The sequence below is a fragment of the Heterocephalus glaber genome, unplaced genomic scaffold, assembly GCF_053883595.1.
Source record: "Heterocephalus glaber isolate CG9 unplaced genomic scaffold, H.glaber_assembly_v1.0 deba00001442, whole genome shotgun sequence".
NCBI classification, from domain to species: Eukaryota; Metazoa; Chordata; class Mammalia; order Rodentia; family Bathyergidae; genus Heterocephalus; species Heterocephalus glaber.
In genome coordinates this window covers 55,188,878-55,477,235 of record NW_028258296.1, presented here as the reverse complement: position 1 = coordinate 55,477,235, position 288,358 = coordinate 55,188,878, and the positions used below count along the sequence as shown (strand labels likewise).

Below are 288,358 nucleotides of genomic sequence, written 5' to 3'. Positions count from 1 at the left end.
ATTAAGATGTTTACATCTTAGTAATTAGTAGTGTGATCCACATAAAGTAACTATGAGTGCTACTTTACCTCTGTATACACTAAAATAAATTAAATATATATCAAGGATAATAAGAACCTAGTAGTTCTAGTATAAAATGTCATCATTAGGTTAGTTAAACTAAGATGCTATGTTTGTTTTTGATTTAAAATTTTCCTAGTGCAACTTTGTAACTGTTATCTGCTTACATTCTACATTAATTTGACTTCTGAGACAGTCATGATTGATAAAAGAAATAGAAGTTCTCTGGCCATATTTTATATTTCAAAGGGTTCAATACCCAGGTAAGATTATGATAGTTAAACCTACTGCTACCACTTCAATACTGGTGTAACTTATCTCCTGAGTGATCAACAACTAAGGCTTAGAGCCCAAAGCTAAAAAAGTAACTGGGCTAAGAGGACAGCCAATATTTTTGCCCTGGCCCTATAAAGTCATCCAGGACCCAGAATGTGAAGGGACCCTTCTAAAGGATCCTACAACTCTGGTGACTCACCTGACCTCCCGAGCAGGGAGATTGTTTAACCCCCAAAGATAGGAGTAAACCAGTGTACACTGTGCTTAAAAGAGGGTCACTACAGAGGGGAGTGTCCCTATGCTTCCAAGGGAAGCCAGATAATCAAGCAAGATCATGACCTGTCTTGACAGATGACACAACTGGTAGAAGAAAAATAAAACTAAAAGAGCTAAGAGGCAGCATGGCTCCAAAAATAATGCCCAAGAAGCCTAACTTGGCATTGGCCAGAGGTATGTATGAGATGAATATGCAGGGGTAAGGGGCTTTTGGAGCCTCACTGCAAAAACCTCTTGGAATGCATGGTTAGAGATTAAAAGATACCCTATGGGGCCAGAAGTCCAAGTAGGACCTAATACATTGCTTAAGGAATGAATGCTCGATCTTTATTCTTATCACTTAGATTGGTCCTAAGGTCAGCCATAGAACAGACCACCTTGACCTTCCTCTGTTCCTTACATAAATTCCTACACAGGTGTCCTTCCTTTTGTTCTTTATCCTTGCTTCCTGGTTCTATCAATAAAAAGGCACAGAAGCTTCAGTTTTGGGCTTTTATGAGACTTTCTCATGCTGAGGGGCCTCAGTTAAGGATATTGGCTATGAGTAATCTTTCATCCTGTGCACCACGCCATGCTATGGTTGTGAACTGCAACATATTCATATATATATATATATATATGTATATAATATATATATGTATATAACATATATATATATGTTGTGTCAGAGAGAGAGAATTAATTTTGATTAACACAGGTCTCACTTACTTTAACTTTGTCTTAATCACCCAATAGGAAACTATAACCAAAATTATGTATAGATAAATAGTAATACTAACTTAAAAGCTAGGCTAAATATAAAAAGGGGCTGCAAATAGTGCCCTAGCCCCTGCTAGCAGTCTCCAGCTACACCTATAACTTATAGTCATAACACGTTTTGATTACCAGCCTAAAATCAAAGTCAGTCACTGTTTTTCTTAACCCTGATACCACTCTCCCATGAAGGAAATAATGTTTTCCTTGACAGGGCCTAGCAATATGCCAAAAACATTAACAAAGATGGATGCTGGTTTGTGGACAATTGCCCACTTCTAGTGCATCTGGGCAACCATGGTGAGTATCTCCCCTACAAGGAAGATAATTGTATAAAGCTTCAACATTTTATAAAATAGCTACAAAGTACGGCAACAATTTTAAGGTTTGTTACCAGGTGTAATGTCTTTCAGTGGGCAAAAAATGAGAGTCTTCATCAAAAGGACTATGAGAAAAAAATTTCTCTAGCCACAATTAATACTCAGATATGAAGATACAGAGATCCTGATCTACCCTGGACTCATAAAACTCCTATGATAAAAGATAACCATCAATTCATAGATAAATACTTTCATGTTTGGGATAAACATTTCTGACTGGCATCTACTATGAGACAACTCAGCCAACTAGCACTCTTTTGTTGATAAATAGAGCAATGCTATCCCAAATATGGGATAGATACCTACCCAAGGCTGTAATCGCACGGTTGTGTTAAGAGATACTAACTTATTTGCTACCGATTAGAAGACCAGTGCTAGAATAACATGGCCAGCCCCAAATGGTACTCAGTGGTTCTATGGCACAAACCTATGGTCTTAATTGTCTCCAGGGTAGATAAGAAGATGCACAGTAGGGTACCCATGGGTCCAGTGGTGGTGGGTTAAAACCATAGACAAACCAGTTAACCTCCCAGTCTTGCAGCACTGATAGACTAGGTCAGTTTTTCACTAGTTTGATCACCTGACCTCTGTCTTTATTTCCCATGTAACACTTGAAGATGTAATGGGGTATATTAAATCTCTTATTAATTATACTCAAAAAGTTCTAATAAGAGTGCAGAGGGTATTTCATTACTAAATTTAAAAAATAATTTAAAAAGCCATTCTACAAAACCAAATGGCCCTAGATAGTCTAACAGCAGTACAAGGTTAAACTGTGCTGTTATCAAAACAGCTTGTACATTCCTGACAACTCTGCAGCTATGTCTTCTGCATTACAATATCTATGTTCATAAACTGGTGGAGTGTCAGACTCTGCCATAAGCTTCAATGAATGGCTAGTATCCTGGTTCTCTAAAACACCCTAATTTTTAAAAAGTTCTCATTTTTTTGGCTAAGATACTACACATTAAAAATTTTTTATATCGCATAACCCATTTTTGTTGTGAGCTGTAATGTTTCACATGCCCTTATCCTCTTTTTCAGACTGTCAAAAGACAGAACCTGATATTCCTGTAACTCTTTTAGATCAGTCAGGACAAGACTTTGGTCCTTGGTTAGGCAAGAGCCACACCTCTCCTAAGTCTAAAGCAGATACGTAAAGTCAGACCATCAGGCCTTCTGTACCCCCTTAAGAATAAGGAACCAGAGTAAGTCTCAGGGAGGAAAATAGGTAAGATGAAAAAGAAAAACTAGGTAATGAGGAGACAAGGAAACCAAGATTTTAAAATTGCATGTAACAGCAGTTTCAAGACACAAAATTTATGCAAGCCCTTTTCTCTTCCAGAAAACTCACTAAAATAAAAAATAAATAAAATCTAAAAGTTTTAAAGACAAATAAGCCTGTAAATCCGGGCTCTGGACCTGTCCTTTTCACCTGTAAATTATGCTTCTTCCACTGCCAAGCAAGTAGCAATACCCGTGGGAGTTGGCAAACCTGCAAACTTATCAAAAACTCTTCCTTTGGTTCACAACTTCATTCCTCAATGTTGTGAGACCATGAACTCAGCACACTTGACATCTAACAGGTTGGGAGTTGTAGTTTTCCTACATCAATACTAATTCAACCATCTTAAAGACACCCTGTTAAATATATCCAACTGTGGTTCATAATGCATCTCATTTCTCTGGGCACCTGGACTCTGCTCTTGAGTAAGTCCTGTATCTCTAATAAAACCTTCTCTTGCCTCTCACTGATCTGTCTTAAAACTTTTTTTTTTAATGGTGGGAGTTGTTGAACCTACAAACTTATTCTACAAAAAAGGGTAGTTAAATTCCTTATGTTAAACCTCGGAGACCCTCAGACACAGCCCAATGACATTTCCAAGATTTAAAGAAGTCAAGAACTAAAGTCTTTAGTTTTTAATATGTTAAGCTCCAGGGACTTTCAGCTAAGTGCTCTAGCAGACCTAGGAGCATCTCTTACCAATTGACTGGCCCATTAACCTTAATGGAAATCCCCATGTATCCTAGGTTCTTTGAGATTTGATTTCTGCTCCTGACCTTAGGCAAATTTTTTGCCCTCTTTGGGCCCCAGTGTCCTCATCTGGTCCAGCTGATCTTTAAATTTTCTTCAAGCTCTTATGTGCTTCCTTGCTAGCTGATGGAAATGAGATATCCTTCTAAGAAAAGATGGTTCTGTGATGCTAACTTTGGTCTGTCACTGAGGAAATTCCTGTTCAGACACTGATTTCTAGAGCAACTGTCTGAGAAGCATTTGGCATTCCAGAAGACTTTAATGGGGAGTCTGGAAACAGAGGGGTTTTTTTTTATCCGTGTCTGGAAAGAAATTCAGCAAGAACCATCTCAGAGTGCAGATATGTCTGCAGGTATTGTATCTAAATGAAACCTTCATCCAGATTATCAGATAAAGCAGATCAGCCTCTCAGTAATGAACAGGAATCTCTTCACATTCAGGCATTCTCCCACTTCCATGACTCACTTCTCATTCCAGAAAGTCATGCACAGGAATTAATTTATGGGTCCTGTCCAGAGGTCTTTAAGTAAACAGCGCTAACAATCCTTTCAGCTACCCAGACAAACTTGATTTCAGGCCCCAGGGAGGAAGCCAATGACTTGTAGTTACTTCACTATTGTTTTCCGAAAACAATTTGACTTCCTTTTCAGATAGCCTTGGAATTCTTTCTTTACAAATTGAGGCACTGGAGCTGAGCTGGCCAGCTCAGGAGCACAATGCTCTCATGGCAAGAAAGAATGCCTTTATTAAGAAGTTACAGAGAAACCTTAAAAGTTGGTGGGCAAGTAGCACTCAGGGGTTCGCAAGACGCTGTGTGTGAATGAAAAGAACTTATCTGCTTCTGCCAATCTTGTTACTGAGAAGTCCAGTTCTGGTGCACTGAGGAATCATGACCCTTACTTCCTTGGTCTTCAGTTCTTTGTGCCCTTGATGAAAATTCAGTCAAGACACATAGGCCATGCAAAAGTATAGGTAGAATTTATTTTAAAGTAGATATAAAGAGAGTTATGCATTCAATCAAGAAGGTTAAAAAATAAAAAACAAGATATATCATGTAAAGGCACAAATTCCCAATGATGAATGTCATCATATTGTATACTTAAAAGTACCAATAAACTTAATTAAAATAATCCAATAAAAAAATAAAAGAAGGTAGGCAGTGCCACGAAGGCATCTGCATTGAGCACAAATTTGTATATGCTTTTAAATTTAGAACTTTAAAAATTTTTATTAGTACCGTAAAACCTTGGATTGAGAGTAACTTGTTTTGCGAGTACCCCACAAGACGAGCAAACATTTTTTTTTGGGGGGTACCGGGGATTGAACTCAGGTCCTTGCGCTTGTGCAGCAGGCGGCAAAAACACTGCGCTACTGGCCCTGAGCAAACATTTCTAATAAATTTTAACTTGCTAATAGAGCAATGTCTTATAATACTACTAGTATGTGACACAGAATGTCACGTGATCACAACAAGGCCAATGGTAGTTCTCTCTCTCTTTCTGGGATTATAGGTGATTATCTTCCAACAGCAAGAGGTTGTGAAGGAATTCTTGTCTTCAGAAGAGGAGAAGAAAAGTGGGGAGAAGCCTCACTTCAAATAAGAGTAGGGAGATGTGTCAAGTGTGGGAAACAGTATAAAATTTTGTACAAAATCACGACCTGAATAAGGCTGTAGCACTGCGAGCAATGAATCTGTTTAACGATTCATTCCAGCATCACATTTCTATGAAATCCTCAAAAGGAGGCAAAAGCAAGTGTCATTGGTTAGGTTCCTTGTTAAAGTCGCACAAAAAGAAAGATTCCATTGAGCCAATATATAGCATTGATGCCATTAGCGATAGTGAAAGTCATCCTACACAATAACACTACTCTCTCTTGTCTCCTTCACATGAGCCACAAAGGTTTTAAGGTAAGTGCTGGTTAATGTGTTGATTTTTCTTTATATTTTGTATTTTCCTTTTTATTTTGTATTACATTAGAGTATTTTAAAAATTAATTTTATTGGTACATTTTAGGTATACAATATAATGACATTCATCATTGGAAATTTGCACCTTTACATAATCTCTCTTGGTTCTTATTTTTTCTCCATTCCCCTGCCCTCCCTTCAATCCCTCCATCCCTCTCTATTTACAAAGACTTTGGTGCCATTTTTCATTTTCTCATATTAATTCCATTCCCTTCTTTCCTATCCCCTTCCCCACCCACTTCTCCTTCCCCTTTGCCCTTTTTCTTCCTATTTCACATTATCTATTATACCTTTTAGTCCTTATTTACACTTTCAGTTTCTCACACTAGAGAAACTATTCAGTGTCTCCTATTTATTTCACTTAAGAGTATGACCTCAATGTGCATCCATTTAGCTATGTCTCTAATTTCTCATTTTTTATGGCTGAGTAGTACTCCATTTTATAAAAAAAACACATTTTCTTTATCCAGTATCTAGTTGATGAGTAATTGGGCTACTTCCAAGTTTTAGCTATTACAAACTGTGCTGCTGTGAACATGGGTGCACATATATCACTGTGGTATGATTCTTTTAATTCTTTGGGGAAGATCCCCAGCAGTGGAATAGCAGGGTCAAATGGGACTTCCAGTCCTAGTTCTTTGAGGTATCTCCATACTGATTTCCACAGTGCTTGCACCAGTCTACACTCCCACTGGCAGTGGTGCAGGGTTCCTCTTTCCCCACACCCCCACCAGCATTTGTTATTGGTTGATTTCATGATAGCAGCCATTCTTTCTGGGGTGAGGTGGAATTTCAACATTGTTTTCATTTGCATCTCTCAAGTGACCAGTGATGTTGAACATTTTTTCACATGCTTATTTGCTATTTCTACTTCTTTGTGTGAGAAATATCTGTTTATTTCAGATGCCCATTTTTGGATTGGGTCTTTAAATTTAGGAGGTCTGATCTTTTTAAGTTCTTCATAGATTTGAGATAGTAGACCTTTGTCTGAGGAACAGCAGGTGAAATTTTTTCCCACATTGTAGGTTGTCTCTTAGCTCTGTTGGTGGTTTCTCTTGCTGTGCAGAAGCTTTTTAATAAGAAGAGATCCCACTTTTGATTGTTTGTGCTACTTCATGGGCAACTGAGGTTTTGTTTATAAAATCTTTTCCTACACCAATGCCTTCAAGAGTTCTACCTAACTTCTGTTCCAGCTGGTTCAGGATTTCTGTTTTAATATTTAGATCTTTCATCCATTTTGATTTTAGTTTAGTGCATGGTGACAGACATAGATCTAGTTTTAATCTTTGGCAAGTTGAAACCCAATTTTTCCAGCACCATTTATTAAAGGGGCTATCTTTCCTCCAGTGAGGGTGTTTGGCTCATTTGTCAAAGATGAGATTGCTGAGTGTGTCTGGCGTTGTTTCTGTATCTTCTAATCTGTTCCACTGGTCCTCAGGTCTATTTCTTTGCCAGTACCATGCTGTTTTTACCACAGTAGCTTTGTAGTATAGTTTCAAGTTGGGGGTTGTGATACCCTTGCCATGTCTCTGTTGCCTAGAATTGCTTTTGCTTTCCTAGGTCTCTTCTTGTTCCAAAGGAATTTTTGGATTATTTTCTCAAAATCTGTGATGTATGCTGCTGGAATTTCAATTGGGATTGCTTTGAATCTATATAGCAGTTTGGGAAGTATGGCCATTTTCACTATGTTGACTCTTTGTACCCAGGAGCAAGGAATGTCCTTCCATTTTCTGATATCATCTTCAATCTCTCTTTGCAGAGTGCTATAGTTTTCAGAGAAGAGGTCTTTGATTTCTTTCATTAGGTTGATTCCTTGGTATTTCAGTTTTTTGGATGCTATTGTGAAAGGAATTGTTTGCCCCATTTCTCTCTCAGTGAGTCCTTTGTTCATGTAGAGGAAAGCTATTGATTTTTGTGTGTTGACCTTGTATCCAGCTACTTTACTGAATTTGGATATTAAGTCGAGAAGACTTTTGGTGGAGTTCTTGGGATCTTCTCTATAGAGTATCATGTCATCTGCAAATAATGACAATTTGACTTCTTCATTTCCTATCTTAGTCCTTTTATTTCTTTTGTCTAATTACTGTAGCTAATGTTTCCAAAAGTATATTGAACAGGAGTAGTGATAGTAGACATCCTTGTTCCTGATTTTAGTGTGAAGGATTTCAGTTTTTGACCATTTAGTGTGATATTGGCTGTTGATTTTTCATAGATGGCTTTTATCAGATTGAGGTAGAGACCATCTATTCCAATTTTTTGTAGGGTTTTTATCATAAATACGTGTTGGATTTTGTGAAATGCTTTTTCTGCATCTATGGAAATAATCATATGGTTTTTGTCCTTGGCTGTATTGCTATAGTGTATTACATTGATTGACTTGCGTATGTTGAACCATCCCTGCATCCCTGGGATGAATCCCAACTTGGTCAGGTAAAATGATCTACTTGATGATCTTCTGCATTCTATTTGCCAGTATCTTATGAAGGATTTTTGCATCTATGTTCATTAGTGAGATTGGCCTATAGTTCTGCTTTTTGGTTGCGTCTTTCCCTGCTTTGGGGATCAAGGTGATGCTTGCTTCCAGGAATGAATTTGGGAGTACTGCTTCCCTTTCAATTTCATTGAAGAGTTTAAACAGTAGTAGCATAGTTCCTCTCTAAATGTCTTGTAGAATTCAGCAGTGAAGCCATCAGGACCCAGGCTTTTCTTAGTGGTAAGTTTTTAATTACATTTTCAATTTCAGTGATTGATATGGGGTTGTTTAGAATTTGGAGGTCTTCTTTGTTCAACTTTGGTAATTCACATGTATCTAGGAATCTGTCCATTTCTTCTGTGTTGTCCATCTTCTTGGTGTATACGTTCTTGAAGTAGGTATTGATGATGCTCTGGATTTCTACTGGGTCTGTTGTAATTTCATCCTTTTCATTCCTAATTGCATGGATTTGGGCCTTTTCTTTCCTTTTTCTGATAAGGTTGGCTAAGAGTTTGTCAATTTTATTTTTTCGAAGAACCAACTCATGGCTTCATTAATTTTTTGTATTGTTCTCTTAGTCTCCATTGCATTGATTTCTCCTCTGATCTTTATAATTTCCTCCCTTGTATGAGCTTTGGGTTTGTCCTGCTCTTCTTTTTCTAGAAGCTTGAGGTTTAGCATCAGGTTGTGTAATTGAGCTCGCTCTATTTTCTTCATGTGAGTATTCACTGCTATGAATTTCTCTCATACGACTGCTTTCATTTTGTCCCATAGATTCTGATTATGTTGTATTGTCATTGTCTTTTAATTGTAGGAGCTGTCTGATTTCTTTAATTTCCTATGTGACCCATTGGTTATTCAGAAGTGTGTTGTTCAGTGTCCATGTGTTTATGAAACTCTTGTGGTTTCTTTTGCTATTGATCTCCAATTTCATCGCACTATGGTCTGATAATATACAGGGGATAACTTCAATTCCTTTGCACTTACTTAAACATGTTCTATGAGTGAGTATGTGGTCTATTTTGGAGAATGACTCATGTGCAGCTGAAAAGAATGTGTATTCTGATTTTGTGGGGTGGAACAATCTGAAAACATCTGTTAAGTTCATTTGTTCAAGAGTTTGATTGAGTTCTAGTATTTCATTATTTTCTCTCTAGTTTCTCTATCTATTTGTGATAGTGGAGTGTTCAGGTCCCCCACTACTATTGTATTAGTGCTTATTTTGTTTTCCATGTCTGTTGGTATTTGTTTTATATAGTTGGGCACACTAGTGTTTGGTGCATACATATTTATCATTGTCATCTCTTCCTCTTGGATTGTTCTCTTTACAAGGATGTAGTGATCTTCTTTGTCTCTCTTAATCAGTATTGGTTTGAAATCCACTTGATCTGGAAAGAGGATAGCTACTCCTTCCTTTTTGAGGGTTCCTGTCGCATGGAGTATTGTTTTCCACCCTTTAACTTTCAGGCTGTGAATTTATTTTTGAATTAAATGTGTTTCTTGTATGTAGCATATTGTTGGATCTTTCTTCTTGATCCATTCTGCCAGTCTATTTCTTTTGACTGGTAAATTTAGACCATTAACATTGATGGTTATAACTGGTGCGTTTTGACTTACCCTTCTCATGACCTTTTCTTTTTGTTGAACTCTCTCCCTTTGTGTTTAATTTCTTGTTGTGACTGACAGATTCATTCTGCTGGGCTTCCTGGAGCTGTGGTCCTCATTGTCTTTTCCTAGGACATTGTCTAAAATTTTTTGGAGTGCTGGTTTGGTATTCATGAAGTTCCTAAGGTGCTCTTTGTCATGAAAGTATCTTATTTCTCCATCAATTTTGAAAGATAGTTTTGCAGGGTACATCAATCTGGGTTGGAGATTGTTTTCCTTTAGGTCTTGAAACACATCACTCCAAGCTCTTCTTGCCTTGAGGGTTTGCATTGAGAAGTCTGCTGTGATTCTGATGGGCTTTCCTTTGTATGTGATTTGTGTCTTTTCTCTAACTGCTTGTAGAACTTTGTTCTTCTGTTGGGTTTCTGGAATCTCAACAATTATATGCCTATGTGTAGATTTTTTTGATCAAGGCTAGTTGGAGCCCTGTTTGCCTCACTTATCTGTATGTCAAGTTCTTTTCCCCTGCTTGGGAAGTTTTCTGCCAACACTTCTGTGAACAGTTTTTTATGTCATCTGCACTCTCTCCTGTTTCTTCATTGACTCCAATCAGTCTTATGTTATTCTTCTTTGCATCATCTAGCTGCTGCTGGATTGATTTCTCCTGTTCCCTTATAATTTTGAAGCAATTTTTCTTTTCCTGGTCACTAATTGCAATCTTATCTTCTACATCTGAAATTCTGTCCTCACATTGGCTCATTCTGCTGTGTAAACTTTCAGTGGAGTTTTTAATCTCCTGGAAATCTGTTTGGATCTGTTTTATGGATTCCATTTGTTTCCTATGTTGTGATTCCATCATGTTCCTCAGATCCTTTATTTTTTTATCTGTGTCCTCTCTAGAGTTGTTAATCATGTCTTGTACTATGTGCACAATCTCTGCTCTTATCTGAGAAATTATTTTTGATTTCATTTTTTCCAGATCCTGTTTTATTGCCAGTTCAGGGAGTCCAGGTTGTTGAGTATCATATTGTTCTATCTCATTTTCTATTGGGGTTGCTTTAGGTGATCTGGAAGTCTGGTTTTGAGACTTGTTTAAGTGTCTTCTCATTTCAACAGGGGAGGGGGGATATGTGTGCTGCTGGCACCCACCAGGCTCACCTCCTTGGCGCTGGGGGCAGTGTTATGGTGCCTCTTCTAGAAGGTTCAAGTCCTCTGTGCTGGGGGCAGCTCTGCTCCTTGAAGCTCGGGGCGCTGGTATGGTGGCCCAGAATGTTCACCTCCTCTGTGCTGGGCACAGCTCTATATTACAGTGTTGTAACCATTTTTATATGAATATTTTTTGGTCATGAAATGAATCATCTGAGTTTCCATTATTTCTTATCAGGAAATTCACTTTGATATACAAGTGCTTTGGATTTCTAGAATGAATAAATGCACGTAAATCAAAGTTTTATTGTACATGTTTGCATACATTCCTTGTGTGGAGTTGGTACATGTAAATAACACATCTGAATTCCTTTTTTAGTCCCCTTTCTCTTCCTTCTCTACCCCTCCCTCCATCTCTTGATCCCTTTCTATTTGAGAAAGATCTACCTCCCTACTTCCTATTATTATATTTTGCTTTATTTATAATTTGAGTTTCTCACATGAAAGAAACCATATGATATTTAGCTGTGTGTCTGATTTATTTCATTTAACATTATGGTCTCAAGGTGCATCCATTTTCCTACAAATGATTCAAGTTTATCTTCCTTTATGGCAGAGTAGTACTCCACTGTATAAAAATACCATATTTTCTTTATCCATTTATCTGTTAGTGAACATATAGGCTCTTCCGCAATTTTTTTTTGTACCAGGAATCGAATACAGGTCCTTGCATTTGCCAGGCAGGTGCTGTGCCACTTAGCTGTGCCCCAGGCCTCACAATTTATTTTTATTTATTTACTTTTTAATTTTTTGAGACAGGATCTCATTGTGTAGTCCAGGCTTGTCTTGAACTCACTATGTAATCCAAGCTGGCCTCAAACTCATGGCAATCCTTCTGCTTCAGCCTCCTGAGTGCTGGGTTTACAGCCAATGACTTTCATGATTCAGCTATTATGAATTGTGCTGAGATTTTTTTACACACAAATGTTACTCCTAGGCTTCAGAGAGCTAGGATAATTATACTTTTCAACATTTTACTTAAAACTTATTTTAGAATGGCAAAATGTCTTCCTGTCCTTTTCAGACGGTCAGTGTTTCCTCAGGGGCTTTAATCATATAGGAATTATGAAAGAGAATCTGAGAAAGTTAAGTTCTTAATTTATACCAGATCCCAGCCCACAGCAGGAGGGAGTTAAAGAACATTTCCTGTCTTGGTATCTCTGGGATGTAGGCATATAGGAATGCTGTATGTCTTGTTCTGAAGTTAGCTGGCCAGGTGACCAGATATCAGAAGGAATGTACACAGTGTATATAACCTTCAGTTGTCATTGTGCTCTGGGATTGCCTTGAGTCTAAGACCTAACAAATGATTATAAATGTATTATATATCAACATCTTTCTTTACTTAGCTGGCAACACATGCTATTTGGACCCTCCCCACCCTACCTTGTCCCTCGGGCCTGCTAATGTCTAACTACCTGCCTACAAATCTCACCTGAGATCTCCTCTCCTGAGAGCTCACCTCTCTCCTAGAGCACATAATAACAGCAAAGGAGTATGGTATATAAAGAATAAATTTGTGAAGATGATGTTATTATGATCATTTAACAGACAAAAACGCTGAGGTTCAGTGACTTGCCAGAGATCACATAATAAGTAGGGAAATGAGGTTGGGATTTCCTCCCAGATCTTCTGAGTCTAAGTTAGGAAAAGAGGCCATATAGATACAAAGAGAGGTCATCTGTCCCGGAGCTAGCAGACTTTAGTCTATGCCCTGAGAACTGAGTCTTCTCCTTAAGAATCTACATTTGAAATTCACTGGTATGGATTATAAGTGAAAGATCTCTGCTTTATTTCCTTTTTTTTCCATACTCCAAAACTGCAGCTGGGTTGGGACTAGTATTGGGAAGTTATCTTTAAATATTCCTTCTGTCAGGGACTTTGCTCTTGGAGGTTCTTGGCAGAGTCACCAATCTTCTCTTGCTCCAAGAAAAAGATCCCTCAGGGCTTTCTTTGGAAGTAGACTGAATCCCAGGTGTTTTCAAAACAGTGTTTATGGGAACTTTGGCTTTTGAAGAGAGTTAAACTTTCTCATTTCTGCTACTACTGATTACCATACAACCCTCTACTTCACTGGCACGACCACACAGAAGAAAAGCTAGAAAAGCTCTAATCTCTTGTATATTCACCCACATAAGCACTCATTCCATTGCATTTTACTTATTGGCACACAGGGCTCTCGCCCCATTAGGAGCACTGAAGTAGGATATATACCTTATTGATCTTTGTATATGCAATCCTTGCAAATACTATGTTCTCAGTATACCATCACTGAATTAATGACTAATGAATGTCTGACTGGAGAGTATGGGCTATGTCCCAGGTTCCAGAGGACAGCTGTGAAAGAAGTGCAGGTTCACCAGGAAAAGCAGTTGCCAAACTCTCAAGGACAAAGGGAAAGATATGTGAATGGTACCTTTGGATGTGTTCAGTGCCCAGCCAGCATGGCCACATCTGGTGGCCTTCTTCAAAGGAGGCAATAAAGGTAGACATAATCATTACAGCTGTAATAATCAAAATCCATGTTCCACGGTAAACTTTTATCTCTTTCTAAGGTACTCTACCATCTATAATTTTGATCTTCAGAACAGATGCACAATTCATTATATGCTGAATGTGTATATTTATGTGGATACACAAGGGTTGATTGAATAATAAACATGCACAATTTAAAAAATTTTATTACAGTAAAAGACATAGTGCCATTAATCTCCCCTCAAAATTCTCCCTCTCCCTACAAACATACTTATCCCATCATTCTTGTCCCTTTCTGAAGCTGTTGTGGAAGTTCTTTTTTGTGAGTGTCCTTACAAAGTATGATAGAAAATATGGTGAACATTCCTGCTGAGTGCCATCCAACAGGAAGGTAGGCTCATAAAAACAGTATGGTGTGTCCTCATCCTTATTCACTGGATCTTGTGCCATGCAATTTCCAGCTCTTCCTCAAAGTCAAAATGACCAGGAAAGGAAAATGTTTTGAATTAATTTGGAACACGGAGGCACCCACGACAGCACAACTAAAGACACTCATGAAAAAGGATCTCCAGAACTGCTTCAGAAAGTGGCAAGAACAAGGGGATAAGTGTGCTCAAAGTGAAGGGGAAGTATTTTGAAGGGTGTTAATGGCAATATGTCTTTTACTGTAAATTAAAAAAACATAAACATGCATATTTTTCTATTGCATCTCATATATGTATACAGATGTATATTGTGTATAATATATATGAGAATATTTGGCACTTACTATGTTTTAAACATGATAACATATCTCATTCAATAGTCAACCTATTCATTTGATAGTTATAATCATCCTAATTTTAAAAGTGATTAGAAAGCTGGACATGGTAATCCTAACACTCAGGAGGTTGAGGCAGGAGGATTGTGAGCTTGTGACCAGGTTGGGCTACATAGCAAGTTCAACGCCAGCTTGGAACATAGGGAGGCCCTGTCTCAAAAACCAAAGAAACAGTGACTAGGGTGTAGCAAAAGAGGGTAACATAGCTGCTAAGAGGTGGACACAAAATCTGAACTCAAGTATCTTTAACTACAAGCTCGTCCATGGCTTGCTTCAAGTTCTGTCTGCCCGGGACCCCTGCAGTTAGGTTCCAGTACCCACCTGCCCAGTGTACGATGTATGTCTGAGAAAAAATGCTCTAAGAGACAGAACTAAGCGAGAGAAAGTGGGGTGCCAGGATGACCAATGCCGATGCAAATGACAAAGTCCAGGTGTGGTGGTGCGTGCCTGTAGTCCCAGCTACTCGGGAGGCTGAGGTGGGAGGATCACTTGAGTCAGGAGTTCTGGGCTGCAGTGTGTATGCCAATCGCGTGTCTGGACTAAGTTGAGCCTCAATATGGTGATCTCCCGGGAGCAGGGTACCACCAGGTTGCCTAAGGAGGAGTGAACCGGCTTGGGTCATCCTGGCACTCCGCTTTCTCTCTCTTAGCTCTGTCTCTTAGTGTATTCTTTTTTTCAGGCATGCATCATATGCTGGGCAGGTGGGTACTGGATCATAACTGCAGGGGTCTCCGGCACCAGTCCATTTCACCTTGACTGAATGTGAAACTTTAAAAAAAAGGAGAATTTTTAATCTCCTAAAGGCCTCTAATCCCCTATAATAACTCAGCCCCAGGAACTAAGTAGAGGGTAGAGACTAATTTGGGAAGAGATGTAAAACCTCTGTTCTTGAATTAGGTTTTAAACATCAATGGCTAAATTGTCAAGGCAGGCTGGGGGTATTGGACCTCTATTTACACACAAGAAAGGGCTCTATTTCTGAGTGACTTATCTGAGGGCATCTGAGTTAACAGCATATGTGGTGGAAATTTTCTTGATCTTATATCTTATAATTTTTGTCAAGAGAACACCTAGTACTGTAACTTACACTTGGCTGAAAAATTCTTTCAAAATAAAGGAGAAGCAAGTCCTTTTTAGTCCTATGAGGTGGGTGGGTAAGGTGGACCAAGGATATGTAGTTTGTTAAGGAGAGAAGAGTGTACTTCAGGTCCGCACTGTTAGTTTCCAGAGCTCAGTCCACTTGCTTTCAAGGACGTCCCTCTGGAATTAGAGTGCAAATCCTATCCCAAGATCTCCCAGGAAAAGTCTTAAGTTTTTCTTGTAGGATGAAATCCTTAGTCCCAGGACTTTCAGTGAACCTGTACCCAGTTGCTGCCTCATGTTCTGACTTCAGTGGGAAAGAGTCAGGTTTGCCTGGTCCTGGATTCCTCCTCCTGCATGGCTCAATCAGACCATACAAGAGTTCTTAAGCCTAGGGTCCAAGATGACCGTATCTGCCTTAAGCCCAAGAAGCGGTATGGATATGACCCTGTCCTTGTCTTTGGGATTAAAATGAGATGTGACAAGAGCATGCTCGCAGACCAAAGCTCTAGGAGTAAGGAAATCTGTATTTCTTTGGCTTTCTACTTCTCGGAACAGAGTGTTCTCGCCCTTTTTAGCCACTATCTGGAATGTAAAAGTCTTACAGGGAATGGCTGTGCTTGCCACACATGCATCTCAACCCGCAGAGAAGTGTGACCTCAGCCCACTAACTACGGCTCCAATTACCTACTTCTGCCCTTCAGTGAGGCACTGGGGACTCATTGCTCTTGCAATTAGATGCTGACAGAAAGTATTTGCATCTGTTATCATGTAGGCTGTAAGGGTGGTAGCTGTTAAAACATCTGGACAGCAGTGTCTTGGGAAGAAAATTTGTACAGTCAGAGATTTATTGGGTAAAGGAGACATGGAAAGTTCTCATTTGCCTCCCTGCCTCTAAGGAGGAGGAAAAAAAGAAGCAAATTTTCAAGATACCATCATTAAAAGACTTGTAGAGAAGATGATTATGCCTCTTCTTGGAGATGTCAGAAACAACTGAGCCACTTTATAGTTATGACCAAGTAGAGTCTTTCCTCTAGGTCAGTGCCCATTCTCCTGGTACTCTCTGGAGCTGTGTCTGCTCGTACTTTGAGACCCTGTGTTTTCCTCTCTCACTAGGGCAGCGGGTTTCCTGAGAATTTCTTCTACCGTGTGGGGCCTTTGGCATCAGGCCGACCTTTTCTCTAATTACTGCGTAGTCTCAGGCAACTTACTGAACTTCTCTGAGTCTGAATTTTCTTTACTGTAAAGTGGAAATAATAACATTATGTATCTTGTAGTGTCATGAGGTGAACATACCGAACACATAGACTATTAATAAATGTTCCATTCCCTTCCTCTCCATTCTAGCACAACAGATAGATCACTCTGTATGAACCTATTTTCCAAATGATTGTTTTGTTCACTTAATTTGGGACTTTATCATATCATTACTGTTGACACAAATATGTATAGAATACTGAGTTTATGCTAATTGTTTTGCCTAAATAGTTCCTTTCTGCAACAAATTCATCAGCTTCTTGTGGACAGGGGTCTTTGTCTCCTGTCACTTAGCACAGGTTGAGCTCACAGGAATGGCCAATGACTCCTTACTCAGACCTGGATGTACATGTATATAGTTCAGATAGTTTTTATAAGGTTATTTTTCTATCTTTTCACTTCAAAGTAAAAGAATGTGAAATGTTTCTAGCACAACTCCTGGGACATAGTTAATATTTAATAAAGTTGATTTTGAAACCTCATTTTTAATGTGTGGAACACACACATCTCAATACCTCTTTCTAGGATATTTTCTTGGGCCAAATGTGAGAAGGAAGGGGAGGGCGTGGCAGAACTCCAGCTCTACCCCTGCGCCTTGTCTTAACCTCTTTTCTGGGACATCAGGCATCTGCTCACAGTATCATTTTTGGTGACAGCCAAATTCAGTCCCGTTGGAGAATCATTCTATATTTGACATTTTCCTCAATGTGTCGGAATCCTTGCCTCAGCCCGCGAGGAAATCAGGCAAGAAATCACACTCTGAGAGTCCTTCCCAAAGCAGCTTAGTTTGGGGCCATCTCAGCACACTCTGTCTCAGATGTCACACTGGCCAAGGCTCTGCCTATAGGAGCCCTCAGCCCCCGCCCACTCTGATGCAGCCTCCCTGGACTGCCTCTGACACCCCATCCAGTTTCCCCGTTATTCTCTACCTGCAGGGCAGGACTTTAGAGAACGTTTACTTTCTGTGCTCCATGCTCTCTCCAGAATGGTGGACATGCCCAGACACAGCTCCTTCCTCCTGTGCACTCAGTGGAAAACGACCTGCTCCCTTTATCTCCCATGACCTAGGAACTGATCATTGGCTGTTATCTCTCCTTTGGCCCCCAATGATCTAGGAATGAATAGTCTATTAAAGTCCTCACTTTTAGACTATCTCCCAACTGAGACTTTATGCATTTGTTTTTATTTTTATTTATTTAATTTTTTGGATTTTTGAGACAGGGCCTCACTATGTGGTTCAGGTTGGCTTGAAACTCACTATGTTGCCCAAGCTTGTCTTGAATGGGGTGTGATCCCCGTCTCTCAGCTTAAGAGTGCTGGTGTGTAGCAGTGTGAAGAGACAACCCACAATGTGGGAAATAATCTTCACCTGCTCTTCCTCAGACAAAGGTCTACTATCTCAAATCTATGAAGAACTTAAAAAGATCAGACCTCCCAAATTTAAAGACCCAATCCAAAAATGGGCAGCCGAAATGAACAGACATTTTTCAGACAAAGAAGTAGAAATGGCAAATAAATACACGAAAAAATGTTCAACATCACTGGTCATTCGAGAGATGCAAATGAAAACAACGCTGAGATTCCACCTCACTCCAGAAAGAATAGCTGCTATCATGAAATCAACCAATAACAAATGTTGGCAGGGCTGTGGGGAAAGAGGAACCCTGCTCCACTGCTGGTGGGAGTGTAGACTGGTGCAACCACTGTGGAAATCAGTATGGAGATACCTCACAGAACTAGGACTGGAAGTCCCATTTGATCCCGCTATTCCACTGCTGGGGATCTTCCCCAAAGAATTAAAAGAATCACACCACAGTGATATATGTGCACCCATGTTCATAGCAGCACAGTTTGTGATAGCTAAAACTTGGAAACAGCCCAAATGCCCATCAACTGGAGACTGGATAAAGAAAATGTGGGGTTTTTTAATAAAATGGAGTACTACTCAGCCATAAAAAATGAGAAATTAGAGACATTTATAGCTAAGTGGATGCACATTGAGGCGATACTCTTAAGGGAAATAAATAGGACACACATGTGTAAATACCGAATAGTTTCTCTGGTGTGAGAAACTGAAAGTGTAAATAAGGACTAAATGTATAATAGGTCATGTGAAATAGGAAGAAAAAGGGCAAAGGGGAAGGAAGTGGGAGGGCTAGGGGAAAGGATAGAAGGGAAAGGGATTAATATGAGAAAATGGAAAAATAGGAACAAAATCTTTGTAAATAGGGAGGACTGGAGGGGTTGAAGGGAGAGCTGGGCAAGGGTGAAAAATAAGAACCAAGAGAGACTATGTAAAGGTGCAAATTTCCAATGATGAATGTCATTATAGTGTATACCTAAAATGTACCAATGATTAGAATGAATAATCGATAATGCAAAATAGGAAGAAAATGTCCAAAGGGGTAGGGGTAGTGGGAGGGGCAGGGGAAAGGAAAGAAGGGAAAGGCAAAATGCTGAGAAATGGAAAAAATGGAAATAAAGTCTTTGTAAATAGGGAAGGGTGGAGGGGGTGAAGGGAGGGGAGGGAATGGGGAAAAAATAAGAACCAAGATGCATCATGTAAAGGTACAAGTTCCCAATGAGAAATGTAATTGTGTTGTATACCTACAATGTACCAATAAAAGAATTTAATAATAATAATAAAAAAGTGCTGGTGTGTGCTGCAATGCCTAGCTACTTTATGGGTTCTTTAACTGAGTTTTTCCCGGCTAGAGATAATAAGGTGCTTCCAGGTGCCTTATTTTGTAGCGTGGGTAGGATGTAGGGACTAAGTGATAGTGTGGGGACAATCTCTGTTTTGGAAAAGAAACTGGGTATGGCCAGGGCTTTCTGTTGGTTTCATAGGTAGAATTGTATTCCAGCCATGGTGAGTACAAGGTTGTGTATTGTGTTGTACTTTGCTGCCATACCCATATGTATGCCATACCCATATATATCAGACACTGTTCTCAGAGCTCTATACTACCATTAGTCCTCATGACAGCCCTGTGAGGTAGATATTATTATCTCCAGTTTCAGTTGGGGAAACTGAACTACATGGAGGTTTACTTGTCCGATGTCACACAGGTAGGCACAGAGCCAGGATTCAAACCCAGACCAGCTGACTCAAAAACATCTATGATACTATAGAGAAAAAAGAGGGAAACTGGCTAAAGAATCAAGAACCCTGAGTTTCTTTGTCCTTGGGCTATTGCCTCCATGACATAGGGAATTTGTCCCCATGCTCTCTCTCTTCGTGCTGATCTTAAGCTTATTCACCTATGGAAAGTACAGCCCATTAAAGAAAAGGGTTTGCAAAATCTTGGCATGTTTGTGAGTAGTGTGGTATGGGGAAGACTTGTTTCCAGTGATGATGTGGAAAGAGAAACAGATCTAGTGCTGATCCTGCATCTACACACTCCTGTGTGCAACACTGACAAGCAGGCTTGGCTCTGTAGCTCAGTTTCCCTGGCTGTTCCAGACGCTCCCTGAGGTTTCCCTCCAGCTGTCATAATTTGTGGGCTGCTAGTCATCAGTTTGTCTGCTCTCAGTCCACTCATAGTTACCTCTGTTGTTGACATTTATTGCGCCCTGGCTGGGCCTGTGGCCAAATGCTTAAGCTGAGGAGTTGGAAGAAGATGATGGAGGAAAGGGTTTAAGGAGAGATGCTCCCAGGTTCTGAATTTGCTGACCTGTGACATATAATCTAACAAGAGACAACCTTACTCTCTTTCAGCAGTTCAATTCCAATTGAGAGACCTGTATACTTTTATGGAAAGAACAAAGGGATGACTTTTGGCATTAGCTAAAACTTCTAATCCTAATTCTGCCACTTACTAACTGGGCTACTATGATCATGTTACTTGATTTCTCAGAGCCTAAGTTTCCTCAAATGTCAAATGCCAAAAGTACCTACCTTGTAGAATTAGGAACTGAAATGGTTAAGTGGAATAAAAACAGGCCTTAGTCCTATAGCCTGGTACACAGTAGGTGCTGTCTTCTTGTTGGAAGAAAGTGGGAGAGAGCATCCTGGGTAGCAGGGAATGCCCTCTCAGCCATTTGGAACTGAGAGCTCAAGGTCTTTTTCCTTTCTGGCTACTACAGTCCCTATTCTAGGTACAGAATGGTTGTGATTTGTGAGAACATGTTTTCCTGTGCTGGCGGGTGCTCAGCTCACTGACGTGGGCATAACAGAGGTCCCAAAAGAGCTCCTTGTGTGAACACCCTTCTCTGACAGGAAAAGGATGGGAAGAGGGATCTCTTGGGCACTACCAATCTCCCTGCAGATGCCTCAGGAAAACTGTGGCATGGAGACTTTGAGGAGGCTCGGCACAAGAGTGGCCAGAACAGGCCTAGGGAGGCAGTGCACCAGTCCAAGGAAGGGGACAAGCCTCAGGGACTGAAGGATTGGCTTCTGCTACAAGGACAGCAACAGGGGGAGGGCGGCAGGGCAGGAGGGGCTCTGGCTCATTCTGGGGAGGGGCCGGGAGGAGAGGCTACAGGAGGTGGATGGAAGAATTCTCTTCAAATGAGAGCAAAGATTCTAAGAGTGCAAAAGAGAGAGGGGGGAGGGAGGGACTAGGAGAGGAAAGGGGGTGGAGAGAGAGGGGGAGGAAGAAGTGGGAGGAGGGAAGGCCACAGATACGGATTAAAAAGAGGGTGGAAGAGGAACAACTGACAGGCTCAAGAGCAAGTAACAGTGGGCAGTTGAAGAGACAGCCAGAGTGTGGAGAAGCCAACAGGAATTCCAGGGAGGAGGAAAAGAAGCAGGTAAGGGTGGACTTGAACTTTAAGGGCTAAAACTAAAAGTCAATAGGAAGTAGCCAGAAGAGGGACTTGCTTCAGAGGCTGAATAAAAACAAAGCTCTTTCTCTGTGTGCCTGCCTGTGAGTTTATTCTTTGCCCTTCTCACTGTTTCTTGTGGCAGTGACATTTGGATATATGAAGGAAGAGGGTTTAGTGAAGTAGCTGGTACATGACTTTCTTGATTTATAAGGAACTGTAGAAATCTGAGCGGGGGACCCTCAGGGTTAGTCTCTGCCTGAGGAGTTCCAGTGTTCTGTGTTCTTAGAAGTGGTCAGGAGTCCACTTCCAGGAACTTTTATTAAGAGGGAATTAGCCCTTAAAACACACACACACACACACACACACACACACACACACACACGCACACACAGTTTTATGATGTTTCCTCTAGGCATGGAATCTTTTCTGAAATGCTTTCTACAGCATCTAGAGGAGTGTTTTGATTTTTTTCTTTCTTTCTAAGGCATGTTGGATGGTTTAAAAATATTCTCTACTTAGTTTTCTGCAGAGTATCATATTTGCACCATGCAGTGGTTCTGCAGGAGAACCTGGGCACCTCTCAGCAGATAAAGGAGGCTGATGTGACTCGGAGAGGCAGCCCAGGAGAGGTGCCCCTGAAGGGTTCCTTTCCACCTGGCTGCAGTGGGAGGTAGAAGACACAAGGCCGAGAGGTTTCTGTCCGTTCCTTCGTGTCTCCTCTGAGTGCAGACTTGGGCTGGGAGACCTGCGCCTGGTCCTCTCAGTGGCTGTGTGACCTTGGACGGGACACTTCCCCCTTTTGGGCCTCAGTTTCCTTATCTAGGGTGTGAAGTAGATGGTCCCCCTGCTTCCATTCAATAGTAACATCGTTCAAGCTCTGATCCCATGGCCTCAGACACAACTCGGAGCCACTGAAAACAGGATGCCCAACACAAGGATCTCATACCTATCCTTTGTTCAGTTCGTTCCTTTCTTCAGTTTTTCCTTCATTCCCTCTCCCAGGACCCCGTTATAATAAAAGGATTCCTGGTTCTTACTCCTCACATCCCTGGGGTGGATGTTTCCTGAACAGGACTCTGGCACACCGTGATCTGTCTGGCCTGGGAGAGGGAAGGGTAGCATGGAGAGCCCTGGAAAGGCACACAGGAGACGCAAAATTTGACGTAACTGAGCAGAAAAGAGACCAAGGCCAGTGTGTAGGGACTGTTTGCCTAGCAGTGCGGCTAGAGGTATCCCAGCCTGACCGTCATACCTGTTGGCCAAGTGGTCTCCATCTCCTCCTTCATTGCCCCCAGAGGCACAACCTGGCCCAGAGCCTGACTGAGAGCTCGCTAGGGACAGGCCTAATCTTGCCACCCTCTTGTCAGGTTCCCCAGGGCAGTGGAGCTGTTTTGAGTCTCCGTCCCTGGTTTTCCCTCCAAGTCTTTTCCTCACGCAGCAGCTGCCAGTGTGGAGCACCAATGACTGCCGTATGCAGAGCATCAAGAGGGACATTCTCCAGCTTCTGATTTGGAACCCTTTGGGCTTCCCTCATCTGGACACAGAACATGCATAACGCTATGGCAGTGACAAAAATCAGATTGCCCTGACTTGCCACTGCCTTGGAACTCCAGAGATATCTTAGTGGGCTCCTAAAACTGTGCACTGTTCTTATCTCTTAGCTGCCTCCTTTTTGATCCCTTCTTAGTATTGGCCTAGGGCAAGAGACCCAGAGAAAAGAGTGTCTTAGATTGCCAATTATCCCCTTCTTTTGACGATAAGGAAAATAAGACCTAGGAAAAGAAGTGACTTAAGGGGGAGGACAGTGAGTCAGGATGGACTGAGCTGGGAGAATATCTTGCTCTGTTCACTGATACCTAGGGCTCTTCCAACCCCCGCACACGGCCATGTTTCCCAGGCTCTGTTTCTCCCCAAGCCTCTCTGATTCTTCCATCTGAGACCCTACAGTCCTATCTTTTGGCAGTGACACCTTTCTTGCTCCTCATCACCTCTACTGGCTGCCAGGGGCACAGCAGTAGAGGGTCTTGGGCTCTTGCAGCCAGCAGGGCTGCCACAGTGCTACCTGGCCTTTTTGGTACTTCTGGGGGCAATCAATTAAAATAAGGCAGAGGGCCTGTCTGTATGGGTCAGTCAGGATAGGAACTGGAAAACCTGCAGTCTTCAGGGTCAGGAAGATCCATGGCCAAGCTCTGAGCCTGTTCAGAGAAGGACTCACCCACAGTGGCTCCCAGCAGCATTCTCTTGACTTAGCTCCCATAGGCACCTTCTTGGGCTCAAGAGTTAAGCTGGCCAAAGGGAGGAAAATGCCCATTTTCCTGGAAAGCTTCAGAGCTCCTTTAAAGACTTTGATTTCCTTTCTATTGTTGGAAGTGGCTAACTCCTGGCGAATGACAGCTTGGTGCCACTTTGTGAACCAATTTTTTTCTGACAGCAAACAATGGGGGAAAAATCAGTCAATACATTCAGTTCCATAAGAAAAGGGAGCTCCAAGGTCACAGAATAAGAGGTATTAAAATAGCACAGGGAGGCCTTAGAGATCTAATTCCAGTGTAGGGCAAAAGAGTCTGGGCGTTTGGTATCACATTTGGTGGTTGTGGACTTGAGGAAAAGTAATGTCTCTGATCCTCAGTTTCTTCATATGCTAAAGAGGTTAATGTGATCTTCCTATCAGGTTTTATGAGGATTAAGTAATTTACTTTTTTAATACTTGGGATTAAATTCAGGGCCTATGCACATGCTAGGCAAGTGCTGCACCACTGAGTTACATCCCCAACCTGGCATTTTAAAAAATGGCTATCACTTAACTCATCCAAAAATAAAAAAACAAGGTAGAATCTAGGTCACTTGGTCCTCAGCCCAAGATTCTTTGAATTGCATCTTATTTGATATAAAGTCCTTTCTACAGAGAAGGCTAGCCATGACATAATCTGAGAAGGTACAGCTTGATTTTTATGACTATAATTTTTTTCTGGGACTACTTTTGCTGACTTCTAAGCTGGGAACCAGAAAATTTAGACTTGCCTCTTGGCTCTGCAAGTAACTTGATATCCTAACTGGACAAGTCACAAACTACCCAGATGCTCCAAACTTTGAGTTGGAAGGGCCTCTGCAACCTTCCTGTCTAACTGCTTTGTTTCATGCATGACAGCACTAAGGTTCAGGGAGGTCCCAAGAATGTCTCTTGTGTAAAGCCACAAACATAGAACTAGAACCAGAAAGAGCTTCTCTCATGCAATGGTAACACCGCATTTTTTTTACTCTCTTCACCTTTTTTGCCTTTTGGGGGGGGGCGGGGGTTAATAGGAATTGAACCCAGAGCCTCATACTTGCTAGGCAGGCACTCTGCCACTGAGCTATATCCTCACTTCTACACTCCATTTTCACAAGGAGCTTCCAGAATCTTACTCTAGCCTGGAAACTGCACAATTCAGAACTTCGGAGAAGGGCCAAGGTTGTTAGAGGTCAAAATGTCCCTGCCCCTCAGATCACAGAGTACAGAACTTCCTCTTTCTCTTTCAAAGAGAATTGAACCTATTTCCAACCCCTTTTGTGGGTGTTCCTTTGGCTTTGTGATCGGATTCCAAAGTGCCACAGCTGCTCAGAAGGGAACAATCCCATGACGTATGCTCAGGCCCAGAATAAGCCTGAGCTGAAACATGCTAGGAGTAGGCTGGCCTTATCACAGGAATGAGAGGGGCCGATCCAGGCAGGCCTTGTACCTCCCTTCTCCAGCCCTGCCCAGAGGGTCTTCATGCCTAGTGAACTAGCTAATTTGTGGATAATCATTGCCCATGTTTTCCGTATCTCTGAGATACCTGGTGCCACATGGAGATCCTTGCTGGGTCACTAACCAGCCTGTTGCACTCTCGAATTCCTCATCCAGCTGGATAGTTGGATCATGCTTGAGAATTTTTACAGGAGCTGTCAGAAAACAAAGTACTAACATTATGGAGTGCCTTCTATGTGCCAAAGACTCTTCTAGGCATTTTCATATATTTACTTATTCTTTCAGATGAGTTAGAAACTGAGAGTTTAAGTGATTTGCCCGAGGTTACACAACTAGAGAGTGATGCCAACATGGTCTGTGCCCCACTAGTCCCCAGAAACCATGGGACCCACCAATGATAATGCTGTTTCTTTTTCTTTTGTTCTTGTTATAATGTGACATCAATGGAACACCAGAGCCTGCTGTTTGGGCAGCTGAGAACCCAGTGGTAGACACTGCTGCAGCCAAGAGCACTTACTGGCTAAAAAAGGAAATAACTTTCTATATGTGAATTCTGGCCAAATGGTAGCAGATGCTGAAGAGTCTGGGAATCCTGGCCACTGTGGGCTAAGACCCCCAATGTGATGATTAATTCTAAGAACAGCACAAGTAACAGACAGCCATCGAATAAACAGAAGCTAAAAGGAGAAACACTGGGGCTCTCATGGGACTAGGTAAAGTGAGGGAAGCCCTACTCACTAGTTGAAACTGGAGTTCTGGTCTCAGACTCATCATAATCTATCAGTCCTAGGATCTTTGTGTGTGTGTGTGTGTGTGTGTGTGTGTGTGTGTGTGTGTGTTTTCTTTCCCTTTTCAGAGATACAGAAAGAACATGGTGTTTGCAGTTAGACCAACCAGGTTCAAGCCTGTTATGCATCATTTGCCTGTTGTGAGACTTTGTACACGTTACCTAACCTCTGAGCTTCAGTTTTCTCTTCTGCGAAATGGGACAATACTGCTCTCCTTGCAGAGTTAATGGGAGGGAATTGATTAGTACCTACACAATTAGTAAGGAAAGTTCTATTTATGATAATGCTCAGATTTCTTTATTGCTCTTACTATCTCTTAATAAATTCATAAAGCAGTAGAGCTGAAGGAATCTAGAGATCAGTCCAACTCAACCCTTAGTTTTATATAAGATGAGACAGGCCCAGGGAAGTTTGGGAATAGTAGGGCCAGATAGCACTAAGTTGATCAATTCCCTTGAGGTAACTCATCAGGACCTTCAAATATTCTGTTATAATTTAATATTTCTATTCACCACTGCCTTTCTATCTACTCTTTGTATGAGTTTTTTTTTTTTTTTTTTTTGGGTACTGGAGATCGAACTCGGGACTTTGCGCTTGCGAAGCAGGCAGCAGAACCACTGAGCTAAATCCCCCACCTACTCTTCGTAAATATTTCTTCTTTCAACATTTTAAGAAAAAAAATTACTTATCCTAGCATAATTCTTTACTTTGCCGGTTCCTCTCTACCTTCTTGGCTGTCATACAATTGTATGCCAGCAGGGTGTCTTTGAATGGATCACTCTGTCCTAGCCAAGATAAAATAAAATTAAAGAGGAGTTAATTATCTGCCATCGAATAGACCAGGAGGAAAATTAAAGTCAGTGCTTTATGTCACCCACCTTCTCTTTCCTTGTCTCTCATTTCTGTCATCCTCTCAAGGTTCAGGGTTGCAAGTCCCCACTGGACTTCTAGATCTGAGGAAGTAGCCCATGGGGCCAACTCAATAGCTACAGCTCCTATCATATGCCTGGCCACTTCCCCAGAGGTTTATGTAGCTACCCCAAACCTAAGTCAGGAAAAGAAAGAATATCCTAAATGTAAGACTCCTAACCACTTGCAATCAACACCCTATCCTAACAACTATCTCATGAACAACTCTGATCTAGTCACCTTATGACAGTGGCCAGCCTTTGACCAGCAAAGATTTGCCAAAGAAAGGAACTTCAGGCAATTTAGACAGAATTGAGCACAGTGGCTAATGCAGGAGTACTGCTGTCAGATCAGCCAGGAGCTAGGTTTGACTTCAATTCTACCTTTTACTAACAGTGTGATTTTGCTCAAGTCATCCTCTCTGAGCCCTGTGAAAAAGGGATGAGAAGAGAAAAGTCCCTATTTCCCCAGACTGTTGTGTGAATCAAGTGAAAAAATTATATATGCACATACATACGAGAGAGAGAGAGAGAGAGAGAGAGACTGAGAAACACAATGCACAAGGTGTGTAGCTCAGAGAAAGATCTCAATAAGTGTTATTTTATTGTTATTGTGGTTATCACCTGGATTCAAATTCTTTTGTGTGTTACTCCTGAAAGATAAACCGAAAGTTGTAGCTGAGAGTCTGAAAGAATAACGAAGATTACTGAGATAGCTGAGGATCGAGACCAATTTTTCATGCAATTTTTCCCATATATCCATCTTAGGGAAGTATTATTACAGTGAGGGGAAATCAAATGATTAAGGTGCAAAAGAGCTCTGAGATGATGGTTATGCTGGATGCTTTCAAAGCCCCCTTTAATGTCTGAGATAGCACAAGAGCTCAGTCAACACTTTATGAACTAAACTGAAGGCACATGATACTACGTCTAAGTCTAAAGCATTCTTGAAGGAGGCTTTTTCAGCCCTTTTACATCAGAATTCTCTTAATTGGGAAGCAAGTGGATCTCGTCCTATGCCACATTCCACCATAGGATAACTGGAATTATAGTACAGGCCCCAGGATTGTTATTATTGCTATGAATAACAACCTTTATTGAGAATCAGAGATCTATTAGATGCTGTCCGGAACATGTGTCATTGTACAGAATTAGATTCAGTCTCTGCGGAGTGGTCTTATAATCTAATTTTGACGAACTTGGAAAAGTTCCCCAGTAATCTGAGGGGAGGAGGCAGTGAAGTAATAGTTCATAGTGACAGACTCTGTCCTAGATACATTTAGTCCTGCTTTGCTGAGGAGAGGACTCTCACACAGGCAGAAGTAAGGCTCAGTGACTTCCATCTTCCTAGTTCTGGTTGTAGGAGCCCCTAGGCCAGCTTCCTAGAGTGCCCAGCTACTGACATTCAGGTTGGCCCTCAGGAATTGCTCACCCTCTGCATATTCTCATTCCTTTCTTCAGCAACCAGGAAGGACCAGCCTCCATCAGTTTGGCATTTGGTGTTTTGAGTGACCCAAATGCTATATTATTCATCCATTGTTGTTGTTTTCATAAAGTATACACGACCAGGCATAGGGCACAGTATTAGTCTCAAAGGCAGTTGGGGGTTGGAGGGGAATGAAATGATGCAGTTCGTCTTCAAGGAGTGCAGGGTTGAGTTAGAATGCATGGCTAGTAGAGCAAATAATTCTCAATATATGTGTGAAATGTGGATGGCTTCACTGGGTAGCCTAAGGCCCATCTGCTGGCTCGAAGAGATACAGAAACTGTCACCAAATACTGTTAGGCAGGCTGTTACATGTGGCTCCAGAGGACAGTACAGGATCAACGGAAGAAAGAATTTCCAGCTATTCCTACGGTGGCTTCTCACTCATTTGCAATACGTCTTCTCAGGCAGACAGATGAGGGTACAGGCCCACCAAGTGTGTAGGAAAGCACCGGTCACCTGCAGCCTACATAGTTTATGCTGAAGTGATTACCGAAGGACTGCTACAAACGAGGGCACTGCTGATTGTGCAGTCCTTTACCGTCTCAGGTCCACGTGGGTGCTGTCATACTGAAATCTGGCCTCCCAGCAAGCCACTGAGCACAGTTCAGCCTGTGGGCTGAGAGCCACTTTAGCCTCCTCAGTGTCACCTCTCCAAAGGCCTCCGCAACTCGCTCCTGCCTTGTCAGCCCCCGTGCTCCGCTCTTGGTACCTCAACCCCACTCTCGCTCTCAACCTAGAGAATTTGTTCATGTAGCTGCTTTTGTCTGAAATTCTCTCATCTCTCTCCCTCTCCCGCTCCTACTCTGCATTCCCACAAACATCACATCCACCCAGCTCTTACTCAAAGCCCCCTCTGGGAAGTCTTTCCTACCCATCCACTCACTCCCTCTCCTAGCCTGGGTCAGTGTCTCTTACGCATTCGGGTGACACCCTGCACTTACCTCTACCCCAGTACTCATCCTATGTACTTGTTTCTTTTTGTATCCCCCATAGGGTGGTGAGCGTCTTCACTATTGATTTTTGAGACTCTCCAACGTCCAGCCCAAGAAGACACTCCGGAAATGTTTTCAAAACTGAGCTGAACTTACTTTTCCACACCCTTTCCCTCAGCACTCCATATAGTGCAGGTCACATAAGGGAGCATAACAAATATTTGCTTGATTGCATACAAGCTGACCCCTGGGCCTTATCACCAAACAGCAGGCTCATGTCTCAGATCACTCAAGTGTCCCCAGTTTAGCAGGAATTTGTGGGGTTCTAAGAGCAGAGACCTAAGAGCTGATGAGCTCCACCCTTGGAAGAGAAATGGAGGGAAACTTACTGGCATGCATCACACTTGACCAGAAACTGGAATGAAGCCCTGGTTCTGTTGCCCATTAATCTTTTATTTTTTTAAATCACAGTGAGCTACATCCACAACTCTTTTTAATTTTTTTCTTTTTTTGAGTTACTAAATTTCCCAGGCTGGGCTCAAGCCTGAGATCCTCCTGCCTCAGCTTCCCAGACTTCTGGAATTACAGGTAGTCTCTGTTTTGTTATTTGAACAAATCTTCTCTATATGTTCCCTCCCCTGCAAAATAGCGGCAATGTCATTCACTGCATAGAGTGTTTATGAAGATTTGAACATTCAATAAGAAAAACTGAACATCTTTAATAGTTAAAGGTATTCAGTCTTGAACAAAACAAGTATATCCTGTCCACTGTGAGTCCACAGGAGAATGTTAGAGAAGCACATTTTCATCAGTGTAAGGTTTTTTTTTTTGGACCGGGGATCGAACTCTGGACCTTGCACTTTTGAGGCAGGTGATGGAGCCACTGAGCTAAATCCCCAGCCATAAGGTTTTATTTTATTAGCAGACTTAAGAAGAAAGATTGGAATCTCCTTAGGACCACTATGCAATCTCACTGCTAAACATTTTCTTCAGTCACTAAGAATGCATGTTATGCTCTTAATAAGAGAAGCTAAGACAATGCAGTTTTGATTTTGAGAAGCTAACTTCTTATTTGAGGGGAAAGGCTGTTAAATCCCTGAGGGAAGTAATCGTGCCAGATTTTGTTAATATTTATTTTTGAGGCAAGGTCTTAGTATGCATACCAGGGTGGTCTTGAACTCACAGCAATCCTCTTGCCTCATGTGCCACCTCACCCAGCAGATTTTATTCATAGATGCCATTGAGGGTTTAGCTTTTGTCAAGCCCAGCATCACTGAGGTATTGTTTTCAGAACTCAGAGCTCTGTCCTCAGAACAGTGGTAGGTATGTACTAGAAATTCAAAAAAGAACTTGCAAAACCTTTTGGAGAATAAATTGAAGGCAACATATACCAACTGTGAGAATGCACCCTACAAGCTGGATGGTACTGTCCTCTGGAGCCCAGGAAACATCTAAGAGCTGAGGTCAACATCTCCATTTCATCCTGCATCTGAGGGGGTTGGAGGAAGAGCTGGTGGCTATGAGTTAATTAATCTGGGTTGTTTTTTGAAATGCTTTTCTGTGAAAATATTAGCTGTGCATGGGTACGATGAGGTAGGCATGTGGAAGAGCACTGGACTGGGAACGTAGACGCCTGAGTTATATTTCTAGCCACATAATTCATAAAGCCAAGGCCTGAATTTGTATTCACTATATAAAACCCTTCCTCTGGCTCCTTTGTTTTGACCCAAGCACCATATTACTATCACCAAACAAGTTCCCTAGTGACCCCTCCAATATTTAATTTGTCCCAAGATATGACACACTGAAAGAGGATGTTGAAGCTGTAGGAGTGAAGAATCTTTAGAATTGGTATGTCTCCTTCCAGGCTCTAGGACCACCTCTTTCTGTATTTTTTTTTATTAGTACAATACACATTTGTAGTATATAATGTTCACACTCATCTTAGGGAGTAGGTATACGTACATATAACATACCTTAATTCTTTTTATTCCCCTTCCCCTGTCCTTCCTTCCCTCTCCCTCTGTGACTAGATTCCCTTCCCATTTGCAAAGGATCTATCATCTCTTTTTGCTGTTTCAGTTGCAGAGGGCCCTGGTCTAATGAGATCCTCCTCGAACCCAGTAGACCAGATTTAGGCCCTTACCACACACTCTCATAGCACTTTGTGCTTCCTCAACACCAGGCCTTACTGACATTATGGAAATAAGGCAGTTAAACTTGGTAAGAGCAGAGAATCCTTGTTTTTCTTTCTCTCTCCTTACTGCATCTTCAGTAGTAAGCACAAGGCCTGGAACCTAGCAACTACCCAATAAACCTATTAAATGAATGAGTGAAAGGGAAGAAGGACATTATAGGTGGAGGGAACATAAAGAACCCTAAATAAAAAATGAAGAAATTGTAGGGTGGATGAATATATATGGGGAACTGCACAGCTGAAGTACTGACTATGTGAGGGAAATAGTGGGAAAGATAGGGTGAGACAGTGCTTGGGAAGGTTTCAAACGGCAGGTTCAAGTCTGAACTTTGAAAGTGGTAGGAAGCCAATCAGATTACAGCTAAAGCAGTGAGAGAAATTACCGTTGTATTTGGCAGAATTTATTCAGGCCATGGCAGCTTCCTTTGCCCCTCCCTAATACACTTCCTGCCAAGTAATGGATAATAATCTACAAAGAATTTTATGTGCTATACACCCAGTAAACTCACTCAACTACAAATTTCTTTGGCTGAAGTTGAGGGGCCTATGGAGAGCCAATATATTTAGAAAACTGGCTTTAGCCATGAACCTTTTACATTATCAACTGAGTATCTGGTACATAGTACCAATTTTAACTTTTCATGACTTTGCCTGAGGGTCAGCAGGAAACCATAAATGAAAGATCTTTTACCCTACTTCCTCTGCCAGGGTCTCTGAAAGTCTGTCTTACCCTTAGACCCCCCCTAAGCTAATTTCTATTGCTCCCACCAGGTGAGAAATCCTTCCTACTACTGTCTTTCTGGTTTCCAAGATGTTCCTTTCTTGAACTTGAGCTTTACTTCTTCTAGGTGAGATTCCTTGACCACAGGCAAGGGAGTCAGCAGGCAAGACTCTTGGCAGACCAGACCAAAGTCACATTTTTTGTCTGGAACTACTTTTATACTTCCTTGGGGACTTGCAAGGAATGAATGACAGTGAGATGATCAAGGGAAATGTCTTCAATGAGTGAGTGTGGAAAACCTGTTCCAAATCTTGGAAGAATATAACATTTATTTATTTTTGCTTCCTTCTAATTTCCACTTCCATTTTCTTCAATTCCTTCCCTTCTCCTCCTCCTTAATTCTGTTTTGTGTACTACCTTCTGCTCTTTTCTCTCTCATTCTACTGTCATCCTTTCCTATCACGTTCTTCGCTAGTAATGGCTGCCTTTTATTCAGTTCCGATAGGGTTAGCCCTGTGCCTCTGCTTCTTATGTATCACCTCATAGCACTGTATAAGCTAAATAATCATATCTCTATCCAGTTTGCAGATGAGGGAAGTGAAACACAGATTGAACAGTTTATACAAGCTCAGTAGACAGTAGCAGGGATTTGAACTCCAGTTACTGAACTCCTAAGCCCATCTTGTTTAAATCATTACATGGTTTCCTTTACTCCATTTTCAACTTCCTCTTGTCATTCCCCTTTTCTGATTCTCTTGTCTCCCTGTACTCCTTCTCCTCTCCTTTCCTTCTCTTAGACACTTAACATAGTCACTGCAGGTCTGTGGCTGACCCTGAAGGTGCTGAGCATTGTACATCATACCCAGAGGAGCTGACAGACCATTCAAATTCTTATCATCCATTTTCCTTGAGAGCAAATGCTCAAGTTTTCACATTTGGAGGCTAAAGGAGGGGGATTCTCATCACCTTTAGTAAAGAAGAAGATGTTTAATCACAAACTAGAGGAAAGGCCTCAAGACCTGGATGGGTCTTTGATATGGAAAGGAGTGGAGATAGAACACTTTCCGCCCACTTAGGGCATTCCTCATTCTCAGTGATTATGTATATGCTCAAGTATGGGGTACTGGGGACTGGGAAAGATCAGACAAGGAGGTGGTCTCTGCCAAAGAGTTAACTCAGGAGCTTAAGAAGCCTGGACTATAAAATGCAACATCCCTACCCTTTTTTTTTTTTGTATTAAATTCTTTTATTGGTACATTGTAGGTATACAACACAATTACATTTCTCATTGGGAATTGTACCTTTACATAATGCATCTTGGTTCTTATTTTTTCCCAATTCCTAGCCCTCCCTTCACGCCCTCCACCCTTCCCTATTTACAAAGACTTTATTTCCATTTTTTCCATTTCTCATCATTTTTCCTTTCCCTTCTTTCCTTTCCCCTGCCCCTCCCCCTTTCTTTCTATTAGCATAAACAAGGTACCAATAAGAACAAGGGCATGTTGGTGGTATACATATAAAGGTCAAAGCTTGAACTTGACAACCTCTAATGTCCCACCCAAATATGATGTTTTATTATTCTAAGAAGAGAATATTGAGGTTCAGCTCTCTCCTTTTTGTCATCTTGTTGATTAGGATTGGTTAGGGGTTTTAAACTGTGAAGACATATATTGATCACCAAGTAAGAATTTTGGAGGTAGGAGATTCAAGAGTTGATTCAGAGGCCTCAGAGGAACTGGTCAGCATTTCTGAGATTCTTTGGAAAGCTTCAGACATCGTGGCTTACACAATCCTGTCCACAAGCAGGAAGCAGTGGGGAAGGGGGAGAGAGGAAGACAATGAGTGAGGATCCCTGTTTACTGGGAGATGGGGAAAACTTTTCTTGATCACTACTCCTTAGACTAGATTCCTCCCATACCTGAGTAACCTGAACCAAGTGCATTAGACACTGGAGAAAGTGCTATCTGGCCGTTTCACTCTGCTACTAGGAGGCAGTCAGGGAACAGGGAATTGGTTGGCCATTGTATCAGAAATGTCAGTGTTTCTTCCCCTCCCTTCACTCAACCAAGATTTGCTGATCACCTACTCTGGGCCTCTGATGACAAAGGAAAAGATAGTCTCTTTTTTCAAAAAGCCCCTGCTGGAAGAACACAGACAGGCAGAGGATTACAAAGCACGGTGGAAAGTACTGGGAGGAGTGAATGAACACTCCGAGTGTCACTGCAGTAGCTGAAGAGAGAGGAAGGAGAACTACAGAAAACAATGACTGAGTTAAGTTTTGAAAGGTAAATGGGATTCACCTAGGAGTGAGAGGGCAGCTAAGAGATAGTGAGAGGAGCCTTTGGGAATCTGTCAGGACTTGGCATGATTGAACAAAAGGAACCCTGGGCATCTTCTATAGGCAGAAAGTTTAGAGCCAGGCTGCATGTTTGGAAGGGCTATGTTGTACGGAAGCAGGAAGATCAACTTTGCCTGTGGCTTACCAGCTGGGGGAAGCCAACACTCATCTGTGATACCTTTAGAGTGCCTGAAGCATTCTTTTGTTTACTACCTTTCAATACAGCCGGTCCATGTTGGACAACTCTGATCATGACACGGTGCTTCCTCAAGCCAAATTGGCCACTCCCATCTTCACCGTTTTCTCTTCCACCTAGTTAGTTGTATCCCATGGAGCCATTAAAAATTTCTTTTTCACCCAACAGCCATTCAAACATATGAAACACTTGCGATACAATATCCAGCATATCACATACTTCATCTCCTTCAGTTCTCCACAACCTCTGGTGTAGGTATTCCTTCCCACACCCACCTGACTGATGAGGAAATAATGAAGCACGTGCTCAGGGCCACGTTTGCACACTCCAATCCTGTGTTTCTTTCCACTGCTCCAGTGCTTCTCCAGTCGCACTCCTGCGCTGTCTGCACCAGAAGCATCGGGACTGCCTGTCGCAAACCCAGATTCTTGGAGACCCCCCCCACTTCCTGAAGTAGAATCTCAAGTGAAAGCATAGAATCCAAATTGTAACACACCCCAGTTGGGTTCTAAATCTATTAGTGTGGGATCCATGCTCTATTTGGCTTCAAATCCCCTTTTTATTTTTCTGGGGTGGTGGTGGTTAGGGGAAGCCTTTTGAGTGGATTTGACTTCTAAGTCGCACTTTCTTAAACAACATGTCTGTACGGATGGATGCTCGCAGCATGATAGGACCTTCCAGACCTTTGGAGAAACTCCTCTTTCTCTCTCCCCTGTTTGCAGAAGTCTTGGTGTCAGTTTCCTGCCTGTGCCAAGATGAGTGACTGGAGCTTCCTGGGAGCGTTCCTGGAGGAAGTACACAAGCACTCCACCATAATCGGCAAGGTCTGGCTCACTGTCCTGTTCATATTCCGCATGCTCGTGTTGGGCACAGCTGCCGAGTCTTCCTGGGGAGATGAGCAGGCTGATTTCCAATGTGATACCATTCAACCTGGCTGCGAGAATGTTTGCTATGACCAAGCCTTCCCCATATCCCACATTCGCTACTGGGTGCTGCAGATCATCTTCGTCTCCACGCCATCCCTGGTGTACATGGGCCACGCCATGCACACCGTGCGCATGCAAGAGAAGCGGAGGCTACGGGAAGCCGAGAGAGCCAAAGAGATCCACCGCCCTGGTTCTTATGAATACCAGGTGGCTGAGAAACCAGAGCTGTCCTGTTGGGAGGAAATGAATGGAAAAGTTGTCCTCCAGGGCAATCTGCTCAACACCTATGTCTGCACCATCCTGATCCGCACCACCATGGAGGTGGCCTTCATTGTGGGCCAGTACTTCCTCTATGGAATTTTCCTGAACACCCTGCACGTCTGCCGCAGAAGTCCCTGCCCCCACCCCGTCAACTGTTACGTGTCCCGGCCCACAGAGAAGAATGTCTTCATCGTCTTCATGCTGGCTGTGGCCGGGCTGTCCCTCTTCCTCAGTCTGGTTGAACTCTTCCACCTGGGTTGGAAGATCAAACAGCGATTTATCCAGTCGAGGCAGAGCATGGCTAAATGTCAACTTCCTGGCCCCTCTGGGTGCGCAGTCCAGAGCTGCACACTTCCCCCTGACTTCACTCAGTGCCTGGAGAATGGCCCGAGGGGAAAGTTCTTTAGTCCCCTCAAGAACAATATGGCCTCTCAGCAGAACACAGACAACATGGCCACTGAGCAAGTGCAAGGCCACGAGCGGATTCCTGGGGAGGGTTTCATCCATATCCACTATGGTGAGAAGCCTGATGTGCCCCATGGAGTCTCGTCAGGTCACTGCCTTCCCCATGGCTGCCACAGTGAAAAGCGTCGTCTTAGCAAGACCAGCAGCAAGGCTAGGTCAGATGACCTATCAGTGTGAACCTCCAACATGGGAGAACCAGGGCCAAGTTGGAGAAAGGGGGCTCAGAGAGGGACGATACATCCTTTCTGATCCCATATTCTCATTCTCATCACTGCTCTGCTCCTTTTGGGCTGTGAGTCTCATTTGCATTGCATATTAATTCTAGAAGGTATAACCAGTATTCTTGAGAGTTTAGTCATGATGGCTGCCCAGCAGGCTATTGTCCCCTCCTCATCTTTTACCAGAATACTCAGCAAAGTCTTTCAGACTATGCGTTGAATAGGGTAGGGAAAGGAAAGGGAACTGTGGAAAAATTAGTCCGGAGAAGGATAGCCATAAGAATAGAACACCAGCAACGTACCCGGTAAGTTCCCAAGTTCCTGTGGCTCTCTTGACCTCATCACCCATCCCCAGCCCCCAGGCAGAACTCAAAATCCTCAGCCAAGAGAGAGCACCAGTCAAATAACTTGATTCTCCGTGCTCTTGAATCTGTTGTTTTCTCTGTTGAGTCATACCTTGTAGTGGTGGTGAGGTGGCCTTTGGCTGCTGTTGGCTACCCTCTACTCCACACAGTCTTAAAAGGAGATGCTTGGAACTTGACTAGCTTCAATTTTACAAGTGCCTTGGCATGTATCTCAGGCAAACGTCCCATCTTGGTGATGCTGCAGCCTTTCCTTCTGCCAGGATATACAACCAGCCCATGAGGGCGCCAGCTCCTCCAGAGAGTCGCTGTATGCACAAACTGCCACCACCTCTCATCCTGTGCCTCCTGAACCGTGTCTTACAGTTCAGCCCAATGATAGAAGCCATCCTTGAACTTCTTCACTTGGCTCTTCATCTCATGTTCCTGTAAAGACCACCTTATCAACAGGAATGCCCACAAAGTCACTGTCCTCTCTCAGATCCTGAACACACCACCAGCCACTGAGAGCAGTGGATTCCCAGGACTTATTAAAAAAAGAACATTGTCTTTTCAGATTCCCTTTAGGGGAAAAAGACACTGGAAAACTATTTTCTCCTATTTCTTTTTTTCTTTCTTGCTTTTTTTCTTTTTGGTACCAGGGATCAAACTCAGGTCCTTGCGCTTGTGAGGCAAGCGACGAAACCACTGAGCTAAATCCCCGACCCTCTCCTATTTCTCTTATTGACTGCCAACTTAGAATATCAAGAGGAGGTAGGATGACAGCTATTGAGGTTTCCAGATCTCTCTTTCCCTGGAGGCATCAGCAGGGACATGGAAGCAGTAGGGGAATCTTATCAAGACCCTCACTTAAAGTGCACAGAGACTTCTACATCTCCCCAATTCCCTTAATGAGACTGCCAAGTAGAGGCTGCAGAAAAGCCCTGCCTTCCCTATGGACTGGCTTAGTGTCTCTACTGAGTGGATCCGTAATGGGATGGGGGGCCGCCATTGTGAATCAGGGAAAGGATGCTAAGAATTGGATATTGAGAATACCAAGACATTATTTCATGTAAAGGTGCGTGTGTGTGTGTGTGTGTGTGTGTGTGTGTGTGTGTGTGTGTGTGTGGTGAAGGGGAGGGGGGAAAGGAAACTAGAGAACCTGTGTCTTCCAGTTGCCTGGCAGAGGGCCCAAGCCTCATTGTCTTAGTGTTATTCGCCTAAACAGATAGACATGAAAGGTTGGGACAGAGGAGGATAAAAGTTTAAAGCAGACTCAGCTTTCCCCTACCTGCTCATTTCTGGCTGACTCTGCAACTATTCAGATGCTGTCAGTGGGTAGAGGGACGGATTTGAGAGAAGAGATAGGAAAAGCACCGGCTGAAAGACCATTTCGGAAAGACTGGTCATCCCAGGTCCCTGGAGGGAACACATTTATTATCTGGCACTGGCATTATGATCCTCTCTTATTCCATCTCTGCAATGTGTTTTGTGAGATGATTGTTTTTTAATTCAAAGTTCTATGAGATCAGTCCTTGATGGTAAGGTTTTCAGGAAGGAAAAAAATGAAATAACATGTGTAATCTGTCTTAATAAAACCTGTCTCCACATTTATCTCTCTGTTGTGTGACTTTGATGCTGTGACTATAAGAGAAGCATTACAGATGTGGTGGGGGAGCGTGGAGCTTTGGAATCATACATGCAGGTGTTAAAATTCAGGATGTTGATTTATATCTTGTCACCAGCAAGCGACTTAATATCTGAGACTTTGTTTCTCATCTGTAATTTGGGCCTCATAGGCTTGTTAAATGAGAAACTGTTTATAAAGAATTCAAACCAGGTGTGGTGGTGCACACCTGTAATCCCAGCACTTGGGAGGCTGAGGCAGGAGGATCTCTGTGAGTTCAAGGCCAGCCTGGGCTACATAATGAGTTCAGGGCCAGCCTAAAGTACATATAAGACCTTGTCTCAAAAAACCTAAAAAAAAAAAGAGTTCAGGAAAGTACTTGGAGTATAAGAGTCTGTCGCTAAATGGCAATTGTTATTATCTTTATTGTTTTTGCTATCACTTTGAATGCACAGTATTTGAAAACCTGGGATGTTGAGGGATGATTCTAGAACTTTCCCTTTTGAAATTCATAATTTGATTCATCTAAAGTGATCAAATTAGCACAATGAAAGGAAACAATTAAAATAGAATTGAATGGAAATGAACTTATTACCAATTCTTAGAACCATAAGGCTCCAGGAAGTAATAGAAATGGAAAAGGAAAGGGCTGACCTGGACCTGAATGCATGGCTAAGGCTTGACGAGATGGAGAGCTCAAGGATGACTCTGTGAAGGAGGTCTAAGGGTCCCCACTTTGTAGACCTGGAAAGCGGAGATCCAGGAAGGTTCATGGACACCTTTTTCCCAGCCTCTCTGATTGGAATCACATCTCTTTGAAAGAGGAGAAATGATTCTTGCTCCAAACAAGGGTCAAGCAAACCACCTAGCCCTTTACCAATAAGGAGGAACCATTTTTAAAAGAAAGAAACACAGGCTTAAACAAAAAACAACGGAAGAGTTTAGCAGGCCAGGAAAGCTCTTTTGAAGAGGTCTTTCGGGAAAATCACTGAATACATTTTAGGGCATCTAGGTTGAGATTCTGGTGTGCACCTGGCATCTGTCCAAGGGTAAGGTGCTCAGCCCAGGGGGGTTCAACTGTAAAAAAGATCTAGTACTCATTTTTTCTCCTATAAAAAAAGTGAATAGTACATCTCCTAGTTTTATAAACATAGGTACAACATTTAATAGTTTATACTGTATTATGCTCAGACTGCAAAAGCCCAAAGAACTCATTTTATAGCAAGATTTCAGCCTTGTGCATTTCTACTCTCTTTCCTCCCCCACATCAAATGTTCATCTTTAAGATCATAAGCTTGTTGGTAACACAGTGGGCACTGAATTTCAGGCCCCTTCAGGATTCTACTCTTCATTTTCTTCTTCTAGTGCTAGATAAGACCAGAATTTCTACCACTAGGAATGGCTAAAGACTTTTAAGTGGTTAAATGCTGAGAAAACTATGAAGAATGAATTTTGGATTTTTCTCTAACATCAAATTTTGATAGCAGAGAGATAAACTTGAGTACTAGACACCTTGAAGGTTGTTTGAAGCACTGTTTTCATGATGTGTAAATGAGGAAAAAGGTGAGAAATGAAGAGGCTCTCAAAAATAATCCACCATGGGAGTGTGGACTGGTGCAAGCACTGGGGAAATCAGTATGGAGATACCTCAAAGAACTAGGACTAGAGGTCCCATTTGACCCCGCTATTCCCCTGCTGGGGATCTTCCCCAAAGAGTTAAAAGAATCATACCACAGCGATATATGTGCACCCATATTCATAGCAGCACAGTTTGTAATAGCTAAAGCTTGGAAACAGCCCAAATGCCCATCAACTGGAGAATGGATCAAGAAAATGTGTGTGTGTGTGTTTTTTAATAAAATGGAGTACTACTCAGCCATCAAAAATGAGAAATTAGAGACATTTATTGCTAAACGGATACACATTGAGGTGATACTCTTAAGTGAAATAAACAGGACACACATGTGTAAATACCAAATAGTTTCTCTAGTGTGAGAAACCGAAAGTGTAAATAAGGACTAAAAGGTATAACAGATAATGTGAAATTGGAAGAAAAGGGGCAAAGGGGAGGGGTAAGTGGGGGGGTAGGGGAAAGGAAAGAAGGGAACGGAATTAACATGAGAAAATGAAAAAATGGAAACAAAGTCTTTGTAAATAGGAAGGGATGGAGGGGTTCAAGGGAGGACAGGGGAAGGGGGAAAAATAAGAACCAAGAGAGTGTGTAAAGGTGCAAATTTCCAATGATGAATGTCATTATATTGTACATCTAAAATGTACCAATAAAAGGATATACAAAAAAAAATAATCCACCATTTCCCAGGAGAACCTGAGAGATGCTGGAAGCCCCCAAAGTCAGTCCATGTATAAACTCTTGACAATAAAAAGAATTTTCAAATAAAAAATAAATAGAATAAGGTTTGTGTTTTTTTCTTGTTGTTAGCGACCTGACTATAATCAGAGATGTGTAGATTTTTATCATTATCTCGAGGGAAAAAGAGAAAAATTTTCATTCAACAAATATTTATTGAGCAGCCATTTTGAGCTAGGGATTAGGCTTTAGGAATAGAATTTTATAAACCAGTCATAGCTCCTGCCTTTTCTAGCTTACTGTCTAATGGGAAGGGCCTCCCATGTAATTAATCACATAATTACAAGGGAGGGAAGGCCTTTCTGCAAACAGGATGAGTGGAAAGTCCTTTTTGAAGAGGTAATTGGAACAGATCTGACAGATGTGAAGCCAGCCTCTGTAAGCAGGGGAAGAATCCAGGCAGGAGAATCCAGATTCCTTCCAGGAAGCCCCAGAATACAGCTGTCCCTCATCTCAGTCTGCCCTAACAGTTTTGAACTGTTGCAAATCCACATGCCTTTTTCTGCAAAATTTCCAGGGACAGAAACCTTTTCGCTCAAGGAAGCAAGAGCATTTATAAAAGGTCTGGATTAAAACAAGTACATATCAGATGTTAAGTTGGAAAAGGGCCTGCTTGATGTTGCAACTATCATTTCCACCAGTATGAATTCTTCTAACACACTTGGGGCCTTCTATGCTTGGCCCATTCCCTGGGGTGGGGGTGGGGGAGGAGAGGTGGGGCTGCTCAAGCTAGCTGCAGACCCAGAAAGGAGTTTGGGCTGATAGGGAGAAGGCTATACCCAAAGGGTCTAGGCAAGGGCCAGCGAGGTGTGGTCCAGCATGGCCTCGGCATCAGAGAAGTCAAAGAAAGAAGACCTCAAGTACACAGAGGGGCAGGTAGTAGTAAGGTGGAGGGGCACATCAGGAGGGAAGCCAGGCCACAGAACTTTACGAGACACCAGGCAGGCAGGCACACTGGGGAAGCTGCTGGTAGGACCAGTCCTCGAAACGTCTGGGCCCAGGAGGGAGACTGATGCAGGCAAAGCAGAACTTCATCCTAGGGGCTGAGTTACCAGGCAAGGAACCAGGACAGAGTCTTGCACACAGTTTAAGGTGGGGCCCCTACCAGAATTATAATTAGATTTAGAAGAATAAAGCTATTTCCAGGAATAGAGTTGATTTTTACAGATATCGTCAAAGCCTTAAAGCAAAAGAATGATCAATAAGCGAGAGCTCCAACCACCTCATCAAGCCAGCCACGGTGGCAAGTAGGGAGATGATTTTTGGCATGGAACCTAATATTACTCTGCAGTCACTTGAAGTTGGCAGCTATGTCCTTCACCTTGACACTGGGAAGGCCATGGCTTGAAAACAAGACTCAAGCCCCCTCTGTCCCTTCAACAGAGTAGAATTTTCCATTTCCCAGATTCAAGGACCTTGTGGGACTGGGCACATTTACTCACTCAAATGTTTTCTCAGAGTAAAAGAACCATGCATTAAGTCTTTCAGGAGTTTTCATTGCCCTAAGCCCTGCATCCCAGCCAAGGCTAAAATCCCCTCTGGCATCAGCTGCAGTTCAGCAGGTGCTGGGGGAGGTGGGTTGGGGGGGCTCAGGACAGGGAGGAAAGGTATTTTATGCCTTCCTGGGGTTTTTCTTAAAATAGGATGAAATATAACCTGGAGTGGTTTAAGATTACAAATGTTTGATTTAAAATTACAGATTCAGAAACCAATATAAAAACCTGTATAGGATGTAAATGCCTAGGAAAAGTCAATTATAAAAATTCCTTATTTTAGTAATGATAATGAAACAAACTTAGAACTGTTGTGTGTTTACTATTTCCTAGGCACTGGGCTAAGAGATTTTATGATTTATCACTTCATCTTTACAAATCTAATTAGGTCATTTGACCTTGTTTTACAGATGAGGAAAATGAGACTCAAGAAATATTTAGCAACTTGAACAACAAGTAGTAAAGCCAGCCCTTCTCTCCACCTCTATTATGCCTCTCTTAAGTGCATATCATATATTCTTAAGTAAAAGAAGATTAAAAATCATATGTACACTATGATTATGATGTATAAAAATAGATGTTTATAAGAACAAAGACTTGCAAGGAACAAACAAAAATGAAAGCAGTTGTGTCTGTTTGATAGATCTCTGGGGATGCTCTAATTCTCTTTGTTTTATGAACTATTTTAATGCTATCATGTTATTTTTAAAATTTAAAAATTAAAAATATACTTATATTCAATCTTTGGGCTAAATTTGGTGTCCGCCTGGGGTGGCTGCCAGGAGCTGCCTCTCTCTATTTCTGCAGAACTCATTCTTGGGAAAAATTTTCTTTGCTGGGGCTCTGACTGCCACCCTTAAATGGAATAAAGTCAGCAGGAGGCACCCATTTCAGGTCCAGGCTGCTGGCTGTGACAGTGGGTGGTCTGCCAGCTGTTTCCTCTGAAAATGACTGGTCCCTGGGGTGAGTGTGGGAGGCATGACTTCCCCCTGAGTCACTGCTCACCTTCATAGTGGAGAATCCCCACCCCACATGAGTGAAGCAGGGGAGGAGCACCCCTCCCCCTTCAATTTTTATTTTTTTATTAGCACATGTTGGCAGTACGTAATAATTACACTCCTTGTGGCTGGTACATGTACAAAACACATCTTAATTCTTCTTTCATCCCTTCCCCTCCCTTCTCTCCCTCCTCCTTCCATCTTTTGGTCCATTTCCCTTTTGCAAAAGGTCTATCTTCTAATTGCCTATTTTCTAAATTTTATTTTACCCTTTATTTATATTTTGAGTTTCTCAAATAAGAGAAACTATGCAAGATTTAAGTCTGTGTGTCTGATTAATTTTACTTAACATTATGCTCTCCAGGTGTATCCATTTTCCTACAAATGACTCAAGTTTATCTTTCTTTATGGCAGAGTAGTACTCCATTGTGTATAAATAGCATATTTTCTTTTCTTTCTTTTTAAAAATTACTTAAATTCTTTTATTGGTACATTTTAGGTATACAACACATTTACATTTCTCATTGGGAACATGAACCTTTACATGATGCATCTTAGTTCTTATTTTTTCCCCATTCCCTCCCCTCCCTTCACCCCCTCCACCCTTCCCTATTTACAAAGACTTTATTTCCATTTTTTCCATTTCTCAGCATTTCTCCTTTCCCTTCTTTCCTTTCCCCTGCCCCTCCCACTACCCCTACCCCTTTGGACCTTTTCTTCCTATTTTGCATTATCGATTATTCATTCTAATCATTGGTACATTTTAGGTATACAATAGAATGACATTCATCATTGGAAATTTGCACCTTTACAGAGTCTCTCTTGGTTCTTATTTTTCACCCTTGCCCAGCCCTCCCTTCAACCCCTCCAGTCCTCCCTATTTACAAAGATTTTGTTTCCATTTTTCCATTTTCTCATATTAATTCCATTCCCTTCTTTCCTTTCCCCTACCCCTCCCACTTCCCTTTCCCCTTTGCTCCTTTTCTTCCTTTATCACATTATCTATTATACGTTATAGGGCTTATTTACACTTTCAGTTTCTCAGACCAAAGAAACTATTCAATATTTACACATGTGTGTCCTATTTATGCCACTTAAGAGTATCGCCTCAATGTGCATCCATTTAGCTATAAATGTCTCTAATTTCTCATTTTTTATGGCTGAGTAGTACTCCATTTTATTAAAAAAACTCACATTTTCTTTATCCAGTCTCCAGTTGATGGGCATTTGGGCTGTTTCCAAGTTTTAGCTATCACAAAATGTGCTGCTATGAACATGGGTGCACATATATCACTGTGGTATGATTCTTTTAATTCTTTGGGGAAGATCCCCAGCAGGGGAATAGCGGGGTCAAATGGGACTTCCAGTCCTAGTTCTTTGAGGTATCTCCATACTGATTTCCACAGTGGTTGCACCAGTCCACACTCCCACCAACAGTGGAGCATGGTTCCTCTTTCCCCACAGCCCCGCCAGCATTTGTTATTGGTTGATTTCATGATAACAGCCATTCTTTCTGGGGTGAGGTGGAATCTCAACATTGTTTGTATTTGCATCTCTCGAATGACCAGTGATGTTGAACACTTTTTTCGTGTATTTATTTGCTATTTCTACTTCTTTGTGGGAGAAATGTCTGTTCATTTCAGATGCCCATTTTTGGATTGGGTCTTTAAATTTGAGAGGTCTAACTATTTTTAGTTCTTTATAGATTCAAGATAGTAGACCTTTATCTGAAGAAAAGCAGGTGAAGATTTTTTTCCCACCTTGTGGGTTCTCTCTTAGTTCTGTTGGTGGTTTCTCTTGCTGTGCAGAAGCTTTTTAATAAGAAGAGATCCCACTTGTTGATTGTGCTAGTTCACGGGCAACTGAGGTTTTGTTCATAAAATCTTTTCCCACACCAGTGTCTTCAAGAGTTCTACCTAACCTCTGTTCCAGCCAGTTCAGCGTTTCTATATTAATATTTAGATCTTTCATCCAGTTCGATTTTAGTTCAGTGCATGGTGAGAGATATAGGTCTAGTTTTAATCTTTGGCAAGTTGAAGCCCAATTTTCCCAGCACCATTTATTAAAGAGGCTATCTTTCCTCCAGTGAGGGTGTTTGGCTCCCTTATCAAAGATGAGATGGCTGAGTGTGTCTGGCATTGTTTCTGCATCTTCTAATCTGTTCCACTGGTCCTCAGGTCTGTTTCTTTGCCAGTACCATGCTGTTTTTATCACAGTACCTTTGTAGTATAGTTGCAGGTTGGAGATTGTGATACTCCCTGCCATGTCTCTGTTACCTAGAATTGCTTTTGCTATTCTGGGTCTCTTCTTGTTCCAAAGGAATTTTTGGATTGCTTTTTCAAGGTCCGTGAAGTATGCTGCTGGGATCTCAATTGGAATTGCACTGAATCTATATGGCAGTTTTGGAAGTATGGCCATTTTCACTATATTAATCCTTCCTACCCAGGAGCAGGGGATATCTGTCCATTTTCTGATATCATCATCAATCTCTCTTTGCAGAATGCTATAGTTTTTAGAGAAGAGGTCTTTGATTTCTTTCATTAGGTTGATTCCTAGGTATTTCATTTTTTTGGATGTTATTGTGAAAGGAATTATTTGTCCTGTTTCTCTCTCAGTGAGTCTGTCATTGGTGTAGAGGAAAGGTATTGATTTTTGTGTGTTGACCTTGTAACCAGCTACTTGGCTGAATTTGGTTATTAAGTCTACAAGACTTTTGGTGTAGTTCTTGGGGTCTTCTATATAGAGTATCATGTCATCTGCAAATAATGACAATTTGACTTCTTCATTTCCTATCTTTAGTCCTTTTATTTTTTTCTCTTATCTGATTGCTGTGGCTAATGTTTCCAAACCTATGTTGAACAAGAGTGGTGATAGTGGACATCCTTGTCTTGTTCCTGATTTTAGTGTGAAGGATTTCAGTTTTTGACCATCTAGTATGATTCTGGCTGTTGGTTTTTCATAGATGGCTTTTATCAGTTTGATGTAGAGACCATCTATTCCAATTTTTTGTAAGGTTTTTATCATAAATGCATGTTGGATGTTGTCAAATGCTTTTTCTGCGTCTATGAAGATAATCATATGGTTTTTGTCCTTGGCTCTGTTGATATAGTGTATTACATTGATTGATTTGCATATGTTGAACCATCCCTGCATCCCTGGGATGAATCCCACTTGATCAGGGTGTATGATCTTCTTGATGATCTTCTGCATTCTCTTTGCCAGTATCTTATTAAGGATTTTTGCATCTATGTTCATTAGTGAGATTGGCCTACAGTTCTCCTTTTTGGTTGGGTCTTTCTCTGCTTTGGGGATCAAGGTGATGCTTGCTTCCAGGAATGAATTTCAGAGTATTGCTTCCCTTTGAATTTCATTGAAGAATTTAAACAGTAGTAGCAGTAGTTCCTCTATAAATGTCTTGTAGAATTCAGCAGTGAAGCCATCAGGGCCCAGGCTTTTCTTAGTTGATAAGTTTTTAATTACATTTTCAATTTCATTGGTTGTTATTGGGTTGTTCAGAATTTTTAGGTCTTCTTCGTTCAACTTCGGTAATTCATATGTATCTAGGAATCTGTCCATTTCTTCTGTGTTGTCCATCTTATTGGCATATAGGTTCTGGAAGTAGATCTTGATGATCCTCTAAATTTCTCCTGGGTCTGTTGTAATTTCACCCTTTTCATTCCTAATTGCATGGATTTGGGCCTTTTCTTTCCTTTTTCTGACAAGGTTGGCTAAAGGTTTGTCAATTTTGTTGATTCTTTCAAAGAACCAACTCTTGGCTTTGATTTTTTGTATCATTCTCTTAGTCTCCATTGCATTGATTTCTCCTCTGATCTTTATAATTTCCTCCCTTGTATGAGCTTTGGGGTTGTCCTGTTCTTCTTTTTCTGGAAGCTTGAGGTTCAGCATCAGGTTGTTTAATTGGGCTCCTTCTGTTTTCCTAATATGCATATTCACTGCTATGAATATCCCTTGTAAGATAGCTTTCATTGTGTCCCATAGATTCCGATATGTTGTATTGTCATTATCATTTAATTGAAGGAACTGTCTGATTCCTTCTTTAATTCCCTTGTGACCCATTGGTTATTCAGTAGTGTGTTGTTCAATTTCCATGTGTTTATGAAATTTTTTGAGTTTCTTTTGCTATGGATCTCCAATTTCATCACACTATGGTCTGATAATATACAGGGGATAACTTCAATTCCTTTACACTTACTTAAACATGTTCTATGTGCGAGTATGTGGTCTATTTTTGAGAATGACCCATGTGCAGCTGAGAAGAATGTGTATTCTGATTTTATGGGGTGGAAGACTCTGTAAACATCTGTTAAGTCCATTTGTTCAAGAGTTTGATGGAGTTCTAGTATTCATTGCTTATTTTTTGTCTAGTTGATCTACCTATTTGTGACAGTGGGGTATTGAGGTCCCCCACTGCGATTGTATTAGTGCATATATGACTTTTCATGTCCGTTACTATTTGTTTTATATAGTTGGGTGCACTAGTGTTTGGTGCATAGATATTTATGATTGTCATCTCTTCCTCTTGGATTCTTCCCTTTACAAGGATGTAGTGTCCTTCTTTGTCTCTCTTAATCAGTGTTGGTTTGAAATCTACTCGATCTGCAAAGAGGATAGCTACTCCTGCTGTTTTTCGGGTTCCTGTCACATGGAGTATTGTTTTCCATCTTTAACTTTCAGTCTATGAGTTTCCTTCTGAATTAAGTGTGTTTCTTGTATGCAGCATATTGTTGGATTTTGCTTCTTGACCCATTCTGCCAGTCTATTTCTTTTGATTGGTGAATTGAGACCATTAACATTGATGGTTATGACTGAAACATATTGACTTATCATTGTCATGACTTTTTCTTTTTGTTGGGTTCTCCCCCTTTACATTTAATTTCTTGTCATGCCAGATGGGTTCATTCTGCTTTGCTTCCTGGGGTTGTGATCCTCAGTGTCTGTTCCTAGGATATTGTGTTAAATTTTTTGGAGTGCTAGTTTGGTATTCATGAAGTTCCTAAGGTGTCCTTTGTCATGAAATTATCTTATTTCTCCATCCATTTTGAAAGATAGTTTTGCAGGGTACATCAATCTGGGTTGGAGGCTGTTTTCTTTTAGGGCTTGGAATATGTTACTCCCAGCTCTTCTTGCCTTGATGCTTTGTGTTGAGAAGTCTGCTGTCATTCTGATGGGCTTTCCTTTGTATGTGATTTGTTTCTTTTCTCTAACTGCTTGTAGAACTTTGTTCTTCTGTTGAGTTTCTGGAATCTTAACAATTATATGCCTATGTGTAGATTTTTTTTTGATCAAGGCTATTTGGAGTCCTATATGCCTCACTTATCTGTATGTCAATTTCTTTTCCCCTGCTTGGGAAGTTTTCTGCCATTATTTCTGTGAAGAGTTTTTTTATGTCATCTGCAGTCTTTCCCATTTCTTCTTTGACTCCAGTCAGTCTATGTTATTCTTCTTTGCATCGTCTAGCAGCTGCTGGATTGATTTCTTGTGTTCCTGTACAATTTTGAAGCAATTTTTCTTTTCCTGGTCACTAATTGCAATCTTATCTTCTATATCTGAAATTCTGTCCTCACATTGGCTCATTCTGCTGAGTTGACTTTCAATAGCATTTTTCATCTCCTGGAAATCTATTTGCATCTGTTTTATGAATTCCATTTGTTTCCTATGTTGTTATTCCATCATGTTCCTCAGCTCCTCTCTAGATTTATTAATCATGTTTTGCACTAGGAGTACAATCTCTGCTGTTATCTGAGAAATTATTTCTGATTTCATTTTTTTCAGATCCTCTTTTGTTGCCAGTTCAGTGGGTCCAGATGGTTGAGTATCAGAGTGTTCCATCTCATTTCCCTTTGGGGTTGCCGTAGATGATCTGAAAGTCTGGTTTTGAGACTTATTTCTGTGTGTTCTCATTTCGACCCGGGGATGGGGGGTGCTGTTGGTGCCCATGGGGCTCACCTCCTCTGAGCTGGGAGAGGTGGGACAGCAGCTCAGAAGCCCCTTCCTCTGGGCTGGGAGCAGTGGGACAGTGGCTCAGAGGCCCCTACCTCTGTGCCGAGAGCGGCAGGATGGATGGTGGCCCAAAAGCCCTTTCCTCTGGGCTGGGAGTGGTGGGCTGGATGGTGGCCCAGAATCCTCTTCCTCTGGAGCAGGAGCAGTGGGATGGTGGCTCAGAAGGCCCTACCTCTGGGCCAGGAGCGGCGGGATGGACGGCGGCCCGGAAGCCCCTTCCTCTGGGCTGGGAGTAGTGGGACCAATAGCACATTTTGTTTATCCATTCATCTGTTGATGGACATATAGATCACTTCCAAGATTTATCTATTATGAGTTGCACTGCTATAAACATGGGTATGCTTGTATCACTGTAATATGATGTCTTTAACTTTTTCAGGAATATTTCTAGAAGAGGAATAGCTGGGTCATACGGAATTTCTAGATTTAGTTTTTGAGAAATCTCCATACTGATTTTTATAGTGGCTGTACTAGTTTACATTCCCACCAACAACGTCCCATCAACATTTGTCTGCAGCCTCACAAGGATTTGTTATTGTTTGATTTAATGATGGCCATTATTTCTGGAGTAAGATGGAATCTCAGTGTTTATTTTATTTGCATTTCTGTAATGGCCAGATGTGTTGAACAATTTTTCACATATTTATTGGCATTTGTACTTCTCCTGAGAAATGACTATTCATTTTAGTTGCCCATTTTCTTATTGGGTTTTTTTATTTTGGGGGCCTAATCTTTTTTAGTTCTCTATATATTATATATATTAGTCCTCTGTCTGAGGAATAGCTGGCAAAATTTTTTCTCATTCTGTAGGTTGTCTCACTTTATTGGTTGTTCCCTTTGCTGTCCAGAAGCATTTTAATTTGCTATGATACCATTTGTTGATTCTTGATATTTCTGGTGCAATTGTAGTTCTGTTCAGAAATTCCTTGCCTATGCCTATGCCTTCAAGAGTTTTACCTACTCTATCTTCCCGTAAATTAAGTGTTCTGCTTTAACATTTTTGATCCATTTTGATTTTAGCTTAGTACATGGTGAGTTATATGGGTGTAGATTCAATCTTCTGCATGTGGATAGCCAGTTTCCCCAGTACCATTACTACAGAGGATGTCTTTGGTATTTGTGCTGCCGAAACGAGCACAAGAGGATGTCTTTGGGATGGAAACTCTTATACAGTGACATCACGATGATTGTACTCAGAACCAATCAGAACAGTGCTATTTTAGACCAATCAGAAACTTGCTATTTTCAATCCTTTATTTGAATCTGGTGCTGTTCATAGTACCAATTAAAAGATGCTCTTTTCAATCCTTTATTTGCATGTGGGCACAACAAATCAAAAGACACTAACTTTGATCCTTCATTTACACATAATGAAACTGAGTTTTTTGATAGGACAGTTTACACATGACATGATACCAACTGAATATTTGATAGGATGACTTTCTCTATTCCTAATTTACATAAAAGAGAGATAACTTGGAAATCTTTGATACAAAAAACCCCATTCCCCTTTCTCTTGGGGCTGTTTTGAGCCCTTTCACCAGCCTACATATACTCTGCAGAGTGTACTTCTTTTCTGTCTTCAATAAATGTACTTTGACTTTTCTTTGTGTCTTGCCCAATTCTTCATTCAAGACACCAAGAACCTGGAAAAACAAAACTACGGGAGTCTCCATCTTAACATGAGATAAAGGCCTGGGGCAGGTACTGTTTAGGAGGACATCAGTTGGAGAAAATCCCGCCCTCAGCTGCTCAGGACCTTGCTGGGGAGGGGAACAAACAATACCGCATGGCAAGGGATAAATGCTCATGTGGTAATGGGAGGAAAGGGGATTGTAGGCTCTCAGATCATGGAGAGAACCTGGGGGACAAAAGCTCCGGAAGAGCTTCACAGGGTAGATGGTGCTTGAACTGGATTTGAAGGAGATTTTATTATGTCAGAGAAGGAGACTTATGAGAAGGAGAAAACAGCACAGATTAAAACAAATAAACAAGTAACAGCAACAGAACGGAGTGGTTTATTCCAGGAGCAGGGAGCAACACTGAGGGGCAGCTGTAGGACGTGAGGCCCGGAAGTATGACAAATGGACTTTCAGAAACTGACTTTATCTCTAAGGCCAGAAGGGAGCTATGTTTCAGGCTGACTAAAGGTGGCAGCAGTTGAGAATCAGAAGACTGGAAGAATCAGAAGCTGTGTCCCCACCAGCTAGGGACACAGGTAGAACCCCGACCACTGGGACCTGGGACCTGGTTAGGTATGGGGGTGGAGGTTGGTGGTAGAAGGAAGTCATGGACAGCTAAGAGGCAGGTGTCTGTGACCACTTACTTATTCAACAAAACATATTCCATTCACTTATTCAACAAAAATAAGACGCAGGGCTATTCTGCGCCGCATACAGCACAAGGACTAGGGGATTCAGAGAGAAAAGCTATGGTGAGGTGATGATTATTATGCAGTACAGGGACAATGGAGATATCAGAGCCCCTTTAAGCCTTATTCAAGATCCTCTCAGCCTTACCTGGCTCCTGTCCAGCACTGTAACAGTTCAGCTGGAGTGGCAACTTGATTGGCTTGTGAGCCAACCTGGGGATTATTAACCACACTTCTGGGTGTGTGTGAGTGGGCCATGAAAGTGTGACCTTTGGTACTATATTTGGTCCCAGATCCCCTCCTCTTGGGCACTGTTCCCTTGCTCTGCTTCTGGGCCACCATAAAGTGAACACCACGTTTCACTGCGACTCTCTGCCATGTTTCTGCCTTGAAACCAGCTGAGTACATACTGAGTCCTCTGAAACTGTAAGTCAAATTAAACCTCTCCTGCTTTAAGTTGTTGGTCTTGGGGATTGTATCCCAGTGGTTGGGAAGGTGACTGATACAAGCACATAGCGTGTGGCTATGCAATGGGTTATCCAAAGAGCTCCCTTCCCAGAAGCAATGGGTCTGCAGGTTCTGCTTTGGAAATAGCCAAACTTGCTGGTGTCATGCCTCTGTATTCCCTTTCTGAGCACATCCTGGCCTCATACTCCTTCCCACACTGACAAACACTGACAGCCCCCCCTCCCTCCCAGTTTTGTTTGAATTTACAGTGGGAAAAGAAATTAAATGTAGAAAGAAATGATTCCTCCCCAGTTAATCAAATACTTCATTAAGTTGTTCCTCTTCTTTCCCACCCCTAAAACAGTCTTAAGGTTTTAGTAAAATTAAAAATTACCACATATGCATGCACACATGTTGAATGCCCTTATCTTAACATTTATAGCCAGTGTGGTGGCGCTCACCTGTAATCCCAGCACTCGGGAGGCTGAGGAAGGAGAAACGCCATGAGTTCAAAGTCAGCCTGGGCTACACAGTAAGTTCAAAGCTGGCCTGAAACACATAGTGAGACCTTGTCCCCCAAAAAAGCAACCAACCAACCAACAAGAAATTATCTTAACATTTATTGAAGCCCGTTATCAAAAGGGTTTTCTGGAATTGGGAGGCAGCCAAGTGATGGTGGCCTTTCTCACCTATGTTGGGCTCAGCCAAGACAGCTGAGTGGATGGAGGTGTTGAGTTCAGGACAGCAAGGGCACTTCAGCTGGTTAGAGGGAGTTAAAGGTGCCTTCTGACAGCTGGGTCTGGGAGCTGTCAGGGCACAGATAGAGCCACTCTGTGTGGCAGCTTAGCTTTCAAAGGGAAACGCCTCTGGCTTTTCAAACGCACACTCTTTCTGCTTCCTTTTCTTGGCACCTACTTAAGATCCTACCATTCCAAGCCCCAGTTTCTTCTAACACTTTCCATCCAACCCACTGGCTTTTCCTTCCCACTAGCAGAGCCCTGGGTCATGGGTTATTTGTGCAAGACTTGTCTTTCCAAGTAAACCCTGGAAAGTCAGAGAGATCATCTGACATTTCTTTTCTGTCACCCTCCCTCCATAGCACATGAGCCATAAATTTTAGAGCTAAGAGGGAATGCTAGCAGTAAAATGTAACTTTTATTTTCTGAGGAACTGAGCTCTGCAGAAGCAAGATTCCTAGAACCTCTGGGCTGAGTAGTAGGCATCCAGCTTAACCTCCCAGTTGCTTCCCCGATCTTCTCTGCACTGCCTGCCAGCGGTTATCTGGCTTCTTCTGAGGTTTTCCATTGGCAAAGTAGCAAAGTAAGTACACTTAGTTGGTCTGGTTTCACAGATCTGAGGTCAAAGTCCAGCTTTGTTACTTATACAACCTCTCTGAACTTTTGTTTCCCCATTGGTAAGATGGTAAAATAGTATAAAATGTTTAGCTAAATATGTAGTATCAAATGATTGTGTAACAAATGTTGGCAGTTCTTATGCCATTTCCCTGCATATCCTAGCCTATCTCAAAATGCTTTGTTAAATCAGGCATAGTGGTGTACACCTATTATTCCAGTGCTCTGAGAGGCTGAGACAGAAGGATCACAAATTCAAACCCTGCCTGGGCAACTTGGTAACAGCAAGATTCTGTCTCAAAATAAAAAATACAAAGAGGGTTGAGGATGTAGCTCAGCAGGAAGCCCCTGGGTTCAATCCCTAGTAGCACCACCATTGCCAAGAAAAAAAAAAAAAAGGAAAGCTTTGTTAGAAACTTTTTTTTTTTAGTTGAATGATTTTTGTTGAAATCTTTGCTCCTAGAGTAGTTTCTTTCTTGTGTGAGTTACCTAAAGTCATCCAGTGAGTTAGAGAACTCAGTTGCTCTGGCTCTCTCTGAAATATTTGCTGCATGAATGAAATGACAGCGATCTGCCATAATAAATTGCTTTTATCATTATTCTCATTTCAGAAGCTGAGAAAACAAGGTGATTTTCCCAAGGCCTCAGAGCTAGTTAGTGAAAAAAATCTGTAACAATTCCATGTCTCCTCCCTAGTCTGATGCCCTGCCCCACAACACGTCTGGTTTTAATGAGATTCTTTCTGCTTCTCCTATCTTAGCGGGTCAGAGAGAGGGGTATGGATTTGTAGATGAATGTAGACAGTGGCCTGTTCTAAGAGGCCCCCAATTTCCTCTGCACATTTTCTCATGCCACAAGAGCAGGGTTAAAGAAGAGTAACAGTCTTGATATGTAAGTATATTGGAGAGACAAGATTGGTCCTCCAGTTCTATACAATGTCTTGTATCAGAACCACATATTCTACAGGCAAAGAGCTTGTCCTATAGGGTTAATGGCCCAATGTAGGTCATACCAGTGGGAGCATCGGAGGAATTGAGGACAATGTGAGCACCATGAACATCAGAAGGGACTGGGGGAAGGCTGTTAGAAAAGTCACTTACTAATTCCACTTGAGAGGATGGATTGAGCATAGGCTGAACCTCACTCATTCCATGTCAGATATGATAAGTAGAACATTTAAATTCCATCCATACATAACACACTAGAAAGAGAAGTCTGTGTGGACTAGAGATAAAGTTATCACCTAAAAAAAAAAGGGAGAAAAGACAATACACAGAGAAAATCCATAATCACAGGTAAGTACTGGAGCCTCATTATCTACGAGAAGAGGAAATACACAAACAACATCAAGGCCACAGTTTCACTGCCCAAGCAAGGATAGAAGCCAGTGTTCCAATTGGGAGTACAGTACCATTATTGGCAAAGGACCTGAACCAGAATCTCTGATTAAATTGATATCTAAAAGAGGAAATTGGAGGAGCTCTGTCCCCCATCCCAGAATTTCATGCAGAAACAAGATTCCTATCAGTGGCTAAGGAAGAAAAGTCACCTGTGTAATACTCAGGCATGAACCAGTTTAGAGCTCACTATTCTATTTTCTCAGAGCCTGTCTTGAACCAAGCTTCAAACAAAAGACCTATCTTGATATTGTGCATTAAAATGTCATAAAAGAAGTAATGAAAAAGTGATCATGGTGACAGATTCAGATAAGTGAATATTTTTAAAGCCACTATATACTTTAAATAAGTAAATTGTATGGTATGTGAATTGTCTCTCAATAAAGATACAAAAAGTGTCGTGGAAGACAAGCTCATAAATCTCAATAAGGCATTTCAGGAAAGCCAGTGTGATGAGTATCTATATCTCAATCTGGAAGAACTAAGTGTGACAAAATAAAAAATAGAGTAATTTGAAAAAAGATTTTAGAATATGTATGCTTAAAATATTTTTAAAAATAAAGGATGGAGTAACATCCACAAAAGAAAAACAGGATTTATGAAGCAAGAACATGTAGATATGGAAAAACACAAATACATCATAAAAATGTAACATTAGCAAAACTTGGGCAAAATTATGGATAAGACAGAGCTGAAGAGAAAATTAGTGAAGTGGGAAATACACTGGTGAAATTTCTTAGAATTTCAGCACAATGAATTAATTACAAGGCAAAATATGAAAGAGAAATTAAAAACTGGAAGCACTGAAGTACAATCTAACAAGAGTTTCAGAAGAGAATAAAAAGAATGGGAAAGACACAATAATTGAAGATAGAATAGTGGAAACATTCCTGGAACTTAAGAAAGAAATGAATATCCAGCTTTATAAAACTCATTAAGTGTTAAATATTTTAAGTTTCAAACTTTATATTATAGATAAAGTGCAAAACATAAATAATAATGAAAGTTCCTAAAAGTCATAGAAGAGGCAGGTTAACTATAAAGGAACTATAGCAGCAAAAAATTTTTTGATATAATACGGGGGAAAGAATCCAAAGATTTAGGGAGTCAGGGATGTTGGAATGTAGTCATCTTGTGAAACCCTACTCTCTACCTTCTCTCTTTGTCCTCAAGAGCATCCAAAGATACTCTCTTTGCCCCACAATATTGAGACATGCATAGGTGTATTTATTTTTAATTGATTAAGTTTATTGGTACATTTTAGATATACATAATGATCACATTCATCATACCTGTACATGTTACATCTTGATTCTTTTTTTAACCCATTCCCCTACCCTCTCTTCAACCCTCTTCCCCTCCTTATTTACAAAAGCTTTGTTTTCATTTTTTTCTTCTTTTCTCATTTTCTTTTCCTTTTTCTTCCTTCCTTTCCCTTGCCCCTCTCCCTAGTTCCACTGTGTGTGGGGTGTATTTAGAGGACTAAAATAAGGCATGATTCTAGAGAACCAATGTTCTGCAGCAAGATGGAGAAAGCTAGTTTTTCCAGAAGAAAGCATAGTAGGGTGCCAGGATATGTGTTTAAAATACCATATCTGGAAGAGAAGCTTCAAATGTAGCCTCCACATGATTGGTTTGTTCCAGTCTACTATCATGCTCCAAGACCTGTTTGTCTTCCATAGAAAGTAAATGAGATCATAGTGGAGATCACTCTCCCAGGCCTCTTTCAAAGATTTGATAGTGGTTCTAATCTCTGTGATTCCACCATAAATGGAGCATTTCTTCAGTCTACTATTTTGGTGAAGTAGCTCCAAGGATTCCACCTTCTTCCTACCATGAGAGCCCTGACTCTACAGGTCAGGGAGGCACACAAAAATTCCATTCACGTTTTATTGTTTTATCCTCAATATATACTCCAGAACTTGGGGGGTGGGGCATAGGATGAATTTGCAGAACAACTGGGACTGCTATGATGTGGACATACACCCAAATCTCATGTATTTCCTCACTGGTCAGGAAAGAAACCTGAGCTAAAGCCACATACCCTGATACCATTGAAGGAAAATGAAAAGGTCTCTATGACATGACACCTTTCCCTCAAAGCTCCTACCCTAACTGGTATGTTAGGGTGGTGTTCTGGGTCTTGAGTTTAGTTCAGAGCCAGTGTTCAATAATCTCTGAGAAATGGTTGTAGGAAGGCCTTCATGGCTAGAAAGGAGATCTCTAGTACATAGTTGTGGCAATATTTCAGTGTTCTTTCTTCAGAGTTTTCAGCTTTTATTTTACTCATGGAGCTCCAGGTCTTTGAATTGATTCTGCTCTGGGTTCAAGTCAAGCCTATATCTGCCAAATTTAGAGTTTCTTTGATTATACATGTCAAAAAGGAATTTATTGGGCCAGGGATTTAGCTCAGTGGTTCTGGTGCTTGCCTCGCAAGCACAAGGTCCTGAGTTCAATCCCCGGTACAAAAAAAAAAGGAATTTATTGAACTGCTCATTTAGTTTGTTAATAATAACCTGGCACCAGCAGCAAGTTGACTACTGTTTCAGCTCTGCTTAAAGGGTGGCTCTGAAAATCTGTAGAAAAGGGAAATCCTTCCATTATTCAGAGCTCTGAGTGGATCTTGTCGTGGTTACTTTATCTGGAAGGAGAAACGACCTGAGATCTGGATCTAAATCAATTCATGGTGACAACTAATGACTTAGACAAACAGGGACTTGAAAAGAGTAAGACTGAGGGATTTGTGATGAGGAGTTTTGGAAAAAAGGTATATGAATAGATTAATTGTAATGTGTCCAGAATTGAAAATATTTTTGTTCCATGAGAATGTTCTCCCCAAAGGAGGCTCTCAGAGTACAAGATACCTTGTTCTATGGATGTCAATTAACTTCTTTCCCCACTTACCTCAGTATTTGCTTAATAAGGTCATAAAAATCATCATGTTGGCAGCATTAAGATTATAGATAGGTTCACTGTTTCTGGCACCACTGCAGAGAATCTAATATCCTGGAAATAGTGACTAATTTTGAATCCTCAATATGGTACTGCTATGGCTTGTATCTAGATGTCCCCTCCCAAAGCCCCAGGCACTCATAAGTGAGGCTTTTCAGAACTGGCTAGGTCTAAGGTGTGTGGTACTGGAATTAAGAGTGTGTGGTTCTAAATTAGTCCACTGGTCGGAATTAGCATAGTTATGAGTGTGGCAAAGTAGACTTACTAAAGACAGAAGGCTCACCCTGGCTGTGGGTGGCCTGATTGGAATATAAATAGACAGAAAGAAGGCAGACTGGTTGCTCACTGCTTGCTGCTGCTGCTTGCTGCTTTGTTGCTTTCTACCTGCCATGCTATGAACTGTTTCTCCTCTGCGATGTCCCTCTGCTATGCTGCCCTGCCTTGAGGCCAGCTGACTATGGACTGAGCCCTTAACAAACCATGAGCTGAAATAAACCTTTCCTCCTTTAACTTTGAATATTTTGTCTCAGCAACAAGAAAAGTAACTGAGACAGGTACCATGGCCTTGAAGTATCAATCTAACTCTTGCCTGGAAGGCTGATTATGTTTCATCCTTTATCATGTAGGGATCAACAATTTGGTTATTATTGGAGTAAATATTTCTCTCGACATGGCCTTGCTTCTCTGCCTACCATGCTTTGGTAAGGAACATCACTTATAGGCTTAATGAATGCTGATTCACTGTTAGGAAATCATACATGTAATTTTTTTCTAGTATTAGGGTAATATTAGTTTCAGCAACAATAACAGAAAAGTTCAGTGTTTTAAGACAATGGGAATTATTCCTGCAATTGCCCAATGTATATGTCTCTGATTGGCAGATTGCAGCATTCCCTCATATAGTTCATAGGGGCTATCTCATGTTTCCATATTACCTTCAAAATTTAGAGTTTTCAACATTTAGATGGTGGAAGAACAGAATGTGGATAATCCCTCTAGTTTCTTAAAAATGTCAACCAAGAAGTACCACACATAATTTCTATCATGTGCCACTAGTGATAGCTAGTTATATGGATGCACACGATGCTGGGATATGTAGTTTATCCCAAAGTCAATTCCATAATATGTCAATATTTAGTGGAAAGTAAGCAATCTAGGTCTAATGTTAGTGTGCCAGGCAGGTAGACTGCTCATCAAAATCAGTATATGCCTTTCTTCCCATATTTACACACTTAGAACACACACATACACATAGAGGGAGGGAGGGAGGGAGAGAGAGAGAGAGATTGATTCTAGCAGTCACCATATGCAGCTGGAAATCCAGGATTTGGGAGATGTGCAGTTCTGTCCAGTAAGTCTAGATGTATCTCTGTATCTCCAGAAACTGATACTCAAAGACAAATATCTGCTCTCCATTAGCCATCACCCAAAATATAATGAGGATATGTGAACACAAGAATATAACAGCAACAATAAAATTTCATTTCAGACAAGAAAAGATGGACTTTACATTCGTGTCCACAACAATGACACCTTTCCATACCAATGACAAATCTTGCTGGAGTCACTTGTCCATAACAATGACAAAATCTTGCTGGAGAGATACAGTAAACACTACCTGCCTCAGAATGAGGGGAAATTCTTTGATGAGATCTCTCATCCTGAAGAATTTCCTTGACCATTCCTCTCCAATACTTGACTCCACTTTTAAAAAGTTCTTCCATATTCATTTTTGCCATGGCCTCATCTGAAGTAAGCTTTGTTGAGCTTGTCATCCTTGGGACTATACTGCTTTCATAGCCTGCTTCCAGCTAGTGAAAATTTGGTGTTTAATACAGAGTGTTTTTATTTGTTTGTTTAAACCCAGGGTCATAATTTCTTTGTTAATAGAATTCTTTCAAAACAGTAGAATACTAATCTATTTGCTTCTAGTTGATTCCATGTGCTAGTAGCCCCAAAGTTTTTCCTAGGGTCAATATTGTCTGACTTCTTTTCTTCCTTATCTTCATGCTTCTCTCAGCTTTTTCCCAAAGTCTACCTGAAGCCACAGGTTTGAATATAAGGATAATAACCTTGAAGTTGTTATTTTCTATATTATGAGTCTTCCTATAGAAATGAGATCTTAACAGACTGATCTTACATGTTTCATATGCTCACAAACTTGCACACAGTATTATTCTGCTAAGAAGACAACTGCAGTAGAGAAAAAGACAACTGCCTCTTTGCAAATAAGCCTAAAAGCATTCTTTCAAAGAGGCCAAAATAAACATGCATATATGTAGAAAGTGTTATGTACCGGTCAATACAAATGCTACCTCTTGAAAAAATTTAACTGCACAGGTTAAAGAAAAACAAAACAAAAGACCCCCCAAAACAATGTGCAACATCTTAAGCCATTAAAACACCAAAATAAAAAATACCCAAATCATTGTTTTATGACAATTAACATATAAACATGAAATATTGACAAAAAAATCAAGAAGCAGATACGAGGATTGATACAATGTCCACTATTGGGAGATGATACAATGTCCATTTTTCCTCAGTTTAAATGTCTTTTCTCATCTCTAAAGAAATCTTCAAGTGCTAACTTTATATAAAGCAGGTAAATTCAACTAATTTGCTAGTAAGTCCATTTTTAGAGCTAAATAAGAAACAATAAACCAAAATGAAACAGAGACAGGCCTGGAGAGAAAAACTGACAAGTCGTAGCTGGACAGCAACAGATGGTATTACACCATCTAGGCCTTCTCATTTCTAGTGAACACATAAGCTAACAGATTCAGTTCTGCCGGTTTTAGTACCTAACGCTCTCGGATTTGGGGGTTAAAATTTTATACATCAACAAGCACACAAAAAGTCCTAAGGAAAAGAATGCCACTTAAAAAAATTAACATTGAACACTAATTAAAGCAATCTTTTTTTTTTTCAAAAAATTAAATTCTTTTATTAAGATGTTTTACAGAAATATTTTTTGAAAATGACAAAATTAGCAGTAAAGAAAACTTCAAGTTTAATTCTGGATGAAATATGGAAGAAAATTTTATCACAAAACATTGTAGAAAGGATATTTTGAAATAAAAGTAGTCCTTTTATATTTTGAGTGTCAAAGTGTAGCAAGATAATTTCATCAGAAAATCCTTGTTTACTAATTAACCAACAATAGTATTAAACCACAGATACAAATACCTACTAAATATATCTCTCTCATTTTATAAATGCCCATACTTCATTTCCTAAGAAAATTCAGTTCTATCTAGGCTCACTATAATGTTTATGTTTAAATACTCCAAAGCAATATGTTAGGGGTATTGAGCAGGCATAAACTCCTCAAATAAAGATAACAGTCTGATTTGATTCTATAATGAAGATCGGGGCGGGGATTTAGCTCAGTGGTGCTGCTACCTGCCCTGCAAGCGCAAGGTCGAGTTTAATCCCCAGTACCAAAAAAAGAAAGGATGACGATAACTTAGAGCTTAAAAGAAAAACCCAAATTTTATTATCTCTACTTCTAAAGAGTCCTTATCAGAGCTATTTCTTATTCTTTGGTTTTTATGGGATTTTTTGGTACCAGGATCCAACTCGGGACCTTGCACTTGTAAGGCAGGCACCGGAACCACTGAGCTAAATCCCGGCCCTCAGAGCTATTTCTTTACACCCAACATTTTGTATCTGAATACATGGGCTTAAAAAATAAGGCATTTAGTTTTATTTTGAATTCACTAGTTTTTTGGTTTTTTTTGGTACCAGGGACCAAACTCGGGTCCTTGCGTTTGCGCAGCAGGGGATGAAACCACTGAGCTATATCCCCTGTCTCAATTCACTAGTTTTTATACTCGACTTGAGAGTTTTAAAAAATATTTTAGATGCTGGGTGTGATGGCGCACTCCTGTAATCTCAGTGCTTGGGAGGGTGAGACAAGAGGATGGCCTGAGTTTGAGGCTAGCCTGGACTGCATACTGAGTTCAAGGTCAGTGAGAACCTCCCTATCTTAAAAAAAAAAAACCACATACAGATCTGAATTAAACAATTTTTAAAATTTTTTCAGACCTATTAGCTAAATTGTTTGTTTTAACCTACAACCTTTAAACATGTCTACCAGAAGTAGTACACCAGAAAACTTAGTTGAGATTATAAAGCCTCTGAAGTAAGCTTCTAATACTGTATAACATCACTGTTTTTTCCTTCTCTTGTAAGAGTTGTTATTATCAATGGGTAATTAAAGCAATCTTAAAAAGTTGTCCAAGTGGACCCTTGGCTTATGAACTCAGTTCATTCTTGAGAGCTGGTTGTAACTCAAGTTGGTCAATTCATGGCTCAGGCTCCTCTGTACAGCCTTCAAAGTCTCTCTCCTGTATAATTTTAGGCCACACTTTCTTCCAGGCAGATCTCAGTGTCCTTAGAGAGACACTGGCCCAGGATTTCTCAGCTAACTCACACAGGAAAGGATACTTTAATGGTCCTTCCAGCACTCTTTAAGGGTTAAATGTGTATCTGAGATCATCTGGAAGCACAAGCAGCTGGCATTCGGGTCATAACTCAAGACTTTGTTCATAAGTTAAAACTAAAATTCTGGTCCTAACCCAAGTTGTTTGTATGTCAGGCCGGTTGTAACTCGAGAGTCCACTGTACTACTATAATTGAATATAAAATGCAATAGCTCTTACAAACTAAAAACTGTAACTGTGTCCAAAGTTTCACTACTCCTGCCCTTTAGCTGCCTTTTCAAGGAAGTACAATTAACTAAATGGTGATTTAATCTTTTTCCTTTCTACAAGAGCAATCACAGAAAATTCAAACGAAATCCCTCATTCACCTTGACTGCCAGGGGTTCCTTTGCATTTTTTTGTACTAGTTTCTTGGGGAACCATGCAATCCAGAATTGTCACTTAGGTCACTTCCATCGTGACTCTTCGATTTTTTGAGACTCATTTACTGTCACATCAACAAGAGCTGAAGCCAGAGTGGTTTTGGACACTACTTCACGTTCCTGTGCTGGTGGGGAGAAAAGCAACGGCAAAGCAGGTTCTTTCAATTCCTGCATCTTTACCTGGGAAGACTCTCTGTCATGCTCTCATCATTGACTGTTTTACAAGGCATACTTGAGTTAGTTTGATGTTTATCACCTAAAGCTTCACCCTCTCGTGTACTCAAGTTCAAGACAGAAGCTGAAACACTGATAGAGTCCTTGGGAGCGGCTCGACCAGCTACACTCTTAGACCTTCTGTATGTATTTCCTTGTCCTTCATCACTTCTCGGCCTTTCGGCTAAGATCAAGTGTATTTTCTTGTCCTTTAGAAAGTAAGTTTTGGTCTTTTGACTCCTCCTTCTTTTTCTTTGGCAGTGGTGACAATGTTACTAAGAGGTCTTGCATGCTTGTATTTTCTTTTCACATATCTATGCCGGAATCTGTATTTTATATAAATTATTTATTTTGAAAGAATATAGTAAACGTACAGCTGTTATGATTTTTGTGATAAATAAACCACTAGGTTCCATACTGAACAAATTTTTATCTCAAATACCAATCATTAGTTTTTTGTTTCGTTTCTTGACTTTCCTGTGGCACAGCTACTTCTTAATTGTAGAGTGTTATTTCATGTCTCTGGGAGAACATTTTCTCATGGATGATTGGTATCCATGTGGCTGCTCAACTGAATGAAACGTTATAAGTGATATTTGGGGATTGCAAACCCCTGCAAACCAGGAAACACAATTATTCGAGTTTTACAGAGTGTCACTTGTGAGAATCCAAAGGCATAGCTATTGACACAATACATCTCTAAGGAGAGGTGGTATGAGTTCTGGCAAGCCAGATGCAACTTTCTATACCACAATGAAAAAGGCTTTTGAATTTAAATACAGTCCAGATTTTAAAAGTCATACTTGCTTGGGGATCTCCACACACTAGTGGGTGTCCTGGCTGTCCCCAGGACAGTATCTTTTTCTACAGGTGAGACCTCAAGTGAACTGCAGTTTGTCCTGGTGTTCCTATAAGGGGACTTTGCATGTAAACGGGTGTGTACTCCAAACTTTTGTAGGTTCTGTGGCAGGTTGCCTAAGTGTGTGAAAGAATCCAACATAGAATTTTTCTTAGTGTTAGGAGTTGTTCACTGTAGTAAAATAAAATATAACCCTAATAGGGTATTTGAATTCTGACCTCTCATGTTCTGAAATTAACTCCTTACATTTCATTTATTTTTCTTTACCTGGTGATCTCTTTGAGGCAGGTTTCAGATTTTGGTAGTGAACCATGATAAGGACAAGCATTAATGAATGGGCATAAGATGTTAAAAATCTGAGAGTGATTTCAGTGAAAAGTACTTGAACTTGGAATTGACTGGGAGACCAAAGATTTCAAGAAGCAGAAGATTCTCTCAAGACGTGAGGACTAAGTTGTATGATGACAGTGTGTGTTTTGTGTGCACAAATGGGAATTTGTAAATATTGAATTCTGGTCTCTGATAATCATTGTCAGCAGGAGATCAAGTTGCAAATATTTATGTTTTAAAACTTCAATTATAAAGCTAGTTAAATCTTTCTAATGACTACTTTAAATGTTCATGAGCACATTTTCCCTTTAACTTATACTATGTTACATATTGAAAAATACTCATTGAAAAATACTCATTTAAGCACACATTCGACACTGGGGATCTGTTTGGGGAACAGGTCTTTGGATTCTTTCATTATGCAAAGGAAAGAAATTTGCTTTCTAGTGAATTGAACAAATTCCTAATCTAGTCTTTAAGACTAGAATGCTAAAAACTATGAAGAAAATTAAAACCCTTTGGTAAGTTGATCTATAAAAACAATGTTACTGGAAATCCACTGAGAATTGAGGCCTTTCTTCCAGAAAACAAAGACTTGATTGTCAGGCCTGTATTGGGTATTAAACCTTAATGCTGTGTATTTGTACTTACTAAAAATTGTTCCAATGAAAAATATATTAGTAATCTGGACTTTTTGTCCAGTTGGGAGTTCTTCCATTCACAAAATATGTTTGCAATGCCTAATCACCCCGCTGTAGACAGGCAGGTCTGGCCATGTCCTACTGAGGTCCTGAGTCGCACAGAACACACTGAATCCCCCCCGCTGCAGACAGGCAGCCAGCTGATTCCACACTACAAAGACGCAGAGGATACCAGACCACCAGACCACCAGACCAAGGTGCTAACAGCCCCCCGGCCCAGTCAAAATGAGAAAACACGTAAATAAGTCTCAAAACCAGACTTCCAGATCACCTACAGCAACCCCAAAGGGAAATGAGATGGAACACTCTGATACTCAACCACCTGGACCCACTGAACTGGCAACAAAAGGGGATCTGGAAAAAATGAAATTAGAAATAATTTCTCAGATAACAGGAGAAATTGTGCCCCTAGTGCAAGACATGATTAATAAATCTAGAGAGGAGCTCAGGAACATGATGGAATCCCAACATAAGAAACAAATGGAATCCATAAAACAGATGCAAATAGATTTCCAGGACATGAAAAACTCCATTGAAAGTCTACACAGCAGAATGAGCCAATGTGAGGACAGAATTTCAGATATAGAAGATAAGATTGCAATTAGTGACCAGGAAAAGAAAAATTGCTTCAAAATTATAAGGGAACATGAGAAATCAATCCAGCAGCTGCTAGATGATGCAAAGAAGAATAACATAAGACTGATTGGAGTCAATGAAGAAACAGGAGAGAATGCAGATGACATAAAAAAAACTCTTCACAGAAATAATGGCAGAAAACTTCCCAAGCAGGGGAAAAGAGCTTGACATACAGATAAGTGAGGCATATAGGACTCCAAATAGCCTTGATCAAAACAAATCTACACATAGGCATATAGTTGTTAAGATTCCAGAAACTCAACAGAAGAACAAAGTTCTCTAAGCAGTCAGAGAAAAGAAACAAATCACATACAAAGGAAAGCCCATCAGAATGACAGCAGACTTCTCAACACAAACCATCAAGGCAAGAAGAGCTTGGAGTGACATATTCCAAGCCCTAAAAGAAAACAGCCTCCAACCCAGATTGATGTACCCTGCAAAACTATCTTTCAAAATGGATGGAGAAATACGATACTTTCATGACAAAGAGCACCTTAGGAACTTCATAAATACCAAACCAGCACTCCAAAAACTTTTAGACAATATCTAGGAAAAGACAATGAGGATCACAACCCCAGGAAGCCCAGCAGAATGAATCCATTGGGCATGACAAGTTAAATGCAAAGGGGGAGAATCCAACAAAAAGAAAAAGTCATGACAATGACAAGTCAATACATTTCAGTTATAACCAACAACGTTAATGGTCTCAATTCACCAATCAAAAGAAATAGACTGGCAGAATGAGTCAAGAAGCAAAATCCAACAATATGCTGCATACAAGAAACACACTTAATTCAAAAGCAAACTCATAGACTGAAAGTTAAAGGTGGAAAACAATATTCCATGTGACAGGAACCCAAAAAACAGCAGGAGTAGCTATCCTCTTGGCAGATCAAGTAGATTTCAAACCAACACTGATTAAGAGAGACAAAGAAGGACACTACATCCTTGTAAAGGGAAGAATCCAAGAGGAAGAGATGACAATCATAAATATCTATGCACTAAACACTAGTGCACCCAACTATATAAAACAAATAGTAATGGACATGAAAAGTCATATATGCACTAACACAGTTGTAGTGGGGGACCTCAATACCCCACTGTCACAAATAGATAGATCAACTAGACTAAAAATAAGTAATGAAATACTAGAACCCAATGGAACTCTTGAACAAATGAACTTAACAGATGTTTACAGAGTCTTCCAACCCACAAAGTCAGAATACACATTCTTCTCAGCTGCACATGGGTCATTCTCCAAAATAGACCACATACTCACACATAGAACATGTTTAAGTAAGTGCAAAGGAATTGAAGTTGTCCCCTGTACATTATCAGACCATAGTGCGATGAAATTGGAGATCCATAGCAAAAGAAACTCAAAAAATTTCACAAACATGTGGAAATTGAACAACACACTTCTGAATAAACAATGGGTCACAGAGGAAATTAAAGAAGAAATCAGACAGTTCCCTCAATTAAATGACAATGACAATACAACATATCCAAATCTATGGGACACAATGAAAGCTGTCTTACAAGGGAAATTCATAGCAGTGAATATGCATATTAGGAAAACAATGAGCCCAATTAAACAACCTGATGCTGAACCTCAAGCTTCTACAAAAAGAAGAGCAGGACAACCCCAAAGCTCATACAAGGGAGGAAATTATAAAGATCAGAGGAGAAATCAATGCAATGGAGACTAAGAGAATGATACAAAAAATCAATGAAACCAAGTGTTGGTTCTTTGAAAGAATCAACAAAATTGACAAACCTTTAGCCAACCTTGTCAGAAAAAGGGAAGAAAAGGCCCAAATCCATGCAATTAGGAATGAAAAGGGTGAAATTACAACAGACCCAGCAGAAATACAGAGGATCATCAATACCTACTTCCAGAACCTATACGCCAATAAGATGGACAACACAGAAGAAATGGACAGATTCCTAGATACATATGAATTACCAAAGTTGAACGAAGGAGACCTAAAAATTCTGAACAACCCAATAACAACCAATGAAATTGAAAATGTAATTAAAACCTTATCAACTAAGAAAAGTCCAGGCCCTGATGGCTTCACTGCTGAATTCTACAAGACATTTAGAGAGGAACTGCTGCCACTACTGTTTAAGCTCTTCAATGAAATTGAAAGGGAAGCAATACTCCCAAATTCATTCCTGGAAGCAAGCATCACCTTGATCCCCAAATCAGAGAAAGACCCAACTGAAAAAGAGAACTATAGACCAATCTCACTAATGAACATAGATGCAAAAATCCTTAATAGGATACTGGCAAAGAGAATGCAGAAGATCATCAAGAAGATCATACACCCTGATCGAGTGGGATTCATCCCAGGGATGCAGGGATGGTTCAATATACGAAAATCAATTAATGTAATACAGGATATCAATAGAGCCAAGGACAAAAACCATATGATTATTTCCATAGATGCAGAAAAAGCATTTGACAAAATCCAACATGAATTTATGATAAGAACCCTACAAAAAATTGGAATAGATGGTCTCTACCTCAAACTGATAGAAGCCATCTATGAAAAACCAACAGTCAATATCATACTAAATGGTCAAAAACTGAAATCCTTCACACTAAAATCAGGAACAAGACAAGGATGTCCACGATCACCACTCTTGTTCAATATAGTTTTGGAAACATTAGCCACAGCAGTTAGACAAGAGAAAGAAATAAAAGGAATAAAGATAGGAAATGAAGAAGTCAAATTGTCATTATTTGCAGATGGCATGATACTCTATATAGAAGACCCCAAGAACTCCACCAAAAGTCTTCTAGACTTAATAACCAAATTCAGTCAAGTAGCTGGTTACAAGGTCAACACACAAAAATCAATAGCTTTCGTCTACACCAATGACAGACTCACTGAGAGAGAAATAGGCCAAATAATACCTTTCACAATAGCATCCAAAAAACTGAAATACCTAGGAATCAACCTAATGAAAGAAACCAAAGACCTCTTCTCTGAAAACTATGGCACTCTGAAAAGAGAGATTGAAGATGATATCAGAAAATGGACAGATATCCCCTGCTCCTGGGTAGGAAGGATTAATATAGTGAAAATGGCCATACTTCCAAAACTGCTATATAGATTTAATGCAATTCCAATTGAGATCCCAGCAGCATACTTCACGGACCTTGAAAAAGCAATCCAAAAATTCATTTGGAACAAGAAGAGACCCAGAATAGCAAAAGCAATTCTAGGTAACAGAGACATGGCAGGGGGTAGCACAATCCCCAACCTGCAACTCTACTACAAAGCTACTGTGATAAAAACAACATGGTACTGGCAAAGAAATAGACCTGAGGATCAGTGGAACAGATTAGAAGATGCAGAAACAACGCCAGACACACTCAGCCATCTCATCTTTGACAAAGGAGCCAAACACCCTCACCGGAGGAAAGATAGCCTCTTTAATAAATGGTGCTGGAAAAATTGGGCTTCAACTTGCCAAAGATTAAAACTAGACCTATATCTCTCGTCATGCACTAAACTAAAATCAAAATGGATTAAAGATCTAAATATTAAAATAGAAACTCTGATCCAGTTGGAACAGAGGTTAGGTAGAACCCTTGAAGACATTGGTGTAGGAAAAGATTTTATGAACAAAACCCCAGTTTCCCGTGAACTAACACAAACAACCAACAAATGGGATCTCTTCTCATTAAAAAGCTTCTGCACAGCAAGAGAAACCACCAGCAATGTGAAGAGACAACCCACAATGTGGGGAAAAATCTTCACCTGCTCTTCCTCAGATGAAGGTCTACTATCTTGAATCTATAAAGAACTTAAAAAGATCAGACCTCTCAAATTTAAAGACCCAATCGAAAAATGGGCATCTGAAATGAACAGATATTTCTCAGACAAAGAAGTAGAAATAGCAAATAAATACATGAAAAAATGCTCAACATCACTGGTCATTCGAGAGATGCAAATGAAAACAATGCTGAGATTTCACTTCACTCCAGAAAGAATGGCTGCTATCATGAAATCAACCAATAACAAATGCTGGTGGGGCTGTGGGGAAAGAGGAACCCTGCTCCACTGCTGGTGGGAGTGTAGACTGGTGCAACCACTGTGGAAATCAGTATGGAGATACCTCAAAGAACTAGGACTGGAAGTCCCATTTGACCCCACTATTCCACTGCTGGGGATCTTCCCCAAAGAATTAAAAGAATCATACCACAGTGATATATGTGCACCTCTGTTCATAGCAGCAGAGTTTGTGATAGCTAAAACTTGGAAACAGCCCAAATGCCCATCAACTGGAGACTGGATAAAGAAAATGTGTGTTTTTTTTATAAAATGGAGCCATAAAAAATGAGACATTGGAGACATTTATAGCTAAGTGGATGCACATTGAGGGAATACTCTTAAGTGAAATAAATAGGACACACATGTGTAAATACTGAATAGTTTCTCTGGTGTGAGAAACTGAAAGTGTAAATAAGGACTAAATGTATAATAGGTAATGTGAAATAGGAAGAAAAGGGGCAAAGGGGAAGGAAGTGGGAGGGCTAGGGGAAAGGATAGAAGGGAATGGGATTAATATGAGAAAATGGAAAAATAGGAACAAAATCTTTGTAAATAGGGAGGACTGGAGGGGTTGAAGGGAGAGCTGGGCAAAGGTGAAAAATAAGAATCAAGAGAGACTATGTAAAGGTGCAAATTTCCAATGATGAATGTCATTATAGTGTATACCTAAAATGTACCAATGATTAGAATGAATAATCGATAATGCAAAATAGGAAGAAAATGTCCAAAGGGGTAGGGGTAGTGGGAGGGGCAGAGGAAAGGAAAGAAGGGAAAGGAAAAAATGCTGAGAAATGGAAAAAATGGAAATAAAGTCTTTGTAAATAGGGAAGGGTGGAGGGTGTGAAGGGAGGGCTAGGAATGGGGAAAAAGTAAGAACCAAGATGCATTATGTAAAGGTACCGTTCCCAATGAGAAATGTAATTGTGTTGTATACCTACAATGTACCAATAAAAGAATTTAACACACAAAAAAAATGTTTGCATGAAACTTTTGAATCTCTTTATTTTCTAGTACCCTTTCCTCCACTAGAATTGCAGCTAGAATTTCTATTTTGATAATAGAATAAAAAATGAACATGCTATTTATACACTGATGTTTAGGAACTACTGATAAACTTCAAATACTAGAGAATGTATTATAAGCCTAATCCTAGGTAGTCTTGTGAAAATATATCTCTTAATTATTTTTGCATCTATGTTCACATTGATCTTCAAGATATTTTAAATTATATTTTTTCCTCTTTTTTTCAGAGCTGCTTATTATTTGTGGCTACCTTTATATTACTGTTTTCAAGGCTTAATTCATAAGGGATTGCATTGTGTTGATACAGCTTCTTACAGCCATGGTTGGATGTTCTGCTCAAGTCTTCCAACAAGGGCTATTTTTCTTTTTCAGAGTGACATGCTCATTAATTTTGGGGACTATTTGCATGTGAGTGCTGATACAAATTAAAACCCTACTTGGCCTCATTGCACGTCACCCCATGAAATGTTGACAATGAAAGGAATATGTTGTTCATAGTATATTGTCACTTTGGGAATGAAAAGCTGGGGAAGAAACTTAATTTTCTTCTTTGCATAGATCAGAAAATCTTAAAAAGTTAAATGTGCTGAGGTCTAGCCGGAGATTTAGCTCAGTGATTCTGCTGGTGAGGTCTCTTACTGGTCTCAGCAGATGAAGTGAGCTGATAGTGTAAATTCCGATTTTAAAAATTATCTGAATCTTGGTTTGTGTAGATTTACAAACTACATGCAACATTAGTAAAACTGATAGCTTTTACAGTTCCATGTGTTTACATAGGCTCCTCCCATCCTCTTCCACATCCATTAGTTATTGAACTTTGTAAACTGGCATTATTGTAACATTACAACTATGTTTTGTTGTACCAATTTTATAAACTTGGCAGTGCCATACTTGTTACTTTTTCTGAGGAAAACCAAAGGTATATTTCTCAAGATTTTTGTGCCTTCTTTAGCAGCATTTGATTGAGGAGCTTCTATACATTTGTAACAAATAAAAATAAACCAGATTTCAAGTCCTTTTTACAATCTTAAACCACGTACTACCTTTTTGGTTGAAATTGTGTAGGACAAGGTAAACTGCATTCTCTCAAACAATATGAGTGTATTTGTGTAAGCATAGTTATGTGGAAATAAAGTCTTAAAAAAAATAAAATCTTAATAGACCATTGTTGCACAAACATGTTTTGCATCTTACCTTCCATCATTTTAGGACTCAAAGATCCAGCTATTCCAACTCCACCATGGTTCCATAATTCTTTGTTGCTCCTATCATCTTTAATTTCTACTTCATTAGCATATCACATATCCCATATCATCTTAGTGCTTACTTGTGAGGGACTTCTATTATCCTTGTATACTGTCTGCCTCCCTATTGCAGTATAAATTCCACTGTGGCAAAGATTTCCTCTTGCTTATTACGCTATCCCACTGCCTAGGCTAGTGCCTAGTACATAATAATTTAAAGTACTAAATAAATATCTACTGAATGAATGATGGAATAGAGTAGTGCTCTTCTTGACAGATGTTCTAGAAAACCTGTTCTCCTTCATTTCATTGCCTTCGGTGTATCTTAGAGCCCAGTAATGTTTAAGCAATGCTTATACATGGCTCTTTGGAAAACTGCCTGCTTGGCTCAGACCTAACTCTCATTAAACACTTCAACAAGGTGTGTGCTTAGGACTACGAGAAGCAGAAGTCTCACAATGGGGGGATGAAGTAAAGCAGAATTTGTGGACTAGATACAGTTGAATTGGGATGCTCCACCACTGGCAATCAGTAAAGACAGAAAACACTGTAAGCTGCTACCGCCCCTCTGTACAAGCAGCCACATTTCCTTCTGTCCAAGAAAGAGAAAGGCTTCCTGTCCCTGTAGAGGTGTGGGAGAGAAGGGAACATGGCAGTTCTAGGTGTTTCCCTCCTATAAGGCAGACTCTGGGGCCTGATTCTGTTTTAATCCATCTCCTCTTCAGATCATTGCCAAGGGTGGAGTAGGGTTAGGTGGCAGCTAAAACTGGCTAAAAATAAACCCTGAAACAGACACTGTTTGTCGGGAACAGGTACTTTCGAGAAGTAGAGTTTAATTTCTGAAAACAAAGACTACATCCGAGGACCTTTGCAAAGAGAGACTGGGCACCGCACCTGGTGGCAGCCATGAAGGTTGCTTCCCTGTCTCAGTCCCCTATGGAAGGCTCTGCAAACCTTTCGTCCTACCCCTAGTATCACCACATAATACAGCCTCACCGTGACTTTACTGGCTTGGTTCACCACCTCCTGCTCAAGATAGATTCACAAAGCCACCACCTTCTGACTCAAGGATTATAGAGTTTCTCAAAATAAGTAGCATTGAACAACTGCTATACCCAAAAACAGACTGAGTGGGAATTCCAAGACCCTGCGACAAGGTTCCTATTCCTTCATGATTAAGCCCCTGTCTCTATGCCCTTGTAGGCGCCTGGCCAGGAAGCAAATGGAAAGAACTAATCTTTCTAAGTCTGTTCTCCATTTTTGCATCAAAAATAAGTTGGTCTAGGTCACTGCATTCAAAGCCTTTTTGTAGCACTGAAATGCTTCAAGTATAATCTCCTATCAGCTCATATATAGAACTGGCCAAACTGAGCAGTTCTGACTGAATTGTGAGTCAGGAAGAGGCATGTGACTGAACCTCACCCATTTTGTTCCATCTTGGCCTCCCTCCTGTGTGCCTGGGTGAGCTATAAGAAACTCTCCTACCATATCTGAGGGCAGAGCAGTGTAAGACCCAGAGAGAGAGAGAGAGAGAGAGAGAGAGAGAGAGAGAGAGAGAGAGCCACAGCAGGTTGGGACATCTGAACAGAATGAGGACCTGGAACTAAATTATACATGGGGCATGTCTCCCTATCTTATGTCACTTTTAAACCACAGGGACAGGGCCAAAGCGAGCATTCAAGTCAGTCTCTCTCTCTCTCTCTCTCTCTCTCTCTCTCTCTCTTCCTCTCTAAGGAGGAGGGCATGTTAAGTTGTCCCAGCTGATGGAGAAGAGGTCTTTAGAGCCAGGAAGTTGGGCAAGGCCAGAAACCACGAGCAGTTTGGCTTGGCCAAAACAGAATTAAATATACAGTGCTGCATTTGTAGATGACAGTGGAGAAGAAGCCATGAAGCAACCTGTTCAAGGATCCTTGAAAGTCAATATAGGAAGACTGGGCTTGATACAATAGGCAGTGAGAACCACTGCAACTTTATGAGCAGGGTAAATAACTCCTTGAAAAAGTGCCCAAAAGAATAATGTCTGTGGTCACAAAATCCAACTTAAAGAGGCGCATATATGGACTATCAAAACTTGTAATAGGTGCTTCATCCTTTCCTTCTGTCATTCCTGCCTTGTCTGTGTGTAGATGCCTGAACCTTCTGTCTGTGTTTTTACACAGCCTTTCTCCTGGCTTCCTTCTTCTATCTCTGGGCAGGAGTCCATCCTCCACCCTGATGCCCTAGACATCTTCCTGAACACACCTGGCAGATCATAGCACTTCTTCCTTCAGCTCCTTCAGGGGATCCTTTCTGGAATGAAGTGCAAGCTCCTCAGTCTGCCTGTCCAAGTCTTCCACAATTACACCACAGGCTCTGTCCCAGTTCTGTCTCTCACTACACTTTTGCTTCTGCAGTCCCGCCCACCCCCATCTCTGGCTGACCTGTGAAGCACCCACACCTCCTGTCCTCCCCCTCTTCTGCCTCCTTTACCCTCTCAGAGCCTTCTCTGAAAGCTCTCTTATTTTTTAAGGCCCAGCTCTAATCTCAGCCCTTTGAAAATGCTCTGAAGATCCTCCGGTTTGAATGTCTCTCAAGCACTGTATCTGTATATTGTATATTTGCTCTAGAACTTATCTCTCTGCCTAGTGTCAGGTTATTTATATGTCTGTTTCTCTCATATTTTGTGCTCTTCGAAAGGAAAAACAAAGTTAACAAAATAAGTACTTGATGAATTTCTTGTATTTGCTAGTAGAGTTTATGAAACTGCTTTTGGAATAGTTCTATAAATATTCAAAACGCAAGCACAGTCATCCTGAGTCCACAGTATGCTGATTTTTTCAAGACCCACACAATTTCTCCTCCTTGTTCTATGGCAGATGAGGTCAGCACCAGATAAGGTAGGAAATGCCACTCTGAATAGGCCAAGAACTGCACCCCCCTGCAGTCCAGTGTTGTGTCTGCCAGTGGAGCCAGGCTGGTGATTTGGGGAAAGGCCTGGCATCAACATCAAAATGTCAGGACTTATCCACCACGCTGGGTTAGAACCTTTATTTGGTCTCTGAAACTGGATCTATTGCTGGGAGCTGACAGGCTGCTTAGTCTGTGAAGATTTCGGAGGAACATGGCCACTTAGCAATGGAGACAAATGATCATTTAAGAGACAAAGAAGCTGTATGATGTAATTTATCAAATATGCCTATATGCCAGGTTCTAAACTAGAGACTATGAAGTGACAGAACCCTAGAAACCTTCAGGACAGTTAAGTACGTTGGACAGTCTGCAGTCTTCAGAGAGTTTGGTGTGTGTGTGTGTGTGTGTGTGTGTGTGTGTGTGTGTGTATGCACCCCTGTGTGTTGGGGAATTGAACACAGGGTCTCATCCATGCTAAGTATGTGTCTTACCACAGGGCTGTATCCTCAGCTCCTAGCTCGCATTCTTGAACCACAGCTGTTGAAATGCACAGTGTTGCTTCAGAGAAACCTCTGAACAGGAGATGGAGGCTTCCACCGAAGCCGATTCAACTCATAATGTAACTACCGATAGTACCCTAGCACTACAGAACTCAAGCAGCCTTAAAGTCTGATTCCCTCAGAAAAAGCAGCATTCTGCATTCCAGTATGGAAATCCATCTCCTCCAATACAGCTTTGCCACAGGCTTGAGGGTCCCCTCCCTCACCCAGGATCAGTCTAGTGGCAGAAGTTTTGAGTTCCTTTTGTCTTCAGCCAGTATAAATGGCAGGGAGGGAGAGTTCCTGAAGTTTCTAGTGTTTGGAGTGAGTCCCTAAGTGTCTCAGAGCAAGAAGGAGAGGAGGGTTCGAATGCTTCCTTCATAGATATGAGTCCCGGTGGGAATGGTCATTTGTGTGGAATAGATGTGCACCGAGCGTATTTGTAAGCTGAGGCCTATGTGTTCAATTAAATGAGTTGGAGAATATTAGAGCCAAAAAGAGACGTGGTGATACATGTCTGTAATCCCAGCACTCTATGAGGATGAGGCAGGAAGATGACAAGTTCAAGCTCAGCTGGGGCAACTTAGCAATTTAAGGAGACCCTGTCTCATGATTGATAGATAGACAGATAGATAGACAGATAGGTAGGCTGGGGAGGTAGCTCAGTGTGAAGGCTCTGGGTTCAATCCTCAGTACTGCTAGCTAGCTAGCTAAATCAATCAATCAGTCAACCCATATATTTTATGGAGAAGATTCATGACTTGTGTATGGCTGTGATAAATCTGTGGCACAATCAGGTAGTTTTTGTTGTTTTGCAGTGCTAAAGATTGGACCCAGGGACTTATACATGGTAGGTAAGTGGTCTACCACTGAGCAACATTGCCCAGCCCAAATTTCTTCATTGAAGTGGTAATGACCATGCCTCCTCTATTCTCAAGGTGGTTGAGAAGTTCAAATGGGGATATGCTTGTAAAATCTTTATTAATTGCAAACTGTCGTGCAAATGGAAACTCCTTTCATTTCTACTCCCAGCTGCCTTGTGCTCCCCTTTTCAGACTCAGTGGTGCAGTAAAGTGATACAGGAGCCAGGATGTGTGGGGATCAAGACTCTCCCAAGATAGCTACAAATCATGCTGGCCTGGCAGCCCAAGAAACTGCAGGACTTGTTAACACTTGACCCTTGTTCTTTCTTTTTACCCTAATTCTAACATTTTTCTTTGGACAAGCAGAAGGAAAAACACTCACTCTTCTTATCCAAGCGAGACGGTCCCACACTCCTGGAGATTTCCAAGCTTGTATGCGTGCTTGAGTGGGCCAAGAGCAGAAACACCTCCAGGGGCCGTCAGAGCAGCATTGGAAGCCCTTTGGGCTGTCTCAGCCAGAGGCTGTAGACAGCAAGGGTCCTAGAAGAAGCCCTTCATAATCAAGCTGCTTTGCTCCAGGTGCCACCTTTCCCCTTTTGGTTGCACTGTTTAGGTTGTCTGCCCATGTTCCATTCCCACTTGCAGATACTTTTGTAATAAGTTAAAGGATATTTTGCAATTGTTTGCTATTGATGTCAATTACTTTTCAATCACTTGATGTCACTTTCAGAAGTGTTCCATCAACTACCACTATTCAGGTATGGTGTTCTGATAGCTGTGTGAGGCCACTCTTCTAGGTGCCAATGGCCTTGCTGAGTTCTGATTGGGTGACTCTCCTTGTGGTTCAATTGATTACAACATCTCTCTGTTCAGCATAGTCTCCAGATTGCAGGTAACAGGAGCCTTAAACAGTAAAGCAGTATGTCAAGTGCATTACCTGTTAAAAAGCATCAAAGAGCTGTAAGAGAAAATCACAGTGGAAGCTAACATTTATTGAATTTTTCAGGCCCTGTGCTGAGCATATCACTTGAATGATCTCAATTAATCCTCACAACAATCCTCTGAGGTGGGTTGACTATGGCTATTTGATTTTTACAAATGAAGAAACTGAGATGCAGTTAAGCTAAGTGACTTGCCCAGGATCCTACTGCTAGTAAGTAAAGGTGGGATCTGGTAACATTCATGTAGGTCAATGGACTTGGTATTTGAAATTCTTCAAAATGCTTTGAAATTAAATTTACACTTAATTGCATATTTTGTGAAATGTGCTCTTGAATTAATCAAGTGGGAAAATGCTCTTAACTCTTGTTTCAGGCTGGAGGGAATTTGCTGTGATCTGACATAAGTCCTATGGTCCAGAAAGGACATGTGGCAGGCTGTAGATGACAACTAAGTGGCTGACGGTAGAGTCAACTCCAGAAGGCAGAGCTGGAACGCTACACAGGGACGCGTTGCTCTAAACAAGAAGGAACTACAGGGAGGTTCCGAGGAGCACCATCCCACCCACGCCTGTCACATCTGCTGCTTTCCTACTGGGTGTTTGTAGGCATGGAGTGTGTGTGCTGGCTCTGGTTGGTGCCTGAGCCAGCCCTGGACGTCGCAGCACACGGGACAAGACACTTTCTTCCCCACCCCCTCCACTTTCCTCATCTCCTCCAGGAGGCCATAACGTGAGCGTTTACATTAGTCTGCTCAATGAGTAAGGAAAAGTCAGGATAGGGAAGTGGGTGGGGGCCATGGCAATCTCTTTGTCACCACAAGTACAGCTGAGATTGTGCCCCTTCCGGTCATACTCTGACAGCAGCTGCCACAGCCACCGCACCCTCAGCCGAGTTTCCAGGAACCAAGTGGCTGTACCCAGTGCCCCCCGGCAAGCTGACAGATCGGAAAACAGACCAAAAGATGACTCCAGAGAAAATTCACTGCGTCAGAACAACTCTGCGGCCCTCAGCCCCAGCCCCTTCTGCTTCTATTTCTACAGCTTATGCAGTAGGTATTCCAGCTGTCTGTCACCTGCAGGGGGAGGATGTCACACATGCGCAGTGATAACGCCCTGATGCTTCTTTGGAAAGGATCTCCATAGACATGTGTGCCAAACACAGGTAAGCCTAGAATTTCTGCCACAGGTTGACGTCACACAGTTTATGAAGTGATTTCTATAGCTTCTGCCAAGCTTTGAATCCTATTAAATATTATACCACAAAATCTTTTTTTTTCTTCTTTAACTGGGAACATCATGATAAAAACCTGGCAAGACAGAAATATGGGAAGAAAATGTTGCCAACTACCAAATGAGAACCTTTTACTTAAAAGTGAAACTACATGTTCTTCTTCTCTGCCCCAACCAACCCCACCACGGCTGTCTCGCTTGCGGGTAGAACAATCTACAGACAGGGTTGAGGGTGTCTAACGCAATTTTATCTCTAAGCTTTGATCCTCTAGCTGAGGAGGGGACAGAAGCTAGGAAGCCCACAGTTCTGACCTCCTTGAGGTCACAGTTCAGGTCTTTGAATATGACCTGCTCTGCGATTGGAAAGTGAATTGAGAAGGCATACATTAAAACCCAGAGGTAGGAACCTATGGGGCAAAGGAGGAGAGACAATGAAAGGGAAAAGAGAGGATACAATTTTAAAAGGCTCCCGAATAAACCAGTAATTATGAGGAGCCATGAACTGAGGAGTGTGATAATGCAAGTCGCTACATCTGAGGGCAAACAGCAAATTTTAAAATGAAAAAATAAAGTGGTGTCTTTCAGAATTAAATTTTGAGAAAGTACTCTGGATTGAAACAGAAAGATGGCACCATGCACAAAATAGACAGGTATTGACTCTGGGGAAAACTCACCCATATTTTATACCCCAGGCTCTGATGTGAAATATATCCCCATGTAATTAATACATAATACAGTGACACAAACTTCAAATGATTGTGGAAAAGTCCATGATTTTTCTTCCATTAAATGCATAGGGATGTAATAAAAATGCCTAGAAAAAAAAAATAGTCATGTGTATGCCTGGAACATAGCAAGTGTTTAACAAAAATGTATTACATAAGTACATAAAGGTAACAATTTATATTTGTATATTATACATACTGTACTACGTATATACACTCTTCTGTATTGTTTATGTATAAATGTTTACTTTCATTATCATTCTTAAAATGCTAAGAATTTCCTATCTATTTATTAGTACTGGAGACTGCACCAAGGGCCTTCAAACTGGACTATACTTCCAGACCTTTTAATTATTAGTAATTTTATTTTTTGAGACAGGATCTCACTAAGTCACTAAATTGTCTAGACTGGGCTTGAACTTTCAATCCTCCTGTGTCAGCCTCCCAGAGTGCAGGGATTACAGGTATGTACACCACACCTGGCTACCATTCTTCACTTATATAACTCATGAAATCCATCTTTGGTACCTTTTTGCCTTAGCTCTTTAGCTGGCATTTGTTGTCATAAAATAATGTCAAAGAAACTTTTCTATTTCCTAAGCTTCTCTTCTCCATGTATCTCTGTTCCATTTCCTCTCTCTGTCTCTGTCTGTCTCTGTCTCTGTCTCTCTCTCACACACACACACACACCAATCTATTCTCTTTAATAACTTCCTATGAGTTGCCTCATCATATACCTTTCTTCAGAATTTATTTATTCATAAAACATTCACATTTTATTCATTGATGTGTGTTCTGTAAATACAATTATCTTGTTTTCCCGTTTACTTAAGTCAGTGATAGAAACTTTGAGAGAGCAACATATAGTTATTAATTAATACATTAATAAATGTTTTAAAGGTATAAATTATTTCTATAAAATGAAAATATTATTTATCACTAGTCTACTTGACAGACAGACCTGTTTGTCAAAGCAGATTTACCCCTATGACAAATTTAAAGTACATTTGATTTTTAAAAATAACTATATGTATTATACATAAGTAAAGTAAGTGATTCAAAGGAATTTTAAGACTGTTTTCAAAAAGAGAAAGTGAAAGATGGTTATAAATAGAACTTGTTATCTATTACTGGTTAATGTTTAAATGAATAGGCCTGACTTTCATAATTACTGAAGGTCTGTCTACTCATTGGTTGGACAGTTCCGGAGAGAAACATCTCACTGAATCCTGAGGGAAATACACATTGTAAGTAAAGCAATGCCTTATAACAGCACTAGACATTTTTCAATCTGGCCCAATACTGGGCTCACATTCAAGTTTTCACTTTCCCCCACTTCAAGTCCAGCCACCTCTGACTATGAGTTTTCACACCCTGACACTGTGTCTCTCTAAGCACAGAGTGTCTTCAGTGATCAAGCTGAAATTTACTTCCAGGCCCAACCTCAGTGTCACATCGTCTATGTGGTGGCCCTAGTCACTCACAGCATACATGAAGCACTCTCTTCTCCATGCTGCCTGGTACTCCTGTGGCACTTGTACTATGGGGATATGTATTGCTCTGTGTGACTTCTTTGGCTTCAGAACTGCATGAAGACAAGGACTGGCATGTGGTAGGTAAATAATAGATATTTTTAGAATAGAGTTTAGAATAGAGTTACTGAATCATTTCTGGTCTGCATCCAGCATCATTTTTCTACCTCTACCAACTAACAATGCCCAATAGGTGGAGTCAAATCAGACCCCAGCCCTTCAAAGCAGAAACTGAATGCCATAACTCCATTGCCAGGTTTGAGTCCCTTGCAATAGCTAGAACCATTTTGCTTCCCAGATTTTCTCTTTTCTACTCTTCCTCTTTCTTGTGTTTCCCCAGAGGCGAAGATGAGAACAAAGCCTCCATAATGCACCCTGCTGACGATCCCTGACTTAAATGGTTCAGTGTTTATGATGCTGAGAAAGAGGTTCACATTCAGTAGCAAACAGACTTCCAGTTTTGAATTTTGATCTTTTCTCACATAAGAAATACTCAGCAAGATACTGTCTTTGGATGTTAAGCAATCAGCCACTCAACTTCAAGCATAGAGAGCTGATACTCTGTACCATGTTCTTCAACTATGATGCTCAGTAGGTTTGGGTGATTAAATGCTTTTTCTGTGTATGATATTTTCAATTTAAGATTGATTAATCAGAACTTAAAGAACATCTGTATTTCAAAAGGTTTATCTGCTAAAATATGTTTTTGTAGGGATGCAATTAAGCTTTATTTTATATATCTGCCCCAGCAATGTCTAGCCCTTCTAGCTGCTACAGATTTCAGACTTATTCTCATGAGCAATGTCCCCTACTCGGGATATTTCTTTCTCATTCCCCTGCTCTCAAAATCCTACAGGACCTCCTATGTGGCAAGGTCCTACCCTCAGCAATCAGAAATATATATTTATGGTGGGAAGGGAAGGGGAAAGGGAAGAAGGGAAAGGAAAAATTAGGAGAAAAGAAAAAAAAAGCAAACGAAATCTATGTAAATAGGGAAGGGTGGAGGGGGTGAAGGGTGCACAGGTAATGTGGAGAAAAATAAGAACCAAGATACATCATGTACAGGTACAAGCACCCAGTGATAAATGTAAACGTATTGTATACCTAAAATATACCAATAAAAGAATTATAAAAAAGAAATATATGTTTATAGTAATGCTAATAGCTTATAAGGTATTATCTATCTTGTTGGGATTTGCTAACCAAATGGGAAGAAATGAGCACATTAACTGAGAGAATTCAACAGTTCTTTAGAGTCTGATTCATGGCAGGTTAGAGGACCACAGGACTTTTAAGGTTATCAAGTTCAATCTCATTTTACAGAGGAAGAATCTGAAGTGTAGAGAGGTAAGTGATTGGTTGCAGGTTTTATAGCCAGTTAGAAGCAGAGGCAGCTCTCTTAAACCTTTATTGGTGGACCAGGAAGTCTGTCCCTTCAGAAGTTTAAAATTGGTAAATTGCTGCAGGTACTAACAGGAGTGGTGTTGCATAAAAAGACCTTGCTAAAGCATTCCCTGTAGGTGACCACCAGCAGTGTTGTCTCTACCCCAGGTGCCTAATGATGGCTCTTGGTGATCCGGGCCAGAGGTGGGAGCCTGAAAAGAGTAAGGAATCTGTGATAACAGCCAGCAGCCAAGTACCACAAGGCCCCCATTGCGTGTGAGTGCAGAGGTTTAGAACAAGTAGCCCCAATTTCCTGCAATCTAATTTTATGATCTTTGAACTCACAGAACAGATCAAGAAGGCATGGGTTTCTTTCAAGCATTATACGTTTTTAGACATTTTGGTTCAGTACATATTTGTTTTATCTAGCCCTCTCTGTTGGTCACCTATAACTTGCTGTTATTTTTTATGACTCCATTTCTCCTCTTTTTTTATATACGTTTCGTGACTGATCTCATCCATTCTTATGACTTCATCTTCTTCCTCAATCCCCACATCCTTATCTACTGGCAACTTTCTTATTAGTAGGATCTCAATAAGTTACTTATTGAGTAACTGAATAAATGGACAAATTGACAAGGAAGGACAGGAATGCAGAGAGCTCACTTAATAAGTTTTCTAAGAAAAAAGAAATGGAACAATATCTGGTGGTTGGAAACAGAAGCAAATGGCAGAGGGATGTAGTTCTGTGTGTGCATTTAAATGATGGTTAAAACCTGATAGAAAGTTGCCCCAGGAAAGAGAAGAGGTGTTCAGGGTTGAAGAGAACAAAGCATGTTTTCAGGCTGAGGGGAAAAAAACACTTGAGAAAAAGCAAAGATTGACTATGGGGAAATGGTTAAGCAAAAACCTACGAGGGAAAAATCAAAAGCAGAGGTGTGGGGATTGCCTGTGAAAAAGGAAAGCCAAGGCCGTCTCCTCACAAGTTCAGCTCCTGTCCCTCACAGCTGTCACTAAATGTTCTGTCACATCCCTCAGCTGAGATTCCCACCTCCTCAGGCATGAGCATATCCATTCCCACTTCAGCTGCTGTCACTGCCGAGACCCAGCAGAGAGGGAACAGCTGCTGCCTTTCCTGTTGGCAATTCCTGAGGTCTGGTAGCAGCAGGATGGCCACTCTGATATTACAAATCCTTCTCCTATGCCATAGAACATCTCCCTCATACACTCTTGGTTTTTTTATAGTCACCCTAACCCCAGAGCTCTTCCTTTGACTCTATTTGCTATCATTCTCTCCTTACCTGGAGAGTATGACTGGGTCAGAAAGCACTGTGGGTGAGATCCTGCTACTTCTGCATATGCTGGGTATATAAATATGGAAGAGAAATTCTGGGAGGGAGCGGTGGGTTGTGGTGGTTCCAGTGATGGAGGATTTCTTTTTAGATCAGATCTCAATCAGAAAGTCATTCACTGCAGCAATGGCACTCAATAGGTTGGGTCAGAAAACTAAATACTCAGAGATGTGCAAAGAGTTGGCTAGAGCTACAGTTTCTTGCAATTAGAGAGAGAGAGAGAGAGAGAGAGAGAGAGAGAGAGAGAGAGAGAGAGAGAGGCTCCAGAACAGTAATCAGGGTTGGCAGACAGAATTTTGCATAGCTTTATATTCAATTATGCATTTGATAAATATTTGATTACTTGTTATATGCCAAACACTGTGCTAAACAACAAAGATAGAACAGTCAACAAAACAGATCAAAATCATTGCCCTCAAGACATTTATACCCTGGCACGGGGAGACGATCAGTCAGCCAGCCAATTAATCAATTGATTGATTAATAAATAAATATTTTTGAGACACAGTCTTGCTATGTAGTTCAGTTTTGTCTTGAACTCATTATGTAGTCCACACTGGCCTTAAATTTGTAGTGATCCTCCTGCCTCAGCCTCCCCAAGTGCGAAGAGTACAGGTGTGGACCACCACACTCAGATAAAAATAAATATCTTAAAGAATAAAATTACACTGTATATTAGAAGGTGATAAGTACTAAGGGTGTAAAAGTAAACTTGTCCCCACACTGCATAGAGCTGGCCTGTGAGACCAATAGAACACTCAGAAGAGATGGTGTGTGACTTCCAAGGCTGGATTATAAATGACAATGCAGCTTCTACTTGGCTCTTTTAGATTACTTATTTTGGAGAGGGCCAGCTGCCATGTCACAGTGCATTATCCAGTGTCTTTGGGAAAAGCCTATGTGGAAAGAAACTGAGGCATTCTACCAACACCCTACCATGTCAATAAGCTGTCTTGGAAGTGGATCCTTCAGTCCCAAATAAGCCTTCAGGAGTCACTGACATGTGACAACAATCTAACAGGACAATCTGAGCCAGAGCCATCTACCTAAAGAGTTCCATAACCCACAGAAACTATGAAAGGTAATAAATGTCTATTGTTTTAAGCTACTAAATTTGGGGTAATTTGTTATACAGCAATTGCTAACTAATACCAAAGAAACCAGGCATGACAACAAGGTGGGATAAAGGCTGAAATTTTAAATAAGGTAGTCAGAGAAAAATGGTGGAGTGGCAAGCCACAACAACTCCAAGATTCAGAATCCAGGCCCTGGAAAGTAACAACTTGGGGAAGAAAGAAGGAAGGAAGTGGATCCCCAGGACCCAGTAAGGATGTGATGGGGAAGTTGGAGCCTACAGAGAAATTGAGAGCCAGAAAACAACACAGAAGAAGGGGCAATCTGCACTTTCTCCCTGGCTCTTAGCTCATGGATCATGAGAAAGGAAGAAAATCTGCTGAGACAGAGTGTACATGGAGGACTCCAGAGGCCTTCAGAGAGAAATGCTATAATAGGATGTACCAGCAGATGCTGTCTGCTGCAACAGCTGGTGAGTGACTTCAGTCCAAGTTCCTGCCATATGCCCTGGAGAGAGTGGTTGGATGCCATTCTAGCAAGGAGTTGACTGAAACTGGGACTCAGAGCAGCCATGGATTGGCTTCATTCCTGGACTCCCAGTGTTATGCTCCCACAGTGACTGGGTGAAAGACAGCCATGGGAGACAGATGTGGTCAGGGAGCCATTGTCAGGCCAACAAGAGACACCTAGAGGGGTTTAAGCTAAAAGATTCAGCCCTTCTCTCCCATGGCCAAAGGCTAGGCTCAGCCTGAATTGCTCTGGATTGGAAAGTTGCAGAATTGGCACCCTTACCCTAATCCTAATGCTTGCTGGTGACTGCATCCAGCATGGATCTGGGCTCTGGCTGCCTTCTTTATCTACCAGTATGACCAGGGAGATGTCTTGAAATGGACACTGCCTCAAAATTAGAGATTCTGAAAGAAAACCACACATTTGAAATCTGAGAAATTTCTTTTTTTGTTTATTTTTGTCTTTGTTTCATGAGTGTGTACATTTTTTAGACTTTTGGTTTGTTTTTTCTTTTCTTCTTCTTTCTTTCTATTCTTTCTTCTACACCAGTTTCCCCGGGCTTGAGAAATCTTTCTTTATCCTGCTTTGCAAAATTTCCCTTAAAATCGGAGAAATGAGAGGTCGGGGATTTAGCTCAGTGGTTTTGCTGCCTGCTGTGCAAGCACAAGGACCCAAGTTTGATCCCCAGTACCAAAAAAAAAAAAAAAATTGGAGAAATGAGGTGTTTCCATGACAAGGAACACCTAAAGAAATCCATGACCACCAAACCAGTGTTACAAAAAATTTTCAAGGATATCTTAGAAAGAGACAATGAAGCCAAAAATGCCAAACAGTGAATATCAATGAATACACCTGGTGGGATGAGTAGCTAAGCAAAGGGGAAAAAAGTGAAGGAAGATCCCTGCCTCCATTCCAGGCTCCTAGGGCAGAGAAGCTCAGTCGGTCCCAGCACCTGGAAGGAAGCTCCCCCACTGCCATCCAAGGCTCCTAGGGCCAAGAAGGTGAGCCAGTCCCAGCACCTGGAAGGAAGCTCCCTGCCTCCATCCCAGGCTCCTAGGGCAGTGAAGCTCAGCTGGTTCCAGCACCTGGAAGGAAGCTCCCCCGCTGCCATCTCAAGCTCCTAGGGCAGAGAAGGTGAGCCGCATGGGCACCAGAAGCACCTCCCCCCCGCACCACCATGGAAATGAGAAGACACATAAACAAGCCTCAAAAACAGACTTCCAGATCACCTACAGCAACCCCAAAGGGAAACGAGATAGAACACTCTGATACTCAACCACCTGGACACTCTGAACTGGCAACAAAAGAGGATCTGGGAAAAATGAAATCAAAAATAATTACTGAGATATCACCAAAGATTTTGCTCATGGTGCAAGACATGACTAATAAATCTAGAGAGGACACAGATAAAAAAATAGAGGATCTGAGGAACATGATGGAATCCCAACATAGGAAACAAATGGAATCCATAAAACAAATACAAACAGATTTCCAAGAGATTAAAAACTCCATTGAAAGTCTGTGAAGCAGAATGAACCAATGTGAGGATAGAATTTCACATATAGAAGACAGGATTACAATTAGTGAGGAGGAAAAGAAAAATTGCTTTAAAACTGTAAGGGAACATGAGAAATCAATCCAGCAGCTGCTAGATGATTCAAAGAAGAATAACATAAGACTGATTGGAGTCAATGAAGAAAGAGGAGAGAGTGCAGATGATATTAAAAAACTCTTCACAGAAGTGATGGCAGAAAACTTCCCAAGGAGGGGAAAAGAACTTGACATACAGATAAGTGAGGCATATAGGACTCCAGCTAGCCTTAATCAAAAAAACTCTACACATAGGCATATAATAGTTAGGATTCCAGAAATCCAACCGAAGAATAAAATTCTACAAGCAGTGAGAGAAAAGAAACAAATCACATACAAAGGAAAGCCCATCAGAATGACAGCAGACTTCTCAACACAAACCATCAAGGCAAGAAGAGCTTGGAGTGATGTATTTCAAGTCCTGAAGGAAAACAGCCTCCAACCCAGATTGATATACCCTGCAAAACTATCTTTCAAAATTGATGGAGAAATAAGATACTTTCATAACAAAGGGCACCTTAGGAACTTCATGAATACCAAACTGGCACTCCAAAAAATTTAACACAGTATCCTAGGAACACACACTGAGGATCACAACCCCAGGAAGCAAAGCAGAATGAACCCATATGGCATGACAAGAAATTAAATGTAAAGGGGGTAGAACCCAACAAAAAGAAAAAGTCATGGCAATGACAAGTCATTGCATTTCAGTTATAACCATCAATGTTAATGGTCTCAATTCACCAATCAAAAGAAATAGACTGGCAGAATGAGTCAAGAAGCAAAATCCAACAATATGCTGCATACAAGAAACATACTTCATTCAAAAGGAAACTCATAGACTGAAAGTTAAAGGGTGGAAAACAATACTCCATGTGACAGGAACCCAAAAAACAGCAGGAGTAGCTATCCTCTTTGCAGATCAAGTAGATTTCAAACCAACACTGATTAAGAGAGACAAAGAAGGACACTACATCCTTGTAAAGGGAACAATCCAAGAGGAAGAGATGACAATCATAAATATCTATACACCAAACACTAGTGCACCCAACTATATAAAACAAATACTAACAGACATGAAAAATCATGTATGCACTAATACAATTGTAGTGGGGGACCTCAACACCCCACTGTCACAAATAGATAGATCAACTAGACTAAAAATAAGTAATGAAATACTAGAACCCAATGGAACTCTTGAACAAATGAACTTAACAGATGTTTACAAAGTCTTCCACCCCATAAAATCAGAATACACGTTCTTCTCAGCTGCACATGGGTCATGCTCCAAAATAGACCACATACTCACACATAGAACATGTTTAAGTAAGTGCAAAGCAATTGAAGTTATCCCCTGAATATTATCAGACCATAGTGCGATGAAATTGGAGATCCATAGCAAAAGAAACTCAAAAAATTTCATAAACACATGGAAATTGAACAACATACTTCTGAATAACCAATGGGTCACAGAGGAAATTAAAGAAGAAATCAGACAGTTCCTTCAATTAAATGACAATGACACTACAACATATCAGAATCTATGGGACACAATGAAAGCAGTCTTAAAGAGGGAAATTCATAGCACTGAATACGCATATTAGGAAGACAGAATGAGCCCAATTAAACAACCTGATGCTGAACCTCAAGCTTCTAGAAAAAGAAGAACAGGACAACCCCAGAGCTCATACAAGGGAGGAAATTATAAAGATCAGAGGAGAAATCAATGCAATGGAGACTAAGAATGATACAAAAAATCAATGAAGCCAAGAGTTGGTTCTTCGAAAGAATCAACAAAATTGACAAACCCTTAGCCAACCTTGTCAGAAAAAGGAAAGAAAAGGCCCAAATCCATGCAATTAGGAATGAAAAGGGTGAAATTACAACAGACCCAGCAGAAATCCAGAGCATCATCAATACCTACTTCCAGAACCTATACACCAACAAGATTGACAACACAGAAGAAATGGACAGATTCTTAGGTACATATGAATTACCAAAGTTGAATGAAGAAGACCTAAAAATTCTGAACAACCCAATAGCAACCAATGAAATTGAAAATGTAATTAAAAACTTATCAACTAAGAAAAGTCCGGGCCCTGATGGCTTCACTGCTGAATTCTACAAGACATTTAGAGAGGAACTGCTGCCACTACTGTTTAAATTCTTCAATGAGATTGAAAGGAAAGCAATATTCCCACATTCATTCCTGGAAGCAAGCATCACCTTGATCCCCAAAGCAGAGAAAGACCCAACCCAAAAGGAGAACTATAGGCCAATTTCACTAATGAACATAGATGCAAAAATCCTTAATAAGATACTGGCAAACAGAATGCAGAAGATCATCAAGAAGATCATACACCCTGGTCAAGTGGGATTCATCCCAGGGATGCAGGGATGGTTCAATACATGCAAATCAATCAATGTAATACACTATATCAACAGAGCCAAGGACAAAAACCATATGGTTATCTCCATAGATGCAGAAAAAGCATTTGACAAAATCCAACATGCATTTATGATAAAAAGCATACAAAAAATTGGAATAGATGGTCTCTACCTCAAACTGATAGAAGCCATCTATGAAAAACCAATAGTCAATATCATACTAAATGGTCAAAAACTGAAATCCTTCACACTAAAATCAGGAACAAGACATAGATGTCCACTATCACCACTCTTGTTCAACATAGGTTTGGAAACATTAGCCATGGCAATTAGACAAGAGAAAGAAATAAAAGGAATAAAGATAGGAAATGAAGAAGTCAAATTGTCATTATTTGCAGATGACATGATACTCTATATAGAAGACCCCAAGAACTCCACCAAAAGTCTTCTAGACTTAATAACCAAATTCAGTCAGGTAGCTAGATACGAGATCAACACACAAAAATCGATAGCTTTCCTCTACACAAATGACAGACTCACTGAAAGAGAAATAGGCCAAATAATACCTTTCACAATAGCATCCAAAAAACTGAAATACCTAGGAATCAACCTAACGAAAGAAATCAAAGACCTCCTCTCTGAAAACTATGGCACTCTGAAAAGAGAGATTGAAGATGATATCAGAAAATGGACAGACATCTCCTGCTCCTGGGTAGGCAGGATCAATATAGTGAAAATGGCCATACTTCCAAAACTACTATATAGATTTAATGCAATTCCAATTGAGATCCCAGCAGCATACTTCATGGACCTTTTAGCAAACAATTCAAAAATTCCTTTGGAACAAGAGGAGACCCAGAATAGCAAAAACAATTCTAGGTAACAGAGACATGGCTGGGGGTATCACAATCCCCAACCTGCAACTCTACTACAAAGCTACTGTGATAAAAACAGCATGGTACTGGCAAAGAAACAGACCTGAGGACCAGTGGAACAGATTAGAAGATGCAGAAACAATGCCAGACACACTCAGCCATCTCATCTTTGATAAGGGAGCCAAACACCCTCACTGGAGGAAAGATAGCCTCTTTAATAAATGGTGCTGGAAAAATTGGGCTTCAACTTGCCAATGATTAAAACTAGACCTATATCTCTCACCATGCACTAAACTAAAATCAAAATGGATTAAAGATCTAAATATTAAAATAGAAACTCTGAACCAGTTGGAACAGAGGTTAGGTAGAACCCTTGAAGACATCGGTGTAGGAATAGATTGTATGAACAAAACCTCAGTTTCCCGTCAACTAACACAAACAATCAACAAGTGGGATCTCTTCTTATTAAAAGGCTTCTGCACAGCAAGAGAAACCACCAGCAGTGTGAAGAGACAACCCACAATATGGGAAAACATCTTCACCTGCTCTTCCTCAGACAAAGGTCGAGTATCTCGAATCTATAAAGAACTTAAAAAGATCAGACCTCCTAAGTTTAAAGACCCAATCCAAAAATGGCATCTGAAATGAATAGACATTTCTCAGACAAAGAAGTAGAAATAGCAAATAAATACACGAAGAAATGTTCAACATCACTGGTCATTCGAGAGATGCAAATGAAAACAATGCTGAGATTCCACTTCACTCCAGAAAGAATGGCTGCTATCATGAAATCAACCAATAACAAAAGCTGGTGGGGCTGTGGGGAAAGAGGAACCCTGCTCCACTGCTGGTGGGAGAGTAGACTGGTGCAAGCACTGTGGAAATCAGTATGGAAATACCTCAAAGAACTAGGACTGGAAGTCCCATTTGACCCCGCTATTCCACTGCTGGGGATCTTCCCCAAAGAATTAAAAGAATCATACCACAGTGATATATGTGCACCCATGCTCATAGCAGCAGAGAGTTTGTGATAGCTAAAACTTGGAAACAGCCCAAATGCCCATCAACTGGAGACTGGATAAAGGAAATGTGATTTTTTAATAAAATGGAGTACTACTCAGCCATAAAAAATGAGAAATTAGAGACATTTATAGCTAAATGGATGCACATTGAGGCAATACTCTTAAGTGAAATAAATAGGACACACATGTGTAAATACCGAATAGTTTCTCTGGTGTGAGAAACTGAAAGTATAAATAAGGACTAAAATGTATAATAGGTAATGTGAAATAGGAAGAAAAGGGGCAAAAGGGAAGGAAGTGGGAGGGCTATGGGAAAGGATAGAAGGGAATGGGATTAATATGATAAAATGAAAAAATAGGAACAAAATCTTTGTAAATAGGGAGGACTGGAGGGGTTGAAGAGAGGGCTGGGCAAGGGTGAAAAATAAGAACCAAGAGAGACTATGTAAAGATGCAAATTTCCAATGATGAATGTCATTATATTGTATACCTAAAATGTACCAATGATTAGAATGAATAATTGATAATGTAAAATAGGAAGAAAAGGTCCAAAGGGGTAGGGGTAGTGGGAGGGGCAGGGGAAAGGAAAGAAGGGAAAGGAAAAAATGTTGAGAAATGGAAAAAATGGAAATAAAGTCTTTGTAAATAGGGAAGGGTGGAGGGTGTGAAGGGAGGGCTAGGAATGGGGAAAAAGTAAGAACCAAGATGCATTATGTAAAGGTACCGTTCCCAATGAGAAATGTAATTGTGTTGTATACCTACAATGTACCAATAAAAGAATTTAATAAAGTGCAAAAAAAAAGAGAGAAAGGAATAACTCAATACCTCTCAGTAATAACTCTCAACGTGAATGGTTTTATTTCTCCCATCAAAAGCCACAGATTGGGAGAATGGATCATGAAACAAAATCCAACAAAATGTAGTATACAAGATACACATTTAATTAAAAAAGAAATTCACAGATTAAAAAATCAAAGGATGTAAGACAACATCCCATGCGATGGGAACCTGGAGAAAAGCAGGTGTTGCTATCCTAATTTCAGAAGTGTGGACACCAAGCCAATATGGATCAAAAAAGACAATATGTAGAAGACTACATGTTGGTTAAGGAAACAATTCAACAGAAAGTTAACAATTATAAACATATATACACCAACTTCATAAAACAGACATTAATGGAGATGAAAAATCAGATAAACATCAATATAATTGTAATGGAGGACCTTAATACCCTGTTATCACAAAGGAACAGATCAACTCAACAAAAAAAAGTGTGAGAGTTGAACCAAACCTTCGAACAAACACACTAAATAGATATCTACAGAATATGCCATCCAACAACAACAGAAAACATTCTCAGCAGCAATGGACTTTCCCCAAAATAGACCACATACTAACCCATAAATCATGCTTAAATAAATGAAAAAGAATTGAGGTTATCACATGTATATTATCATATCATAGTGCAATGAAACTAGAAATCAATGGCAAAAGACATCACAGAAATTATGCAAACACGTGGAAATTAACACTGTTGAAAAATCAGTGGGTTACGACAAAATTAAAGAAGAGATTTCTTTAATCAAAATCAATTTCTATAATCAAATGATAATGCTAGTACAACATATTGGAACCTATAGAACACAACGAAAGCAGTCCTCAGAAGAAAGTTTAGAGTGGTGAATTCGCACATCATAAAAACAGAGCAAGCTCAAATCAATAATCTAATGATGCACTCCAAGGTCCTAGACAAACAAGAACAATCCAAACCCAAAGCTACAAGGAAGGAAGTTATAAAGACCAGAGCAGAAATTAAGAAAATTGAGACTAAAAATTAATACAAAGAATCAATAAATTGAAGCATAGGTTCTTTGAAAGATTAAACAAAATAGACAAACCCCTGGCCAACCTTTCCAAAATAAGGAAAGAAAAGACCCAAATCCCATGCAATTAGATATGGAAAAAGTGAAATTATAATGGATTGTCCTGAATTCCAGAAGATTATCAACAGCTACATTGAGAACCTGTACTGTAATAAAATGGAAAATTCAAAAGAAATGGATGAATTCACAGATACATATGAACTACCAAAGCTGAACATTGAAGATATTGAATAATCAATATCAGTTTGTAAAATTGAGGAGCAATAATAAAAAAAAAATACCAACAAAGATAAAGCCTAGATCCTGATCCAGATACTTCTAAATTCTACAAGAACTTTAGAGCAGATCTAATGCCAATTCTCCTCAAACTCTTTAATGAAATTGAAAGGGAAGTGTTATTCCCCAAGTCATTACTGGAAGCAAGCATTACCCTGATTCCAAAACCAGAAAAGGACCCAGCCAAAAGGAAACTACAAGCCAATGTCTTTCATGAACACAGATGCAAAAATCTTCAGTAAGATACAGTGAAACATTGGTTTGTGAGATAATTCATTCCAGAAATACACTTGTAATCCAAAGCACTTGTGTATCAAAGTGAATTTCTTCGTAAGAAATACTGGAAACTCAGATGATTCATTCCACAACATAAAAATACTCATTTAAAAATGATTATGATACTGTGATATAATACAAAATACAGTGGTACCTCAGTTCACAAACAATTCACTCCTGCATTCATGTTCATTCAGAGAAGATGGCTGTAGTTGTGATGGTCACCTAATGCGGAGTTCACAAACAGAAGTAAAATTTTGCTGAATACATCTGTTTGCAAACCTAATTGTTCCTGAAGAGAAGTGTTTGTGAACTGAGGTACTGCTGTAATGAAGAAAATATAAAATATAAAGAAAAATAAACCTGCACTTACCTTTGAAAATCTTCATGGCTGGTGTGGGGAAGACAAGAGAGAGGAGGGTCAATGTGTAAGATGATTTTCACTATCATCACTAGTGGGATCACTGCTGTTAACTCAGTGGAATCTCTCTCTCTCTTTCTTTCTTTTTTTTTTTTTTTTTGTTCCTGGGATCGAACTCAGGACCTTTCACTTGCCAAGAATCTTTTTCTTTTCATACAACTTTAAGAAGAAACCTAGCCAATGACACTTGCTTTTGGCTCCTTTTGAGGATTTCTTGGAAATGTGACATTGTATCATCATTAAACAGCTGCATTGCTTGCACTACTACAGCCTTCTTTATTTTGCACTGTTTCCCACATTTCCCACATCTCTCTAATCTCATTTACAGTAAGGAATTCCTCCACCTTTACTCCTCCTCCTCTGCAGATGATATCTCCTCCACAATTTCTTGCTATTTGAAGATGATCACCCACAATTCCAAAGTGAGAAAAAGAGAAGAACCATTGGCCCAGTTGTGATCATGCAATTGTGTACTACTTGTATTGCAAGACATCAGACATTTATCAAGTTAAAATTTATTCAAAATATGTGCTCATCTTGCAGAACACTCACAAAACAAGTTACTTACAATCTAAGGTTTTACTGTACTGGCAAACAGGATGCAGGAAATCATCAAAAAGATCATACATCATGAAGAAGGATTCATTCTACTGATGCAGGGATGGCTCAATATATGCAAATCAATAAATGCAATACATCACATAAACAGAAGCAAAGACAAAAATCACACAATCATCCCAATAGACTCAGAAAAAGCATTTGACAAAACCCAAAATCAATTTGTGATTTTAAAAAACCCTGAATAAGATAGAAATGGAAAAATCTGATAAAAGCCAGATTGAGATCCAACATCATACTAAATGGAGAGAAGCTAAAAGATTTCCCTCTAAAATCAGGGACAAGACATGAATGTCTACTGTTACTTCTGTTCAATATAGTTCTCACAACATTAGCTAGAGCAATTAGACAAGAGAAAGAAATAAAAGAGACATGGATAGAAAAGGAAGAAGTTAAATTATCATTATTTGCAGATGACATTATCCTTTACACAGAAGATCCCAATACTCCACCAAAAGATTCCTAGCTCTAACAACCAAATTCAGTAGCATAACAGGATACAAAGTCAACACTCAAAAAGCAATAGTACTCCTGTACACCAATAACAAACTCACTGAGAGAGAAATTAGGAAAACAATACCTTTAACAATTATATCAAGAAAAATGAAATACATAGAAATTAACCTAAGGAAGTGAAAAACCTCTACAATGAAAACTATAATACTCTGAAAAAGGAGAACAAAGAGGATATAAGAAAGTGGAAATATATCCCCTGTTCTTGGATTGGCAAAACAAATAGTCAAAATAGCCATACTTCCAAAACTGTTATACAGATTTAACAAAATTCCAATCAAACTACCAATGGCATTCCTCATTGAATGAGAGAAAGCAATCCTAAAATTCATATGAAACCAAAAGAGATCTAGAATAGCAAAAGCAAGGAGAGAACAAGAGCAAGGTTGGGGCCACCATGATCCCAGAATTCAAGTTATACTACAAAGCTACAGTGATAAAAATAGCATGGTGTTGCCCCCTAAAAAAAACACAGACTTGTGGATCAATAGAACAGAATAGAAGATGCAGAAACAACTCCAGGCACATGGATCTATCCTATTTTTGACAAAGGTGCCAAATACTTTTGCTAAGGGAAAGGTAGCCTCTTTAACAAATGGTTCTAGGAAAACTGGATATCTACATGCCAAAGATTAAACCTAGACCCATAAATCTCACCATGTACTAAACAAAAATCAAAATGAATCAAAGATCTAAACATTAGAACAGAAACATTTAATTGGTTGGAAGACAAAATAGGTAAAACCCTTGAAGACACAGGTTAGGCCAAGAGTTTTAGAACAGAATCCCAGTTGCACAAGAAATAATACCAAGAATCAACAAATGGGATCTCATCAAATTAAAAGGCTTCTTCACAGCAAAGTATCAACAGAGTGAAGAGACAATCTACAGAATGGGAAAAAAATTTGGCAGCTACTCCTCAGACATTTTATGACTAATATCTAGAATATATAAAGAATGCAAAAAAAAATTAGACTCCCCAAATTTAAAGACCCAAACAAAAAATAAACATCTGAAATGAATAGACACTTCTCAGATGAAGAAGTATAAACAGCCAATAAATATATTTTTAAAAATCCAACATTGCTGGCCATTTGAGAAATGCAAATGAAAACAACACTGAGATTTCATATCACTTGAGAAAGAATGGCTATCATTGGGGAAATCAACCAATTACAAATACTGGCAGGGCACAGGGAAAAAGGAGCCCTTCTTCATTGTTGGTGGGAGTGTAAACTGGTACAGCTACTATGGAGATTAGTAAGGAGATTCCTTAAAAAATTTAAAACTAGAGGTTCCATTTGACCAAGCTGTTCCTCTTCTAGGTATATTCCCCAAAGTGTTAAAGACATTATATCACAGTGATACATGCATACCTATATTTATAGCAGCACAATTCACAATGGCTGAATCTTGGGAACAACTTATATGTACACCAACAGATTAATGTAAAGAAAATATGGTATTTATGCACAATGGAGTACTACTCTGACATAAAGATAAACTTGAGTCATTTGTGGGAAAATAGGTGTACCTTGAGATCATAATATTAAGTAAGGCAAAGCAGACTCATGAGCTTAAATGTCACACGATTTCTCTTATATGGAAAACTCAATACATAAATAAAGGGTGAAATAAAAGGTAATAGGAAAAAAGAAAGAAAGAAAAAAGTTATTATAATTCAGCATGGACAATGATGTATCTAACAGTGTACCTTGATGAAGTAAAATTGTCTCGTGTTTTCATACATTTTTGGCCTATTAGTCTGGTTGTTAATCTGTATGCATGATAATTAACTTTATAAAGAATGTTATGACTTGTATCTAAATGTCTCCCCAAAGCCTTGTGTGGTTATAGGTGGGGTTTTTTCAAAGGTGGCTGGATCTAGAGTGGGTGATGCTGGGATTGATTCATGGTGCAATTCTAGGCTCAAGGGCACTAGGTTTAAGGGTGTGAGCGCTACCTGCCCTAAGTAGTCTGGATAAGATATAAGGGATGGCAAGAGCTGTGGTCATCTCTTGTTGCTTTTGCTACCTTCTGCTTGCCTTCTGCAAGGCCTATCTGCCATACCACCCTACCTTGGAGCCAGCTGATTATGGACTGAAACCGCTACAAACTGTAAACCTTTCACCTTTTAATTTTGGGTGTCAGGTATTTTGTTTCAGCACTGAGAGAAAAGTAACAAGACAAGGGCTTATAAGATAAAAAAAATGAATTTTATGCTTGCAAAAAAGAAGGGGTAGAGAGAAGAGAAAAAAAGAATTGAGATGTGTTATACATGTACCAATTTCCTATACTCAATGTAATCATTCTATATTATAAACATGTACTAATAAAATTTTTTTAAAGTAATACAGTCAGAATAGGTCTCACTTAAAATGTGATACTTGGGCAAAGATTTAAAAGGCATCTGGAAACTAGGCATGCAAATATCTGGAGGAAGAGCATCCCATGCAGAGGGAACAGCCATGTAAAAAAGGCTTGGGGAGACAGTTTGATCTGAAGGTTAGAGTAACAGTGAGTGGTTAGAGTGGAGAGAGGTGGAAGAGGAATCAGAGACAAGGTTGGAGAAGTAAGGAGGGAGGGACAGTGGCTAATCATTACAAATGACACGTGAATATTGGCATTCCCAAGAATTCATTGTTGACCTGGGCAAAAGTAGTTTTAGGGAACTGATAGAGATGAATACTTGCTTGGAGTAGGTTTACAAGATAGTAGAAGAAAGGAATGGGAGGCAACAAGTCTTTCATGAAGTTTTCCTGTAAGGGGAACAGAGAAATAGGATGTAGCTATTGAAGAGAGTAAAGTCAAGAAAAGATATTTCTTTTTGGTTCCAGGGATCAAACTCAGGTCCTTCTGCTTGTGAGGCAGGCAGTGGAATCACTGAGCTAAACCCCCGGCCCTAGAAAAGATTTTTTTATTAGATAGGAGAAATATGTGTAAAACATAGTTGAGCTATTTATATGTGTATATGTGTATACATGTAAGAGATAGTTAAGCTATTTAGCTCATAAAATAATCAGCTAACAAGGGACAGGGCCTAGGATGGGGTCAGAGTGGTCAGCCTTACAAAGAAAACAACACATACACAGCATTAAGAGATAAATCAAGATGTACAGATTGCTAAACTCAGAAATATAAAAGCAAAAATGATAGAAGTTAAGATATGGACATTAGCTTAGTGGTGCCACCACCTGCCTTGCAAGCACAAGGTCCTGAGTTCTATCCCCAGTACCAAAACCAAACCAAAACAACCAAACAAACAAAAAAGATATGGATAGGCAGTTAGGATTCTGATGCCAGGAAAGAAATTTCTTAGACACAATGAAATATACCAAGTGAACAATCCCTACCTACATCTGGGCTGGCTATTGGATTTTGAGGAATTTAAAGAAGCTGGATAACTGGTTTTTCTTCTGAACTCTGCATTAGAAAGCCCGAGTCTTAGTTGGATATTTTAAACCCATGGTGCTACCTGTGATAGGTGACCACTGGACACTGAGCAGATTCCCATATTTTGCTTATCCATAAAAGAATCTAGACAAAGAGCCACTCTGGCAACCACATTTCAGAACCCCTCTCAACTGCTGGGAGCTTTCTTTCTTCTTGTACTTCAAACAAATCCTCTCTTTAACTTCTTCGTTTGTCCACCATTTCATTCTTTGACTTTGTGAGACACTAGCCAGCCTGGTTTAATGGAAATACGTGGACAAGCTCATGTAGATAGATGATCCAGTGAGAATAGATAAGGAGACAAATAGAAGGGGTATTTCTAAAGCAAATATGCTAGAGTAGGTAAAAGAAAAGAGGGGATGGGTTACATAATGGAAGAGTTGAACTCAGAGAAAAGACAGAGGGTTCATCTATGTTAAAGGCAGAGTCAGATATTAGTGAAACAGGAGTTAGGATTCTACTCAGCAGTTAGGACAGTGGCCTCAAAATGGAGTCTGCTAAGCCATGACCCTCCAGGGATCTTACAAAAACAACTGCTGTGGGCTGGGGATTTAGCTCAGTGGTTCCACCACCTGCCTCACAAGCGCAAGGACCCGAGTTCGATCCCTGGTACCAAAAAAAACACACCCCATCTACTGCATATACTTTGGCTGACATGAGCAGACAGGCCACTGGCTCAAGAGCCCTGCATGGGCACTGCATGAACACTACATAGATTGGACCCTAAAAAGAATGTTGTCTTCTATGGGGTAGAGATTATATTGCTATATGGCCTGAGCTCCCTTCTAAATCTCTTAAAAACTCCTAGACAAAAGCCTTCATGAGTATTCTACTCGGAAACCCCTCAGAATTAGTGAGAGCTTTACTTCTTTGCCTTTATACTTTAACTTTCTTGCCTTTATTTTTTTTTTTTAAATTTGTTTGTGCCATACCTCTCCTCTGCCCAAGATTTCATTCTTTGTCACTATGAGATATGATCCTGGGATTCCAGTAACAGTAGTAAGAGACTAGATGTAGTAGTGGGAAGCTCTAGTAATATTTATCTAATTTTTGTCCTGATTGGAGGAAGTCAAAGATTTGTTTGTAATAGAATGATAAAAGCTACGCATAAAATGAACTTATAACTAGTATAAAAAAGTCAGAGAATAAAGGTTCCAATAGAAAAAAGATACACCTTAATACAGACTATAGTAAAAAAAAAAAAACAACAAAAAACAGCAAAAACAAAAACAAAACAGCATAGCACATAGAAGAGAATCTATAAAACTAGAATAAGAGAATTATGAATTTGACCAGAACATTGGTAATTCTCTCAGCCAGACCTAAGGATTTTTATCCTTTAGCATTTCTACTTTATAATCTCCATAGTTTATGTGTGTATTTATACGAAATAGCCATTATCAGTAAACTATATTAACGTCTAATTCCAGAATGTAAGCACAATCATTCTTAATTAATATTACCATCTTTGTAAAGAATCAAAGTAAAAAGATTTTTTTGGTCTTATTTTAAAGAGCTATCTGGATTGGGCAGACCAACCTCACTTGAATTTAGAGTCAATATCCTGGAATCCAAAGTGGTCAGAACCAAGCAAAGATAGAAAGCTGTCTGTAGTCTTACAGGATAGCATACCACATTTACATCATTATCAATGTTATTCTCAAAGTCTTTCTTCCATTCACACCTTAATAGTGTCCCCAGATGGAGTTAGTACACTTGTCTGTCCCTTTCCTCCAAAAAAAGTATTTCAGCTTGGGGTATTAAAAGGTATCCTTCTTTACTAGCTGTGATTATTAAAATGGGCAATAGTTAGCTCCAACTGGTCTCAGCTCCCTTGGGGCTGACTAAGCTTTTATTCACACAGAACCCATGTCAGGCCACTTTGATATGCTTTGGTAGGCTTGAGCTCCCTAACAGGCAGCTGCTTTAGCTCCTCTACCCTGGGTCCTCCCTATATCCCTTTTGTTCCATGAGCTGAGGGGAGAGTAATTCTATTATTAAGACCCATCTAGGAAAAGTTAAATAGCCTGTTGATTTTCCCAAAACATCACGAGTTATTTTCCAGTCTCCTTAGGTGGCACTGGATTGAGGCAGGGGGAGTGTCTGACTCATGTTTGAGAATTTTTCTACAATAAAGACATTTAAAAAAATTCCTTCTATATGACTTTCATTCATACACAAAGATTCTCTTTATTTGAGAAAATAATTCCTTCTAATACTAACAATGTGTATTATCAAAGGCCTCAAATTGTAAAAGAATCGAAGCAAAGGGGCTATTAAAATACTTAATGATCGAAATTGAGTAAGGAGGGGAAAAAGACTGTTTCCTCTACTTCCTACCCTCTACACTGCATCTCTTTTTTTGTCCATCTGTCACACACTGACAGAGGAAATAGCTTTGGGAAATGCTATGAGGGGATGGGGCTAACATGGTCCTAACGTGGCTTTAATTGACTGCCATATGGATTTAGTTGGGCTGTGGGGTGCACCCATTATCCTGTTCTCCTTTTCATAGCATTCCAAGAAACATTCAGTGCACTGAGTTCTTACCATATCCAAACCAAAATGAAGTATACTTTGGGGAAAGGAAAGTCTTAAATAAGTGAAAAACAATAGTTTCATTAGAAAAAAATCACACAAAAAATATGTAGAGCAGAGCTTGCTTTGGCAGAATATATATTAGAATTGAAATGATACAGACATTAGCATGACCATTGTGCAAGGGTGATATGCACAATTGTGAAGCATTCCATATTTTTACTGAAAATATGTGCAGCAGAGTCAACTAATGTGAGGACAGAATAGCAGATCTAGAAGACAGGGTGGTGGTTGATGATCATCAAATGAAACACCTCTTAAAAATAACAAGGGAGCCAGGGATTTAGCTCAGTGGTTCCGCCGCCTGCCCCAAAAGTGCAAGGACCCAAGTTCAATCCCCGGTACCAAAAAAATAAAATAAAAGTAGCAAGGGATCATGAAAAATAAATCCAACAGCTGTTGGGTGATGCAAATATGACTAACATAAGATTAATCAGAATTAATGAAGAATCAGAAAATAGCACAAAGGGCATAAAAAAACCTGTTCACAGAAGTAATAGTAGAAAACCTTTCAAGCAAATAAAAACAATTTGAAGTACAGATAAAGAGAGGCCTATAGAACTCCAAATACTCATGACCAGAAAAATCTACACCAAGACGTATATATATATAATATATATTTCATAAATTCAATAAAAGAACAGAATATTAAAAGTTATTAGAGAAAAGAAACAAATCACCTGTAAAAGAAAACCCATCAGAATCACAACAGGTTTCTCAATACCTTTAATTCAAGGAGAGCTTGAAGCAATGTATTTCAGGCTGTAGAACAATCTTCAACCCAGATTGATGTACCTTGAAAATTATCATTCAAAATTGATGAGGAAATAAGATACTTCCATGACAAAGAACCCTTGAAGAAATTCATGACCACCAAACCAGCACTCCAAAAAGTTCTGACGGTATTCTTGAAAAAGATGAGGAAGACAACAATCCAAAGAATCCCAATAGAATGAGGATTCCAATAGAATTACTTGCCTGCCACCAGGCAAGGCAAGTAATTAAATACAAAGGAAAGAAAGGAAACCAACAACAGGAAAATCATATGACAAGGATAAGTCAATACCTATCAGTTATACCCATCAATGTGAAGGGAAACAGATGGCAGAATGGATCAAGAAACAAGATCCAACAATATACTGCATACAAGAAACACTTTCAACTCAAAAAGAAATTCATAGATCAAAAGAAAAAGAATGAAAAAAACATTTCATATAACAGGGACCCAGAAAAAAGCAGAAGTAGCTATTCTATTTCAGACAAAGTAGATTTCAAGTCAAGACTGATCAGAAGAGACAAAGGTCACTACTTACTTGTTAAGGGAACAATCCAAGACAAAGAGATAACAATCATAAATATACCAAATACCACTGCATCCAATTATATAAAATAAACACGAATGGACATGAAAAATTAGATAAGCACTAAAGCAGCTGTAATGGGGGACCTCAATACTCCACTGTCACAAATAGATCAGCTAGGCAAAAAATCAAGAAAGAAATATCAGAGGTGAAGCAAACTTTTGAACAAATGGATTTAGTAGATATCTACAGAGTGTTTTGCCCCACAATAATGGAAAACACATCCTTCTCAGCTGCACACAGGACTTTCTCTAAAGTAGAGCACATACTAGCTCATAGAATATGCTTAAGTAAATGCAAAGGAACTGAAATTATCCCATGCATATTATCAGATCATAGTGCAATGAAATTGGAAATCAATGACAAAAAATCCCACAAAAACTACATAAACACATGGAACTTATATAACACCCTCCTGAACAACCAATGGGTCACAGATGAAATTAAAGAAGAAATTAGACAGTTTCTTTAATTAAACAATAATGCAATTACAACATACCAAAATTTATGGGACACAATGAAAGCAGTGGTAGGAGGGAAATTTAGAATGGTGAATTCCCACATCAGAAAACCAGAGGACTTCAGATAAATAATGCAATGTTGAACCTCAAGATTCTAGAAAAAGAAGAGCAAGTTAAACCCAAAGCACACAGCATAGAGGAAATTATAAAGATCAGAGCAGAAATTAATGCAATTGAAACTAAGAGAACAATACAAAGAATCAACGAATTGAAGAGTTAGTTCTTTGAAAGATTAAGTAAAATAGATAAATCCTTAGCCAATCTTATCAAAAAAGGAACAAAAAGACCCAAATCCACACAATTAGGAATGAAAAAGGCAAAATCACAATGGATCCTGCAGAAATCCAGATCATCAATACCTACTTTAAGAACCTGTACTGTCATAAGATGGAAAATGTGGAAGAAATGGACAGTTTCCCAGATACATATGAATTAGCAAAGCTGAATCAAGAAGATATAAGAATTCTAAATAATCCAATATCAGACAATGACATTAAAGAAGTATAAAAAAACTACCAACAAAGAAAAGTCCAGGTCCTGATAGATTCATTGCTGAATTCTACAATAATTTTCGAGAAGATCTAATGCCACGATTCTTCAAACTATTTAATGAAACAGAAAGGGAAGCAATACTAGCATTATGCTAGGAATTAATACCAAAACCAGAGACAGTCCAACCAAAAAAGAGAATTACAGGCCAATTTCCTCAATGAACATAAATGCAAAAATCCTCAATAAGATACTGGTGAACAGATTGCAACAAATCATTAAGAAGATTACACATCACAGCCAAGTAGTGTTCATCCCAGAGATGCAGGGATGGTTCAACATACATAAATCAATAAATGTAATATACTATATTAATAGAACCAATGACAAAAATCAGATGATCTCAATAGATACAGAAAAGGGATTTGACAAAGTCTAACACATATTCATGATAAAAACTCTACAGAAAATTGGAATAGAAAGTCTTTATCTCAATCTTACAAAACCCATCTATGACAAATCAACAACCAAACTCATACTAAATCATCAAAAACTGAAAGCTTTTGCTCTAAAATCAGGAACAAGACAACTATTTTGTCCGCTATCCACCACTATCATACTCTTGTTCAATATAGTTCTGGAAACATTAGCCAGAGCAAATAGACAAGAGAAAGAAATAAAAAAAATAAGGGTAGGAAAGGAAGAAGTTATATTATTATTTGCTGATGACATAACCCTCTACATAGAAGACCTGAAAGACTCCACAAAAGACTTCTAGAATTAATAACAAAATTAGAAAGCATAGCAGGATACAAAATCAACACTCAAAAAGCAATAGGGCCTGGGATTTAGCTCAGTGTTTTTGCTGCCTGCTGTGCAAGCGCAAGGACCCAAGTTCGATCCCTGGTACCAAAAAAAAAAAAAAGCAATAGCATTGCTGTGCAGGAATAACAAACTCACCGAGAGAGAAATTAGGGAAACAACACCTTACACAATAGCATCAAGAAAAATGAGATACTTAGGAATCAATCTAACAAAGGAAGTGAAAGACCTTTACATTGAAAACTACAGTACTCTGAAAAAAAGAGGTTGAAAAGGATATCAGAAAATGGAAAGATATCCCCTATTCTTGGGTAGGCAGAACCAATAGAGTGAAATGGCCATACTTCCAAAACTGGTATACAGATTTAATGAAATCCCAATCAAAATACCAATAGCAGGCCTCACTGACCTAGAGAAAACAATCCTAAAATTCATGTGGAACCAGAAGAGAGGTAGAATAGTGAAAGCAACTCTGAGTAACAAGAGTAAGGCAAGGGGCTTAACAATCCCCCAGTTGAAGTTATAGTACAAAGGTACCATGATAAAAGCAGCATGGTTCTGGCAAAAAGCATACCCAATGATCAACAGAACAGAATAGAAGATCCAGAAACAACTCTAGGCACACTCAGCTATGCTATCTTTGACAAAGAGGCCAGACACTTTCACTGGAAGAAAGCTAAACTCTTTAATAAATGGTACTGGGAAAACTGGCTTTCCACATGCTAAAAATTGAAGCTAGACCCATACATACCTCTTACCATGCACTAAACTAAAATTGAAAGGGATCAAAGATCTAAATATAAAAACAGAATCTGCTCTTAATCTGCTGGAAGATAGAATTGGTAAAACTCTTGAAGACATAGGTGTAGCCAAAGACTTTATGAACAAAACCCTGATTGCACAGAAAATATTACAAAAATTCAACAACTGGGATTATGTCAAATTTAAAAACTTTTGTACAGGAAAAGAAACCACCAACAGAGTGAAGAGACAACACACAGAATAGGAAAAAAACTTTGCTAGCTACTTCTCATACAAAAGACTAACATCTAGAATGTATAAAGAACTCAAAAAGATAAGACTCCCCCGCAAATGGGCATCTTAAATTAATAGACATTGCTCAGAGGAACAATTACAAGCAGCAAACAGATATATGAAAAATTGTCATTGGTCATTTGAGAAATGCAAATTAAAACAACACTGAGATTCCATTTTACTCCAGAAAGAATGGCCATCATCAAGAAATCAACCAAAAACAGATGCTAGTGTGGTTGTAGGGATAAAGGAACCCTGCTCTGTTGCTAATGGGAGTGTAAATTGGTAGAACCACTATGGAAATCAGTATGGAGATTCCTCAAAAACTAAAACTAGAGGTTCCATTTGACCCACCTATTTCTCTTCTAGGTATCTTCCTAAAAGAGTTAAAAGCTTCATACCACAGTGATATATGTATACCTATGTTTATAGCAGCATAATTTTTAATAGCTAAACCTTGGAAACAGCCCATATGCCCATCAACAGATGAATGGATAATGAAAACATATTTATATATGATGGGATACTACTCTGCCATAAAGAAGTATAAACTTGATCATTTTTAGGTAAATGATCACAATCTTAGGTGAAATATTGGACATACAAGTTTAAATATCACATTGTTTCTCTTGTGAGAGAAATCCAAAGGGTAAATAAGGGGCATAATGGAAGATACATATTGGGAAGTAGGAAGAACATATTCAAATGGAAAGGGGAACAAAGGAGGAGGGAGGAGAAAGGAAAGAAGGGAAAAGGAAAAACAGAATGGAAGGAAAAGAAGCAAACAAACTTTTGTAAATGGAGAAGGGGAGAAGGGTTGAAGGGATGGGAGGGGAATGGAAAAAAAGAATTAAGATATATTATGCACAGGTATAAATTCCCTATGATGAACATGCTCATTATGTATGACAAATATGTACTACTAAGAAAAATCTAAAAAGTTAAATAAAACAAAGCACCAGAGTTCACAAATCTATAAATAGAAAATGTCATACTGTGTGTGGGTCCTGATGTAGCGGTCCTAACACAGCAAGAAACTGGCCCCTTTCTTCTTTGGTCCTTGGTTCTTTGTGTCTCTGATGAAAGAATTCAGTTAAGACACATAAGCCATGCAGAAGTTTAGGTAGAATTTATTGTAAAGTAGATATAAAGTTATACCTTTAAGTAAAAAGATAGGCAGTTCCATGAAGGCATCTGCACCAAGTGCAAATGTGGATATACCCAAGAGTTGCTCTTGGGCTCTGGGACCTTTGTCCTAAGGCCCACCACCCAGAGACAGGGATAAGAAAAGCAAGACCCCTGCAACTGTTCCGGAAAATTCCAAAATTCCAAATCAGGAGGTGCATGTGCCACATTCTCTGGCATGACCTATAGTAATTTTCTTCACTTGGAGCTCATTGAGGGTTCATACATACAGATTGCATCTCATACATCCAATTATAACAGAGTGAATTACAGGAAAGGACTTCAAAGTAGACCTAGCTAACATGACTCAGCACCCTGTCAATCACATTGTTGATCACGCTCTGGGAGACCTGATTGGAGGCAATGGGAGGTGTCATAGACTTGGTTTTACATTTAAATTTAAATTAATTTTAAATTCCTAAACCCAACATGCCTAGCACTCCTGCCATTTTCCTTTCTCCTGGCATGAGTCCGCTCTGAGTGAACTGTTGCCTGATTAAACTTCGCTGCTGTTTCTTTACTGTCACATGCCATGTCTAATTTCGTGTTCATCACATGTAAGAACCTGCAAGGAGCCCATCATCCACAGTAGCATCCTGGCAAGCCAGCCATGCAGTAAGGCCTTTTTGGGGAAGATTTTATATTTCTATTTCCCATTTTTTGTGTCCTTTGTGGATCATTGTGGGCATAGGTCAGACCATTAAACATCACTGGGATGCCTGCCATGTGAAAAGAAAACTCTGTGAAAGGATAACCAAGCCATGGAAGGGAGAATTTCAGGCAAGAAAACTTCCAAGTATCGCTTAGGTTATGTTTGTATGACCTTTATTTTGCCTTGAACCCTGGAGGTTGGGGACTCCTTTTCAGTAGAAAAATGAGTGCTTATGCACAAAAGCACTGGTGAGTAAGAGGCTCTTGCTCCCTCTAACCAGAAATGGTGCCAGGACGCTCTCTCAAGGACAGGTAGCACCCTCAGTAGGTGTTCTTTTAGGGTAGCACCATGCCCCATCCCTGATTGGATGAGATTCTGAAGATCTCACTTGCTAAAGAAGACACAAAATAAGGATGAGCCTCCATCCACTGTCTTGAGCACCTGGCATGGGAAACCTCAATCCTGAGACACAGTGGCGAGAACCGGTCTCCAGGTCACACTGGAGAAAGCAATCTCCAAAAGTATACAGTAAAACTCCGATTTACAAACAAGTTCTGTTTCAGGAGAATGTTTGTAAGTCGGATTCATTTGTAAGTCTGACAAAGTGAGTCTTCCACACCTTTCACACAAATACACAGTGTAAAGCATAAAATAACCAAACATACAATACACAGATACTGTAAATAAACTTTTTACTTTTATAGTTACCTTAAAGTGGTTGTACAATACAGTACACAACTGTCAATAAACTGTAAGCACACAGCAGCACAACTGTCACAAAGTCTGGCAGACACATGAACCACCTCCACAATTTGATCACATCTGTGAATGTTTGTGATGTGAGGTTTGTGTCTGTGAAAGATCACAACTCACATGTTCATGAATCAGGGACTTACTATATATACTTGCAAGTCCTGAACACTTTAGCCACCTCTCCCGGGCTAACAGTGGCTCAGATGGTATCATAATTACTTTTCTTATTGCTGAGACCAAATACCGGACACCTGAAATTAAAGGAGGAAAGGTTTATCATAGCTCAGAGTTTGTAGAAGATTCAGCACATAGTTGGCTGGCTTTGAGGCAGGATGGCATGGCAGAGGGGCATCCCAGAGCAGGCAGGGAGAAGGCAGCAAGCAGCAAACAACAAGAGATGCACCCAGGATGAGGCACCCTTAATCCTACCCCAAACTATGCCAAACCTATCAGTGACTGATTTAGTAATCACACACCCTTAATCCCAGCATCACACACTCTAGATCCAGCCACCTCTGAGAAAGCCCTACTGTCGGAGACCAGAGGAGAACTGAGGCCTAAATGGCCTCCTCTGTGAGCACAAAGGAGAAAGGCTGCACTCAGAGGTGACTGCACAGTGCAGGTTCTAGGGAAAAGTTAGGACAGCCGAGGATGTTAACCAGAGAATGTACTAGTGGATATTGGAAAGCAGGCAAATCTTTTGTTACTTTGAGTGCTTGTACCCAAGTTTGGGTGAACAAAGACAAGATGAGCCAGACATGGGGTTGTGTGTGTGTGGGGTCCTCTGCCTGCTAATAGGCAAGAGTCCCTGGCTGCGGTAAATTAAACTTTGTCATTCATCCTGGTTCACCCTTGGCTCAGGGAGAACAAAGTAGTGGGTCTAGGTCCTAGAACAAGGCCAGCTGAATGGGTTGGTGGTGTCCCAATATAGGGCTTGGGACTGGCCTTGCCTACAGTTGGCACCTGGACAGGGACATGGGCTTGGCTGCACCCCACCTATTACTGTGTGAGGCTTTGGTGGGAGCATCTAGACACAAGCCATAACAGATGGCCTTTCTAGTTTGTTTGGTCTCTTTCCCTAGGGATGAGTCCTATACCCAGTTCTTAGACTGCCACCCACCAGGCTCCTCATCATTAAACTTTCCTCAGCTCTTTGGAAGTGAGCAAGCTCCACCTCCTCTACTTGCAAAGGTTGGGAAAAAAAACTTATCAGAACTCAGAGGCCTCATTTCCCTGTGTAGTGGGTCATGACTGAAGACCATTGGTCAAATTATTCAACTCTGTCAGCCAGAGTCCCCAGGAGGCACCTGTGCAGGAACATTTTTCAGGGTTTTATTGAAGGAAGCACTTACTACCCCTCCTTAGGCATACCATGCTGTTAACTGCATTAAAGAAACAGTACAAGATATGAATGATCACTTTAGTAAAGAATTAGTATGAAAAGGAATCGAGCAAAAATCCTGGAGATGAAAAACACAATTGAAAGCCATGCCAACAGACATGATCAATCAGCAGAGACTGTCAGAACTTGAGAACAAGAATGATGTAGCAGATCAATTATTCAGTAATACTCTAAAAACAAGAAACCACCGTAGATTGATTCAAGAGCTCCTATATGACTCTAAAAGAACAAGTCTAAGAATTGTAGATGTCAGGAAGGGCTGGAGAGAGAAACTAATGGCATAGAAAATTTATATACTGAAATCATTGCAGAAAAATTTCCAAATTTAGAGACTAAAATGGATACCTAGGTAAATGAGGCATTTAGAAACCCAAATACATATGACCAGAAAACAACATCTCCATGACCTACCATAGTCAAAATCCCAGAGGTTCAGAAAAAAAGAGAATATTTAAAGCCATTAGAGGAAAACATCAGGTAACTTATAAAGACAAGCCTACCAGAGCAGCAGATTTGTCAATTCAAATCTTAAAAGCCAAGAGAGCTTAGAGTGAAGTTTTTGAATCATAAAAAAGAACAACTGTCAACCTAAGATTTCACACAATTATCCTTCAAAATTGATGGCGAAATAAAAATCTTCCATGATGGGGTGGGGATTTAGCTCAGTGGTTCCACCACCTGCCTTGCAAGCACAAGGTCCTAAGTTCAATCCCCGGTACCAAAAAAATAAAATAAAATAAAAATCTTCCATGACAAAGAACATAAAGAAATTTATGTCCACCAAATCATCATTGTAGAAAATTCTCAAGGGAATTCTAAACGGAGAAAGTGAAGCCAACATCACCAAAAAGCCCTAAGGAAAGAATACATTTATCTGGGAGAGTAGTTAAATAAAAATTAAATGAGTAAAAATGGTTAAGATGCAGCAGGGATACACACCTATTCCCCATAATGAATGCATTCATTATGTATTGCAGACATGTACTAATAAGAAACAAAGTGGCAAGAATGATGGGATAAGTATGTTTGAAGTAAAGGGAAGTGTTTTGAAGGGAACTAATGGCTTTATCCTAGGCTTGCAAGGATGATACAACATATGTAGATAATAAATCTCATACACCACAAATAGAAGGATAAAAATCACATGATCATCTTAATAGATACAGAAAAAGCCTTTGACAAATCCAACATCATGATTTTTAAAAACTCAGATGAAAATAGAAATAGACCTTACTGCAAACTAAGAAAAGTCACTTATGACAAGTTCACAGACAACATAATACTAAATGGGGAAAAAATTGGACGTATTCCCTCTGAAGTCAAGAACAAGACAAGAGTGTCCACTCTCCCCACACCTGTTGAACATAGTACTCAAATTTTAGGCAAAGAAATGAAAGAAATACACTGGACATGAATAGAAAAGGAAGAAGTCAAATTACCTTTATTTGCAGATGATATTATCCTTCACATAAAAGACCCAGAAAACTCCACCAGAGCACTCATAGAGGTAATAGATAAATTAAGCTAAATGGTTGGTAGTATACAAAATCAACACACAAAAATCAATAGCAGGGGACAGGGATTTAGCTCAGTGGTGCCACTACCAGCCTCTCAAGCACAAGGTCCTGAGTTTGATTCCCAGGGCAAAAAAATACATATACTTGTAAACCCACGGAATAGAATAGAATAGAATAGAATAGAATAGAATGGAAGACACAGAAACAGTCCCATGCACTTTTAGCCATCTACTGTGAAGGGCCAAATACAAATGCTTGAGAAAAGAGAGCTTCCTTAACCAATGGTGCTGGGAAAGCTGTTTATCCAAATGCAGAAGAACAAATCTAGACCCATATCTCTCACCTTCAGGTCAGAGTGTCTACTTCATTTTTCTGCTTTCATACATAAGAATATCTACAGTCTCCCATCCTCTTCCAGAATACATTGTGGCCTTTCTTTTGTGATGAAAGTGGCCTGTTCTTCACTGCACAAAACCACATGGCATACCAACCATCTAGTACCATCCTCTTCATTCTGTTCTCTGGCGTGCAGTAAAAACCAAATCAGGCCTATGTGTCACAACTGCTATAACCTGGTCTCCAGTTCTCCGTGTGAAAATGTTTGAGCAACAACTCCATGCCTTTCTTGCACACTCAATTTTCAGAATACCTCAGCTCAAATCCAGGTGTAGGAATTAAAAAGCCCACTAAGAAAATAGATCCAAATAGAATACTTAACATCACTGGAGCAGACTTCCCCAAGGACAATGAATACTTACCTTGCATTTGCTTGACCAAAGAGATCACTAACCCTCTCAAAACACAAGGAATGTCCTCTCAAACTTACTCCTACTGTCCCACCCAAGAGGGCAGGAACTGCTTATGTGTCCCCAGTTGGCAATTTCCAGCTCCATGTATGTGAAGATTTACCCTCTAGTTGGCAATATATTAAAGGCTTTATAGCTCCTTCCCTCTGTCTATTCCTGATTCTAGTCCTAATATTCTTCAAGGCAGCAAAAAGTCTTACACATAAAACTTGAATATATGGAAATGTTAAAACTTGTAAGCTATGTAATTCTCATAAGCATTGCAGTGGTGCTTGAGATATTTTATGATCTATTTTTTTAATAGAAACTTGATCATTTTAGCTTAAACCCATGTCTCCACATATAGTTGTATTGGATATGAAAATAAGTAATCATTTTTAGCTTTGATGACAGGCAGTGACTGATAAATCAGTTCTTAAAAGAGGGAGTCCCTCCAGTTATCCTAAAGGCTAAAATAACTATGTGAGTTTAGTTGCTATAAGTCAGCCTTTTAAAGTTTAGAGACTTCTAATACTGATAAAACGGGCTTGTGAAGTTGAAGACCAGACCTCATATGTATGATAAGTTCCCAAGTTGCAGCCAACATATGAGGTCTTTCCTGAGCCATCATCACCTGGTGCCTTCCCCCACCCCCACATGTCTTTGGCAATAGCAGCCCACATGTACCATTAAGGACACTTTTTTCACTAAATAACAACAAGGACATTTTAATCAAGTGTAACTTGAGTGAACAGTCCTCTCAACAGAATATTTTATCCATTAGGGTTCACTAGCAGGACAGAATATATATGCTTTACCAAGTAGTCTTACAGTGGAATCAGAGTAGGAGAATGCAAAATTGCTGCCTGTGTGCTGAAGAGTTGGAGGATCCAGTGGAAAGTCAAAGGCCTGGAGCTCACTTCAGAGTCTGGTGTGAGTCCATGTTGGAAGGCTGAAGGGTTTGTTGGAAGGCTGAAAGAACTGGAGATGAACATCCAAGGGTGAGGACAAACACTGGAGCTCCTCGAAAGAAGCAAAAAGGAAAGACTTCCCTCTCCTTTCCCTTTTTACCCCATCCAGGCTACATGCCTATTGGTTAGTGCCATACACATCTGAGGTACACGTTCCCTTCTCAGTTAGTGCCAACATGCCAATCATCCACAGACACACCCAGAGCTGTGTTCCACTAATCTGCTAGGCCTTTTTAATCCATGTAAATTGACATCACAGTTAACTATCACAATCATCCTCATGTTCATTTTTAGCTCTTGATCACTTGCTGCTGCTGCTGCTATTGGTTATCAGTCACTGAGTCATTACTAAATATTAATCTCTGTGATGTACTCATATCTATGCATATGATCTCTAATATTTAAGAAAATACTGTGTGGTAGGCATTGTTTTCTATTTTGTATGATAACATACAAGTTTGAAAGTTTGTATGATAACATACAAGTTTGAACACACAAGTTCAAAAAGGTTAAATGCCTTGCCTAAGATCACAAAGAAGTAAGTGACATACCTGGAATCCAAATGCAAAGGTGTCTAGCTCCAACCTTTTCCTCTTGCTTTTTTTCTTTCTCAGGATCATCAGAGAATAAATACTAGTAGCCACCTATATAAATCAGAATCAAATAAAGAGAAATACCACAGGGAAATTTGAATAAGGAAAGTTAAAAGAATTATTAACTGCAAGAGGGGATTGGATTAAGGTGAAATTGTCTAGTAAAAAGTAAAGGAGAACTCTGACAACTCAGTGAAAAGACAAGCAATTCATTCTTCTTAAAGTGGGCAAACAATCTGAGCAGATATCTGTTTTATATCTAGATGCCCTCCCCAAGGCCCCATGCATTCATAGACAGGCCTTTTGGGAAGCCACTGAGCTATGAAGGTTTATAGCTGACTTGCTGTTAGGAAGTAAGGTCTGGTTGGAATAGGTGGGTTGCTGGAGGCGTGGCCTGGAAGGGTTTCTCTGCCTCCCCAGCTCTTCCCTAAAATCTCTCTCTTTCTGGTGTACCATGCCACGAGCAGTTCCCCTCTATCATTTCCCTCTGCCATGCCACCCTGAGCCAGCATGAAGGAGACTATTAAAACGCAAGCCAAAGCAAACCTCCTCTTTAAATTGCAGCTGTCATGCTAAAGTGACTAAGACAATATTTTGCCAAAGTTATAGGAATGGTTAGTAAGCACATGAAAAGATAATGTCACGTTTGCCCTTCCTGAAAGTAGCAGTTGCTACTTCACTCCAATTGTATGGGCAATGCGGTCCTGACGGAAGTTACCAATCTTTGGATTTTTCCAAAAAGGTTAGAAATTCAAATTTGTATCTAAAATTCTCTTCTTCAAAGTTGGAAACCACAGAATACTGTTAGAAACATTACATAGGTCAAATAAAGCATATCTACAGGACTAACATCACTTGCTTGTGACTCCCACCTTAAGAGATTTTTATATCTGAAGAAGACATGGTATAATTGGCTTTCTAGGATGTTTCTGGGAGCAATGTACACAGTCTGAACTGGAAAGGAGGGGGCAAAGCCAGGGAAAAACAAGTTCAGACCCAGGTATGGAGAGGACCTAGACTAAGGAGTTGGCAGGGGAGCAGACCTTGCCATATATATCCCCCTTCTGTAAATTATCTGGACAAAACTCCATCCGAGATGGGATTTCTGTAGCATCGTTTCCCAAAGGAGCTCAGCACAGTTTAAATGCTGTCTACATTACAAAATCTACTCATCTACTGATATTTGCCTACACATTCCAGCCTGCCCCCACCAGGTGCCTGAAAGACCCCGGCACTACTCATATGGCACCGATGAGGAAACTGCTGGCTAGCACCACAATTGCCATTATCTCACTCTGTTACCTTAGGCAAACGGCAGGCACTTGGAGTCTGTGGCTCCACCTGGGGAATCCTCTGGACAACATGACCGCCTCAGAGACAGTGAAAGGGAACGACGAGGAAACATTTGAAAGCTTCCCTCCTACTCACCCACCACATATAAATTATTAAGGAGACCAACCTGAGTCAAATGGAGCTATGGAAGCTTCATTGTTATGCATTGTGTGTAGCAGTCTCTTGAGTATTCTGCTCACTTGGTTTCTAATTTCCTTTTCTTACATCAGCCTTTCTCCCTCAGGAATCTTGCATCTCAGTGTTCTGCTCCTGGAAGTTCCTAACACCCCATCCATGGTTAGTCTACACCTGCAAACCTCGCAGGCACCAAGTGGCACTGTGCATGGCTATCGCTCATGAAAGCAGGTGACACCCTTCTGCCTCCACCTCCTGAAGGGGCTGCTGCCTGAACGGCCAGTCAGGGAGGGAAAGGCAGGAAGGCAGGAGAGGGTACTGAGGAAGGGAATCCTCCTACTCATCCCTCTTCCTCTCCTGGGCACCCAAGGAGACACTCTCCAGACATTTTTCTTAAATCAAGCAAGCACCCACCCAGGGGTGTGTGTGTGTGTGTGTGTGTGTGTGTGTGTGTGTGTGTGTGTGTGAATCTGACCACCTGCTGATCTATGACATAACAGAATTATGACTTCCAGTCCCCCAGGAACGACCCTTAGCTGAAAACTGGCATCACGCGCCCTCTAGTGGAAGTCAGAGGTGCCCCCTCCCCATGAGGCAAATCCTCAGGTCCTGCTGAATTGGGCACTCAGAGGGCTTAGGAGATGATGCCAAGAGAAAGACCAGTTGGTGTCTTTAACACCAATAACAGAGGGAAAGGATTCCATTAGCGTCAAGAGGAATTTCATGTATGAGCAAATGTGTGCCACTCTAACGAGGCCACCTTTCTCCGCAGCACCCGTGTGCTCGGGAGGGACCAACGGTGATTTCAAACCTGGAAGGAGCATATCGTGAGCTCTGCCGATTTCTCTGGCATCTGCTCCAAGCACAGAGGCCCAGGCTTTAATTTGCTCTCCCTTTTACCCCTGCCTTTGAAGCAGATACTGATGTTTAAAGTGGTACCACACTTATCTTTGTGTTCCTAGTGCTTGGACTGAGTTTATGTTGCTGTAAGTTTGCTAACTACAAAAGATGAGGAACATTTCAGGGGGATCGTGATTGAGGCTGTATTTCAACCACGCTGCTTTCTTTGAGTTGCTCTGATCCCCAGAGCTTCCGCCAGATATCAAAAGAAGGTTGGTGCTGGATTCAGTATTTTATACCCTGACAGCCAGTGTGGTATAACGGGGAAATCTGGACGTCAGGGTCAGACCCAACAGGATTTAAAAGTGAGTTTCTCGACCTACTAGTTGTAAGACTTGTAGAAATTTTTTAATATTACTAAGTTTATTGGTACATTTTAGGTGTGCAATATAATGACATTCATCATTGGGAATTTGCACCTTTACATAGTCTCTCTTGGTTACTTTTTCCCCCTTCCCCTGCCCTCCCTTCAACCCCTCCATCCCTCTCTATCTACAAAGACTTTCTTTCCATTTTTTTCATTTTCTCATATTAATTCCATTATTCCCTTCTTTCCTTTCCCCTACCCCTCCCACTTCCCCTTTACCCCTTTTCTTACTATTTCACATTATTTATTTTACCTTTTAGCCCTTATTTACACTTTTAGTTTCTCACACCAGAGAAACTATTTGATATTTACACATATGTTTCCTATTTATTTCACTTAAGAGTATCGCCTCAATGTGCAACCATTTAGCTATAAATGTCTCTAATTTCTCATTCTTATGGCTGGGTAGTACTCCATTTTATAGAAAAACCATGTTTTCTTTATCCAGTATCCAGTTAATGGGCAATTGGGCTGTTTCCAAGCTTTAGCTGTCACAAACTGTGCTGCTGTGAACAGGGGTGCACATATATCACTGTGGTATGATTCTTTTAATTCTTTGGGGAAGATCCCCAGCAGTGGAATAGCTGGGTCAAATAGGACCTCTAGTCCTAGTTCTTTAAGGTATCTCCATACTGATTTCCACAGTGGTTGCACCAGTCCACACTCCCACCAACAGTGGAGAAAGGTTCCTCTTTCCCCCATAGCCCCGCCAGCACTTGTTATTGGTTGATTTCATGATAGCAGCCATTCTTTCTGAAGTGAGGTGGAATCTCAGTGTTGTTTTCATTTGCATCTCTCGAATGACCAGTGATGTTGAACATTTTTTCATATGTTTATTTGACATTTCTATTTCTTTGTGTGAGAAATGTCTGTTCATTTCAGATGCCCATTTTTGGATTGGGTCTTTAAATTTGGGAGGTCTAAATTTTTTAAGTTCTTTATAGATTCAAGATAGTAGATCTTTGAGGGACCATGGGTGAAAATTTTTTCCCACATTGTGGGTTGTCTCTTCACACTGCTGGTGGTTTCTCTTGCTGTGCAGAAGCTTTTTAATAAGAAGAAATTCCATTTGTTGATTGTTTGTGCTAGTTCATGGGCAACTGAGGTTTTGTTCATAAAATCTTCTCCTACATCGATGTCATCAAGAGTTCTACCTAACCTCTGTTCCAGCTGGTTCAGCCTTTCTGTTTTAATATTTAGATCTTTCATCCATTTTGATTTTAGTTTAGTGCATGGTGACAGACATAGATCTAGTTTTAATCTTTGGCAAGTTGAAACCCAATTTTTCCAGCATCATTTATTAAAGAGGCTATCTTTCCTCCAGTGAGAGTGTTTGGCTCCTTCATCAAAGATGAGGTGGCTGAGTGTGTCTGGCATTGTTTCTGCATCTTCTAATCTGTTCCACTGGTCCTCAGGTCTGTTTCTTTGCCAGTATCATGCTGTTTTTATCACAGTAGCTTTGTAATATAGTTTTAAATTGGGGGTTGAGGTACCCCTGCCATGTCTCTGTTGCCTAGAATTACTTTTGCTATTCTGGGTCTCTTCTTGTTTCAAATGAATTTTTGGATTTTTTTCTCAAGGTCTGTGAAGTATGCTGCTGGGATTTCAATTGGGATTGCATTGAATCTATATAGCAGTTTTGGAAGTATGGCCATTTTCACTATGTTGATCCTTCCTACCCAGGAGCAGGGGATGTCTTTTGATTTTCTGATATCATCTTCAATCTCTCTTTTCAGAGTGCCATAGTTTTCAGAGAAGAGGTCTTTGATTTCTTTTGTTAGGTTGATTCCTAGGTATTTCATTTTGGATGCTATTGTGAAAGGAATTGTTTGCCCTATGTCTCTCTCAGTGAGTCCTTTTATCGTGTAGAGGAAAGCTATTGATTTTTGTGCATTGACCTTGTATCCAGCTACTTTACTGAATTTGGTTATTAAGTCTAGAAGACTTTTAGTGGAATTCTTGGGGTCTTCTATATAGAGTATCATGTCACCTGCAAATAATGACAGTTTGACTTCTTCATTTCCTGTCTTTATTCCTTTTATTTCTTTCTATTGTCTAATTGCCATGGCTAATGTTTCTAAAACTATATTGAACAGGAATGGTGATAGTGGAGATCCTTGTCTTCTTCCTGATTTTAGTGTGAAGGATTTCATTTTTTGACCATTTAGTATGATATTAGCTGTTGGTTTTTCATAGATGGCTTTTATCAGATTGAGGTAGAGACCATCTATTCCAAGTCTTTGTAGCGTTTTTTTTTTTTAAATCATAAATGCACGTTGGATTTTGTCAAATGCTTTTTCTGCATCTATTGAGATGATCTTATGATTTTTGTCCTTGGATCTATTGATACAGTATATTACATTGATTGATCTGCATATGTTGAACCTGGGATGACTCCCACTTTTTCAGGGTATATGTTCTACTTGATCTTCTGCATTCTATTTGCCAGTATCTTATGAAGGATTTTTGCATCTATGTTCATTAGTGAGATCGGCCTATAGTTCTCTTTTTCTATTGGATCTTTCTCTGCTTTGGGGATCAAGGTGATGCTTGCTTCCAGGAATGAATTCAGGAGTACTGCTTCCTTTTCAATTTCACTGAAGAGTTTAAACAGTAGTGGAAGTAGTTCCTCTCTAAATGTCTTGTAGAATTCAGCAGTTAAGCCATCAGGACATGAGCTTTTCTTAGTTGGTAAATTTTTAATTACATTTTCAATTCCATTGATTGATATGGGGTTGTTTAGAATTTTGGGGTCTTTTTTGTTCCACTTTGGTAATTCATACATATCTAGGAATCTGTCCATTTCTTCTGTGTTTTCCAGCTTATTGGCGTATAGGTTCTTGAAGTAGGTCTTGATGATCCTCTGGATTTCTGCTGGGTCTGTTGTAATTTCATCCTTTTTATTCCTAATTACATGGATTTAGGCCTTTTCTTTCCTTTTTTATGATAAGGCTGGCTAAGGGTTTGTCAATTTTGTTTATTCTTTTGAAAAACCAACTCTTGCCTTCATTGATTTTTTTGTATCATTCTTTTAGTCTGCATTGAATTGATTTCTGCTCTGATCTTTATAATTTCCTCCCTTGTATGAGCTTTGGGTTTGTCCTGCTCTTCTTTTTCTAGAAGCTTGAGGTTCAGCCTCAGGTTAATTGGGCTCGCTCTGTTTTCCTAATATGTGTATTCACTGCTATGAATTTCCCTCGTAAGTCTGTTTTCATTGTGTCCTATAGATTCTGATATGTTGTAGTGTCATTGTCATTTAATTGAAGGAACTGTCTGATTTCTTCTTTAATTTCCTCTGTGACCCATTGGTTATTCAGAAGTGTATTGTTCAATTTCCATGTGCTTATGAAATTTTTGCGGGTTTTTTTGCTATGGATCTCCAATTTCATCGCACTATGGTCGGATAATATACAAGGGATAACTTCAATTCCTTTGCACTTACAGAGATGGAGCTTTAAAACGTGACAAGGTCATGGGGGTGCTGTGTTCATCTGTGGATTAATCACTGATGGGTTAGAGGTAACTGTGCTGTTGGAGGCGGGGATGGTTGCTCACTGGGAGAGAGACCAGGAATGATGCATCTCCTTCCGCACTCCTCCCTTCTCTCTCTGCTTGCTGACCATCATGCTGTGAGGGACTTTTCCTTTGCTAGGCCTCTCTCACTTGCCATTTCTGCCCTGGAGCTGCTGGAACATGGACTGTAACCATAAGCTAAACCTCTCCTCCTTTAGGTTATAGGTGTCATGTATTTTGTCCCAGTCACAAGTAAGGTGTTTAGGACACCTTCCCTCTGAGCAAATAGATTTAAGACCCAGGGAAGTTCAATAGATGAACCCCAGACTTTTACTAGAGTGGCTAAAGAGTTATTTCTTTTGACAAAGGGGCACAAACAGGACAGAAGGTAATCCTGGAGTTGCTGGCAGCCTATGAGGGGAAAGCCCACAGGAGAATAAATAAGACACAGGAAATGTAGCCATGAAATGGAGAACAAGCTTGAGTCAAGATGTGACCATCTAGTCCCCAGACCCTCAAGTCCATATTTGTACTTTTTGGTTATATGAATCAATAAGTTTATTTTTTTCATTTTCATCATTGAATTGATTTTCAGGCAGACTCAAGTTTAACCAGTCTAGGGTCATCACTTCAGGCTAATTCAATTGAACAATTATTGAGCGCTTACCATGTACAAAAGCACTGCTGAAAAGAACAGTGAGGAACACTAACAGATAGACAAATGCAACCAAAACACATAAAAAGGATTAGACATGAGTAAAAGAATTAGACAATAAAAATGGAAGCCTGTCACTCTGCCTATGGAACTAGTAAAGGGATTTCTGTACAGAAGGGACATTGAGTAGGATCTGGAAAATAACTATGCTCACACACTAATATTGCCTAGGAAAAGAATGCCCATGCACAGATATAGCACATCTTGTTTCAGGACAGCAGGAGAGCACCCTCTATAGAAATTAGCCTTTGGAGGGAGGTGAGATGATTCTTTGATTATTTTTAATTAGACATCTGTTTCCTTGTTTGTATATTTTACCACTTTTACCCATGGCCTACCCTTCTTCCTTATGGGGAAAAATTGTCTTCTGTGACAAACAACATAATCTTAGTTCAAAAATCACATTGAATTATAGCACTTGTGATTATTTGGACACCAACTCAATCAATTAAGTCCAGCAGCTGGAGGAAGGAGAGGAATTGCTTCCCAGGTGATTTACCCAGGTGTGTCAGGTCAAATTTTTTAAGGAGCACTAGGTGAGTATATAACACCCACATTTATTTTTTAGGAGCATTTCTATTAATGAATTATTTATTTAAATTTTATGAGTTTTATTATATTATACAATGTGTACTTAATATGAAATAAGATCAATAAGATAAAATATTAAATTTTTAATATGTATTGTTTATAATAAACATCAACATTTTCAAAATCTAAAAAATAACAAGAGAAATAAATTTCTATAAGAACTACAATGAAAATACAAATAAAACTCTGCAACAAAAATAATCTTTGCTTCAATCGTCACACCTAAGGCAGTCTTCACACATGAGGACAGCAGGTTCCATGCACACATGTCACTTACACTGACAGCACAGTGTCTTGTTTTCCTGTCTTCTCTGGTAGGACACACTTGACATCTTGCTGGTCTTCCTGTCTTCTTAGGAGGTTCCTGTGATGTTTCATCTGTCTGTTCACCAGTTTGCTCCAGAGTCCTTTTGTGGAGTTCTTTGGACAGATACCTATTATTCTTCACCTGTTGTAATTATCATTTATCAATTCTAGTCCTAATCCTCCAAGAAATTTTCTCTGTGATATTTTGCACTTGTTATTTTCTTTGTAAACTATGAAACCATTTATGCCTGACATGTTTGGGATGAAATAAAACACAACCATTGGCCAATGCTCTGTGTTTCGAGTGACATCATAGTTGCTGGATAATTCATCAACAATGTCTACTCTGCCTTTCATTTTGTTGTAAAATATGACCATTTCTGGCTTCATTTGTGTTGAGGATTCGCTATCAATTTTGGTTTGGGGGGGAGTTTTTTGTTTTTGTTTTTATTTTTTGAGACGGGTTCTCACTATGAGGTACAGGCTGGAAAAGGACACATAGCTAAGCATATAAATATGTTTGCATGGAGATACATACTGGGAAGAATCCAAAAATGTAGACAAGGGGTGGACTGGAAGGTCCTCCAGTATCAAACTAATGAATAATTTAAATTCTGGAGTATAATTTCAGTATATTATTTATTTTTACATAATATATTCTAAGAACATTGAGTATGCTGCTACCTATGGATTTGTCATTATAACCTTTACTGTGTTGCGGTATATTCTAAATACTTGAGTATTTAATACTTTTATTTTAATTGACAATTAAAATTGTATATATAGTATACAACAATGTAGTATTTTGATATGTACACACATTGTAAAATGGATAAATCAAGTTATTTAACAGGTGCATCATCTTATTACTTATCATTTTTGTAATGAGAACACTTAAAATCTACTAGCAATTTTCAAATATACAAAATATTGTTGTTAGGTATTGTTACCTGGTATCGATAGAGCTCTTGAACTTATTCCTCTGACTGAAATTTTGTGTCCTTTGGCTATCATCTCCCCAATTTCTCCACCTTCAAGTCTTTGGTAACCACCATTTTACTCCTTATTTGTATGAATTTGACTTTTTTATTTTTACAGTTGACATATATGTAACATGCAGTATTTATCTTTAGGTGCCTAACTTATTTCACTTTATTATCACCAGTGCAATCTTTGTTGTCACAGTCACAGGATTTCCTTATTTTTAAGGCTATCATAGTATTCCAAGATTATATATATATGATTATATATATTCTATGCTGCAATGACCACAGGAGTGCAGATAACCCTTCCACACACATTGATTTCATTTCTTTTAGATATAAACCCAGTGGAGGATTGTGGAATCATAAATAGTACCATTTGTATTTTTTTGAGAAATCTTCATACTGTTTTCTATAATGGTGGTATGGTTTGTGTTTAGATGTTCCCCCAAAGCCTCATGCAGTCATAGGTGGGGCTTTTTCAGAGGTGGCTGGATCTAGAGTGTGTGATGCTAGAATTGATTCATGGTGCAATGTGATGCTCAAGGGCACTAGGGTTAAGGGTGTGAGTGCTACCCACCCTAAGTAGTCTGGATAGGATAAAAGGTGCAGAAAGACGCTGTTCAGGTCCCTTGTTGCTTTGTTATCTTCTGTCCGTCATGAATTGTTGTCTCTTTGTTATGTGCCATCCTGCCTTGGAGCTAGCTGATTATGAATTTAAACCCCTACAAACTGTGAGCTAAATGAATCTTTCCTCCTTTAACTTTGGGTGTTGGGTATTTTGTTTCAACAATGAGAAAAGTAACTAAGACAAATGACTATACTAATTTACATTTCTGCCAACTGTGTACAAGAATTCTCTCTTATCCACATCCTTACAACACTTGCTATCTTTAGTCAATTTTATAATAGTCATTCTGACAGGCATGGAGTGATTATCTCAATGTGGTTTGATTTGCATTTAATTTCTTTGATAATTAATGATATTGAGTAGTTTTCATATACCTGTTGGCCATTTGTATGCCTTCTTTTAAGAAATGTCTATTCAAGTCCTTTTTCCCATCTCATAATTGAGTTTCTTTCTTGCCTTTGAGTTGTTAAATTCTTTATATGTTTTGGATATTAACCCTTTATTGGGTTATGGTCTACAAATGTACAGTATTCTCCCATTTCATAGGTTGTTTTCTTGGTTTCTTTTCTGGGTAGTTCATTATTATTAGTGTATAGAAACACATTATTTTTTATAGGTTGATTTTATATATAGTAACTTTATTGAATTCATTTATTAGTTTTAAGAGTTTTTGGTGGAATTTTTAGGTTTTTCTCTATCTGATCATTCTTTCAGCAAATAGACTAACATCCCGCTTTCCAATCTAGATACTTCTTATTTCCTTCTCCTGCCTAATTGCTCTGGCTAGGACTTCCACTGCTCTACTGAATAGAAATGGAAAGAGTGGACATTCTTGCCCTATTTCTGATCTTAGAGAGAAAGCTTTTAACTTTTCACCATTGAGTAGGATTCTATCTATGGGCTTGTCATATACAGCCTATATTGTATTGAGGTGCATTCTTTCTATAATTTGTTAAGTTTTTTATCATAAAAATTTTGTTGAATGGTTTTTTGCATTTATTGAGATATTATGATTTTCATTCTTCATTCTGTGAATGTAGTCATCACATTTTTGGATTCATGTATGTTGAACTGTCCTTAAATTCCAGAGATAAGTACCACTTGGTCATGGTAAATGAGCCCCCTAAATTGCTGTTGACTTCAGTTTGCTAGTATTTTTGCTAGATGAGGATTTCTGCATGTATATTAGCTCTTTATTGCTGAAACAAAACATCTAACATACACAATTTAAGGAAGGAGAGTTTTATTATTGCCTTATGGCTTCAGTATATAGTCATCTGGCTCTAAGGCAGAAACGTCATGGTGGAAGGGCATGTTAGAAAAAAGCTGCTTAACCCATGACAACCAGGTACAAGTTTCAAAGTCTCTTCTTCCATTTCTAACATTATTTGAGTCTTCTGGGTTTTTTTCTTAATCTAACTAATGGTTTATCAATTTTGTTTATCTTTTCAAAAGAGCAACTCTTTGTTTCATTGGCCTTTTTTCATATTTTATATCATCTATTTTATTTATAACTGATCTGATTTTATTATTTCCTTCTTTCTACTAACTTTGTGTTTATTTTTCCAGTCCCTCCATGTATCACATGAAGTTACTTACTTAGGATCTTTGTCTTTGTTGATATAGGTTTTTGTTGCTTAAACATTCCTCTTAGAAATGGTTTTGCTTAGCCAAGTGTGGTGCTGCATTCCTGTAATCCCAGAAATCTGAGATGTTAAGAGACGAATCACAAGTTCTAGATTATCTTAGGCAACTTAGTAAGTTAGTGAGACCTGGTCTCAATAGACAAACATATAAATAAAATAAAATAAGATAAAATGAGTTGGGGATGTAACTCAGTGCAAAGGTTCTAGGTTCCATCCACAGCACTGTAAAAACAAAAACAACCTGTTTTTGCGGCATTCTATAAGTTTTATTACATTGTGTGTCCATTTTGGTTTGTGTGTCCATATTTTTTTCAACTTTCTTTTTGAATTTCTTCTTTGACAGACAGGTGTCTGTCTCTTGGGTTTTTTTCTTTTCTTTTTTTTCTCTTGGGTTTTTCTATATGCTAATAGAGGGGTCACAAAATCTCTATCCTGCTATCTGAAGGCCACAAAAGCCTGTAATTTCCAGGAATCTCCTTAGCTGTTTTAGAGTCTTGGGCTATGGAAAGGAAAGAATTGGTTTAATTCTTTCTTCCTCCAGTCTTTGGGTTCCCTTAGATATAATAAGGGCTAAATATTTTACCTCAAAGTTGCAAAGTTGTGCCTTAGCTCTAGAAATATTATAACTCCTGCCTGTTAGAAAATTCAGCAGAGCAGATGTCTTGGCTAGAAAGTTCTTCTGAGGGGGCACATAACAGCATACCATCTACATATTGCAAAACTGTGACTTGGGAAAAACTATAGTATTTCTTTTTATCAAATCAGGATATAGGGATGTCCTATTTTTCCTGATAAATAGTTGACAATTTAAAATAATTGAAGGACTTAGTTCTCATGTTTCTTAGACCCTCAAGAACACATGCCTGAAAATGTCTTCTATTTAATCTCCTAATTGGCAGGCCAGTGGGGGTCTTGTATAGGAACTGGTTGTGTCCCAGTGGGAACCAGTTATTCCCCTGGCTGCCTGTCTTTTCAGCTTCTAAAATTAAGATAATATTTGTCTGTACATGTAGTAGTAGCTTGTATTTACAAGTGAATACTACTTGTCTCTCATTAGAAATCAATATTTGATTTAACAGCAACATAAAATCTTTTCAATCTAGTCCATAGATCAGAGTAAGTTCTCTAAAGACCTCAATGTACATATCAGGGTCATCTGAAAACTTTTTTAGGTGTCATTTAATGTCTTAGATCACTGAGAGAAAGACACATGAACACAGGTAGTCCCTTATTTGTCATTTACTTCCTGCAAGGGATGCTGTCTTTGAGGGACCTGAACAACTTAGCTAAGGATGGATATAGCCTCATAGAGATTAATTATGGCTGGCCTAGAAATTCCACCCTCAGTACCTGGTGGTCAAGGCTTAAAGTTGTCTTGGAAACTTTGTTCTCAGGTCCTAAAGGGTGAGGAGTAGCCTCAGGCTTAGAGGTATTGAATGTTTTAAAGGTGAGGTGTCTCTCATTTTTCTATGTCCCATATTTACATGTGAATATAAGCAAGAATTCTTAGTGTAAAGAAAATCTCCACATAAGATGATTTTGACCATTTTCTCTCTTTTACAGTATAATTCTAATTGTGAGATAGATCATAGTACTTTCCTCTGTGTACTTGGCTTTAGGAGGTAGGCACACCACTCGCAGGTGTAGAGAAATACTAAATTGCTCCTTAATATATTCCAAAGAAGTAAGAGGTTCAGATATGGAGTTCCTAATCTGAAACAAGAGAAACAAATATGGCATCCCATAAGTCTCTGCTTGATCCCAGAATGTCCCCCAAGGTTTATACCACTCCAGGGTAGGTAGCTACCGTCTGGAGAGAGAACCAGAAAATAAAACCAGACTGGACTATCTACCCTTTACCAGCACGCAATCTTATCTTCCTCAGGTAACGCATATCCTTACTCAAGTAGGTTCTCTCAAAGCACAAAGTACAATTGACTTTGGCCATAACAATCATATTTAGAGAAGGAAGTATTGCTAGCAAAACAAGAGTTTTAAACCACTGCTTCCTAGTTTCTTGAAAGAGAGAGAGGAAAATAGGTCAACAGTCAAATTAGGGCACTTTTCCTGCAAAAGAGATCACCTCCAGAGGTTGTTCAGAGATTCTGTCCTGGGCCCTAAGGCAGAGAAAGCGCTGAGAAATTTCTGTTATCTATCCAGTCATTTAGGCAACTTTTATTAGCAAGACAAGACTACTCCTTTAAGGTCCATTTTAAATTCACTAGGTATTTGAAACTCATAGGTCCTCCTAGCAGCCACCATCTACATAGTAAAGGCGCCTTTATCAACTTCCTAAGCACATGCATGAAGGAAGAGAAAGGCTGACCAAAGTAGTCCCATATTCTAGTTAGCATGTAAAACACAAATGCAAGTTACTGATTGTTATTTTCTCTAGTGCAAGACAAAACAGTTGTTTCAAGTTGCCTTAGTCTGACTTTCTGGAAGGAGGAACAGTCTGACCACTAGGGATTCTGAAATGAACTCCCAACAAGTTGGAGAAAAGTTCGGAGTTTTTTTGTTTGTTTGTTTTTTTACTTTATTAAATTCTTTTATTGGTACATTGTAGGTATACAACACAATTACATTTCTCACTGGGAACTGTACCTTTACATAATGCATCTTGGTTCTTATTTTTTCCTAAGGGGAGTTTCTAACTCACTAGCAGAGAGAAAAAGCCCAAATAAAGCTCAAGCTGGTTAAACATCCAAAACAATCACCATATAGCATTCTATAAGTCCACAGTGAATGTTCCAAAGTCTATAACCTACTGGAAAAGGCATTTCCCCCCTACACACATAAATGATGAAGACCATGCCGTGGGGCGGGGGGGGGGAGGTTCAGGTAGCTTTTAATCTATCAAAGATTCATTTTCTACATTTGTCTAGAGGTCTTGCTAGTAATAGAGAAGGCAGTCCAAACCTGTAGCTCAACTCTTAAACTCTTAATGGAGGGTTAAGAAAGGGCTCTGATGGCATTGCTTCAGATCGCTCTGAGACAGAGGATATCTTATAATCACTGACAGAGTTCCCCTTTCATCTCACTGAGGAGTCCAGATAGGGACAAGATGTGGAGATTTTCTGCTGATTACCCAGATGGGCTGTTGGGAGCTAGTTTCTTCTGAGGGACCTTTGGGTATCCGCCAGAGAGTAGCCCTGGCCATGACCCCTCAGTTGTCACCTCAGTTTCTGCTAGTTCCATGCAATCAGAGATCTGTCTCCAAAAGGAACCCAATTGCCTATCTGGTCAACGTTCCACCTGCCAACGGTGTCAAGGGGAGTGGGGATCCACCAGAGGGCAACTGGAGAAACCCACACCCTGCTTTGAGAGTGGCAGCTGCCCTAAAGGCAATCACTAGCTGGCAGAGTGACCACTGTTTGGCAATCTATAAGGGACACACAAAAGCCTGAACTGTCTTTATCTGAGACTATTTCATAAGAGACCCATTTTACAACATTTCAAAGCAACAAAGTCCAAATGCAACACATACAAAACAAGAATAAAACATAATTTTAACAAAAGACAATGCATAAGAAAAACAAGAAATTTGCAAACATTTAAAACACACAACTTAAAATTAAGAAACTTTTGAAACAAAAGCCAAAAACAAAGGCCAGAATTTATGAAACAAAAACCAGAATCTATGAAACAAATGCCCAGAGCCTATGAAATGAAAAGTAGCAATCTATGAAGCAAAAAGACCAAAGTTAGAACATATGGAACAAAAGCAAACTCTTACCTCGGACTAGTAATCTCAGTGGAAGACCTCTAAAATGATATAGGGGAAGAGCTATAACTCCCAAACCTACTAGATATCCAAAATGCAAGTTTGTGTTCTCTAAAATTGAAGAATGAGTTCTAGGGACAATGGAGGTTAAGAGTAGGAAAAATTTATTGGAAGAAAGAAAGCTTCTGCCTAAGAGAGACAGAAGGGGGACCAGAAAGTGGGTTGCCCCCATATCTTCATTTCTTTAGGGTGAGTTACTAGTGATTTGCTTTGTGTCTTTTGTGTTGATGTGCTTCCCTGATAATTCTTGCTTTTTGTGGCAGTGTGTTGGTGTCTGCTTATTTGAAAAAATAGGGACTTACTTCATTCTTTGCAGAATGACTTTTTTTGGGAAAGCCTTTACTAGTTAGCATGTCCAGATACTCTGGGGAGGCCATATGACACAGTCCACATGGCTTGCTGCTGGAGTCCTTAGATGAATTGACCAAGGGCTTGGCTCCGCAGGTAGTGGCCATGGTGTTTGGGTCTGTGGGGTTGGGAATGGAGCCAGTGGACAATGAGATGGACCTGTTGATTGGACTTTGCAGATGTAAGACTGGAGCCTAGATCTGTGAGAGCAGGCCTGGATCCCATATCCACAGAGGCCAGCTTGAAACCTGGTTCATAATGGCTAATCTGGCAAAAGGGTAGGTCTGAATTTTGAGTTAGTGAGGGTAGGCTTAGGTCCAGGAAACTGGCCTGGCACATGGTTTATAGACATGGTCTTGGATCTTCAGTGAGGGCCAATCTGGAACATAGGTCTATTGATGTGAGCCTGTACCCTGGCTCGGTTTAAATAGCCCTGCATTCTAACTCCTCTGGATCCTGGTGTTAGCCTAGTGATAGGGAAGACATGAAACCTAGGTCTGCAGGGACTAGCCTGGATCCTGGGATTATGGGTTCAAGCCTGGTAGCTGGGGTAATGGGGGTTAGGCTAGAGCACTGGTGGCAAACCTGTGGCATGCATGATATTTGCTTTTCTTTTAAGATAAAAGATATTAATGAGTTGTTTTTTCTAAACTAAAACTCAGTATTCAGGCTTAATTGCAGTATTGGTACTTTGTGATAAATAAGTGGGTTTTAAGTTACAATTTGAGTACTTGTCTCTAAAACATTCACCATCACTGGCCTAGAGCCTGGGGCTTTGAAGGACTGTTCTGGAGGTTGGTATGAAGGTGCTGGTCTGTGGGTTTCATGGACCAGCCTGAATTTGGGAGTGATAGAGCTGGCCTGGAATCTAGGTCTAGATGAGTAGTTCTAGAGTCTTGGTCTACGGAGGCCAGCCCACCACTAAGGTATACTGAGATGGACCCGGATCTTGGATCTGCTGGAGTAGACCTGGACCCTAGGTCTACTGTTGTGTGAGGCTACAGGGACCAGCCTACAATGTGGACCCATGGAGATCAGCCTGGCACTGGGAAAGCCTTGCACTTATGTCTACAGTGTTGGCCTGCACTTGGGGCCAAAAGTGCTGATATAGCACTGGGGTGGGCCTAAAGCCTAGGGCTAGGTGGGCTGGTCTGGAACTTGGGGTGGGCTTGGAATCTGGGGTTACAAAAGCTGGCCTAGGGCTGGTGGACCTGGAGACTTCTCTGCAGTGTCTGGCCTTAAGGCTAGATGCTAGTCTGATGATTAGGGATGCAGGGGGTGACTTGGTGCTAGGGTAGACCTCAAGCCTGAGGCCATGGGGACTAGCCTGGTAATATTAGGGAGGTCCAGAGCCTGGGACCTTTGGTGCTGGTCTAGTCATAAGGTGGGCATGCAGACTGAGTCTGTGGAGGATGATCTAGCACTTGGAGTCAAACCTTAGGACCGCTGGTACCAGCCAGATGTTGGTCTGGAGCCAAGGGCCACTATGGTCAGCCTGGAAGTAAGGTAATCCTGGAGGCTCAGGGAGTAGGTGCTGTCTGTGGGAGCCTGCCCAGTGCTGAGTTTTAGGAGGATGGGTCCAGTGGTAGGATTGAAGGAAAATTTTCAGTGCTCAGAAAATTTTCAGGGCTGGTGAACTAAAGGGAGGTAAGGTCAGGAGAGGTTCCCAATGAAAAGAACACATGTGGAGCAGGTATCACAAAAAAGGAGGAACCAACTTTAATTTCCTACATCAGGGCAGCATCAGAGCATGAGAGCTGGAGGTGTAAGACTCCATCCTGCACTCTTCAATGTTTTTTTCCTTCTTTCTTTCTCTCTCTCTTTTTAAGACTGTGTAGTTCAGGCTAACTTTGAACTTGCAATCCTTGTGCTTCAACCTCCTAAATGATGGGATTACTAGTATACACCACCACACTGAGCTGAATGTTTCTGTTCTTATTTCTGTGCTGTAGTCAGGTGCTACAATTTCTTATCTGATTTCCTTAGCTTTTGTGAAGGTATTTTCATATATGGAGAGCTAAAATTCATGGGTTTTTTTTGGGGGGGGGTAAACATAGGAAAGTCATATTTCTTTTTTGTTTTGTTTTGAGAGAGGGTCTCATTATGTAGTTCAGGCTGGCCTTGAGCTCACTATGTAGCCCAGGCTGGCCTCAAACTCGTGACAATCCTTCTGCCTCAGCCTCCCAAGTACTAGGATTACAGGCCTGTACCACCACACCCTGCAGGAAAGTCATATTGCTAATGAAGACATTTAGTACTTCTCAAATTCAAAAGTTCATAAATATACGTAGAATGTAAATATACTTAAATATCTATCATGGGATAGACCTGGATAGGCAGAACCAATATAGTTAAAATGGCCAATATAACCCAAATGATATACAGATTTAATGCAATCCCAATCAAAATACCAACAGCATTCCTTTTTGAACTAGAGAAAACAATTCTAAAATTCATGTGGAACCAGAAGAGACCCAGAATAGTGAAAGCAATCTTGGGCAACCAGAGTAAAGCAAGAGGCATTGTAATACCAGACTTCAAGTTACATTACAAAGTTACAGTAATAAAAACAGCATGGTACTGGCACAAAACAGACACATGGATCAATGGAACAGAATGGATGCTAATCAGATGGCATATTCAGCCATCTGATGTTTGACAAGGGAAACAAAAACACACTGGAGGAAAGATGGGCTCTTTAATAAATAGTGCTGGGAAATCTAGCTATCGACATGCAGAAGATTGAATCTAGACCTATATTTTTCACCAGGTACTAAACTAAACTCAAAATGGATCAAACCTAAATGTTAAAATAGAAACAATCTACCGGAAGATAAGATAGATAAGGAAGATAAATAGACATAGGTAAGGACTTTCCAGAACATTAATGGCTCAAGAAATAATATAAAGAATCAACAAATGGAATCATATCAACTTAAAAAGCTTCTGCACAGCAAAGTAAACAACTAACAGAGTGAAGATACAACCTACAGAATGAGAAAAAATTTTTTTGCCAGTTATTCCTTGGACAGAGGACTAATATCTAGAATATATAAAGAAATAAAAATAATTAGATCTCCCCAAATGATATTCTCAATCAAAAAATGGAGAACCAAAATGAATACACTTCTCAGAAGTACAAATGGCTAATCAAAGAAGAAATATTGAACATATTTAGCCATTAGAAAAATGCAAATTAAAACAACACGGAGATTCCATTTTACATCAAAAAGACTGGCTATCACCAAAAAATCAAACAATAACAAATGCTGGTGAGGTTACAGGGAGAAATGAACTCTTCTACATTGTGGTAGGAATGTAAACTTGTACAACCACTGCAGCAATCAGTACGGAAATTCCCCAAAAATCTAAAACTAAAAATTCCATTTGACCCAGCTATTTCCCTTGTAGGAATCTTCTGAAAGAGTTAAAAACATCATATATATTACAGTAATATCATGCATATGATAACTCATGTTTATAACAGCAAAATTTATAATAGCTAAATCTTAGAAATGGCCTATATATCCATCCACAGGTGAATGGATGAAGAAAATACGGTATTTATACACAATGGATTACTACTCTTCCATAAAGAATAAACTTGACTCATCTGTAAGAAAATGAATGTACCTTAAGACAATAATGTTAAGTGAAACAATTCAGGCATACAAGCTTAAATATCACATGGTTTATCATACATGAGAAACCAAAAATATAAATAACGAGCAAAATAAAAGGAATATAATAATAGGAAATAGGACTAATAGGAAGTAGGGAAATAGATTGCTTGCAAATGGGAAGGGGACCAAGAGATATAGAGAGGATGAAGGGAGGGAAAGGAAGGGGACGACAAAAGAATTAAGTTGTGTTATTATATGTAACAACTCTCCATGAGGACAGTAATCATTATGTACTGCAAACACATACAAATAAAAATAGAAACTGAAAATAAAAATATATATAACATTTTAATATAGAAATAAAATATTGCTTAAAAGAAATACCACGTAAGACAAAGTTGAAGTTAAAAATGAAATAGAATTATAGTCATTTTCTAAAAGGTAACTATCTCATCAATGTCACCACAGAGCAGTGAAATACTTTCCAGTTGCTGAAAACTTCTTTCTGAATCTGTGCTAGCTAAAGGAATGATAAGAAAATAGTTACAAATATTTTTCCTTAGCCCAGTGTTATGCTTCCAATGCATACTGCCAAGTTCACGTGTTGGAAATTTGCAACACTGTTTTTTTTTTTTTTGGTACCAGGGATGGAACTCGGGTCCTTGCGCTTGCGCAGCAGGCGGCAAAACCGCTGAGCTAAATTCCCGGCCCAACAACAGTGTTTTGAGGTAGGATCTTTGAGGGGAGGTGGGGCCTCCTCCTAATGAATGGATTCATGTTGTTGTTGGGGAGGGAAACCTTTTTCAAAGGATGAGTTTGGCCCCTCTTGTTCCATCTTGCCCCCTCTCTTTCCACCACAGGAGGATGCAGCGAGAAGACTCTTGTTGGATGTCAGTCCTTCGATCTTGGACTTCCCAGCATCCAGAACCATGAGCCAATCCATTTCTGTTCCTATTACATTACCCTGCCTTGGGTATTTTGTTATAGCAGCACAAAATGGACTTAGACACCCATTATTTCAAACAGTCTTATCTCTTGGTTGGTGACTTTGAGACTTGGGGGCAAGAGGTGTTCTCTGCAGGGACAACAATTTTTTTCGTGTTAATATGACTATGGTTTGAATGTTTTGCATCTCCAAAATTCATGCTAAATCCTAATCCACAGTGCAACAGTATTAAAAGTGGGTCCTTCATGAGACGATTAGGCCATGAAGGCTCCACTCTCGTGGATGGAATTAGTTTCCTTTATGAAGGATTTGAGGAAGTGGGTTTTCTCCTTCCATCCTGCTGAGAACACAGCAACAGGAGTCATTCATGGGGCAGAGGGTGCCAGATACGTAATCTGCGGATGCCTTGAGCTCAGACTTCCCTGCCTCCACAAGTATAAGAAATAAATTTACAAAACTTACAACTTGCCCAGTCTATGGTACTTTGTTATAGCATCTAAATGGACTAAGACAATAACAAACTGTATTTTTCTTTGTTCTAAATGTATTATTTCTGCTTGTCTTCATCTTCCTATCTCATCTTATATAAATGGAGATTCTAATGTAAACATCATATTAATGCCAATACTGTTCAGTTCTTATTCCATTTGTTGGAAAGTCTTTGTGATTGATTAAGAATTATTCTTGCATTAGAAGCTTTGGTTTGTTGGATGTTACTTTCTTCTCTTTTTTATTATTATGGAAGTACAGAAATGGCTTATTAAATAAACCCACTTACATTTCATTCCAAAATTTAATGAAGCATATTTCTGGTATGTCTAAAGACATAAATGATTCAAATTTCATGTTTGTTTGTTTGTTTGTTTTTTGGTACCGGGGATTGATCTCAGGACCTTGCGCTTGTGAGGCAGGTGCTGGAACCACTGAGCTAAATCCCCGGCCCCAAATTTCATATTTTTTGAAACTACAAAATAATAATATCATGTCAACAGGAATATAAGTGTTCCACTACCTTAAAACAGCACAGAATATCCAAGTAGTGGAGCACTGAAAACCGATATTGTGAGTTTTCTGTGAGTGACGGAGAGTCAATAAAGATGTTTAAACTAGGAGATGACAAGGATGTATAAACATAGACACAGAGTTGCAAGAGTTATTGAGTATTAATCCAGTCTCCCTCTGGCAAAGAGTTCAGCATGAATCACTGACAATGCACAAGCAAAGTTGATTAATGAGAGGAGGAAAGACAAGAGAAGGCCATGGAAGACACCTGCTGTTTCCCAGTCATTGTCCATTCACCCTTTTCAGTAAAGACAGTTCTCTGGATCCCTTTTGAAGAACTGTCTAAACCTCTCAGAGCTCACGTATCTGGGCTGAATTTGACTTCCCCTTCAATTCCAGGGATGCTAGGAACGATTGGTTCAGGAATTAAGCATGTATTCTGAAGATCTAAGGAACAAAAGCTCTTCATCTTTGCTTAGACCAAGCCGCAAAAACAACAAAACTTTTTAGAGCCATTGTGTGATCCAGGGAAGAGCTATGAGTTATCAGATAAAGTCTGAAAATGAAGGCCACAGAGTTGAAGATGGTGTTGGAGGTTACCAAAGAAATCAGAAACCAATATTATCTCAGCTGCTACCCAGCTAAGACTGGAGGCAGTTCTGAAGTTTTCAGTTATGAAAGCTAAAACTATTTTTTTCCTGTTAAGCCAGCCTGAGTGATTTTCTGTCACTTGCAACAGAAAGAGTCCTAAATGATACTCAAGAAAAAAAATTAGGCAGGAAGCTATCCTCCAGAATTGAGACAGCAGTAGGAAGGGATTCACTGGAGAGTTTATGAAGGACAAAGTTTTAATCTCACATGTAAAAGAAGTTGCTATGATTTGAAGGTGTCCCTCCAAAAGTTCATGTATTGGGACTTTTAATTCCCACTGTGACAATGTTGGGAAGTGGGGCCCAATAGGACTGTTCTCATGGGAACAGGTTAGTTATCATGTGAATAGCTTTATTATGAAAGAGTTCTCCTCCTCCTCCTCCTCCTCCTCCTCCTCCTCCTCCTCCCCTTCCTCCTCTTCTCTCTCTCTCTCTCTTTCTCTCTCTCCCCCTTTCTCTCTGATCACTGAGATACAATACCTAACACCTACAACTTAAAGGAAGAGAGTTTTATTTTGGTTCAGTGTTAGAACCCTGGTAGAGTCCTTGGCTCCAAGGCAGACCAGCATGGCAGAGGGGCCTAGTGGAGGGATAGCTGCTCATGTTGTGGTAGCCAGGAAGCAGACAGCAAAGGGAAGAGACAAGGAAGGGAGCTAGATCCTTCCAGGTCATGCTCCCAATGATCCACTTCTTCCAAACAAGCCCCACCTCCTAACAGCAAGTCAGCTATAGCAACTTCATAATTCAGTCACCTTCCAAAAGCCCTGCCTATGAGTGTATGAGGACTTTGGGGACATTTTTAATCTAAACTAACTTTCTCTCTTCTTCTCCCTCCCTCCTCCCATTCTCTCCTCATCTGTAATGCCTTCTGCCATGTTGAGATGCAGCAAGAAAGCCCTCACCAGATGCCAAGAAAATACTGATGCTATGCTCTTGGGTTTCCCAGCCTCTAGAACAAGCCAAATAAACTTCTAGACTTTATAAACTACTTTGTCTCAAGTATTTTCTTATAGCAACAAAAAACTTAAGACTATTTTAGCTTTCCTGTTCCTAAGAAAAAATATCCAACATCTCAACTTAAAAGAGGTGAGGTTTAATTTGGCTCACAGTTTCAGAGGATTCAGTTCATGGTTAGCTGGCTCCAAGGCAGGAACATCATTGTAGAAGGGCATGGTAGAACAAAGATGCTTAGTTCACAGGAGTGGAGAAGCCAAGCAGGGGAACAGCACCAGAGAGGAAGGGACTAGTGAACACACATAGTACCCAAGGTAATACCTCCATGATGTACACAGACATACCCAGAAGTGTGCTTCACTAATCCCTAGGGGCTTCCAAGACAATCATGTTGACACAACTAAGCTTTACCACCACAGAAAGGTATTATCCATGCTATCATACAAATTAATACCTCCTACTCAAGAGAAGGTTGGCAGCATAATATCTGCAGCTCATAGGGTAGGCTCAGATGTCAGACAAATAGGGTTTGAAGTTTAGATTACTCAGGCACTATCACTTAAGAACTATGGATCCTTGGGCAAGTTACTTATAAGTTCTCTAACCTCAGTTTTTTAGTGAAGTGCTGATAGGAGCATTGGACCTAGTACCTGAGTACTATAAGGATTAAATGGCATACTGTGTGCTAGATATATGAAAAGAACTCACCATTCAATTACTGTATCATTATTGATGGTTTTTCTCTTTTCCAAATTTGTTGGAGCTATCACTGGTGGAAATGTTGGAGGTGAAACTACCAATATCTAACAAGATCTGTTTCAACATCTATCTTTATCCATTTCTCTTCTATTTTAATAGGAGAGATGACCTTTCTGACCTTTGCTGAAAGGCAATCTTTCTGCTTTCCACGGTTTATCTTTCCTCCTCCTCTTTTTTTTTTTTCTTCAGTAAAGGGGATTGAGCCCTGGGGCTCACATATTAGGTAATTACTCTATCACTGAACTACAACCCCAGCCCTTTTCCTGTATTTTTGAGACAAAGTCTCAATAAGTAGCCCAGGTCAGCATGAAATTTGTAATTCTCCTGTCTCAGCCTCTCAAGTTGCTAGGATTACAGATATGAGCCAACGCATTCCTTTGTTTTTCATTATACTTTCTCCCAAATCTTTGAATCAATTCCTAGGAATTATGCCCTACCACTTACGCTTTTTTGGCTTCTCACTCTCTTTCCATTGATAATTCTTCCTATTTTATGAAGATTCTCCATATAAAATAGAGTCAGCTTTCTGTATCTGTGGGTTCTGCACTGTACCAGTCGTCTTTCCATCACTATAACAAAATACCTAAAGCAATTATTTTATAAAGAGAAAAGGCTCACTGGGTACAGTAATGCACACCTGTAATCCCAGCACTCTTGGGAGGGTCAGGCAAGAGGGCTGCAAGTTTAAGCCTAGCCTGGGCAATTTAGCAACTTAGTGAAACCCTGTCTCAAAATAAAAAATAAAAGAGAACTGAAAGTATAGCTCAATGTGAAGGTACTGAATTCAATACCCAGTAAAAGAGAAAGAGAGATACAAGGAAGAAAGAGAAAGAAATAAAAGAGTTTTTTGGCTCATGGTTCTGAAGGTTCCAGTTCAAATTCAGGTGACCTCATGATTTTAGGGCTCTGGTGAAGCCGGCATCATGGAGGAAGTATATGGCAGGGCAAACCTCTCATTTCATAAGTAAGGAAGCAAAGAACAACAGGAAGAGCCAGGCACATAGTAACACACTTTTGTAATTCCAGCATTTGGGAGGCTGAGGGAGGAGGATTGTCATGAGTTCCAGGCCAGTCTGAACTGCATATTAAAACTCTGTCTCAAAAAACAAACAAACAAACAAACAAACCCAAGAGGAAGAGACTGTTATCCCATAGTCCCCTCAAAGCACTTGCCTTCAATTATTTAAGGACTTCCCACAAGGTCCCACTTTTCAAAGGTTCCAACATCTCTCAATATGCCACACTGGGAACCAAGCCTTTACTGCATTGACTTACCATGGACCAACATCCAAATCATACCATGGACCCACAGATTCAACCATCCACAAATCATAAATACTTTCTTTTTTAAAAACTGCATCTGTACTATGTTCAGACTTTTTCTTGTCATTCTCCACTAAACAATACAGTATGACAACTATTTCACATAGTATTTACATATAGTATTCTAGAGGTGATTTAAAATATACAGGAGGACATAGGCTAATACTAGGACATTTTATATAAGGGACCCGAGCCTCTGAGAACTGTGGTATTCAGGGAGGAGGACAGGGGAGGTTCGGGAACCAACCCCTTACAGATACTGAGGGACAACTATAACTCTCTTCTAGACTTTCCATCCGTAATTCTCAAAGTGTAATGTGAAGAGATACCACTTCAGAATCAACTAGATCCAGTTTAAAATGCAGAGTCCTGGGCTTTACTCAGATCTACTGGGATGTTATGATGTCTTGAGCCTACATGCTAGCAAATACTGCCAGGTGATTCTGATACACCAAAAAGTGAAAAACTGCTCTCTCCATGTCTGATAAACCTGGCTACACTGCGGGTATTTTACTTGCCATGTTCCTCAAATTGCCAAGGATACCACTCACCAACCCACCAAATATGATTCTGCAGGAAAAAACAACAACAAAGAAACCCCTCAAATTCTTGAACTATTAATGTACTCCACTCACAGCTATTCTTTGTCCTTTCCCTCTCATCGCTGTAGAACATAGTGCACTTTCTCCTCCTGGGTGTAATTATGATATCTAAGTACAGTGGACCCTTGACTCACGAACTTAATAGGTTCCTGAGGGCTGGTTGTAACTCAAGTTGGTTGTAAATCAATACAGCTGAGATTGGGATGTTTACCTGGGTACGCACTACAGATAACATGGAGCAGGCGAATATTCCATTAACCTAATGAACTCAAGTTGTTTGTTATGTCAGGCTGGTCATAATTTGAAGGTCCATTGTAATTTCTCATCTACTCTCCTAAACACTTCATTGGACCCATTACCCTATCTCACACTTCCAATATCTTTCCCTGTCTCCAGTCTTTTATCTATTACCATTTAAACATGTATACAAACTTCTTTCATTTTCAAAAGACAATTCTTCCTCAGTTTCACGAATCAAACACCTCCAGCCACTTCACTTAATCACCACCTCTTCTCAGCTAAACTTCTTGATGTCGACGCTGCCCACATCTATTTAATTTCTCCCCTCCTATTTCACTGAGGCTACTCTCTAACTTACCCATTTCCGTTGTTTCAATGGTTAACGATGTATCAAAGAGTCCCACATATATTTTCCTAGTCCAAACTTATTCTGAGCTCCACACCACATAACCAACTGTCTAGAGGGTATTTCTACTCAATGGCCACACGAGTACTTCACCATCTACATCTTCAAAGTTAATTTGCTTCGTCTACTTAACATTCCCAGGTAAATGGCATCATCCGTTAGTTACTCAATCCAGAAACTTGGGCGCCATCTTTGACTCCTTCTGCTTTCTATATTGTTAACTACTTCTTGTTTCATACCTGGATTGCAGCAACAGCCTCCTAACTGACCTTTCCCTCTTCTAATCCAGAGTGATGTGATGGAGGAAAAGATCCCAATGGCCATTAAGTTCTAAATGTTTGTTATCATTTAGTTAAAAATTAGGCTCCATGCTTCCTGGAAAGCAAGGCAAAAATGAAGAAAAACTAATTTTCATACTCCTTAATGTCTGTTGTAAAGCTAATGCTTTGCTCTACATCAAATTTCCCAGGAGGAGGTTTATATAGGAAGCAGTAAGCAACGTAATGGACAATGTCCTCTACCACACATATCCTGTAATTTCATTTGGCAAGTATTTATGGAGTACTTAACTATGAGCCAGGCACTGTGCTCGCCACTGGAAATTAAACAGTGAATATTGTTATTTCTTATCTAATCTCAGGGTTAAGATTTACATAATATTAAATGTAACTCTCTGAAGACGAGTTGGTGAGAGGAGGGCTTGTTTCTCAAGCTATCCCTGCCTGGTGGTACAATCAGGATCAAAATAAGTTGCAAGTGTTCTTCCTCCTCCTTTGTCTCCAGAGTATGGTCTAATGTCAGGACTTTGGATCTTTCTTTTTAGAACTGAAGCTCACCAGCACTACCATGTAGGATGTACCCTAAAAACACAGGATCCCCAAGAGTTGTTTCACCTACGCTGACAAGGAGCACGTTCCCTCAGACTTGGACTCTGTCATTTTCCCAACCTCACCTGCTCTGGGTTTCTACGGAGATCTACTGCCAACACCTGCCCCACACCCTGGCAGGACAAGCCACCATGATTGCTCATACGGGCCAAAGAGGGTGCTCACTTTTCAGCCACCTGGGAAGGTTCACTTGCGATTCTGGCAACTGAAGAAAAGACATGGAGCCATGGGAATGTTTGACATGTCTACCGTCTCAGCAGCATGGGACTCAGTTTCACTCCCTTATACACGATATCACATAAAGCCACCAAGTTCCCCAAAAGTTACATAATACAGACTACTTGTTTACATACTCCTGAGTTGCAAGTGTTCTTTCTCCTTACATATGTATGTAATTCCGTATGTAACATGCTGACTCACTAGTGAAAAGCCTGAGCTCAGTTATCTTGGGTATCTTTTTTTTTTCTAGTACCAGGGATCGAACTCAGGACCTTGAGCTTGTGAGGCAGGTGCAGTGCCACTGAGCTAAATCCCTGGCCCTATCTTGGGTATCTTGATCACACACTCACTGAACTGCCAAGTCTCTGCCAACACTACCCCAAGGGTAGACTGAGGCTGCCTTATCTACTATTGTAGAAAGGTTTTGGCACCCAGACACCTATATTCCACTGCCTGTGAAGGGGCTCTGATGTGATAAAAATTACCAAGGCTGCTGAAGCTGCTCCAATACCAGGGTCTTTCTGCACTGAAACTGTACCTTGTTTTTGCTGAGTTGTCGGGAACAGCTCTCAACTGTTGGGGTTATATCTCATTACACAGGTTCCAAAACTGTATTGTCTGATACTCCCAATGCCTTACTGAGCCTATAGTAAATCATTGCCTTAGTTTGTTTGTGCTGCCCTAACAAAATACCATTGGCTGGGTGGCATAAACAACAGAAATGTATTTACTTACAGCGCTGGAAGCTGGAAGTCTGCAGTCAGGGTAGTCAGGGGCTGGTAAGGGTCTTCTCCCTGGCTTGCAGATGCCCACCTTCTCCCCACATGCTCACAATGGCCTTTCCTCAGTGCATGGGTATGGCAAGAGAGCTCTCTTTCTCTTTTTACAAGACTACCAATCCTACTGGATTAGAACCCCACACTTATGACCTCATTTAACTTTAATTACCTAGAACAGTTACACTGGAGGTTAGGGTTTTAATATGTGAATGGGGGTGGGTGACTGAGTTCATAGCGAACAGGATTCAGTTTTTAATCACATCATGACACACGAAAAGACTGAAAAGTGCATCCGTGGGCTGGCACATGGAGAAAAGCAGAGACAAAGTGCAGTGTTCCAGAAGAACTCCCTGCTCTGCACTAGAGTATATTTAGAACCTTCCAGTTCATGAGGGAAGTTTAGACTCAGGTGTGAAGCATGCACTCCATAAGTAGGTCAGCTTCTGTCCCAGTTTCACCCAAGGATACAACTGAAAATGATTAAAGAAATGGTTCAAAGTCATATATTTAGACTCTTCTCATAACTGCCTCTTCTCACAACTTGGCATTTACTTTGCAATGATCATATACGGTTCTAGATTGCATCTTGTTGCAAAGATCTGGGAATACAGGTTTGGGGTGCCTGTATATTCTACAGAGACCAGACCAACAAGTGGTATGAATGACTAGGCTCTTAGATACTGGGGCACCCTTGAGCGAGGTCTGGACTGTTTCCACAAGAAACACAGATTCTGCATTTAAGTAAACATGCCCGAGAACTTAAAGTTCCATGTGATTAAGACGATTCACACCTGAGAATGTTCTTAAAACATCACAGGTGGACGGTGGGGGGGATAGTGAATGTAAACTAAATACAAAGACCGAGGGCCAAGCTTCACAAATGGTAACCACTTAGTTGTTGTAGAATTCCAAAGGACAAGAGACCAAATGGGAATCAGGAGGATTTTATCAGGTGTTCACCTGACCCAGCCGAACTCCTGTCCAAAATTTTGGGTGACTGAACAAAGGAAAGTTCCAGTTTTTATACATTTAGTTAAAGGGTGTTGGTGATCTTTCTAGTGACGCAGTGAGTTTACCAGAACAGGACAATGGCAGACAGTTTAGTAATTTAGCCTTGTAAGAAGATCATCTTATGAATAATATGGGGACAGTGTCATAAACTTTTTTACAGAGCATAGTTGTTTACAGAGAACATAGTTCCTCGGGGGTTACAAAAACTTTATTTACAGGAATATGACTGTCTACCTTATAGGTACCAGGGGAGGAAAGGGGGGTCGGAACCTGAGCAGGAGCTGCTAGACTGCTTTCAGCTAGGAGAACTGATTTCTTTTAAGTTCTGCTTTATAGGTAGTAGGTGTCTCGTCTCGGTTGTTGGGTTTCAATAACCCCGCTTCCAGGACTTCGGAAGTTTTCTACATGTCAAACTAGAATCAAACTACGCCCCTCCACCATCCAGTTCTTCTCCTAACCTGCCCTTGCCTGGCAAACCTGCGGGTTCCACGGACTAACAGCACCTACTCAGCCTGGCCCACCCAGGAACGCTGGGGATCCCCCGGGCCTGGAGACCGGCAGGCGGTGCTGGGGATGGGGCCGGGCTGTGCTGGGGGCCGTACAGCCTACCGAGAGTGCGTGCAGGGGACCGGCCTGCGCGCAGCCCTATGGGAGTTGTAGTTCTCACAGTTCCCGCCCTGCGGACAGACAGTCACCACGGGACTCCTTTCCCATGCTCCTCTGCGCCGGTCCCTTTGGACCCGTTCTGAGAGGGTAAAGAGGTGGGTTGGAGCTTTATAGAACTTGGATTAGGGAGTTCTGTGCCAGAGGAGCTTCCGGGGCCGAGGAACTCAGGGCTACTTCCAGCTCTTTCTACAGTGCTGAAGGCCACATCTGAAGTGCAAGTTTAAGGTTCCCTAGAGGGCAAAAGATGAGGAACTGAGCGCCCCCAGGCCCAGTCTGCGGCGGGAGCGACCAGCCCTGTCCCGGGCGAAAACTCCCAGGGAGGCTTTGGACTCCCCCCTCCGCATCTTCTCCCGCCCTCCCTCTTTGGGATCTCCCTCGTTTGGGAGTTGCTGCCGTCCGCGCGGGTGTTGGGTTTGCTTTCTCACCAGTTCCCGCGAGCTTGGGGGCCAACTCCGAGCCCCAGCGCCCAAGGAGGGCTTGCGTTCCCCTTCTGACTTCATCCTGGAGGGCGGCGAGGAGCTACCACCATGATCACCGGGGTCTTCGGCATGCGCGTGTGGGCCCCGGTGGGCGCCCTGACCTCGCTGGCGTACTTCTTCCACCGGCAGCGGGTGGCCTTGGCCGAGCTGCGGGCAGCAGACGGCCAGCGTACTATTGACCGCAGCTTGCTGGAGCTGAAAATGGTACAAGTCGTGTTTCGACACGGGGCGCGCAGTCCCCTCAAGGCGCTCCCGCTGGAGGAGCAGGTGAGGGGTGGGTCAGGCCGGGCTGGTGGGGAGGAAGGGGAAGTGTGGGAGCAGGCACCTCCCCGAACACAGAGATCCGAGTTATGCTGCGTGGAAAGGGGTCGGCGTGGGTCCTTGCCCCCTCTTCTGTAGCTCCCTGGGCGCTCAATGCATGGACCCACTGGGCTAGGACAGCCCCAAAACTTTCAGTTTCATCCCATAGCTGGTTTTCCTAAGGCGCAAAAGAATCACCTGGTGATCTTGGTAAAATGCATACTTTAACTCAGCAGGTGTCTGGGTGAACTTGTACAGGGTTGCAGTGCACTTGCGTATGATTGTTTTAATGGTTGTCAGAGTTGCTGGGACCTTTTTAACGGTGATACCAGAGGGCGACATGCCTCTGGGAACACATTTTACAATAGCTCTTTTCTCAGGGTTGCCAGAGGCCATTTGAGATCTCCTGATGGTACTTTTGGTAACAAGTGCAACGTCTTAGGGTTCTTTTACATTTTAGGATTCTAAACCTGTAGTGAAAGGGATTTTTAGTAGAAAATTTAAATTTAAAATTTAAAAATTGGCTAGTGTCGTGGTCATGATGTCTTAAAAATCTGCCTGCTTTGGCCAAGATAATTATGATTAAAGCATAATAATTAGTTGGTTTTTATTGTTTTGGTTTAGTTTGGTTTGGTTTTAAATGATTATCTTTCCTGGATGTGACCTCTCATAACAGAGGGGCTTAGTGAAGAGAAACAGACAATCAGAAATCCCTATGCTCCCAATTGTCACACTTACCTGTGGAATGCTTTTGTGTAATTAGTTTTCCAGGTTGATGTTGGAGCAGGTCAAACAGGTATTAGTTGTATTCTTCATTGTCATAGCTGCTTTCCCCAAACTGTGAAGATTGTATCTTTACATTGTACAACTGAAAATCCAATTTTTAAATTGGTCACGTATGAAATCAAACCTTTAAGGCATTTCTTTCATAAATAAGTATATTTTTGCAGCCACTTAATTCTGTACCAGTTTTTGAGTTCGTCTTCCTATGACTATCCTACTTTCTAGCTGGTACTGGAAATTCTTTTCTTTCTTTTTGATGCTATGATCTTTTTTCAGCCTCTTACCTGGTGTCTTAGTTACTTTTCTTGTTGCTGAGACAAAATACCCAACACCCAAAGTTAGAGGAGGAAAGGTTTATTTAGCCCACAGTTTGTAGAAGTTTCAGTTCATAGTTTGGTGGCTCCAAGGCAGGGTGGCATAGCAAAAGGGCATCGCAGAGGAGAGACAGTTCATGGTAGACAGAAGGCAGCAAGCAAGCGACGACATAGCAAAGCAACAAGTGACAAGGCACAGATTTTTTTCTGTCCTTTAAATTGTATCCAGGCTACCTGCTCTTTAGGTGGGTAGCACTCACACCTATAGTGGAGAACCCTTATTCCTACCCAGAACTATGCCAAACCAATCAGTGAAATAATTTAGTAATCACCCTTAATCCCAGCATCACACACTGTAGATCCTGCCACCTCTGAAAGGCCCACCTGTGTCACATGAAGCTTTGGGAAGACATCCAGATACAAACCATAACACCTGGATTTTTTGGTTTTTTAAACCAGGAATTGAACTCAACTATACTGAGGTACAATCCAAGCCCTTTTTTATTTTTTATTTTAAGATGGGTTAAATTGCCCAGGCTGGGCTCTAACTCCTGATTCTCTGGTCTCAGCTTCCCAGAGTACTGGCATTATAGGCATGTTCCACCATGGAGAAAGATTTGGGCCCTGGAGAAGGATTTAGATTCTTTTAGAGATTTTTTTTCTGAGTCAGTGGGTGTGTGATGGGTATCTTCTGCCTTTATGGTTAATGGGGTGGCTTTTGCTTAGCATACCAGCTTTATTCATTTTCGGTCTGTGTAGGTACAAAATATGGAACATCTGATTCCATGGCCTCACTTTGCAGTGAGAGAAGGCACATGTACCTCTCTTGCCTGCTCATACTCTGAAGATGTTAGGCAGATCCTTTAAACATCTTTGGTTAGTTATCAGTAGTATAAACTCTTATATATAAAAGCCAGGAATGGAACCAACTCTCTTTCAACTTAGACTATTAGTGAATGTCATCAGGCTTCTATAACTTATTTCTGGATATCTCAGATTTTTTCAGTATCCAATTGGATAGACACTGTTATAGGAATTTTCTGATCTTTCTGGTTCTTTTATTTTAGTTAGATGAGACTGCCTTGCAACAATTCTGAAACAAAAATTGCTTTTGATACATGTTTCCTGATTTCTAACTGGCTTATAGATAAAACATATATGATAAGTCATTCAGTTATCTCATAAATCCTTAAAAAGTAGCATTGTTTAAAACTGTGTGTTTTGTTGTTTCTTATAGATTGAATAGCTGTTGATTTAACCTATCTTGCAGAAAGATTATGCTTTGGAAATAAAATTATGGAACTTAATTGACCATTTTTCTGATCAGTAGAGTAGATCCAAGTACATTTTCAAAAGAGGACCTGATACTGCTTTCAGGTTTCCCTTAGCTGACCCCTGGACTGTGGCAAGGTGACCTCCACCAGGCAGGTATTTATTCTTATACAAGTAAGTTAGGCCTACCTCATATCCGTAGTTAAGGCATTTTGGTTCTTATTTGAGAGTATAGATGAGAGTATAGATTTCTATCTAGAGCTCAGCTGAGAAAAGTGTTATTTAGGAAGCACTGCATGAAGGTTGTACCAGTCAGTCCATCCATTCCTCTGGATTGATGGCTCTTAACTTTGGTAAGACATCGGACTCAAATGGAGAAGTTTAAAAATCACTGATGCTTTGCAGGCTTGATGGCCGACGCTTGTGATCCCAGCATTCAGGAGGCTAAAGCAGGAAAATCATTGCCAGTTCAAGGCTAGCCTGAACTACATACATAGTGAGACCTTGTCTCAAAAAACAACCAAACAAAATTACTGATGCCTGAATATTCCTCCCAGAGATTCTGATTTAACTGGTCTAGGGAATCCAGACATAGTAAGAGTTTCTTTGGTGAAGCTTTAAAATTATCTGGATCCTACAACATTAGAAAGTAGAGACTCCAGCTCTGTGATTAGCCTGTCTGATTACCCCAGGATGGGGCTTAAGCATCAGTAACTTTTAAAAAATTTTCTCCATGATGCCAGTGTACAGCCAAGTTTTAAACCATCACTTTATTCTAAAATCTGTACCTAGAAAGTTTTTGTTCACTCTTATGTAGATTTTTTTCTTTTACCTAGAATGTAGCATATTGATTCCCGTACAGAACTTCCTTCACTGCAGTGTGTTTTAGTGTTGAGGGAACTGGGAGAAACATTCCCACAGAAGTCATTGCAGTGACTACTGGAAAGATGTTCATTCTGTACTCTATCCTCTTTATGAGGACCCTTGGGAGAAATTTGTCTGTTAGCATTAGAAATGGTATACTTCTCCCAACAGTTAGCTTGCTTTTATCTTTAAACTTGTATAGCTGATCACATTTCCCCTTTTACATAAAAGCCAGGAAGCTTAGTGCCAAAGCTGTGGCCCACGGATGATAAGTATTTGGATCCTCGTGGTGTGCATTTTTTAATAAACTTACCACTGTGTTCATTTTTGTTCTTGTACTTGTTTCCTTTTGTCTTTCTTTCCTATTTTAAAGTAGTATTGCTATAGTCTATTTTAAGTTTCTTTTTGAAAATGGGCTGTAAATAAAACAAATACAATTATCAAGTTAGTCCTTACCACTAATTTGGAAGCCGAAGAGCAGGAGTAACAATGAGAGTGTGTGTGTAGGGTGGGTGCCATAGTGAAACTGATGTATTGTCCATTCTTGAACATCGGAAAATGTAAACTTGGCATGACTGGACTTTAGAAATTGTCCCCTGGGAAACACTAAAGATCATCAATTGGTGAATGTGCCTAAGAGGAGGAGATTTCTCAGTGGAAAGGGCTTGTAGCCTTGTACCTTGTCTAGCCTGTGCTAGACAATGGATTTACCAGAATGGCTAATTTAATCTTGGCTTTAAAGTTTACAACATGGTAAGGGAGAGGGACAAAACAGATTTTAATTATGGCAATATGTGGAGAGAATACTGGGAACACAAGGAGCTATCTCAAATTTAAAATGGTCAAAACTGAACTCAGCTTTCTAGAAGTTATTCTATCTTTGTCTTAGTTTTAGTCTCTATTATCCTCTCCACGTTAGGCACACAGAGTGAAAATCAAAGTAGTTTCTTCTTTATTCCTCCTTGATTACCTACCAACCCATCTGCCAAGTAGAGCTTTCGTCTCCTTAGTTGTCAAGTGTAACTCAAATATCTTATATCTGTCTACCTCTTCTGTTCCTCCTTCCTTGGATGAGACCTTAGTGGCTTATGTAGACTTGCTGACATTAGAAAATTTGCTTTTCTGTATCTGGTCTTTCCGTTCCAGCTGTGTGGGAGACTTGGCTGAGGAGTGAATGGTTAAACTGTGGGCAGAAGCACAAGGGCTCTATGAGAAATGAATGGTTAAACAACAAGTTTAGATTAGTGAACCATGTTATCTGCCCATTGTCCTTTTCCTTTCTTCAAGAAAAACTGCCTGGCCTTGAAACAGCTCCTTCCCCAAACGTTTTCTTTTGCTTTTTTCACTTACACTGATTCTCTGAATAAAAGCTGGAGAGTTCTCTGCTTTGGGGCTTCTCCTGGGAGTCTCCCTCATGCTGGTGCTCTCCATTGAGGTAGCTCCTCTGGGCCTCTCGTGATTGATCTAAGTCTTGTCTCCGAGTAATCTTCATCTTCTATGCCACCATGGTCACACACTGAGACACAACTGTAGTAGGTATATACTGCCAGCTTTCTAACTTCTCTTTGACGCTGTGGGCCATGGTGGTGCTGAGTGGCTGAGGTTCTGAGTTCCTATTCCCACTTGAACTAGAGAAACTTTTTGCTTTTATATGTACAAATTAAAGTTCAACTTTCCTTGGTACTTGCTAATTAAAAAGTTTGAAAGCCATTCCTAGGTTGAGGCAAACTAAACCACTTCTTTACTGTAATTCTTCACCACCTACACCTTGCTTGGTTTTTCTGTCCTTGGAATTTGAAATTCTACCCTCTCACCTACTTCTTACAACTTCAGGTTTGTGCTTGTCTAAATCCTATTCACTTCAAGTGCCAGTCCTTCCATAAAGCTTTTCCTGAATCTCTAGCCAAAAGAAAAGGTCTGTAGGGTCGGGGATTTAGCTCAGTGGTGCCATGTCTGCCTTGCAAGCACAAGGTCCTGAGTTCAATCCCCAGTACAGGGGGGGAAAAAAAGAAAAGGTCTGTCTTGCCTTTGAACTATGACGGCCTTTATCCGACTTCTTACAGCCCTTATCTATTATGGCACTGCTATTATTTACATTCATAGCTTGCTTCCTCTGCTAACCTGAAAAGCCAGGAAGGGAAGGATCAAGTTATCTCAGGCTTGCTATCTTCCACTGGGTTTGGCAAGTTGTCAGAGCAATTAAATGAACTTGTGCCATGCCAGGCCTTTTTAGGGCATCCAGAATGTAGGGGTCCATGGATGACCACGTCTCTTCTCAGGAAGCTAAGTCTACCAAACAGGACAGACCAATAAAGGTCTTCCCCTAGCATATTCTGGTAAAGACTCTCACAGAAAGTCACTGAGACTGCTGTGTAGGCTCTGGCCATGGTCAAGGCTTGTTGGGTCTTAGGGAATGAATGAGAGTCTTTCCAGATAAAAGAAGAAAAATTTGCAGGCAGAAGAAATGACACTGAAAAGCCAGGAGGTGTGAGACTGGTACTAAAGGAATTAAAGTTTTGTTTCTTGAGAGTAAGTGTGGGGGACAGGGATGAAGTGGTGAGGAGGATGCTAGAGAAGAGACTGGGCCATCACACAGCTGTGAGGTCTTAAAGAGTTTTACCCAGCACAATTAGAGGATCCAAGCTGGGAAGAAGAAGGAAGGTGTCTTTTGCATGAAGTAATAAAGTTTATATTCTGATAGTAAGATAGTAGAAGGACCATTGCTAGTAACTTTTTCACTAGCCAACAAATCAACAGTGCTTGGTGCGAGGATCATGGGGCAGAACAGAATCAGAGGCTTGAGTTTTCAGGCCTGGGAGAATTACTGTTGGACTGAGAGAGACATAATAGTTTGGGAAAGAGGAGCAGGTATATGGGGTTAGGAAAAAAATTGAAGTCATCACATCTGACTCAGTGAGTGTTAAGAGTTTTATGGTAATTGGAACTATGAGATCTGTGGCCACTTGTGATGTTTGTCTGTTTATCCACTTGTGATGTTTTAAAAACCATTATATTACAGTTGGGACAGGGACCAGATTGCAAGAAATAAAGGAAGATGTGGAAGAAGCAAAGCCTTTAGATGGGATGTCCTTGTTTCAAAAATAGGTCGTGAGGAAACGAAAAATATATGGTAGTGACAAAGGATATTAACCGGAGTCCTAAGTTGCCAGGCATGGAAACCTGCAGATTGATTCTTTAGAAATGCTTACAAACATGGTCTTTAAGATCATATTTCATTCATTCATTAATTCATTCATTCATTCATTCATCCATCCATCCACTCACTTAGCAGGTATTTGTGTGCCAGATACCCCATCACCTCTCCCTTGTGCTCCAGTGTGAGCTTAGTGCTAGAGCAGCCTCTTAATGGTGAGTATTAGTGTAGCAATAATAGGACATGCGTCAAGACTCCTAGAAAAATAAATTACGGTCATTTCTTCTTTTGATTGGCAATAAAGTTTCTTCTCATGGGAACATTATAGGGTTGCTGGGTGTTAATACTGTGAGTTTTAAGAAACTTTTTTTTAAAACTATGCTTTTTTTTTTTTATGGTCATAACAGGTAGAGTGGAACCCCCAGCTATTAGAGGTCCCTCCTCACACTCAGTTTGATTACACAGTCACCAATTTAGCTGGTGGCCCCAAACCACATTCTTCTTATGACTCTCACTACCGAAAGACCACCCTGAAGGTGAGCAATGCTCTTCTGCCCTGGGAGGCCCACTGCAAAGCTTCAGCGGTTCTCCATGGGCTGAGTTCAGCATGCTGTCTGGTGTTTCATTCTTCTCCTGCTTCCTTCCCCACTTCAGGGGGGCATGTTTGCTGGGCAGCTGACCAAGGTGGGCATGGAGCAGATGTTTGCCCTGGGAGAGAGACTGAGGAAGAAATATGTGGACACCATCCCCTTTCTTTCACCATCCTTCAAACCCCAGGAGGTCTTGTAAGTCACCAGAAGAGCAGATGTTGCACCTGATTAAGTTCTTGGGCATGAGCAAATCTGTACTGATCCCCACAGCAGTGTCAGATTGGGAAACAATTTGCCGTAATGCAGTTACTCTTATGTCACAGGATCCTGTGAAGAGGTGGTCACCAGAGGTCACATTCATTGGCCTTTGAGTCCCACCATCCCAAGAGGTAAAGCGTTCTTTCTAGTCCCATCACACTCCTTATGTGGTCTTAAAAGACTCCCAGCTGCTTAGTGGAATAAGGGAGAGTTTATATAATTTCGTTTTCCTTTTATAAGCATCTCTGCCTTTTCATTTTTTTCCAGTGTTCGTTCCACTAACATGTATCGGAATCTGGAGTCTACTCGTTGTTTGCTGGCTGGGCTTTTTCAACGTGAGAAAGAAGGTTTGTGTTTGAAGTCTAAAAGTCAGCCCCTGTTCCTGAGCAGCTCTTTGTTCTCACTTCCAAAACCTCTCTCTTGTCCTTGGCGCCTGTTCCTTTGATCTCTCTTCCACACATGTGACTTCTGGCTGTACCCATTCTAGAGGATCCTTCCCAGTCTAGCCCTGTGCTTCCCTTGCCACCTGACCTGGTATGCCCCTGGCTCCTGACTTCTCAGGCTTCTCCACAAGATGCAAAAGGGCAGCCCTTTCCAGGTTTTATGAAGAGTAGTGAAGCACTGCTGAGAAGAGAGGATGGCGGGTGGACCCTTAGCTGGGAACTAAGATTGCTGCTCCTGCTGTGATATTGGTGATAATCCATAGCATGATCTAGGGGCTATTAATAGTATTCTGTTCAGCCTTTCCTAGGTAAAGAAGTCTATCGAGTTTGGGTTTTGATATACTCAACCAGTAAGTGATTACCGTCAGTAATTCCCCAATTGTACACCACCACCGACTGCATTTCTTATTTCCCATGTATTGAGAGCTTCTGGGCATCAAATGAATCTGTATTTTGTCATTTGTAATTGCTTCAAATTCACATTTAATTACTGGTCTGGATTTCAGATCATCTTGCCCTCACCGCTATTAAAATACTATCATACTGCATTGGAATGCTATTAAAATGATACCATAAGGCAAAGGTTCTTATTCTGTGTAGCTTTTTTCTGCAGTATCTCAAATAGAAACAAAATTTCCATCAAACTTTTAAAAATACATAAAATAATGAAACTTTCAGGCCAGAGGAGGCTCGCCTTGTTCCCAACTGGATTGGGTGCTCCTGTTAATTCTGGGTGAAGGTGGCTATTAATCACAGTGTGGTTCTAGGTAACATAAAGCAAACAGGGTGGACTGCCCCTTGGTTCTTGGGAGCCCTTGAGCTTCAGAATAATCCACAGTGCCTGATCTTCTGAAAGTTCTTCACTTGCTCAGCTTTGAAAAGTATGGCTGAGGAGGAAAGAAGGCGGCTCCTTTACGTATCTGCATGTTGTAGATCAATGAAACGATACTTGTAAAGTTCTTAAAATAGCGTTGGTACATACTGAATCTTTCCAGTGTTAGAATAATAATAAGTATGGGGCTTAGATTGACCTGATTACTCTGTAGATTGGACTCAGTGAATTCCAGATTGATGCTGATGGGAGCTGTTTCTTTTGCTGTGAGACCTGAACTGTGTGAAAGAACCTGCCACAGGCACAGAGCAGAGCATAGGAAGATGTTAGAGCACCTTCTTTGGTCACTGACCAGAGAGGACAAGGACAGCATCCTGTTTCCACCAGTGAAGGAAATGGTACCCTACCTTCTGGCATGGCTGGTAGAATAACAGTGCCCTGTCCAGGACCCAGAGGTATTTGGACTCCAGCTTGACTTCTGTCACAGCTGCTTCTGTGCCTTTCCCAATGTCAAGGGACTTGAGTGAGCCAAAGAACCTCAGAAGGTGCCACCATTAATGGAAGTGGCACAACTTTGGATGCTGCTTTAGGAGTAAAATCCTAGAGGAGTGCTGGAGGGTTCATGTGTAAGCTACAGAGAATCAGGCTGTGGGGGAAGCCAGAGATTTAATTAGTCTGCCCCATTTTGTCATTTATTCAACATTCATTTCAGTGTCTGCTCAAGTGTGTTTATTTACCATAACTATAGTTGCAATATTCCAGTACCAGTAATAGACTGCACATGGAATGCTAGAGGTTTATAGTGTTACAGTACACACTGAAATCATAGTTATTATTATCCTAAAAGGGTTCGGTATTGTGATAACACTGTGAGGTAGGTATTATTATCCACTTTCACAGATAAGAGATCTAAAAGAGAGCCTAAGTGACTTGCCAGGCACACAAAACTGGTAAATGGTGCAGGTGGGATTCAGACTCTTGACATTCTGGATTCAGAATCCATCCTCTTCACCTTGCGGCATGGCTGCTTCTGTGAGGACATGTGTATCTGGAGAAGGGCACTGTTCTTTTCACACGTCTTGCAGAACTCCTAATTCTTTTTGCAGGGGAGCCCGCTGGGGTCCCAAGTATTGTCTACCTGCATGTTCTATGCACCTTCCTTCCTATGGTTCCTACAGCCCCTCTGAAAGCCCCCAATGCTTCGCTTTGCAGATCCCTCTCTTCTGCAGACAAATTTTCTTGCTTTGTGTAATGGTAGAGAAGGTTCCACTGCTTCAGAGCAGTTGAAAAATCACTGATGTAGTCCTACCTTTTGGTTTACAGACGAGCCCTAAAGGAGGGAAGTGACTTCCCAAAGCAGCCCTACTTGTTAGTTGTGGATAGATTTAACTCCAGTGACTTTCAGTCTGGCTTTCTTCTTTTCGGAGCAACAAAGGAGGTCTGAATTCTGATATTCTCATAAAGTTACCATAGCTACTTTTAGAGTCCTGGGGCTCTTGCTATCAATAATTTGTTTGGAAATAAATTGCTTTTGGGGACTTAGATTGACCTAATTTACTCTGTAGATTGGACTCGGTGAATTCCAAATCGCTGCTGATGGGACCTGTTTCCCTCACTATGAGGCCTGAACTGTGTGAAAAGAACCTGCCACAGGCACAGCAGAGCGTAGGAAGATGTTAGAGCATCTTCTTTGGTCACTGACTGGAGGGGACAAGGGCAGCATCTATATATACGGAACATTGTTATAGTCTAATCTTTGGTTTCTAGCAGTTTATCTAGAAGGCTGTCTTTTATTTTGGGCAGGACCTGGAGTGTGAGAGTATTTGTGACCTTGTAGTCACCATTTTCAGTTTATCATTTGATAAGACACCACACTCAACTGTACGGTTGACCTTTGGGAAGCAAGAAAATAACCTGATTCTGATCAAGTTGGAGACAGCCTACTTGTGAGAATGCCCAAGTGCTGGTAGTGCTTCATGGCGGGGGTGTTTTGGAATGGGGAGGGAAATGCCAGTCTGATCTTGGTCTCTACCTGCTCCAGTCCATTTGTGGTCCAGTGTCAGGCATGTGCTACACTGAACAAGGCTGGTACTTGCCTTCCCCAGTGCGCAAGCTGTAGAAGAGCTCCTGGTGGCAGAGCCAGGGCGTGTTGAAGGCGTTCATTGTCCTTAAGGAGTGATCTTGTGATTTGCTTCTTGGAGCTCTTCTGTCTATAGACAAAGAGAAGAAGAAGTACAAAGTGGGATGCTGGGAAGAAAAAGCTGACGCCCCTTCCTGGATGAACTTTCTTCCTTCCAGGATCCATCATCATCCACACTGATGAGGCAAGCTCTGAAGTCTTGTACCCCAACTACCAGAACTGCTGGGGCTTGAGGCAGAGAACCAGGTAACTGCCCTGAGGCTCTCAGTCACCAGGGGAAACAGCCTCTTCCCACCTCTACTGGCAAACTGCCTGCACGGGGACCCTGCCCAGGCTTGCCCCTGGTAGATAAGGGATGTGGGGCAGAATTGCACTCAGATTTGACTTTAGCTGTCTGGGAAGTAGAGGAGCTCTTGCTCATGCTGGTGGGCTCTTAATGAAGCTACAGGAAGCCTGGGTAAAGCCACTCTGATGGAGAGATGACAGCACAGCCATGAATGGGGCTGTGCCTTTCAAAGCATTATCCTGACAACTCTGAGCTCTGGAGTGGGGCAGAGGAGGAAACTGACAGGTAAAATAAAAGATGACTGAGCTAGTCATCCACTTGCAAATCCAGGTGTGCAAACATGGGAAGACACCACCTTCCCTTCCCTTACCAACATGCTGCTGTGTAAGGTGGATTGGTTTGGGCTGAGCAGTTTTCAGTCCTTAGATCTTTATGGGCTGTACTAAGACTATATCATATATGTTCCACAGAAGAAAAGAATGTTGTTTTAAGATAGATCTGGGCTTTGTGTTGTTTCTGGTATAATAAATAGAAGTACTAGAGTGGATTCAGAAAATCTAGCCTTTTATGCTAGCCCTGGTTCTTGTTAACTTACTTTTACAAGTCGTTTGACATTATGAGCCTCACCTTACTCATCTTTAAAATGAGAATAGTACACCTAATGCCACTGGGCTGTGAAAGCTAAATGAAATCTCAGGTGTTGAACGAAACCCAGTGCCAGCTGTCGATCATCGTATTATATAAGGGATTGTTTTTATTTTTTGGCAGGGGCCGGAAGGAGGCTGCTGCTTTGCAGCCAGGGATCTCAGAGGATTTGAAGAAGGTGAGAGAAGGGATGGGCACTGACAGAAGTGAGGAAGTGGACTTCCTCGTTCTCCTAGACAATGTGGCTGCCGAGCAGGTGAGTGGTCTGTTTCCCGGGGCCCTAGGCTGGGGGCTGTGGGTGGGCACTTGGCTGGGCTGGCTCCCAACAGAGAACTGGGTGGGGCCCACTGGTTTGCAGACAGATGTGACAGGACTTGCAGATGGGATGGGCGTGGGCACTGAGGGACACAGAGCAGTCAAGCAGGGGTAGGAACCATCAGGGAGGACGCAGCATTCAGGAACATAGATATTTAACTCTAGATCTGTTTCTTTTTTTGGTACGGGAGATCAAACTGGGGACCTTGGGCTTGCATGGCAGGCGGCGGAACCACTGAGCTAAATCCTTGGCCCTTAGATCTGTTTCTTGACGCATGATCCTTAGAATACTGAGGTGTGAGTGTGTATTTGTCATAGAGCAGTCTGGGAATGGGGTGGATGGGTAGTGAGCATTATGATAGGGAAAGAATAGTAAATCTTTACGTGTAAAATTTAATTTAGCATATTTTATGTTCTGAATATTTTTGAATTCCTATTACATCCTTTTTTGGAGGGTCAATATGCATATCGGCATATTGGAAAATTTTGAGATACCTATAAAAAAATTTGGCTAAATCTTATAACTGTTTTCCTCAGACTAATTGAGCCATAGTCTTTTCTTATGCAATCAATATATACAAATTACACAATGAGAAATATTTCTCTAGATTCAAAAGCTGAGGCAATATAAGATCCTCTTTTCTTCTCTTATTAAAATGACAGCATGCCCAAAAGGCATAAATGTACCTTATGTGTATGTGTAACTAGGTTTAAATTAAAAGGCAAGAGTTCATATAAGGTATCTGCATGCACTTTTTTTTTTTTCTGGAACTAGAGATCGAACTCAAGAGCTTATACTTGTGAGGCAGGAGCCGTGCCACTGAGCTAAATCCCCAGCCCTTCTGTATGCACTTTTAAAAATTCACTGTAGGAAAAATGAAAGTCAAGTAGAGATCCATGAATTCCTTGCCTTGTATTTTACCTTTTTTTTTTAAGTTAAAAAATACAATTTTGGGGACTAGGGGTGTGATTCAGTGGTAGAGTAGTTGCCTGGCATGTAAGAGGCCCTGGATTCAATTCCAGCACAGGAAAAAAAAATTAAATTTTGAAGCAGATGGGAGCAGCAGAAAGGGCAGAAAAAGAATTCTTTAAACTCTGGGCTTTCAGAAATCAAGGAATACATAGCTTCAGAAGGGTGTTGGGAACACAGTTTCTGCACTGAGTGGGCCCTCCCTGGAGGAAGAGCCCCAGGGAGGCTCCATGGAAGCCGGTCAGCTGCCAGGTGAGAAGCGTTTCTTTCTAGTGCTGCCTGTGGTCCTTTCAGGTACACAATCTCCCCAGCTGCCCCATGCTGAAGAGATTCGCACAGGTGATTGAACAGAGGGCTGTGGACACCGCCTTGTGCATCTTGCAGCAGGAAGACAGGTGAGGGACCCTTTAGCTGCTGGCACCACATCATGCGTGCTTAGACCCCCAGGTGTGTGGGAATAAAGGGTTCATCAAGTTCTCTCACACCTGCCATCTGGCATCACTGTGAAGAGACTGAAGTGACCCCACACTGCAGATCCTGGTCCTTCTACTTCTGAGTTGAGGCTGGTGACGTAGTGCTTTCATTTCCTGTTACATAGAACTAGGATCCACCACCTTGCTGAGTGTCTTTTAATCACTCACTCTTTCCTTTTGCTTTAACGTTCAAAGGATTTAGGTACGGGAGCTGTAGGAAGAATAATTATTTCTCACTATTTATCATATCATATCACAATTTGTGAATCAGTTTCACATTCTCACTGTGCAGTAGGTGACATTGTCCTTGGCTTTGAAGATGAAGAAAGTAGGGCGGAGAGAGATTGACTACCTTGCCTGGGCTCAGCTCACGGATGGTAGAGCCAGAACTTGGACCCAGATCCCCGGACAGCAGTCCTGTGTTTGCTTAGTCTTTCTGGTGCTAAGATTCTGTTTCTAGAGGTCCTGTTTCCTGACTAACAAAAAGGACGGGTTTTCTTTTACCAGATTTCAGAAGCTGCTTTTTCTCTGATGGATAATTTAATTCAGCTTGCACTCACAATAGGTGAGTTGGTAGAGGGGAGAGATGAGAAGAACAGTTCTGGGAAAGGCAGAGTATGTTTGTTGAGGGGAATATCTCACATTTCAAGAATTTGTACCATCTGTTAGCTTAGAGCGAGAGCCCCTGACTGTATGGACTCAGCGGCAGCATGTCCCTCTGTGTACTGGCCTTGGGCCCAGTAAGCTCCAGCCAAGCCATTCAGCTTCCTACCACTCCCTAGAACCTGCCAGCTTCCCTGTAACACAGCCCCACCAGACCCAAACTGGCACTTGCTGCCCTTCCTCTCACCGGTTCTCACACGCACATTCAATAAATACGTTCGGTTTTACTGGTCATGTCATATCTGCTGCATCTATTCATCTCTGCCCATGTAATAAGCAGCTATAGACAACATGCCAACACATGGGTGTGGTGTTCTAATGAAACTTAACTTACACAAACAGGCAGGCAGGTCAGATTTGGCCATGCCATAGTTTGCCTTCTCCCGATCTGTTGTCTTTTCCATTCCAGTTAGCCTGCCTTCATAAAATGAGTGTCTCTTCAAAGACAAATGGATACAAGCTCACAGTCTAGCTTGGCTTGAGCTGCATAGATTCTTCTGGAAGGCATATGTCACATATAGTGTTGGTTGTCTACTCTTTATCCATTGCTTCGACATTCCTTGCCATAAAGATGGCAGTTTACCCAGTTACCATGTGTAAAAGATTAGTTGAAGCCAGTCACAACCACCTTGTTCCTTTTTTTTTTTGGTACTGGGGATGGAACTCAGGACCTTGAACCTGCCAGATGGCGCTGAGCTAAATCCCTGGCCTCACTTGTTCTCTTTTGTTAATGATTGGGTTTAGGGAATTCTAGGAGAGGTGTTGTTTTGAGGTATTTTTCCTCTTTGATAAAAAGTGAGAGGAACACAACAACCACTCCTTTCTGCCACTTGCCAGCCTCACTTTTCCTGCTTTGTTTACCTGTACAAGAGGATATGTTTTGAGTTACAGTAGTCACCTTGTTATTGTGAAGTGACAGGCCTGAGAATGTAAGTAGTGGAGCCACAGAGCCAGCCCTGGGACACTATTGCTGAACTTCTTATTAAGTAGAATAAATAAGACAAATAAATATCTTGGGCCAGGGATTTAGCTCAGTGCTTCTGCCTGCCTTGCAAGCACAACATCTTGAGTTCGATTCCTGCTATTAAAAAGAAAAAAAAGAAATATGTTTATGACCTAAATCTCAAAAGTAGGAGTGCTGGCACATGGGAAATGTAATTTAGGATGTTATTCCTTCTAACTGCTCTTTTGGAATTTCTGGAAATCATCACCCCCATCCTTCTCATCTTTGTCTTTCTATTCCTTGAGGCTTGGTTCTTTATAATTTATCCCAGTTACCATCTGCCTGCTCCCTCAGCCCCTTCCATTTCATCTGTGTTCTTAGCAGGTCTGTATCCTGGAGCTTTTGTAGTTGGAAGTCTGTGTTCACAGTCAGCCCTCAAATTAATCTTTCTCCTTCCTGCCCTTGGCTGTCCCTTCTACAGTCTTTTTTCAGCTCCGTCTGATTGGCCTTTTGAGGTCCTGTGGAGCAGAACCAGTCTATATCGCCTGAGTGCTGAGCACCTACTGGACTCTTAAAGGCTGTTCACTTTTCACAGGGAAGGTCTGCAGATGGCAGTTGGCCCATTCCTACACGTCCTGGAGAACAACCTACTGAAGGCTGCAGACCCTGCCCCTCCACCCAACAAGACCAGGTACCTGGCTCAGCAGCTCTTCTTTGTGCAGAGGACAGCACTGGGGGCCTCTGGCTTCAGGGAGGGAAACCTCTTGGCGGTAGGGGGAGGCAAGAACCAGGCTGTCAGTGACTGCAAGTAGATATTTAAGAGGCCACACGTCCCAAAGAGATTTACACCCTTTTTACCTTTGTTTTTGCTTGCAGCTCTTGTGCCATGTTTTGAAAATGTTATTTTAGCCAAAAAGAACCCTAAACTTCTTTTTACATAATTGCTTAATAGATTAAACACCTTCACTCAGGGTATAGAAAGCATGTGTATTATTTTCCCATCACTGAGACACCCACAGTTTAAATGAGGGGAATTTAATTTGGCTTATAGTTTCAAGGGGATTCAGTCCATGGTTGGCTCCAAGGCAGAAACAATCATGGCAGAAGGGTGTAGCAGAGCAAAGATGCTTGGTTCATGGCGGCAGAGAAGCAGACCAGGGGAGCAGTCGAAGAAGAAAGGGACAGGGACCAGATCCAGATATAGACCTCAAGGCCACTCCTCCATGATGTGCCCAGACACACCCAAAAGTGTGGTCTACCAATCTCTTGGACGGATCTCCAGGCTAATCCAGTTGGCACTGTCAAGAGTAATTATCACAGTGTGATATCCATAAAGCATTTTTTCAAATGTTGGAAATGTCTCATGAGCTTCCATTGCCACTTTTTGGGGGATAGGGGGGATATGGGGGGTTGAACTCGGGGTCTTCACCCTGAGCTGTATCTCCAGCCCTTTTCATTTTTGAGACAGGGTCTCACTAAGTGGCTAAGTTGCCTAGGCTGGGCTTATTACCACTTTTGTACAGCCTGGAACCCCAGGTTAGGGCTATGGATTTGAGATGTTTGTGTTCTAGGTACTTGCTAAGGAAAGTGTGGTCTTAAAAAACAGCTTCTCTGTCATCCAAGAACAGGCTGAATTCCCGTGTCCCCACATGACCTACTGAAGCATATTCCCCAGGTGATTTGTCTTCATTCTAAATTGCAGAAACATTGCTATAGGCTCCCTTCTTGAGAAAGAGAAATTATTTGTAGCTAGCAACTCACGAACATGGGACCCTAAGCTGAAACAGAAATATTCAGGAATTTTGGGCCAAGATTTATAATAGCAAATTACATGAATGCCCTTTTCTATCATTTATAATACCTGCAGTTTCTCTGATGCCTATGTTTCTTGCCTTCTTTTGCCACCTCGCCACCCTGTATCTGAAGAATGCTGCAGAACCCAATGCTAGTCTTTGAGGGTGGGCATCAGTAAATAAAAGCCTTGATCCTTCCCCAGAGATAAATATTGGCACCAGATAAATAGGATTAAAATGGCACCTTTATTTTTGATTAGAGCCATTTTGAGAATGCGTTGAGGGCTACACGGGCTTATTAATATTCCTTTGAACTGAATTTAACTCTCCAAAACTGCAGGCTTCCAAAACAGCAGAGCTTGCCTCACTAAACATGACATGGCTGAGAGTGGGAAGGGCATTTGCTACAGGGTAGCAGGATCCAAAGGAGGGCTGGGTAGGGCCTAAGCCACACGTTGCTTCCATGAAACTCCCAGGAGGAGTGGGTGGATGGAAAGGAGAGATGCTCCAGTGGGACCCTCCCCAGGGAAACATGAGTGAGGTAGGGATAAGGGTTCTCCCCGTTACCTGTTTCAAAGGAGTTTCAGACCAGGCTCGGCTGATTTCTAGAAACCAACTGGTTTCTGAAGGAAGTGTTGTCAGTTATTCACAGGACACAGGCAATGTTCTGGCCTCCAGAGACCTGAGAAAAGCATTGTGGACAGCTGTTTGTTTCTTGCAGAAAGCTGTACCTCTATGCGGCTCATGATGTGACCCTCATGCCTCTCTTAATGGTTCTGGGGACTTTTGACCACAAATGGCCTCCATTTGCTGCTGACCTCACCATAGAACTCTACCAGCACCAGGAATCTAAGGAGTGGTTTGTGCAGCTCTATTACCATGGGGAGGTAAGACCTCTGAGTTGGGCAAGGTGGGTGGCTGGGCACCCTTCCCCAACGCTGCCCACCTGGTTCATCTCCCTCCCTCCGTGGGCCCCGGGAGTTTCCACTGGTACCACCAGGTCCTTGGAGTCCTGTAGCGTGACTCACAGCTGTGGCCTAGAACTAGAGCAGAACTTGGCAAGTGATAGAAAGTGGGACTTGGACCTTATCCCAGTTCTGTTACAGACTCCTAGAAGCAGGGCCACCACCCTCCTGCCCTTCTCTTGAGTATCTCTGCCAAGATGTAACATCCTCATTGTGAGGCCTGTTTTGAAAATTAAAAATGATCTCTTTGGGACGTGATGTGTGTTGTCAGCACCCTTGGTGTCTTAGCTGCTTGATCCTTATTAATCTGCAGGGAGGAGGTCCATGCATTTACCTGGGATGAGACCTTTAGCTCTCCCAGCTTGAGGATATATCTTCATCCCAAGTCAATTCAACAAACATTTCTTGAGTGCCTTTTATAAGCAGGTTGTGTGCTTTGTGTTCTGGAAATGGACTGAGTAGTGGGGCCTTCCTGGGTGTTATATTCATACACTCACATACTGTTCGAGTCAGAGCCTCTCAGGCTGCTGGGCTCAGCAGAAGACAGCAGAAGGATGAGCTCCTCAGTGGACCTGCTGAGTTATGTCCTCTTCCGCAGGAGCAGCTGCCAAGAGGTTGCCCTGACAAACTTTGTCCACTGGAGAAATTCTTGAACACCGTATCACTTTACTCCTTGAGCCCAGAGAAATACCACATGCTCTGCTCCCAAGCACAGGAACTGGAACTTGGAAATGAAGAGTGATTGATTCACACAAATAACTTGATTTTGACATACAAGCCTTTATACCATGCCTCGAGCTTTGACTGTTTGGGGACGGGGCAGGAGTTAAAGTATGCTAATATAAGGTAAGGATATTTCCATCCTGTAGGTATAGTAAATTCTCTTTCTGAAAGAGAAAAGGTGTAATGTTGAAACTCAGGGAATTTTTCTCTGTTTTTTAGCTTGATTTCTAAGGTCAGACTATATGTATGTGACTTGGGCTGGGGTATTACGACTTTCTACAGTTGTGTTTAGGACTTCAGTTCTTTCTTAATTTAACATTTATTGAGCCCCCTACTAACTAGTGGTTATTATAAAGGTGAAAAGGTTCTGCCTTCAAGTTATTTCAATCTAGTAGGAGAGGCAGTGTCTTAGTTACTTTTCTCTCATTGCTGAGACAAAATGCCTGACACCTAATGTTAATGAAAAGGTTTATTTGGCTCACAGTTTCTACAGGTTTCAGTCTATAGTTGGCTGGCTCTGAAGCAGGGGGACATCACAGAGGAGAAACAGTTCATGGTAGGCAGAAGGTAGCAAAGCAACAAGGGACAACCACAGCTCTTTCTATCTCTTATATCTTATCCAGACTGCTTAGGGCAGGTAGCACTCACACTCTTAATCCTAGTGCCCTTGATCCTAGATTGCACCATGAATCAATCCCAGCATCACACACTCTAGATCCAGCCACCCCTGAAAAAGCCCCACTTATGACCTCATGAGGCTCTGGGGAGACATCTAGACACAAACCATAACATTCTTTCCCTGGCCACCCAAAGACTCATGCACATCCCTGTATGTAAAGGCATTTAGTCCATCTCCAAGAGTTGCCAAAGTCCTGGAAGTTTCAGCATTGCTGAAAAATCTAGGTCCAAAGTCTCCTGAGATTTAAGGCAGACTCTTAGCTGCAAGCCCCTGTACAAATGAAAAGAAAGTTAAACACTTCCAACATTCAGTGACACAAGATAGACATTTCTATTCCTAAAGTTACAAACAGGCAGCTAGCAAGGAATGGGACCAAAGCAAGACCAGAATGCAGCAGGGCAAACAGTAAGGCCACAGTTCCACTTCCAGCATCTTCAGCAATCTGTGGCAAGTTGTGAACTCCAAAGGGCTTGGGTGACTCTACCCGTATGGCACTGCCAGTGGTTGTAGCTCCTTTGGCTTCTCTGTGGGGCTGGCTCTGCTCCCTCTTTGCAGTTTTCTTCAGATGATCCACTTTCCTGGCTTCAAACTTCTGGGGTCTCCACTGTACCTTCGGCTTCACAGCTTCACACACTGCTTTCTCAGGGGCACACTGCCTGGCTTCCCAGGCCTTCTGAAATCTGGGTGGAAGCCTTCCTGACCCCACAACTCTTGCATTCTGCATGTGCCTAAAATCAGTACCACATGGATGATGCCAAGGTCTGCTGCCAGCTGGAGCAGTAGCCAGGCTTCCTTCTCTCTTGGCTTTAGGGGTCCAGTGCCTATGAACCAAATCCTGACTTCCTACGCTGCCACCATTCTGGAACATGGTGCTCTGGGGCTCTCTTCCCAAAGCAAAGTCTTTCACTTTTGCAATTTTGAGGCTATGAACTTACTGGGGTCTCCACTGTACCTTTGGCTTCACTCTCACAGCTTCACACTGGTCCCAAACCTGTTTCTCCTACAGGCAGGCTTCCCTACCTGAATGGAAGATATTTTCATCGTCCACCCAGTTGCGTTTTAAACCAGGAATTTGCCCTTATTTCCTTTAGCTCACATTTTCCTATGTCTGATAAGTTAAGTACCACAAGTTTGTTTCCTGAATTTAGTCAGATTTGTCCATCCTCAATCACACTGCTGTTTGCTATATTTATTTCATTAAGAGAGTAAAAGCAATCAGAGGAAAATGTCCATATCCCTACTACTACCACTGTCAAATCTGCTAACCTACTTACATCGGTGCCTATGAGGCCGGCCTGCCTGCCTGCCTGCCTGCCTGCCTGCCTGCCTTCTTTCTGAATGAACTACCTCTGTTATCCAAGGCCCAGCTCCAGGTCGGCCTTGACTCCTATAATTTCCATTTTTCTATATTGCCATTTTTCTTTTCCTATCAGTTATTCCCATTAACATACAAATATGATATAAAATCACCTGTTTTAAATTTTTTTCTCTCCATCTCGAACATTGCACTTGTCTTTTTCCCTTTACAGCAAAATGCAAAAGAATTTCCATCTCTGATTCTTCCTTTCCCATTCTCTCTTGAGCCAGCTATGATTAGGTATTCACCTCTGCCACTCCCTGAAAACAGCCCTGGTCAAAATCATCAATGACCTTTCTGTGGTAAGTTCAGGAGTCAATTTTCAATCTTCCTACTCAGCTTCTCATCAGCATTCTTGGAATGTTTTCTTCATTTTGCTTCTGTCAAGTCAAAAACGCTCTTGGTTTTCCTCCAGTTTCTCAACTTCTTTGTTTTTGCAGAATGTACCTTTGTCTAATCTCTTAAGAATTGGAGTGTTCCTTGGTTTAGTCCTTTTTTCTACCTTTTCTACACTCCCAGGGTGATCTCAAGCAGTGCCATAGTTTTAAATACTATTTATGCAGTATCTCCTAAATTTATACCTTCAACCTCAACCTTTCCCTTTGAATTCCAGTCTCGTTTCTAACTAATCACTGCCCACAATAAACTGTTGTTTCTCATGCCTTTCAAACCTACTCCTTTCACAGGCCTCCTCATCAAGGTAAATGGTATCAAGTTGCGTGGGACAAGAACTTTGGGTTTACCCTTGAGTCTTTTCTTGCTCTAATGTTTTTCTTCTAACACATGAGTAAATCCTGTTGTATCTCTCTTCAAACTATACCCAGAACTGACTGTTTCTCACTTTCATTGCTACTGTCTGAGTTCCAGCATCCTCTCTCACTTAGATTATTACAAAGGAAAAGCCTCTCATCTACTCTCCCTGTTTCTGTCCTTATTTTCTTCACCAATCTGTTCACAACCCAGGTGTTGCTTTTAAAACAGTATGATCATATCATTTTCCTGCTCCAAATTCTCCACTGGTTTCCCATGTCAAAGTAAGGACCAATCATCCTAATGGACCTTCAGGAACTAGAACATCCTGCTTGCACTCCCATTATACTAGCCTCCTAACTAATTCGGTTTTTTCTTAATAGAAACTTTAGTTTTATTTTTAATTGATAAAACATATATATGTATATATATAATTTTTTAAGGGACAAAATTTGATGTATGTATACAATATAGAATGAGTAAATCAAGGTAATTAACATATCATTGCCTCACCTACTTTCTTTTTTTGAGGTGAGAATTAAAATCTACTCTTAGGAGTATACAGCTGCCATGGTTGAAATGCCTTTTCCCCTCCAGGTTTCATGTGGAAACTTAGTCCCCAGTGGAACAGTGTTGGGGAGTGGGGCCTCACGGCAGGTGTGTAGCTCATGAGGCTCCACCCTCACGAATGAATTAACACCACTATTAAAAAGGCTTACAGGAGTGGGCTGTCTCTCTTGCTCTTCTGCCATGTGCTGATGAAAGGTTCCTTTTCCAGATGATGCACAAGAAGGCACCATCTTGAAAGCAGAAAGCCCGAGCTCTAACCTGCTTGCATCTTGTTCTTGGATTTCCCATTCTCTGGAACTCCGAGAGAATAAATTTCTTTTCTTTTTAAATTACCTAGCCTGTAACAATCTGTTATAACTGCACAAAACAGAGTAAGACAACAGTACCTTATTAATTATGGTCACTGTGCTGTGCAATAGATCATTTAAACTTATTCCTCTTATCTAATCTAAGCCTTGTATTCTTGAACCGACATCTCTCTTTCCACATCCTGCCACCCCTTTCTTACCATTCTTAAAGACAGAGTATGCCAGGTGACCCTGGGCCATGTCCTCACGTCAGCATCTTTACACGACCTGCTTCCTCTGGCTGGATTGCTCCCCTAGACGTCTGTGTAGATAACTCCCACTCTTCATTCAGATCTCAGCCTTTTGCCATGTCAAAGACCGCCCCCCAGTATTATCCTATGCAGATTATCTCAGAGCCTTCTGCTCCCCCTACCTCTAATATTAGTTATACTCTGTCACTTTGTGTTATGGGCTCCATTATGTCCTCTAAAAATGTGTGTGTTGAAGTCTAACAACTAATACTTTCTTTTTTTTGGTACCGGGGATCGAACTCGGGACCTTGTGCTTACAAACCGCTGAGCTAAATCCCCTAATATTTTAGCAGTCATTAAGGTAAGTGAAGGGCCGGGGATTTAGTTCAGTGGTTCTGCCGCCTGCCTCGAAAGCACAAGGTCCTGAGTTCGATCCCCTGTACCAAAAACAAAAAATGGTAAATGAGGTCCTGTGGGTGGGGCCTAATCTGGTATGACTCGTATCCTTTTAAGAAGAGGAAACTAAGAGGGAAGACCCTATGGAAACTCTGAGAGAAGACGGCCCACTCACTACAAGCCGAGGAGAGGCCTCAGAAGAAACCAACCATACTAACCTGATGTTGTGGCACTTCTGCCTTCCAGTGCTACAAAGAAAGAAGTTTCTGTTTTCCAAGCCACTCAGCCTGTGGTGCTTTGTTATGGCATCCCTGGAAAACAAGTACTGTCTTGTTTCACTGGGTCTTGACTTTTTTCCAGTGACATTTATTGGTGCTCGAGACCACATATCTGTGTGGTTATTTGCTTAGCTCCTTGCCTAGAATGACAGCTCCATGAAGGCAGACTTCTCCTTCTTTCATGTGTCCCCAGCAAAATGCCTAACATGCTAAGGCTCAAACAGTTGAGTGCTTAGAGTGACACGTCTTTGTCCCTGCTCTCCTAGGTCTGTGCTCACCCTCCTGGGTCACTGCTGTGGCTTCCTAAACCCTCTTTCCGTGCTTCTCACTACCCTCTGAGACCTGGGCTCTTCTCGCCTCTCCAGCTTCATCCTTCATTCACCTCTGGGCCAGACCAAACTTTTCAGAAAAGCAAGCTCCACTTCTCTGGTCTCTATTTCGTGGCACATATATTCCATCCCTTTGCTCTAGCAAATTGAATCCAGGAAAGGAAGACACCCAGGGAGGCAGGAGGGAGTGTACAACTCTTTTATTATGTCGATGGACCTGACTAGGATCGCTCCCAAAGAAGTCAGGCCCAGAATATTGGCGGGCCGGCAGTTTTATAGGATTGCAGGCAGGAGGTACGGAAGCAGAAGCAGAGCAGTGGAGGGGGCAGAGTGGAGTCCTAGCAGGACTTTCTGAGTTCGTTATGCTCTTGTGGTGACAAATTACAGAAGTTGTCATGGCTACTCAGGTACATTCTACAAAGAGCATAGTTACCTAGTTAACCCATAGTTGCTTAATAATACAGTTAACTCATAGTTGTCCAATTTAGTTATTTTTGTTAGAACTATATCTATCTGCCTAAAAATTCCGTTTCACCCTGATCCCAGACACGCATTCTCTTTGCCTGTCCATCTCTGCTAATCTGTAGACCTCCCCTATTTCTGCTTGCTCTTGAAGGGGCAGTGTAGATCTGAAGTACAGGGCTGGGTACAAAGTAGACCCCACCACATAGGTACTGAATGAATAAATGAATTCTGAACTCCAAGATTTTCCTTTCTGTGGGCCTGAAGGTGGCTTCTGCCCCTTCGCCCCTTTCCTAAATTCACCACTAGGAGGAGGCCTGGGGTAAAGGAAAACCCCAAGGGTTTTACTGGGTTCAGATTCTGACCTGCATTTGTTTCTTGTGACCCTTGAATGGGTGTTTCTAGGATAACTCGTGTCAAATGGGGATAGTTATATTACTGAGAAAACATAAAGCCCTTCAGTTCTTTTTTCTCCTTTTCCTGTGTCTCCCTGCCTCCCTCTGCATTCTTGTGGCAGTTTTCCTCAACTGGAATGCACCTTTCACCTACTCTCTCTGCAGATGGTGAGTCCTCTCACCAGCCCTTCCTTGGGCAGTGTGCTCATGTGAACAAGGGATTTAGTCAGTTGTACGACTGTGGGAAAATCATTTAACTTTGATGACATATTTTCCCCACTAAAATGATGCTAACATTTGCCCACCTGATAGTTCAACCTTAGACTGAAAGGGGAAAGGTGGAGTGAGAAGCACTTCATGAACTTCTAACCTACCTCGGCCTTAACTCCTTTGTCTAAGAAGTCTTAAGAGTGATGTTAAGGTTAAAAAAATTTTTAGAGGGGAGTCTCACTCTTGGATGGCCAAGTAAAGGGCCTGCCAGGTTGAAGAAGGGTCACTCTTCACCCACAGAGCCGGGCTTGATTGGGTAGGATTAACTTGATCTGGGGTTCACCTGAGGGATCTTCCCAAGGGTTCCTGGCCCACTTACAGAGCTCTTGGCTCTGGCAGTGGGGGGGATGAAATGATTGTCATTGGACAAGACCAGTCACTGCTATATGCTGATTCCCTGGTAAGAGTTTCTCCCGGTTAGTTAAAAAGGACAAGTTAAAAAGGCAAGAGGATGGAAACCCTGAAGGGCCCACCTGGAGACAGGGAGGGAGCAAGGTCGTTCCCCCCTCCCCCAGTCCTCAGAGCACTGGACCAGGCATGCCACCTGTTTGTAGTCACTGAGAAACTCAAGTCTTTCTAAGTGGGCCCTGGTGCCCCTTGTCCTCAGCTGGAATCTTCTAGGACACTGGCCACCTACCTGCAAAGGATGCTGGGAGAAGTTTAATACATGCCAGGAAAGTATCATTCTTCAGTTTTGGGGCTAGAGCACTGTATGAGCCCCGTCAGCCGGTGGGAAATTCTCCAGGAAGCCCACTGTGTGCTCTGTTCAAGCTCTGCCCTCTAGTGGCCAAAGGACCTTGATATTTTAACCTTCCCAGCCTTTGCAAACCTGGTCCCTGTCTAAGCCTGGCTGCAGAGAGCTGAGAAAACATGTTCCCCAGTTCAAAACAAAACAGACAACCCTGGTCTCATTTGTCCTTTCTCTCCACTTGGTCTATGAAATGTATCTTTCCCTGAAGAAATAGGGAAGGAGAAATGATAACCATTTCTGAAAAGAAGGTCCATCCTAATGCCTGAGAACTAATCGTGAAGTCGTGAGCTCAGAGTTCAAGTCCTACCTCTATATGTATTATCTGTGTGACTTTGGGGAAGTCCATAAACTTACTGTTAATCTCTGTAGGCCTAGGAGTGTAGCTCTGCTAAGACCATGTGCTTAGCATGCACAAGGCCAAGGAGTGAATCCCTAACACTGCCAAAATAACTAAAACATCTATAAATCTGCATTTATAAATGAGATTGTGATGTGTTATCTTCCCAACAGCATTGTAGGTTAGGTATGTGCATTAGCTTTCCCATTGCTGGAACACAATACCCACAATTTAAAGGAGAAGAATTTTAATTTAGGTTTCAGGGATTCAGTCCATGGTAAGCTGGCTCCAAGGCAAGACATCATGGTGGAAGGATGCGACAGAACAAAGCTGCTTAGTTCATGGTAGCCAGGAAGCAGAGCAGAACAGTGCCAGAGAGGAAGGGGCAGGGGACCATAATATAGGACCTGAGGTCATGGCTTCCATGACCCAGCCAGACAAAGCCAGGAGTGTGCCTTACTAATATGCTAGACATTCCTTAATCCAATGAAATTGACATTTCAGTTTAATGGTCACAGTATGGAAAGCACATCTTAAGATGAAAAATGTATACAGAAGTAAAGCACTGCTCATGTTATTGCCAGAGATGCCTCTTTGTGGCTCCTCTTGAGTATTCTTCAAGCAGCTGGTGGCAGCTGGTGCCCAGAGTTGGATGGCTTGCCCCTGAGTGGTCAGATCTTGGTGACTAAAGGTTCACGTGTTCTAGAGTTGCTTAAACCACACCAGGGTGGAGAAAGAGGCACCTACCTTGCTTAGAGTTGGGGCTAGTTATCCAAATTTTAGCTTTACTACTTTCCTGGGTCCTGTGACCTTGAGTAGCCCTCTTTTTTTTTCTTTTTTTTGGTACCGGGGATCAAACTCGGGTCTTTGCACTTGCAAGGCAGGCAGTGGAACCACTGAGCTAAATCCCCAGCTTGAGTAGCCCTCTTAGTATTTCAGTCTCTCTTTATTGTATGTGGAGGGTGATAATGCTGTCTCTGGTGGTGGGAAGAGGTGAGGTGGGTGGGTATTAAGTAAAATAAATTTATGGAAATGTCTGTGGCATGCTAGCTGCTCAGATGCAAATTTTGAATCTACATCCTCTTGAATTTGGAGCTTAAAAAAAAATGGAATTCAGCAGCTACTGTTTGCCCAGAAACCCAAGTCACTCCATGTGGTGTAGAGATTTATAGAGGAGGCAGGTAAGTGCTTTGAAATCAAAGGTATGACCCAGGTGAAGCAGTGAAGGAGGTACGCTTGAGGTTGGGCCAGTGTTGGTAGAGCTGTTTATATTGGTAGGAAAGCGGGGCATTTTTCTCTGAGGCAGATTTCTCACAGAGGAAAATCTGGATTCAAGGAAGATTGAAAGTCCCAAAGGTAAGGGAAAGATGTAAGGAAATGGCCTGCACTGAATCACTGCAAAGGACAGTATTCATCAGAGAATTAATTTGGAAGGAAATAGAGTGTGAAACAGCAAGGCCTTCGACTCTGGGCACCGTGGCCCTAGAAAGCCAGCCAGTGCTTCAGAGGCTTGCCAAGGCGCCCAGCCTGGGAGCCACCTCTGGAAAGCACCCAGGGATGCCCAGAGACCACAAATTGCTGAGCTTGGGAGGAACTGATTGAGTGTGTAATTAAGGGGAGGGTTGTATAACACTTGGTTAAGTAGAACTTGATGGGGTCAAACCAGCAGGGCTTCTGGGAGAGGAGAGCACAGTCCCTGGGGCTGTTAGCAACTGAAGCCAAATGCTTAAAGGTAGACAGAGCTTACCTGGGCCTTGTGGAGAGAAGGATAGAAGAGATGGGGAAGGAGAAAGGCAGAAGGAGGGTTGCTGCCTAGGTCAGAGTATCCCCAAATGCTCCATGCCCTAGTGGTTCAGTTCTAGGAGTAAGGTAACATTATGGAGCAATGGAGAAACCACTGGAAACTGAAAATGAGAGAGTATGACTTGGTCATGACCACATAGCAGAATGGAGATTTAATGGGTTCTGAACCGCAGTTGTGCATCCAGTGTGTTTTGCTGAATCACACTGGTAGTGAGGCCTGGAAGGGGACTGTTTAGAGTGTAGGATGGGTGTTCTTTGATCATGGTGTAATCTTTGGCAGTGTGTTTGTGGACAAGATGGATATGGGTAGGCTGGGTACTGAGGCAGTCAGGCATCTTCATGCAGCCAGTTATGAATCCCAAATCCCTAGTGTTTGATGCCTCACAAGACAGGCCTCCCGAGTACCTCTCAAGCCTCAGTCCCCTACCACACTCCCTCTTGCTCTCTGGGAAATTGGTTCTTTGTTATCATTCAGACCTCAGATTGAAGATCACTGACCCCAGGCACGGTGGTGCAAGCAACCCTGTAATCCCAGCACTCTGGGAGGCGGAGGCAGGGGAAGTGTAAGTTCGAGCCCAGCCTGGGCAACTGAGTGACTTAGTGAGACCCTGTCTTAGACACAGGCTAGGGATACAGCTCAGTGTGAAGGCCCTGGGTTCAATCCCTAGTACCACAAAAAGGAAAGAATAAGAAGGAGAGAGATTTCGCTCTCACACATGGCAATCCTTACCCAGGTGTGTATGCAAATGGTAATTTAGTGTATATTTTTACACAGACACAGTAGAAGTCCAGTGATGAAGCACGTAGGCGCAGATGCCAGACCCCTAGGCTGATGCTCATTCCTTTATGGTCTGTATGACCTTGAGCAAGTGACAACTTCTCTGTGCTTTAGTCCACTTAATCTATGAATTGGAAGTAATAACAGTATTTACTGAATAAGATTTTGTCAGGAATAAATAGAAACATTCAGAACAATGCTCATATATCGCACAGTAAATGCTAGTTATTATTTATTTTTTAAATTTGTTGCTATCCTCTCCCCCGCTCTGTAATAAGCAGGGACTGTGTTTGGTTTGTTTATTGCTCTTTGCCCTGATCACACTGCTGGCTGTATGTAGATCATGACCTGACACACTGTAGGGGCTCAGTACATGGTCACTGGATGATATGATGATTAATAATTAATTCAGCGCTCCATACCCAGGGCCTTCACAATGAGCTATATCCCCAGTCCTTTTTATTTTTTATTTTGAGGCAGAGTCTCACTAAGTTACCAAGTTGTCCAGGCTGGGGTCAAACTTGGGATTCTCCTGTCTCATCCTCCCAGAGCGCTGGGATTACAGGAGTGTCAACATGCCCAGCTCAGTGGTCCATTTTTTTTTTTTCCTTTGGTACTGGGGATCAAACTCAGGACCTTGTGCTTTCGAGGCAGGTGGAAGCACCCCTGAGCTAAATCCCCAGCCCTTTTGGACCCTTTAAGAAGGTGTTTCATGTTGTTTGATAGGTCTCTGCCTTGTTGAATATGCTTTATCAGTTATCTGCATAAAAATATAACTGAATACATAGTGCAGACTGGTTACATTTATCAAAGACCTAACACTGGGAGGAATGCCTTACTGGGTGACTGAATGAGAGAATAAAATGATATGTTTATGCTGATACCATTTTTTGGATCCTAGGCCAAATACTATAAGATGAAACTTAACAGAAATAAATGCAGGGTTCTAATCTTGGGAAATCAATTGCCCACAACTGGATAGTTTTAGTGAGCAACTTGTTCAGTGTGGGTCAGTATTACAATGTGTTTCTTGCCTGGCATGGTGGGCCATGCCTGTGATCCCAGCACTCAGGAGGCTGAGACAGGAGGATCTGCAAGTTCTAGGCCAGCCTGGGCTACATAGTGAGTTTGAGGCCAGCCTGAACTACATAGTGAGACACTGTCTCAAAAACAAAACAATATTACAATGTGTTTCTCAAAACTTTAAGTGTACAACGACTGTCCTGGTGCCTGGAGTGAAGGATATGATGGTCCTGTCCCACCCTGCTGTTTGGAGCACACCCAGGGAAGTGTGCCCGGATCTGACAGCCAGATTCAGTAGCAGAGCCAGACCAAGTTGTCAGCTGGAGAGTGACTTCCAAGAAGGAAGGATCAAAGGGACAGAAGGCATATCAAATATTTGATTCATGTGTGCCCTGAGGAGGACCACACTCAGACCAGTACAGCTCAGTTACAGGGATAGAAACTTGACAGGGAGTCACTGCAATAATCAGAGCCGAGTGTAAATGACTCGGGCTGCCTTGGAGGGTTCCTGTCACTGAGCCCTGGGAGCTTTCCCTGGCCCACCACAGCCAGTCACGCCTACCCTGAGTCTGTGGTTCTGAGCCTCCACAGCACCCTGCATTCCCTCTGTACAATCCAAGTCATAGCAAGCCTCACTTCGCTTTTCATGTGGTCAGGGAGGAGGTCTGGCCCTCTAATTTGATGATTCTGAACTTTAAAGAAGAAGAGAAGTGCTTGAGAGTCTAGTAACCCCAGTTTAACCCTATTGCAATGTTGCTTTCTGCTCACCTGCAGCTGGGAGGGCTTTGGGGATTTCAGGAAATTGCAGTGAAGGAAAACACCTTCCTGCTGCAGCCTCCACCATCCCATCATGGAATTTCTACTCTGATGCTTTTTTCTATAAGGCTTTTTAGTGCTACCTTTCAGCGCCCAGGAGAGCAGCAAGAGGATTCTCTAGAGTTTGCTTCTCAAAGAAGAAACACAATTTTGATTCCAGCTAGGGCCTTCTGACTACCCAGCCAGGGGTATCTTGTGAACTTTTGAATTGACTCCTTTGAGCAATCACTTCAGATCTTCTCTTTGCACTGCAAACTCTGAGGTGACTCTCAAAAATGCTCTGATAACTAGTAAACATATGCACCTATGTTGTCTGATGCCAGTTTCACAAAAAACCAGCGACATCCAAATGTGAAACTCAAAGAAGTCAAAGCCTAACACTCAGAGAAAAGCAGAGGCAGGGCTGAGACTCTATCTTCGACCTTGGGATCAGCTTAATTTTCTCCTAGTACAGTATCTCCACATTGGTCTTCTTGGATGAACTTTCCCTTTGCTTTGTCTCCTTCACCACATTTAGTGTCTGCTTCCTTTCACTTTATCTTCCTTCCCCCCAAGCTCACCTCCACCTTATTTGGATTCCTTTCCTGCTTCTTGTGATTTTCCCATCAAAGATGGCAGGCATTCTCTTGTGTCCAGTCTTTCCTAATGAGTTGTTAATTCCTTCCTACTTAGAATAATATTTCTATTGTCTTAAACTGTGCTTATTTCTACATTCCTTCTAACTACCATACTATTTCTCTTGACTGGTACTGCTGAATTTATTGAGTATACCTAATTTAGTGTCATCTTGTCTCTTTTACATCTAAACCTTTTCCCTGCCATACTTTCCATTTCTTCTACTTTATCAAACCTGATCTAAGGAAGATCAAGGAATAAATCCATTTCAAAAACCATTCTTCGTGTCCTCACCTTCCTTGATTCCTGCCCAGTATTTGGACCTGTGGGCCACCTCCTATTCCTTTAAAATCACTCCCCACAGCTGTTGAGATTTATGCAATTCTGTGCTCTCCTAGGTACCTTACCAACTTATTTCTGGTCTATCTGGACAACCATTTCCTCATCAATTACATGGGAGAGGTGGGCTGGGACCATTTTAAAGTTTTCTTCCTATTCTATGGATTTCAGTTTTGTTTGCTGGAACTTCTTCCCCACTTCAGGCTTTGCTGGTCCCATAGTTGTTGATCCTCCACTTGGTTCTCTGTCCTTTCAGTCCCATGGAGAGAATCCACATCTCCACAGCTAGTTCAGACCTCTCACCAACCCTTCTGTGCCTTGTTTCCAGCTGTTCACACACAGATGCCTCATCATTACCTCACCTCACACCACCTCCTCAACCCCCAATAAGCACTACTTCCCAGCTTTCCCAGCTTTTACTGAAGTTACCAGAGGTGGGGCAGGGAGGGAAAGCTATGGGCTTTTAAGCTGCATTCACAGGACAAAAATAAGGAAGTAAAGAACAAGCCCAGTGTTTAATACAAGATGGGGAAAATGAAGCCAGTTAATTCCAAATTCTTCTTTTTCCTAACAAATGAATCCATCTTCAAACTACAGATGGCCAGAGAAACATTGTTGGGAGGGACTGAACCTCAGAGAGGTGAGGACATTGTGCCTGATTGCTTTTAATGAGTTCAGATCATTATATATCTGATGAGTAATACCCCAAGGTACATAAAGAAGTTAACAGATGTTTCATCAGATAGTAATCTATGAGAAATTAAGGTACCCTCAGAGTTTTAGTCACAGAGAACAAAAATATGAAGATAAATGTGGTCCAGTTTTATTTATTTATTTTTCCATTAAGTTTATTGGTACACTTTAGGTATAAAATAGTTACATTCATCATTGGGATCTTGTACCTTTACATGATGTATCATGGTTCTTATTTTTCTCCCCTTCCCCTGCCCTCCCTTCACCCCTTCCACCCTTCCCTATTTGCAAAGACTTTGTTTCCATTTTTTTTCTTTTCTCATATTTTTTCTTTTCCTTTCTTTCCTTTTCCCTACCCCTCCCACTTCACCTGCTCCTTTAGACCTTTTCTTCCTATCACACAATATCAATTATACATTTTTTAAAATTACAATATCAAAATTTAGAGGACATTACCACAGATTTTACAGAATTTAAAAGGATATAGAAAGCATATTACAAAAATCTTTTTTGAAATAAATTTGACAACTTCTAAGAATTACCTTGGAAGACAAATTAATGAAACTGATTCTGGAGGAAATATAAAGTTTGAACAGCACCTATTAAAGTATATTCCTAGCTTGAAAACCTACCTATATGACAACAACAGGCTCATATACATTTTAACTGATAAATTATATCAAACATTTAAAGCAGAAGAAAGGAGGACCACTTCTCCCCTCATTTTAGGAAATCAACATTGTGCCAATACTAAAACTGGATAAAGATAATAGAAGAAAAAAGTATGAACATAGACAAAAATTTGTTTAACAAAATAATTAGAAGTCAGATCTGGCAGTATGTAGAAAGTAGTTTTATTATAGGGATGGGAGTGTTGGCTCAGCATTGGAAGATCCACCCCCATAAGCTATCATTTTAACAGAGGAAAGAGAAAAGCCATATGATCCTGTCAGTAGTTGCAGAAAAAGTATTGGACTAAATTCTACAGCTGTTCGTGGTAAAAGCTATCAGGAAACTAGAAGTAGAATAGAACCTTCTCAACAGATAAGCCATGTACTCCATACTTCCAATGAAAACTTCTTTGAATGGAGACGATACAATGCTTTCTCCCTAAAGTGGGGAACAAGGGCATATATTCTTACTCTTTATCTGTCCATTAAACTTTGAAACCTAGGCCCCACCAAAATAGTCTGGCAATAAAATGACACAATTAGGATAGGATTGGCAAGGTAGAAGCAAAATCTTTATATGTAGATGAAATGATCATCTACAGAGAAAATACTAAGAAATCTCTAGGAGCCCCTAGAACTTGTATTTGAATTTATCAGGATTAGAAAACACAAGGTATATATAAAAATTCAGGTCTGTGTATACTTGCTATAAATGAAGAATTGATACTGAAATTTAAAAGTTATGTAGGAGTGCAAAGGACTCAGAAAAGCCAAAAACAAAAACAGTGTTGGAAGACGTTTAGCACCCAATTTTAAGACTTCTTCTAAAGCTACAGTAATCAAGGCAGTGTTGGTGTAAGGAAAGGCATAGAGATCATTGGAATAAAACAGAGAATCTAGAAATAGAACCACACATATATGGTCCACTGAGTTTTGAAAGGCTATTTAACATTAGCATTGTATAAAATATAAACTCAATTCAAGAGCCGAGGAAGAGATAGTGTTTTCAGCAAACGGCACTAGAACACCTGGTATCCGTATATAAAAAATTAACCTCAACCCTTTATTTCCATACATGAAAATAACTTGAAGGGATCTATGAACCTAAATGTGAAAGACTAAAACTATAAAACTTTAAGAAGAAATTATAAGGGAAAATGTTTATTAATTCAGCATAGGCAAGAACTACCTAGTATACAAAAGATATGATGTATAAAAGAAAAAAATTGAAAAAAGAGATTCCATCAGGGCCGGAGATTTAGCTTAGTGGTTTCGCCACCTGCTGTGTAAGCGCAAGGACATGAGTTCAATCCCCGGTACCAAAAAAAAAAAATCCATCAAAATTTAGAACTTTAAATGACATCATTAAAATGAAAAGTAGTACTTAAACAGACCATATTTACAATGCATATAACCTATGACCAGAATATATAAAGAATTCTTAGAGCTCATTAATAGACAACCCAATTAAAAAGTAGATATAAGAAGATGATAAATAGCCAGTATAGCACAAGGAAAGGTGTGCAGCTCTAGAATCAGAAAAATGCTGATCAGTACAATAACAAGATTGAATTATACACTCATTAGGGAGATGAAGTTAAAAGTTTTAAAAGCCTTGTCATGACTTTTTCTTTTTGTTGGATTCTCCCCCTTTGCGCTTAATTTGTCACACCCAATGAATTCATTCTCCTGGGTTTCCTGGAGTTGTGATCCTCATTGTCTTTTCCTAGGGTATTGTCTAAAAGTTTTTGGAATGCCAGTTTGATATTCATGAAGTTCCTGAGGTGCTCTTTATCATGAAAGTATCTTATTTCTCCATCAATTTTGAAAGATAGTTTTGGAGGGTACATCAATCTGGGTTGGAGGCTGTTTTCCTTTAGGGCTTGAAATACACCACTCCAAGCTCTTCGTGCCTTGAGAGTTTGCATTAAGAAGTCTGCTGTGATTCTGATGGGCTTTCCTTTATATGTGATTTGTTTCTTTTCTCTCACTCCTTGTAGAATTTTATTCTTCTGTTGGTTTTCTGGAATCCTAACTATTATATGCCTATGTGTAGATTTTTTTTTTTTTTAATCAAGGCTAGCTGGAGTCCTATGTGCCTCACTTATCTGTATATCAAGTTCTTTTCCCGTGCTTGGGAAGTTTTCTGCCATCACTTCTGTGAACAGTTTTTTTATGTCATCTGCACTGTCTCTTCTTTCTTCATTGACTCCAATCAGTCTTATGTTATTCTTCTTTGCATCACCTAGCAGCTGCTGGATTGATTTCTCATGGTCTCTTACTATTTTAAAGCAATTTTTCTTCTCCTGGTCACTAATTGCTATCTTATTGTCTGTGTCTGAAGTTCTGTTCTCACATTGGCTCATTCTGCTGCATAAGCTTTCAATGGAGTTTTTAATCTCCTAGAAATCTGTTTGTATCTGTTTTATGAATTCCATTTGTTTCCTATGTGGGGATTCCATCATGTTCCTCAGTTCCTCTATTTTTTTTATCTGTGTCTTCTCTAGATTTATTAATCATGTCTTGCACAACAGGCACAATCTCTTCTGTTATCTGAGAAATTATTTCTGATTTTATTTTTTCCAGGTCCTCTTTTGTTGTCAGTTCAGGGAGTCCAGGTGGTTGTGTATCAGTGTTCCATCTCGTTTTCCTTTGGGGTTGCTGTAGGTGATCTGAAAGTCTGTTTTTGAGACTGGTTTACGTGTCTTCTCATTTTGACCTGGGGCAGGGGGGTTGTACGTGGCTCACCTCCTGTGCGCTGGCGGGGTGGGGGGGGGAGTATGGCGGCCTGGAAGCCTCCTCCTGGGTGCCGGGAGTGGCTCACCTGTTCTCTGGGGGAGGGGGTGGTCCAGTTTTAAAACCCTTGATGGATCCCTGAATCTGAAGACTGGTTTAGCTCCTTGGTCCCCAGTAAAGTCTAGAATAGTCTCAAACAAAAGTACGTGTGCATTTAGGAAAGAAAGCAGTAATCACCACTGAGAATCAGTACTTTGTTAAGTTATATACTTGCTCCCTGGGTTAATAGACCAAAGATTCCCAAGAAATTTGGTAAAATCTTTCAGGTTGGGTTGTGTTTCCCTTTCTTATATGTCAGCAGCTTCCTTTTCTTGGGTTACATTTTGTTTATAATCATTTGTTCAATGTTTGACTTCTTTAATAGATTCTGAGTTTGGTGAGGGGAGAGTGGGACCATCCCTGGCCAGATCACTGCTGTATACATAGTTCCTAGTCTTGTAGGTATTGATTAAAAGAAAAAAGTAGTGGGGCTGGGGATTGAGCTCAGTGGTGCTACCACCTGCTTTGCAAGCACAGGGCCCGGAGTTCGATCCCCAGTACCAAAAATAAATAAATAAATAAACAAACTAATTACTCAGTGTGTAAATAGATAATGTGAGCTGAATAATATGTAGACTTTAAGTGATTACACAAGTAAAATTTTAAATGTTATAAATTATTAAATTGATGTCAGTCTAACAAATAGCTCTAAATATAAAAGTCTTAGAAGAAAAGATGGAACAGCTCCATGACATTGGATTTGATAATTATTTCTTGGCTGTGACACCCAAAGCACAGGCAAGAGAATGAAAAATAGATAAGTTAGACTCCATCAAAAAATTTAAAAACCTTTCATGGACGAAAGAACACAATTCACAAAGTGAAAAGGCAGCCCATGGAATGTGAAAAAACATTTACAAATCACACATCTGATAAAGGATTGATATTCAGAATTTATAACAAACACTAACAACTCAACAATAAAAACAAATCCTGCTTAAAAATGGGCAAAGAACTTGAATAGACATTTCTCCAAAAAAGACATACAGATGGTCAATGAACACATGGAAAAGATTCTGAACATCATTATTTATCAAGGGGAAATACAAACCAAAATCACAATGTGATACCACTTTATACCCTTAAGATGAAGGCTTTCATTAGCATGACTTTTATTAAAAACAACAACTACATAAAATAACAAGTGATGACAAAGACATGGGGAAGTTGGAACACTTACACATTTCTCGTAAGAATATAAAATGATGCACCCACTGTGGAAAACTACGACAATTCCTAAAATTCTATATGAATTCTATATGATCTAGTGATTCTATTTGAATCTATATGATCTAGTGATTCTGTATGATCTAATGATTCCACTTCTGGTATGTACTGTACTCAAAAGAAGTGAAAGCAGGGACTCAAACATGTTTGTACACTCATAGTCAGCCGCATTATCACAATAGCCAAAGGGAAGACATAACAGGAAGACCCACCTGTGATTAGTGGATAAGCAAAGTATGGTATATACATATAATGAAATATCAGCTTCAAAAAGGGAATGTAGTTCTAACACATCTACAGCATGGGTGAACCTTAAACACATTATGCCAAGTGAAATAAGTGAGATATAAATGGACAAATATTGTGTGATTCCACTTATATGAGCTACCTAAAGTAGGCAGATTCACAGAGATAGAACATAGAAAAGTAGTTGCCAGGGTCTCAGGGAGGAAAGAATCGGGAGTGTTTTCATGTTTACAGTTTCGGTTTTGCACTTTGAAACGTTCTGGAGATGGACGGTGGTGGTGGTTGCACAAAAAATGAGAACGTGCTTAATGCCCTAGGACCTCATGTACACTCACACATGTTTAGAATTACAATTCTGTGGTACCTGTTTTTACCACAATTTTTTTAAATGAGAGAAAAAGTAAGTTCCTCTGTGAACCTCAGGACTTTATTCTGGGCCCTTACAGCACAAGGAAGAAAATTTTAATAACTTTGCTTTTGATACAAAGATTACAGAAAAACCAATACAAAGAATGTTAAAATAAGTTTCTAAGGATGTTAAGATACTGAGCAACAGATAAAAATGAATACTGAAATTAAATAGGAATACTGGTATAATTCTGAATATAGGATAAAAATGAAAAATATAGAACTAAGAGTAATGACTTTTTATATGAAAAAAATGTTGGGGTTTCCATTTCCTAAAATCCAATGGAATCCCATACCAGAAGGGGGAAAAAGGTACTTCTTACCCATTGGTAAAAATGTGTTCAAATAGAAGGAGGCAGTAATCCACTGTGCTCTGAGATGAATGATCAGACTGGGCACCAAATACTCCCTTTGGTTCTTCTTTGAAAGTTTGTATAAACTGATGAAACTATGAGGATAGTCAGGGAAATCAAAACCAGGTCTCATTGGTCTTCATTGTTGGAGTAGGGGATCTAGCTTGGGGAAAAGATAATTAGGAGGAACGTAGTAACTGTTTTCAGCTATCTGAAAGATTGGCATGTGAAATAAGGACTGCCCTTATTCTGTATCTATTCCTCATGGCAGAACTGGGACCAAATATTTAGGCAAAAAGCCAAAAGGAAGCTGATTCATTATGTGGCAATATTTTCCAAGTATTAGACAGATGACATTCAATAGAGTGGCCTCCTGTTACTGGCTGGCTCAAGGAGAGGTGTTTGCCCCCATCCAGGACACTGGAGAGTAGTAGGTTCATGCTTTCCATCACCATGGACTCTTTTTTCGTTTCCTCATATCAAAATCTTCATATTGTATTTGACTCCTACCCCTTCCCCCCAACATCTAATGAAGTCTTGGAGTTCTTCCACAACTGTCTTGACTTTACCTTTCACTCTCCATCATGTTGCAGGAAACTCAGCTCTTCAACTATAGAATACTGCATGTGCTGTCAGTCAGCTCTTCTATCCAGCCTTTGGGTGGTCCCTTACCTCAATCCATTCTGTACAGACCTGCTAGATTCATTTTATAAAATAACTATCAAGTAATTATTTTGATCAAGACCAAAGAGTAGCTCCCAGCTGCTTCCCATATTAAGATAAAATTCTTTTTGCTCTCTCTCGCTCTCTCTCTCTCTTTCTTTCTCTTTCTTTCTCTCTCTCTCTTTTGTCTTTTGGGGCTGTTCTGCCTTCCCTCCCTTCCTAATTTCCATTCTGCTACCCAAACAATTGATTTTGGTTAAACTGTTCCCTTCAGTGTCATCTGGCTTGATTGTCTTTACCCGCTCATTCCCACTTCCATTCCCTCACTTGTGTTGTAGCCCTGTTTCCTTCGCCCCCAGCTTTTTTTCATAGGGTCTACCCCATACTAAAACTACCGTGAAATCTTTTCTGGCCACCCAAGCTCACACCAACCCTACTTTCTCTCACTCATTTAACAAATATTTACCAGTCTTACAAGAGTAAAGGCATATGGTAAGCAAGAAAAATTGGGCTCTTGACTTCACAAAGTGGGCAAGACAAAATAATTTCTATGAGGAACACAAACAGATACTGTAATACAAAATGACATTGTGTGTGTATGTGTGTTGGTTGGTATTTTGATAGGGTAATCAGAGAAGGCTTCCTTCAAAAGTTGACAAATAAGCCAGGACCTGAGCCAGGGATTTAGCTCAGTGGTGGTGCACCTGCCTTACAAGCGCCAAGGTCCTGAGTTTGATCCCTGGTACCAAAAAAAGGACCTGAAAGATGTGAAGGAGCCAGCTGCTGGGAAGGGCTGGAGTCAAGGTAGCCAGGCTGAGGAACCACAGTGTGTAGGGCTCCCCAGGCAAGAAGAGCTCAGCACATTGGAGATACTGAAGTCGGAAAGGTTTGGCTGGCGCATAGCAGGTGAGGGAAGAAGGGCATGTAGTAAAGCCAGAGAGGAGCCTAGGGCCTGCTGGGCACGTTAAAGACTTTGGATTTCACACTAATTGCATTGGGAAGACATGGAAGGATTTTAAGAAAGAAAGTGATATATATGATTTATCCTCTTTTTTTTAACTGGGGGTTGAACTTCCCCAGCCCTGTTTTAAAAAAAATTTTAGACAGTGTCTCCCTAAATTGCTCAAGCTGTCCTTGAACTCATCATCCTTCTGCCTTAGTCTCCCAAGTGGCTGGGATTACAGTTCATGCCACCATGGCTGGCTATGAATTATACTTTTTAGATTACTTTATTTACAATGTGGAAAATAGGCTGATGGGAGTAAGAGCAGAAGTAGAGGTTGTGAAAACAATGTGATAAAACAGATGAAAGATGGTAACTTGAATTACAGTAATGGAGAAAAGTGGATAGATTTCAGATATGATTTGGAAATAGACATAAAAGGATTTTCTAATCGTTTTATGCAAGCAGTAAAGAATTAAAAGTGATTCCTAGGTGTCTGATGTGAGAATTACATGGGTAAATGGACATACACTTTTTGGTGTGATGGGGAAGTGGGATAACAGAGATTAGATTTAGGGGAAACTCAGCAAGGAGACATATTATACTTGAGAGGTGTCTGTGGACACCCAAAAGGCACTGTTAAGGTACCACTTGACTGTAGGGGTCTAGAACTCACATGAGGAAGCTGAGAGGAAGATAGAAATTCTAGCATTATCAGCATACACATATTATTTAATGACTATGAATGAATGAATTAGAGTAAGGAGAAGGCAAGAACGAGGCCTAGATGTTTGTATGCCGATGGTGAAGATCTAAAGGAAAGAGACAGATAAATAATGCAGATAGTCACGGGTATGGTAACATTCTTATTACGTCCAGTCTGTCTTTATTTCCAGGTTAGTGATTACTTTTATGTGGAATGTGAACATAGAATATGATAATGCTGAGAATAGCATGTAGTCTTGTTCTGCAATCGTTCCTGTTACTGTCTCTTCAATTAGATGTAGGTTCCTTATAAGCAGCTAGTATAATCCACTGTGCCTAGCACAGGGCATGGTATAAGGTCAGTGCTTGGTACTTATTTCTTCAGTGATAGTAATACTTCAGAAGTTCTTGCTAAAATCATGGGTTCTGCCACACAAGGCTAAAGGTTAGATCATTTCTCCTGGGCTATGTGATCTGGTTCATCCTTTGAATGGATGTGATCCTTGTGTTTCTTCATTGTGTTATCACTTTTAAATAATGGTAAAGGCCCTGCAGGCACCCAGTACAGTCGGAATTAAGAGAACAAACTAATCTTTATTGCAGTGGGTTGAATGGCATTTAATTAATATATTTATATATTTTGGCATATTAAAGGTACATATATACTTATAAAAATAAATTTGTGTATTTATAAAACTTTTTAATAGCTCAACCACTGACAGCTATTTAAGTGAACTTTACCAAAGCCTAGGAGACCTTTTGTATTTAGAGAACAAAAGAAATCCCAGTAATCCACAATTGCCTTTAACTACATACATTCTGACAGAACACCGTGGTAATGACTCAGTCTGTAGCAAGGTGCTGAGCCCAGCCCAACTGCATTTGGCACCGAGAACTGAGCGGCTAGAAACCAATACTCCAGAGCCCTTGAAGCACAGCCGAGAGCAAGCTGACTCGTGGGGATGGGCAGGAGTCTCCAAGGAAAGGTCTCGCCAAGTAGCAGTGGAGTCACCATGTATATGGGAAGTGGGGAAAATGAAAGCTCCGGGACGCTTGGGTAAAGATGGGAAACCAACACAGGCTCCTGGGAGACTTCTACGTAAAGAACTTTGGCCGTAGCAAATAAATAAATTTATCTTTAAAATCCTGAAAACCAAAATTCACCCATATACAAATTAACTGGACATTGGTTACCACTGAGATTCATAAGCCGCTTCTGCCCTCCAACCCTAGCTCTGGCCGCTGGAGAAAGAAAGAGGGTAGCTAGCATAGAACTGTGGGCAGGGGGCTGCTTCCCAAGCTGTTTTGTTTTTGTTTTTTTGACTCTGACCTTTCCTTTTGCAAGGTATGAGAATCAAATCTTCCAGAGCCACACACAAATACATCAAATTAGCTGTTTCACCTTTGCCGACCTAATGCCCCACCCCACCCTCAAGGAAAGATTTGTACTGTACTTTCCTTTCACTGAGGCTGGGTTTCTTTCGCCTATTTTTTTAAATTTTTAAAATATTTTTTATTCACCCTATTATTTGAAACCCTAAGATCCCTCATAATTGCTTGGGGGCGCTGAAGTAGTATTACAAGGGAAGCTGAATTCTTTCTGGTTGGTAAGATAGCTGAATTTCTTCGTGCTCTAAGTATATTTCTGAGCCTTCTTTGACGTCTTCCTGTGGTCACACTTGCACTTATCTTCTTCCTCCAGAATTTGGAGTGCCAAGTGCCAAAAATGGACAGGTGAAGTGTGGTCACCTATAGGGTAGAAGGCAGATTTGTGTCTGTTTAACAGTAACCCAGATAAGAAGCCATGTTAAACAGAGAGCCAGTTTTTATTCCATCTTCATAGCGTACCTTCAGCATTATTTTATTGTTTAACTCCCTCTAATATGAAATGTTTGGCCACTGACTGGTTTTTGTGCTTTATAAACCATTTGCTTGAAATATGTTATTAAAATTTTACTACTGAATTAAGAGTTCATAACTTTTCTTAAATATGAGAGTTTGTGACTTGGAAAAGAATTACAGATCTGGGCTAGAGAAAAGAAAGTACAGTAAGGTTCAGATGTCCAAACAGCGTGAGAAATATAACACAATTTGATGTTTTTTAAAGCAAACGAGCTGAGTCTAAGAATGAGCACATTTTTACAAATGATCAGGTGGTTCCTGTTTCCCACCTCCAGCCTGTCCTTCACATTCCAGCTTAATAATTTTTCTGAAGAACCAATCTGGTCACCGGATTGCCTTATTTGAAACTTTATTGATTGATTGATTTTTGGTGGTGCTGGGGATCAAACTGAGTGTCTCACACATGCTGAGCATGAGCTCCACCACTGAGCACCAGGCCTTGCCTAAAACTCAAAGTCCAACTCCTTCGTGGGCCATTCCAGGTTCTCCATGACTCCAGGTTCTTCCCCCTTCCTCTAAGCTCATTTATTTTTTATCTCTGCCTCCCTTAAAGAACCTATCCTGTTCTACAGGCCCTTGCTGTCCCCACTTCCTCTTATTAATTTTTTCCGGGAAATCTCCCTCCTTCAAGAATCAGTTCAAAGATCACCTTTCCTTTGAAACTTCCTCTCTGGCCTGTTGCACCCTCTTCACACTCACTGCCTGAAACATCGTAATGAAATGGCCCACTTACACACCCGTTTCTTCATTCCAGGTAGCTTCAGATGCCCATTTCTTCATTCCAGCCTCAGCACCATTCCTGCCATACAGGAGGTCCCCTCTCTGCTGAGCAAATGATGCCTTGGGGTAAGGAAAAGGGAAATGACTAAGTGTACACAGTTTAAGGGGACACAGCAACCACCCTGCCCAGGGTTCTCTAGCTGCTGGTTAAGGAGAAAGAAAGAAAAAATATAAAGGATTGAGCATCACTGTGGAGCTGCTGTGATTTCTCTTGTTCACAAAAGTCAAGAAGAACTCGAGTCATTTGTGAGGACCAGTGAAAAAATGGAAATATTTTAAATATCCCATATTTGAAACTCCAGGACTTCAGACAGTGAGAGCAAACCACTAAACCAAGCTGGGTCCTGTCTAGCTGCACAGGCAGTGCATCCACGAAGCCAGCCCTGATGAAACCACTGAAGTGCATTACAACATCAAGATAAGAAAGAGAGGAGGGAGGTTTGGAGAAATGTTAGATCAACTTTTTAAAAAGAGTAGCTTTAAGGGCTGGGGATTTAGCTCAGTGGTTTCACCGCCTGCCTCGAAAGCGCAAGGACCCGAGTTCGATCCCCGGTACCAAACAAAAAACCAAAAACAAGTAGATTTAAAATAGTAACATTGTTTTAAAATTTATTTAAGGTTAGGGTTACTTCAGTGGTGGAGCGCTTGCCTAGCGTGCACAAGGCCTGGGTTCGATCCTCAGTACCACAAACATATAACAATCTAAAAATGTATTTCTTCATGCTACCCCTTACATAAGACTGCTACAGTTATTGTTTTTCATTTATAAATGCACAAGTAAATTTTCACCTTGTTTTAAGGAAAATGCCACATTGTTAGTTCTTGAGAAGTGATGCTGTAACCTACACCCTACTTGGTACACCTGGAGTAAAGTAGCATGCAAAGCCCAAACTCTGGGAGGGGGAAGACTGGCTGAGTCCTCACCGGACGACATGAATCTGAAGCGTCATTATCACTCTTTCACTGATGGTTGAAAACCTTGTCAGTAGTTCTCCATGGAATTGGATGTAGCCTCTCAAAATATGATTTTATTTCATAACCCCCACAAATTCTATTTAAACCCCAAATAAACTTGGCGTACCAGAAATTATAATGAAATGTTAGCATATACTGATAAAGTAAATGAAGGAAGATTTATGAGTCTTTTAAAAACATCAACCAGAAAGGGGGAAGTTGATCTGCACAGCTGCTAGATCTCCAGCAGGGGGCTACGGGAGATGAGCACCCCAGCCACCCTCAAGGGGCCACTCACCTCTTTGCCAGGCGAGTGGGATCCTTTGCTGCCTTGACTCCCCGCCTGGGAGAACAGCAGTGGGACCATGTGCCCTTAGTGACTGCGACACTATCATGTGAAGCCAGACCAGTGGACAAATGCCGGTTTCCACCTAACCTTGAGGCTTTCCCGTCACGCTACCCATAGTTGGCCGTTACGTAGTTCTGTCAGTGCAGTCAAGGCCAGAAGCCTAGGAAGATAGCTAGATTTGTGAGGGGAAATCATTTTACTATCCTAATTTCTCTACAATGTAACAATTGTACAACTCAACAGAACAGATCTCATTAAGAACACTTAAACTTGGGCCGGGGATTTAGCTTATGGTTTCGTTGCCTGCTGCGCAAGCGCAAGGACCTGAGCTCGATCCCCAGTACCAAACCCCCCCCCCCAAAACACTTAAACTTGGGAGCTCAGAGATCCTTACCACCTGCTTCATAGAGCCCCTCAGAAATCAGCAAGGTAACACGCATAGAGGTGACTTTATAGTAGTACTCAAATGTTCATCTCTACTTCTGCTACCTGGCTCTTGTATTACTGAGAAGACGGGACAGCTGCTGGTGGTGGGAAGAGAAAAACGGCTCTCAAAAGCACTTGTCGGAGACAGAGCAACATTCACAGACTGTGAAACACCAGTAAAGCCCAATTTATACAAGTTTGTCTGCAGATGATTCTCTCACCTAAGAGCAAACATGCACACAGACACCCACTCAGTGAGCTAAAAACACTGACAACAGCTCAAAGAAACACACACACTGGAACCAAATTACCTGCACAGAGACCTAAGAGCGAGTCGCTCAGATTCGTGCCTTGCAGGACACACGGAGATGTGCTGAAGGTGTTTGTGGTGGGAAGTGAACGGTGCACACTCAGTGGCACTGGCAGAGGTGAGAGGCGAGAGGGACACAGAATGGACCATGGAAACCCACTGACTGGGAATCCCGGACTTGTGGGTGTAGTAGTATTTTACCTTAGCAAGATGCAGGTATTATCACAAAGTTTGTTTAAATGGCTACAGATATACCTTTGGACTTTGAAATTACTTCATACCTTGAATTTGGCTCTCACAGAAATTCCTAATACAGACCACTAACTGCCCTAGAGGTAAAGGTCAGCCATGCTAAAGGCTCTTCTGCTCATAACCAGGGTTTCACGATGGAGAAAGGGACAGTGGGATACACCTGCATGAGTTCTCCTCACAGCAAGGAACAGGCTTTATCCGAGAAGGCCTTCCAGACACCTCCTGTCATCCCACCCATCAACCCAATGCAAAGATTCTGTTTCTGGATCACACAGCACCAATGTGCCCAAAACTAAGCAAACAGGAATCCAAATGAATAAAAAAGGCAGTTCAATTTCTTAAGAAACAATATATTTTATTTTTCTGACACCACAGCTCTGGCGAGTGGTTTTGTACCAAATTTAATGGAGGTTACACAGAACGTTTTACGCATGGGAGGAGGAGGAAAGGGAAGGAACCACCAAATTTAAAACAAAAACAAAATCCTGGATAGCTTTTAGCATCTGTTCCACTCCCACATTAATAAAATTCACTTGGTAATTTCTAATAAAAGGAGAACAGAAAACAAGGTGGGCAGGAAAGAGTACACTGAGGAAGAGAAAGGCTAAGGGGGACAAACCAGAGGGCATCCCCGGGACAGAGCCTTTCCTGCCAGGTCAGGACGCTCAGCATGGAAGGTGGGGCTTCACTTGAGTTATTTTCCCCAAAGAACACCAGGTATTGCAGCTGCCAAAGGGTAGTGGAGAGGAAGGAAGCAGAGGGTTGCCAGTGGGGGACACAAGGGACTGAAACACTTAACCAAGGAGATAGGGAGGGGAGGGGGAAATGAAAACGTGGTGGGTTTGTATACTGGGAGAGACAGTGCTGAAGAGCACTTGAAATGAAAAACAAATGTTCTAAGCTTCATTATTTTTAAAAAGAAAAATTCCCCCTTCCCCCCACCCCTCACTGAACTTAGTTCCTTTTTTTGTGCTTTTCATTAATACTCTGCTCTGAGGTCGTAGTTTGGTTTTTCTATACATTGGAGTTGAAAGAAAATAGTCCAAAGGTCTGAAGATGGATTCTCCACCTAAAGTAAACAGCCCAGCATTCCTGTTCTCCTCTTGCCCCAAAGACTAAAGTCTCTGCTAAAGTCCCTTTTACAATATAGTACAGTACACACAAAAAAAAAGCCCAAATAAGAAAACAAAAACAGAAAAGAATCCTGGGAGAAGCCAGTCGAAAGGACGTAAACATACAGAGAACGGTGCAACACATGACCGATGGCAATTCTCAAAGCACGGCTACAGATTTCCAAAAGTAGGTGCCATCGTGGGATACCCAAGTCCACAAAAATAATTTTTAAAAAATAAATCTTAAAAAAAACACACCTGTTGATTAAATGGGTAATTTGTTTTCAGGTAAATCCATACATTCTCAAGTCCCCCTCCCCCAAAGCAGCCCCCGGGTCTCTATTCTGCTGTTGCATGACCAACAGTAAGTACGCCTGGAACTCCCTTCAAAGAAGCTCTCAGGACCTGGAATCTCATCTTGACAAGATCAGCGTGTCCAATCTTAGCAGCTTAAAACATCATGTTTCCTGGGTTGCCAGGTCCTTGGCTAAATCCACCCATGCCCACATCAGCAGCCATGCCCCGGGGCCTCATCTGTGGGGGGATCATGATGTTCTGTTGGGGTCCCATCATGCCCTGCATGGACATCATCATGCCTGGAGAGCCCACAGGCCCAGGGTGAGTGTAGAGTCCCGCAGGCCCCCGATCTTTGCCAGGAATCATGCTCACGGCAGCAGCTGGATTGCTCATCAGGGTGGGCTGGCCGGGCATTGTAGATTGTGCTGGTGACATCATCCGATGGTGAGGTCCCATCATGCCTTGCTGGAGAAAGGCTGGTGGTCTCATTGGGTTGTGGCCTGGCATGGATGGAGCTGTACCAAGAGGGATGTCTGGAGTTCCTACTGGCCCTGGACCTCCAATGCCAGGTAAAGCTAGTCCCATTCTGGGGGCTTGATCGCTCATCATCCCCTGCATGTGCGAAAACCCAGGTCCGGGACCCTGGGGCTGTTTACGGCCTGGAACTTCTCCTCGAGGGAAATATTGCAGTGTCTGGCTAGGCTTCTCAGATGGAATAATGCGGGACAGATCAAACTCAGGTATTCCGGTGGCTCCAGGTCGGATGACCTCTTGTAGATCTGGGTCTGTAAACACCGAAGGCATGCTGTTCCCCAGGACAGTGAAGGAGTCAGGACCCCCTGGGCCTCCAGGCTTGCAAAGTGCTGCATCTGCTGAACTTTGGGGCAGGTTGCTGGGGCGGCCAAGGGGGCCTTCTCCCGGGAAGCCCATCCCTCCTGGGAAGTTGCCTTGTCCCCCACTGGGACCATTGTGAGGGAATGGAACCTGCTGCGGAGGAGACTGTACTGGTGGGAAGCCCTGGGGAAAACCCATCCGTCCTTGAGGTACCATCGGAGGCTCCTGGGACCCATGGCCCATGATAGGATTGTGTGACATCAAGCCAGGTCCCATAGGGACCCCGTGAGGTGGTATGTTGGGTCCCATGGCATTTGGAGAGGGCATCTGATTGGAGTGAGAAAGTGGCTGGGTCATTCCCATTGGGCTGAGGGTTGGCATCGGAACCACGGGATTTGGACCTGAAATTCGAGGATTCTGTGTATTAATGCCCATTCCTAGAAAAATAAAGATATCAAAGGAATCAACTCAACCAAAAGCAACTCAGAAAAAACTGTAATAAAGCAATTTAACAAAAAATTATTGAGCATCTAATGTGCATGGTTATACACTGGGAAAACACACAATACATAATCCCTATCATCAGTAAGATTGTAACACATTCGGAGGCACACAAACCTGACACCTCTACAAGAGAACAGATTGAATCTTAAAACTATGATATGACTAGAGGAGAGAGCAAGGTAGAAATTCTATGTGAAAAGTTTTAAGTTAATATGCAAATGATACTCAAGACAGAAGAAAACAATCTGCCTGAATGATGTAAGTATGGCCCTTTTTGGAGAAAAGCCAATTACAAGGCCAATTACAAAAAGAAAGACAAATCAGATAGGTCTTTTTCCCCCACAGGCATTATTTTATACTGCCTTATAAACAAAGCATTTAAAACTCTAGGTTACACGAACTGCTAAAGAAATTATATCTTTCAATGAAAAAAATAGTACACAGGTTCTATGATAGTCTCTGGAACATCTAAATATTTGGTCACCAACTATGGGAGGAATGGTGTTTGTGCCATTCAGGGAGCATGTCCTAACCTGGTTGATTTGGGCCACTGATGAATAAACAGCATTCCTCACCACCAGAATAGAATTGGAACCAGAAACCCATGGCTGAAAGTCATGGTCCCTTTGTGGATCAGCTTCACCACTCCAGATCATTTCCTGTTAGTGGAGCTGGTGAGGGTGGGGCTGGGTATGGGAATGCAAGCATAACAAGCAGGAAAAGGAAAAATTCTGTTATCTCCCTAGCCCTAAACAAAGTGCTCCTCTAGGAAATAGGGACTTCCCATTGTCTGAAATCCTGTGGCCGCTTGTGGTTTGAGGTCCTCTTTCCAGGAAAATACTTGAGAACTAAAGAGATTCCAATCAGTATGTTAAAAAGAAACTGGCCTTTAGTATTGCTGCCAGAGGACCACAAAGAAAAACAAAACAAAAAAAGAAAAACAAAAACAACAATTATCCAAATAGAAGCAATAGAATTATAAGGAAACCTGCTTTCTCACAAAAAACACAGAATCAAGCTAATGAAGTATTATCTTCCTCTAGTCAGACACTTTAATTCTACCTGAAACTAATTTAGAGCGTTACATTTTTTCAGCTTGTTCAACTTCTACCTATTTATAGCCAGTGAGAAAATACTTCATGCAGTTTCTCTTTTGTCCAGCACCAGCTCCACAGCCCATCTTTCTTATTTCTTACCCGGCATGTTATTCATTGATGGCAAGTTGGGAGAGCGAGCTGGAGGGGAGTCGTCATCAGAGCTGGCCACAGTCTTGATGGCATCGTGGTATAATGGGGTAGAACTGGGCATTGCAAACTTGGACATTCGAGACATCATAATCGAGAGTGGGTTCTGGGAAAGGGTTGGCTCTGGAGGCATGGTGTAAGGTGTACTAGAGGGAAGACTTCCAGGGATATTCACAGAGGCAGGCTGGCTGGCTGTAGGAGGTGGAGGACCACCTAATAGAACAAAGCATCACAAAACAAAAATGGGCAGAAAATTAGATTCCTTTTGAAGGCTATGAGGCCCTATGATTATGAACTAGCAAGCCCGGAATGAGACAGATGAGCAGGACAGTGTTATTAGACCCAGGACACGAATCATCAATCTTCCAGTCAAGCTCTCTGTGTGTGCAGAGAGAGATGGCAGCATGATATAGAGGTGACGGATCAGCAGATGTGAAGACAAACACACCAGGAATACATTAGAAACATTAGTTCAAGCTTGAGGAAAGCATGGTTTACAGACCATTTCACTGAAAAGAAAGTGAAGTAAGTGGATCTCTTTCCCTTGCCAATCACAATTTAGAATTTGGCTCAGGTATTAGAATGCCCTGAGCCAGACTAGTGTTCCAACCCCAGGCACTAACCACACTGCCTCACATACACTCCCGATTAATTTCCCCAACCAAGATGTTTGCGCTAAAAGGGTCTGAGGGGGGCTGGCTATTCCACTCTAGTGCTTCGGTGAATTGCCACCCCACAGAGAGACAGACACTTTAGCTTGGTAGGATAAATCTCCCATCTTATTCTGATTCTAGTCTTTCTCAAATGGAGACAAACCAACCCAGTATTTACACCCCAGTGCCACTTCCACTGACCACCTCTGGTCCCATTCACAAAACCACCATCATCAGCGAGAGCCTCTCCTAGGAAGAAAATACCAGTAAATTGTAGCTGATCTGTGAAAACAGCAGCCTGTCAAGGACATCCTGGTAACTGTGTCTGGTCAACACTTAGAAGACCCATGCAATTCTTTCAAAGCAGGCTCCCCTCTTTGTCTAGGGTTATACTCAGAAGTTCCTGACCCGAGGGTAGCCTTCATGGGTGGGCCTGGTATTTTAGGAAGCTACCTTTCTCCAGTACACAGACATTTATTTCACCAGCATGTGTTCACTGCACAAATGTAAATTACTCTATGAACTGACATGTATTTCCCATCTTCCCTTCTTTCAACAGTCCCATCTGACAGACAAAATTCTTTGCCAGGATTAGACACCTGTGGAAACCTATGGAAATATCATAGGTTGCCATAAATTTTGGCAAGGACTGCTGCCTCTGACTGCACAATCAAATTAAGACATCAATTTTCTTAAAGTAACTAAATCAGGCTCTAACAATCTCCAGCTACAAGGTGCGACTGCGAGGATGCAAGCATACTGACCTGACTCTACACTTCCCAGCATGGCTGGGGAAGCCATAGTGAGGGGCGCTTTATGGTTTGGAGGGATCCCAGGACTCTGAAGGGGAGGTTTGGGAGAAGAGGTCCATCCAGGTGACGGGGCAGGAAGTGATGGAGACTTGAGGTGAACAGGCGAAGCAGCAGCAGACCCCAAGACAGGGGGGGACTTAATGGAAGCAGCAGCAGCTGGGCCTGCCAGCATGCCTGCCAGCTGCGATGGAGTCTGGGGGGACTTGAGGTTCCCCGAGGGCGAGCCCAGCATTGGGGACTGAACTTGGTGCATGGTGGGAGATTTCAGAGGGTTAATGCCTGGGGAATGCACCTGGCTGCCTGCCACAGATATATCCAAGGGCTTCCGCCCCAGGCCGCGCTGAACTGGAGGAGCTGTGTTGAGGGTAGTGGGGTTACTAGAAGGGTTGAGAGGTAGTGGTGGCATATGACTGAGTCGGCTGTTAGTCCTTTGGTCGGGCCCAATTGGCTCTCTGAGATTCCGCAAGCCACTGTTGCTGCCTGGACCCTGAGACATGGGAACGAATGGCCTGGGGCCCATGCCATACTCCTGCTGAGGGTGCTCACCAAATGGCAGTGGCACCATCTTCTGCTGGGCAGGCAGCATGTCTGAGCCACCCGGGCGTAATTTCATCATCTCCTCAGGGCCCGCCCCAGCCTCTCTCATCTTCTGAGGTATCATCTGAGAGTTGGATGCCATGTTGACATTTAGGTTGACATCTCCCTTCATCCCACTAGAAACTATCCCAAACTCCAGATCCCGACCAGGGCCTATCTGTGGAGGCATTCCTTTTGGAAAGTCCCCCCTGGAAGGACTCAGAGGACCCTCAACTGGTATCCGAGAAAAAATGGGATTATTCCCAGGCTCCATGTGGCGCTGGGAACCTGGGATCATCCTATTCATCTCCATGCTGGGCCTGATGCCTTCCATACTCATCCCTGGGGGAAGACTCAACTGTTTTTCTGCTAGCTGCTGTTGAAACATTTCTTCAGATAAACCTTGGGGATTCGGAAAGCGTTCCCCTCGGCCGGGACCACTGAAGACACCCTGGCCAGGAGGGAAGTTTCGACCATCTGGGATTTTTGGCACATCATCTGGCCAACTGACTCCAGAAAGACCTGGTCTAGATGCTGGGTTGGGGACATTTGGCCCCTCCATTTCAGAGTTTATCATTCCTGCAAATCCAGGGAGGCGCATCTGGCCCCCTGGCATGTTGGGGTGAGGAGCCATGCCTCTCGGGGGCAGAGAATGTGAAATGTTGATACCATCAGAAAATGGCTCTGCACCTCCAGGGGCCCAGCCTTCACCAGGGGTCATCTGGTATGGAGGCGGAGGCCCTCGGACCACTCCCCGCGGCCCGTGCTGATGGACCATCATATCCTGCAAGGAGCACTGTTGGACAACCACTTGTTCCTGCTTCCTCCTCTTCTCTTCATAAAACTCCTGTTGCAGTTTCAGCCATGCTATCTGCTCAGGAGTCATGTGGTCTAGGTGGTCGGGTCCTATGGGCCCAGACTGGGAGTTCATAGAAGGCGGAACCATTTCATCTGGAGAAAAGGGTACATCTCTATGTCCTTGAGGGCCAAAAGGAGCTCCCACATCTGTTCGGGGCCCAGGTCCCTTACCTAGGCTTTGGGATTGAGCCATCATGGCCTGTATTGGCCCTTCTGGTTTTTTCTGAGGTCCATCTAATACCCCAGTATTCTGCTGAGGACCTCCACTCTGTCCTCCTGTGAATTCTTTCTCATCAGGGAAAAGCATACGCTGGATATCTCTGAGAGTTTGTAAGGAACGCTCCCGGTGCTCCAGCTGCTCCTGAGATAGGCCATCGGGGTTTTCTCCCAGTGTAGGGGGCTCACCACTGGACACTGGTGGAGGTGGGGGGGCTTTGGGATCTGCTGAAGAGCTATTGCTCCCCTGGGAGGCAGGGGTTACTGCACGATTGTTGGGTGTTGAGTTTGGCCCGGTCCCATCTGGGGGCAGTGGAGTGGTGCTGGCAGGACTGCCCACGGGAGGAATCAGCTTATTTTCTACCCCAGGACTGTCCCGGTCCAGGGGGCGTGGGGGTGCTGCAGGTTTGGGTGCTGGTGCCGGAATGGGTGGAGTTGGCTGCAGTCTGGTGTTCTGGGCAGAATTCTGGTCCTGGCTGGCTGGAGCTGGGGGTTGTTGCGGAAGAGGTTTTGGATCATTCCGAAGAGTAGATATCTGTGTGTTCTGAAGGTAAACAAGGTTTTTAAATCACTGGTAAATTCAGCAGAAGGGCAATTAAAAGAGGAAAATAAAGTTACAAAGGACTTGTCTCGGTTGCATAAATCTATATTGACACCTACTTTCCAAGGTGTCGGTGTACAACCCTTCTTTGGCCATGGAGACATCTTTATTTTTCAAACCTTACTGTTAAAGGCATCCTTTCTCCCTTGCTAAAGATCAAGTTTCAATAACTTTACAAGCATGCCAGGGGAGAGGTACTCTGCCAAAGTAAATACATTTCAGTATCTATTTCGAGGAACAGGTTTGATATTACATGTCTACTATGTGTTTTTGATTCAGTGAAAGATTAGTTCCTTGGTACGTGGGAGGATATACCTAACACCTTTTTCTTTTCCCTAGAAGTACAACAGGGTATACAGACTTCTCACTGTCAATCAAAAGGTCTGATGTTTCCAACTGAAAGGGAAAGTGTAAGTCATGTGAAGCTTTACACTCTATCAGCCAGAGGCAGCAGGGAAGGCTGCTCCATTTTAACGTCGCCTCTAGCAGGGCGACTACTGAAGAACTCCCTTCCTTGAGTTTCCAGGGGGCCTGACATCTCTGGTTTTTGTTTTCAGTCTGTGATCACTGGTTCCATATACTTGATAAGAATGTGTACACTAACCTGGAGTAAGATAATCTGCAAGCAGGAAGCGTTTGTGGAGAAATCTGAGGCTTTCTTGCTTATGGTGTTTCTTGATCTGTTCTTTCTTATAGACAACAGGCTACCTTTTTTAACAGGTTGGATGATTGCCTTATTATTTATTTAAAGTGCCACTGCTATACTAAGTCCTGGATATAAGCACACTCAGCTACAATAGGTGACATGGACACCATGAGCATTTGGAGGAGGGATGTACATGAGTATCTGGAGCAGGACGTTCTAGGTCTTAACCTTAGCAGAGCTGAGACTTTAGGGTAGCGAAAGGCCCAGTCTACAAACTGCCTCAGTGATCTTTCACCTGTCTCCAGTGAGCTGCCTACTCCCTTTCTAGTATTCATTTGCTCCTAGTTGTTCATTTAATCCAACTGTATTCCCAAATCCCTAGGGCTCTGACTTACCATCCAACTTAACTATGTGAATCTGTACACAGTCATTATGTGTATCTATACCTATGAACAGTTTAGGTTTCATATACACAAAGACATAGCTTTGAGTGTTTGCATTTGGGTGGGGGGATATGTTTCACTTAGAGTTAACAATACAATGCACACTTGTCTGTAGATAGATTCGTGGGAGTAAGATCTGCTGAATCTCTGTGGTCAAAAGTGCATTCCACACCTGCAATTCCTTTAGTGGTCACCTGATTTTCCTTCTACCGCCATTTTACTCTTGATTTTGTTGACCAGGATTTGTGTATTTATTACAGGTGGGTACTGATTTCACTAAGCAACTATAATGGAAGAAACCATTTAGTACCACACCTTTTCTCTTAGATTTAGAGCAATGGATTATTACCAATTCCCTACTGAACTCCTATTCTGATTTCAATTTAGCACTGGAGAAGGTGGAGGTGACGACTGCATTGAGAACTCTCATGACGTCCACCGACTACTGGACTGAGGTGCAATGTTCCTGTGCACTCCAGGACAAGCAGCATTTTCAATAAACGGTATCCACCCTCTGCCCGTGAGTAGCAAAGATGCATGCAGAATAGGAAATTCCTCCTCTACGTCGAGGAAAGCCCAAGCTCTGCTATATCCACAGAGACAGAGATTTCTTTGATACATAAAATAGACAAGATGTCACTTATTTTATCTTGAATTGTAACTTTTATCACTTATTGTCATTTTACTTTTTCATATTTTTAAGACCCATCAGTGTCAGATTTTAGGCTTTCTGAAAGCAAGGGGTATCGTGAACTTCTTAGTATCCACTCACAGCACTTGGAGCATGCATTAAAAATGTTGGTCACAAGGAATGCTACTGGTCCAATTTGGCAGCCTAGATGCATGGAAAGCAAACACTGCATGCTTTTACAAATGCAGTTTGTAATAGGTGCTTAAGATCCAGACAGGAAACAGATTAATACTTATTATAATTTTAGAAAGAGCAAGCAGTTAAAAGGCATTCAATGATTCTCACTTCAAATAAATTATAATCATTTTGAGCCACTAAGACTAACTATGGAAGTATCATCATGTCCTGCAATGGCACAGTTTTGTTTTGTTTTTTTGGTACTGGGGATCGAACTTAGGACCTTGCACTTGCAAGGCAGGCGGCAGAACCACTGAACTAAATCCCCAGCAGCACAGTTTTAACTGTTGCTTTTTTGTGTTCTTCAACTAACTCTAAGGGTGTTTTGGGGGGTTGTTTGTTTGTACTGGGTATTGAACCCAAGGGTGCTCTACCACAGAGGTAAATCCCCAGTCCTTTTTAAAAATTTTTATTTTGAGATACGGTCTTACTAAGCTACCCTGACAGGACTTTAATTTATGATCCTCCTGCCTCAGTCTCCCTCAGTGCAGGGGTTGCAGGTGTGTGCCACTATGACCACTTTAGTTGTTTTTAAAACCTGCTCTGTCGATGGGTTTGGAATTTAGATTTTCCTAGAGATGGGTTACACAAAGGAAACCCTAAACAATCTGTAAAACTCTTCTTTTATTTTGCATCTTCTTTCTCTAGTAATCTGTCAATCTCCCAGCATCCTGGCTAAAAAAGCTGGTGTAGAGACATGCTTAAGACCCCCTCATGCCAGGACCAGGACCAACACCCAGAATACGGCTCATGCCACCAAGACTAACTATCTCCTGACAACTTAACTCAACCCTCCCGCCTTAGTCACTGGAGAACTGAGTCAGTGCTCCATACCCAGACAACATACCAGAGGGGCTGTGCTTCTCTCTGCCTTGCTGTTAGAGATGTTCTGAATGTGGAAGGAGACGATCGTTTCAACTTGGCCCTTCAGTACCGCTTCTGCGGCTCTACAGACGAAGAGACAACACATACTAGGGCTCACTTCTGTTTTACTGTTCACTTACTGTAACCCCAAACAAACAAACCCAGATTGGACTTTAAGGGAAGGAAAAGAAAATATGTATAAAGAGCTGCCCAAAATGTCGAATGAGAAGAAATCAAGGAAAACACACTTCATTATTTGTTTTATGGAGAATCCTACTTCAAAATCCCAAACTGCAAAGGGCGAACACAAAATCTTAACAACACCCAGGGACACAAATAGTCTAAGGCCGTTGATACTCCCTTTTTTGCTGAAGTGAAAAAAAAAAGTATACACAGGGTATTTTTTGACAAATAAATAAAAATTCATTGGTTCATCTATTCACTAGAAACATATATAGCAAAAATGTTCACAGTAGTTATCTGTGAATCTGGGATTTTTTTCTTTTTGGTACCACGGGATCAAACTCAGAACCTTGTGCTTGCGAGGCAGGCAGTGGCACCAATGAGCTAACTCCCCAGCCCTGAGATTTTTCTTTCTTTAGTTCTATTTTCTAATTACCCTAGTACAAATGTTCATTACTTGCAGCATCTGAAACAGAACAACAGTGGAGCATGGCGGTGCACATCTTTAACCCCGGCCCTCTGGGAGGCTGAGGCAGGGGGTCACAAGTTTGAGCCTGGCCTGGGCAACTCAGTGAGACCCTGCCTCAAAAGGAGGGCAGCTGGGTGGGAGGGAGGGGGGTTTCTATCCATCTACTTATCCCAGTGAGAAGGCCCTAGGTTCAGTATCCCTGCTACTGCAGTCAATCAATCAATCAATTATTGGTAGGCTACAGAAAAGTGGAAAAAGTGTATATTATGCAGTCAATCTCTCTGTATTCGAAAAAGGTCTATGTGTACATTTGTGTAAGCACAAACATTTCCGAAAGGAAAGCCAAGGAAGTATTATTGGTAGATGCTTCTGGGAAGTAGGGTGGGGGAAGACTTATATTTTATTTTACCTCTTTTTGTTCTATTAATTTTACATGATATACAAGCAAGTTTTTTTTTTTTAAAAAGGCCACTGCAATGGGAATGAGAACTTAGGTCCCCACAGAGAAGCCGGCCCAGCCATCAACTTACTTATTGGCCATCTCAGTAGAAAACACATACACCACTTTGGCTGGAGTCTTCTGGGCAGGCGCAGGCTCCGGGGCAGTAGTTTGGCCATGCGAGGGAGTGGAAGACCTGGGGACTGGAGCGGTTGCTGGGGCCATCGAGTGTGGTGTGTGCTGGGAATCCTGGGACTTTATGTGCTCGGTGGAATTACATTCTAAAGGAACGAAAAGACTCACTGTCACAGACAGAATCAAACTCCTTCTTCTTTTCTGCCAGCATTTACAGCATCACAACACAAACCCACCTTGAGTATTTCAAGGAGGAACTTCCTTGCTAAGAGGAAACCTTTTCTTCTATTCATAAAATTTCAAATACTCATCTCCCTAAATCACTCGTTATAAAGCACTCCTCCCCCTCATCTCTAATTCTGTAACTATTATACATCTTTCAGACATTAGCGTAACTGGCCCTCCTTCCTAGCAACTTTCTAAACCTTTTTGGACTTGACTAGATGTCACTGCTAACTGATCTTGCAGTCCCCTAACTTCTTTTATTCAGCATTTATCAAATTTCATTCTAATTGTTGAATCATCAGCTTTCTAGATGCACTCAAATCTTTACGGACAGCAACTGCTGATCATGGCACCCCCCAAACCCAGGAGGCCTCATAACACCTGGGAAGGGAGGGCTGGGGAAGGAGGGAGGAAAGAAGGGGGAACAATCAGCCAGGTTTTCATTTTTAATTTGGATTGGGAAAACACACTTCCATTTTCTGAATACTACTCTCATGTTCTGGCCCACAGTATAAGATTTGTGGTCTTACATAAGGGAGGAAAAGCGCCTACAATCACATACCGTACCCCTTCCTGGCTCACCCCATTTTGGGGCCTGCCAAATCTCTACCACATCTGGTAGCCACTCATTCCTGTCACACTGGAATCAGCTGAGACACATCTGAACTAGCGCCAGGGTCATTAAGGCTTCCTTTTGTGTCTACAAGTCTGGCAAAGCGGCAACCAGAGAGCACAAAACCCCAGCCTTGGAGGACTGCTCTGATGGAGGAGAGGAAAGGATGCCAGAAAAACTGTTCCAGTGTGGGCCCCTGACACAGACACACTGAGCTACTGGCTTGAAAGTGCAGCAGAACAGCACACAGGCCAAGATCATGCCTACGAATGTGGTGAGACTCATGAAACACCCTACCTAACCACATGCATCCTCAAGAGTGGGAACTCTGCAACAAGGTAGTTCCACACTTCAGTAAGCAGAAAACGAACTCCTGCATCTGACTCCTGTTTTCCCCACTGGCTGATATTGGCCTCCACCAAGTATCAGGCCTTCCCTCGGGAGCACCTACTTCCCTGTAGTCTCAAAGATCTTATGGACATACCTTTAATGTCAGAGTCATCGTTTGGAGTCCCAGGATCTCTCTGATCAAAGGAGTCGGCGGAAATACTTCGCTCCCTTTTCCCCTTGCCCTTGGCACCATTTCCAGCCCCATTCTTCAGCCCCATGCTCCCACCTGGGCCAGGGAGTGCTTTAGGGGTATGGCCCCCACTCTTGGAGTCACAGGGGGATGGCTGGGATTGGCTGGCTGAGCCCCCCTGTTTACCCTGATTGGAGAATTTGGAATCCAGCTGGGGGTTTCCAGATGGGGACATCACTGTAGGGGGACGGACCATCACCTCCTGCTTTGACTTAGGGCTACTAAAAGAAACAAATAACAAAGGGAGATCAGATACCAGATACAGTTAGCATTACAAATTAGGGAGCAGCAATTTCTATTGTGTGTCAAGGAGACCCTGAGGACTAAATAACCACCCTGCATTTCACCACGGGCCACTCGCTGGTTCCCTCCACCCTGGCTCCCATATCAGCAGAGAGAGGATCAAGCACAGTGGCCTGCCAGGTCTTGGGAACCCGACAGTCACACTGGGACCCATCTCTAGGGCTTCTGTCAATAAAGGACAACGGTTTCTATGTACACAGAGAAGTGACTCTAACACTAAGACTAGCTCAGAGTAAACAAACAGGCATCGTTAAGATCAAAATACTACCCACCCCCGCCTGATGACAAGGGACAGCTGTAATGAGAGGCTGGTTTGCCTGCTGGAAAATGTGAGCAGGTCCAGGAGAGCAGGAAGAAAACCTCGGGTGCCTGTCAGGTTAGGGAAACCCTCCAGGACATAAATCTTTCCCAAAAAGCAGCATTACACCAGAACAGTACGGAGCAACCACTGCTTTTGGGGGGAGGAAAATTTCTTTTAAAATAACGATGAGTACAGTGGAACAGAGGAAAACTTTCACGTGGCAGGCTGGGCTCGTGTTTTGTGTCAGGACCTTAGGCCCTCCTCACTCTTCTAGCCCTGTTTCCTCAGGCACCAAGCTTAGCGGACTGTACTGGTTCAGTGGTGGCAAACCTACGGCACATGTGTTATTGTGTTTTTCTTTTAAGACAGAAGATGTGAATGTATGAGTTGTTTTTCCTAAACTGAAACCTCAGTGTTCAGGTTTAATTGCAGTGTTGGCACTTTGTGATACGTTGTGGTTTTGGCTTGCAACTTGGGCATTTGGTCTCTAAAAGGCTTGCCATCACTGTATCAGTTGGTCTTTAAGATCTTCTTCTTTGTGCTTTGGTAAGGAGGGGGCTGGTAAAGAGCAGAGGTCAAGGAATGATAGATAAAAGGATACCACAAGAAAATCAAACATAGCTTTGATTATTAGCCTGTGTACTATTTTATCACTACTTCTTTTTTTCTCTTCCTTTCCCATTTGGATCTCATTTGCTTCTAATTCGACATACCATTTGTCCAACAGGTATGGCCCACCTATGGCATCCCCAGGGGGTGGCAGGTGCAGGCTCGGGCCCTTACCTCTGTGTGTTTCCTGACGGAGAGTTCCTCACTTTAGGATTGCTGGAATGCATTGATTGAAATCCTCAGCTTGCAGTCTCAAGCAGAGATGGGCTCACCGAGTTCCTCTCGGGCTGCAGCAGAAGCAGCTGCTAGAGGCAGTGGCAGCGGCCCACTGCTTGCTTGGAGCGTCCCTTAGCGCTGGCCACCTATATGCCTTTTTCCTCTTTGTTTTTCTTTGCTGTGGAATTGGGTCCTTTCCCTTTGCAGGTCCCGCATTCTCTGGGTGTGTGCCTCCTACTGCCAAAGGAAAATCTCGCATCTCCAGGGCACACTGTGGGAAAAGGTCACCCCCAGCCAAAAAAAACAGAAAAGAAGAAAGAAAAGTTGGGAACAAAAACAAGACATAAAACACCTATATAACAGGACCAAGATGAAAACAGCAACTCACCATTCCTCAGCTTCCATCAGGGTCAAAGCAAAGGGCAACGCTCCTGTTCTGCCCATGGGCTCTAGTGCTAAAGCAACTAAAGAGTCACTAAGACTTTCTGCCCCACATACAGGCCTCCTACCCAGCAGCATATACCAGGCGCTGGTAAGCAGAGCAGAGAAACAGTTTTACCTTTAGCTATATATTCCCCCTCCTATTTCTCTACTTCTGAATACAAAAATCCTCAAAAACTAGTGCTTTTCTTTTTTAAAAAAACAATGGTATAGAAGCAATGGGTACTGGAAATCCACAGCGACTCTGGTTTTCAGCTGTGGTGGCAAACAATGGCACAGAAATGTAACAACCCACCCAATTTCAAACGACGAAGTAAATGAATCTATGCTTATTTTCTCAGGCCCTCAAGGGTAAAGGGACATTAAAAGAGGTACTTCTGAAAACAAATAGTGAGCCAATATCAAATACAATCAGTTCTGCCCCCTTGTTTCTATGATCTTTCTATTAAATTACGCTGAGAATGGATCTTGAGTTCCCCCTGCTTAGTGACAGGGATGAAAGGCACGGGTATGCATGGGAGTGATCCATAATTCTGAAGGTAAAAGAACATCTTTGAAAGCTAAGATACTTTTTGAGCGAATTTTAAGGCACTCTGATGTATAAAGGTCAAGAAAATATTCCCACACCTAGTGACAACAAACAAGAAAGCCGCTGATTAAGGGAAGGCTGGGCTAGTTCAGGGATCACCCAGACAAGCGTCAAGTCACTGCCCCTCCAGGGGAGTTCCAGCCCGGCTTTCTCCTAACCACCATCCCTTCTCCTCCTGTTCAACTACAGGCATCCTCCGGATGGAGGGATTACAGTGCTGAAGGAGAACATCAGGTAAGAACCAGTGGTTACAGAATTCAGGGAGTTAGGAATAGCTCGGGTGTTACAGCCTACAGGCATTCTGTGGGAGCACCAGTTAGTACAGTGGTGGTGAACCGATGGCACGCACAACCGATGGCTATATCACTGAAAGCTCTGAAAGGTTTGCCACCACTGAGTTATGATCTAGGGTTTGGCAGTACGATGACTGTCACGTGTTAAATGTCTATTTCTTCATTTAGAAATTTGCAAATAGCCTCAACAATTTTACCTGGAACACTGAAGGAGATTTATGTAAGTTCTGTGTGCACACAATTACATTTTCTCCTTTTTTAATAAAAGAGGCAGGAAAAAGAACTAGAATAAAACATTACGGAATGTGTTTATGCTGATCTCAGGAGAAAGCATTTAGAAACATTCTGGTCTTAATTATATTTGAGGTTGTATTTTTATCCCCTACTACCTTTCAGCTGTTTTTTTCCAGTTTAGAGGATATAATGGATTGTCATTGTCAAATTCAACCTACAGGATCATAAACCATTTTGCAACTTCTCACTAACCACCAGGAATCACAGGTAGAATAGAAGTAGCAAACGAATCTGTATGGACAAAGCCATCAGAAAACATTTACCTCGGGAAAAGACACGCAGTTACCATCCACATAGTCTCTGTCCTGTAACTTCTGGTGCTTTGTTTCCTCACATATTCTAGCCTCGGTCCATGTACTGAATGACCCTATGCATACATTTCACCTCCCTTGAAAGACCGTGTTCTTTGAAGACAAGAACCTTATTTTCAAGATCTTTGGTTTTTCTATAACACTTGGCATGATGTACTAAAGAACCCAGCTGGTTCCTGTGACTACTCCGCTTCTCACAGGCTCTCAATACCTGGCAGTTGTGCACCTTCTTCCAAAGAAATACAAAAAATATTACAAATAGCAAATCACCTCGTTAATCTTCCAGGCATTTATGATGAGCTGGTAGCAGAGATTATTTCTAAGTAATGCTGTGAACATAAAACATTTTAATTTTTGAAGTATTTCTACAAACAGTTTCTTATTCTCACAATTCACCTGACCTTGATCAACAGGTATTTTCAGATGATGAATGGAGCACATTGGGCAAATGGTTTATCTCAGGTTTCCAATCAGTGCTCCCAGGCCTTGGACTTTCCTCTATGCCGCCTCCCCTGCCCTCACTTTGTGGATGGAGAGAGAGCGCAAAGGCTGAAACAAGCACTAGTGCCACCCGGTAATCAGGAATAATATCCAGGTTTTCAATCCCTCATCCAAGTGAATTGTTGAGAGAAAATAATCCCTAGCTTTAGCCTTTCTGACAATAAGAGCAACTGAGCAAAAGCTCTTCCATGTATCTTATCACGTAGTTCCACAGGATAAAATTAGGCTTTTCAATAGATGAACACTCAACTATTTACCTTTAAGGACTGGAAAAGACCTCCCATAGGATCATTATAGCCAGAGAGAGACTATTTTCCCCCAATATAACTAAATCTCCATATATATATATATATATATATATGTATTTCTTCTCTGAGGTAATACTTTAAATTCTTACTGTGTGCCAGCCACTGTGTAAGCCAAGGACATACACATTAACTCACTCACGGAGACCCCACAAAGCTGGTACTCCAGCTTTAGAGACGAGGAAACTGAGGGTCACACTGCAGCAGGTGGTAGGCGGGTGTCTGGCCAGACACTGTTTAGGGTCTGCACTCTTCATGCTAGCGCCTGGGTGGACAAGGTAAACTAGCTCTCACTGTGACGACTCCCATGCTCCGCCAAGCTCACTGACCCACTCTGCTGGGTGCCACTTCATACCTCCTACGCTGGCTGTCTACGCCCCCCCCCACTCTCTCATCTTGTCTAGCACTCAAGAAGGAGAAGAGGTATCACCAGGCAAGGATGTCTTCACCAATAAATATGCAAACCCATTTTTGATCTGTGCCCAATTCCTCTTTCTTCTCTAGGAATGAAACAAACAACACAAAACAGCCCACTTCTCCCCAAAAGCTCAGGTCCCCACAAGTGGTCTCTGTCTCCTCTGGTCGTCCCTCTTATCTCCTGTGTCTATTATCTCTTTCTAATCAGTATTCCGACATGCTGTAGTACCTGCCAGCATTTAAAAAATAATTAAAGCAAAACAAACCCTGGGCCGGGGATTTAGCTCGGTGGTGCCACTGCCTGCCTTGCAAGTCCAAGATCCTGACTTTGATCCCTGGTACCAAAAAACAAAAACAAAAACAAAACAACAACAACAAAAAACATACCCTGGCTGGAGCATTTGATTCATCTTCAGAGCCCAGTTTCTCCACAGAGCTGACAAACCAGAGTTCATTCCTCACTTGCCATTCATCCTTCATCTATTTTAAACCAACTTCTACTCCCAGATCACAGAAACCACAACTTTTGTTGAAGTCACCTCTGGCTACCTGTCTATCTCATCTTACTCCACTCATCACCTAGATCTTGCCAGCAGATCCCTTCCTTCTTGGAAACTATCTTCACTTGGTTTCCATAACACCATGCTCTCCTAGCTCCCCTCCTACCTCTCCGCTTACTCTTCGTCTTGCATCCTTTGAGGCCCCTTCTCTACTCAGCCTCTAAGATTCTGACTTCCTCAGGACTTTGCTCTGGGTCCTCTTCTGTCCTAATCTGTGAGCTTCTTCATGCCAGCCACCCGCAGCTTGGCTTATGCTCTACAGATCTCCGTATAGAACAAGTAACTAACACACCTCTCTAGAGGTCTCACACTGGACAAGTGTGAACATGATTTCGTTTTGGTTTTTTTTGAGTCAGGCTGGCCTTGCACTGTGTAGCCCCGGCTGGCCTCAAACTTGTTGAGATCCTCCTGCCTCAGCCTCCCGAATGCTGGGATTACAAGTGCATACCACTATGCCAGCTGAATGTGAATTCTTCCTATCTGTATAGCCTTCCTCCCCAAATTATTTTCCCTCCAGTTTCCCAGCCTCCTTTGGGCTGGGGATATAGCTCAGTGGCACTGTGCCTGCCTCGAGAATGCAAGGTCCTGAGTTTGATCCTCCATACCAAAAAATCAAAAGCCTTCATCTACCTAGTTGCTCATGCCAGAAAGTTGGGAGTCATTCTTGATGTTTCTCTCCCTAACCCCCTACTTTCCCATGTCAAGTATGAATGATATTTTTGCTGAATGAAGTCTCAGCCTAGTGCTTCTTCAGAGAGTAAGGATCCCCTAACACTACGGATCTATGTGAAATTCTCCATCACTCTCTTTTCGTAGCGTCTGGGGTTTTTCCTTCGTAATTTTTCTCCTGTTTTATCAATGTATGTGTAATTACGTGGTCATCTGTGTAACATTCATCTTTCCCACCAGACCATAAGCTCCATGAAGGTAGGGAACAAGACTGACTTGTTTATCTCTATATTCCTAGCACTTACTATAGTGCCTAGAACATGGTATTTACTCAAAAAAAAAGTGTCATATAAAGAAAATAAAATCAGTATGTTGAAGAGATATCTGCACTCATGTGTTCACTGCAGCATTATTAACTATCACCAAGACAGCAATCAACCCAAGGGTCTATCAATGGATGGATGAAGAAAATGTCACAGACACACACACGCGCGCGCGCACACGCGCGCACACACACACACACACACACACACTCTCTTGAAAAAACAAAGAGCCGGGCTGGTTAGCTCAGTGGTTTCGCCGCCTGCTGCGCAAGCTCAAGGACCTGAGTTCAATCCCCGGTACCAAAACAAAAAAAACAAACAAAGAGCCATAAAAAAAAGGCCTTTGAAAAAAGAAAAAGCCTTAAAAAAAAGAATGAAATCTATCATTTTCAACAACACAGATGAACCTAGAAGATATTATGTTAAATAAAGTAAGCCTGGCACAGAAAGCCAGCATCACATGAGCTTACTTATATGCAGAATCTAGAAAGTTGAACTCAGAACTAGGCAGGAGAATGGTGGTTATCAGGAGCTATGGGATGAAGAGGGGGGAGCTGGGTGACAGAAGGCAAAACAAAAATCTACTGAATAAAATGGAAAGCTTTTCCCCAAGATCATCTTTCTAAGCCAGACGTGAGTTCCACTCCATCACCCATCGGCCTACTCACCAAAACCCCACGGGTCACGACACTGCAGTGCTCATCCTGGAGGTGAGGAGTCCAGGAAGCCCTTCTCAACGGCGACCCTCACCTGGAAGAGGACAAACCGAGGGAGACAAATTCCTAAGTGGATTTTTAAAAGATGACAATATCAATTTGTCAAGGAATAGCTTTAGAGAACTGGTTTCCTATTCATTCTAGAATATGAATAAGAGGAAGTTGTCTCCTACATAAACAGTATCAATACCCAATTATTAAAGCACATAAATATACACATATATATGCATACATATATATATTTATATGATGTTTCAAGGTGTGGCTTTCCCTCCTTCCCAAATGGACACTTTATTTTCAGAGGCCAGAGAAATATTAGTGTAAATAAAAACAATTTTTCTACAGTGGTATCTTGGTACTGTACTTGTCATTAACTGGTTCCAGGAGATGTGACAAGTACCACAGACAATGAATACCAAACAAACTGATTTGGCTGACAAAGGGCAAACTGACACCAAAAAGTTCTAGCTTGTGTGTGGAGTGCCAAACAAAGGACAAGTACCAGGATAATACTTCTGAGTCAAAATTGAGTTCAGTGACAACTCTGAGGACCTTCCAAATTGTCGGGTATGCCAAGGTATGAGTGTACTTTTGAAATTTTGGGACATTTACTACAGGGAAAATAAACCCTCATGTATTTGCTTCTGCCCATTTCTTATTAGTATAGAGAACTGATTACTGACTGTAAGGTGAAAATTCCAGATGTGTGTTTGAATTTACAAAGTGAAGCCCATTCACAGTTTTTCCCTCCTCTCAATTATGTGGCAAGCATCCAGCAAAAACATTTGTTTTCATGTATCTTAGAAGGAACTTGAGGCTAAACAACCTAGCCAGATGACTTCCTTTTACTCAGTACCTACTGTACACAAATTGCTATGCTGAACTGAGCTAGATGAAGTCATTAAAACTGTGACTGGTCAAGAGCTATTTCTAACATTAGTCCTTGTCAACTAGAATTAAGACACTGAGCCTCTCCCTCTGCCCAGGATTTAATTTTGAAATTGCAAGGATGAACCAAGTTCTAGGCTGTCTGAGGGCCAAATTATTTAGGAACCTTTAAAAAGAGACTCTATAGGGTTGACACAAAGGTATAAGTAAATTCACAAATTAATTTGACTAAGGTCAGAATCACCTCCAAAATTCCAATTTCAACTCTTCCAATAATACTTTCCCACTTCTCTGCTCTACAAAGTCAAGTTTATTAGAACTATGTCATGTTTAACAAATTTCATTTTTATGTTATGACCACTACTCCATAAAAGGCACAGTAGCACACTTAAGAATGTGGAACTAAAAGGCCTCAGGATTCCATTCCTAGCTCATTCTTAACTTTGGCATGCCAACTACTGGAAGGCTTCTTCTCAAAGTACACAATAGGATGAACCATTCTTTCCCCAACATGTGGCAAACCACAAATTATATGATGGGCATGTATAGAAGATCATGGTCCACACAAAATATTAATGTAAATTTCAGTACTCCTGGGGTAAAATGCATTGTGTCCTTCAGTAGCTAACAAACTTTAAGGAAGCAAATAAAAATTCATATCAACCTAAAGAGTTTTGATGAAATTCAAGCATTCAAAAATGAATTTCAACTATCATCATTTAGAATAATGGCTAGCAAAAGCAATATTTCAGCATAAATGTCCCTTTTCTGTGGAATTTTCTTGATTGCCAGCTATTCCTTGTATGTCCTCCACAGCCCTGTAACATTATAGGCGTGACACCACTATAATATGTGCAACAACTGGGGCTTGGGTATGTGCAAATGGGGACTCCCTGAGGACAGGGCCAATCATCACGGAACCACCTGCCACTCAGTAGAACCTTAATTAATGGTGGTTACCCCACATGTTATAACGAGTGAGGGGCTCATGCATTGCTACTCTTACCTGGCATTTATACAAATTGGAGGTGACATGATGAATAACTTTCTCCTCCCCAACTGAGTTATGCCCAAGTCCTTGCTCACAGGAAACTTTAAGGAAACTACTGGTAGTCTTGACTTGCAATTAATTTGATGACTATTACTAGACATATTACTAGAATGATGAACAAACGTAGTTTAACTTTTCAGGAATCCTATAAGTGTAGAAATAAAATTCCAAAATATTCAGACTGAATCACACGTTATGGGCTTACATCTTCAAGTGCTTTACCTTTCACGATGTCCAATTTGCTCTCTCTTCTACATCAGGACACAGAAGAGCTTTCCAAGAATGATCTGGGCCACCCAATCAGAAGGGTGTTTTTAGGTCAAGCTGGAGTGATACCAACTAATCTCACAATTCAGTCCTAGAAGGACAAGAAGAAAGGAAAAATTCATACCCAACTTCACACTGATTCCAAAGAAAGCTACCCATTCTCCTAGGCCAAAGTGGTATCTGGAAGAAGCAACAGCAAGGAAGCGATGACGTCAAAAATGGGGGAGGCAGGCAAATCAAAATACAAGTCAGACAGGGACACTGCAACCTAAATCTACTCACACCACTGAGGACTCACCATGCTAATGGTGACCGGGAAGCTCAGAAAAACCAGTATCTACCAGATACACAAGTATCATTACAGTGATTATTTTTAACTTTTCCACAACCCCAAAACAGCCACCACAGGTTGTAAAATAGACTTTTGTTTCATGTCTTCTCTTTGCTCCTGTTCTTACCATGGTGGAAATGCTGAAAAACACCACGAAGCCTAATAGGCAAAGAGCCACAATTTCACTTTCAAAAGTGAGTTGGTCTTGGGAAAAGAAAAAAAAAAATCAGTTGGTCTAGAGTTTTTAACTTGGGACTCACCAAATCCAAGAAATCAAAGAATATCTGTGAACTGGCTGGGAGAAACTTAAGATCTTCTCTAAGTAAAAGTTACAGAGCCTCCTACTGTGGGTGTAGTTATTAACAACTCAGGTCAGTATGAGCATCCTGGGATTGCGTCACTAACAGAAACATAGTTGTTGCATAGACTCCAATATGATAGGTGCACTCACTGCTACTTCAAAATTATAGCAGCTATTTCAAAATTACAGTACTGTTAGACATACATCTGCAGTTTAATATTTGATGTGTTATAAAGAAGCACATATATTACTATATCACAATTAACATTTTGGTAACTGTTTCTACTTCATTTGTAATTCGATGTATTTTATTTTGTGCATTTAAAAACTATTCCCAGAAGGACCCTACGCTTCACTAGATTGCCAAAGGGGTAATAGGAGATATTAAAGTTAAGAACTCCAAATCTCGAGCAAGTAAAGTTTCTAGAGACTCTACCATCATTGTACTCTACCCAAAGCAGACAGAGAAATCAGCCATCCCACCAATACTATGTCATAGCTGAAAAAAATTAGCTTCCAATTCCAGGAAGCCAAGAAACATGTCCAAGGCCACACACATTTAGGGCTGGCATAGCCTAGATTAGCATCTCAGCATCTATTTCCCCACTCTCTTCTGAGGTCCTTTGCTTACATTTTTGTCTTACCACTAAATGGAGAGAGGTATTACCTTTCAAAATTAATAGAAAACCCAAACTCAGAAAACAGAGCAAGACAGATGTACAAGATAGCTCTTTTTGTTCCTTGATCAAGCATGCTGCTATAATTATTACAAAAGCTGAATCTGGTCTGTTGGTGAGATACCATAGCAGTCTCGCAGACGAGAGGGGAAAGTTGGGCTATATAATCGCTTATTCTCAGAGGTGTTCAAAGCACTTTGCTGATAGGCATTAACATGTTAGGCTGAGATGCAGTTATGAGTGATCACAGCAGGCAGCATCACTTCACAAATGGGAGAAATGGAGAATAAGAAGGAGATTTGTTCAAGGTCACATGTAAGTCAATGGGAGAGCTGTCTTCTTAGTTTCAAGTTCAAGGCTTTAACCACTATACCAAGTCACCATGATCAAATATTTAGTTCGCAACAATGTTTGTGAAGTCTCTGGATTTTTTTAATACAAACCAGAGAGCAATTTTTATTTTTTTATTTACAGGAGCTGACACTTCGGAAGGCAATGGGAAAAATATCCCATAAATGCAATGTATACAAGTACTTCTTTGCTTATATCAGTCATCTAAAAATCCAGGTTGGGAATCTTTTGCTCAAGAGCCAGTTACACACTACTTGCCTTATTAAAAAAAGAACTAGATAGAAAGTGTTCTTTCAGCCAACGGCCTCCCTATCTATCATACATTTGTCATCTCACATTCAGCACAGTGATACAGAATACTACTCTAATGGTTTAACACCAATCTCTAGGTCATAAAACTATCAAATCCCATATACTCTTACCCCCAAACTTTTCTTAACTTTAAATTTTCTCTTTTTTTCAAACCATCAAACAAGTAATGGAAGCCTCATTCTCAAAGTATCTTTGTTCCAGATTCTCTTCTTAACCCATCTCTCTCTTTAACAGTTTGCATGTTTTTCAATAGTGAATAAAGAGGCTTTAAATATAGAGGCCTTAAATTTTTACTTAGGATTATCACATTATACTCACAAACATTTCTTTGTTAAATTTCCCAATCACCAGGATCCAGTCAAAAAACAAAAGCAACAAGACAATCATGCTCCACGATCTCCACAAAGAGTTACAGGTTCTAAACATACTTAAGCCTTACCCCTTAATATCCATCTCTCAACTATTTCTCTACTTCTCCTCACTCACTACCTCCTAATTCTAATTGATTCATCCATTGCTCAGTGCTCAGTGCACACGAACCTGAATCTCTGGCCCAAGAAGGAACATTTAATTCCTTAATAGATCAAACGCTAACAAATACTCCACCACACATCATTACCCAAAATGTAACTTCTTACATAGCAGTTCATTTTCCCAGGCTATTGCCAGGGATTTACTTATGTTTGCCTTAACCAAAGTGTAACTTTGCATCAATTCGCTCCCTCCTTAGATCCTCTCTCTCCACTAAGACGAAGTTACGTCCATTCTTCTACCTTGTCTTGTAACTTTTTAGTCCCCAACTGGACTCCAACTGAGCCTCTAAATCACTCTCCATCACTTAAAATCCATTCCTCCTTACCCTCCTGCAGGCCCAGGCTCGTGGACGGCAGATTTCTGGCGTCCTCCTTCATGCTTGGGAGCCTTCACATAAGGTCCCCAGAAATGCATTACAGGCCTTGGCCCTTCCCTCTGGACGGATTGACCAACCCTGCTGTTGCTTTCCTTAGGGATATCTCCATTTCCCTGGGCTCACCCAAACTAACCAGTGACATCTTAATAGTCCGTGCAACTTTGAAAGGCCAGCGACCAGGGCTCCACTTTGAAAACCACTGGTGTGTTCCACGACCCCCACAATGACTCAGTGACCGAGGAGACACCGCCAGCTCACCTGCTGGAGCCCCTTGCTACTCAAGTCTTCTTAGCTTTCACCTCCCCCCACCCTTCAACAAGTCCCCGGCCTGCAAAGTCTCCTTTACCTCTCTATCCATCTCAGGGTCTTCAGACCCCACCAAACTCAACCTGAATCCCCTCATCTCGCTATCTCGCTCTTCCAAGGCTCCTTCATCCCAGGACTGTCCTACCCTCTCGTGTAACCTCTCCAAGCACTGTTCGGGACACAACCTCTACAAACCCGAGAGCGATGCTCCCCCTCCTCTCTACCCACCGCTCCCGCGCCGCCCTCACCTCCCCCCACAGGTTCCCCGGGACTCAACTCCCCAAATCCGCAGCCCTGACCCCCGCCCCGGCCCCCGCCCGGGCTCCCCGCTGCGGTGGACTCCCCTGCCCCCAAACAGGCTCAGAACACGCGGCCGGACCCGACCCCCCCACACCCCGCGCCGGCCCTTCCCCTCCCCCTCCCCCGAGGTGCCACTTACCCCGGAGGCAGGCGTGGGGGAGGGGAGAGGAGGGGCGGCGGAGGGGAGGGGGCTCCGGTGCGGGGCGGCTCTCAGCCCCGGGGGGCCGGGGCCGGGGCCAGAGGCAGCGGTGGCGCAGCGTCTCCCCCCGGCGGCGGCGGCGGCGGCGGCGCCGTCCCACTCCCGCAGGCACACATAGGCTCCATTGTCCGCCGGCACCTCCCCCTTTCCGGCTCCCCCCTCCCGGGACCGCCCCTTCCCCCTCCCCTCGACCCTCCCCCAGCTGCCTCGCAAGGTACGGCCGGCCCCGCCTCGGACGCGAGCGGGGAAGCGCCCCCTCCCCCGGCCCCGAGTCCCGCCCGGCCAGCGCTGGGGACCGCCCCGCCCCGCCTCGGCGCCCGGCCCCAACGCCGGGAAGGGCCCGCCCCTCCCGGGGAAAGGCACCGTCCCCCTCGCGGAGCTCCCGCAATGGTACCAACCCGGCCGCTTCCTCCGCCCCCTCCACCGCCTTCCAGGGGAGTCCCCGCCCCTCTCCCCGCCCACCGGGTCGCCTGCCGCCCAGGCCCCCAACCCCTCCCTCCAACATTTTACTATGGGACCGCCCACCGGCCCGCCTCCTGCTTTACATGGACACGCCCACCGGTCCCCGCCCCGGTTCGTCACCCAGCCAGGGGTGACGCCCACTCCCCACCTTAAAGCGGCAGAGCCCACTTTCTCAACTAAAAGAGCCTCTCAGAGGGCCGGCCGGCTGGGAGGTACGACCGGGCAGGGTCTCCTCTACCCTCACCCTCCTCCCCACGCGCTCGCACCCGGACTCCCCTCCGCCTTCCGCGGTCGGGGAGCCACCGAAGGGGGCTAGGAACGGCGCGGAGGGGGAAGGGCAGTGTGGAATTTGGCCATCTTTGACGGAAACCAGTGGGGAGCTGCTGAAAGAACCGGTCTTTTCCCTCACTCCCCCTGGTCGCCTCAGTCCTGCCTAGTCCTCAGTCTTCAAGGCCACCACCTCCTCACACCTCTCGGGTGCAAGTCCCCGCTGCCCCTTTCCGGTCCCTTTCCTTCACCTCTCACTCTCTGCACTGCCATTGCCATTGCTGGCTCGCAGGCCCCCTCGGGTGCTCTCTCCTCCACCGGCTCCGCAGCACGTTCTGCCAGGGTCCTGCGGACTCGGTGGCTGACGCGGGGTCCCGGTCCCGGTCCCCGTCCGGCCCAGCCCCGCCCCGCCCAGGCGACGCTGCCTGGAGCCCTCGGAGAGGACCCTCTGCTTGGGTCCTTCAATCGCTCCACAACCGCAGTGTCGCTCCCCTAATTTTCGGGAAGACCGTTCTTAGCCCTGGAGGACTCAAAGCCCCTGGATCCCAACACGGTCCCCGAGGATAAGAGGGCAGTTCGTCTGACTGCACTTTTTCTCCGAAGGAAAAGTGACGGCAACATGGTTAGCGCATGTTGCTGAATGAAAGCTCAGATCCGGGCTGCTCTTGCTTCATTCCTGTGGCTCTTGTTGCTGCCATGACCGTTACCACACACCTGTCTGCTCTGCAGCCCTTCCCAAACAAACAGTTGTTACTCTCTGCGTCTGAGCTTTGTGGAGTCTTGTTGTGAGATTGCTTCTGCAATTCTGCACGGCCCAGGAGGTTTTCTAACTCAGTTCGGTGAAGTCTGCCTACGTTAGAATGTACTTCATACTCTCCCCAAAGATGGATGAAGGCAGCACAGGCTAGAGATCTAGATAAATTTCCTTTCGCTCTAGCTTCTATTGCCCGTGGTTTTAACCAGGGTATCTATTTTGTGTCAGTTTCCCTATCTATAAAATAGGAAACCTTCCTTGGGGCACCCTTTAAGGAATGCTGCTGTTGTAAAGGATTGTACAAGAGAACTCTAAATGATAAAGCTGATTCACTTTTCCAAACCACTTAAAACTCTTAACTGGCTCTGTAAGTTTCTATGTCCAGCCTCCTCGGTTTAGATCCTATGAAAAACTGTAGCAAGATGTTTTCTCTCTTCTGTTGTGACTGAGGATGTGAATAAAGAAAAAAAGCAGCAGAGGGTATAAACAATATAAACCTAAGAGCCACTGAAGGATTCCAAATAGGAAATATTTAAAAGGCTTTTTGAAAAAATCAAGTTTTAATTACAGAATATTTGATGTCACACAGCTAAGAATCTCTGTAAAAGGTGGTGGAGACAGGGCCAGGTATGAACATAAGAAAAGAGAGTCAAGCCAGGATTGATTAGGGTTACCAACTTAGGTGGAAAAGGCTCACAAATTGTACAGGTAGATTGTATCTAGAAAAGAAAACCAGTGCCTAAATTAGCACTGGGCTGGGATATTCCAGACCAGATCACTCTGCTCTGTAAGCTCAAAACCAAACTCATTATAACAGTAATGTGTATTAATAAAAACCTATTTTCGTTGGCATCAAGCCCTCATGCAACCACATGTGTTAAAGTTCAAAAGTACTGTATTTACTGAATCAGAAGAAAAATGCAAATGAATATTAAATACACAACACTAGAGTAAGAACAATAATACCAAGAGTTAAGGCATGCTAAAAATCATGACATCAGAGTTAGGGTCTCTATAGTAATATTACTTTAGCTACATTACACAGGGATACAAATATGTTTTAAAATATTATTCATTCTATTAAAGTTTATTTTACTAGAATGTTCTCTGAATTTTCTAACTTCCATCCATTTCCATCTCACTTGAGAAGGAATTTTATTTCAGTGTACAAGGATCTAACACACTATAGATACATAAACACGAATGGATAATGGTGAAATCATTTTTAAAAGCATCCTATAAAAAGCTTCAAAATGTTTCTGCTACTCTAGAAATTCTAAGATAAGAAATCTTGGTGTGTTTTTTTTAACCCAAATGGGAAAATTGTTGTTGTTGTTGTTGTTTCGGTACTGAGGATCGAACTCAGGACCTTGTGCTTGTGAGGGAGGCGGTGGAATCACTGAGCTAAATCCCCGGGCCCTGGTGATTTTGATTTTCTGACTGAAATTTGCTCCTCATAAGGCTGATAAGCACTCACTGTATTGCAAACATGGGTGATAGAAGTTTGGCTTATTAGTTCTTTGACTAATCATAGCACTTGTGTTATTATTTAAATTTGCTTTCATTCTTTTTTTTTTTTTTTCTAGTACTAGGGATCGAACTCAGGACCTTGGACTTGCAAGGCAGGTGCGGCGCCACTGAGCTACATCCCTGGCTCCATTCTTTTCTACCTGCTCACTTTCCAGGTGAAGGAACAAGTGCTTTTGTTTCTTCAGCTCTTGATAAACACACCTAAATATTAGAATTGGGAGGGACTCCATCCTGCTTCTCAGATGAGAATTCTGACATTGAAATTTAATGATTTTGCCAAGATTATGGTCCTTTTTAGGGACTAGACTTTGAGTCCCACACTCCACAACACTGTTCTAACTTCCAAGGGTTGAGAACATGAAGTTCTACCTTAAAAATAATGAAATTAAGACTAAGAAAGGTTGAGCCCACTCAGCCAGCTGGTGTTAGGGTTACAAGAGGCCCTAACAAATTCTTGCCATGGTCAAAGCCCTCAGCTTGTCCATGGGTTCCTGCTGTTTGTACTATTCATTACTAATTCATCTACATACCTTATTGTCCAAACCAAAGCTGGTGAAATCCAACACCAAAGGAGCCATAATAGCTGAAAATGAAGGGTTAGAATAGAATGGCATCTCTTGACTTTCATAGTGCTGTAATAATGGTAGTCAGGGAAATTATTTCTTCTCTAGGTTGCCCATAATTGGAGAAACAAATCTCCCTATCCTGGCTTTCACTCATCCATTGAAGCCTAAGAGGAAATCCCAGAGCTTTAGCCCTGCCTAAAAAATGTAAAACTAATTATCTCTTTTGTAAAGTAAAAATCAATATTCCCACCTCCTTCCCTCTGGCAGCTTCACCTGGAGCCATTGGCACTCTGATGCCAGAGTGGGTATTGTTCTGTGTTACCACACAAGTGCTTTGCACAATCTGGGAAGGAGAGGCACAATATTTGTGAGGCTCTGATGAATCCGTGAGATAACCTTGAGAAGGCACCACCAGTGCGTTATTTTCAGGCTCAAACCTGTATGGTGGTGCCTCTTATTCTCATCATTCTGCCTTCTAAAATTCCAGCTCTGTGACATTCATCCTGCCATTTTTCTTAAGTTCTAAATGACTTTTTTCAATCTAACTGTAGTCCATCATGGATTAACAAGAGACAACTTGCAGGTTCCGTGTCTATTTCTCCCCGGATCACTTGATCTTCCTATCAGTTCTTCACATTTGTCCAAATGGGCCCCTTTCCCTCCTTAATTTCCACTAATTTAGTACTTCATTTCTCATTCTTAATTGCTTTCCCTACAATCATTCTGGGTAAGTGTTCCTACTACTTTGATTTTCTTCTAGACGTTTATGTAGGAATTTTGTCTTTCAAATACAATTATTTTATTTTCCCTGAGTTCTGCCTTTGCTGCTGGATTCTTTCCATTTGACACAATCAACCTCTTCCCAGTTGCTCTGGGATTGCTACCCAACCATTTCAGCTCTGACTCCGCCTCCGTGGTTTGCATCCAGGTTGTTCTCACTAGCTGCCTTGGAATCCTTGCCCACTCACCATTCCAGCACTGGAGATCCCTAGTGCTGTCCTGAGACCACCCTTTTCCCTTTACACTCCTGGGCTGACATGAAACCAAGAAAATGGATCCCAACCACAATTCAGGCGATGTAACTTACACTGAACTTCATTACTTATTGCTTGGAAATCCTTTTATGTTTCCTCATGGTTCCCTGTGTCATTTCCAACAGAAGTTACTCCACATTTTATCCACACTTCTCCTATATTGCAAGATTAACCTTGTCATCTCATCCTGCCTTGGAAGGGCCTTGCTCAGTTTTCTCCCTTCCATTGGCTTCTTACCCTTTGCTTTAGTACCTTCAGTAAAATCCTTTTTATGCCTCAATAGCCCTTCTCCCTTTTTTATTCCAAATTTATCCAACTGTTAACCTATGTTCTCTGCCCCATAGTTCTATTCCCTCCTCTGGAAATAACCCAGCCATTCTGCTAAAACATTCCTTTTAATATGGCCAAACCTAATTGTTAAATCCATCTAATGAAGTCTCCCCTTTTACCCCTCAGGTTTGAATTCCAAGGAATGATGACATTCTGGTTTTGTTTTCTTTATTAATTTAAATTCTTTACTTTGTCTACTAGTTGCTGATGTTGCTTAAAGTTCTTCATTCTTTGGTCTTCCTCACTCCCCAATTGTCCTTAGGATCTTTCACTCTCCTCACTTTGTATATAACCAATACATCTACAGGTCGAGCTCAGGCCTCACTTCAATCTGGCCTTGAATTTCTATCTACTCAGCTTGCACTTCTAGAGGGACTCTACATGTCAAAAACAAATTGACTGTCTTTCAACATTAAGTTTCGTCTCTGAATTCCTTATGTCTTTCACTTAAGCTCAAAACAATGGGGGTAATCTTGACTCCAGATCTCCTGTGTATGTATCTTCTTACCAGTGTTCACAAATTCTTCCTTCAAGCAATTTATTTATTTATTTTTCTCCAGGTTAGGACTATTTTGACAAACTCTCTGCCTCGATCTTCTCCCTTCATCAGTCAAATCTACATATTCTTTCCAGACAGCTCTTGCTAAGACTTGTTTACATAATATCACAGTTTGTTCAGTACCTATTCCTCTCTAATTCATCTTCAGGGCTCTTCTACCCTAAGATCCTAACAAGATGGATAACAGAAATAATATTGGCTTTGTAGTTATATAGATGTGGGTTTAATTTTGAACTTTTTGTGGTATTGGGCATTGAACCCAGGGCTTCCACACTGAGGTACACCCCTAGCCCTTTAAAATTTTGAGACAGGGTCTTGCTAAGTCACTACATTGCCCAGCTTGGTCTTGAACTTGTGATCTTCCTGCCCCTCTACACTTTATTATCCAAGTAATTTCAGGCAAAAAAAAATTATCATTCATTTCAGGAGTTGTTATATCACCAATTTTAAAACATAGCCTAAATATGTAAACTTTTAATATGGTCTACCTTCTATTGTAGGTCTCAGTCTTCCCCCTATATCCCAAGAGCAGAATCTTATGCCTCTTTTGTTTTTGAATAATTTATCACCGCTATATTTATCGAGCATCTACTAAGTGCAGGGCATCTTGAGGGATCCAAAAAATGAATCAGACATGCAATGTCTTTGAGGTTCAATCAAACTTGTATAGAAGATTCATTCATTTAAAGAAAAAAAAAGTTTAGTAAGTGCTCACTGTGTGCCAGATGTGGAGTACTGAAGATTTCAGTGTATAGAAAGGGGTCATAAGACACATTCCTAGAGGTTGGGATGTGAAAATCCATCTAGTTAGGAACACTGACAAGTAAATATTTATAATCAATTATAATAATAAGTGCCATACTATGGATAAATACCAGGTGTTGGGGGGCACACAGAAGAGCAGTATCCATCCAGACAGGGGAGTGAGGGAAGCAAAAAGACCTGAGCAGAATCTTAAAGAATGCGTAGGAGTCAGCCAGGCAAAGGACTCAGCAATGTACAAAGGCTCAGCTGCATGACAATGTATATAAATAACCACAATGCAAGAAAGAAGGTAATAAATAAGAAGCAGCGCACAGGCGAAAAGTAAAATGGCAATCAGAGGAGATGTGTTATTTGAGGGGGAGGGGATAAGCAAAGACTGCTTTGTGAAGGCGGAGGCCTCTGAGGCGACCTGAAGGTCAGGCTGATTGAGACGTGTTGTCCGGCCAGAGGCCTCTGTCTTCTCTGCGCTCGGCACAGTGCCTGCAAGTGACATGGACAGCACCTTGGCTGCTGTGATGATGGTGATGATACCTTTTCTCATGAAGTTTGCTCCCCTGTCTTCCCAGAATGCTTCTACAGAGAGACTCATGATTCAACAGAAACATTTTTGGAAGGTCAGACTCTGGTTTTGGATCCTAGCTCTGCCATTAGCGGGCTGTATGATCTTAGGAAAATTACTTAATCATGGGAAGGTTCATAAAATGGACTAAGGATGATAGTTTCCTCTCAGGACAGTGTGAGGATAAATACGTGACTACATGTAGATACGTAAGAATAGTGCCTGGCACACAAATGCTCAGTAAGTATTGGCTATTGTTATTACATTTGGTTACCTCTGGATTGCCCAGAATGGAATTGGTTTTAGGGGTGATTTTAGGGGCACTGAAATGGCCACATTTCTCGCTATCCCACCCAGTGTCACGCCAGCATGTCCATAATGATCCTGACATACTCCTTTAAATTCACCCATAGAAATTCAGGCCTTAGGATTTAAGCTGTCACTTTCCCCCACTTCCCCATACTTTTAGATTTATGAAGTCACCCTTCGGAGGGCAACACAAGAAAGGGTTAGCTCTGTTTTATTTTAAGTTATCTGACCATACCTCTATCCTTAATTATTACCTGCACTCAGAATATTGTTGGGAAGAAAGGCTAATTCTGCAGCTTGAGATCTTTCCCCAGAAATTCAAGCCAAAGGAGAGATACTCAGAAGGCTTTCTGAGGGCAAATAAGTCCTCTGGGATTGGAGGTAGGGATTGAAATTGGAGAGAGATGCCAAGAAGTGATGAGGAAACAAAAACATGGTAATTGTTGCCAATACAGAGAGGCTTTAGTAAGTTCAATGTGCTGATCTTGATTTTGGGATTCTTCACCAACCATCCCTCTGTTCAGTCAGTGCTAAGCTTTGTCATAAATACTTTCGCCCAGGATCAGTCTTTGTTATGGCTTGTATCTAAAGGTCCCCGCAAAGCCTCGTGCAGTCATAGGTGGGGCTTTGCAAGGTGGCTGGTGCATGCTGCTAGGATCAAGGTTGTGATGCTGGGATTGATGCACAGTGTGATGCTAGGATTAAGGGTGTGAGTGTGGGTGGGTAGCCTGTATGAGATATAAGGGACAGAAAGAGGACCATTGCTTATTGCTTGTCCCTTGTAGCTTGCTTTTTTGCTGCCTTCTGCCAGCCCTGCTTTGTCCATAACTGTTTCTCCTCTGCGATGCCCCTCTGCCATGCCACGAGGCCTTGAAGCCAGCCAATTACAGACTGAAACCTCTACAAACTGAGCCAAAAAAACCCTTTCCTCCTTTAATTTTGGCTCTTGAGTACTTTGTCTCAGCAATGAGAAAAGTGACTAAAGACAGTCTTGATCCACAGTAATTGAGGACACTAAACAGGTGATCAAGAACCTGTTTTTTAAATCTCACAATGGCTTTTACATGTTTGCTTTCTTAATTTTTACCCAAGAGAATTAATAAGCACCTAGAGTGTCTAGTACCAAATTAAGTAGGGTGAGAGTTTTATTAGAAGCTGAAAACATCTTACAGACCAATTCAAGAAAAAACAATAATAAAGTGTTTAATAATAATTCCTTAATTGAATTATAGACATGATGCAAAGTATAGACGTCCCAGAAAAAAAAAAAATGACAAAAAAGAAAAAGCAGTGAGTAGACTCTGGAGTGATGAGTGATAATTTCATGAAGGGCCAGAAGTTGAACTGGGCTTGGCGCAGTGACACATACCTACAATCCCAGCACTCTGCAAGGCTGAGGCAGAGGAATCAAAAGTTCGAGTCCATCCTGGGCAACTTAGTGAGACCACGTTTCAAAACTGAAATAAAAGAGGGGAGGGGGAGGAAGGAGGGATAGAGTTCTGTGTAAAGGCACTGGATTCAATCCCAGCATTGTCAAAAAAAAAAAAAAAAAAAAAAAGTTGAACTGATGTCAAAGAATACGACTTGGTAGCTTCAAGAGGAAAGGGTGACCCAGGAGAGACAGATAGGGGGCCAAGCCAGACCACTGAAAGGAGCAGTGTATGTGTGGATAGCACATCAGGAAATGACAATAGCAAAGGTGATTAAAATATGATCATGATGACAGCTGCCATTTATTGAGTATTTAATATGTGCATATGACAAACACTATTTCTAAGGACTGTAACTTATTTAATGCATACAGTAACCCTGTGGTGTATGAACTGTCCTTTCTGTTTTGCAGTTAAGAAGCCTTTCTTATTTAAAAATGTAAGTGACATCCAAGATAAGTAACTCCCAAGCAGCTAGAGAGTGGTGGAGCTGAAGTTAAAACCAGTCAGTCTGAGGTGAAGGAATTTAATCCTCTACTGTAGCCTCTCCTTGATGTGCGTAGTAGGGCTTAGGGGAATACAGGCGGATAAACAAGGTGAGAATTAATTACAAATAATATAGAGAAAGTCTATAAGAAGGCTACACAGTGAATTCTTTTTAAAAAATTAAAAAGCTAGTTTATTGAGCATTGTCTAGGACAGGTGACTTCCTTATAGCATCATCCTGGATGTGACTTACAACTGCATCCATTTCTCAGATGAGAAAACCAAAATGGAGTCACTAATGACTTGTTCAATGTGTGCAACTATGTTAAAAAGCACAGTGGTCCAGATTTGAATGCTAGGCTAGTGGCAAAGCCTGCGTCCTCGGCACTGTTCTGCACTGCCTCTCTCCTCAAGCAAGGGAAAAACCTTGTAAATGTAACACCATTGCAATTTGCATGGTATTCTTCAAAGCATTTTCAATGCACAGCCACACTTACATCTGATGAAAACCCTGTGAAGGGATGAGGGGCGGCTCTATGGTAATGAATAATAATCCTGGTCATAGTAATCATTAAAGTAATATAAGCCAGCACTGATTGGTTGCTGTCCCTATACCTAGCACTGTGCTAAGAGCTTTATAAGATAGGTTCTATTATTAAGGAACAGCTCTATAAGATAGGTTCTATCAGTGACTTATTTTGCACATGAAGAAATAGGGGATCAAAGACGTTAAATAACTTAATGAAGAAGCTGGACTCAGACATGTGACAGGTCTAGTTCAAGATCATGTGGCAATGAGTGGTGATTCCCAGTGAGTACACAGTTCCCTGACTCCACATCTACTCATGCCCTTTTTCATATTACTATTCTCACCACTAATCTACAGTTCCAGGAAGGAAGATTTGAGGAGAAGATACAGTAAGCAAGGAGAGCAGCTAGAAGACTGCAGAAATTTAGGACTGAGATGATGCAGATCAAGGCAGAGTAAAGGGGAATGAGGTGGCAAAGACTGGCTGTAGCAGCTGGTTTTGGCAGCACGTAAGTATGAGAGGAAGGAAGAAGAGCATAAATTTTGTTACTAGTCACAAAGTTGGAAAGGGGTAAGGGGCATCATGGTCAAAAATGGAAGGGGTTCACATGTGGCTCAGGTAAGCAGTGAGATACCACCATATACCAAACAGGATGGTGATAATAAAAACAATAAGGTAGACAATACCACGTGCTGGTGAGAATGGAGAGAAATTATAATTCTTATATATGTATTTCTGTGTGGCTATATAAAATGGTGCAGGCACTTTCAAAAAAGTTTAGCAGTTTCTTAAAAGGTTTAACATCAGTTTACCATATGATCCAGCAATTGCACTTCTAGTTATCTACTTAGGAGAAATAAAAACAAATGTCTATACGAAGACTCATATATGACTATTCATAGCAGCATTATTTCTAACAGCCAAAAAGTAAGAACAGCCTATATGTCCATCAACTGATGAATAGATAAATAAAAGGTGGTTTATCTACACAATGGCACCTTATTCAACAATAAAAAGAATGAGCTCAACCAGGGAAAAGGTATGCAAGAGAAAAGGGAAATGTCACAATCATTGGGGGATGGAGTGATGATTTGTCTAGCTAATATGGTACTTACATGTCCAGCTAATGTTAAATTTTACTTATATGCTCTAAGCACGCCTTCACTGACAGCAGAGGTATGTGTTTCCCAAATGGTAGGGTTGGTAATTGTCTGGGGGAAAATTGCCTCCAATTCAGTAAAACACACAAGGATAACTGGGAATAAACTGAATGTGTTCCCCGTAGTTTAGTGCTGAAACGAGAACTGCACAAACACTTTGAACAACATTAGAAGTAACATTAGCATTTGGGAGCATGGTGCTTCAGGAGCAACAAAATATTTCACTTAGTCATGAATGACCAAAATGGATGTTATGCTAGACCACCCTGGAATCGGGCTCTTTGACCCCAATACTGACTCCTGAAACTAAAGGAAGCTCATAGAGACCCTCAGGGAAACTCTGCCACTGCTTTCCTCCTCCAGAATTTGGGGCAAACCCGGTTCCTCTGGTCCCACCCTATCCCATGCCTCTTTCCCCCAGGCCTGACATCTTAGTGTCTGATGGAGGAGAATCTCACCCCCTCCCACCACCACCACCACCACCATGCCCACAGTACCAGGGACTGAATGAACCCAGGGTCTCCACATGGAGCTACTTTCCCAGGCCCTTTTTATTTTCTTATTTGGAACAGGGCCTCACTCAGTCACTAAGCTGCCCAGCTGTACTTGAACTCTCCATCTCCCAGGGTACTTGGATTACAGGGGTGTGCCACCATACCCAGCTTGAACAATCATTTTGTTTCTCTTTTTATATTTCTAGGATAAATGAGGCAAACTTAGAGTACATTAAGAATCTGGGAACTCAAAGTAGAGGCAGTGGAGCACAGTGGAGGCATCCTAGGGCATCCTAGGGTCTGGAAAACACTAGATTCAGGACCACTCAGATCACATCAGGGGGCTCAACTAAACAATGCCCCTTAAACCCCAGGTCCAGGATGGAGACTAAGACTAGAACTCAAAAGAAGAAAAGGTAGCTTTGCTTTTTTTGTGGAACCGAAGATTGAACCCAGAGCTTTCACATTGTGCTACATCCCCAGCCCTTGCTTGCCACAAACTTTTAACAGATTCATCATTTCCTCAGAATATGAATACAGCTAGCACACCAAGGTGGTATGAACAGTCTGTGGCTTTTTTACCGATAGGATCGTGGGTATTCCAAATACCATTAGGAGTCATCACTATGACAAAATTACAGTAGTAATTGGACCTGCTAGTAGACCTTATTAATGTTTTAATAAAGAAGCATAAATATTACTGTGCTGCAAATTTGATGCTTTTAATGTTAAGATCATTATAACATTTTTGTAACCTTATGTATTCACTCTTATGTGTTTAAAAACCATTATTCTGTCCATAGACTTCACTGGACTGCCCAAGGGGACCCATGGCACAAAAAATATAAGGACCCTAGGCTAGGGGAACTTTTCCTAGTTCCCATCTAGTACTACCACCACCACCGCTATCACCAAACAAAAAGCCTCTCTACAAAGCCTGAAATCCCACCATGAGAGAACATTTCCTTTGGGTTTTTAAGATTCCCATTAAAATGCAAATACCCCCAAAGGAGAAGAACTTCTCTGAATGTTATTTGTTAACCCCTTAAATGGGGTTATTTAGCAGCTAGCTGAGCCCAACACCCTACCCTTCAGCTACTCAAATGTGTACTGACCTCCCTCCTTGGCTAAGCAGCCAGGCTTGAGATGGGAAGTAAAATCTTGCAAGGTTTCTCCACTCAGGGGTGCTTGCAGTCTAATAGGTGGCATAAAACAAGTAGAGAAGAGTCAGAGGAAGAGAAACGACCCCCGACAACGGTAAAGGTGTTTCTTTCAGGTGAGGAATGGCAGGGGAGGAAGGGACTCCTTTGCACATGCCTGTGGCGGGTCCTCAGATACAGTCTTAGCTAAGTTCAGGGCCTAGGGTGGAGGTAAACAGGCGAACACAAGTTGGATACAGTGCAGTTTAGCTTCTCGGCCAGGCTACAAAGGTTTGGAAAAGCAATGGAGTGAGGGACTTAGAGGCTTCGGGGGAGGGAGACTCTAGAAAGACTTGGTGACTAATGTGCCAGGGAGGAAGTGACTTGGCACTGAATCCGGTAGGACTCAATGGAGGAGCCGAGGAAAGGAGGGAGGGAGAAAGGGACAGGAGCTCAGCATTCCTGGCCAGGGCTGTGCGAAGGGCCCACAGTGAGGTTGCCTTTCAGTGCGCTGGGAGCTCTAGGGATGGTGGCGGAACTAATTGTAACCTGCGCTGTACTGTGAAAAGTCCTCAACTTTCATGTGAAGGAGTTTGCATTCTACCCCTTGGACCGACCAGAAGAGGCTTCCAGAAGGAGATATTTGAGCTGGGCCTTAAAGCATGAGAAAAATCTCAACAGGTGGAAAGGAGGATGGGGGAGTGTTTCAGGCTGAGAAGACGGCACCACCAGGCCAGGGCTGTGGCGAGAACTCGGGCTTGATGAGATTCATGAGAACCTGGCTAGGGTAGCCTGGCCCAGAGGGTACTGAGCCCGAGGATCACCTGGAAGCCTGTTGACTGCTTAGGGGGGCAGGGAGAGAGGAAGGGCCTTTAAATCACAGCCTCAGTGAACAGGGGCTGGTTTGCCTAACTCCACAGGTGATCTCGATGGACAATGACATTGTTTAGGGGCTTAGAAGAAGAGGAAGCTAAAAACGAAAGGGGGTTAGGGCCTTGAGTGCAGAGTGAGAATCTGACCTCAGTGGGGGAGGGGATTGGGTCCTGGGAAGGAAGGAAGCCAGTAGGAGAGGGGCGTTCATCAGCCAGGCTTGAGGCAGACTTAGGGGACAGAACAGTTTAGGATGGAAAGTGGGAGACCCAGTTTAGGGTTCCAGTAGTTCAGGTAGGTAGTGATGAGGCCTGAATTTTTTTTTTTTCTGGTATCAGGGATCGAACTCAGGACCTTGCACTTGCCAGGCAGGTGCTGGTACCATTGAGCTAAATCCCCCCGGCCCCGAGGCCTGAATTTTGACAGTAGAAAGGGAAAGGGGTGAGGGGAGAAAGGTAAATGATATTTAGGTAGTGGGCTACTGAAGTGGGTGGAAAGGCTGAGTCACAGATGGCTTCAGGGAGCTGAGCCCGGCAATGGGAACACAGCAAAAGCAGGGGCTGAAGGTGACTTAGGGAGGAAGGGCTTGTGTTTAGACTCAGGTGCCCACAGTGGAGGGGGCATCCTACTGTGGTTAATGGGACACAGGGTGGGGCACGGAGGAGGGCAGCGTGGGCTGAATTTATCAGCATTTTGTTGAGAATCTCCTCAGGGTGCCAGGAGCCGGGAGCCAGGAGCCAGGAGCTCTGGTTGGTAAACCCAGGCAAGTCCCTTCTCTTTGCCGGAGCTCCTTTTGTTGGAAAAGCAGGCGATAATAAAACTTATCACCCACTCATCTCTTGGGAGTGCTGCAAAGAGCAACCAATATACATACATAAATAAGTTTAAAGCTCTCAGCAAGAACAAAGTGTGCTAGAAATGCTAAACAATAATAAATTCAGCCACCACTTTCAGCCTGATAGTAAACAAGGTGTCTTTTTTAAAGAGCAGTTGTAGTTAACCAGGTACTAGCTTTGAGGCTGTCTACAGAGCCTCTAACAACAGGTATTTAAATCTAAAATCTTGACTTCCAAGAATTCTCTCATTAGGTGGTCTTCTGGGAGTGACCCATCAAACTACAGCCAGACTATATAGCAATTAATTACCCTGAGAATTACTTTATCATCCTGTCCTCCTTCTTAGTATCATATGTGTGACCAATATCAACACCCAAACCACAGGCAGTTCTCACCGCCCCCCTCAGCTGTACTCTGTCACACCCCCGAGGTCTGTCTCTTGGCAGAATGGTGCCATATAAAATATTCAGTTCCTAGATAGGATGTGTGCAACCTACACGGGCGAAGGCTGTCAGACAGAAACACTGAAAGAAAAAAAGAAGCACTCCTAAAATGACAATGATTGCAAATCCAGTTTTAAAAGAACACGTCTCTAATTACATGTTCCATGCATAGCGAATCTCTTTTAATAAATCCCATCACAATCTCTGCTCCCCTAAAGAGCAGTCCTGACAGGTAATAACTCCCCTCCTCTGTGGTAAAATCCAATTTTCACACCTGGTAAATGAAATAACTCCACTGCAAACCAAGGGCAGGTTGGGGTGAGCCGTTAACAGAAGGTGAGGGGCTATGCATCATGTAAGAGCTCTTCTGGGAACCCCTTCCAGAGATTTGCTCTTTTTATGCCAGTTGGATGCTATTGGGCCAGAAAACCTCCAACCTCTGAGGTTACAGAGCTCAAGCCTTTATCACCCGGAGTGCTCGGGAATGAGCGCTATGGTTCATGGTTCACACATGTGGGAAACCTGGCCCCAACCCTTATCTCCTGTTTGCTAGGAAGGTTCCTTACTGTTTGTGTTCTTCTAGGAGATAAGCTTCTGTCCTACATTCCTGACATAATGACCAAGAGAAGAAGCAGTGCTACTGAAATTTAAATTGCAAAGAGGTAACTCATGGAAGAAACATAAACCCCCAAATCCAGTCAGCGTCTATGTTCTGTGTATATCTAATAAGGAACAGCAAAGTGGACATTGCGAGGAATCAGTAATGAACACACACACACACACGCACACACACACCACTTAAGATAACTGGACCATGCCAGCTACACATCCCAAGATACATAAAATTTTGGAAAAGGTGACAATACATGGAAGTGGAGAAAAGTATTACTCAATAAATAATATGGCAGTAATTGTACTACTGTTTGGAGGAGAATTTAAGGTCCTCATCCCACACCATATAATAAAAACATCTAGTGGGATTAAATAGAAAAGTGAATTAGTTAAAAGAAATAGAAAATATAGGTGATGACATATTTACACTCGGGGGACAAAGATATTTTTAGAATAAAACCAAAGGAAAAATACATAATTGAATATATTTGATTTCAAACAAATGTAAAATTCTGTATGTTAAAAAAAGCCAGGCAATGTAATGGAAACAAAATATTGTCAACAAATGTAACTGAAAATTAATTAATATTTTTAGTATATAGACCTCCTACAAAGAGATATGAAAGATGTAAATACCTGAGTTGAAATTTAACATTTCGCACAGTATTAATAGAAAAAATTCATTTGATTTATAAAAAGAACTTTTAGCCAATAATGAAAGAAACAGAAATAAATCGTATTTTCTGAGGTTTTGGCACATATTTGGTAAATATTTGTTGACTTCTTCAATTAACAAAAATAAGAAAATTCCACTGTTCAGTGTTAATATGTGTGGTCAAATGAAAACACTTATATGCAGCTTGTAGGATTACGTGCTAAAGCAAGACCCAGTAACTTATTTCTGTAGAAGGCAGACAGTGAATGCTTCTGGGTTTGTGGATCATAGAGTCTCCGTTGAGGCTCCTCAGTGGATCTGTCACTGTAGGATGGAAGCAGCCACAGACAATGTATGAGTGAATGATCTCAGCTGCGCTCCAAAATTTCCTTTTTAGAGGGGTCTCAAATGTGAGTTTCACATAATCTGCATTTTTCTTTTGATGTTTTCCCTAAACATATAAAAACCACTCTTAATTTATGGGCCACTGGACGGATTTGCTCTTGACTCTTAGCTTGCCAGCTCTTCTACTAGAGCAACATTTCTGGAAATCAGCTTGGTGCTTCATATGAAGAGGCTTTAAAAAAGGTCATACTCAGACTTGTCTGCATTAAAATAATTTGATTCGGGCCAGGTGTGGTGGTGCACACCTGTAATCCCAGCATTCAGGAGGCTGAGGCAGGAGGATCACTGTAAATTTGAGGCCAGCCTGAGCTACATAGTGAGTTCAAGGCCAGCCTGAACTACACAGTGAGACGCTGTCTCAAAAAACAAAAACAAAAACAAAAAGAACAAAATAAAATAACCAGGTACAAATACTTTTTTAAGTAAAAAATTTAAAGTTCATATTCTTTGTCCTAATTGCCCTAATAATCCCTTCTTTGGACAAAGTTTATAAAGCAAAAGGAAATGAGAAACTTACACAAAGAAGCATCTAGAGCTGTAGTAGAATGGGAATGGCGTGTTAATCCTTGTTACATTCATATGATGAAATACCATACCGATATAAATCTTTTGCAAAAATATTTTAGGACATGCAAAACATGTTCATGATACAAAGTGATATGAAAAAAAAAGTCCTGAGTTTGATCCCTGGTACCAAAAAAAAAAGTTATATAGTTTTGGGCCCGGGATTTAGCTCAGTGGTTCCGCTGCCTGCCTCACAAGCACAAGGTCCCAAGTTGTATCCCCAGTACCAAAAATAAAAGTTATATGAGAAAAACAGGAAACAAAATACGGCATTGTTCAACCTCAATTTTGCCACACATATATATATATATGTTTGTACATACAAGTTCTATAGATTAGAAATATATAGAGAAAAGACAGAAGGAAATGTAATGAGATGTGAATAGTGCTCTGGATGCTGAGTTTATGGGTGATTAATTTTTTCTTTTTGTTTTGTTCTAATTCTCTACTATGACTGTTTATGACTTTTGTAATCAGGAAAAACTATACAAATATTATATTTGAAATAAACTGGAAAAAAAAATCCAGAATTGGGAGTTCACACAGAAGAGTCAGAGAAGAAATAAAGAAAAGCTTTTCAAATGCAACCTAGATGTAAAATCCTGGCTAAACTACAATGAAAAACAGACCCAGGCAACTGAAAGTTGCCAGGGTCTAAAATTCATGCAAAATCACCAGAGAAGAAAAAATAATTCTGATCAAAAGCAGCTGAGATGTGGACTCTACAACTGGCCCTACACTGAACATAGGCAGCGGAAGAAGCAAGAGATTGAGGGCTGTGTAGGTAGGGAGATCCTTGTACACAATGAAAGCTTCCCTCGCGTTCCCTACCTACCCTCCCTCCCTACTTACCCTCCCATTCCCCTGCTGCCCCAAAAAGACCACCTTTTTTTTTTTAACTTAGAAGAATGGAACTCTATGACTAGCCCTTGACTCTTTTGTTTTATTGTTGGTAAAGAGGTATGATTTCTCTCTTCCAAGTGTTAACACCCATTTTAACCTCAATGTATCTTTTCCTGCAAAGTGAGGGCAACAGAAACTAGGGACAGCAGTTTAAGGAATTGGAGGGTTCCCTTAACCAATGGAGTATTTCACCGCTTGTCCAGAACCTGACCTATACACAACTAGTGTATGACTATCATTCTGGGGGGGGTGGGAGGTGGGGTGGTGTCCCTGTATCTGCTGTTTCTTTTTACTCTTATAAGAAGATCATAAAGAAGGCTTTCCCCAACGTTACCTGAACAACTGTCCTACCAGACAAGACATACCACACAGGGCTTATAAAGGTCAAATAACTTGTCCAGAGTCATCTTGGTGGATTCAAAACCTGACTTTCAAGTTTGTGACATCAATGACTGAATACTTTAAAAGTCCAGTTTTGGAGAGGCAGGTCTGTGTCACTAACAAACATGCTTGAGTATAACATTCAAAGTTATTGTTATTTTGATTCAGTTTTCTCACCTATAAAAAAGAAATGGGAGCAGTAATGAAATCTATCTCCCAAAAATAATACAGGGGAAATGCCCAGCACATAGTAGGCCTTCAAGAAAAACTGGCTTTGGGGGAACCAGAACTACTAATCATTCCCTTTGCAAACACAAGACAGTCACAAGGTCCCTACCAGGAAAACAAAGAAGAATTAAGAGGAAGTAAGGAAATTGTCCAGGTAACTTGGGAAGAGGATTTTTCCTTCTCCATTTTCCAGAGAGCTTTAATTCTTTCCTTTTCTGTTCAAGGTAAGGGGAACACGTTTGGGACAACAGGTTTGGCAATGAAGGTGGTTTACACTATGCTATGCTTTAAAAATCAAATCTAAACTCTTTAGGACCACAAACCACTGTGCATGATGCTTTTCTAGATGGGCAGGAGTAATGAACGTTTTCCTATAGGACGATTATTTCACAGAGCCCAAGAGATGAGCCAAAGGAGAATCTTTTACCCACAAAGAGGAAAGTGGTAATGTCCTTCACTTCCTTTGTGGTTTTAACCTAAGCCACAACCCCTCCCCTATAGTCATAAATGTTTGCTTTACATACATTCAGATGTGTGATCGCTTTCTTCCATCTGATATGTCACTCCCTTCCTCTCCATATGGAAACATCACAGGCTTCTCTTCCTCCAGGGCAAGCATCTCCAGCGCATAGGAATGGTTTGGAGCTGCTCTCCCAGCCCTTCTATTCTAGACCTAGCTGCCCGCATGAGAGCTGGGCCCAGAGGCCCCAGAAGGATTCCAGTTCTTCAATGCCCAGGCCTGTCACATGGAGGCAGGGAGGGTGGATAAAGGAACCGTGCATCGCTTAGGCAGAAAAGGAAAAGCCTTCAGGTCTGAAATAAATGAGAACACTGGGGTTTCCAATTAGAGACAACTGGAGGAAACATAATATCTTGTTTTTTGCTTTTTAACAGAGGAAAGAGAAATGAATGAAAGGGTGAAATAAAAGCAATGCTCAAGCCAAGGAAAGGGAAATCAGAAAGTACCCCAAAAGCGGCAAGTTCAGGAAGGTGGGCAGACTGCTGTCTCCTGACTGCCGCTGTGGTTCCCGAGTTAATATTTGCCAGACTTAGCATTCCTGTGAGTGCCGTTGGGATAATGGGCCCCACTCAGCACCACGTGAGTTCTCCGTCTCAGCCGAGGGACAGGATTTCAACCATATCACACACAGCTCTCATTACTTGCAAGGAAATGATCTTACTGAGGAAAGCGGCACAAACCATAAACACATTTACTTTAAAAGGCAAAGCTGTTAGGTGTGCCTCCGTTCATGACTAGGACAGAGCGCTGGTCTCAGAGGCTGATGTCCAGGTACAACAGCATTTCCCAGGGTGGCTGTGGGAGCCCCGCAGGATGTAGACTTTAGGAGGACGCCCTCAGGTTTAACTCTCCTGCAGTCACTTTCCAAACAAGAATTTGTTAAGCACCATCTATGTCTGCTATTTCTTCTAAATAGCAGAAAAAGAAGATTTTTATGCCTTTGGGAAGTTTATGATCTTATTAGGAAAGCAATATGCCAGAAATTTGAATTCTAAGGCGAGAAAAGACTCTTAAGTACCATTTAATCCATTTCAACCTCACCCCTCTTTCCAGCTTAAAATTTTGAAAAAGAAAAAAAAAAAAAGAAAAAGATCTAGGGAGGTTCAATGACTGTCCTGAATCACTCAAGTAAATTAGCATAGATGGAACCAACTTTTCTAACTAACTCCACGTCTGGGTAACTTTCTCTTGTACTTCATTTATACTTCAAAAGAATAACTAGAACAAACAACTACGCAAGTTACTATGATACAAACCATGTGCACAAAGTATTGTGGAATGCAAAGTCCAAAGTGAGTTCGTCAGAAGTTTCTTTGGAGAAAGGTCTGCAGGATGGGATATGTGGGCATTGTCAGAAATTCAGTTCCCTTCCACAGCCATTTTCCAGTCTAATAAATGTAAAGCCCTTGGCATAGAGAGAAAGAAGGCTAATATTAAAGATGAATAGCATATATTCCCCTCCCTAAAACACAGCTATACTAACTTTATTAGGTAGGGAAATAATAAAGTAGGTAACATAGTCATTAGCTAACAAGAGAAGGAAATATTGTGATGGAACAGTTAGCCAGGAATTTGGGGGGTATACCTTGAGAGGGAGAATTCAAGTTGTGCTAAAGTATTAAGGGGAGGGCCGGGGATTTAGTTCGGTGGTTTGGCCGCCTGCTCCGCAAGCTCAAGGACCCGAGTTCGATCCCTGGTACCAAAAAAAAAAAAAAAGAAGCTGAAGTATTAAGGGGAAAAATTCTCTAAATGTAAATTGGGTAGAAGCTGGGTGTGGTGGCACACACCTGTAATCCCAGCACTCAGGAGGCTGAGAAAAGAGGATCAGCATGAGTTCAAGGCCAATCTGAGCTACATAACGAGTTCAAGGCCAGCCTGAACTACATAGTGAGACACTCTCAAAACAAAACAGAACCATAAAAAATAAATAAATTTAAATAGGGTGAAAGGGGAAACAATCAGTTAACTTCTATTTTAAAAACATTTAAAGTTTTTCCTGATAGACATAATATTTTGATTCTTTGTACTGACCATAGCCACATTCACTTAGCTTGATGCCATGAACAACACACACACATAACACATGTACACACATGTACACACACATGGTATTGGTAGAAAAACCATAAAAGCAGAAGCACTGTTCAGAAGCTCAAGTGGTAGCCTGGGAGAATGACTAAAACAGAAGGGGCCTTAGAGATCAAGTGGTCCAACATATCATTACAAATAAAAAAAATCAAGGCCCAGGGAAACAAAGTAGAACTTTACTTTTCCATACAGAAAGAAAAAAAAGTTAAGCCTAAAACTAGAGCCACTTTGTTCCAGGTCTAGTGGTTATATCTTCTAAACTAAAAATTGGAATACAACTGCGCCAATGGACACACTGGAAGAGAACTTTTCTTTCAGTACTGGAGATTGAACCCAGGGTCTTCACACTGAGCTACATTTTTACACTTGATCTTAGCCAAAAGGCCGAGAAGCGATGAGCTACATTTTTAAAATTTTGAGATACAGTCTTGTTAAATCACTAAGTTGCCAGGGCTGGCCTTGAACTTGGGATCCTCCTGCCCAAGCCTCCCAGGGTGCTGGGATTACAGGTGTGTGCCATCATGCCTAGCTTGGAACAGAACATTTAAAACAAAGAGAAAAAGTTACTGTGTTTCTAGGTGACACAGGACATTCCGCTGCAGTAGTCCTTTGTCTACCAAAGATACTTTGGGGAAGAGAATCAGGCTCTACTCAGGGTCACGAGAGCCTTGAATGGTCATAAAAAGGCACAAGAATCTCTCCCCACCCAAGGTGAATCTTGGTGAAATGAAAAGCTACAGGGACTGTTGGCAAGTCTTTGATAAATAAAATGAGAGGATTAATAATGTAACACTATCAGTTCATAGGCCACCAAGTTTGCTACAGAGCCTGGCATGTGTAGGGCTCAACAAATCCTAAATACAAACTCTAATAAGCTAATGATGTCCATAGCTAGTGTGCTTCTCGAGTACCCAAGATACTCCCACTGCAACAGTTTTAAACCTCTTTATCTGTTACTTGTCCAAATGCAAATTCAATTATTTTAATGTCATGGTTTGGTCATTTCTGACTTTCAAAAGCCAAAAATAGTCCCAAATTTTAGTGTAATAACCGTGGGAGGCTTTTTGGATTTTCTTTTGCACTAAAATAGTTCTCCAAAAGATTCCTCAACCCTGTCCACACAAAACAACGTAACGACGATGCCCTTTGTATAAATGGACATTTCTCTTTTGATGGTAACAGGAGTGAGTGAATTCATCTTCATTTTCTCACCTCTCTCCTCTAGTGACAGGAGGCCAGCAGTGGTGAAGTTGCTAACTGCTGAGCAGAGCCTACTGCCTTGGCCTCACCACTGCTGGTATCGAAAGCAACAGCCTCACTGAAGCACCATTTTAGGAGTCAGACTAAAGGGCAGGGCTGGGATTAGCTCAGTGGTTCTGCCACCTGCCTGGCAAGTACAAGGACCTGAGTTCAATCCCTAGTACTGGGAAAAGGGGGGGGCCAAGGAAGATTCAGGACTCAAGCTTGATGTCACATTGTCATGAGTCAAGCATTTCTCATTCATTAGTGACATTTCAAATTCCAATACATCACTGCAATGTTTAGTAATAGTGTTGCAAGAAAATACAGAACTGTGTGCTTTTGGTTTCTATGTAATTTCTCATTCTCACTTCTGTTTTTTTTTTTTTTGCCTTGACTAGAAAATGAACTAATTTTTTTATTATGTTTAGTGTACCTTATATGTTTAGTGGTATGTTATCAAGAGCTAATACTTTTGGGCCGGCGATTTAGCTCAGTGGTTCCGCTGCCAGCCTTGCAAGCACAAGGACCCGAGTTTGATCCCTGGTACCAAAAAAAAAAAAAAAAAAAAAAAAAAAAAGAGCTAATACTTTTAAAGATGTCACCAGGTGTGGTGGTGCGTGCCTGTAATCCCAGCACTGAGGAGGCTGAGGCAGGACGATTGCCAAGAGTTTGAGGCCAGCCTGGGCTACATAGTGAGTTCAAGGGCCAGCCTGAGCTACATAGTGATAATCTATCTCCAAAAAACCCCAAATAAACAAATAAATGGTGTATATATTTACATAAAGCATGCAAAACTGGTTATCACTAGAGTGGCTGGGGAAGGGAAGAGGAGGCTTGTCCTTTATACCTTTTTGTGAATTTTATACTTTGTGCAAGCATCATCTACTCATTTAAAGAAAAGACAGTATAGGTTTTTAGCTAAGTGTGCTGGTACACACCTATAGTCTCAGTTACTCAGGAGGCTGAGGCAGGAGGATTGCTTCAGCTCAGCAATGTAGGGCCAGCTAGGCAACATAGTAAGACTCTGTCTCATAGTAATAATAATAAATATATATGTTTTTAAAATGTTTTCAATTAATACACAAAAATTCTTTCTAAGCCTCTGAATCCTTGAATGTGTTTCAGAGGTGAATAAGATTAAGTAGCAATGATTTCCAAAGTTTTAAAGGCATCGGCACTATTCTGATCTAGTGTCCTTCTTATTTCCCCCACAATGTATCAGGAGGCACATTTTCACTTAAATATTTAACAAAGTTAATTTGCAAAAAATATTCCTGAGAAGTTTGTGTGACTGTTCATAATAGACAAGGGCGGGGGATTTAGCTCAGTGGTTTCGCCGCCTGCTGCGTAAGTGCAAGGACCTGAGTTCGATCCCCGGTACCAAAAAACAAACAAAACAAACAAAAAAACCCACAACATAATAGTCAGACATTCTTGAATAGTGACAAAAACATAGCTAGGAATCACTGAAATACAGATTCCTAGAGTGTTAATTACATTTAAAGAATTTGCTGGATCCAGTGATATAAATGCACATGCATTCTATATGGTTTATGCCAATTCTCTCAGGGCTATTAAATTCAATTATCACTTATTACAGTATGAGCAAAAATCTCTAAATTGTAACATAAGGTTGAAGCATTAAGCAGATAAATATTAATGAGTGGCTAAAGGATCTATTGCAAAATTGTAAGGGAGCATTTTGAAATGAGATGAAAGAAAAATCTCTATTTCCTCACCTTCTCCCCAAATATGTGTTTATTAGACTATCTAGAGACTTCACTTTAGATTTTTTTTTAACATTTAAAAAAGGAAGTATGATGTAATGGAAAGAGCAGACATGAGAACCACATAGAGCTAGATTTGGTTCTAGTAAGTTGGGTGACTAGTAAGTCGTGCGACTTCTGACAATTGATTTGCCTCTTATTTCTTCCACACCTGCTATACAGCCAGTGCTTTGCTAAGTGCTGGGCAGTGGACAAAAAGCAGTGAATGAGGCAGAAATGAGCTTATGGTTTGGTGGGGAAGATCGACAGTTAAATTACAGTAAAAAGTGTGAAAAAGAATTACGAGGAGGGGCCGGGGGTTTAGCTCAGTGGTCCCACCACCTGCCTTGCAAGCGCAAGGTCCCGAGTTCTATCCCCGGTACCAAAAAAAAAAAAAAAGAAAGGAAAAAAGAATTACCAGGAGCTATGTGGGGGAGCTAAGCTGGTCTGGGGGTCAGAGGTGAGCTCCTCAGGAGCGATTTTCAAGGTGAGGCCTGAAGAAATCCCAGAATTAGCCTAGTGGAGCAAGTCCTTCGTCTTCATGTCCTCAGTTATAAACAGGGGATTTTAATAAGCGAGCTCAGAGGGTTTCTTTGAAGTTTTAATTAGTTTTGATATTTAAAGTATTTAGCACAGCATCTGGCACGTAGTAAATGCTCAATAAATGATAGCTATTATTATTCTCTTCGCAGTCTTCTCTGAATTATATCTGAATCCCCTCTCCAAAGTATCAAACTTAAAAAAGACCCTTGAACCAGACACTCGAATTCTCCTGCATATGCTTCACGGCAGTGGGAGGGCCCACCAGGCAGAGTGTGAATCCTCTTGGCAAAATGCCCTCAGCTCATCACAGGACCCTCACCTGGACCACAGAGGCAGGTCCTCAAATCTCTTTTGACATAAGACTGACATGTTACGTGAGTCAGATCTAAAATGCTGGCCCCCTCAAAGGCTGCCGGTTCTCCCTGTTTAATCAGACATGAAACAAATCGCGTGCTGCGGCAGAGGCGTACAAACACGCTTTAATTACAATATTGTAACACCAATTAGAGATCTATCTAATCGAGGACTCGGCACTTCCTGCTCGGATATTACTCCCATGTTGGGATAATTACTGCTAATTAAGCTTGGAACTAATTAGACTAAATGATCTCATTTATACCAACAAAGATGACTTCTAGGAGTTCATAAGAAAAACTAGGGTGATTTTATCATTCCTGGACTTATTTGGCATTTCACACTGGAAATAAAACACCTTCCCCCCGACATCAAGGTGCATGCAGAGTTTGCTCCTCTGGAATTATGGTCTAAATGGTAGTAGGCTCTTCGTTTGTCTACACAGATTCCCCGATACAGCGAGACGAGCACTGTGCACTCCAGTCATACAGCGTTCTTGCACAAATGACAGTTTCAGGGAGGGGCAGCCACTGAGAGAGTGACAGCTGAAGAGGTGTCCACCCACAGCCTTGTTTCAGTCCCTTTTGCCTTGCAGTTACACGTGCAGTACTCTCACCGCAGTGTGAAGTAAGGCTGGGCTCCAGCGTCGGTCAGACAAACCAAGGTTTGTGTAAATTACTCCACCTAAGCCTCTTACGCTTCCCATCTCTAGGGAAGGGATAATAATAAGGGCATGTGGGGTCTCTGTAAAGACTGATGAGATCACACATATGGAAAACAGGATAGTATTTGACACAAAGTAGCTCTCAATAAATAAGAATTGAATTTTTTTTCCTTTAAGGTATCATAATATCCACTTCTAATTAAGTTCCACAGCTCACCTGACCTTCTACTCTTTTCTGGCACAGTGCAGTGGACATGGAAAAAAAGCACATGACAGGGAGTTGGAAAACCTCGTTTATCTCTAGCTAGATGTGTGACTTGGGAAAGTCACTTCTCCTTGCTAGAAAATGACAGCTTCGTATAGAGGCAGGCACCATGTTGGATGTTTTACTTTGTAATGTAACCTCTACAGCAATATGCTCTGTTTCAGAGAAAGAGAGACTGAGAACTAAATAAGTAAGTGATCTAAAGATGAAGAAATCCTCATCAACATTAAATGATGATGCCAGGAACTGAACCATTTCTCACTCCAGAGCCTTTTTTTTTTTTTTTTTTTTTGTATTGGGCATTGAACCCAGGACCTTTCCACTGAACTACATCGACAGCCCCTTTTTGTTTTATTTGGAGAAAGGTTTTTCACTAAGTCAATAAGTTGCCCAGGCAGAGCTCAAACTTGTTATCCTCCTGCCTCATCTATCAGAGTTCTGGGATTGCAGGTGTGTACCACCACACACAGCTAAGCACCTACTCTTAATCACTTATAATGGTTGCTCCCCTCTTGCCATTTGTAACTGAAGGAGCTGAAAAATCTCCAAAGTCCTTTCTGAATCTGAGATCCTGGTTCGCCCCCCCCCCCAACACACACACAAACACCTGATAAATGAGTCTGATAAGATACTCCACAAATATGTGGGAACACAAATGTGCATGTACGTAATCCACACATGACATATAGATATTCTTTGTTGGATTGTTCCATCAGGAGTGTTATGGCTTGTATATAGATGTTCCCCCAAAGCCTCATGCACTCATAGGTGGTGCTTTTCAGAGCAGGCTGGATCCTGGGCGTGTGATACTGAGATTAAGGGCATGTGGTACTAAATTAATCCACTGATTGGTTTAACATAGTCCTGGATGTGGATAATGGGAAGCCCCACCCTGGGTGTCCGTGGCACCAATCAATAGTCTTATAGCCTGGATGGGATATAAAGGGAGGGAAGGAAGACAGGCGTGCTGCTTTTGTGGCCTGCTGCCTCCTGCCTGCTCTGCCATGGACTGTTTCTCCTCTGCAATGCCCCTCTGCCATGCCACTCTCCCTTGGTGCCAGCTGACTATGAACTGAAGCCTCTACAAACTGTGAGATGAAATAACCTTTCCTTGTTCAATTTATGGGTGTTAGGTATTTTGTCCCAGCAATGAAAAAGTAACTAAGACAAAGGGAAAACAAAAACAAAGAAAGCTGTTGTTTCTGCTCTTGAATATTACAGAGGACTGAAATCTTCAACTTGTGAAGCTTTCCTTCTAAAGAGATATGAAGAGAGTCAGAACGTAATACTAGCTAGTGACTTCTGGTTACCTCCGGTCAAGAGTTTCCCTAGCCAGCTGAGCTGTGTCCTATCCTGGAAGTGGTTTTTGTCTGTGCAGAAGAGGATGGAATGGAAACAAATTGGTCATCTGGTTCTTTGGGATCCTTGCAGAGAATACCTGCTCTAAACCTCCTGACCTTATACTTACCCTGCTAGAATGTAAACTCCAGGAAGACAGAATTGTTTTTTATAATATTTTATTCCAGTTCCCAAATCAGAGCCTAGCAATACATGTATAGTGGGTGGAGCAAATGAACAGAGAAATACATAGAGTACTGGGGTTCCAGTGCAGGAAGTGGGGCAAAACCAAGGAAACTTAGATTCCTCTGCAGAATGTGAAGGTTCTGCTCTTTCCTCTGCTGCCTGCAGACAGGTGCACCTTTCCTCTGCCTCCTGCATTTCCTGCTCAAGAGGGAGCTCTCAGCAGTTTGGGCTGTTCTTTGACTCCTGCCTGGAAGGTTTCCCTTAGCTATACCTGGTGGTAAAGTCCATCCTTGGCTCTGATTTCCATCACTCTGCGGTCTCTTTAGAGGGAAATGGGAAATGAGATGCAGGGAGAGGGATGTTTTCCCACTTTTTGAGGAAGAGCTCAGGGACTTCAACATAAGAGGGAAGCGGGGACTCTGCCCCAAATCCCAGATCACAGAGCTCCTCCCAAACTAGGGGCTTTGCTCTTGTGGAAAGGAAGGCCTTTTGTGTGCAGCTAAGTCTCTGGAAATTGAGAAATACTAGACCACCTTTGATTCTGAGATACACCGACCAGGGGTGGTGTCAAGCTGGGTGGGAGCATCATTGACAGTTGCCCAGGACACTCTGGGAAAAGAAAGGAAAAATATGGAACCAGAAGACTTGGGTTGCAGACCAGGCAGCCTTTTGTTCTACGTAAAATAGGAATAACAATAGCAATTGCACCTGCCTTTGAGAATCAAAAGGAGTAGCAAATCCCACAATTGATTATACAGTGCAATGGTCATATAATGGTGAATTGTTACCTCTTGATCATGAGCTGTCTCTAGTGATGGAAAATGCCTAGGAATGGTGTAATCATTTTCTCCCCAGAGGCACTGCTGGGCCACCTGGAGGACAGGAGATACACAGACTTGTCCTCTGATACCAAGTATGAGTCTTCCTCTATCAGAGATTGGTACTGGCTGCCCAGCCAGCAGGATGGCTCAACACTTAAGTAGAGTAACACACAGTCTTTCTGGCCTCCATAGATTTCTTTACTGGAGACGGATTTTGTGGCTGAAGACCAGGGGAAGGTAAGGATTCCTTCCTCATTTTCTCCTGTTTGCAAGGGTTGGTACCTATGAGTATGAGCAGCCTTGGCAAGTGAGGGACTCAGGGAAAGACCCTTGGTAACAGGGAACCTCGATTTGAACTATTGAAAAGTATACTTTTAAGGAATTCTGAAAGAGCACCGACACCTGCCTCCATAACAGGCTTTAAAACATAATGGGTGAATGAAAAATAAATAAATCAATAGTTTTGCAAATTAAGAAACCTTTCATAAGGTGAATTATTAGTCCATCCTTCCAATTCTCATTTTGTCTTTTGTGTATATACAGAGCTTTAATGTATCGTTTTTGTTTCCTTAACTGAGATCCTCAGCTTTCCATGCTGCTGAGACAGGAGGGCCTCTGTGGCGGTGGCAGTGAGGGACATATTCAAACCCCAAATCACAGCACAGGAGAATTTGGTTAAGTCCGACAATGTCTTCATTTGACAGATGAAAAACGTGTGGTCCAGGAAGGTTCCCCGAAGTGCCCAGGTTTACACAGTGGTGGCCCCCTGAAGACAGGGTGTTGGGATATTGGCCTCAGAAAATATACCAGCTCTCCTCATCTCAGGAGAAGAAAAACAAAAATGTTCCACATCCGTTGCTGTATGGGGGAAAAGTCAATGAAGTTGCCAAAAAAAAAAGGCCTCTAAATTAAAGGGATCAGAGGGCCAGGGATGTACTTCAGTGGGGCTGCGCCTGCCTGGCAAGTGCAAAGCCCTGAGTTCGATTCCTAGTATCAAAAAACAAAAAGCATCAGAAAAATCCCCCAGTGAATGTGGGGCTCTCTGCAAATCAAGACTGAGTGCTACAAAGGACAGAGGGCCCAAAGTCTCCCCAGACAGGGGAGTTAGGAGCCCATATCCTAGCTATTCTTTCCTATGTGGCCAGGATAAGCCTCAAAGTGGGTTGACTTCTTCAGGTCAGTCCAGTCCACTTTAAGAAATATGGCTGTCCTCAAAATATCAGCCACTATGTACACATTTGGGGGAACAAAGGAGGGCTGGTGTCTTCCCTGGTGCTATGAAAGTGGTGCCTCTTTGCCATCAGGGACCAGATCCACATTCTGCTCAGCACTCAAGCTCTTGCCCACTGGTTTGTTCATTTGTTTAACTGGCACTTACTGGGTTCCTATTCTGAGCTAGACTGGGGTCGACCTTGGGAAGAGAGTATGCTCGCAGTGATGGAGTAATTGCTCTCCAGTAATTACTCTTGTGCCCATCCCCTGAAGACCAGGTTATCTATCACTCTTCTTATCTGAACCCTCTTTCTGAGAAGTGCTTTCCTCTGCTGGAGGGAAAAATTCATGACTGGTTGGTTTAATGCATCCAATCTTCTTTGGGCACAGTTACCTGTCACCCAAGTACAGCTAAAACAAGGGAACTGGGTTGGGCAGGCAGCTCAGTGGGTAACATATATGGCAGATCCACAAGGACAGAAATAGTTCTAGAAGCTTCTGGATGTAAAGAAAATGTCATTCATTCATTCATTCATTCACTCATTCATTCATTTACTCAAAAAATATCTGATGAGTGTCCACCAGGTACTAGGTACTATGCTGGGGCAGGGTTATAAGAATAAATAAGGCAATGACCTCAAGAAACTCAGGACTTAGAGGACACACACTCATACTCAAAATTAAGATAAAATAAATCCCAAAAGGAATATATATGAAGTGTTAAATGGAGAACAAAACTGCAGAATTTGGAGGCATTTCTAAGGCAAAGTCAATAAACCCTCATGATTACTTGGATGTAATAATGAAGAGGGAAATTGGATTTGTTTGAGATTTTTACCTTCAAGGACCAGAAGAAAGATGGTAGTATTTAAGTAGGAGTAGGAATGTAGGAGGAGACTCAGACTTTCTACATGAAAGTGTGTGTTTTGTTTTGCTTAAGATGTCAACAGAAGATCAAGGTTGAGGTGTCCATGGGTAACTGCAAATGTGTTTGGAACTCAGGAGAGTCCTGAAAGTGTTAGGGAATCATACAGACAGTTGAGGAAACAATGAAGAAACCTTAGGGAAAGTAAAGGAATCACTAAGTAGAAAATCAGTCAATAATTTTGCATTAAAGAGAAGGAGAGAAGACAAACAGAGTGAGAAACAGGAGCCAAAGACAGTATACATATATAAGAATTTGAAAACATAATTCCCACATATAACAAGATGATCATACCATGCTTCCGCCCACTCCACTTCACAGACATTGCTTTCACCAAAGTCACAAACGGCTTCAAATTGTCAAATTCAGAAGGTACTTCCTCATCTACACCTCGCCTGACCCTTTTGTGAGATTTGCATTATGGACTTTGTAATGCCTCTTAGAGCTCTCTCCCTGACACGATTTCTGTGACACCATTTTTTTACTTCTTCTCATTTCTTTCTCAGCTGTTTCTTCTACCCTTTCATTAAATATTGGCATTGCCAGACATGGTGGTGCACTCCTATAATTCTAGAAGGATTGCAAGTTTGAGCCCAGTCTGGGCAATTTAGTGACTTACCTAGAACCTGTCTCATAATAAAAAATTTTAAGGGAGGGGTGCTGAGGATATAGCCAGTAAGAAGGGTATGAAAGGCCTAGGTTCAATCCTCATTACTGCGTATACATACATACATACATACGTACAAAATGTTGGGGATCCCGAGTGATCCATCCCAAGACTTTTCTTTTCATTTGACATACTTTTTCTAGGTGATTCTGCATAGTTTCAGTTGTTGCTTACAAACAGATGACTCTCAAGTCAAACATCTCTATCCTAACATCCTGTTGAACACAGTATCTGACATATAGAAAGCAAGTACTAAAATAATGCCTGCTGAAACTGAATACTAGCTAGCTTTTTCAATCCACAGGCTCCAGTAGACATCACCATCAGACTGTCCTGTAGATTCTTCAGGTACAACATAAATAGAAGTAATCTTTTGTGCCTGATCTTTCTTTAACTCTCCTTTTCCTCCCTTCAGAAAATGGCATTTGTTCAGCAGACTCGGCTGTTAGGGTTTAAAGCCTCTCAAGGCTGTGGAACTACATCTCTTAGGAAACGGTCTGACCACCAGCATGGTTTGGCCTTAAGTACTTCCATCCTATGACGGAGCCCTACTGGGAGAAGTAACAAGACTGGGACTTTCTGAGGATAAGAGGATAGCTTGATAAGGCATTGGCCACAGAGGTGGAGTCCTCAGCATAGCTAAAGCTTGATATGCAAAACCTGGGTAAGAAAGGAGACAGGGACTTTGTCATGGGGAGAATGCCTTGTGTGCATTTGCTAATGCTCCTGTGCATCATGGAACAGTATGGCGTGGACTTTGAAAGTGTGATGGTTAGAGCTGCAGCATGATGTTAAATTTAAATTTGAAATAGCCAGCAGTTAAACCAAAAAGCAGCCTGACCTGCTGGGTCACTAGCAACCCCACTTTCTAAGCAGATAAGGGGACCTCTCCATTGGGAGGAGGGAGAGATCAGTTCCTGAGACTGGGGATCCTAGGACAAGGATGGGTTTAGGCTCCATTGTGCAGGAACACTGTGTGCTTTCGCTTCTCATGGTCTCATTATTTCCCCTGCGCATTTTTCTTCAACAGAATAAGGCATTATTTTCATTGAGGGTCAGTCAAGTACCAAGTTTAATGCTTTAAAATAACATTGGTTTTTGAACCATCAATTGTTGAGCATATATTTTTTGTAAAAGAAATATTTTCTCCTTGCCTTCATTTGACACAGGAATAAATAAATGGATCTTATCCCATCTTTCCCACCCAAATTTCCCTCAGGCATAGGTCACTTGTAAGTATGTATGAGACGTCAACTCAATTAGGATATTTTGAAGTTATCTATGATTATGAAAAGCAGGCCAGAGTAGAATTCTCTTCCTAAACTCACTGAGGATATTGTTACTATTGCAGAAGTAGCAATAATTTTTTAGTAAGGGGATTAAAAAGATAAGAACAACAACAACAAACCTTCTCTTCTGAAAAACTTGACTTCCTAAATTCTGTACAATCCGTAAATTCATCCTTATGGGAAATCATTACCAAGGGAATGGGCTTCCATTTGTTGAACTTGTGAGCGTGCATGTGCGTGTGCATGTTTTGTGTGTGTATTTGGGGTACATCAGGAGAAGGCAGGTTGGGAAGGGGTTATTTTCATAGAGAACAAGGAATGAAAAAAATGAATATGTTATTCCTTCATTAAGCTAAGTACAACTGCAAACATAAATGCAGACAATACTGAAGTGGAGCCCCTTTCCCGCCTTGGAAGAGATCCTTGCCCTCCTTAGGCCTCTCAGCGCCCCAGACTTCTCTCACGGGGCCCAAATTATCCCCTCCTCCCCCACCCAGCTTCCATGCAAGATGAGGTTATAAAAGGCACTGATGCAGTTAGCCTGTTATATCCAAAATTGTCCCTCCCAGGACCCCCTCTCCAGTCCGTCAGGGCCCACCTTAAGCATAAAGCAAGTGTCCCAGTGGGGCCCATCCACAAAGCCAATGAATGGGACATTAGGTCAGGCCCGGTCCCTTTCCCAGGCTCCTTCCACGGCCCTGCATCTAAATAAGTTCTGAGTATTCCTTTTTTCAAATTGGTCCACCAAATTGAATAAGCTTCAGGTTCCACAAAAACTGGACTCAGTCCTGCCAGTACGTGTGCTTCATTCTCAGGTTCCTAGCTCTTTCCAAATAAGGTCCTGACATTCATCTCACCTGCAGAATGGACCTCACTGTTAATCAATCCAGGTACATATTGGAGGGACAGAGCAACCACATCGAAGTTTCTGGCATATTTGCTACTTCAAATTTGCCCTGTTATCTCTAGATGTGGTTTTATATCAACAAGATCCTGTGATTTGAAGCTAAATGCCTTTTTTTGGTGTTTTGAGATAGTCTCGCTATGTTGCTCAGGCTGGTCTCACACTCAAAACCCTCCTGCCTCAGCCTCCTGAATAGCTGGGATAATGGTGTTTGCCAGGGGACTCAGTTTATGCTAAATGTCTCGATGATAAATTTAAATATATTCCCCCTCATACCTTCATAATTATGAGTACAATGTCACTTGTGTGGCCTCTCAAGGTTAATCAAGGAAAAGCTAGGCATGGTGGCACATGCCTGCAACCCCAGCACTCAGGAGGCTGAGGCAGGAGGATCGCCAGGACTTCAAGGCAGTCTGGGCTACACAGTAAGTTCAAGGACAACCTGAACTGTGAGGTGAGACCTTGTCTCAAAAAAGAAACAATTAACCACCACCACCATCAACACCACCAACAACTATGAATCAAAAAGATAAAAACTTTAAGAAATGAAACTAGAAGATAGAAATAGAAAGTGTTGGTTATCTAGGAAAGGGCTGGCAGCTGGTGAGAGGATGGAGGTGAAAGTGGTAGATCTGCAGGGAAGAGAATTGAACATCTACCAGCACCTACCATGTACCAAGAGTTATGTACAAGAGCGTCTTACACCCATCTTGTACTCATCTTGAGGAACAACAATCCCCAATCCACAATCCCGAAAAGTTTAAGTAAAGCTCCACTGTTTCATGAATTAAATGACTGTGTAAAGTGGAAGCAAGGCCTATCCCAGGGGACTGAGCTGGGCCTGGGGAATTTATTCAAATTCTGAATCACTGTTCTAATTTTCCAAGCAGCCAGCCTTCCAGAGCACTTGTAATTTCACAGAGGTAGTGGTGGGAGCAAGTTTTAACCAGCTTCCAACATATCTTTGTTGTGACACAGTGACAGCTCAGCAGCAGGTCCTGGTCAGGCAGAAGAATATCCACTGACACTGAGTGTGGTGGCCCAGGCCTGTGATCCCAGCACTCTGGGAAGCTGAGACTGGAGGATCACAAGTTCAAACTCAGCCTGCACAATTTAGTGACTTAGCAAGACCCCATCGCAAAATAAAGAGTAAAAAGGTCTGGAATGTAGCTCAGTGCAAAGGCCCTGAATTCTATCCCCAGGGCAAAGCAGGAGGGGCACAAGAATGTCCACTGACAATAGCAAGAACTGGCCAGTTTTGTCTCAGGCAAATTTTCTTCTATGACAGTCAGTATTAGCAATCCTAGAAGAGAAATGTAAGCCTATTCTATCACTCATTTATAGTTACACTGGGGAAAAAGCATGGGCTTGAGAATGAATCTCACCTCTTTGGGCTTAAATTTTCTCATCTATAGAATTAAGAAATTGGAGTAGACAATGTCTAACATCTTTAACTCTTGATATTCTGTGATTTAATCATTGGTGAGTACACTGACTTATTAACTGAAGAACAACTAGCTTGGCTTCATCAGAAAAAGCATGGAAAAATGGAATTCAAGGAAATCAAGAACAGTGTTGCCCAACAGAACTTCCTGCAAAGATGGAAATGTTTTCTCTACAAATACTGACCAATATAGTAGCCACTAACTACCTGTGATGCCTAAGTACTTAAGATGAAGCCAGTGTGACTAAGAAACTGATTTTTAGATTTCATTCCAAGTATTTTAAATTTAAATGGCTGCATGTGGATATTGGTTACCATACTGGACAGGGCAAATATCAACTTTCTTTAAGTCAGACATCACGTATAAAGATCAAAGAATAAGAGAGTGGATTGAGAACTATTTCAGTTGAAGAATAAATGAAGGCACGGGTTTAATTTAGGTAATTTACAGATAGAGCACAATTATTGTTTTAGTTTTTTTTAAAAAAGGATAGACTCTCATTTTGTAATGAAGGCAATGATAATAATACCTTGCGATTATGTATAAGTCTATGTTCTCCAAAGGTCTTTCATGACTATAATTTGATCCTCAAAACAACTCTGTAATGTAGAAGACAAGGAATATTTTCTCATTTACAGATGAGGAAATTAAGACCCAGATGTTTGCTCAAGGTTCAAGACTTCAAACAGTAACGAAACAGTATGTCTAACCAGTCACTTAGACCTCATTTTTCTAGCTCCTCTCACAGGAATTTAAGGCCCTGCTCTTCCTTAACTTCATGTAAATAGTAACAAATATCCCTAAATATAATAAGAATAGGAGAGATGAGAAAAATCAAGGGATTTAATAATCCACTAATTGGATAATTAAACCATAAATAAATAGTGAGTTGCATCTTATGAGACAAGGAAAGGAGTGAAAACCGAATACGTGCAGGAATTTCACAGACTGCCCTTGACAGACGGGCCCACGAGACGCTGAGAGGCATCTCTGGTTGAGAAAGTCGCTGATCACACAGCTATGGAGCCATCCAACATGGCCCAGCCCAGACTCCATCTCACCCCATCGCTTTCTGACTTTCTCCAAAAATCTCCCACCCACACTCAAAGGAAGTGAAAGGTGCTCCCCTTGCCCTCATGGAGAATACTACAAAGCGCTTCAGCATCCAGACTCAGAGTCACTCTGACTGAATTTGAACAACTGATCTGACACTGTTCAAAGGATTTAACATTTCTCAGTCACAGTTTTCTCAGCTGTGAAATTGGGGGACCATTCTACCAACTTCACAGGGTCCCAGGGTGGGTTCGATGAGATAAGGTGTGAAAGCATTCTTAGCATAGTGCTTGGCACAAGTGCATCGTGAACGGTTGCTGTTATTAATATTTTACATAACTGTGGCGCTGCAGACTCTGTTGGCAATTCTAAAATAGTAATTCCAAAAATGACTTCAGTCAAGGTAGCATTTTTGCTCAAGTCTACCAAATATATGGTCTCTAGAGGACAAAGGACACTCACTGGGACACTGAAGGTTGAAGCTGGATGGATGTCACGGGTTTTTAAACAGGCACTGGCGGGATCAGCGATGAAGGCAGAGGCAGTGAAGTGATACCTGCGCTCTAAATGGCCCAGGAGCTGCCCTTTCCCCTGACTTGGCTCTTCCCATAGATAATCTCCGATCTTGCCCCCTCTTGAGTTCTAACCCCGCATAGCCAAGTCCTTATTACCCATGTCTCCCTGAGTGTTACAGTTGCGTCAAAAGCCAATATTCCCTGAGGAGAACACACTTTTATTCATTCAGTAGCTACTTCTGAAGTACCGCGCATATGCTAGGCTCTGTTCTAATTAAGACCCAGCAATGGACAAGGCATAGTCATAGAGGTTATTTTTGATGGTGAGGAACAGACACAGAATAAACAAATAAATAAGATCACTGCAAGCTATGATACCTCTGTGAAGAATAAAAAAAGAAGAATGATGTGATAAGGAGTGGCTGTGGGCCAAGGCCATGAAAATCGCTAGGTTGGGAAAGGCCTCTTTGAAGAGGGAACATTTAAGCTGAGACGTGACTGGCAGGAGAGGGGCAGCCACATGACAATCTGAAGGTGGAGAGTATCGCAAATGCAAAGGCCCTGAGGCAGAAATGAACTTGGTGCCCCCCTTGAGGGACTAAAAAGACCAGTGTGACTAAAGTTGAAACAGAGTGTTAAGAGATGAGGTCAGAGAAAAGCAGGGGTCAGACCACATATAGGGCTTGTGCTAGCAATGGGAAGGAGTTTGGATTTTTCTTCTGTCTATGATTCTTTTTTTTAATCAGTACACTCTTGTAGTACATAATGATCAAATTTATTGCTGGGAGTTTGCACATGTACATAACACATTTTAAATCTTTTTTCGTCTCCTTTCCCTTCCATCCTTGCTGCTCCCTACAACTCAGGAGTTTGAATTTTGTCCTAAATACAGTGGAAGGCCATTAGGATATTATTAAGCAGGGGAGCAATGAGATAGTTTTAAAATGATTATTCCTAATCCTACCAGCCCCCTGGCCAAACTTGAAGTGTGAGTGTGAGCACATGCACCAGCCTCTCTTAGAGCATCATCATTGTATCTATTACCTGGTCCTGGGTGACTCTGCCTCCCCCTGCCTTCATCAGTCTGTTGCCAGATCCCATCAAGTTTGCCTCTAGCCTTTATGAAGCTCACTCTCTCCTTTGTATTTCCACTGCCATCACTGTGACTCAAGTCCTTGAACAAAGATCTGTTTGTATCACTTTCCTGCTCAAGAATTTTCAACAGCCCTCCAGTGCCCAAGAAACCAAACTGTAACATTCTAATCCTCTGCCACGCATCCTGAGCTGTTCTTCTCTCTTCTCTCCACATTAACATCTTTTGTCTTAAAAGAAAAACAAATAACATGCATGCCATAGGTTCGCCACCAGGATATGCTATTTGATCCCTGGAATTGAATGATACCATCTCCATGGTATTTTCTCCTTTCTTTCTGACTAGATGTGCACCTCCTGCAGGATTTTGCTGGAACTTTTAAAAAACTCCTGAACTTTTACAAAGTATTTATTATATTCTTCTTTGTATTACAGTTATCCATGTACATGCTTTACTCCCCTACTAAATTCTTGGCTCCTTGAGGATGGGGATTGAATCTTCTTCATTTTTTATGCCTGTTAGTATCTAACATAGAGTGTGGCATGCAAGAGGTGCCTGATAAATGTGCGTTAAATGAACAAATAGACAAACAGACCCTAAAATGCATCGCTCAATAAGGTGATTTAAAAAAATATATGAATAATCCTAAGAGGGGCCTAGCCCTTTAATCTTTACAATTGCATTTAAGGGCCACCAGAAAACACAATGAAGCATGGATATAGTTTTCCATTGTTTCACAAAGAAGGGATGTCGGAAAGAGTCACTTGGGAGTTGCTGAGAATTATGCGCTGTGTAAACAGTGCCCTAGGACATAGATTTCATGTCTGTGGATCCCTGTGACCCACAGCCCTTCAGTCCCCATGGTAGACTGAAATAATATGGCGAATAATGTTAGATCACTTCCTTTAGCAATTGACTTTGAGATGACCAGTTTCTTTTCAGGAAAAAAAAAACACAAATCCCAAAGATAAAAGTTTCAGCTACTTCTCTAATTCTTTAGTCTACTATTAGCATTCCAGAAAGACTAAATTAACATGTTGGGATTTACCTCAATCAATTGCATTGGTGAGTTCATTTGTCTTTAGTGATGTGGCTTTGGAAGAAAGGTACCGAATAAACTTCCTCATGGAACAAAGACTTTTGTTTATTTTATTTATTTATTCAGATTTTTTTGAGACAGGGTATCAAACTCACTATGCAGCGCAGGCTGGCCTCAAACTTTTGGCTATCCTCGTGTCTCAGCCTCCAGAGTGCTAGGGAGACTTCTGTTTATGTTGAAAGTGGGTATTTGCTTGGAAAGCAACAAGGAACCCTTTCCTCACTGTCTTTTCCTTCTGTGCTCACTTTGATTCTTTTTATGAATAAGATAGTAATTCCATCTGCTTGTTATTTAAGTTATGTCTACTGTTTGTACATTGTTTATTTTTAAACTATCTACTCTTATGTCTGAGAATCATAAAGAACCAATGAAGTAAGTGGGTCTTGTTTTCATTCTTTTTTAATAGTTTACAAGCTTTCTCCAAAAGGTTAAGGAATCCACCCCAAGTCAGTCCCTCTCATGACAAAGAAACATGGCCACTGATGCTCCCTGAGAGTAAGATGCCTTGTCTTGCATTGCTGCTCCTCTTGGACCCCATCTGCACCAGCACACATACGTGTCTATCAACAAGCCGGATACCAGTAGTGATTTGAATAGCAGGAGTGATGCCCCAAATCATTTATGTCCATTTGCTTTTAACTTTACAACAGTCATTTATTGTGAAATATGGAGTTCTCTTCACATATTCTAGAAAAGAGGAAACGCAAGGGTTCCTAATTCTGGTTTCTAGAGTGCAGCACTGGATGTGTGTGTGATTTTATTGCCAAGAGTTCAGGTAACCACTTTTTCTATCAGCTTCTTAAAGTCTGTTTTCCCTGGTTCCTGGTTCCTAGCTTTACTGTTATGCTGACCAGACAGTCCAGAACAGAATCTTCTTTTTCAAACACTATTTCGAGAGCTGAGGGAGGTCAATAGTAAGGTAAAGGTGCAAGTGCTAGTATTAGATATGTAATATCCACTCTCTTACCTGTGGTTCTTAGGGAAGGCAGAAGAGAGTGCATTTCTACAATGACATTAGGCTCCTTGGGGACAGAAATACTCACCTACAGTTCAGGAAAATTAAGTGAAAATACTGTCTGCTTTTCAGCGAGGTCATTCACAATGGGTGGAGCTACTGTACAGTAAAAGGAATACAGAACTTGGGTGCAAAACCTGACTCTTTTTTTTAACAAAGAAAATGATCTTGGGCAACCTACCTCACCTCTCTGAGGTTCAATTTGCCTAAGTATAAAACAGGAACAAAAATACCTGGTGCATGAAGGTTTTGCATAGGTTAAATGGGATGGCGTGTGTAAAACTACCTGTTATTCTCATAGTCAAGATCAAGAAATACGGGAAGGGGTCTGAATAATCTAGTCAACCAGTAACTGAACAAGTGAAAGATTTTTAATGACTTCCCAAAGCGCTCTATTTTTTTGGATCTGTCTTGCTCGATTTGTATAGCCATGATTTGGTTAAAGCCAAGGAAAGCATATTTTTTAAAAAATCTCATTTCATGGAGAAAAAAATATGGAATGAGCTATTATTGGCTAAGTTTCTTATCACAAAGCTGGAACGCAAATTGTTGACACCCAAAAAAACTCACATTTGAGAATGTTACAAAATTGGGAGAAATGACTATCAAATGCAAAATAAACAAAACCAAAAACTCCCCGAAATGTCAACTCTACAAAATGAATTTCAAAAGTGATAAAAACAGAAACAAGTTAAATTCACATCTACATGACAACAGTCTACCTCATAGGTAGGAGAGAAAGAGTGTAAAGAAGGAGAGGAAGCAGCCATAGGAAGAGTTTACATTTGGGATGAGGTGCTGGAAAAAATGTACTTTGGTCTGCACCAAGTGTGGTACCTTACACAAGGGAGGTGAGAGTTTTCTACTTCTTTGGAGCCAAGGGATTGATTTTGAATGCCTTTCTTTAAAAGGAAATTGAAGAGCATTCGGTACAATGGCTACAGAGAGAGAGAGATTCCATGCCATGTCCTATAAGGAATTCAGTGTTCCTCCTGGAGAAAAGAAACCCAAAGGGGCCTCTCACTCCTGTTTTCAAATTGGGAAGGGCCTTATGGTGTTCAGATGGACAAAACAGACTCTGTGACTCCATAGTGAGAACCGGGCCCAGTGAATAGATGAAAGCAAAGCTCACAAATTTGCACTGACTTGTGCAGACGTCCCTGTCCCTGCTAGTCCTTCCCCAGATGCCGTGTGGCCCCTTGGAAGAGTGTGAGAACCAGGAGTTCAGCCACTAGACAGGAGAGCAGAGGGAGGATCTCAAAATCTCCTTCTACCTTGGAAAGCTACCATTGTCACCGACTTGAGTTCTACGCAGTTTTCCTCTGAGGAAAGGTCTTTGGGGGATAGTTCCAAAGATAAATGCTTTTAGCAGGATGCAGTATTTTGATATATCTCTCAAAATCTCTGAATTCTACATAAGTACCGGTTTCAGTCAGCAACACGGGAATGTGGAAAAGGGATTGGATTTGGAAACACATCCATAAATTTGGGTCAAACTCCAGCTCTGACACCCAATATTTGACTTTAGGCAAATTACTTGACTTTTCTGAGCCTTCTTTTTCTTTTTTTTTTTTTAACCCATATTAATACTTAGTTTAAGGATTGTTAGATTCAACGAGATACAGTGTCTCATTGATTCTAAGGTGTATGTTATTTCACATTTTAATAGCTCTGAAATCAAGTTATTAAACATTCTAATTTTGATAGTATACTTAGCATACATACAACTTAACTGGGAGCAGATATTCTCTTTCATAGTGCCCCATAGAACAATGCGAGTCTTACAGAAATCAACAGGAACTTATATTAAAAAGGAATATACTAATATACATTAAACACTTAGCATAATGACACTCAGTGAGTGCTCAGTATAATGTTAATTCCATTCTTCCTTTCCTAGACAATTGCTTCACAAATTCTAGAGGCACAGGGAAGCCCTCCAGAAATCATAATTGTGCCCAGGATACAGATTCCCAGTATGGAAAATTAATGAGAAAGCTCACATCCTCCCGATCTTGTGGAGGATTATTTCTGTTCTATAAACATATATGCACACACAAAATGTATAGTCTTTCTCATTCTGTTTTTCCTGAGGTCACATAAACATCCTGTAACTTTCCAACTTTGTTCACTCAGCATATTTTGGTTCAAATTGAAATTCATTTATTGAGCCCAAGGATAAATGTGTTTGGCTGCTTTATTTTAGGAAAGAGGATATCCTTGCTGCCACCAACACTCTACCCCCATTTTCCAAACCATTCACCTACCGCAGGATGTCTTTGTCAAATCTAATACCCTTCAGATCTGACTTCTCTCTCCTGTGTTCGATTCAAGACGCCTTACTTTGTCACAAGTAGCATATAGTAAACTCAATGCTGAAAGGATTTATTAGTAAGGAAATTTTTTTCCTTGACCAGACTGGCCCTGAACGTAATCATCAGAGAGGATTTTTGTAGTCAAATCTTGTGATTGTAAGTCACGGATTTTTTTCTCATGTAAGAACCTATCTAATCCTTTATAAAATAGTATCAAGTATGTTGCCTTGCTGTTCCTTTATGCCAGTGAGTTAAACAAGTTAGTCATATGTTATCCTCAACGTACTTCTTTATAGCTGCCTTACATTTTTATCTATTTAATGATATGCACCACTTACTCTTGCAGTAACATTAGAAATACATTTGCTAGCTCTGTCTCTTTCTTCCCAATCTAAATTCTAGACGGGTGAATTTACTGCTTAGTACCTCTACAAGAGGGTGTGCAGTGGCAAAGTTGAGTTTTGTTTTTGTTAGTACGCTCAGTAAGCTAACTAGTTAGTCAATGTTCATTGAAGGTCTACCATATATCTAGCGCTATGCTAGGTTCTGGGACTAACTAGAAAGGTAAAAGCTAGACCTTCAAGGCGTTCTTCTTTTAGGGCAGAAACATGGAAGAGAAACCAAACTGAGCAGGGGCTGTGTCAGATGATGACACTTAGCAGAGTCATCTGTGGTCTCCATTCCCTGTTTCAAGGCACAGATGTAAGGCCATGACATTCTGAGCCACCACTGCTGGTGGCAGGCTACCCTGGGGTGCCTGCACTCTGCTGGAGTTGTGTGCTCATCACAAGTCAGTGTGTTCCTTCCCAGATCTATTTATGCGGGTTCTTCCCATTCTTGTAATTACATGATTTAATTAAACTTACTTAACGTAATGAAATATAGGTACAAAAAGAAATTCTTTCTACAAGATCTAAGTTGAATGTATGAGACAAGTGTTAATAGTGAATTATTTTAAAATGTGCTGTCAACTTAGGTGTGGAAGAGCCAACTGTAAAACATTATTAAATCTAGAAAACTCTGATCGCCTCACAAACGTCTTTTAAGATCTTGCTCCACTTTAAAGTAATCAAGCCAAAAATAAAAAACAATCAAGGGAGCTTCAGCGGTATGGCTTCTATGAGAAACCAGAGGGACAGTTCTAATGAGAGGCCCCAAATTCCAAAGACGGGGCCTTGGCTCTACATCAAAAACGTGAGGGATGTTTTAAGTTAAAAGAAAGGCTGAAGGAAGGATTCCATCATTTTGTATCATTCCAAGTTAACCAACTTGTTCAACTAAATCACTATTAGTTGAATTTGGTAAAAGAGTTTCTACTGTTATTAACATAATCATATGGTAAGACCTATAACACAGTGTCCTGAAGCAGACACGATGACCCCTTACAGAGGAAAGAGGTTTGGGGATGGGCACTGTGGTGGCAGATGAGTCCCACACTGAGTGCCAGAGGAGAAAGAAGGAGTCCCAGGCAACAGAAACGGGCAGTCCTTCCCCAGGGGAGGAATCAGTGGTCACACAACTCCACTTCCTAAACTTTGTATATCAACCTGGAGACAAGATGGCATAGGTTTGACTCTTTACTCTGGCTCAAACAAGTTGTCTCTGCCTCAATTTCTGCCTTTTGAAGATGAGGATAATAGTTATATTCACCTCAGCTGGGCTATCATGAAGATGACATCAAAATAATCATGTGTTAATAAAATTGAATGCATAATTATTTTAAGGCTTTCCAGAAGCAAAGGAGTAGGAATGCTGAGGATGATTTCAGAAATGAAAGAAATGTTTCATTCTTCTTCTAAAATCTCCTGCCAAGAACATCAGAAGTGGAGACTGAAGAGAAGGAAGGTGGGGTGTAAGCTCCCAGATGATGGAGCTGTCAGCTTGCAAGGCTTGCGGGCCAAGTGGAAAGCAGGCACTCTTCATGACCACACTACATGTGCAATATCACAGCTCACCAACCACTGCCAAGTACCTCATTTAGTTCTTCAACAAACTTGCCAAGTATTACCATTACTTCCACTCTACAGATGTGAGAACTGGGAGTCACAGAAGTTAAGCACGTCACTCAAGATTGTAAAAATGACGAACAGGGAGCAAGACCAGACCTCTTCACGAACCAAGGCTGCCTTTCTCCTGAGCTGTTCAGTTCCCAAACCCCAGGCTGATGCACCTTGTATCTATTCATTTGTTAAAACTTTTGGTAGGACAGGATGATGCAACTAATGGCTAAAGTGAGGGTTGGAGATTATTGGGGATTTCAATTATCCTGCCTATCTCTGACCTCCATTACCAAGGATAATCAGAAGCTAGCTTTAGCAATTTTCTGAAAGTTTCATTTATTTAAAATAAATTTATACAATGTCATTTTCCTCCCCTACCCAAATTAAAATGTCCTTGTCTTTTCAGTTTCTCATTATAAGCAAATCCCTTGCACGTCTTTGAGATTGTCTGTTGTTTTTCTCTAGATCCTTTGTATTTCTGCTTTGTTTTCTTTGAAATGGAAGGATCCAATGCTGAATTCTGATTTTAAGGTGAAGTCATAACATCAGTGTATATCATTAAAATGTTTTATTGTAATTACAGAAGTAGTCAATGCCAAATTATGTGCACTATGTTATTTTCTGCATTATTCTTTATTCCACTCTCAAAGTTAATACAGCCTATTATATCTCATTCATTCTTCCGACTGCTGCTGCACAGCAAGCAGATGTCTCCATTGAGCAATCTACAATGAATCTGAGATCTTTTTCCTGAGCACTTACAAGTAGAGTAATTCAGAGCCCATCAGTGAGTATGAGCTGTTTCAATTGTTCCTTCCAGTGTACATTAGCTTGCACTTGTCTACATAAAATTTCAAAGAATCATAGATATTAAAGATGGAAAAGACCAGTAGTTTATCAAGACTTCCTACTTTTCCAGAAAAAGCAAGTGAAAGAATTAATTCCAACAGTTCATATTATTTTAATGATGCTTATTAATAATAATTACAAGTACTGCTTATAGCACGTAATCTCTTTCATCCTAAAATCAGTTAAGATATTTATATTTAAAAAGCAGTGATTCTTTTCCAAAAGAGAACAGGCACTGGCAATAATGTTACCATACCCAGAGCCAAGCCAATGAAGCCAACAATGCGAATCATTTGAGTTCAATAAACAACTCTGAGCACTAACCACTTGTCAGGCAGGGGCCCTGGTGAGTGCTCTGGGGGATGCATAGGGGAAGAGAACCTAAATATCTACTCTCTTATATTTCGCCTATTAAGGGATTGTGGGTAGTGTACAAGTGCAGTTACATGATCACTCTGAGAAGACCAGAAGACATGGACACTGTGGAGCTGGCGCTCCTCTGGCTGTAGGACCTGAGAAGGACTTAATGAGGAAAGTGACATTTGAACCAGTGCCATAAGGAAGGAAGTGCATAATGCCACTCAAAAAGAATTTGGGGAAAGGGAACTTTAAAAACCTACCAAAACAAAACAAGAGATCTTAGCTGAGTTTCTACCTTACAATGTAAGGACTAGTATTCACTTTCTCACTGTAAGCAAATAATGCCCATGCACAGAAGATATCTACTTAGCCTCTTTAAATAGAATTAGTAGGATGTAGAAATTCAATTCAATTACCAATCTGAAACAACAACCAGAATACATAGCCTATCAATTGTGAATATACTTGTGGAGAAAAGACAGAATGCTTTAAATTAGAAGTGTCTGGAAAAAAACCCCCCAGAAAATCTAATATTACATGGAAAATTGGGAATTCCAAAATACATAATAAAATTTCCAATACCAGTGTAGATAAATAAATGGCCTACCTGCCAATACCTTAGTACTACCTAGGACTATTCAAGAACTGAGACTAGAAGACCCTTTGATTCCTCCAAGGATTTGTGATCCTTTCATGGATTGCTATACAACTCTTCAGCCCTAACCTTGAAAGGACCGGGGATTTTATTTTCTGATTTCTTCAATATATATCTATTATAGTTTGGATCTTAAATATCTGTCAAAGGTCCTCTGCTGAAGGTTTGATCCCCATCTGATGACCCTGTGGGGGAGGTGTCAGAAACGTTAGGTAGTGAAGCCTAGTGGGAGGAAATAGATCACCAAGGCTGTGCCCTTGAAAGGGATATTGAGACCCTCGCCTCTTCTCTTTTTCTCTCTTTCACTTCTCAGGCACCATGAAGTGAGCAGCTTTATTCCCCCACGTGGCCTCAGCCATGATGTTCTGACACAGGCCCAAAGCCATACAGTCAAACGACCATGGACCAAACCCTCAGGAACCATGAGCCAAAATGAACTTTTTAAAAAAAGTTTTTTATCTCAGGTATTTCACTACACTGATGGAAAGCTAACACAACATCTGTGTAAGTGTAGACTGGGAAAATGCCAATACTTTCTTCTGACTAGTAAGAATAGATAGTCTCCATTTTCACTCAAAGACCATAATCTCTGAAAATACTACCAGTCAATATATTACTTTATTAAAAAGTTAGCTATTTAATACTACCTTTTATAAAACCACTCATGTGAAGAAAAAGGAAACTATAGTATAATAGAAGTTTCTGGTACTTCCACACTTGTCCCTCAGGGACCACTGCAAATGTCATCTCCTGCATGAAGCCTTCCTCTTCTCCCCCCATTACCTTTGTTGCCAAATTAATTGTTCTCTCCTTTGACTATGGCAGTCCTTTGATCCATTGCTATATGCTTTATAATTAATTGTGTGATCATTTGTCTTCCTCCATCAGGATGCAAGCACCTTAAAGATAGAGATTCAACCCTCACTTACCCTGCATCCCCACAACGCTAAGCTTATTTTCATTGCTGGGCATACAATAGATATCCATCACCTGTTTGTTAAATCACTTCATCAGGTCTCAGAAACCTCCTTTTGACAGTATTTAAATATTTAAAAAATTTTTTTTTTGTCTGAACCCCTTCAAAAATTTTCCCTGTTTAATCATGATACTCAGATTCAGAAGCAGGAACTTTTAGTAGTGTGCCTACCACTTACCCTTCATCCGACCAGCATGCACCTCTGGTCTTGAACTGAAGAAGTAATGCCCTTAACAAGACCTGAACCTTGATTCTGTCATTTGTGACTTTGGAGAACCTTCGGAGTCAGTCTAACCTAGATTTAAACAGACTTACACTGAAGTTATGTTTGTCATTTTTAGTTGTACGACCTCTGGCAAGTCACACCTTCTAGACCTCATTGTCCTCAGCTAGGAGATGAAGATATTAAGTGCACGTATCTCAGTTTAAATGAGGCAATGTGTGAAAGCATCTGGCTCAGTCCATGGCACAGAGCAAAGGCTCAATTACTAATATTATATTCCCACTTCATGAAACGGAAATAATAATACAAATCTCTCAGGACTGTTATAAGAAAGAAATGATATAGTGAATGAAATTTTAGGCAGCACATTCTTTTGTCAGTTTCCTTCCCTCTTTTGCACCAGAATAATTGCTACAATTGAGTGAAGACTTATTACATAGCAGGTAATGTATTAATCACTTTAAATGTATGATCCCACCCTATTTAATTCTTATAACAAAGTATTGAAATAATAGTTATCCCAATCTTAACAGATGAGAAAATTGAGTTGGAAAGAATAACCAGTTCAAGGTCATATAACTAGCTCAGTTCAGATTGTTCCAGAAGCTACAAATAAGAAAGATCAAGAATAGACCAGGAAAATACGGGGTGCCGGGGAGGGGAAACACAGGAAGAAAGGGGAAACACAGGAAGAAAGCCCAAACAAAAACTCCCTACAGAGTTTAGTATTCTTATTTCTCCTTATCCTTGTCCCCAATCCAGGCTTATACTTCCTCTGTTAACTAGCCTCTGGGATCCATGTCAATACATGCTCCCCCTCACTATTCCCCTACTCTTAGTTTTTATGAAATGTATGAAGCAGTGTCATTCACCAAAGAGGTAACCCTAGTACACTTACCTTTTCAAATTTCTTTCTTGGTTATAAATTTGGTATTTGTTCCCAAGATCTTATCTCAGTTATACTAGTTATCACCCATGAAACACATCCATTTTTAATAAGCTGGGTACCTTTAACTTCCTAGATTTCCATAATGGACTTAGATGATGTCAAATACATTTGTGGGCAGCAACATGAGAGAGAAGATGGCCCTTCCACGGTTCCTACTAAAAAACAACCCTGTTCTACATTAAGCAACAATATCCCTGCCGCTCCCCACCTCCCTTTGCTGCAGCATCCTGTACTAGAGATGAGCTTCAAATCCTTGGCCAACTTTAGTCAGAGGTTGGCTAAGGACCATAAAGTATGGCAAAGAAAAGATGAGTTGGGTTGACTGGATCCTTTCTTGGTAATCTGTATTAGGGAATTCTGAGAGAATGAAGCAACGATCAGGAAAACTACTACAACTGAATGAAAGGAGAGAAAGCATGAAGAAGGAGCCATGAAGGGGGCATGGTAGAGAGAGCAAAGTTCCAGTAGTGAGGGTCTTGGTAAATAGAAGGGGCAACAATTAAGCATAAGCAAAAAGCTATGAGATTGAGAGAGATTACCAAGACTAAAGCTAGAACACTAAACCAGTTTGAGTAGAGAGAGAGAGAGAGAGAGAGAGAGAGAGAGAGAGAGAGAGAGAGAATGAGCTTGATATGAGGCAGGAGGCTTTTTCACAGGCTCAATTCCGGAAAGGTTTCCAATTCTGATTTCCAGTGATTTCTCTGAGAATCCTCACAATGAATGCCCTTTTTCTTGAGGAAATGAGAATGAGTTCATTCTTTGCAACTGAAAGCTCTTTTGAGAGAGTTCAGCACCTAAAACCTTGTTTTTAGAAAGTTAAAGTGTATTGTTCCCTTCTTTATTTCTGATGGTCACAACTGCAGATTCCAGGAAGCCAGGCATTCACCTATGCTCTCTGACTGTCTAGACTTCCTCAAAGTTTTCTTTATTCTCCATTCCTGAGGCAGAGGAAACTTCCCTTTAGCTACTACCTAAATATCAATAATTGGTTCTTCTACTAGCGGTAAGACAGGCAAATGTAACCAATTTATTTGTTGTCAGTGGTTCTTTAAATAAAAAATAAACTCTCAGTAGGGATTCATAAGGTCTAAGAATGGGATATATAAAGAACAGAAGCTTTTGGGGGAGAAATGCTGGATGATTTGGAGGTATACGAATATTATAAATGTGAAATTTATTCTTTGAGAAGGGGGAAAGAATGGATACCCTGTAAGAAATTTTCTGTTTTAAATGTGAAACATGAGGTTGCATAATTTACGTTTTTTGTCATCCTTTTTGTAGTTAAATTTATTATTAAGCTATATTTCAATATACATTGTTTATTCATTCAACAATACTTATTGATTGCCTGATCTGTTTCACCCTGTCCCAGGCATTAAGGATAAACAGAAAAATGTCTCAACCCTTGAGGGGGCCACAGCCCAGAGGGAGAGGCAGAAGAATCTGGTATAGTGTGACAAGGATCGCATAAGCACATGCCTGGTCCAGGCAGGAGCAGGGATGGGGTGTAGGGTCCAGGAAGCTTTCTGGAAGAAGAGCCCAAGGACAATCCTGACAAACCAGTAGGAGTTTGCTTGGAAAAGACAATGCAAAGGGATGTTCCCGGAAGAGGGATCAGCCTGGGCACCAGCACAGGAGTTAAAATCCTGCATTGTTCAGCCTCTTTGCCTTAAGCACCTGGGTGTATCACAGACATCTACACAGTAAGCCATCAAATGAGCATCTTTACAGCAAACATGTCCTCTGCCTTCACTCAGAAGGTCCCTGGTCTATAGATCCTCAGCACAATTTCCTTCCTCAAACATGCACTGACTTCCCAAGGATAATACAAAGTCCAACATATCTAATATTAGACAAGATAAAGCCTCCTCAAGGTTCACAAATTTTTCTTCTGAGCTAATGATGGCTTGGCTTCTTTCAAATGCCATTAATGGCAGTGTACTGTATTTATTGTTCAGGAAAAAGAGTCATTTTATTTTCATGAAATCATTAAAGTTCTCCAACACTTTAAAGTCATATAAGCAAATGAAATAAAACTTTTGATAATATTCAGGTCCTTAAAAATGAAATTGATAACAATAATATATAAAACATGCTTTTTTCTTTCCAGTAGTTGCATTCCTCAATAGCTGAACACTTTACACATTTCTACAGAGTACCTTCATAAGGGGGCTGGGGATTTAGCTCAGTGGTTCCGCTGCCTGCCTCGAAAGCACAAGGTCCCAAGTTCAATCCCCAGTACCAAAAAAAAAAAAAAAGACAGAGTACCTTCATATGTTCTAAGTTTGCCCGTGTTTAAAGTCAATAACGCATTTCTCTTATGTATCTACTTTTTAGGATTATTATGAAATTAAGTAAGTTATATGGTGTTAAGAAATATAAGCAACCCACAATAAAGAATCAATAGAAGCAAAAGTAATTACATATGGTCTTCAGAATCCTCTTTTCCAATTAAAAAGTAAGTATATTTTATATACTGGTTTTTTTCAACTTAAAAAGTCACTGGATGACTAACCATCAAAGCAACCTTGAATGGTTTCCTCTGCTACAAGCAAAATGATATCATCAAAACATGGCAGAAGAATTTACTCTGGGGTTCTAAAAATTAAATTGCGAGCTATTGTGTAAAATTTTTAAATTATATTTTTTAAAAAGTTTAACCAATTTTAAATGAATAGTGCCTAAAATTACTCCTAGAGGTGACATGCTTACTGAAAACATTCATTCTGTACCTTCTCTGTCTCAATCACATTTCAGAAGCAATTTATTACTTACATCCTAAAGGTATATATAATACATGCACACACACATATTAGATATGTAGCATATCAGCAAGTTTTCAGTAATACCCTTTGGGAGTTGCATATCATAAAGACTGTCAATAGTTCTGTCATCCCCAAAAGCATAGTGTTAAACACTTAGCATGTATCATTGGCACTACAGTTGCTTAAACTGGTCCTTTGCATCCTTGAAACAACATGTGAGCATAATACAAAAAGAAACAGAATGGTTTCTGGGCAAAAAGCATGTGAGAATGGTGAAGCTAAGACATGTACCCAGTGCCCATCCATTTTAAATTCATACTTATTATACAGGAAGACATGCATTCAAAATAGCCTGTTCTTTTGAAAATGGTTCTTTAGTTTCTTGCACATGTGCCTGCATGCTGACTGGCAAATTCTCTTAAAAATCCATAAATTAAAATCCTATTTTTTCCTAACATGCTTTTCACTTCAAGATCAATAGAATTTGTTTGGTGGATGTGTATAAGAATAAATCCTATATCTATCCATAAAACCAACTATATTTCCCTTTGGTAATCATAGTTCATGACTTGGGTTTTGTATAAGGTGACCAAAATGACAAGATTCATAGAGTATCCACAGAACCAGAGAGACGTTGAATAGCGGAGCTGAAGGGACCGTAAAGATGATTAAGCTCAATTCCTTCATTCCAAAAGAGATCCAGAGAGGCCGAATAGGAACTTTGGCAAAGCCAGAAGGTGGCCGAATGTCTTGTAGAATGCATGTCATTACTAAGTCAGAATTGAGGGCCCTTTTGTTGATCAACACTCTAAATTCTAATTTTGAAGAAAAAAGGGGTGAACTAAAGCAATTATTTTAACGCCATGTCGGCACAGTATGTTTAATCTGAACAGCGTGGTGATTGCCTCAGTTCTCTGCTTCTCATGCTTGAAGAGGTGAGCTGACAGGGAATGTTAACAGGCTAGCCATCTCACCCCTGACTTCCTTGTGGGGCCTTGGGTGAGTCACATAACCCTACTTCAATGTAACGGAAGGATAACACATTACTTAATTTACAGGCCTGTTGTAAGAGAGGACCGAGCAGATATTTTAGAGTGTTAAAATGTCAAGGCTTTAAAAGAATGAAGAAAATTTCCCTTTTATATCTTACATTTATGTCTCTTGGGGGGAGAAAAAACACAAAATATCTATCAACACGACTACATGCAAACGCAGTATTTGTGACTAATGAGTTTGGAAAGTGTCCTTTATATTGCAGTGGTTTTACCTTTGGTAGAACTAAAGGCTCCAGCATTTTTACTTAAATACAGTACAAGCACACTGCACCGTCTAAAATGTCCCAACACTCTCCACTTCTATTCTCCTAGAGTTAAGGGTGACTCGCGCCCCTGCGGTCTGGCTCCCTGGTAAATCTTTCCTCTGACCAAGTCCTTGTTTTATTCACTTCCGAACTCCCACTCTCTTTGGATTACTCTTCCAGCGCCAACTGAGACTGCCTCCCCCAGAGGTGGCTCTCTGGTGAGTAACACATTTGTTGGGGAGAGCCTGTCGGAAGTGATCAAATAATCACCAATACAGTGCGTGCTGCTCAGAGACCAGGGCACCGCCACAGGTGCCAGGTGCAGGACCGGGTGAGGCTCATCCGGGTGGCCGCTGCAGCGTGGGCTGCGCACCTCTCTGTGAAACAGTGCTGAGAGACTAGAAATGACTCTCGTTCTGCTCATGACGTGACTGAACCACACGGTGCGTGGGTTCCCAAAGTATAGGCCCCAAACCTATGATTTATGTGTGGGTGGACACGTCTATCTTCTTTTTAAACTATTAAATTAATCTTAAAAAGAAAAAAAAAGACGAATTGACAACACTGAAGACAACACTCCCCTGAGTACTAGAGAAAGACACAACGTAGAAAATGGTGATAGGAACAGTAAAGCTAATCTGCCTCTTTGGAAATGCCTGGTATTTCAACCACATATTCTCTCCAAGGAAGACCATAATTAGGAGTGTGTGTGTGTGTGTGTGTGTGTGTGTGTGTGTGTGTAGGGGGTGGCCCTACCTCTGCTATCACCAGACTAGTAAGATTGTAATAACTGAACCAAAATAGGATCTTTTGAGGAGGTTTCCAAAAAAATCTTTTCTCTTTATAAATAGAATGTGTGTCCTTGCTGGGAGGGGTGGGAAAGATCATTTCATTACACTTATTGCCTTTGGAATTCCAAGATGACAGTGATAATTGTGGAGTTTCCTGCAGCTAAGCATTCAGGATCAGCCCAGGAACTATGGAATCAGTAAAGTGAGTGCAGAGCCTCACCTCATGATGGCCCATTAAGGTTTAACAGCGCACAGAGGATACTGCTCAGTGAATTACAAAGATAACAACTCTTACATAGGCTGCCCCACAAGAGTGAAGTTATTTCATAGTGCAAGTGTACAGGGTTAGCAGATGTCATTTGTGTCTCTGCTTTACTCTGGGCTGAGAGCAAGCAGGAGGAAGGAGGGCAAGGTGAGAGAACTGTCTACACTCTGGAGTGGCGGGGCTGCACCAGGGTGCAATGGGGCTGCCTGGTTTGAGAGGACACTTAACTCATGTCTACTTGGAAGTTTAAGTCAGTAGCGGGTACGACTTTCCTTGACTTATATATCTGCAGGCTGTTCAGAACATACCATCAATGTTACAAGTACTGATTTGTGTAACTGTGTGGTAATTGGTTAGTGTTGATTGTACCATCAAGACTGTAAGTCCCCCGTGGGAAGGGGCACACCTGGACTGCTTTTTCCTACATCCTCAGTGCCCAGTAAGGTGCCTGAAACATAGTGAAGGCCCCTAAGATAGTAGTTGAGTATACAAACGAATACGTGAATGAAATCATGCAAATTTATTTTGTGACCCATATTTGCTGTGTTTGTACAACAATGCCACATAAGCAAGGCAGAGTTTGCTGCTAGAACCTAGCACAGCAAGCAGACTTGCAGAAGTGCCTACCCTGGACAATTCAACACCCTCAGACCATTATTTTTTCTTCTTGGGCCTTAACATCATGATGAGTAACCTTTCTTTCCCCTTGTAGTTCTAAAACTCAAATGTTTTAGGAAGATACCTGGAACCTAAAAGCATGCTAGAGACAAACCATAGTTAACATCTTCTGCCTACACAGTAGAACAATTAAGTTTTAAGATATAAAATAAAGCTCCATTCTAATAAAACATTAAATGTGAGGTTTAGGAGAGGCTTTCTTGCCATACTGAGGCCAATTAATATCGTTATCCTTTCTCACACACAGAAGTCAGGTTTCCAGGCCTCTATGGGAAAAACATAAATAATCTCAGTTAAGGCTGGCCCTTTGCGTCCATCACTAGCTATCACAGGGAGTCAGTCTGATAAGGATTTGCTGTTAGAATAGAAGGAGTCACAGCCTCTCAGACTTTTACAGAATTTTTTTGGACAAGTAGCAGAGTTACAGAAAACCTAGAATTAGGTAAGAAAGCAAAATTCCCCCAGAGAACTGAGAGAGCTACCACTGAAAGCCTCGAAATGATCACTGTGTAAGAGCAGAAGGAAGGAAATGTACAATTCAAAAGGAAATAAGCAGATTTTTTTTCTTCCAAACAAACATTTTAAAGATGAATATTAATTAGGCACTGATTTTTATTAGCCTTCTGCTCTCATCTCTCAAGATGTCACTTTAAAAAGCGTAAGGTTTATCCACCAAACCACCAGTAAGTAAACAGCTTTCACATTCTTACCCTCATACACACACAGTAAGATATTTACTCTCTGATAAAAGGCAATTGTAAATAAATCTCATTTAATCTCTAAAAGCCACAATAAAAATCTTTAACCTCCAAGGTAGAGTTTACAGATGTGTATGCATGCCCTGCCAGTGCCAGAAAACACAAGGTCTTGAATAAACTACGATAATGGAAGGCACATTTTCTCTCTCTAGCATCTTACATTGACCTTCTTTTTAAAAAAATAATAATAATAATAATACGTACAAGGGAGGAGGAAAGGGAAAACCCAACCCCTCCCACCCCATTCTCTGTACAAATGGCCAATAAATCTCACAAAAAGGCACAGGAGAAAAGGACAGAAGCCAACAGGTGGAAAGAGGCTTTTTGTTTCTTCAGAAACACTCAGACACTGGATCGTGCACCCCAGTCTATTTGTCTCAGGGTGTCTTTAATGATGGTTTTATCATGAGGGCGATGATGGGGAATAATGATAACACTTCTGTGATTCCACAGCATTTCTAGCTTGAAGATCTCTCCGCGCCTTTTAGGCACAGTTATCACTAAATCCCAGGAGGGATTTAGCAGGCAGGCAGCATCCCCAGTCAGTTCTCTCAGTTTCACAGATGGGGAAACTGAGGCACGGGGCAACCTACAACTCTTTTACGGTGTCTACAACCTGAAAAATTCCTGAGACTGGAAAAGTTTGTGAATCTCTTGTGGCAGAGTTCTCGTGCTCTCCCTGCCTGCCTGCTTGCCGCTCTTCCTTGGAGAGTCTGGCTGGGGTGACAAGGATTTGGGTACCACCCCTTCACAACAAGGCCCGCCAGGGCACTGCACACACACACACACACACACACACACACACACACACACACACACACACAAGCTCGAGCGTACACACAAAGCTCGATGCAATCTCTGCAGTCACTGAGCAGCCCGCTCTCGCCCAGCCGGAGAATGCACAGCTCCGAGTCTGCAAGGCCTCCCTGAACCAGGGTTCTGCCTGTCTCTCTCAGGCTTCTCTCCCCTTCTCTCCCTTTTTCCCTCCCACCCTCCACCCTCCCACCCTCCTCCCACCCCTCTCCTTCCACCCCTTCTCCCCCACCAACCCAGAGGCACAGATCGTGTTACTGGGGTTCCCTGGAAAGAGGGGCCATCCCCAGCTCTGAGCGCCTCGGAAAGACTTCCAGGGGCAAGGCAGGAGCTCCAATCGCAGGAACCCAGCGCTCCTCCTGAGCAGCGCAGGAATGAGACCCCCACTTCCAGGCACAGGCACAAGCCTGCCACAGGAGAAGGAATTGTTAGGGCTCTTACCTTTTTTATGAGGAGAAATTCTGGAGAATCATTTCAGAAACTGAGGGGGGAAAGTGAATGAAGACAAAAAAGACCCTTTTCCTGCAATCCCTGGCCTCCTGGTATCAAGACACCAGGACAACATCAAAGCAACTTAGGGGGAACACTTTAGGGGCCTATTGTCTGCTCTGGTCTGATCTGTTTTTCTTCTGACTCCCCCTCTTGCTGCGGTGACACTTGGTACGGCCCAGGCATTCATGCCAAGTAGCTTTCACACATGGAAGCTTGTCTCAAGCAATTGCTGACAAGCCACAAACAAGACATTCTCCCTCCCTTCTCCGCACCCCCCCACTCCTCCCCCCTCCACCTTTTCCTCCTCCCCTCTTGTCTTCCCTCCTCCTTTCTTCTGAATGCAAACTAAAACTCTCCAGTGACTGGCAGGCTTGCAGGCTTGGCCTAGCTGTGCACGCACACACACACACACACACACACACACACACACACACACACACACGCAAGCAGCTCAGCTAGTTGCTGCTGTACTGGTGGAGTTAAGAGACAGGAAAAAGCCCAGGCTGAGTTGGGGGCAGGGAGAGAAAGAGAGGGAGAGGAGAGCCGCCTCCTGTGTCCTAGTAAAATGGCAGAAGAGAAGTGAGCCTTTTGGAAAGCCAGCAGTGGCCACACACGTGGACACACATACGCAGCCTCGGAGGCCATCCGAGCTCCAGGAAGAGTGAAATAAATGACTTGACAAAGAAAAAAGCCAAATCCCATCAGCTTGGGGTAGGGGGGCGGTGGGAAGAAGACAAGAGGGCGGGTGAACCTAGGACTGGGGGTTCTGTTGAATGTTTAGGTGGTTTTTTCTTCCTGTTGTTCCCTAAGGATCTAGTCTTCCTTCACTGCATAATGGAGCATAAACCTAAACCACGAGTTAAAATAAAACCATGAAATGTGTAAATGTGCGAGTAAACTTTAACTGTAGGTTCAACTTGTACCCAGGATATTTTTAAAGTGGAGCATTTTTTTTTTTTAGCAGAAATCCTAGAGAGCAGTAGCAAGGAGAATAGTAACAAGTAGTGTAAACTATGAGAGCTGTGAAGTGTGATGCCGAAGTTACTGATTGCCAGGCTGCTGGAATTTATGGAGGGTGGGCATGCGAGGTGGAGGGGGAAGGGTGAGTCTCTGGGAGCTGTTTTCTAGGAATGAGGGGGGAATGAGGTAGGATAATGAATATGGCAAGAAGCAAGCAGGAATTTGATTGGTGTGTCGAGGGGAGTGTAAAGGGGGAAGAGAGAGAGAACACTGCATCAAAAAAAAAAAAAAGAAGAAGAAGAAGACGAAGAAGAAAAATGGAAGCCCAGAGATTGAAACATAGAGAGTGAATGAGATGGCAAGGGAAGGCATAAAATGTGAGCAAAAAGGAGCACAAAGGATGTGCAAATTTGCAGATGGCATGAAATCCAGAGGGCTGATTGAGATCAGGAAGAAGAACGACAGGATGATTACATGACATTCGTGTTTTTAGCGTGCTGTGGAGTCAGAATGACAAGGTCCCCTCTGCCTAGGCCGAGATGGTTATCCCTGTCCCCCAGCATCTGAATGGAAATCCAGCCCTTCACTGGTCCAAAGCCAGCCCTGTGTTTTTGTATGGAGGTTGTTCATACGTTATTCCTCAGAATCTTACTTTACAAAATGGAAATTATGAGCACACATAGCACTCATTCCTTCACAGGCGTCCAATGAGAAATAAATTATGATTTGTTTTACACTTAATACCAGCTAAATGGCTGTTGATACCTAAAACCATGGCAAAGACATTCTTGTTCTGTTACTTTTCCCCTCTAGCTTGCTTCTCCATTATTGTTAATCCCTAGAACACTCTGCCCAGACTCCCATTCATGATGGTGGCGGTAGTGAAAATGATAATAATAATTACTATTTAATTGAGTGTTTACTTGATTCTCAGCATTTTCCCAAGCATTTTTACCATGAAATAATTTCTATCAAGGCGATCTCCATTTGCAGGCAATTTAAAAAATGAAGCAGAAAGAAGTTAAGTGTCTGAGGCCACAGCAAGGTAGAGGTTGGAGTTGAAATCAGACTGAGCTCTGTGCGATCCAAAGTCCCAGTACTTCTCCACCACACTGTGCCCTCTCACTCAAATACTCCAGCTTCAGCATGGCACTGCACACAAGTGTACTGTTTCTGCACCCCAGGGCTGGGGAATCATGGATCCTTTCTCTTTGAACTGGGAGAACTTCTGACCTCTCTTTAACAGACTACTGACTCACCATCCACTTTTAAGTGGTGGTGACTCACAGTACACAATGAGGCCTTCTAGACAATAATGGCATAAAGGGTCATCTTAACCTTTAATGAGAATTTACAGATTGCTAGCCATTGGAAGAAGGCACCTAAGTCCAGAAAACTTCCTTTCCTTAAATATAAAAATACATTTTCAAAATAAGAAAAGCAAACTGAAATGTACCCACAAAGTGTTGATATAATGATGATACCACTCAACCTTTATTAAGCATATACATGAAACAACTCTATGAGGTATAAACCATTATTTCTCCCACTTTCCAGATGAAGAAGCTGAGGTACCAAGGCTAAGTAACTTGCTAAGTTCACTCACCCAGGAGGTGGTGGCTGAGCTACGGCCTTTCTAGAATGAATGTATATCTAGTGATCACTATGCTTATTGCTAAGGGGGCAGAAGAGTGGTTCCCACTATTATAATAAAAATATAAATGCTCAATGAGAAAAAGAAGAGAGAAGGGCTTCCATCTGCCAACTCCAAAGAGAAAAGAGAAAATCCAAGTGGGTGAATAGGTCAGTGAATGAGCATTTCTAAGTTTTATTTTTGTTTTGGTCTTTTGTTTCCTTTTTTTTTTTTTTTACAAGACCTCTGAGTGCTAAGCATGGAGTGCAGAAGAAAACACCTGACTATCTGAGCAGGAGGCAGGGATGCCAGTGCCAGTGCTACTTCTCACCAGCCTGAACCTGGGCCTCGCTATCTGAGCCTTGTTTCCTCATTAGAAAGTGATGACCTTTACTCTAGCACCCTTTCTAGGCTTGATTCTATCATTATAGTAATTGTCTGGTTGATGGAGAAAAGATAGGAAGCCAAGGTAGCCGACGAGATGTGTGCTTGGGCTCCTACGGGCATCTGTATGCCAGAAAATGGTAACATAAGAGGCTAGAGTGAGAGAGACCCTCCTTGAGCTGCTTTACCCACATTACAGCCCCTTCTTCTCTCTTCTGCTGCCTAATGGCCATTTCTCACTTAATTTTGTTACTTCAAGAATTCCCACCAATTACAAATTCATTTTGCATCCATAATAATCTTAAAATGCAAACGCCCCCAGAGAGCATAAAGGAAATCAGCCTTTCATACTTTAGTGTGAATTATTTCATTACTTTGCTGCAATCGCCAACCCATATCAATAGCTATTTAGATTAGCGCATAAAGAGGAAAACGTAGGGCAAGTAGACAGTTTTGGAGGCTAAAAGACTCCTTGGTGTGAGGCAGGCCTGATATGGGAGTTGCACAGAGCAGCAGGAAGATGAGGAATACTAGGAGCTGAGACAACTATGAGGGGCCAAGGAGGTATGAAAGGCAAAGACTTCCTGAACTTTATCTGGGACAAGCCTGGCTTGAAAGGAAGAAGGAGAGGCCCACACTTCATCTTTCCCCCACACTCCTTTTCCTCTTTTTTCTACATCTGGCTTGAGCCTGTGATAGATCTCTATGGGTTCATTATGGGACTTAAGTTCTGTTGAGAAAACAAAGGGAAAATGCTCAGACTTCCAAACATTCAACTTACAAATTCACCTTAAAAAACACAGCTCATTCATAATTTGACATTTTCCTACCTGTACAGATTTAACTGTGGAAAAGAATGTGGGTGTCAGACAAATGAGGCTTCTCTCTCCTCCACATTTCTGAAAGGAGAATTATCTGCTATAAAGGAGAGAATCAAGCAGAAAAATCAAGAAACAGATTTCAAGATGTACCAAGATAAAGCAGCAATTTAGAGGCAGGCAAGACTAGTACCCACCTAATCTGAAAATATCCATGTCTTCTAATAATAAATGAAATATATTACATAAAACATAGCACTCTCTAATGATTAAAAAGCAGCGTGAGACTGCTGCACTCTGGAATTAAAAGATTTAGAATCTGACGGAGTGATTCAAACTAAATGACCTCAGCCAAGTCTTTTAACCTTTCTGAACCAGTTTTCAATGAGTTACTGTGTAAATGAGGTTAATAAACAATAAAACACTCTACAAATTTTAGCTAGTAGAATGTAATAATAATAATAATAATAACATGTAACAGCACTACTGTAATCCCAGCGCTCGGGAGGCTAAGGCAGGAGGGTCATAAATTTGCAACCATCTTGGGCTTTATGAGGGAGAGAGCGAGAAACAGCACTAAATATGTGCAGGGCTGCCCTTTATGTGCATTATCTCATTTAATCCTCCCAACTTACCTTATCTACTACAAGGATACAGTTTCGTGTGGTGTTTATGAACTTGGTTTCTACAGCCAGACAAATGAGGCATTGAATTATGAACTCTGCCACTCTGTGATTTTGGATAAGATACCCAAGTGTTCATAGCTTGATTTTTTCATTTGTAAAATGAAGATCTTAATAGTACCTTCCTCATGGGGTTATTTTTGAGGATGAAATGAGGTAATGAATTCATGTGACAGAATTAGCACAAGGTCCAGCACAGAAGAAGTAATCAACAATTGTTAGATGTTATATTTGCTCTCATTTTACAGCCTTGATGAGATTAAGTGTTTAGCCCAAGGTTACAAAGTAAATAAATAGAATGGGCTCCAACTCGATTATTTTTTACCCAAAACCTGTGTTCTTTACTGCTGTTTTACATTGTCTATCTTGCCATTGATTTTTTTGACCCACAGATAATTTAGGGAGCATACTGTTTCGACCATTGTTTGTTTTGCCTTTATTGGGTTCCCTCTTGAACTGTTAGCCTATAAACACAAATATCCAAGGAAAATATTTTTTATACAGAGTATCCTAAAGAAATGATCCTATTATTCAAAAGGATTATTTGACAAGACCCCACAAAGTAATCTTATAGTAGAGTTCAAGCATCTCAAAAGTAGGTGGTGAGAAGTTCATGTTTTAGGACTTAAAAATTTATTGGTTTAAATTTCATCTTCTTAGCTAAGCTTCATGTCAATAAAGAACAGTAAGTGGCCAAAAACTCCAATACAGAAGAAAGAAGAACAATAATCCACAAACTGCAATATGCTCTGCCCTAATACTTAAAGAGATGAGTAGAAAATTGAGAACTATAATTTTTACAGGCAAGAAAAAATAATGTTTAAGGGAACACAAGTAACCTAAAAAATATGTATTAATGAGAGTCAAATTACCGAGCTCCAGTGAGAGGTGGCAGGTAAAAATAGACCATTATTGTCGTGAGGAATAGAAATTCCCTCTCCTTCCAAATAAATGAATACAGTTTCTTCAATTTTTTAAAAACTACAATAAATCAGAAAAATAGACTCATATGGGTAGGGTAAGAGGATAACCATTCTGGAATTGGCCAAGTGACTAAACGCCCCACGATCATAACAGATCATTTTTTAAAGCACTGTTATCATTTTTGTTTTATCTGGGCCACCTCTTGATTGAGCTCTCAGATTTACCAAAGACTTATGAAATGCTTTTAAAGGATCTTGATTAATTGATAAGATAGTCAAAGACATTGCTTCAATTCACATGTATTTGACTCATATTTACAATTGTTATTTAAGTGAACTGAATAACATATGGTGAGTTGGAGCTGTATAAATTTCATTAGGAGACGTGGCAAATCTTCATGTGTACACTCTCACACAGTCTTCTTGGGAGGAAGACCAGCCTTGATCATATGTTAGTTCATACCCCACATAAGAAGATCTTAGAGTCTGTGATGAACAAAATAAATGCACAGTAATGCAACTGCCATTCAGTGGGACAGAAAAGCCACTTGGTCCTTCCCCTTCTCCCTCCTAATCAGGATATGGAAACGAGCTTGGAAAATCCTGGGAAAGGCCTTAGGAATTAATGTTAACCAAGGCAAGGAGGGCACAAACTAGAACACCATGTATTTTCTGTGGGCTGTATTTGCAATACCCTTTCTTGAGATTTGTTACTGCATGAAACTTGCAGCTCCTCAGAGCAGAAAGAGGCAGCAGAACTACCATGGGAGCAACTGGCTTTGGTAAACAATAAGCCAACTTCTCCCCAAGGGAGAAGATCAGAGGAGGTGTAATAAGCTATGGAGAGAAACTCTCCAACAGTTTACAGAGGCATCCAGGAAAGAGACTACCTCTCCTGACTGACTGTGGCTGTTGAAGTGGCTTTGAACATGAGTTCACCCTACCCTTGCTGAATGGGCAGAGGGATTTAGGCATGATCTGGGGGCACTTAGAGGCTTTCAGGGCTGCTTAGAAGTTTGCATAAGCAACAACTATCTAGGCCACTAGCCACAGCTAAGTACTTTTCTGCTCAAACTAGACTTGGGTTCATTTTCAACTGGTTCTGAGAGGAGTACTTAGAAAAGGATTCCTTGCCAGCCAGGCACCAAAGTTGAGTTGCTCTGCCCTACCGAGCTGGAAGAAGATAACTGCCCAGAAACTATTAGAGTTGCATTCATAGTTCATCTGGACCTGAGGTTGTCTGACCTCTGAATGCCCGAAATAGAAATAGTGCAATTATCTGTGCTAAAGACAATATAATAATAATAATAGTAATAAGTACTGAAGCCAGAAGTAGGAAATTTATTTTTTATGTCATATCTTTTGCCTAGCCATGGAATGTGTACCTTTCATAAAGATGAAAGATGCCTTTGATGCTGAATAGAAGGTGTAATTTTAAATTCAGTTCAATAAGTTGACTGTTGTGAGTAAAACACTGTGCTAAGACTGGGAATCCCAAAATGAGGAAGACTTTGTCCTTGTTATAAAGCAGCATGGTGTCTACACACACACACACACACACACACACACACACACACACGCACATGGGGGGTGGGGAGAGAGACAGAGAGAGGAGAGATTTATACTAGGAACCATGGCGCAAGCCATGATGAAATAAATTAAGTCAGCATGTATTGCAGGCATTTTGAAGCGTCTACCCAGCAAATTCCCCATTTTTGGAAAATAATCCTGAGAATACCCATTCAGTTCCTTTACTTATGTTTATAGCATGCAAACAGTTTCCTGGGCCAATTAGATTCTCTGTTCCAGATATTTAAAATTAAGACTCATAGAAACTAGTTGATTTTCTATTAGCTCTTGAACTGAGAGGATTGCTGAGGGAATAGAGTAATAAATAAACTTACTCGGAGAGGTAGAGGTGAGAGTCCATGTGGTCTGGGAGGAGGTGGGGCTCTGGTTGAAGCTTCCTGAACTTAGGTTCTGTAACATGTTCCTGATTCTAATTAATCCCCTTCCTATCCACTCTTAGATTAATTTTAATGTGTTCCTTCTTCATGTACCCGATAGAGTCCGGATGAAGGTCAGCGGTCAAGTTCAACTCTTCTCAGTTGTTAAGCACTGTAAAGTACTAGCTCCAGATGCATGACGGGTAAACTGGATACACAAGGAGTTGGAGGCCCAGTGGGGATTTCAGTAGGCCAAGAAGTACAGTACCCAGTGCTATAAAAGAAGCACAGAGAGAACTCTGATGAAGTACAGCTTTTAAATCTTCAGAGGAATTTTGGGATGGCTTCACAAAACATGTGGTGTTTGATCTCAACCTTGACAGGTGAGACAGATTTTTAACAGGTTTGGTGGGACAATTCATTTCAAGGAGAGAAAAGGTGCATCCCACTGAGAAGGCAAAAGGGTATACTAAGGTGTTACTTCTACACTTCATTGTCCTTCCAACTTTTAACTAAGCCCCAGGATGGCAGGCTGGTTTGCTCCCTGTGACCTGCAGGCCAAAGCTGGGCTGTCACCGGTTTTTGCATAGTACAACCTGCAAGTTGAACATGGTTTTTTAAAAATATGTTTAAGTAGTGGTTTAAAAAAACCCAAAGAATAATATCTTATGATATATGAAAATGATGTGAAATCCAAATTTCAGTCTTCAGAAATATTTATTGGAACACTGCTGCTTTCATTCATTCATGTATATTGTCTGTGGTTACTTCCCCATGACAACCACAGAGTCAAGTAGTTGCACCAGAGACCATATGATCTGCAAAGCCCAAACTATTTTTATCTAGTCCTTTGCAGAAAAGGGCTACTGGCCTCCCCTCTGTATACTTCAGCCTTCAGAGGTTTCCTTGGAACATTTGTGATAGGAAGATGCACCCATCGGAGGGGATATAATAGAGGCAAAATGGTTTATCATTATATATTTGTGGGACTGTTTTGAGAGTAATCCATAATATTTGGCAAGTAAAGACATATGAAATGATATATATGTGTGTTTCGGATCCTATGGATATGTGTGTTTGTGTGTATGTGTGTGTGTGCATGTGTGTGGTTTGAAAAATATGCAAATAACTATCAACATTAGTTACTTCTGGATGTGGCTTATGGTTATTACAACAGTAACAATATCAACAGTAATCAATTAATATTGACTGTTATGGGCCAAGAACTGTGCTTAGTGTTTTATGTACATGCCGTACATATTTAAATTTTCCAAGAACCTGATAATGGAAGAACCATTATTACCTTCATTGAACAAATAAGTGACCTGAGACACAGAAGTGTTAAATAATATGTCCAAGATCACAGTTAATATCAGGAGAACCAGAATGTACCTACAGGAAATCTAAATCCAATGCTTTTCCTCTTTCCAGCGTACCACACTTGGGCTTCGGTGATAAATGCACTTCTTAGAATTTTTTAAAACACAGACCATCTATACTTTTGTAACCAGGAAAAGTGTATGATTCCTGGCACACAGTAATGATGATAATGAGAAGGGGAAGAAAAGGAGGACGAGGATGAGGATATCTTCATTTATTGAGTTCGTCCTGTGATTCAGGTTCTGATATGATATACCAGATACTCCGCATACTAATTTAATTGAAGAGGCATTTGACAATTTGTCATTGCTGTTATAATTTCGATCATTGTCAGGTGTTTCTGAGAGCCCCAGAGATGGGCTGGGCCTGGGTGAGGGTCTGGATGGAGCATGTCATCCTCAGGCTCCGTTCTGATGGTTAGGAAGAAGCTGTTCTTAATACTTCTGCCTGTTCCTTGCAATTTAGGTGATCAGAAAACGAATGAGTGTGAAGAGGTGGACCAGATGACTGTTGGCTTCAGGAAGAGCGGGGTTCAACATCTGATTCCCAAACTGTCAGCTCTATGGCCTTGCTAGTTCTCACATTGTCACAGTTTATCCCATTTTTCTCAGTTCCACCTGGTATAGCCGGCAATAGGTATTCGAGCCCACTGGGAAGTTCTCCCTGCCCCACCAGCAAGCTTTCCATAGTCAGAACCTCTCATGAAAGATTCATTTCTTTGGGTTAAAGCTCTGCCAAGGAGAGGTGACATATTAAGCAGGCGACACTGCAGCAATTTAATTTCATGGAATCACAAGATGTTAGAGCTAGGAGTCACCTAAAGTCTAAAGCCTCATTATTCCTGCCTCTAAGCCCATCCTTTCCTTTTTTCCATCTACAAGGGGAAATGTGTCCCTGTTCCTGCCTAAGCTCATCTTTTCTCTTATAGTCTGGATTCTAGCTGCCTTCCTTCTCAGAGACCTCCCTCTGTCCATGAGTCCCTCTCTCCTGCACCATTGCTTCTTTCCTACCCCTGGTTTCTCTCCATAAATATTTAAATAAGCTCAAGTGTCTCTCATATTTAACATAAAATAAAATAAAGTAAAATGTCTTCTGGGGGACTCATTCTCCTCTGCAGCTACTGCCTCATTTCACTTTTCTCCTTCTTAGCCAAACTTCCATATAAAAATTACCTATAAACTTTGAAATGCAAATGGTAGGGCCCTCATTGTTCAGTGCAGGCATGTATTTTTGGGGGGGCTGGGTCAGCCAGGAGGAGGAAGAGCTAGTAGCACAGACATTGGCAGAGAAATGGAAGAGAGTAAAGTGGAAGGTTCCTGTGGACAAACTGCCTACTTCATAAGTTGTACCTCAAATCAACACTAACTCTTCACATTGATCATATCTTAGACTGAGTACCTGGTCTGAGTATGCTAGGTAGGTACTGCGGGTGATACAGTCCAGTACGTATCCTGCCTTTGAATTACTCCTGGATTCATCTATATACCCCCGAAGTTATCAACACAGGACAGTGCATGATTAAGGCTAAATGAATGACAAAGGTTGGTGTCCTCAGACGACAAACATCAGCATCATTTGGGAACTTATTAGCAATATAAATTATCAGGCCCCTTCTCAGCTCTCATTTGAAAATGCTCTCCACTCGATTCTGGTGCATGTGGAGTTTAAGAACCTGGCACAGGCAATAGGGTTCATTAAGGTTGGAGGTTAGACTCACAGGATATTTAGCATTCACATTTGATTCTGATCAATGAGGTAGAACCAAGGGCAGAAGGTGATCTAGAAAGGCTGAACCAGATGAGCAACCATACAGAAGCTGGGGGGAGTATGCTGTAGGCAAGGTAGAGGGAAAGGGCACTGTGGCGGTACAAGGAGGAGGAGACTGGGGAGCCTTAGCAGCAGCCTGGCTGATACGGATGGCCCTACGGAGGACAATGGTTGGACCAGGAAGCTGTGACCACCAGCTATCACCGAGGAAAGAGAAAGCTCTTCTGCTTCTCTTTGTGCAGAGGGCTCCACCTCTCGCTTCCAATTTCTTTCTCTCCTTTGCCTCTGCAGGCATTCTTTTCCAGCCTGTCATCCCCAGGGGGGAGGATCACCCCTCCCCTTTGATCTCTGCAACTGTGATCCAGGGTGACATTTTTTCCCTGCCTCCACCATCAGTACTTCCTCCTTCCTCCTCTGGATCCACCCCCTCAGCACTGCTGCAGAGGAGAAATTATAACCACTCTTTTTGAAAAACTGTTCCTAGAGAGGCTACATGATTTGAACAGGTTACTATTCAAAGCATCAGGGGAGCTACACCTGCCTCTTCAAGTCTTTTTTTTTTTTTTTTTGGTACCGGGGATTGAACTCGGATCCTTCCGCTTGCAAGGCAGGCAGCAGAACCACTGAGCTAAATCCCTGGCCCATGCCTCTTCAGTTCTGATGGTGTATACCAGAAATTCATTCAGCATGAATCAAAAGATGGTTTTTAGAGCTGGATTTCTACTGTGCCTCTACAGTTAAGTTACACAGGGATCCTGCAGAAGGCTCAGTGTGGTCTGGTTGAAAGCAGATCTTGGTGGAAAGTCCCTTCCAAAGCCCAGAGGAGTCCTTCAAGGCAGCACAGCCTTGTTTCCCAGTGGGATCTTCTCCAGACAGAGCCTCCACATGTACCTTGAGGCTCTGATGTTTATTTCCAGAGAGGAAACTTGATGTGCGGGACATGCACTGGATTACAGGCTCCTTTTCCCTCTTAAAGGTTGTCATCAGAGGACCAAGGTGTTAAACCTGAGCTCTTCTATTTGTGGGCTGGGTAATTTTGTCTGATTTGTTTACTTCTTTTGGTTGCCTGTCTGTAAAACGGGCATCATCAAACCAACTCACAGAATCACTGTGAGGGCCGAATGAGGGGTAGAAGTACATTATGAATTATTTATGAATTATGTGGCCCTGTATGACATGTTGTTACCATGGCACTCTCTGAATTGGCCTCCCTGTTCCTCTGGCCTCTCCTCATTCCATCAGACCTTGTCCAATGTGGTGAACTGATTTCTGTTCAGTGGCAGGGTAGTATTTTAAGGTATTAATTCATATTTCCCACCTCTGCTTTACCTCCCAACCTCTTTTCTCATCCTTCAGATTTCAGACACCAGGTGACATGACAGACAAGTGCTTGTTGGTGTGGGGCTCTGGATAGTGTGGGGCTCCCTCTAGACCAGGAGAGACACACGGTCTTCACAAGGAGCCCACGGCAGGACCCTGGCGGAACAGGCCTCAGACCTTTGGGAATTAACGTAGCCTAGGTGTGTGGCCATGGAGGGCGCTCACAGCCAAGGGCCTCTGTCTTGGTCGCTCTCTCATTGCTGAGACACAATGCCTGACACCCACAGTTTACAGGAGGAGAGGTTTATTTTGGCTCCTGTTTCAGTAGTCTCAGTCCTTGCATGGTGGGCTGGCTCCAAGGCAGGATGGCATGGCAGAGAGGCCTGGCAGAGGAGAACTGCTCACCGTGGTGGACAAGAAGCAGAGAGAGACAAAGAAGAGAGGAGCCGGGCAGGGAGCTATATCCTGTCAGGCCATGCCCCCAGTGAGCGGCTTCTTCAGACCAGGCCCACCATCTAACAGCAAGCCAGCTATAAGCTCCCTTAATCCAGTCACCTTTTCAAAAGCCCCACCTTTGAGCACACGAGGCCTTGGGGGACATCCAGATATAAACCACAGCAGCCCCCTCTTTTCTAATACTCGTTGAACTCCACAGAACTTGTCTCCACTCTGAGAGTGGGGCGCTGGCTGATCCTTTCTGAAGTGTTATTTTCACTGGAGCATGGGATGGGGGTTCAAAATAAAGTTCTATTTTATTGCTTGGATTTTTTTTTTTTTAATGTGAGACTTACCATTTAAAATGCTATTATTGACCATGTCACTTCCTCACTTGAAGGGTCTCAGGGGCACCTTACAGGCTTCAAACTCAAGTCCATGTGTTTTCCTGCCATCCAGGTTCCCCAGGGTGTAATCAGCTCGCCCGTCCTGGCCTGCCTGTCAGTCAGAGTCCTGGTCTCTTTCTCCAGCTTGCCCTGTCCTGAGACCCTGCTGGGCCTTTCCTGTTCCCACTGGGATCTGCACCAGCACATCCCACTGCTCATTTTCTGCTCACCTCCTTCACTCCCTAAAGTCCCTCTAACAGTCCCGCAAGAAATTAGTTACAGCAGGAGAAACCCGGGCAGCTCTCTAGTCCTGCTTCCCCATTGTTCCCCACACAGGATTAATCACAGCACCCAGCAGTGCTCATTACAAAATATTTCTGGATTCTCTCTCTCTCTCCTTATTCCCACCCCACTGCTTCTGTTCTGGCCTCATGTTTTATCCTGACTTTGGCTTCTCCATCTTCTTGTCTTCTCATCATCCACTCTGTCCCTCCTCCACACTGTAGGGGGTAAAGGTTTGGCCCTGGAGACAGAAAATCTTCCTTCTTTTCCTCACTGTTCGGCTGACTGTAGGCAGGTTTGTGCATCTCTCTGGAGATAATAAAGGTTGCCGTGAGGTTAGATGTTTATGCCTCACAGTTGGCCCTGAATACAGTTGCATGTTTGTTTGTTTGTTTCTTTTTTTTTTTTTTTTTTTCGGTACTGGTGATCGAATTTGGGTCCTTGCGCTTGCGCAGCAGGCTGCGAAACCACTGAGCTAAATCCCCGGCCCCACACTTGCATGTTAATAAATGAGTGTGTTAATAAATCGAGATGTGTATCATGGGAGACCACCATAGATGGAGTCATGATTTACCAAAATTTTGTTACTTGGAGAGTGATTGCAATGTATACAGTAAAACATGGCTATCATTATTTTTCTAAAATGCAAATGTGATATGCCATTTCTCCTGACGTGTTTCTCTGGTCTCCCAGTCTTCTGAATAAAGCCCAAATTCTACAGGTTGTCCCCTAACAGCCTTTAGGATGTGATCTCTGCCTATCTTATTTCTCATCACTCTTCACCTGGCCCTGGCACTGTCCTGCAAAGCACTTTTGAACGAGCTTTTGCACTTGCTGTTCCCTTGTGCCTGCAGTGCCCTTGGCTCCCTTGTTGCCCTCTGAGTCCCCTGCCCAATACCCTTCCCCTTACTATAAGTTACACATGCCTTGATTATTACACTTACCGCAGAGACTTTTCTCTTTGTGTGCCTGCCTTTGTGTGTCTGTGTGAAGGAGGGATGCCTTACTCATTTTTCAAGCACATAATAGATATTTCCAGAAAAGTCTGTTCAATGCCTTGATGAAGCAGTAAAATAAAAGCCATAGTCGTCCCTGGTTCTAAGTTTCCTCCTATGGTCTTTCTGCTCGGCATGCCACCCCCACCCCTAATTGTTTAGATTATACCAAATCTTCAGGTCCCTCTATGCTCAGAGAACCATACCAGGCTGCTCAACTACCTGCCTCCGCTAATGCTAACACCAAGTGAGTTCTCTGGGTTCTTAAATCATGATCATATTCTGCCTGTATTGGAACTATTCTTGTACAGATTGACACCAGTAACCTTTTAAAGTATAGGTTCCTCAAGGCCTGGAATGTAGCTTCCCATGCTCCCTACCCCTTACGGCCTTCAGCACAGTGGACAATCAGTGTTATTAATAATGAGCCCGTAAATGAATGTATGAAAGAATGAACAAATGAAGTGATACCTCCTTTATCTTAACTTACTGTAGTACTTACTGTTTGGGGTATAATCTTACACAATCTTGGTTAATTATCTAATGCATTCTCTCAACAAGAGAATGTAAGCCCAAGAGCAAGAGCTGCCTTGTACTGCTTTCCTTTTCTGACAACCCTGATGACATGGCTAACAGAGCAAAAGTTTTGTAAAGGGTTTTTGAGGAATTGTGCCAGCCCCTCTGACTAGCAATGGAAGTGACTGTATAGAAGATGAAATCGGTTTGGTGTAGTAACAACCAGGTCTATGCAGCGTATGTGCTTCTTTGGCGTTGTTTTCCTCCTGTTTGCTCTTATTCAAGTCTGTTTCTCTAGCCTGCGGCTAAGCTAAACATGACAACCAGCTCAGTTCTCACTGTGCACATTCAATTCTTGCCAATAGCATTTTTCCTGGGAATTCTTCCTCCATTAATGCCTGCCATTGCCTGCTCTTATTCTAAGTTGATCTTCAGGACAAATCTTTGTCTGTATCACCATCCTGTAGGTCTGATAAGATCAGAATGATTTTCTTGTGACAACAGTTGTAACAACAACAACAACTGCATTTAGCAAGATCTTGCAATGTAGCTGAGATGAGCTATATGCTTTCACCTTACTTTTCCAGCTGTCCTCTGGTCCCATCTCCTCTTCCGCATCAATTTTCTGTTCCTTCCAGTGCACTGTAGAACTTAGCCTTGATGGGGGCACTCAGGACCAGAGAAATTGATGAGAAGTCCACCACCACCACCACTGAATCTGGGCCTTGTTTTACTCACCCTGAACACTTTAATGTCACCTGAAAAAACTACTTGGTAATCCTTCTCTCTTCACACTCCCTGACAGGCTTCCTGCTACCACCTCCCCACCAAACCCAACGCATTCACAGTTGGGTCGTGCTTCAATCTCGTCTCCCATGTTCCCCTCCTCTGGGCTAAGTGGGCACCCCTGCACACCTTTCATTTTCACTAAGGTCAGTCATCCTTGCTCCTTGAGACAATCAGCCTAGAGTTGTTTCTCAAACGTAGATCCTCTCCAAGTTCTTGTTATCATACCTCACTTTGGAGGCACAGAACTCAACATGGTCTACGCTCAGAAAGAGTCAGCCTCACTGCCAAGAAAAGGCCAGTTGGCTGGCTGGCCCTGTGAGAAGAGCTTCTGCTACCACAGTGGGCCTGAGTGATCTGGTCAGCCTGGCTGTCTGCAACCAAAGCGCGTGCCAACCTGGGGATAGGCTGGAGGTGCTAGGAGGATCCCAGCTAAGTAGTAGGATCTGGGGACCTAAAGAGGGAGATACAGACAGGATCCTACGGAGGTGTGGCAGGCAGGCTGAAGGTTGCTTTCTCCCTGCCAGCAGTCCTAGGTCTTAGAATACAAAAGGCTCCTTCAGCTTTCACAGGAGTCTGAGGGTTGGGGGAGGGGATAAGGGCCTGGCTGCTTTCCTCTCAGTGAAGTGGCCCTTACCACACAGCTTGAGTTTCTCCACTACCCAGGGAGCTCCCTAAAGACTCCCCGAGACTCTAAGTGAAGTTTCTGTAGTAGAGAGAATCTACTCTCTCTCCCTGTGCCACATCACTTAACTATCTCCTGCCTCTCGCATACCTACTTTTCAGTGATGTAGGGAAAAAGCAACAAGCTCCTTATTTTTTCTCTTGCCGGGCTTGGGATTAAACTCAAAGCCTTACACATGCTAAGTATATCAGTCAGCTGTCTCCTTGTGGAAACAAAATACCTGAAATACTTGTAACTTAGAGGAGGACAGGTTTCTTTTGGCTTGTGACTTCAGAGGGTTCAATTCATGTTGTTTTTTTTAAATTAAATTCTTTTATTGGTACATTGTAGGTATACAACACAATTACATTTCTCATTGGGAATTGTACCTTTACATAATGCATCTTGCTTCTTATTTTTTCCCCATTCCTAGCCCTCCCTTCACGCCCTCCACCCTTCCCTACTTACAAAGACTTTATTTCCATTTCTAATCATTTTTCCTTTCCCTTCTTTCCTTTCCCCTGCCCCTCCCACTACCCCTACCCCATTTGGACCTTTTCTTCCTATTTTACATTATCGATTATTCATTCTAATCATTGGTACATTTTAGGTATACAACATAATGACATTCATCATTGGAAATTTGCACCTTTACATAGTCTCTCTTGGTTCTTATTTTTCACCCTTGCCCAGCCCTCCCTTCAACCCCTCCCTTCAACCCCTCCAGTCCTCCTTATTTGCAAAGATTTTGTTCCTATTTTTCCATTTTCTCATATTAATCCCATTCCCTTCTATCCTTTCCCCTAGCCCTCCCACTTCCTTCCCCTTTGCCCTTTTTCTTCCTATTTCACATTACCTGTTATACATTTAGTCCTTATTTACACTTTCAGTTTCTCACACCAGAGAAACTATTTGGAATTTATTCATGTGTGTCTTATTTATTTCACTTAAGAGTATTCCCTCAATGTGCATCCACTTAGCTATAAATGTCTCTAATTTCTCATTTTTTATGGTTGAGTAGTACTCCATTTTACTAAAAAACAACATTTTCTTTATCCAGTCTCCAGCTGATGGGCATTTGGGCTGTTTCCAAGTTTTAGCTATTACAAACTGTGCTGCCATGAACATGAGTGCACATATATCACTGTGATATGCATGATTCTTTTAATTCTTTGGGGAAGATCCCCAGCAGTGGAATAGCGGGGTCAAATGGCACTTCCAGTCCTAGTTCTTTGAGGTATCTCCATACTGATTTCCACAGTGGTTGCACCAGTCTACACTCCCACCAGCAGTGGAGCAGGGTTCCTCTTTCCCCACAGCCCCTCCAGCATTTGTTATTGGTTGACTTCATGATAGCAGCCATTCTTTCCAGAGTGAAGTGGAATCTCAGTGTTGTTTTCATTTGCATATCTCAAATGACCAGTGATGTTGAACATTTTTTTCATGTATTTATTTGCTATTTCTACTTCTTTGTCTGAGAAATGTCTGTCCATTTCAGATGCCCATTTTTGGATTGGGTCTTTAAATTTGGGAGGTCTGATCTTTTTAAGTTCTTTATAGATTCGAGATAGTAGACCTTTGTCTGAGGAAGAGCAGGTGAAGATTTTTTTCCCACATTGTGGGTTGTCTCTTCACACTGTTGGTGGTTTTTCTTGCTGTGCAGAAGTCTTTTAATAAGAAGAGATCCCACTTGTTGATTGTGCTAGTTCACGGGCAACTGAGGTTTTGTTCATAAAATCTTTTCCTACACCGATGTCTTCAAGGGTTCTACCTAACCTCTGTTCCAACTGGTTCAGAGTTTCTATTTTAATATTTAGATCTTTAATCCATTTTGATTTTAGTTTAGTGCATGGTGAGAGATACAGGTCTAGTTTTAATCTTTGGCAAGTTGAAGCCCAATTTTTCCAGCTCCATTTATTAAAGAGGCTATCTTTCCTCCAGTGAGGGTGTTTGGCTCCTTTATCGAAGATGAGATGGCTGAGTGTGTCTGGCGTTGTTTCTGTATCTTCTAATTTGTTCCACTGGTTCTCAAGTCTGTTTCTTTGCCAATACCATGCTGTTTTTATCACAGTAGCTTTGTAGCTATGTTTAAGTGGCTTGAAAGACAGAAACAGCAGGGTAGAATAGCCTCATGAAGAAAAGCTGTTCAACCTGTGGTGGCTGGGAAGTACTGCAGGGGAGCAGTGCCAGAGAGGAAGGGTGAAAGACCAGATATAGAACACAATGTTATGCCTCCATGACCCCTTGGCAACCCCCAAGACAAGAAAGTTGACAGTTAAGCTTAACTGTTTCACTAGGCAAACACTGTACCACTGAGCCACATCCTCATCCACAACAAGCTCATGTTGCCTTCAAGGCAAGGGCTTCTGTTCAGGTAGTTGATTTGGAGCATGATGCCAATAGGACTTGTAGGCTTGGGCTCTGTGAAGATTGAAACAGGAAAAAGAAAGCCAGTTCATGATTACTTTACTTAACAACTGAGAGTAAACAGAGCTCCATGGTCCCTAGGAGACTTCTAAGGAGTGTGGCATTCCCAGTTACCCTCCAAACACATGAGACTTTTGGGAGCCATATGCTGATCATGGTACTACTCATAGGGGAGTGGCCTGTATCACCGGAATTGAGCTAGTTGGTATCCTGAGACAAAGGCAACGGATTTTTTGGGAGTTGAACCAATGACCTTGACCTCATTGATCCAATGCTTTAGGTGTCACAGACTAGCCTACCATCCACCCTTGTTATCTATACTAAAGAAGGTGGGCACTTGACATGAAAAATAGAAGCTATAAGTTGAGGGGAGAAACCTAAAAAGATTTATGACATTTCATGTGTATGTACCAACTCCCCATCATGAATGGGGAGTGATGAATGTAATTATTATGTATTGCAAACATATACTAATTAAAAAAATAAATAAAAGGGGACAATGAAGAAGAAGAAGGAGAAGGAGGAGAAGGAGAAAAAGAGGAAGAGGAGGAGGAGGAGGAAGAGGAAGAGGAAGCCGTAGGTAATTCAACTCAACACAAAGCTAATGAGGGTATCTGGCATGCCAGATCTTGTGTTATATAGCAGGGTGCTCTGAAGAGAACTTCAGAAATCCTGGGTTTGAGTCATGGCTCTGCCGTGTGTTAACTATGTGAAGGTGAGTCACTTGATTTCCAGATGGCTCGGTTTCCTTATGGGTAAAATGAGAACAATGATTCTCTTTTTCATTGGATCTTTGTGAGGATCAAATGAGAAAGCACTTTTGAACAGTTGGATATGAAGTATTACTACTTTTTAAGTAAAGATGAACAAGACCAATCTTTACTCTTAAGGCTCTTAACTTTTAAAAAGGCTAAGTCTGACTGGGTTGAATTTTTCCCAGAGAGAAAATTTCCTTGAAAAATAAACTCAAGGTCCCAACCTACTTGAGCAGAAGGGAGCTTTCTGG

General features: G+C 41.4%; 4 protein-coding genes, 2 long non-coding RNA genes and 1 pseudogene across 16 annotated transcripts in view; 4 read left to right on the top strand and 3 right to left on the bottom strand.

Moving 5' to 3' along the window:
• Positions 1 to 1,169, top strand: part of LOC147827764 (uncharacterized) — a 7,047-nt gene extending 5,878 nt beyond the window's left edge. Inside the window, exon 3 of the long non-coding RNA XR_015452082.1 lies at positions 1 to 1,169. This exon is cut by the window's left edge and continues 3,689 nt beyond it. This is a non-coding gene — a long non-coding RNA (uncharacterized LOC147827764).
• Positions 1,170 to 21,270: 20,101 nt separating this feature from the next.
• Gja5 (gap junction protein alpha 5) lies at positions 21,271 to 38,553 on the top strand. 3 transcript variants are annotated; one of them, XM_087213346.1, is made up of 3 exons: positions 21,272 to 21,417; positions 29,338 to 29,864; positions 35,451 to 38,553. In XM_087213346.1, exon 3 carries the CDS (start codon positions 35,484 to 35,486, stop codon positions 36,555 to 36,557), a length of 1,074 nt encoding a protein of 357 aa, XP_087069472.1. In that variant the 5' UTR covers positions 21,272 to 21,417; positions 29,338 to 29,864; positions 35,451 to 35,483; the 3' UTR covers positions 36,558 to 38,553. The 3 variants fall into 3 exon arrangements, with proteins under 3 accessions (XP_004853952.1, XP_087069472.1, XP_087069471.1); XM_087213345.1 differs by having other exon boundaries at positions 29,338 to 30,739; XM_004853895.3 differs by lacking the exon at positions 29,338 to 29,864 and having other exon boundaries at positions 21,271 to 21,417.
• Positions 38,554 to 100,919: 62,366 nt separating this feature from the next.
• LOC147827763 (U6 spliceosomal RNA) lies at positions 100,920 to 101,019 on the top strand (annotated as a pseudogene).
• Positions 101,020 to 111,769: 10,750 nt separating this feature from the next.
• LOC110351037 (uncharacterized) lies at positions 111,770 to 142,306 on the bottom strand. The gene is made up of 3 exons (XR_002398061.2): positions 140,542 to 142,306; positions 112,903 to 112,995; positions 111,770 to 112,361 (listed from the first exon to the last, which is right to left on the bottom strand). It is a non-coding gene; the product is annotated as an uncharacterized LOC110351037 (long non-coding RNA).
• A 13-nt stretch (positions 142,307 to 142,319) lies between these two features.
• Positions 142,320 to 188,848, top strand: Acp6 (acid phosphatase 6, lysophosphatidic). 5 transcript variants are annotated; one of them, XR_205641.4, is made up of 11 exons: positions 142,320 to 143,008; positions 149,836 to 149,964; positions 150,083 to 150,213; positions 150,544 to 150,623; positions 153,850 to 153,937; positions 154,746 to 154,878; positions 156,202 to 156,302; positions 158,582 to 158,677; positions 160,501 to 160,666; positions 161,343 to 161,590; positions 185,354 to 185,567. XR_205641.4 is itself a non-coding variant. In XM_021265802.2 (11 exons), the coding sequence occupies exons 1-10, from the start codon at positions 142,790 to 142,792 to the stop codon at positions 185,426 to 185,428; spliced, it is 1,218 nt and encodes a 405-aa protein (XP_021121461.1). In that variant the 5' UTR covers positions 142,343 to 142,789; the 3' UTR covers positions 185,429 to 185,445; positions 186,180 to 188,848. The 5 variants fall into 5 exon arrangements, 2 of the variants coding, with proteins under 2 accessions (XP_004853951.1, XP_021121461.1); XR_002398007.2 differs by lacking the exon at positions 185,354 to 185,567 and adding an exon at positions 183,524 to 184,661; XM_021265802.2 differs by lacking the exon at positions 161,343 to 161,590 and adding an exon at positions 186,180 to 188,848 and having other exon boundaries at positions 142,343 to 143,008; positions 185,354 to 185,445.
• Positions 188,005 to 202,417, bottom strand: Bcl9 (BCL9 transcription coactivator). 2 transcript variants are annotated; one of them, XM_004853891.3, is made up of 7 exons: positions 202,230 to 202,417; positions 200,747 to 201,063; positions 199,381 to 199,570; positions 198,182 to 198,281; positions 193,079 to 195,320; positions 191,614 to 191,874; positions 188,005 to 190,350 (listed from the first exon to the last, which is right to left on the bottom strand). In XM_004853891.3, exons 1-7 carry the CDS (start codon positions 202,280 to 202,282, stop codon positions 189,233 to 189,235), a joined length of 4,281 nt encoding a protein of 1,426 aa, XP_004853948.1. In that variant the 5' UTR covers positions 202,283 to 202,417; the 3' UTR covers positions 188,005 to 189,232. The 2 variants fall into 2 exon arrangements, with proteins under 2 accessions (XP_004853948.1, XP_021121459.1); XM_021265800.2 differs by having other exon boundaries at positions 200,969 to 201,063.
• On the bottom strand, positions 202,324 to 269,289 carry LOC147827762 (uncharacterized). Of its 4 annotated transcripts, XM_087213344.1 has the most exons (5): positions 268,997 to 269,289; positions 222,088 to 222,175; positions 209,852 to 209,987; positions 207,643 to 207,724; positions 202,324 to 202,542 (listed from the first exon to the last, which is right to left on the bottom strand). In XM_087213344.1, the coding sequence occupies exon 5, from the start codon at positions 202,528 to 202,530 to the stop codon at positions 202,324 to 202,326; it is 207 nt and encodes a 68-aa protein (XP_087069470.1). In that variant the 5' UTR covers positions 202,531 to 202,542; positions 207,643 to 207,724; positions 209,852 to 209,987; positions 222,088 to 222,175; positions 268,997 to 269,289. The 4 variants fall into 4 exon arrangements, 3 of the variants coding, with proteins under 3 accessions (XP_087069470.1, XP_087069468.1, XP_087069469.1); XM_087213342.1 differs by lacking the exon at positions 222,088 to 222,175; XM_087213343.1 differs by lacking the exons at positions 222,088 to 222,175; positions 268,997 to 269,289 and adding an exon at positions 213,524 to 213,670.
• Positions 269,290 to 288,358: the final 19,069 nt, after the last annotated feature.

Excerpts from the sequence above, each read along its gene's own strand:
- Gja5 (XM_004853895.3), top strand. The coding sequence starts at position 35,484 with ATGAGTGACTGGAGCTTCCTGGGAGCGTTCCTGGAGGAAGTACACAAG.
- Acp6 (XM_004853894.3), top strand. The coding sequence starts at position 142,790 with ATGATCACCGGGGTCTTCGGCATGCGCGTGTGGGCCCCGGTGGGCGCC. Across the intron at positions 149,965-150,082 it reads ACCGAAAGACCACCCTGAAG|GGGGGCATGTTTGCTGGGCA; the intron begins GTGAGCAATGCT and ends TCCCCACTTCAG. Across the intron at positions 150,214-150,543 it reads TTCAAACCCCAGGAGGTCTT|TGTTCGTTCCACTAACATGT; the intron begins GTAAGTCACCAG and ends ATTTTTTTCCAG.
- Bcl9 (XM_004853891.3), bottom strand. The coding sequence starts at position 202,282 with ATGCATTCCAGCAATCCTAAAGTGAGGAACTCTCCGTCAGGAAACACA. Across the intron at positions 201,064-202,229 it reads CCGTCAGGAAACACACAGAG|TAGCCCTAAGTCAAAGCAGG; the intron begins GTAAGGGCCCGA and ends TGTTTCTTTTAG. Across the intron at positions 190,351-191,613 it reads ATCAATGAATAACATGCCGG|GAATGGGCATTAATACACAG; the intron begins GTAAGAAATAAG and ends TTATTTTTCTAG.
- LOC147827762 (XM_087213344.1), bottom strand. The coding sequence starts at position 202,530 with ATGCGAGATTTTCCTTTGGCAGTAGGAGGCACACACCCAGAGAATGCG.